Consider the following 288,358-nt stretch of genomic DNA (forward strand, 5'->3'; position numbering starts at 1 on the left):
AATGCATGACGTCCTGTTTTTCTGTTAATTTTATTTCTCTCCCTGAGGAGATGAACACTCTACCTGAGTTTATTCAGGACTTCGCTGATGTATTTTCTAAAAAGGCCTCCGAAGTGTTACCTCCTCATAGAGAATACGATTGCGCAATCGATTTGGTACCAGGAGTTAAGCTCCCTAAGGGTAGGATTTTTAATCTCTCTTGTCCCGAACGTGAGGCCATGAGAGAATATATCCAGGAAAGCCTGGCCAATGGTTACATTCGCCCCTCTACTTCTCCGGTAGGTGTTGGCTTCTTCTTCGTAGGGAAGAAGGATGGTGGTCTTAGGCCGTGCATCGATTACCGAAACTTGAATAAGGTCACTGTAAGGAACCAGTATCCCCTTCCTTTGATTCCTGATCTCTTCAATCAGGTTCAGGGGGCCCAATGGTTCTCTAAGTTTGATCTTCGGGGGGCTTATAACCTTATCCGAATCAGAGAAGGGGATGAGTGGAAGACTGCGTTTAACACACTCAAAGGTCATTTCGAATACCTCGTCATGCCCTTTGGGTTGTGTAACGCGGTCTTCCAGAATTTCATAAATGAGATTATAACAGACTACCTGGGGGTATTTCTTGTAGTGTACCTTGATGACATACTTGTGTTTTCCAAGGACTGGTCCTCCCACATTGAGCATGTCAGGAAGGTGCTCTAGGCCCTTCGGGAAACAAACTCTTTGCTAAATCCGAAAAATGTGTGTTTGGGGTGCAGGAGATACCATTTTTGGGTCAAATCCTCACTCCTAATGAATTCCGCATGGACCCTGCCAAGTTTCAGGCTGTGGCTGAATGGGTACAACCTGCCTCCCTGAAGGCGTTACAGTGCTTCCTGGGGTTTGCTAATTATTACAGGAGATTTATTCCTAACTTCTCGGTCATCGCTAAGCCTCTTACGGATCTTACTCGCAAAGGTGCTGATCTCCTCCACTGGCCTCCGGAGACGGTCCAGGCTTTTGAGATCCTTAAGAAGTGCTTTATCTCTGCCCCAGTGCTGATTCAGCCTAACCAAATGGAGCCATTCATCATGGAGGTTGACGCCTCCGAGGTGGGAGTGGGTGCTGTATTGTCCCAGGGTACCAGGTCCCTCACTCATCTCTGTCCCTGTGCCTACTTCTCCAGGAAGTTCTCGCCCACTGAGAGTAACTATGACGTGGGCAACCGCGAACTCTTAGCCATTAAATGGGCATTTGAAGAGTGGCGCCACTTCTTGGAGGGGGCTAGGCACCAGGTAACGGTCCTTACCGACCACAAGAATCTGGTTTTCCTAGAATCTGCCCGGAGGCTAAACCTGAGTCAAGCTCGATGGGCGTAGTTTTTTACTAGATTCAACTTTGTGGTCACCTATAGGGCTGGGTCTAAAAATATTAAAGCTGATGCACTGTCGCGTAGCTTCATGGCCAGCCCTCCTTCAGAGGAAGATCCTGCTTGTGTTTTGCCCCCAGGTAAACAAGCTGTTTGTTCCCCTGCAATTCCGGCTAAGGATACTCAGGAAAAATCAGGACTCTGCACTATCTGGCCACCCAGGCATCCAGGGTACCAAGCACCTCATTGCTAGAAACTATTGGTGGCCTGGGTTGCCTAAAGACGTTAAGGCCTACGTCACCGCTTGTGAAATTTGTTTTAGGTCCAAGACTCCCAGGTCCCGACCAGCAGGCTTACTATGTTCTTTGCCCATTCCCCAGAGACCTTGGACCCATATCTCCATGGATTTTATCACCGATCTGCCTCCATCTCAAGGCAAGTTGGTGGTTTGGGTTGTAGTAGACCGCTTCAGTAAGATGTGCCACTTTGTGCCCATCAAGAAACTACCCAATGCCAAGACGTTAGCTACCTTGTTTGTCAAACACATCCTGCGTCTCCATGGGGTTCCTGTCAATATGGTTTCTGACAGAGGGGTACAATTTGTTTCATTGTTTTGGAGAGCTTTCTGTAAAAAGTTGGAGATTGATCTGTCCTTCTCCTCGGCCTAACATCCTGAAACTAATGGCCAAACTGAGAGGACTAATCAGTCTCTAGAACAATATTTAAGGTGTTTTATCTCCGACTGTCAATATGATTGGGTCTCCTTCATTCCCCTCGCCGAATTTTCCCATAATAACCGGGTCAGTAACTCGTCAGGGCTCTCCCCCTTTTTCTGTAATTTTGGGTTTAATCCACGGTTCTCCTCCGTTTCACCTGGTGGTTCCAACAATCCCGAGGTAGATGTAGTTAATCGGGAACTTTGCACAGTCTGGGCCCAGGTTCAGAAGAACCTAAAGGTGTCCCAGAGCATACAAAATACTCAGGCAGATAGAAGACGTTCTGCTAACCCCTTGTTTGTGGTTGGGGATCTGGTGTGGCTGTCTTCCAAAAATTTGCGTGTTAAAGTTGCGTCCAAAAAATTTGCTCCCCGGTATATAGGGCCGTACAAGGTCATTGAGGTCCTTAACACTGTCTCCTTCCGGCTGGAGTTACCCCCTTCTTTTCAAATACACGACGTGTTTCATGCCTCCCTCCTGAAACGCTGCTCCCCGTCCTTGGCTATCTCGAGGAAACCTCCGGTCCCTGTTCCCACCTCTGAAGGGGTAGAATTCGAGGTGGCCAAGATTGTGGACAGCAGGATGGTCCAAGGCTCCCTCCAGTACCTGCTCCATTGGAGAGGATACAGGCCTGAGGAGAGGACTTGGGTACCCGCCCGGGATGTTCACACTGGGGTATTGCTCAGGATGTTCCATCTTCGGTTCCCCAATAAGCCAGGTCCACCTAGGAAGGGTCCAGTGGCCCCTCATAAAAGGGGGGGTACTGTAAAGGATCTGCCAGACACAGCTTCTGTGTCGACGCCCGTGGTTAATCAGTCTGCATCTGCTCCTAGGTCTGATAGAGTGACTCGATCTGCTACCATTCAGGCTGGTAGGCTGAGGAGTGGAAGAACCTATTACAGCCTGGCCAGACAGAGATAGCTCCCGCCCTCGGTCTATTTATACCTTAATTTCCTGTTCTTCCTTTGCCTGTGATTCTGTCTGGTTTCCTGGCTCTGCTGTTCCTGCTAGTACTATTGACCTCTGCTTCAAATTGACCCTGGCTTTACTGACTACGCTCCTTCTCTGCGTTTGGTACCTCATACACTCCTGGTTTGGACTCGTCTTGTTCACTACTCTTGTTGCTCACGGTGTTGCCGTGGGCAACTGCCCCATTTCCCTTAGCTTCTGTGTACCCTTGTCTGTTTGTCTGTCGTGCACTTATTGAGCGTAGGGACTGTCGCCCAGTTGTACGCCGTCGCCTAGGACGGGCCATGCAAGTAGGCAGGGACTGAGTGGCGGGTAGATTAGGGCTTACCTGTCTGTCTACCTACCCCGACATTACACTATTACCCCATACGGGTTATTGCCGTAATCGGGAGAAATTGCTTTACAAATATTAGAGTTCTTTTTGTCTTTTATTCCTTGCAAAAATGTTACATTTCTATGGTTTTTTTAGGAAAAAAATGTAGATTTTCATTTTCACAGACTAATTGAAATTAATTTAGCAAAAATAACTGTGAGGTTAAAATGCTTACTATACTCCTAGAAACATTCCTTGAGGGTTGTAGTTTCCAAAAAGGCGTCACTTTTGGCCACATCTGGGATATTTCTAAAAACTGCAGAATCTGGGCAATAAATATTGAGTTTCATTTCTCTGATAAAACCCTCTGTGTTACAGAAAAAAATGTATTACAAATGAATTTTGGCAAAAAAAAATGAAATTTGTACATTTCACCTACACTTTGCTTTAATTCCTGGGAAACGCCTTAAGGATTTCTGAATGCTGTTTTGAATACTTTGAGGGGTTCAATTTGTATAATGGGGTGATTTATGGGGACTTTCCAATATATAAGGCCACTCAAAGCCACTTCAGATCTGAACTGGTACCTAAAAAAATAGCCTTTTGACATTTTCTTGAAAATGTGAGAAATTGCCGCTAAAGTTCTAAGTAATGTTTCTAGAAAAATAAAAGGACGTTCAAAAAATGTTCTAAAAATTTTGGTGTTTTTTACAAATAAATATTGACTTTATCGTCCAAATTTTTCCATTCACATAAAGTACAATAGGTCATGAGAAAACAGTCTCAGACTCGCTTGGATGGGTAAAAGAGTTCCAAAGTTATTACCACATAAAGTGACACGTCAGATTTGAAAAAAATCGGCTGTGTCCTCAAAGCCAAAACAGGCGGTGTCCTAAAGGTGTTAATATACACGATGCATAAATACAATATTACTTAGGCCTAATTCAGACGAGCGTGTCCATTTTTTGGCCGCAAAAACCAGACCATATTTAATGCATTTCAGTTCCGTGTGCCATCAATGTTTTTTCCGTGTGGCATCAGTTTTCAATGTCAGTTTTGGTGAACTTTTTTTATTTATTTATTTATTTCTCAGCATTACTTTAGCAACTGGTGCGTGAAACATGGACAGCACACTGATGACGTCAATAGGTGATGTGGTCCGCAAAACGGGCAAGAATAGAACATGCAGTGAGTTTCACACAAACACGCTGCGTGAAACATCATGGACGTGTGAATAGCGTGCTGTCCGTATCATTAACAGATTGGCCCCCCCAACTTATTTCCCGACATCTCCTTCCCCCTCGCCATGTTTGCTTTATCTACCAATCAATGAGGGGTAATTTTTTTTTCACAATTTTTTTAATGTAACTCGAGTATAAAAGCATTTCTACATTTTACAAGCGATATAGTTCTATAATGTAATTAACATAAAAATAAATTAAAAGAAAATAAATGAAAGAGGCCACACACAGCCCCCTGTAGATAGTGCCACACACAGCCCCTCTCTTGTAGATAGCGCACACACAGCCCCCCTTATAAATAGCGCCACACCGCCCCCCTTGTAGATAGTGCCACACACAGCCCGCTTCCCCCCTAGTAGATAGCGGCACCCCCCCCCCTTTGTAGATAGTGCCACACACAGCCCGCTGCCCCTTTGTAAATAGCGCCACACTCCCCCCCTTGTAAATAGTGTCATATTCCCCCCTTTTAAATAGCGCCACTCTGCCCCCCCCTTGTAAATAGCGGCACACTCCCCCCCCTTGTACTTAGCGCCACACTGTGAACAGACCGGTGAGCGGTAGCCTACCGCTACCACTCTCCGCTCTGCCTGGTGTGACTTACCAGAGGAGCCGAGGAGGTCATGCGGCGCAGGCAGCGGCGGAGTTCCTTCTGACTAGGGTTGGTGACATCCAGGGCCGGCCTTAGCTTGGATGGCGCCCTGTGCGGGACTCTCTATTGCTGTCCCCTACACAAACCAAAAATTAACCACATATATGGACATTCTGGAACATATATACTGTACATACATAAAGACAGATATTTAGACATACAGGCAAATATACCTACATACATCTGGAATATATACATACAGGTAAATATATAGACGTACAGACACATATACGCACACACACCGGCAGATAAATACACAGACAGGAACATATACAAATACATAAAAGGAACATATATACAAGTACAAAGACACATTCACAAACAGACCCATATATACGCACACAGGCACATATGTACATGTACACAGCACAGATAATGTAGTAGATGTTTTTTTTTTTTTTTTTAGTAAAAAAAACAAATAGAAAAAATAATGAAAATAAATAAAATAAAGGGGAATTAAATAAAATAGGGGGGGGGGGAGGGGAACAAAAAAATAACAGTCATAACCGTTACTATTAGGCTCATTATATCCATAGATCCAATAAGTCAGGTGGGGGGATCTACATATTAGACAAGTGCAGGCTCTCCCCTCCTCGTCGGGCTTTCAACCCCAGTGTGACGATAGCATGGGCATGGAACCAGCCAAATACCCTGTGCCAGTCCCACCGATATGTTATCCAGAATTTTGTCTCAGAGAAAGGAGATCGCCTTTAAGCAGATCAGAGGCGTGACCCCCGCAGGCATCATAAGAATCCGAATCCCAGACAACTCATCATCTCGCAGTGAACACACGTTACATTATAGGTGCGTCCCCCATGAGTACCTGTTCGATAAACCATATAGTGGAGTCAAAGCAGTGTTTTATTTTCATTTGCACATTCCGCGGGAGGAGTGAGATAAAGGATTCCCAAGTATCGAAAAATTGCTTGACCTTTTGCTCTTTATGAAGAGATGCCCCCATCCAATCCATCTTCATCAGATAGGAGAGTTTGTCAAGAAACATTTTGAAAGGTGGGGCCTGATCATGAAGCCAGGTTTGTAGGATAGCCTTTACCCCCGCTGCCGCCACGTAGTGCAATAGTCTGTGCGCCCCGGGGGAACAGTGGTGTGTGTCAGGGTCCAGGTACCCAAAGATTGCCCATAACGCTGTGTTAGGAACAAAGTTTGTGAGGTGTTCAGAGGTGAATGATTGTATTCTGGACCAGAAAGTTTGGATATTTGGGCAGGACCATAGGCAGTGATAGAGGTTAGCTTCCGGTGTGTGGCATTTGAAGCACTGCGAGGTGTGATAGACGCCTATTTTGTGCCCTATATGCGGTGTTAGGTATGACGTATGGGAGACTTTCAATCTCATCTCCAGGAAACGAGCCGAAGGGAGAAACCTATGTGCCTGCGTCAGGGCCGCTAAAATGGTTGTGTAGGTGAGCGTGTGGTCATCTGTTTGCCATTTCGTTAGGGGGGTTTGGGTTTGAGAATAATCTAAGGGAACGTGGATAAATTGGTAATTACGAGTGATTTGACCACTAAGATAATTTTGTTTTGAAAAGTTATGTCGCAAGTATGGGTTCCATTCTTGGTCAGGCAGCTGTGGTAGTATCTTTGTTAAGTAGCTTTTAACTTGCAGATAGCTAAAGAGATAAATCTGGTGATCCGGAAATTTAGAACATAACTCCGTAAAGGAGAACATCCTACGCTCTTCTATGTTCACAAATTGCCCCACAGAAGTGAGCCCCAGCCTGTACCATCTGTGGAAGACGGCAGCAGGGTTACCACTCTGAAAGTCAGGGTTACATACCAATGGCATATGAAGAGATAGCAGAGGAGAAAGATGAAAGAGAGATCTTATCTTCTGCCATGCCTTCCATGTAGTAAATAGTAAGGGGTTGGCCCTCGTTTCCCTCGTCAAGCTCCCATAAGGAAGATGCAAGAGTCCTGATAAAGCGTTCCCCATGAACAATGCCGAGTCTAGAGGTGAGGAGGTGTATACGGAGGTGTTGTGGATCCAGTCAGAGATATACCGATACAGAGCTGCCAAATTGTAGTGTTTAATATTGGGAAAGTTAATACCCCCATTACCCCTGGGCTGCTGCAGGATGATATAAGCTATTCTGGATCTTTTCCCGCCCCAGATAAAGGTTCTATAGAGATAGTTGATTCTGCGCTCGTCTTTGGGTGTGAGGTAAATTGGGAGAGTGTGGAAGAGGTACAGAAGGCGTGGGAATTCTGTCATTTTGAGTAGATTAGCCCTGCCCAGATAAGAGAGTATAAAGTGTTTCCAGGAGAGGAGCGTCTTCTCCAGTTCCGTTATATAGTGCGATATGTTGGTGCTATAAAGTGCGGACGGGCGTTTCGTGATTCGGACTCCTAGATATGTGAGGGCCTGAGAGTTCCATTTAAATGGGAATTTGCGTGACCACAGGGGTGTGGAAGGGCCTTTCAGCAACATCGCTTCTGTCTTATCTAGGTTCAGGGTGTAACCGGACAGTCGCCCCACCCCCTCCAATTCACTCAAAAGAGGGTCTAGAACCTGTTTGGGGTTAGATACTGCTAACAAAATATCGTCAGCAAAAGCGGCCACTTTTAATTCTATATTACGTAATTTAATGCCCTGAAAAGTAGATGTCTGGGAAAGATGACGCAAGAGGGGGTCTAAGGCGAGATTAAAAAGGAGGGGGGATAGGGGACAACCCTGCTTGGTGCCTCTGCAAATATCTATCGGAGCCGTGTTATGCCCATTGACCGTCACACTAGTTGCACACCCAACACGAAGGGACTGCAGGAACTGAGTGACAGTCGATCCAAGGTTCGTTCGCTCCATTACCTCATCGAGAAAAGGCCAAGCGACAGTGTCGAAGGCCTTCTCAGCGTCAAGGCTCATCAGCATGTTAACTGGTTGATCCTGCTCCTGCGCCATGACTGTGGCAGCAACAGCTGATCTTATAATCTTGATACTAGTCCTACCTTGTGTGAAACCCATTTGAGCTTCGCATAAAAGGTCGGGAAGAACAACCTGGAGTCTGTCAGCCATTATCCTTGCCAATAATTTGTAGTCTTGATTGAGTAGTGAAATTGGCCGATAGGATTGGGCCAGAGACGGGTCTTTATTTGGCTTTAGTAAGAGAACTGTGCGAGACTCTGTGAATCGGTCAATGGGCATTTGGCGTATAAAGGCGTCAGTAAATAAATTAGTGAGAGTGAGGATTATTTGGGGAGCCAGTATTTTATAATATTCCGCCGGGAATCCGTCCGGACCCGGTGTTTTGCTGTTGGAGGTCAGAGAGATAGCTCGTCTCACTTCCTCCTCCTGTATGTCCGAATTCAGCAAAGATTGCTGATCTTCAGATATGGAGGGCAAATTTATGGTGTCCAGAAAAATATTGATATCTGGGAGGGATGCTGGGGCCGCTCTATAAAGGTCTTCATAATAGTCAGAGAAAATCTGCGCTATATCAGAAGCGTCGGTGACAAGGGAGCCGGTGGTAGGGTGCCGCAGGGACAAAATGGGTTTGAATGGACGTTTTTGCTTAGTTAGGGTGGCGAGTAATTTTCCAGTTCTATTCCCCCATCTATAAAATTTATTGTCTGTGTTTTTTACCTGCCAATGGGATTCATCATGGACAAATGTATCTAGTAGATGCCTAGCCGTCTGATAAACAGTTTGGTTATACGCAGAAGAATCTGCTGCATATGTTCGCTGAGCGGTCAGTAAAGCCTTGTGTAAGGCGTCAAAGCGTTCCCTTCTCGTTGAACGCCTACGGGACAGATAGCTGATGACATGACCTCTCATTACAGCCTTAGAAGTCGCCCACAACAAGGGGGAGTCATCCGTATGAGAGATGTTGTCATCCAAGAATTGACTCCAATATGTTTGGAGATACTGTTTAAAGTCATCAGAATCTGCCATGTACGCAGGAAATCTCCATATTCTAGTTCTCACATTGGATGGGGATAAGGAAATTGACATTGTAATTGGAGCATGGTCTGATATGGTGATTGGATGTATACGTGATGAATAATGCGCCTCAAACAGGGGGGAGGATATCAGAAAGTAGTCAATACGGGAGAATGTTTTATGGGTCTAAGCTGCAGAGGATTAGCGGTGACAACGCAGGATGGGTCTATGTGTAAAGGATCTGCCAGGCACAGCGGGGTTAACTCCCAGAACTAATCAGTCAGCACCTGAGAATACATCCCTGAGACTGACTCCTGCTTCCACCATTCAGGCTGGCAGGCTTAGGAGTGGGAGAGCCTATCGTAACCTGGCCAGACTCAGCTAGCTCCCGCCCTCGGTCTATTTAAGCCTGCACTTCCTGTCCCTCGGTGCTTGTTATTGCTTGTGTTTCCCTCCTTGTGGTTTCCTGGCCCAGCTACAGCTCCTGCTATTTTTGATCCTGCTCCATACAGACCCTGGCTTACCGACTACTCTTCTCTTCTGCTTTTCGTTTTGTACCTCGCACACTCCTGGCTTGACTCGGCTCGTTCACCACTCTGGTTGCTCACGGTGTTGCCGTGGGCAACGGCCCCTTTTCCTTGCTTGTGTTCCTTGTATGTTTGTCGTGTTTGTCATGCACTTACTGAGCGCAGGGACCGCCGCCCAGTTGTACCCCGTCGCCTAGGGCGGGTCGTTGCAAGTAGGCAGGGACAGAGTGGCGGGTAGATTAGGGCTCACTTGTCTGTCTCCCTACCCCCTGCCATTACATAATAACAAGCCCATACCTAGTCTACCCCTGGTCCCTGACACCACTATGGATCCCCGTGAGACCCTGGCTCAGCAAATGCAGGGTCTCTCCCTACAGGTCCAGGCCCTGGCTCAGAGGGTCAACCAGCCTGATGCTACCCTGGTAGTTCCCCTCACCGCACCTCTTGAACCCCACCTCAAGTTGCCCGACCGGTTCTCAGGGGACCGGAGGGCTTTTCTCTCCTTTCGGGAGAGTTGTAGGCTTTACTTTCGTTTAAAGCCTCATTCCTCAGGTTCTGAGAGCCAGCGGGTGGGTATAATTATGTCCCGGCTCCAGGAAGGGCCCCAAGAGTGGGCCTTCTCCTTGGCTCCTGACGCCCATGAACTTTCCTCCGTTGATTGTTTCTTTTCTGCTCTCGGACTTATTTATGACGAGACTGACAGGACTGCCTTTGCCGAGAGTCAGCTGGTGACCTTAAGTCAGGGTAAGAGACCTGTTGAGGAGTATTGCTCTGACTTTCGGAAGTGGTGCGTAGCTTCTCGGTGGAATGACCCTGCCTTAAGGTGCCAGTTTAGGTTGGGTCTGTCGAATGCCCTGAAAGACCTGCTAGTTAGCTATCCCTCTTCTGACTCCCTAGACCAGGTTATGGCTTTAGCGATACGACTTGACCGACGTCTCAGGGAACGACAACGTGAACGTTTATGTGTTTTCTCCTCCGACTCCCCCATGATGCCTCCCGAAGCTCCGTTGCTTCGTTCCTCCCCGAAAGATTCAGAGATACCTATGCAACTCGGGGCCTCCGTGTCCCCCCAACAACGTAGAGAATTCCGCAGGAAGAATGGTCTCTGCTTCTACTGTGGGGACGACAAGCATCAAGTGAACAACTGTCCTAAGCGTAAGGTTGCAGCCAGAGAACTTCCGCGTCTAAGTGATCATCGGGGAGGTCACTTGGGCGCACAGGTATTTCCAGTAAATATGAAACGTACTAAGATCTTGCTTCCCTTTCAGGTCTCTTTTGGTGGTAGGTCTGCTACCGGCAGTGCCTTCGTGGATTCAGGGTCCTCTACTAATATCATGTCTGTGGAATTTGCTATGTCCCTTGCTATGCCTCTTATTGATTTGCCTAAACCTGTCCCGGTAGTGGGTATCGACGCCACTCCTCTTGCTAATGGTTATTTTACACAGCATACCCCTGTTTTTGAACTCCTTGTTGGCTCCATGCATTTGGAGCAATGCTCTGTACCGTTGATGCAGGGATTATCGTACGATTTGGTTCTAGGTCTTCCCTGGTTGCAGTTGCATAATCCTACGTTTGACTGGAATACTGGGGAGCTAACCAAATGGGGTAATGAATGTTGTACGTCATGTTTTTCTGTTAATTCTATTTCTCCCCCTAAGGAGGCGAATACGCTACCCGAGTTTGTTCAGGACTTCGCTGATGTTTTCTCTAGGGAGGCCTCCGAAGTGTTACCTCCTCATAGAGAATACGATTGCGCTATCGAATTGGTACCAGGAGCTAAGCTTCCTAAGGGTAGGATATTTAATCTTTCTTGTCCCGAACGTGAAGCTATGAGAGTGTATATCCAGGAATCCCTGGCCAAGGGTTACATTCGTCCCTCTTCTTCTCCGGTAGGTGCTGGCTTCTTCTTCGTGGGGAAGAAGGATGGTGGTCTTAGGCCATGCATTGACTACCGTGGCCTGAATAAGGTCACGGTAAGGAACCAGTATCCCCTTCCTTTGATTCCTGATCTCTTTAATCAGGTTCAGGGGGCCCAATGGTTTTCTAAATTGGATCTACGGGGGGCGTATAACCTTATTCGCATCAAAGAGGGGGATGAGTGGAAGACTGCGTTTAACACGCCCGAAGGCCATTTCGAATACCTCGTCATGCCCTTTGGGTTGTGTAATGCCCCTGCGGTCTTCCAGAATTTCATAAATGAGATTTTGAGAAATTACCTGGGGATTTTTCTGGTAGTGTACCTTGATGACATACTGGTGTTTTCCAAGGACTGGTCCTCCCACGTGGAGCATGTCAGGAAGGTGCTCCAGGTCCTTCGGGAAAATAAACTGTTTGCCAAAACCGAAAAATGTGTGTTTGGGGTACAGGAGATTCCATTTTTGGGTCAAATCCTCACTCCTCATGAATTCCGCATGGACCCCGCCAAGGTTCAGGCTGTGGTGGAATGGGTCCAACCTGCCTCCCTGAAGGCGTTACAGTGTTTTTTGGGGTTCGCTAATTATTACAGGAGATTTATTGCTAACTTCTCGGTCATCGCTAAGCCCCTTACGGACCTCACTCGCAAAGGTGCTGATCTCCTCCACTGGCCTCCTGAGGCTGTCCAGGCTTTTGAGGTCCTTAAGAAGTGCTTTGTCTCGGCCCCGGTGCTGGTTCAGCCCAACCAAATGGAGCCATTTATCGTGGAAGTTGACGCATCTGAGGTGGGAGTGGGGGCTGTCTTGTCCCAGGGTACCAGCTCCCTCACCCATCTCCGCCCCTGTGCCTACTTCTCCAGGAAGTTTTCGCCAACTGAAAGTAACTATGATATTGGCAACCACGAACTCTTAGCCATTAAATGGGCATTTGAAGAGTGGCGCCACTTCCTGGAGGGGGCTAGGCACCAGGTAACGGTCCTTACCGACCACAAGAATCTGGTTTTCCTAGAATCTGCCCGGAGGCTAAACCCGAGACAAGCTCGATGGGCGTTATTTTTTACCAGATTCAATTTTTTGGTTACCTATAGGGCTGGGTCTAAAAATATTAAGGCTGATGCACTGTCGCGTAGCTTCATGGCCAGCCCTCCTTCGGAGGAAGATCCTGCTTGTATTTTGCCTCCAGGTATAATCATTTCCTCGATCGATTCTGATTTAGTCTCTGAAATTGCTGCTGATCAAGGTGCAGCTCCCGGGAACCTTCCTGAGAACAAGCTGTTTGTTCCCCTGCAATTCCGGCTAAGGGTACTTAGGGAAAATCATGACTCCGCACTATCTGGCCATCCAGGCATCCTGGGTACCAAACACCTCATTACCAGAAATTATTGGTGGCCTGGGTTGCCTAAAGACGTTAAGGCCTACGTCGCCGCTTGTGAGGTTTGTGCTAGGTCCAAGACTCCCAGGTCCCGACCAGCGGGCTTACTGCGTTCGTTGCCCATTCCCCAGAGACCTTGGACACATATCTCCATGGATTTTATCACCGATTTGCCTCCATCCCAAGGCAAGTCGGTGGTGTGGGTGGTGGTGGACCGCTTCAGTAAGATGTGCCACTTTGTGCCCCTCAAGAAACTACCCAACGCCAAAACGTTGGCTACCTTGTTTGTCAAACACATCCTGCGTCTCCATGGGGTCCCTGTCAATATTGTTTCGGACAGAGGGGTACAATTTGTTTCATTGTTTTGGAGAGCCTTCTGTATGAAGTTGGGGATTGATCTGTCCTTCTCCTCTGCCTTCCATCCTGAAACCAATGGCCAAACGGAGAGGACTAATCAATCTCTAGAACAATACTTAAGGTGTTTTGTCTCTGACTGTCAATTTGATTGGGTCTCTTTCATTCCCCTTGCCGAATTTTCCCTTAATAACCGGGTCAGTAACTCGTCAGGGGTCTCTCCTTTTTTTTGTAATTTTGGGTTTAATCCACGGTTCTCCTCCGTTTCACCTGGTAGTTCCAACAATCCTGAGGTAGAGGTCGTTCATCGGGAACTGTGCACAGTCTGGGCCCAGGTTCAGAAAAACCTAGAGGTGTCCCAGAGCGTACAAAAAACTCAGGCTGATAAAAAACGTTCTGCTAACCCCCTGTTTATGGTCGGGGATCTGGTGTGGTTGTCGTCTAGGAACTTGCGTCTCAAGGTTCCGTCCAAGAAGTTTGCTCCCCGGTTTATTGGGCCGTATAAGGTCATTGAGGTCCTCAATCCTGTCTCCTTCCGGCTGGAGTTACCCCCGTCTTTTCGGATACACGACGTGTTTCATGCCTCCCTCCTCAAACGCTGCTCCCCGTCCTTGGCTCCCTCGAGGAGACCTCCTGTTCCCATCCTCACCCCGGAGGGGGTGGAATTCGAGGTGGCCAGGATTGTGGACAGCAAGATGGTCCAAGGCTCCCTCCAGTACCTGGTCCATTGGAGAGGATACGGGCCCGAGGAGAGGACTTGGGTACCCGCCCGGGATGTTCACGCTGGGGTATTGGTCAGGAGGTTCCACCTGTGTTTCCCCAGTAAGCCAGGTCCACTTAGAAAGGGTCCGGTGGCCCCTCATAAAAGGGGGGGTACTGTAAAGGATCTGCCAGGCACAGCGGGGTTAACTCCCAGAACTAATCAGTCAGCACCTGAGAATACATCCCTGAGACTGACTCCTGCTTCCACCATTCAGGCTGGCAGGCTTAGGAGTGGGAGAGCCTATCGTAACCTGGCCAGACTCAGCTAGCTCCCGCCCTCGGTCTATTTAAGCCTGCACTTCCTGTCCCTCGGTGCTTGTTATTGCTTGTGTTTCCCTCCTTGTGGTTTCCTGGCCCAGCTACAGCTCCTGCTATTTTTGATCCTGCTCCATACAGACCCTGGCTTACCGACTACTCTTCTGCTTTTCGTTTTGTACCTCGCACACTCCTGGCTTGACTCGGCTCGTTCACCACTCTGGTTGCTCACGGTGTTGCCGTGGGCAACGGCCCCTTTTCCTTGCTTGTGTTCCTTGTATGTTTGTCGTGTTTGTCATGCACTTACTGAGCGCAGGGACCGCCGCCCAGTTGTACCCCGTCGCCTAGGGCGGGTCGTTGCAAGTAGGCAGGGACAGAGTGGCGGGTAGATTAGGGCTCACTTGTCCGTCTCCCTACCCCCTGCCATTACACTATGATAGTCTGAAGGGACTCCACCGTGTCTTCCATCTCAAATGATCTGGACAGGGCATCGGCCCTCACATTCTTGTCAGCGGGACGGTAGTGGAGCAGAAATTGGAAACGGGTGAAGAACAGCGCCCACCTGGCTTGACGGGGATTTAGTCTTTGAGCGGACTGAAGGTAGGTGCGGTTCTTGTGGTCGGTGAAGATCAGGATGGGGTGAGCTGTGCCTTCTAGAAGATGTCTCCACTCCTCCAGGGCCAATTTGATAGCCAGTAGCTCCCGATCTCCAATGGAGTAATTGCGCTCAGCAGAAGAAAACAATCTTGAGTAGTAGCCACATACCACTGCCTTTCCTTTGGAGCTCCTCTGGAACAGAAGTGTACCTGCACCAACAGAGGAGGCGTCCACTTCTAGTGAGAACTGCTGAGACACATCAGGGTGATGGAGGATTGAAGCTGAAGTGAAGGCTTTCTTGAGGCTAATGAATGCGGACTCTGCCTCTGGAGTCCACACCTTGGCGTTCACACCCTTCTTGGTAAGGGTAGAGATGGGAGCCATCAGAGAAGAAAAGTTCGGAATAAACTGCCGGTAGAAATTGGTGAATCCCAGGAACCGTTGTATGGCCCTTAGGCCTTGAGGACGTGGCCATTCCAGGACAGACTTTAGTTTCTCAGGGTCCATCTTAAGGCCTTGATCCGAGATGACGTAGCCCAGGAAGGGCAAAGACCTCTTTTCAAAGGTGCACTTTTCCAACTTGGCATACAAGCGATTCTCTCTTAGTCGCAGAAGAACTTGACGAACATGCCTCCGATGGGTCATCAGATCTGGGGAGAAAATTAAAATATCATCAAGATAAACTACAACACACATATAGAGGAGATCTCGGAAGATATCATTAACGAACTCCTGAAATACTGCGGGAGCGTTACACAGTCCGAAGGGCATCACTAGGTATTCGTAGTGCCCATTGCGGGTGTTAAATGCCGTCTTCCATTCGTCACCCCGGCGAATCCGGATTAGATTACAAGCCCCCCGCAGATCTAGCTTAGAAAAAAATTTGGCTCCTCATATGTGATCGAAGAGCTCGGAAATAAGTGGCAACGGGTACTTGTTCTTGACCGTGATCTGGTTGAGACCACAGTAGTCAATGCAGGGTCGAAAAGATCCATCTCTCTTTTTAATGAAGAAGAAGCCTGCCCCGGCCGGGGAGGAAGATTTTCGAATAAAACCCCTCTCCAAGTTCTCCTTGATATAGGCTGACATCGATAAAGTCTCTGGCAAGGAGAGAGGATATACTCGTCCACGGGGAAGAGAAGCATTGGGAACCAATTCAATAGGACAGTCATAATTCCGATGTGGAGGCAACGTCTCAGCCTCTCGTTTGCAAAAGACATCTGCAAAACTGGCATACTAAGATGGTAGACCGGAAAGTGACTGAGGCAGAGGGGGCACAACAGGACAGACTTGTGACAGGCATTGGCTATGGCATCTGGAACCCCATTGAAGAACCTCTCCAGAATTCCAGTCAAGTGTTGGGGCGTGTAGACGGAGCCATGGCAGACCCAGCAGGATAGGATTGATAGCCTTGGGTAGTACCAGGAAGGTGATTTGTTCTGAGTGAAGAGCTCCGAACCATAGTGTCAACGGCTCTGTGATGAGCATGATCGGATCAGGCAATGGTAGACCATTCATGGAGGCAACAGCCAGCGGTCTCTTCAGACGGACTGTGGGTAGACGAAAACGATCCGCTAGATCCTGCTGGATGAAATTAGCAGCCGCTCCGGAGTCAAGATAGGCGAGGAAGGATGTGATGTCTCTCCGGTGATGATGGCCACAGGAATCGATAATCTGGAAGAGGTTTTAACGTTTGGAGACGTTCCACCTAGAGTTGCCTCTCCAATCAACCCTAGGTACTGGAGTTTCCCGGTTTCTGTGGGCATTGGCACACAAAATGACCCTTAAGGCCACAATACATACATAGTCCAGAGGAGCGTCTGCGCTGCTTCTCCTTTTCAGATAACCGGACTATGTCTACCTGCATGGGTTCTTCAGGTAGAGCACTAGGAGTGGACAATAGTGGTCTCTGGACTGATGGTGCTGGTCTGTGGACCCGGCTCTCCTGTCGAACCTCTTGAGAGCACTCCCGGATACTCATATCAACCCGGGTGGCTAACAGGATGAGGGCATCCAAGGTAGAAGGAAGGTTGCGGGCTGCCAGTTCGTCCTTGATGTGAGAGGACAGTCCCTGCCAGAAGGTCGCCACCAGTGACTCATTGTTCCATGCCAGCTCGGCTGCTAGGGTACGGAAGGAGATAGCATACTCCCCTACTGTGGAGCCTTCTTGTTTGATAGTCAACAGAGTGGCTGCGGTGGAGGATGTTCAACCCGGCTCCTCGAACACGGCACGAAAGGACTGCAGGAACAAGGCTGGGTCCGAGGATACAGGTCCTTGTTGCTCCAAGATTGGGTTCGCCCATGCCAGGGCCTTGCCAGTGAGGAGGGAGATAATAAATGCCACTTTAGCCTCCTCGGAGGGGAAGAGATGAGGCCGTAGCCTAAAATGCACCGTGCATTGATTGAGAAATCCTCTACATGCTCTGGGGTCGCCGTCGTAGAGAGGAGGAAGAGGCAGAGGAACTGTGGATCCGGAACAAACAGGAGGAGCAACGGGCAGTGGCACAGCAACCGCCTCAGGAGGAAGAACCGGAGGTGGAATAGCGAGTCGATCCAGGCGGACCATGATAGAATTCACCGTCTCAAGGAGTTGATCCTGACGTAGGTCATGCATCTCTGTCTGAATCTTCTGGACTGCGGTCTTGGGCTGGCCAGCGGGTTCCATGGCCTGAGCGTACTGTCACGGGCACAGGGTATGTTGACCCACTAGGCTGCTCCGTCGTAGCAGGAAGGCAGCTGACCAAGTGCGAAAGTCAATGGCAGACAGTAATGCTTGGGTACCTGAAATAGTCCGGACGGTGGCTGTGGCTACAGCACGGATGGAGGATGGTGTGGCAGGTGGCGCCAGACGTGGCGGGCAGTATGCGATGAAGCAGAAGACACTGGACGTGGCAGACGACACTGGACGTGGCAGACGACACTGGACGTTGCAGAAGACAGTGGACGTCGCAGAAGACACTGGACGTGGCAGAAGACACTGGACGTGGCAGGAGACACTGGACGTGGCAGGAGACTCTGGACGTGGCAGGAGACACTGGACGTGGCAGGAGACACTGGACGTGGCAGAAGACACTGGACGTGGCAGAAGACACTGGACGTGGCAAACGACACTGGACGTGGCAGAAGACACTGGACGTGGCAGAAGACACGACTCCAATGCTGGTAGGCACAGGAACTGGAACAATACGGAATACGGGAACGGGTAACAGCGCACTGGTAACAGCTGGAACGGGGAAACAATATGGGACCATTTGCGAGACAGACTGGGATAGACTAACAACGCTCAGGCAAGGATTAGAAGGCCTGGGGCCTTCTTATAGACCAGGAAATCGTGGCAGTTGATGATGATGACGACTTCCTATTTGCGCGCGCTGGCCCTTTAAGGCCGGGCACGAGCGTGCGCGCGCACCCTACGGGACACAGCCGAACGGAGCGGAAGTGAGCGCTGGCGTCTCCTAGGAGGGACACGGGGACCAGCGCTCACGGATCCATGGCTGCGGGCGTCGGGAGGTGAGTAAACCTGACGGCCTGCGGCCATGGACGCTACAATAACAACACAGATAACACAGTGATAACTCTCTGAGTACAGATAATGTAGCAGATGTTACCTGCAGTCCTATGTAACACCACAGATAACACAGTGATAACTCTCTGAGTACAGATAATGTAGAAAAAACATAGGAAAACGGGGGAAGGAGGGATCCTCCAGCTCACCAACTCAGCGCTCTGTCCTCAGAACTCGCCCGGATCTCCGCGACGGCACACGGAAAACAACATGGAGAAGATAGAAGGAAAGTCCAGCGACGTACGGTGAGTAAAAGGAAATCCTGGTTTCCACTTAATTTGAACAGTCAATGACATGTAACTCACGGGAGGAAGAACGCAATATTGGTGGTCATTCAAGGCAGATAATAGAAGCTTACGCGTTTCGAATACACACAGTATTCTTAGTCATGGCTGATATCAGTCCGATATCAGCCATGACTAAGAATACTGTGTGTATTCGAAACACGTAGGCTTCTATTATCTGCCTTGAATGACCACCAATATTTCCTTCTATCTTCTACAGATAATGTAGTAGATGTAAGAGACAAACACATGCAGAGACACAGACAGACAGACAGACAGACACACACACACACACACACACACACACACACACACACACACACACACATACACACATACAAACACAGAGTCACACACTGTATACACACTACACACACATACACACACAGACACTCACCATGTCTCCTTGCTGACAGCATCACAGCTCAGGACGGGCTGTGGGCAGAGCTTCCTCTCTGCTTCTCGGCGTGTGTAACAGCAGAGCACAGAGTAGAGGCAGAGCTGGAAGGGTGCAGCACTGGAGTGGACCTGTCCCCTGACCTGAGTCATCTGACCTCATGTCACTGACGTGAGGTCAGGTGACTGGACTGGTCCACTCCCTGGCCGTCACAGACCCTAGTCAGAACGCCGTAATTTCCTGGCTCTTCCTAAAGCTGCTGCAGGTGTCCGACATACGGGGCGCCTATCAGCAGCGATCAGCTGCTCTTCGGCGCCCCCCTTCCCTACCACCTAGTTGCGCCCGGGGCACATGCCCCGCCTGCCCCCCTAGCTACGCCCCTCCGTATGAGGGCTTGATTTTGCGGGACAAGTTGTAGATTTTCACAGCACCATTTTTTGTACCATATACAAAAAACAGCGGTTCCTCAACATTTTGGGTGGTTTTGTTTTTACGGCGTTCACCGTACGGTAAAAACGTCATGTTAACATTATTCTGCGGGTCAATACGATTACAGCGATACCGAATTCAAATAGTTTTTTTATGTTTTACTACTTTTACAAGGACAAAACTGATTGTTAAAAATAAAATTTGAGTTTTGTCGCCACATTCTGAGAGCCATAATGTTTTCATTTTTCTGTCGATTTAGCCGTGTGAGGGCTTATTTTTTGCGGGGCGAGCTGCAGTTTATATTAGTACCATTTTGGGGTACGTGAGACTTTATAATCTTTTTATTTCATTTTTTGTGGGAGAAGAAGGGTCCAAAAAAACAGCAATTTTTATGTTTTCCATTTTTCATTTTTTACGGCGTTCACCGTGCAGACTAAATAATGATATATTGTAATAGTTCAGACTTTTGCGGACGCGTCGATGCCAGTTATGTTAGCTTTTTAATTTTTTTACATTGTGCTTATGGGAAAAGGTTTTTTTTTTTAGCTTTTAATTTTTTTTTTTTTTTTATTTGTTAATAAAACTTTATTTTACTGCTTTTTACTTTTTTTACTTGTCCCCCTAGGGGACTTTAACCAGCTTTAACATACTAATGTATTGCAGTATATCGCGTTTCTGACAGTCTCCTATGAAGCCCTGCCGGAGCCAGAGCTTCATAGGAGTACAAAGATGGCGGACCTGGGGGACTTCGTCAGGCCCCCAGGCAGCCGTGCCAACCAACGGCTCCCCCCGATCTCGCAGCGGGGGGGGGGCATTGGGACGTTACAGGTGGTCGTCCCCCTATTTTTAGTAATTTAAATGACGCGATCGCTATTGAAAGCAGCATTTAACGGGTTAAACAAGCGGAATCACGCTCGAACGGGATCCCGCTCGTTACCCGGAAGTGTCGGCTGTAACACACAGATGACACACTCGCTCTATGGAGTGGTCTCAGCCCGTGAGCCCGCTCCATATTCCCCCACCTGGCGTGCGCCGTATGTATACGGCGGATGTCGGGAAGGGGTTAATAGGTTCCGTCGGCTTTCCGTCAGGGTGTCCGTGATTTTACTGGACACAATTTTGCAGCATGCTAAAGCAGCCTCCGATGCAGATGTGAACATAGTTTAACATGTTTCATGCTAAAAATCTCCTATCCATAGCACTGAAAAGATAACTATATTATCTACACATAAATGTGCATTGATGTACAAGAGTGCCACACACCCACCTAATAAGAAATACCTTAAAAGACCTTATAAGCCATACAGAAACAAGCTTGAAGGTGGAAATGTAGACTAAATTCATGCCATGTGTATGGAGGAGTTGGGAGGAAAAACAGTTGGATGAACAAGCGTTTAGTCGACAGATATTCAACTTAAAAGGGTTGCTCAGGATTAGAAAAAACATGGCTGTTTGTGGTATTGCTGCAAATCCCTATTCACTTCAATGAAGCTGAGCTGCAATACCAGACACAACCCATGGACAGGTGTGGCGCTGTTTCTGGAAGAATGCAGCCATGCGTTTCTAATCCTGGACAATCCCTTTAAGCCTATTGGGTGAGCTGTACACATTTCACTCATGTCAATACCTATTCCAGGAGCAGATCACTATCTAATTTCCATTTCCTGGGAGATATAGGAGGGGCCCCTTACCATTATACTATATGTGGCCCCTGCCTAATGAAGAAGCTGATATGATTCAGTTATCCTCTAACAATTTTGTGTATTTTTTTTATATTCTCTTGTCAGCAATCTGGAGATGTCGCCTGATGTCTACTTTATTCATAATGTCCATATGCATGTACCAGGATGCAAACTGAAAAAAGTGAAGATCATTACCATCTGTGTGTAATATCATGCGGGAGGCTATCACTCACAATTTCTGTTTTTTCACCTTATATTTGACATATGCAATGACCAATCATGACCACTAGATGTCACAATCCTTCTACTCGCCTTGCACTTACTAATTACCTGAAAGCTGTGATAACACCCCACAAAGGCAGAATCTGTAACACTTTAGACTGGAATAGGCTGTGATACCCAATGTTAACAATATTAATGTCATACAGAAACTGTGTAGTGTTTACCTAAAACAAGCGTAATTGTGGTGGAATGACTAAAAACTGAAGAAAAAATATCTAATTAAGTAATGGTCAAAAGTAATACAATTTAAGGATAGTGGTACGTATACAAAGACAAACAGACACACAAACACATAAACAAGCAGATAGATAATCAATGGAAAAGAGAATTTGATAAAAGAGAAAGAGAGAATTGGAGAGTAAGGGAGGAGGTGTGCTAAAGAGAAGGAGGTAGAGAATGAACTTGAGAGGGAGGGAGAAACAAAGAAGGGAAGACGGGGAGTCCAAGGTATTGGAAAGAATTAGCAGCAAGGAAGAGTGCTGACCAAGGATCAGAGTGCTCAAGATGTGCTGCTGTGAGCTGAGATTTTAGGTGGCGTACCCGCTCTACTCATCAGCACAGAAAAGGGTACAGACAAAGACGGAACATACAGAAGGCAGAAAGAGGGGAACACAACAAAGAGGAGAGAGACTTTGTAACAGCCACGACGGGTGCAAAAAAGACAAAGAAGAGGAAGGACACAGAAAAGAAATCTATATTATATCCACACATGAAGATGCATTGATGTTTACCGCCAAGTCAAGTGCTACACACCCACACAATGAGAATGCATGGAGGAGATGAGGAGCTATTTCTCACAACATCGACATCTCGCTTTATAATCAGCGTCTCCGTGTAATAGGCCAAACGCATCATTTTATTGTCTCTCGGTCTCCCTCCATCTCTATTTTGCAACTGGAACTTTCTAACCTGCAGTCACCTTGGCTGTCTCTATTTTTTGTTGCCACATTAAAAATATTTTTGAGACTATCTGAAAGCGGGTCCATAGCAGTCTCTAAGTGCTCAACTATCCTCTGTGAACCAGGACACTCTTGAAGCCCACACACCCAGAGGTTATCCTGTCACCACTTGCTGATCAGATGTACTTGTATCTACAATATTTGGACTATTTCAAGGAATTCTCTTGAAGTACTCTTGGCTGACATATTGGTGAAGTGGTCTCTGTTGGTAGTCTTATCCAGCCTGCTTGAAGAGTAATCCCTCAGAACGGTCTTGTTTTCAGCAATCTCTCCAGCAGCGATGGCGTTTACCTTTGCTGCGTTCTGTTACATGCTGACACTTGTCCTCTGTGCTTCTCTCATCTTTTTCATCATCTGGCACGTGAGTTTCCCAACAGCGAGGGTGTCGGAGGGTATGTTATCTAAGGGGCATTAGTTCAGAATCAGCAATGAGCAATAAATCTCACCTGCACAATAAAGCTGGAGGGATTATCAATGATCATAGCCAAAATCAAAAAATAAAGGAAGCAAATAGTGGTAAAAAGGCAATGGTATGGAATGAAGAGGATTAGTCCAGTGACCGTCGGCAATGTAGAAAGAGCAAAGGTGGCCTATGGCAAAGGGAAATATAGGCACCTTTAGTATGGGAATCTAGGGTGGGAACAATACACTGGGGACAGTTGAGAAGTCAATCCGTTAGCCATCAGTAAAGCTTGTCATTTCTTCTGTATGGACCTAGTTCTTTTTATTTGCAGATATGTATGTGATGTGTGCGGGTCTCAGGTGTAAATCTGTACAGTTCACTGACCAAGTCGCAGCTGTTCTTGAGCTCCATCAAGTCATTTACATTGTGTCACTTCTTTTCAATGCTTCCCATCTAGTAACATCGTGTGAGCGATTTTGCTGTCGAACGATATGTAACTATTACAGATGTAGAATCGATTTCCCAGGTTCCAGATCAGAGTAATTCACATTTTGAAGCATCAATTGGCTCATCTCTATTATCTATGTTAAAATCATATGCAGCCAAGCTTATTGACATCTAGCCAACTTTGTTCTGAGTGCAGATGTTAATAACCTATTACTGTAGACACATGGACTTGTACAGTAAAGCGCACAATATCTTATAATATTACATTAAGAAAGTTATAACGTTGTAAATTGCGTATATAACCGCAGCAATGTGCATGGATTTCATCTTGTTAGCTCGTATAGGACTCGGCTGAACAGTAAAAAGAGTGAATCCATTTCGAGAAATACAATTTGAATGCAATAACAATCTATGTGTCTGAGCTTCGGTATTATAGCATTTTCCATTACCGGGATGACAAACTGTCCAGTCTACAATTGAATATTAGGATATTATTTACATATATTGTTGCCTTGGCTTCTGTGTATTCTGTGGTTTCAATGCTTACAATTTTCTGTAAATATATTCCATTTACTATTGGCCTGAGTCTGTATATGGTGCAATAATAAGGATATTACAAGGTTTCTTTTTTTTTTTTATAGCCAATCCCATTATTATACAGATTTTTCTGCTATCAATGCTTGGATTGTGTTAAACGTGTTCTATTCTACACATCCGACTCCGCATATTTGTGGCAGCAGTGTGAGGAGCATTGTGTGTGTTGATCTATAGATGAATACAAGTCTGTGTCTCTATTAATATACATATAGATATTGTGTCACAATGTGTGTATAATTGCCTGTGCCACATTTTCTAAGCCCCCACCCTCCCCCATGTGTTCATCCTTTATGTTCCTGCTTCTCTCTGTTGCTGTGGAGACTGATCTGGTATCCATGGAAACTGCATATGTTTATAAAGTGGTACCCAGAGTAAGAAGCATGCCTTATGTACAGTACCAATCCTGTGCATCGCCTCCTTCCATTGTCTCTTATGTATCTGCCTTCACGCTCATTGTCTTCTGTCACTTGTCATTCTACCTATTGTCTCTGACTTACTTTTGGTTCCCTTGTCTCCCTCCATACTTTTCCCTTTTTACCAACCTTCCTGACTAAATTGCTCATTTCCAGTGTTGTTTTTGTACATTTGCGCAAACGGAGGGTATTGATACATTGTCTTAGTATCAACATTATTATGTAAAGAAATCGTTAACAACCATAAGAGCCAGCAAATGAGGGTTATAATTAGGATATGTCTTCTTTTTAGAATATTATGCAATATTATTCCCAATTTCAAAAAACTTTACAAAAAATAGAAATTTTCCATTTTGGATTAGTAAGGGTGATTCATTCCTTCATGGGGACATTAATAAAACTATAACGTCTAGAAGCGTATATTTTACAAAATGATTGTATAATTAGGATATTGAGATTCATAAAGGCAACAGATCGAGTTTCAACCTTAAGTAATGTAGGCATGGGATAAAATATATTTACCTATGTTTGGCAAAGAGTAGTAAAATAAGTACACACTGAACCAACGTTGCCTATACCAATGGATATATATATATATATATATACATTTCTTATTAGAGGCATTTTGAGCCAGGACCTGTTAGTTTGCAGCCTTATATGTGTCTTTGTATCTGCATGGATTTAATAAACCGAATTGATATATCAGATGCGTGGATTTACACAACTAGTGTTTGGTGCAGTTTTCTTTAGCCAAAACCAAGAGTGGATCAGAAAGGAAAGCAAAGTATTAGGTGAAGAATGAAACTTTCTGTCTCGCATCCACTGCAGCGCCACCACAGGAGAAGTGAAGCACCACCGGTCAGGCTGATTAATGGAGGGTCTGCAAAAGGGACTCCCATCTATTAATTAAAATTCCCTAATATGGCATTTAAAATTGGGTTTTCTAAACCAGCGATCCTTTTAAGTATATTTTGCTGAGACGAGGGGTAGGAGAAATAGGCGTTTATTTTCAACTTAGAGTGCTGCTGTCTTTCCATGTTTTGCACATTGCAAGACGTTTGTTGGACCCAAAGTTATGACTACGTTTGTACCATCCACTTATTTAAAGACATATATTTGGTTGTAATATATTTTCTTCAGACCGGACGATGACTGATGTAAACTGATGCACTTTGGCATTAGTTTGAGTCTCATAGAGTTGAATAGGATCTATTGATAAATCCATTATCATTTGTAATTTATACAACAAATACTGCAAGAAAAAAAACATAGACTAAAACTGTGACTAATATATTCACGTAAAGGTCCTTCCATCCAATATTTCCATTCACTTCTGCTATAATTAATGCACAGTTTATAGCTTTCCTTCAGAAGTTCAAAGAATAGCTTAGCTTGCATGTCAATAAAAGGATACTGAACCAATTTCCTATTCAAATGTCTTAAATTTCACAAATGACGTATAAAGGATCTGCCAGGCACAACTTCTGTGTATACGCCCATAGGTAATCAGTCTGCACCTGAGTCTATGTCTCTGAGACTGACTCCAGCTTCCACCACTCAGAATGGCAGGCTTAGGAGCGGGAGAGCCTATCGCAGCCTGGCCAGACGGAGCTAGCTCCCGCCCTCTGTCTATTTATACCTGCCTTTCCTGTTCCTCCTTTGCTTGTGATTCTTCTCGTGTGGTTTCCTGGCCCAGCTACAGCTTCTGACTATTTGATCCTGCTCCATACTGACCCTGGCTTTCTGACTACTCTCCTGCTCTGCGTTTGGTACCTCGTGCACTCCTGGTTTGACTCGGCTCGTTTACCACTCTTGTTGCTCACGGTGTTGCCGTGGGCAACTGCCCCATTTCCCTTTGCTTTGTGTTCCCTTGTCTGTTTGTCTCTTGCACTTAGTGAGCGTAGGGACCGCCGCCCAGTTGTACTCCGTCGCCTAGGGCGGGTCGTTGCAAGTAGGCAGGGACAGAGTGGCGGGTAGATTAGGGCTCACTTGTCCGTTTCCCTACCCCCGTCATTACATGACGGTTGAAACTGCTGTTACCCACTAAGCACTAAGTCAGTGCCGATATTTTATGTACAAAACAGCAATCTTTTCATGCAGCTCAAATAATGAACTATCCTTGTTATATCTTACATGCAAAACACTTACGTGGCTTTCATGTTAGACTTTGTCGTAGCTTTGATTCTAAATGAGCGATGGCAGCTCTGATGGATTCCAAAGAATCTTGATGAAAGCCGTAGATTTATAATGGGATCAGTCAGGTTTCTGTCAGTTTCATAGACCAGTCTTAATATGAAACACGCTGCAGTAAGATGCACCTGATTTATTAAGAGGCGCACGCGTCTTAATAAATCAGGTGCATCCCTGGCTGTCCGTGCACCAAAAAGTAAAATCTACAGTGGCTATGAGTTGGTTTAGATTTGCGCTATGAATTATAGTAAATTTGTAAGCCCCAGACACTTTTAAAAGGAAAAAGTCGCAAAGTAGTTACGCAAAAAATGTTGTGTTTTTTTTGGGAGATTGAGACTTTTTTTTTTTACGCCAGAAAAGTGGCGTAAACTGTTTCATGCATTTCCCATACTATGTAAAACCTCTAGTTCTATATGAGATCCAAATTTTACAATAAACATATAAATATAGCTCTAGTTCTATATGAGATCTAAATGTCCTCATATACCTATAAGCAGAGCTATCTTGTACTATGTAAAATATACATGTTATCATATACATATAACCACAGCTATAGTTCTATATGAGATATAAATGTCCTCATATACCTATAACCAGAGCTATCTTGTACTATGTAAAATATAAATGTTATCATATACATATAAACAGAGCTCTCTAGTTCTGTATGATATATAAATGTTACAATATACACAGTGGCGGATTAAGTGTGGGCTGCTGGCACAACATGGGCCCCCTCCTTCTCCCTTATACACAATGCAACTCCCCTAACCCTCTTTTCCCTTGCGAGATGCCTAAACAATGATTTTCTACTATGACCTTTTATTAAAACAAGCAATCCTATTAATATTTTTCAAATGTAAATCCGTAGTATATGAACTTAGATGTGATCAATACGACACGCAGGACCCGCTGTCACTAAACCCCATCAGTCCCTTGGACCTGACAGATACAGGTTTTAGTGCTAGATACAGCTGCTCTGTATACAGGATGCAAAGTGGCTGTACCTCAAAAAGTAGTTTTTACAAGGTGTACATAGCCTTTAACACCATTTGCAACAGAAACATTACCATTGAAATCAATGATAATGCAAACGGTAGCTATGGTTTCCGTTTGCCTTTCCGTTGATGGGTTCCTCCGGCGGAAAGGTCTGATGGGAGCCATCAACGGAACCTCGACGAAGATGTGAACACACCCTTACTGTATCAATAATGCAGTCAATTGATAAGGTGGTGTGCAGAGAACTGCATTACTGATTTCTAGCGCATCCAGTGGTGTTACAAGCCCCAAAGCATATGTCCCCCCCCTCTCACACAAAAACATTATCTATATACATATATAGTTATTAAATCATACCACTATACCAGATTAAATATTACCTGCATACTCTTACTGAACACAACTCACTATTATAAGACCAATATTACCAATAGGAACACAATATGAGGTCCAAATAATATCGTCACATCATAACCACATAGACTGAATAATACCCCCTTACTGATACTGAATATTACCTTCACACCATGACCACATAGTGACTGAATAATACCCCCATACTGTTACTGAATAATACCGCCACACTATAACCAGTGACCGAATAATACCCCCATACTGTTACTGAATAATACCACCACACCATTACTACATAGTGACTGAATAATACTCCCATACTGTTACTGAATAATATCTCCACACCATAACCACATAGTGACTGATTAATACCACCATACTGTTACTGAATAAAAACCACTATACAAAGATCAATATTACCACCATGTAGTGACCATATAGTGGTAGATGCCAATTATACACAGGAGCTCTGCAGACGATATAAGGGATTGCAGCACCTTTATATCTAGTGACTCACAGGTGATGTCTTCTCTCATTAGAATGTGGCGACTTATTCCAGCCATGACTCATCTCTGCAGAATTTGACACACAGACATGTTGGTTTCTCGCTTTTCCAGCACACTCTACACCTATACACCATTCTCTAAGCAAACTCGTAATCGACAGTGCCCCAGATGGTTATAATAATCCCTTAGTGCTCGACACAATAAAAGTGCCCCATCAGTAACCATGCCCCCTTTGTGCCCCCACAATAATGATGCTCCCTTTGTGGCTCCTGTAGATAGCGCTACACACAGCCCCCTGTAGATACCGCCACACACAGCCCCCTGCAGATAGTGCCACAAAGCCCCTCTCCAGATAGTGCCACAGTCCTCCCCCCTTGTATGTAGTGCCACACAGCCCCCCTAGGATAGTGCCACACAGTCCACCTTATTAGATAGTGCCACACAGCCCCCTTTGTAGATAGTGCCACACAGCCCCCTTAGTAGATACTGCCACACAGCCTCCCTTGTATATAGTGCCACACAGCCCCTCTTGAATATAGTAGCACACACAGACCCCCTTAGTAGATAGTGCCACACACAGACCCCTGTAGATAGCATCACACACAGACCCCTCTAGATAGTGCCACACAGCCCTCCCCCTTGTAAATAATGCCACACAGCCCCCACTTAGTAGAGTGCCACACAGCCCCCTTGTCTATAGTGCCACACAGCTCCCCCTTGTGTATAGTGACACACAGCCCCACTTAGTAGATAGCGCCACACACAGACCTCTGTAGATAGTGTCACACAGCCCTCCCCCCTTAGTGGAGTGTCATACAGCCCCCCTTGTATATAGTGCCACCAGGCTCCCCCCTTGTGCATAGTGCCACACTGCTCCCTTAGTAGATAGTTCCACACACAAACCCCTGTAGATAGTGTCACACAGCCCTCCCCATAGTCTCACTATTCTTATAGTAAAGAATCCGCTTCTGTGATGGTGGTGAATTCTTTTTTCCTCTAGACGTAGAGGATGTCCCCTTTTTCTTTGTTACAGATCTAGATGTAAAAAGATCATTAGAAAGATCTCTGTACTGCCCAATTATATATTTGTACATTGTAATTAGATCGCCCCTAAGCTATCTTTTTTCTAAACTGAATAGCCCCAGGTTTGATAACCTTTCTTGGTACTGCAATCTGCCCATTCCCTTAATTACGTTGGTCGCCCTTCTTTGCAACCGTTCTAGTTCAGCCATATCCTTCTTATACACAGGTGCCCAAAATTGTACACAATATTCTATATGTGGTCTGACTAGTGATTTGTATAGAGGCAAAACTTTGTTCTTCTCATGAGCATCTATGCCTCTTTTGATGCATCCCATGATTTTATTTGCCTTGGCAGCAGCTGCCTGGAACTGGTTGTTAAAGGTAAATATACTGTCCACCAATATCCCCAAATTTTTTTCAGTAGTAGTTTTACCCAGTTTTTTACCATTTAATGCATAATTGTAAAATGTGTTTGCTCGGCCCAAGTGCATAACCTTACATTAATCCACATTAAACTTAATTTGCCATCTCTCTGCCCAAGCCTATAGCTTTCCCAAATCCCTCTGTAGTATTGCATTATCCTCCTCTGTGTTGATTACTTTGCTTAGTATCATCTGCAAAATATGGAAATTATATACCTCTACAAGGTCATTAATAAACATATTAAAAAGAAGGGGCCCAATACTGACCCCTGTAGAACCCCACTGTGACCCACTCTGAGGATTTACCATTAGTAACCACCCTCTATTTTCTATCACTGAGCCAGTTGTTAACCCGATTGCACATATTTTCCCACAGTCCCAGCATTTTCATTTTATGTACTAACCTTTTATGCCGGCACAGTATCAAACGCCTTTGAAAAGTCTAGATACAGCACATCCACAGCCTTACCTTCAGTTGCATAGCTATAGGAGTCGCAGCAGTCGCAGTTGTGACCGGGCCCCACAGGCCTCCCTTACCACACTGTGCACTGCAGCCAGGGACATGGGCAGCAGGCTTCACTCTCAGAAAGTGCAGAGAGGGGGGCATAGTGAATGATGCTCACTCAGGTCATGGCCAGGCGAACATCTGTGACTCCGCCCCGTCGCAAACTCTGCCCCCCTCAGAAGCTCCGTTCTTCGCGGGAACGGGGCAAGTTGAGTATACGTTTTTTTTATTTGTTTGGGGGCACCCAGGCACTATCTACAGTCGGAGTGTGACACTATCTATAAAAGGGGGCTTTGTGGCACTATCTATAAAAGAGGGCTGTGTCGCAATATCTACAGGGGGGACTTTTTTGCAGGGGGGCTGTGTGGCACTATCTACAAAGGGAGGAGTGTGGCACTGACTATAAAGGGGGGAGATTGTGGCACTATCTACAGGGCGTTGTGTGTGGCATTGTCTACAGAGGGTACTGTGGCACTATCTACATAAGCAACTGTGGCATTATCTACAGGGGATGTGTGTGGCACTATCTACAGGGGGCTGTGTAGCACTATCTACAGGGGTGTGTGGCACTATCTACAGGGGAGCTGTGTGGCACTATCTACTGGTGGACTGTGTGGCATTATCTATAAAGGGGGCTGTGTGGCATTAACTACAGGTGAGCTGTGGCACTATCTAAAATGGGGGCGTGCCACTGTGGCACTATCTTCAGAAAGCAGTGTGTGGCAAAATCTACAGAGGGGCCATGTGGCATTATCTATAGAGGGTACTATGGCATTATCTACAGGGGGCTGTGTGTGGCACTTTCTACAGAGGGCACTCTGACATTATCTACAGAAAGCAGTGTGTGGCAATCTTTACAGGGAGCAGTGTGTATCAATATCTACTGGGGGCAGTGTGGGGCACGATCTACAAGGGGCACTTAGTGTTGCACTATCTATGCTGGTTTTTACGCTACCAGTAGTGGTCAGCACATATCGCCTAGCCCTAGTGATAAAGTGAGACATCACATGCCTGTATATAACGAGATAACCAGGGAGAGATACTAGCCACCATAGTAGTTGTCAGCCAAACTCGTGCAGAAATATTTGTTTGTTTACTTGTATACAGAAACTCTGGGAAGAAAGACATGCCCCATTAGCCAAACCCACCAGATAAACCACGCCCACATAAGACACACCCACCAGATAAGCTACACCCTAAGTGTCCCTGGAACAAAAATCTAATGTTGGCAACTATGCGCTGGTAAGGACGCCTTTCAGTGTCATGATGTCACAACACTATGTGCACTGTGCACAACGTTGTGACGCTGAAAGGCTTCAGGACCTGCGCTGCGCCTGGAGCCGAAGAGGATCCTGCTCAGGAGTGTTGAGGGTAGGTATAAGATTACTGTCTGCTGGGTTCCTGTATCTAAGCCTACCATGTGGTAGGCCTAGATGCAGGGCCCAGCAGACAGTATCACACATAGACCCTGTATTTAATCCTAACATGAGTAATACAGTCTCCTGAGATGCCGTATCTAATACTATCCATAGCTATAGGGGTCGTAGTCCATTAGACATGCTGTCTTCAATATATATATATATACACACACACACACACACACACACACACACACACACACACACACATACATACATTTTGGGGAGGTGCAAAACATATGTATTGGGGCTATTACCCCTGACGTTTTAAGTTCTTAGCAATGTCCCTGACTGCTAGTGCTGCATTGATGAGTCTCTTGGGAGACCCAGTAATGCAGCTGAAAGCTGCGGGCCGTCGGCCAAGAAGAGAAGTTGGGGGGGCCCAAGAAGAACTTTTGCACTGGGGCCCATGAGCCTTTAGCTACACAGGTCCAGTCTAGAACTTACCTCTATATAGAAGCTGATCAGATTGATTTGACAGGACTGATCTCTCATAAACCCATGCTGATGCTGCGTTAATAGTTTATTTACATTGAAATACTCGAGAATAGCATCTCTTAGAAAACACATAAATATTTTTACCCACAATGGAGGTTAAACTTACAGGTCTATAGTTTCCGGGCTCACTTTTTGACCCCTTTTCGAATATTGACACTGCATTTGCTATGCGCCAGTCCTGTGGAACAGACCCAGTCATGATAGAATCCTTAAACATCAGAAATAAGGGTCTGTCTGTCACAGTACTTAATTCCTGCAGAACGCAGGGGTGTATACCATCCGGATCCGGTGATTTGTCTATTTTAGTGTTTTTAAGGCGGCGCTGCACTTTTTGCTGGGTTAAGCAGGTGACATTTAATGGAGAATTTACTGTAGTTCTAATCACGTTGTCTGACATTGGATGTTCATGTGTAAATACTGTAGAGAAAAAGGCGTTTAATAGATTGGACTTTTCCTCATGCTCCTACACATTATACCCCGATTATATTTTAGAGGGAGAACACTTTCAGTTTCTTATTATTTATGTATTTGAAAAATATTTTAGGGTTATTCCTACTTTCTTTGGCAACGAGTCCATATGTTTCAATCTTTGCTGCCTTTATTTGTCTTTTACACAACTTATTTTTTTCTTTATAATTATTTAATGCCTCGTCACTACCGTCTTGCTTTAGTAGTTTGATCGCTTTCTTTTTATCATTTATTGCCCCCCTCACCGTTTTCTTTTACCACATCAGTTTCATCCTGTTTCTAGCTTGTTTATTCCCATAAGGTATATATTTTTCACAGGACCTATTTAAGAGGATTTAAAAAAAAGTTCCATTTAGTTTGAGTATTTTTATTTTTGAAGACATTGTCTCAGTTTATGCCCTTAACCTCTTCACGCACTGCGCCGCAACTGTAAGTCCTGCAGAGGGCTTGCTTCCCTCCTCAGGACGTACAGTTGCGGAGTAGTTCCCGACGCACACTGTCTTAACGGACAGTGTCCGGGAACCGGGAGGTCAGCTGTCCCCGACAGCTGACACTCCAGTCTTGCCAGTCAGCGGACCATCGCCCCTGATTTCGGCAATTAACTCCATAAATGCGGCGACTGTTTGCGTTCGCCGCATTTAAGGGGTTTGAAGCACAACGGCAGCCCCCACAAAGTGATTGTGGGGGCTGCCGATGCTTGTCGTGGCAATCGGAGGCCAGACAATGACCTCCGGGTTGCCATGTACGGAAGCCTCGGAGGAGCAGCCTCCGGCCGGACCCCCGAGGCTTCCTGTCAGTGTGACTGTTACGTGACAATGAAAGTTAGAATACATTACACTAAGTAGGTAGTGTAATGTACTCTAGCAACGATCAAAGCTACAAGTCTAAATGTCCCCTAGTGGGACAAGTAAAAAAAGTAAAAAAAAGTTATAAAAATGTTTTAAAAAAGTGTAAAAATAAAAATGCCTTTTTTCCTATAATAAGACTTTCATTATAGGAAAAAAATGAACACATTAAAAAAAAAGTACACATATTTGGTATCGCCGTGTTCGTAATGACCCAAACTATAATGTTATTTTTCCTGCATGATGAACACCCCAAAAAAAATCAATAAAAAACAACACCAGAATCGCTATTTTTTGGTCAACACCCTTACCAAAATAGAGAATAAAATGTGATCAAAAAGTCGCATGTACCCGAAAATAGTACCGATAAAAACTACAACCCGTCCCGCAAAAAACAAGCCCTTACACAGCTTTGTTTTACTAAAAAAGTTACGGCTCTCAGAATATAGTGACACAGAAAATAAATTATTTTATAAAAAAGTGATTTTATTGCGCAAACGCTGCAAAACATAAAGAAACATATGGTATTGGCGTAAGCGTACCGACCCGCAAAATAAAGTAAAACTGTCATTTATAGCACACGGTGAACGCTGCGAAAAATAAACTAAAAAACATTGTCAGAATTGCTTGTTTTTGGACACCCGACTTGCAAAGAAATGTATTACAAAGTGATAAAAAAAATCGCATGTACCCCAAAATGGTACCAACTACAGATTGTCCCACAACAAATAAGCCCTCACGCAGCTCCAGTTGTGAAAAAATAAAAAGTTCCAGCTTTCAGAATATGGCGATGCAAAATGTGGAGAGTGTTCCAAAATCGGATAAGATCAGGCGCCATTTATCAGAGCGACACCGGCCACATATCTATGAATTATTATTTATTTACCGCATTATTATACCCTCTTATTATGCCCTAATGTACCCCACACATCTTACATATGCCCCCACATTATAAACTGAAATACCAGTAAAACCCCAAACAGAACTATTACCAAGCAAAATCTGCGCTATAAAAGCAAAATGGCGCTCCCTCCCTTCTGAGCCCTGCAGCGTGCCCAAACAGCAGTTTGCGCCCACATATATGGCATCGCCATACCCGAGAGAACCCGCTTAACATTTTATGAGGTATTTGTCTTCAGTGGCACAAACTGGGCACGACATATTATGCACTAAAATGGCATACCAGTGGAAAATTGCAATATTCACACCATCCGCTGTGCATTAACCCCTTTCCGCACTATGACTTAATAGATCGTCATGGTGCTGGGGTTGATGTATGGAGCGGGCTCACGTGCTGAGACCGCTCCATACGCTGCGGATGTCAGCTGTGTATTACAGCTGACACCCAGGACTAAAGGACAGGAACAGCGATCGTGTTGTTACAGAAGCCTGTAAAAATAACAATATACTGCAATACATTAGTATTGCAGTATATTGTACCAGCGATCCAATGATCGCTGGTTCAAGTCCCCTAAGGGGACTAATAAAATGAGTAGAAGAATTAACTGCTTCCCGACCGCCCACAGTAAATTCACGTCGGCATTTGCTGGGCTCTGTGTCACGGTTGGTGTTAAAAGCACGATCCGGGTGTCTCAGAGTAGCGCTGACACCCGGATCGCGCTGTTAACCCCTGCCTCTGGTCCCGGAGACATGACCGGGACCTAATTGGTTCAGGTCCCGGTCATGTGTTCGCAGGGAAAGTTTGTTGTAGCAACGAACTGGAAAGTTTGTTACCACAACAAACTGGAAAGTTTGTTGCTACAACAAACTTTCCCGGGGACCGATTGCGCGTGCTGCAGTCGGTTATAAGGCAGAACCGGAGGCCATATAACAGCCCCCGGGTCTGCCATGCACGGCAGCCTATGAGAACCAGCCGGAGGCCGGCCCTCATAAGCTTCCTGTCAGTGTGACTCTCAGCATCACACTGACAGTTTATAATACGTTACACTACCTAGGTAGTGTAATGTATTATAGCAGCGATCAGAGCTGCCAGTCTTCAAGTAAAAAGTAAAAAATAAAGTAATAAAAATATTTTATAAAAGTGTAAAAACAAGTTATAAAAGTTACAAAAACAAAAAATGTTAAAAAAAAAGTACACATATTTGGTATCACCGCGTTCGTAACGACCCAAACTATAATATTATTTTTCCCGCAAGGTGAACAGCGCAAAAAAAATAATTAAAAAACAATGTCAGAATCACTATTTTTTGGTCATCAACCATCCAAAAATATACAATAAAAAGTGATCAAAAAGTCGCATGTACCCTAAAATAGTACCAATAAAAACGACAACCCGTCCCGCAAAAAACAAGCCCTTAAACAGCTTTTTTGACTGAAAAATAAAAAACTTATGGCTCTCAGAATATGGTGACACAAAAAATAAATAATTTTATCGAAAAGTGATTTTATTGCGCAATTGCCACAAAACATAAAAAAACATATACATCTGGTATCGCCATAATCGTATCGACCCGCAGAATAAAGCAAATATGTCATTTATAGCGCACGGTGAAAAGTGTAAAAAAGTAAGACAAAACACATTGTCAGAATTTGTTTTTTTGGCACTTTGCTTGCCAAAAAAATCTAATAAAAAGTGATAAAAAAATCACATGTACCCTAAAATGGTACCAATGAAAACTACAAATTGCCCCGCAACAAATAAGTCCTCGCACGGCTCCGGTGAAGAAAAAATAAAAAAAGTTCTGGCTCTCAGAATATAGCGACAGAAATTGTGCAGTGTCCAAAAGCTGATCAGATCGGGCGCCATTTATCAGTGCGACATTGGCCACATATCTGCGGATTATTATTTATTTACCGAATTATTATACCCTCTTATTATGTCCTGATGTACTCTGCCCAATTTACACATACCCCCACATCACAAACTGAAATACCAGCAAAACCCCAAACAGAACAGTTACCAAGCAAACTCTGCGCTCCAAAAGCCAAATGGCGCTCTCTCCCTTCTGAGCCCCGCAGCGTGCCCAAACACCAGCTTACGTCCACATATATGATATTTTATGTCCGGGAGAACTCGCTCAACATTGTATGAGGTATTTGTCTTCAGTGGCACAAACTGGGCACAACATATTGTGCGTTAAAATGGCATATCAGTGGAAAATTTTTATTTTCACTTTGCACCACGACTTAATAGCATGTCGTGGTGAGAGGGGTTATATATGGAGCGGGCTCATGCGCTGCGCCCGCGCCATATTCTGCAGGTGTCCGCTGTGTATTACAGTTGACACCCGGGACTAATGGACAGGAACAGCGATCGCGCTGTTACAGGAGCCTGTAAAAATGATATTATACTGCAATACATTAGTACTGCAGTGTATTGTACCAGCGACCTAATGATCGCTCGTTCCAGTCCTCTAAAGGGACTTTTGGGGGGTTTCCACTGTTTTGGTACCTCAGGGGCTTTGCAAATGCGACATGACACCCGAAAACCATTCCAGCTAAATTTGAGCTCCAAAAGCCAAATATTGTTCCTTCCCTTCTGAGTCTTGCCGTGAGTCCAAACAGCAGTTTATTACCACATATGGCGTATTGCTGTAATCAGGACAAATTGCTTTACAAATTTTGGGGTGATTTTTCTCCTTTATTCATTGTAAAAATGATTTTCATTTTACAGAAAAGATTCAGAAGTGTCAGGATTCTGAATACACATGACGTCCTGGCTGGAGGTCATGTGTATTCATTATCAGGACACTCGATTAACGTTAATCTCTGTGTATGCGGCTGCACATCGCTACTGTGTAAATCAATGGAGATGAGTGTATGACGCTGACTGGTCATTGATTGGTCAGCGTCATACACGTAAACACGCCCAGTTAAAAACACAATACACGCCCAGTTGGACATAACGAAAAAAAAACTTCCAATTGTCCATTTCAAAGCTCATTTGCATATATATAAAATAGCTCATAACTTGGCCAAAAATGAACGTTTTTTTTAAAAAAAAAACACGTTACTGTTATCTACATTGCAGCGCCGATCACATGCAATAGGAGATCGGGAATTGAGAATCTGGTGACAGAGCCTCATTAAGTCACACTTAAGACTGCACATTTGAAATCAATGCACATTCCCACGCTTGCACATTTTCTCAACTGCCCTAAGGGAAACATTGAAACATCAACAAACATTGCTTGATGCAATTTGATCACATCCCAGACATACCATTGAGGTTGTACCGACAGGACAATTTTTGCATGTCAAGAAAAACGGGCATATATTCATCGTAACATTAATAAAGCCCTTCGGTGAACGCAACAGGCAACTCGGGAACAACTATTACATTTTGCAACTAAAAACAAGATAAATCTAAGGTAAGATTTATGACAATATACAATTCACGTTGGTCAGAAATGAAAAGTACTCACTTACTGACCCAACATTACAGAAAATAATGGCAAATTATCCAGCTATGGTGCAAGCGGAGCCCAAATTTATGTGACACTATTTAACGCCAGAAAAACCTGGAAAATAGCTGCAAATCCAAAATGGGGCTGCAAACCCCCAAAAAACACCAAAAACAATAGAGAATGTAGAACAGTTGAAAACAATTCCCAAACATTTTCATTTATATCATTCATGCAATTTAACCCCTTAATGACCAGGCTATTTTTTACGTTTTTCCATCGTCGCATTCCAAGAGCTATAACTTTTTTATTTTTGCGTCGACATAGCTGTATAAGGTCTTGTTTTTTGCGGGACAAGTTGTATTTTTTAATAGCACCATTTTTAGGTACATATTATTTATTGATTAACTTTTATTAACTTTTTTTGGGGGGGGGGGGGGGATAGAAAAAAACCTGCAATTTCGCCACTCTTTTTTGCGTCCTAAATCTACGCCGTTTACCGTGTGGTATAAAGAACACAATAACTTTATTCAGCGGGTTGTTACGATTGCAATGATACCAAATTCGTATAGTTTTTGTATGTTTTACGGCTTTTACACAGTAAAAACACTTTTTTTTCAAAATTATTTGTTTTTGTGTCTCCATATTTGAAGAGCCGTAACGTTTTTATTTTTTCGCCGATGCAGTTGTATGAAGGCTTTTTTTTTTGCGGGAAGACTTGTAGTTTTTATTGGTACCATTTTGGAGTAGATGCGACTTTTTGATCACTTTTTAATCACATTTTTTTAAAGTGAGGACTCAGAAAAAAGCAATTTTTCCGTCGTTTTTTATTTCATTTTTTACGCCGTTCACCGTGCGGGTTAAGTAATTTCATAGCTTTATAGTCGGGGTTGTTACGGACGCGGCGATACCATATATGTGTAACTTTTTAACTTTATTTTGTTTTTTTAATACTAAAGCAGTTTGTAAGGGGAAAAAGTGTGTTTTTCATTTTTTTTTCACATTTTTTTTAATTAACTTTATTAAACTTTTTTTTTTACTAGTCCCACTAGGGGACTTCACTATGTGATCCTCCGATCGCTATTATAATACACTGCAATACTTTTGTATTGCAGTGTATTATGCCTGTCCGTTTAAAACGGACAGGCATCTGCTAGGTCATGCCTCCGGCATGATCTAGCAGGCATTCGCTCCAGGCAGACCTGGGGGCCTTTATTAGGCCCCCGGCCGCCATTAGAGGGCACAGACACTCGGCGATCTTATCACCGGGTGTCAGTGGGATGAGAGGGAGCTCCCGCCCTCTCTCCAAAACCACTCAGATGCGGTGCTCGCTATTGAGCACCGCATCTGAGGGGATAAACGGGTGAGATCGATACTAATATCGATCTCACCCAGCAGAGCAGGGATGCCCCCAGCTCTCAGCTGCCTCTGGCAGCTGAGAGCAGGGAGATTTGACAGCTCCCTGCTCTATTTACTTATTCCGATGCCGCGACGTAAAAAGTCTATGGCATCGGAATAAGGCCCGTTAGTGACCGACATAAAAAGACTATGGGCCAGTCACTAACGGGTTAAAACATCTGAAAGTTAAAGGCATAGATCACAGTAATACAAATATGCTTGGAGGTGACTTAAAAAAGAGGCTTCTACAATTACAATGTAAGTGGATCTGGAGGCTTAAAACTATAAAACCAAAGGGTCTAAATGAGACCATTGGTTTTGCCGCATTTCTCTGACCGCCAACAAGTACATAGAGGTGTAGTGCTTTTATTTGTATGTTTTTTGAATTTTGATTTTAACTATATTTTTTCTGTTTATGCATCGAGATTAGATTTATATTCTACGCTGCAAATAACTGTCTCATGGCTTCTGTATCTGATAATCATAATATGAAGAAGAAAATAAAAACCCACACGCTTTATTTTCATTTTGCTTTATATATTTTTATTTTTTATTTTCATGTTTTCATCACATTTTTGAACTAAGGTATTTTTATCATTTAATATCTATTTTATCCTGGTGATGCATTATGTACAATTACCATCTTCTCTCACATTGGTGATTTACAGTCATATACACAAAGTATTTATGCACTTCACATTCATTCACACTCACTCATTCATTTAATTTCACTCATTCATTTATACTTCAGGTTCCTTTGCAGTCGTACATCGCATTTCAACATCTATACACATCCATTAAACATATTCTTCTCACTTCACATTTATTACTTGTTTGCAGGGCCGATTTTAGCTTTTCTGCTGCCTGAGACGAAAATTTAAATGGTGCCCCACTGGTCTTGATTGAGATCTACAGCCTCCTCCAACTCTTGCGAATGCGCCATTGCCTTGTACTCCTCTGGCACGCACGGTGCAACGATGAAGCCGGGCAAGTACACCGCGCTGCAAATGTGTGCCCATGCAAAGTTGGAGGACACTGGTAGTGATGTATAACAGCCAGGGTGATGTCAATCAAGCATGAAAAGGTGGGTTTCGATGCAGGACCATGTGACTCCTCAGGATAGAGCCACCGCCCCATGATCCTTTAATGAGTAATTAGCATATAGTTTATATATTATATTATTAATATATCCTATATAATTACAGCTTCAGAACCAAGCTCATACATATATATATAGTACCACAACAAAGCTCAGTACATAAATACAGCACTAGAACCAAGCTCTGACATAGATACAGTACCACAACCAAGCTCAGTACATAAATACAGCACTAAAACCAAGCTCATACATATATACAGCACCGGAACCAAGCTCAATACATATATACAGCACTAGTACGAGGCTCAGTATATATGTACAACACCAGAACCAAGCTCAGTACATAAATACACCAGAACCAAGCTCAGTACATAACTACAACACCAGAACAAAGCTCAGTACACAAATACTATAGACACAAAGAATATATAATGAAGCGTACACATTTATTAACAAAAAATACTCCACAAACACAATAAAAACATTTAAAAAAGCAGATGGCTGCTATAACTGGTTCAACTGGGAGATACTGCCCTGATAAGCAGCCCAATACTATCTCCCCCAGAAAAGAACCTACCTCAAATAACCCTCACGTAATGATGACAAAGATATGGACACAGATAAAAAGAATATTGCATCAGACCATGTGAATAAATGAGTCCTGAAGGCGTAGTGAAGTGTCCAAACAGAGGGGTTATGGAGGTATGGTGCTTTATTAGCCTATAGTGTGCGGCGTTTTAAAAGTCGATTTTAAAGATTTTGCTGCATCTGAAAAAGCATACAAGGGAATGTTTGGAAATATTGTCAGGTCCTGTATTACCGCATCATAGTTGTTCAAGGGGTTAAAGCTACCTGACAGTTTCCCATTAGATATACAATGAATTGCAACAGTTCCATCTGCCCTGCAATTTTGTTATTATTATTATATCCTATATAATTACAGCTTCAGAACCGTGTTTGTGGAGTATTTTTTGTTAATAAATTTATACGCTTCATTATATATTCTTTGTGTCTATAGACTTTTTCCCATATACGTACCCGTGCGTGTTCCTTGTCTTTATCCATTGTAGTTTTTAAGGGTATGTGGCAACATTTATGCGGTGCCCGCTGGTGCATTTTTGTTAGTATACAAATACAGCACCAGAACAAAGATCAGTGCATAAATACTGCACCAGAACAATGCTCAGTACATATATACAACACCAGAACAAAGCTCAGTACATAAATACAGCACCAGAACCAAGATCAGAAGCTAAATACAGCACCAGCACAAATACAGCTCAATTTAGTGCAACCCCTGCCGTATAGGTTTGTACAGCGTAAAACTACTGTTCCCAGTATGGTCCGAACAATGGTAAGGATATGCTGGGAGTTGCTGTTTCACCCAAAAAAAAATATAACCATACCACCCATCATCTCGCTGCAGATCATACAGTGACTACAGTACTGATTAGACGCAGAATAAACATTAACATTAAGCGACTCACAGGTGATGTCTTCTCAGATTCTAGTTGTTATTTTTCTCTTTTCTTTTCCATCCGGTCCAAACCTCTATAATGACTTCTCCCGGCCACGGCCCATTTCTACAGTTTGCCGCTCAGATGTCTTCAGCTTGTCACTTTTCAATAATGTCTGCACCTATAAACAAAGATAAAATTCTCATGGTCCCACACACGATGCCCCTAAATATAATAGCACCATACACTGTGTCCCTGACTATAATAGCACCATACACTGTGTCCCAGATTATAATAGCACCATACACTGTGTCCTTGATTATAATAGCACCATACTGTCCCACCACACACAGTGTCCCCTGTAGATAGTGCCCCCATAGAACCCCTGTAGATAGTGCCACCCCATAGGGCCCCCTGTGGATAGTGCCCCCATACAGCCCCCTGTAGGCAGTGCCCCACATAGAGCCCCTGTAGATTGTGCCCCACATACATAGTGCCACCTATAGAGCCTCCTGTCGATACTGCCCCCATAGAGCCCCCTGTGGATAGTGCCCCCTGTATATAGTACCCTATATAGATCCCCTATAGATAGTAGCCCCTGTAGATAGTGCCCCACATACAGCCCCCTGTAGATAGTGCCCCACATTTCTGGGGTGTCCTGATGTTTGGCCAGCTGCCTCCCCGCTGCGGCGGTACGGCCTAGTGGGTCCACTAACCCGCTCCGTGACAGTACGCTCAGGCAATGGACCCCGCTGGTCAACCTGAGACATTGACTACACAAGCCATGCTGGCTGAGATGGAGGATCTCCAGTCACGACAAGACCAGCTCCTCCTGTCGGTGAACGCCATAGCCCATCGGCTGCTTGCTCCGTCCACAGTCATTACCGCACCCGTTCCTGCGGTTCCGCCTGCTACACCTCCTGTCTGTACCGGTACCAACCCCCTGTGTTTCTTGCCGCTACCTCCACGCTATGACGGAGATCCGAGGTCCTGCAGGGGATTTTTGAATCAGTGCCTGATCCATTTCAGACTACATGCCAGGTCCTTCTGCTCGGATGATGTCCGGATCGCCTTTATCATCTCTCTCCTTACCGGCAAAGCTCTGGCATGGGCCAATCCTCTGTGGGAACATCAGGGACCTGAGACCCGGGACTTGCAGTGCTTCTTACGGACCTTCCGCTCGATCTTTGAGGAACCTGGGAGAGTTTCTTCGGCTGCTGCATCCTTGCTGACCCTACACCAGGGAGACCTCTCCGTGGGCGAGTATGCCATTCAGTTCCGTATCCTGGCTGCTGAATTGACCTGGAACAACGAGGCTTTGGTGGCTACATTCTGGCAGGGACTGTCTTCAGGTATCAAGGACGAGCTGGCTGCTCGCGATCTGCCATCTACCCTGGACGATCTTATCCTACTCGCCTCCCGCGTCAACATGAGAACGTTCCCAAGAGGTTCTCCGGGAGAGAGAACTTCCTAGGCTGGATTCTGCTGTCCCGCAATCCTCCTCAGTCGTCCCACCAGAGTACCCGATGCAGAGTAATTATGTTAAATTGTCTACCCAGGAGAAACAACACAGACGCACTTCTGGACTTTGTTTGTATTGCGGCCATGGAGGCCATATTGTGCGTCTGTGCCCCCAGAGGCCGGAGAGACCCCATTGCCTAGCATTGGTTGGAGAGACAACACTAGGTGGAACAGAATCTAACAGAGGATTCGCTTACAAACTGACTATTCCTGTGACCCTGGTATCCGGCGACAGGTCGCATCAAGTCTCTGCCTATCTTGACTCTGGCTCTGCTGCAAACTTCATCCAGAAAGAGCTTGTGGATCATCTTCAGCTGCCCACAGTTCCTCTGGAGACATCTTTGGCTGTGGCCTCAGTTAATGGACTGCCTCTGCCTGATCCCATTATCTCTAAAACCAAGCCGGTGAAGCTCCAGGTTGGAGTACTTCACTCTGAATTTATTTCAATCCTGTTCTGCTGGGCCTGCCTTGGGTTCGACTTCATGCCCCAGTCCTGGACTGGAATTCTGGAGAGGTTCTCCAATGGGGCTCCAAGTGCCATGGTCGTTGTCTGTTGCAGATCCATCCTGTCAAGCCTTCTCTGCCTCAGTCGCTGTCGGGACTGCCTCCCCATTTTGCTCAGTATGCAGATGTTTTCAGCAAAAAGGAGGCTGAGACGCTGCCTCCACATCGCACCTATGACTGCCCCATTGAACTGGTTCCTAATGCCTCTCTTCCCCGTGGACGGGTATATCCTCTCTCCTTGCCTGAGTCTCTATCCATGTCGGCCTATATAAAGAAGAATCTTGAGAGGGTTTTTATACGAAAATCTTCCTCCCCGGCCGGGGCTGGATTCTTCTTCGTTAAAAAGAAGGATGGATCCCTTCGTCCCTGCATTGACTACAGGGGCCTCAACCTGATCACAGTCAAGAACAAATACCCGTTGCCACTCATCTCTGAGCTATTTGATCGCATACGAGGGGCCAAAATTTTTTCTAAGCTAGACCTGCGTGGGGCTTACAATCTAGTCCAGATTCGCCGGGGTGATGAATGGAAGACGGCATTTAACACCCGGGACGGGCACTACGAATACCTGGTGATGCCCTTCGGACTGTGTAACGCTCCAGCAGTGTTTCAGGAGTTCGTTAACGATATCTTCCGAGATCTACTCTATGTCTGCGTTGTTGTTTATCTCGATGATATTTTGATTTTCTCCCCAGATCAGACGACTCATCGGAGGCATGTTCGTCAGGTTCTACTACGATTGAGGGAGAATCATTTATACGCCAAGCTGGAGAAGTGCGTCTTTGAGAAGAGTTCTCTGCCCTTCCTGGGCTACATCATCTCGGATCAAGGCCTCAAGATGGATCCTGAGAAAGTGAAGGCTGTCCTGGAGTGGCCACGTCCCCAAGGCTTAAGGGCCATACAGCGGTTCCTGGGATTCGCCAATTTATACCGGCAGTTTATTCCTAACTTCTCTTCTCTGACGTCTCCCATCTCGAACCTTACCAAGAAGGGTGTGAACGCCAAAGTGTGGACTCCAGAGGCAGAGTCTGCATTTAATAGCCTGAAGAGTGCCTTCACTTCAGCCTCGATCCTCCATCATCCTGACGTATCTCGGCAGTTCTCACTGGAAGTGGACACTTCCTCTGTCGGTGCAGGTGCACTTCTGTTCCAGAGGAGCTCCAAAGGAAAGGCAGTAGTATGTGGCTACTACTCTAGACTGTTTTCTTCTGCTGAGCGCAATTATTCCATTGGAGAAATAGACCCGTCCTGCATCGTCACTGCTAATCCTCTGCAGGTTAGAGACATCCCTCCTGGGAGGACTTTTGTTCGGTTGGCGGACAGGAGAAGAATTCTCCGCTGGGGACATAGTTCTAAACTTGCTGGGCACGCCGGTGTCCGTAAAACCCGAGACCTGATCGCTCGTCACTTTTGGTGGTCCACGCTACATAAGGATGTTCTGGACTTTGTCTCTTCTTGCATGGTGTGTGCCTCTAACAAAGTGACTCACAGCAAGCCTGCCGGCCTGCTTCAACCTCTGCCTGTACCCAATGCCCCCTGGCAGCACATTGCGATGGACTTCGTCACAGACCTTCCCCCCTCAGCAGGATGTAACACTGTCTGGGTGGTGGTGGACCGGTTCTCTAAGATGGCTCATTTTATCCCGCTGACCGGCCTACCTTCTGCTCCTCATCTGGCAAGTCTCTTCATCCAGCACATCTTCCGCTTGCATGGCTTGCCTCTTCACATTGTGTCCGACCGGGGGGTTCAGTTTACCTCCAAGTTCTGGAGAGCCCTCTGTAAACTCCTGGATGGGAGATTGGACTTTTCCTCTGCCTATCACCCCCAGCCAATGGGCAAGTTGAGAGGATCAACCAGATCATGGAAAATTATCTCCGCCATTTCATCTCTTCACAGCACGATAACTGGGTACAGCTTCTACCATGGGCCGAATTTTCTTACAACAACCACACAAGTGAGTCCACCACTTCCTCTCCGTTACACATCGTCTACAGTCAACATCCCAGAGTCCCTCTTCCTGTGTCGACTTCATCCCAGGTTCCCGCTGCTGACTCTGCATATGGGGACTTCCTGCAAATCTGGCAACAGACCTGGTCCTCTATTTTGCTGGCAGTAGATCGAATGAAGCGAAAGGCAGATACTAAGAGAAGAGAGCCACCTCAGTATCTTCCGGGGACTAAAGTCTGGCTGTCCTCTCGGAACATTCGCTTGAAGATGCCCTCATACAAGTTCGCTCCCAGGTTCCTTGGACCTTTCGAGGTCCTGCAGCAGATCAACCCTGTCGCCTACAAGCTTCGGCTGCCTCCTACCCTCAGGATTTCCCAACTCCTTCCACGTCTCCCTCCTGAAGCCTGTGATCCTAAACCGCTATTCCAAGACTCCCTGCCCTGCGGTTGCTCCCAGCGGCTCCTCGGACATCTTTGAGGTAAAGGAGATCTTGGACAACAAGAGAGTGAAAGGAAAGACCTTGTATTTGGTGGATTGGAGGGGGTTTGGTCCCGAAGAGAGGTCCTGGGAGCCAGAGGAGAACCTCAATGCCCCTACTCTTCTAAAGAAGTTTCTCTCTCGTTCCGGTCCCAAGAAGAGGGGGCATAAGAGGGGGGATACTGTAATGTCCGTGGCTGCGGGCTGTCAGCTCCAGCCTCCCGCTGACAGCCGCAGCCACGAGTCGGCAAGCGCTGGCCCCAGCCTCCTCCTTAGGAGACGCCAGCGCTTGCATCCACTCACCTCCGCCGGAGCCCGCAGGGTGCGCGCGCACGCTCGTCCCCGCTCTTAAAGGGGCAGCGCGCGCACCGGACATCGTGAACGACCTTTGACCCGTGAGTACCCTGGGCTATAAGAGGGGTCCAGCCCCCTAGTTCGATGCCTGAGCGTTGTTAGTTTTCCCAGTCTGTCTTGCAAATGGTCCCTTAGTGTTTCCTGTTCCTGTTTCCCGTGCTTTGCCCTAGTATCTAGTCATGCCACGTCCTGTGTCATCTGCCACGTCCAGAGGATTCTGCCACGTGCTGTGTCATCTGCCACGTCCGGAGGAATCCGCCACGTCCGGAGGAATCCACCACGTCCTGTGTTATCTGCCACATCCGGAGGAATCCGCCACGTCTGGCGCAACTTGCGGCTCCTGTGTCATCCGCCATGTTTGGCGCCATCTGCTGCACCCATCTCATCTGTGCCGGAGCTGCGGCCACCATCTGGACTATTCAGGTACCCTTGTGCGGGACATTGTATTTCTGGGGTGTCCTGTTGTTTGGCCAGCTGCCTCCCCGCTGCGGCGGTACGGCCTAGTCGGTCCACTAACCCGCTCCGTGACAATAACCATTAGCAAGAGGAGTGGAGTCGATACCCACTACAGGGACAGGTTTAGGCAAATCAATCAAAGGCATAGCTAGAGACATAGCAAATTCCACAGACATGATATTAGCAGAAGACCCTGAATCCACGAAGGCACTGCCGGTAGCAGACCTACCACCAAAAGAGACCTGAAAGGGAAGCAAGATTTTATTACGTTTCATATTTATGGGAAATACCTATGCGCCCAAGTGACCTCCCCGATGATCACTTAGGCGCGGAAGTTTTCCGGCTGCTTATTCTTGCGCCTAGGACAGGTGTTCACTTGATGCTTGTCATCCCCACAATAGAAGCAGAGACCATTCTTCCTGCGGAACTCTCTACGTTGTCGGGGGGACACGGATGCCCCGAGTTGCATAGGAACCTCCGAGTCTTCCGTGGAAGAGCGAAGCAACGGGACCTCGGGAGGCATCATGGGGGAGTCAGAGGGGAAAACAAAAAAACGTTCAAGTTGTCGTTCCCTGAGACGTCGGTCAAGTCGTACCGCTAAAGCCATAACCTGGTCAAGGGAGTCAGAAGAGGGATAGCTAACTAGCATGTCTTTCAGGGCGTTCGACAGACCCAACCTAAACTGGCACCTTAAGGCAGGGTCTCGGCAAAGGCAGTCCTGTCAGTCTCGTCATAAATGAGTCCGAGAGCAGAAAAGAAACGATCAACGGAGGAAAGTTCAGGGGCGTCAGGAGCCAAGGAGAAGGCCCACTCTTGGGGCCCTTCCTGGAGCTGGGACATAATTATACCCACCCGCTGGCTCTCAGAACCTGAGGAGTGAGGCTTTAAGCGAAAGTAGAGCCTACAACTCTCCCAAAAGGAGAGAAAAGTCCTCCGGTCCCCTGAGAACCGGTCAGGCAACTTGAGGTGGGGTTCAAGAGGTGAGGTGAGGGGCACTACCATGGTAGCGTCAGGCTGGTTGACCCTCTGAGCCAGGGCCTGGACCTGTAGGGAGAGACCCTGCATTTGCTGGGCCAGGGTCTCAAGGGGGTCCATAGTAGTATCAGGGAACAGGGTAGACTAGGTATTTGGGCTTGTGATTATGTAATGAAGGGGGTAGGGAAACGGACAAGTGAGCCCTAATCTACCCGCCACTCTGTTCCTGCCTACTTGCAACGACCCGCCCTAGGTGACGGGGTACAACTGGGCGGAGGTCCCTACGCTCAGTAAGTGCACGAGACAAACAGACAAGGGTACACAAAGCTAAGGGAAATGGGGCAGTTGCCCACGGCAACACCGTGAGCAACAAAAGTGGTGAACGAGCCGAGTCAAACTAGGAGAGAACGAGGTACCAAACGCAGAGCAGGAGAGTAGTCAGTAAGCCAGGGTCAGTATGGAGCAGGATCAAATAGTCAGAAGCTGTAGCTGGGCCAGGAAACCACACGAGAAGAATCACAAGCAAAGGATGAACAGGAAAGGCAGGTATAAATAGACAGAGGGCGGGAGCTAGCTCCGTCTGGCCAGGCTGCTATAGGCTCTCCCGCTCCTAAGCCTGCCATCCTGAGTGGTGGAAGATGGAGTCAGTCTCAGAGACATAGACTCAGGTGCAGACTGATTACCTATGGGCGTATACACAGAAGTTGTGCCTGGCAAATCCTTTACAGGTAGTGTATATATATACAGGGTGGGCCATTTATATGGATACACCTAAATAAAATGGGAATGGTTGGTGATATTAACTTCCTGTTTGTGGCACATTAGTATATGGGAGGGGGGAAACTTTTCAAGCTAGGTGTTGACCATGGCGGCCATTTTGAAGTCGGCCATTATGTATCCAACTTTCGTTTTTTCAATGGGAAGAGGGTCATGTGACACATCAAACTTATCGAGAATTTCACAAGAAAAACAATGGTGTGCATGGTTTTAACGTTACTTTATTCTTTCATGGTTCCCTTGGTTGAACTTGATGGACATGTGTCTTTTTTCAGCCGTACTAACTATCTAACTATGTAACTATGTAACTATGTATATGATAACATGTATATCTCATATAGAGCTAGAGAGCTCTGGTTCTATGTATGCAATATAGTTTGTATCTCATATAGCACTAGAGAGCTCTGTTTATATCAAACCTACAGAAAAAGATTGATGCTTTGACAAACTAATATAGAGAAACTGAAAAATCTTTATTAAAGTATCTGATTAAAAACAGAATTACAATACGAATTAAAAGGAATCTACAAGCCTACAGGTAGAATAGGACAACTCGTACTGAAATGGTATCAATAATGCTAAACCCCAAAAATGCCCAGATCTGTACATAATTGGTACTGTATAAGTGCTGAAAGGTATACATAAAAAAATATACACTACTAGGATATACAGTGCATAGATAAATGTAGCAGAAAATCAAGTATTATACCTCATCATGAATAAACAAGCAATAACACAGGGAGCGTCCACTCTAGATTCGGCGATAACTACCTTCATCTGGGGGTGGCGCTGTATGCATACTTTCAGTATTTCAATACACTCTGACCAATGTTCTGATAGATGTCCATGATAATGATGCCCACTAAATGAGATAATCTACTCACTGTTTATTTGTCGGTTGCAATATGTGGTTGCAAATCTGACTGGCTTCTGGAAGCGGCGGCCATGAGGCATTGGGGGGGGGGGGTCGGAGACATGACAGCGTATCATGAGACGTGGTCACATGTGTCAGCAACCTGGCACATCATGGGAGACGAGCCGGCAAACAGTCAGTTACAGCCAATCAACATGCGACACCGAGGTAAAGGGAGTAAAATACAAATGGAGGACATTAACCCTATGTGAAGTGAGAAGAAGATGATCGTACATTTGTATGAGAAAGGGAAAACAGATTAACAATAGAAATCTACACTTCCCTTATTGTACATCCTATCAGCAGCACAATAATGGGGATTTAGCAAGAGGTAATCCCCATAGGGAGGGCACTCTTCTCTGGTGGAAGTAAAAATTAAACGCTCAAGAGCTGTCTCCTCGTAGAACCAAAAATTCAGCCCATAATGGTTGATAAATATTAAGTGCGAGCTCCAAGCTGCACAGCAAATTTGATCCAGCTGGATCAGACTTTATGCGGCCCAAGAGGTGGACACTGCTCTACTATAGTGGGCTCTAGAAATATGAGGTGGATTACAGTTCTAACAATGTAAGCCAGTCTATTGGCTACTACACTCCATCTACCAGGGTAGGTTTGATGGATTTTAAGCATTTGTTTCTTTTAGGAAAGAAACATTCTCAACCTTCCTGATCACTTACTCCAAGCCAAAAAGATCTCAAGACAACAGCACTGATCTAGGCATGGGGATTATATTCCTCATGGGATGTAGACTCGTGCCAGTAAACTGGAATGGAGCTGACCTGATTACAGGTTACAGGTGAAGGAACTTTGGGAGTGAAGTTTGGTAGTAGCCTTAGCAAAACCATGTCATGGAGGAATCTGAAGTACAGATCCACTGAGGATAAGGGTTGATGCTCCACTATTGTCATGACAGATGTTATGGCCACATGCCACATGTGCAAACCGTGCAGCCGCACAGGAGCCCAGTACATTGCATGTAAGGGACTAAGCCAGTGGCTCATAGTTACTGGTGTAATGTTGGAGAGACACAGCGTGGTGTGCCATGATAAACTATTGGAGAGCATGGGGGCCCATATACCCCTTGTGCACAGGGGCTCTCCACTGCCTGCGTCCGCCCCTGATTATAACCAGGATAGGTAATAAGGTGGGACCTTTTCAAAAGTTTCAGAGGTAGATGACCATAAAACTCTTAAGACTAAAGCAAAGTACCATTTTGCCACAGGTCTGAGGATGGTAGGTCTCATTCTAGCAGACCGTTTCAGGAACTTTTCACCAAGGGCTTTTGTGACAAGGATCTAACCCAAAAAGGCAGACCTCGACTAAATTTGTACCATTTGGGTCGATAAACTCAGTCCTTTTCTAAATCCTTCCAGCAAGCAGTTTAGGATGTTGTTAATCTGCGGGTTGAAACTATACACTCCTTGAGTGGAATACCAAGCTGAAAATATCTATTCGACCCTTGTGTAAGGCTTCTTGGTAGATTCAGACCTGGACTGTGAACAGGTCTTCATAAATTCAATGAATTTAGATAATAAAAGGGACTGGTCAACCTCCAGGCTGTCAGGTTGAAACTCTTCAGGTCCTGGCAGAGTTGAGTGCTCTGAGACACCAAGTTCTGCACTGGGGAAGTATCCAGTAACACCCTCGACTCATCTGATGTGTTAGAAATACCATCTGTGGCCAGAATGGTATGATGGCTTTTACCGTGGACTGGTCCTGGCTGATTTTCATCAATACCCTAGGTATTAACCCTTCCTGAATCTTGATGTAACTGCATGTCCTGGTGAGGTGTTACGTCCCACATAAGGATGTACAGTTGCTGCACGGTTCCCGGCGCACACTGTCCTAACGGACAGTGTCCGGGAATCGGAAGGTCAGCTGTCCCCAACAACTGACACTCCACTGTTGCCAGCCAGCGGTCCATCACCGCTGATTTCGGCAATTAACCCCTTAATTGCGGCAAACGATTACGATCGTCGCATTTAAGGTGTTTGCAGCAGATCGGCACCCCCAAGATGCAATCGCGGGGTGCGCCTGTGCCGATGGTTGGCATGGCAATTGGAGGCCAGACATTGGCCTCCGGGTCTGCCATGTACGGAAGCCTATGAGGACCAGTCTGGCTGCTCCTCATAGGCTTCCTGTCACGTCACTGTCAGCGTCACACTGATAGTTACAATACATTACACTACGTTATTTTATTGTGCAAATGTTGCAAAACATAAAAAACGACATTCATATGATATCACCGTAATCGCATTGACCCGCAGAATAAAATAAAAATGTAATTTATAGCACACGGTAAACACTAAAAAACAAGAATAAAAAACAATGCCAGAATCGCTATTTTTTGGTCACCACCTGTCCCAAAATCTAGAATAGAAAGTGATCAAAAAGTCGCCTTTACTCCAAAATAGTACCAATAAAAACTACAATCCGTCCCGCAAAAAACGAGCCCTTACACAGCTTTTTTGACTGAAAAATAAAAAAGATATGGCTCTCAGAATATGTTGACACAAAAAATACAATTTTTATTTTTTTTTAAAAAGTGATTTTATTGTGCAAACGCTGCAAAACATAATAAAACTATATTCATATGGTATCACCATATTCGTATTGACCAGCAGAATAAAGTCAAATGTCATTTACAGCCCACGTTTTACACTCTAAAAAAACAAAAAAAGATTAAAAAACATTGTCAGAATTGATGGTTTTTGATCACCTTATGTGCCAAAAAATTGAATAAGAGTGATCAAAAAATCACATGTACCCCAAAATGGTACCAATGAAAACTACAGATTGTCCTGCAACAATTAAGCCCTAACACTGCTCCGGTGAAGAAAAAATAAAAAAAGTTCTGGCTCTCAGAATATAGCAAAGCAAAATGTGCAGATTGTACCTACAGCAAATAAGATTGGGCACCATTTATCATTGCGACACTGGCCACACATCTGAAGATTATTATTTATTTACCTCATTATTTTACGTACTTATTATGCCCTGATGTACTCCTCACAGTTTACATATGCCTCCACATTATAAACTGAAATACCAGTAAAACCCCAAACAGAACTACTACCAAGCAAAATCTGCGCTCCAACAGCCAAATGGCGCTCCCTCCATTCTGAGCCTACAGCGTGCCCAAACAGCAGTTTATGTCCACATATATGGCATTGCCATACCCGGGAGAACCCGATTAACATTTAATGAGGTATTTGTCATATCAGTGGAAAATTGCAATTTTTACTTTGCACCATCCGCTGTGCATTAACCTCTTCTCGCACCATGACGTAATAGTACGTTGTGGTGCGGGGGGTGATATATGGAGCGGACTCACGTGCTGTGCACGCTTCATATGCTGTGGTTGACAGCTGTGTATTACAACTAACACCCAGGACTAACGGGCAGGAACAGCGATCACACTGTTACAGAAGCCTGTAAAAATGGCAATATACTGCAATACATCAGTATTGCAGTGTATTGCAACAGCAATCTGTCGATCGCTGGTTCAAGTCCCCAAAGGGGACTAATAAAGTGTGTCAAAAAAAACCTCAAGTTATTAGTAGTAAAAAATATATATATATTAAAAGTTACAAAAAAAACCCTTTTCCAATTTTTCCTCTAAAGTAATGTAAAAGATAAAAAATAAACAAAATTGGAATCGCTGCGTCCGTAAAAGTCAGAACTATTACAATATACAATTATTTAACTCGCACGATGAACGCTGTAAAAAAGAAAGATCTTAAAACGCCAAAATCGCTGTTTTTTGATCCCATTAGCGCTCAAAAAAATGTCATAAAAAGTGATCAAAAAGTTGTATGTACCAAAAAATTGTACTAATAAAACCTAAAGCTCATCCCACGAAAAATAAACCCTCACAGCGCTCAATCGACCACAAAATAAAAAAGTTATGGCTCTCAGAATGTGGTGAAACGAAACAATTTTTTTTAACAGATAGGTTATTCTTTGTAAAAGTAGTAAAATATAAAAAAAATATATATGTAAATTTGGTATCACCATAATCGTATTGAACCTCAGAATAAAGTTAAGTTGTCATTTCTACTGCACAGTGGAAGCTGTAAAAGCGAAACCCAAAAAACAATGGAGGAATTATTTTTTGCCAATTTCAGCCTGCAAATAATTTTTTTCTTCAGTTTACCAGTACATTATATGGTACTTTAAATAGTGTCAATATAAACTACAACTCCTCCTGCAAGAAATAAGCACTCACACCGCACTATTGATGGAAAAAGAAAAAAGTTATGGCTCTTGGAAAGCTGGAAGTGAAAACCAAAATTGAAAAAGCCAAAAACGGATCAGTCCTTAAATGGTTAATTAATTTCTAATGAAAAACTATTTATGACCACATGTGGGGTGTAGCCGTGCTCAGGAGAAATTGCTTTACAAATGTTGTCAAAATGACAAAATTCGACGTTAATGGAAAAAATGTTGATATTCATTTTCACGGCCTAATTATAATTAATTCTGCAAAAGACCTGTTAGGTCTAAATGCTCACTGTACCAATAGATAGAGTCCTTAAGGGGTGTAGTTTCACAAATGGGGTAACTTTTGGAGTGTTTCCACTGTTTTGGTCCCTCAGGGGCTTTGCAAATGCGACACGGCACCGAAAACCATACCAGAAAAATCTGCGCTCCAAAATACAAATGGCGTTCCCCTCCATTCTGGACCCTGCCGTGGGTCTAAACAGCAGTTTATTACCACATATGGCCTAGACTGCATGATCTTCAACCACGTGAAACGTTATACTTTGCCAGCTTCAGAAGACAGTTGGAGGCGCCCCCTACAGGAAGGGATCTGGCGTCAGAGTTTGGGCATTCTGGTGTCAGAAATGGAATCTGAATCACCGCCACCAGGGTGGACTGCGATTTTAACGCAAAGCCCTAGACTGCTCGACCATCCTGATTGACTTGGTTGAGGGCCATGGAGCCTCTTAATTCCAATCTGTTGAACACTGGTCTGCCTCGGTATTGAGTACTGTGGCATCAAGGGAAGTTTTTCCATGTTTGAAGGGTCAATCTTTACCTCAAATGACTGCGGTAATGATTACCGTTCTTGTCAGAGAAGCTCTCTATGATTTTAATCAGCTTGGAGCCAAAAGTCTACTTGACTCATACTCTAACTTACAGATGTTGTACTTGGAAGCATTAAAGAGGACCTGTCACTAGGTCCTACAGAGTGAGTTAGTATTTTGACCTAATAGTGGTCCAACATTGTTTGTCCTGTACTTGTGTGTCCCCCCGTTGCTGAGCTATGGACCCCTCTTTATTTAGCAACCAATATGGAAATGACCTGCTGGCTAGTCAAGTGGGTTTGGATGCCAGCATTTCTTAATGGGCGGAGCTACCACTGAGCCTCTGACGCTGACCTATCAGTATGCGCTGTTTCCTAAAAGACAGTCTTCAACCAGCGTCATCGCATGAGACCATGCTGGCTGAAGACTGACTGATGATATCATCATGTGTAACTCCGGGATCTGCAGTGCTGAGCAAAAGTTTTAGGCAGTTGTTGACAAATGATGCAAAGTAAGAACGCTTTTAAAAATAGAAGTATAAATAGTTTTTTTTTTTTTTATCAATTAACAAAATGCAAAGTGAATGAACAGAAAAAAAATCTAAATTAAATCAATATTTGGTGTGACAACCCTATGCCTTCAAAACAGCATGAATTCTTCTAGGTACACTTGTACATAGTTTTTAAAGAAACTCGGCAGGGAGGTTGTTCCAAACATCTTGGAGAACTAACCACAGATCTTCTGTGGATGTAGGCTTCCTCCAATCCTTCTGTCTCTTCATGTAATCCCAGACAGACTCGATGATGTTGAGATCAGGGCTCTGTGGGGGTCATATCATCATATTTCTAGGGTTCCTTGTTCTTCTTTATGCTGAAGATAGTTCTTAATGACATTAACTTTACGTTTGGGATCGTTGTACTGCTACAGAATAAATTTTGAGCCAATCAGTCGCCTCCCTGATAGTATTGCGTGATGGATAAATATCTGCGTGTATATCTCAGCATGAGGACACCATTAATCCTGACCAAATCCCTAACTTAATTTGTTGAAATGCAGCCCCAAACTTGCAAGGAACCTCTACCATGCTTCACTGCTGCCTGCAGACACTCGTTATTGTATCACTTTTGTGGGTGTAGTCAAAGACCACTTTTAGTTGAGTTGCTTCCTCAATAACAGAATTTGTCGTTGGATCACAGATATCACTGGTCGGGAGACACTTCATACAGTGATGTACAAAGAGTCTGTGTAAAAGCAGGCTCAAACTTTATTTATACATTCTATTAAACACATCAACCAATCAGATGATGCCCAGTATAGAAATACCTACATCTAAAATGATCTCTATACATGTTAATGCCTTTCTTCCTGGCTTAATCCTTTCAAACACATCTGGCATTCATTATTTTGGAATGCCTGATGACGTCATCTTCATCCTGTCTGTTTCAAATTATGGGGAATGTCTTATTTTATGAGAATCTTAAAACATATAACGATTATGCAATTTATACAAATTACTCTAACAGTTCCCCTCTTTTTGACAAAATACTGCATCCAACTATTTTATCTCTATGCTACCCAATACCCCCTGAAGATGAAAACTCTGATCCTCCTATCCCTTCCTGAACTAGTATAGTGGCTATTAGATTGGGGAATCTACCTATCATGAGATACTGCTGAAACTGTGGTATATCACGGAATACATGGGTAGCTGTATAAACAGTTGGATCATCAAACTTGCCTTGAGATCTTCTCCCACAGATCAACTATAAATAATTTTCCTAAGAAGAGTGGGGTGTTCTTGGCCATACACAAATCTATCCTAAATTATCTGATTCTTTCCTAAAAACACCACAATGAACATATAGGTCGACTTGAGAGGGGTTTCATCCATCACAGCAGGCGCATATCCATCCATCATCCCCGATAAATTGAGGCATGGTAACTGTTACTGGGAGCAAGGCTGTAGAGGTTATTTCAAGTTCCAATGTTTCTCCTTTTTCTACACATACAACTTTAAACTGCATTTGTTATTTATCACCATTACAACACTTCGCCATCAGCAAAAAAATTGTTTGACAATCAGATTAATCAGCATTCCTATAATAAACACCTGCAAAGCTACATGTAATATTCCGGAAAACCAACCACCTATTCCCTTAAACCAGTTAGCTGGATTTAGCTAACTAAGGCTTCTTTCACAACTGCGTCAGGGCTCTGTTGAGATGTAGCTTTCCGTCAGAATGGAGCCCTGACTGACACAAACAGAAACCATAGGTTTCAGTGTCCATCACCCTTAATTCCAATGGTGATGATTCCAATGGTGATGCATCTTGTGCCAATGGTTTCTGTTTGTCTCCGTTGTGCAAGGGTTCAGTCGTTTTGACGGAATCAATAGCGTAGTCGCCTAAGCCAATCTGGCCAATTGAAATTCCAGTCATCCTGAGAGTTAACTTTCCTGATCACTTCCTTGACCTTCTTAGCCTGCTCGATATCATACCTGACTTGCAACAGGCAAGAGGGTTCTATATAATGGCAGCACCTACTATCTGACACATACGACCTTGGGATGCTGTGAGATAGTCCATGACTATGGCATGCTGATTAGTTACTAAGATATGCTGACTGGTAAGTGTGCTAGTTATATTTAAAGCATCAAAAACATATACTGTAATATTGTCAAATAAGTCAGCAAGTGTTTCAATATTATTTGCATTTTGTACAGAAATCCCTACTAGTGTGAGTGCTAGACCAAACTTTTCTTGCCAGGGAACATGTAATAGGGATTTAGCTTTACTCAGGTTGGATTCCCTCTTAAACAACATATGATTTGGTATGTAGGGAAAATCATTATTTTCCAATACCCATGTGGCTAGCTGGAGTCTAGCTAATGTACAGGTTTCTACTGCTCCCATAGGTATCCATTTATATGCATTATGACCTTCTTGCAGTGACTGGCAAGTATCCAGGAAGCTTTCCGTTAAAGATTTAACAAAGTGGGAGTGATAAACTGGACTTGATATGGTCCGTCAAATCTGGGTTTAAGAGCTCACTGGACGTATTTCTTTACCATTACCCAGTCTCCAGATTTAACACAATGAGACCCTGCAATGGAGTATGGATCTGCAAGGGAACTATAGACACGATGATGCAAAGAAATTCGATTTTGATTAAATTCTCCCACATATGCAGTAAGATCTGAGTGCAAATGTTGGAGCTGTTGAGGAAAATATAGTCTTGTTTTGGGTGGACTCTGACTGAGTGTAATGCTATAGAAATGCATTCTGTCCATGGTTTTCCAGACTCAGCCATTGCCATTTAAATTTTTAACTTCAGTGTACCATTCATTCTTTCTACCTTCCCAATCCTCTGGGGGTGATAGGGTGTATGGAACGCCTGTTCAATGTTTAATGCTGACATTACTTCTCTTGACATTACTTCTTCCAAGTATTTCTCTAGTGAAATGTGTACCTCGACCATTTTCTATGGTTTCTGGAACACCATACCTACATACCACTTCATTAAGCAGCTTCTTTGCCGTGGATTTTGTATTGGCCGTTGCCACAGGGCATGCTTCAGGCCATCCTGAAAAGATATCAACACAGAAAAGGACATATTCATACCGACAAACCTTGGGTAACTGTATGTAATCAATCGTCAGTCACTGGAACGGGTACAGTGGCCTTGGGATATGCTTCTCTGGACTTTTACTATCCTCCCGGTGTTATGGCTGGCACAGAGAAGACATGTCTGCACATATCGGGTAGCAGCGTTGTTGTACCCTGGGGCAATCCAGAAACCTGGAAACTAAACTTACCATTGCTTCCCTGGCCGCAGGTGTTGGTCCATGGGTCATTATAGGGCATAGAATCCGGGGTAGGCACAGCTTACCTTCTGTCTGCCATATCCTGTCTTGGTCCTCTTTTGCCCCTTTTTCCTTCCATTTTTATTTTTCTTCCATTGTAGACTGCTTTGGGAGTAATCTGAGCATTGCCATGTCAACCACCCCTATTTGGCCTGGTTTAGCAGGTTCACATAGCATTAATCTAGGGAGGGGCATCAGTGCGGCTGCCTTGGCCCCATCTACCCTTCTGTTACCTACAAACTCAGGTGACTGTTCCTTTGTATGTGCTTGGACTTTTATAATGACTACCTTCTTAGGTAGCTGTAAAGCTCTGAATAGGGCTGTTATAGCTTCACTGTTCTTCACAGGTTTACCTGATGAGGCAGCAAACTCTCCTCCAAATTGGGCCATAATCATGTGCAACACCAAAAGTATACCTTTAGTCAGTATAAATGTTTGCAGTTTGACCCGCGGCCTGTGTACATGCTGCAGTGAGTGCCTTCAGCTGGGTAATGTCGCTGGGTTCAGAACTGTGCATCTTGTGATGGTGAGGTTGGGGGGAAGGGTGGTGTAAGTAGGGCTACCTCGTATTTTGTAAGTCTTGCAGCTGATAGATGTTTTGTCCTGGCCTGTAACAAAATTTCTTGCACTAAATGTGGTACCTGAATGGTGAGTGGGCTCTCAAGTACAATATCTGCTACTTTAGCTTTTAAAAGTGCTGCTACTGCTCTGATGCATGACGGTGCCCCCCTGATCACAGGGTCTAGATGTACAGAGTAGTACCCCAATGATCTTTGTCTTGACCCATGTAGTTGTGTAAGAACAGCTTGTGCATGTCCTTTTGCCTTATGACAAAAGACATTAAAGGGCTTAGTTTGGTATGCCTAAGGCTGGTGCAGCTAAAATTGCCTCCTTTTATCAATTCCTCAACTGTCAAGTGAAATTTTTCTCCTTTGTGTGTCCTAGCTATTGCATCACACAATGGCTGTAGTAATGAAGAGGCCGCCGGTATTCATTCTCTGCTGTACCCCAATAGTCCTAGAAATGCTCTCAATTCTCTTATTGACGTGGGTGTGGCCACGTTTTCAATAGTTTTACGCTTTGCTGTGGTCAAATGTTTGGTGTTTCTCGATATACAATGGCCTAAAAAGGTAACATGTTTTGGCCAACTGTAATTTGTCTTTGGATGCCTTGCTTTCTACCTGTGCCAGATAAGTTAGTAGACTTATCAGATCTTTTATTCATTCTACCCTGTCTCTGGCACACAAAAGTAGATCATCCACATGCTGGATAAGTTGGGTATATTCATGTAGTGGTCGCCATCTGGCTATAACCTATACCATTGCCTCACTAAATGCTGATGGCGATGTAGCCCCCACCTCTTGTCATAGTCTTGTACATGTATATTGCTGGTCCATCTGAGTAAAAGCCAAGTACTGTTGGTTTGTGTACTCAACTGGGAGTGAAAAGAATGCATTTGCAATGTCAATCACAGGAAAATACTCACTGTTCCGTGGGTTCTGGTTGAGTAAGGTGGGTGGGTTGGGTACAATAGGTGTAGTGATCATGATGTGTTTGTTTATATCTCTGAAGTCATGAACCATTCTATACACAGGTGATTTCCCGGGGGCTACCTTTTTCTTCACAGGGTACAAGGGAGTGTTGTGTGCGGACCTAGATTTTCTTATTAACCCAACCTTTAGATGCTAATCAATATGTAGATCTATTGCTGCAGGTTGCTCTTTACTGAGGGGATAGTGTCTAATTTTTACAATTGGAGCCCCTGGTTTCATTTTGATAGTCACTGGAGTAACTTCCATGTGTTTTATATCTGTTTTCCCTTTTGCCCATAGGGTCTCCGTGCCATACAAAGATTTCCAAGCTTCGCAAAGTTCATTTGCCAGTTCATCCCAAACTTCCCTTCGGTTACCACCCCTATGCTCTCACCAAGAAGGGCATGAATGCTAAAGACCCCTAAAACAGAGTTGGCATTTGCTAATCTCAAGAGGTCATTCCCTTCTGCCTCCATTCATCAGAATTCTGTAGTTTCTCTGCAGTTCTCATTGGAGGTCGACACCTCTTCCATTGGTGCTGGACCCCTTCTCTTTCCCAGAAACTCCAAGGGTAAGACGGTCTCCTGTGGCTTCATCTCTAAAATCTTCTCTACAGCTGATAGAAACTAATCCATTGGGGAACGTGAGCTATTTGCCATCAAGTTAGCCCTAGAATAGTGGAGACATTTGCTACAGGGGTCTTCTCATCCAATTATTATCTACACGATCACAAGAATCTCACTTACTCGCACAACGCCTGAACCCTTGTCATGCCAGATGGTCACTTTTCTCTGCCAGATTAAAATTCCTACTCCATTTCCATCCTGCTGATAAAAATGTCAAGGATGATGCACTGTTTCGTTAGTTTAAGACAGATGATGCTAAAGAGGATCCTCAGCATATTATTGACACTTCCAGTATTATTCCTGTTAATCGTCTGCTGAATTTTTGTTCATCCTATTGATAGGAAGAAAATTCTCATCTGGGGTTATAATTCCAAGCTGGCAGGTCATTCAGGTATTAGTAAGACTCGGCACTTTATCTCTCGCCACTACTAGTGAGCCACGTTGCCCAAAGATGTTGTAGACCAGGGGTCTCAAGCACGCAGCCCATACAGGCTCTGCTCCGGGACTCTGTGGAATTCCCTGACATCGCTGCCCATATATGGACAGTGTGTCAGGGTCTTCCCCAGAGCGGAGTCCAGGGCAGAGTGCTAGTACAGGCTCTGCTCCAGGACTCTGTGGAATTCCCTGACATCGCTGCCCATATATGGACAGTGTGTCAGGGTCTTCCCCAGAGCGGAGTCCAGGGCAGAGCGCTAGTACAGGCTCTGCTCCGGGACTCTGTGGAATTCCCTGACATCGCTGTCAACATATGGACAGTGTGTCAGGGTCTTCCTCAGAGCAGAGTCCCGGGCAGAGCGCTAGTATCGGCTCTGCTCCAGGATGCTGCGAAATTCCCTGACATCGCTGCCCATATATGGACAGTGTGTCAGGGTCTTCCCCAGAGCAGAGTCCCGGGCAGAGCGCTAGTACCGGCTCTGCTTCGGGACTCTGTGGAATTCCCTGACATCGCTGCCCATATATGGACAGTGTGTCAGGGTCTTCCGCAGAGCGGAGTCCCGGGCAGAGCGCTAGTACAGGCTCTGATCCGGGACTCTGTGGAATTCCCTGACATCGCTGCCCATATATGGACAGTGTGTCAGGGTCTTCCCCAGAGCGGAGTCCCGGGCAGAGCGCTAGTATCGGCTCTGCTCCGGGATGCTGTGGAATTCCCTGACATCGCTGCCCATATATGGACAGTGTGTCAGGGTCTTCCCCAGAGCAGAGAGCTACTGTCGGCTCTGCTCTGGGACGCTGTGGAATTCCCTGACATCGCTGCCCATATATGGACAGTGTGTCAGGGTCTTCCCCAGAGCGGAGTCCCGGGCAGAGCACTATTATCGGCTCTTCTCCGGGACTCTGGGGAAGCCTCTGACATCGCTGTCCATACATCGACAATGATGTCAGGAGCTTCCCCAGAGCAGGAGTCCCAGTGATGTCAGGAGCACAGCTGGAGTCCCAGTCTACAGGGGGCACTGCTGTGGCGGCATCTACAGGGGGCACTGCTGTGGCGGCATCTACAGGGGGCACTGCTGTGGCAGCATCTACAGGGGGCACTGCGGTGGCGGCATCTACAGGGGGCACTGCTGTGGCGGCATCCAAAGGGGGCACTGCTGTGGTGGCATCCACAGAGGGCACTGCTGTGGCGGCATCCACAGAGGGCACTGCTGTGGCAGCATCTACAGAGGGCACTGCTGTGGCAGCATCTACAGAGGGCATTGCTGTGGCAGCATCTACAGAGGGCACTGCTGTGGCAGCATCTACACAGGGCACTGCTGTGGCAGCATCTACACAGGGCACTGCTGTGGCAGTATCTTCACAGGGCTGTGTGGCAGCATCCACCGAGGGCACTGTGGCACTATCTAAAAAGGGGCTGGCCAATCTTGACATGTGTGCTAACTGAGCCGCCGTATCTGCATTTAGTGACACTTAAACTGGAAAGCTGGATTGTTGAAATAAGCACGTGGAGAAATCTCTCAAATTTTAAACCTAGCGGCATTATTATAGTAATATAGTGTTATAGTAGTTCAAATAACTAATTGATTAACAATAATTTTGTATTGTATCAAATTTGAAATTCATGCAGCCCGACCACTTCACATTTTTTCTATATGCGGCCCACTTACCCGGCCGAGTTTGAGACCCCTGTTGTAGACTATGTCTCCTCGTGTACCAACTGTGCCAAAAACAAAGTTACTCGTTCAATGCCTGTGGGTCTACTCCAACCACTGCCTGTTCCTGATAGTCCCTGGCAACATATTGCCATAGATTGTATTATAGATCTTCCTCCTTTTGCTGGATGTACCACTGTCTGGGTAGTGGTGGATCGTTTCTCCAAGATGGCACATTTCGTTCCTCTGTCTGGCCTTCCCACAGCTCCCCGCCTGGCAAATCCATTTGTTCAGCAAATTTTTAGTCTACACGGATTGCCCCTCCATATCGTGTCTTATTGGGGCGTGCAATTCACCTCTAAGTTCTGGAGATCCCTGTGTAAGCTTCTGGATGAGAAATTGGACTTTTGATCTGCATATCACCCGCAATCCAATGGCCAAGTTGAATAATAATAATATAATAATAATTTTTATTTATATAGCGCCAACATATTCTGCATCACTTTATAATTCAGTGGGTACTTTGTACAGACAATATCAGACATTACATATTAACAAAACTAATTTACAATTCAAACAAGAGGACCCTGCTCGCAAGAGCTTACAATCTTTGAGGAAAAAAGGGAGACACAAAATGTAAAAAATGCTTGTTAACAATGGTCCAGCCATCTTTTATACATATGGGGTAGTACACATAAAGCTGCATGAGCCGGTCCCCAGCCAGTGTTGTATGACATACATGAAGTGTATTATGGTTGGAAGGAGTGTGGGAGATGCTGTTGAATGAAGGGGCCAAGTTCTCATTCTCATGACTAATGTAAAAATGGGGGCCAGGGAAAGTAGTCAGATTAGGGAATGTTATAGGCCTGTCTAAAAAGATGTATTTTCAGGGCACGTTTAAAACTGTGGATGTTGGGAATTGATCTGATTATCTGGGGTAGCACATTCCAGAGGACTGGTGCAGCATGAGAAAAATCTTGGAGACGGGAGTGGGAGGATCAGATTATGGTGGATGTTAATCTAAGGTCGTTGGTAGAGCGCAAAGCGCGAGAAGAGTGGTAGACAGAGATTAGGGAGGAGATGTAAGGAGGTTCAGCACTGTGGAGAGCTTTGTGGGTGAGAGTAATAAGTTTGAATTTGATTCTGAAGGGTATGGGCAACCAGTGCAGTGACTGGCACAGGGTAGAGACGTTGGTGTAGCGGTTGGTCAGAAAGATGAGCCTAGCTGCTGAATTAAGGATAGATTGGAGAGGGTAGAGTTTACACTATCACAGTGTCCAGTGCCTGTGCCTCCTCCGGTGTCAACTGTCATTGACTTTGCTTTCCCCAGAGAATATCAGACTTTGTTGGATCTGCTGCTTCTCCGGTACGACGGAGCTGCCCAGTGGGTCCACATACCCCACAATCCCCCCATATACAATAACATAGGTGAGGTTTTTTCTTACACATCTGTCTTATGGTATAAAATGCCCATTTTACCTCACACAAGATTATATGCACAAAAGCTATATACATCTGATAGATCCATTCATATATCACACAGCACAATATTATTTTTTACGAAACAGCCGTATGAAGCTATTATGTCTTATTAAGGTCACCACCACTTGGAATTAGGACACAAGAGCAATTAAGTCAGCTGATCTGAGTATAACACTTGTGCATCCCTGTAGTATTCATGTTTTGACCCAGCTTGCATAAAATAAAGCTTTGCAGTATATGCATCATTAACGCAATTACTTCTACAAAAAAGTACCTATAGAATCATTTTAATTATATGCATAGTAATTATTCACTACATCCCATCTTAAAATGCTTAGAGGATTTTCACTCAAAACGTTGCATCGTCCATATATTAGTAAATCAGTTTGGGGCAGGGGCCAAACTTACTTATGTAATTATGTTTTATTTCCTTAGAGATATTGGCATTTCTGTATTCAGTTGCGTTGTCTATATTTGCAGAAGTGGCAACAAGAAATGCAGCCATATTGAATTTTAATTTTGAATAAACTTCTTGGCAACTGAGGGTAAATCTGTCATTTTACCACCAAGTTTAAGCAATAAGAAAGATACAGTTTTACTATTAGTTGCTGAGAAGCTTATTCAAAATTAACAACCAATATGGCTGCACATCCCGTTTCATATATGACTGCTGCAACAATCTGCTGTTTTACCAGTACAATTTTTACTTTTTGGTTGGAAATCTTTTCTTTACCAAGGTGTCAAATAAACAAATATGATAAACGCACATATTTTTCTCTTTTACTTTAGAAATTAATATTTTATGCAAGTTGTTATTTCTCTCTACAGACGTCTGTATATTCATAAGAAAATACAATCTATCTACAAGCTATTTAAAGGTGACTACGCACATAGGAAAGTTGTAGGACAATAGCTAAGCTATTACCCCAAACTCCTCCATTGCTAACATTTTTTACATAGTTACATAGGTTGAAAAAAGTCACGGATCCATCAAGTTCAACCTTTCTCAATTACACGTCATGCTAAAATAATTATAACCCTCAATGCCATTTGTCAGTAAATAATCATCTAGCCCTTTTTTAAATGCTGACATAGTATCTGCCATTACTACCTCTTTGGGTAGGGCATTCCACAGTTTGACTACTCTAACTGTAAAGAACCCTTTCCTATAATGATGTCTAAAACGTCTTTCTTCCACATGCAATGAATGTCCCCTGGTCCTTTGTAGAGTCCTTGGAAAGAACAGATTATGTGATAGTTTTTGTATTGATCACATTTATACATGTTAATAAAATCACCTCTAAGGCGTCTTTTTTCCAAGCTGAACAAGACAATTCCTCTAGACTTTCATCGTAAGGGACACCTCCCATTCCATGTAATATTCTAGTCATCCGATTTCGAACATTCTCCAACTCTCCTATATCCTTTTTAACATTTGGAGTCCAGAACTGAATTCCACATTGTAAAGACCAGCAGGTTTGTGGAACCACTGGGCTACTCCACTGGTTTGGCTTAGGGCCCCCCTATGTGCGCTGTCTAAGCAGCCTTCCTGGTCTTCACTCTTTAACCCCTATGCAGGGATCTAGTCTATGCTGCGGGGAGCCTGCGAGGTTGCTACCTCTTGAGGTGTCCCAGCGGAGTAGCTGTTGGCTAGACAGATGCAAGACAGGTAGATGGTGCCTTGATGAATGGAGGCTTTACTGCGGATTAGAGACGACAGGTGGATAGCAGACAGCGGAACACAAGCAGGTAGCTGGCAACTGGACACAGACAGGTAGCGGATTACTAGACGCAGGCTGGTAGCAGATTACTGGATGCAGGCTGGTAGCGGATTACTGGACGCAGGCTGGTAGCGGATTACTGGACACAGGCTGGTAACGGATTACTGGGCACATGCTGTTAGCGGATTATAGGATACAGGGTGATAATGGATTACAGAATACAGACTGGTAGCAGATAGCAATAGCTGACAGGATACAGGCTGGTAAAGGAAAACTGGTAGGATCAGGTGCATACACGGACCTTTGCAAGATAACTCTAGGTTGTTACAAAATTGTAGTCACCTGGGAGATGGGAAAGGTGCCTTAAATAGTCCTGCAGAGCAGCAGGGATAATTGGATCCATTTTGAATTTCGTGCGTGCTGGCCCTTTAAGAGATGGCACGCGCGAGCACTCGGGACACAGCAGCAGAGGATGTCGGCAGCCTCATGGAAGGGCAGGCCACTGGGGAAGTTACAAGACTCGGAGGCGGAGACCGCTGGCAGGAGCGGGACCCGTCGCCGGCATTACACATATTTAAGATGTAGCCTTACAAGGGATTTGTAGAGGGGTAATATTACTCGTATTTTATTGAGGTTCTCTAGGCTAGTGTCACCCACTATTACTACCTCCTTTATATTAGGGTCACTAGGGTTATGTTCTGCTCCCCTACCTTTTCATTGTATAACGCTTATCTAATAGTTTTGCCACTAAGTGTGTGTGTGTGTGTGTGTGCGTGGTGATGCACGACACAATTGTATAGTAAAGATAGGTTTTAAAATACAAAATACACAAGTCAATATATTCACGGTATAGTATCAGTATACGTCAATACACATAATGACTTAATATGTATTAAATATCCTGACACTACACTTGGCACAGTACCAGTGCAATATTTTACAATACTATACTAATACCCACCCACGTACCTAAACATACATATAAGTTAGGGCATGTGCACACACAAAATAAAAAACGTCTCAAAATACGGAGCTGTTTTCAAGGGAAAACAGCTCCTGATTTTCAGAAGTTTTTTTTAATCAAAGTGGCTTTTTTCGCAGCGTTTATAACGACCGTTTTTGGAGCTGTTTTTCAATAGGGTCTATGAAAAACGGCTCCAAAAACGGCATATTATGTAGGAGATAGGCCACTTATAATGTGGTGACAGAGCCTCTTTAAGTGCTACTGCACTTGGGGAGCGGAAGGATACTTAGTGGTGATCCGGTGGGGGCAGTCCTTTGTGAGATCCTCCTTTGGTGAGAGAAGAGAAGCAAGAGAGCGAACAGGGGACGTCCGTATTATTTAAACCCTCCCGTGCACTTCTGTATGACATCACATACTCATGCACGTGCAAGGGGGGGGGCAGGCCTTGGGAACCTCCTGTGTTGTGGGATACAGGATGTGTCTAAAGTTTATAGCTACCCCCACCCCCCAGAGTGTAGGAGGCAAGAGAAACAAAGGAAATATTGTAAACAAGACAATGAAAGTTAATGTGTTAACTTTATTGTTCGAGTCGTTACGATTGCGGATATACCATATATTTGTATGTGTTATTTTTTTGATGATTTTACTAAATAAAAAGTGGTTTTATTTTATTTTTACTGTGATCCTTTTTTTTTTTCCATAAACTTTAACTGTTTTACTTTTTTTATTGGCCCACTAGGGGACTTCACTTTGCTATCTTCTGAACCCAGATATAATGTTTTGGTATACTTATTATACCAAAGCATTATTGCCTGTCAGTGTAAGACAGCGAAGCTCCTGCCGCTGATCTTGTGGGTACAATGGCAGTACCCACGAGATCAGATTTACAGATATATTCGTCTCTATGCAGGAACAAGCTCCTGCTTGGGATGGATATATCCGTCCTTCATCGTAAGAGGTTAATACTAGTATTGCGTCCTAGGTGCATTACTTTACATTTATCAACATTAAATTTCATCCGCCATATTTTTGCCCATGCTGCCAGCTTATCTAGGTCTTTCTGTAATATTTTATACATTGTTAATGTTATTTTAATAGGGAGGAGAGAAAAGCATCTGTGAGTCACAACTAGCGACACATCTCCTGGGAAAACAAAGGATTAGACTCCTTGAAATCTAAATGACAGGCTGTTAATCACAATAAAGAGGATTGACACTCAGAATGTAAATTTGGCCATATAGTAGATTAGTAAATGGGAAGGTAAAGCAGCAGCCAAAGTCTGGTGATTATGTTTCTTTTAGATGTAGAGATTAATATTTTTCTATTCAGTTGCAGAAAACTTTTTGAAAATGTGACAACATGAAAAGAAGCCATATTAGTTGTCAATTTTTAATTAGCGTATCAGCAGTTTATTGCAAATTGTCACTTTGTTATTGGTTGAAAATTCTGGCAAAATGACAGTTTGACCATCAGTTTCTGACAAACTTTATTGTATCTGATACGACTGCACAAAAATTGCCACCGCAACAAAACATTTTATTATTGCTGCATGTAAATTATACATAAATACCAGATTTTGGTTACTGCTTGGTAAGACCCATTGGGCTACACCAGTTTGGCTTAAAGCCATCTCTAAGGTCATACGGGAAACTGGACTTCGCTGTGGGGAGACTACCAGGTTGGTACATACATCTTTAGGTGGTCCCGGTGTGAGTAGCGACGAGGCTCAGCGGACCAGGATACAACGGTGTAGCACACTAGGGAACAGGCATCTTATTCTCAAACAGTTTTTATTATTGAAAAGCATAAGACAAATACAGAATAACATTTCTGGCTACACAGGTGGGTTTAGGTGGGTATAGGATGGGGGGGGGGGGTTGTTTGGTTACAGCTTTAGTATTTGTGTATATCTCGTCTTAGCAATTTTGCACTATGTACTAGTAAATATCAGATCATAATGTACAACAATAACAGTATTGTCATTATTATTCTTATTGTCCTATTAGTATTTTGGGAATTGGTCATTGTTTGATGGAATTTATATATTCAATTCAAGGTGCCTAAATATTTCTTCCTTGTCATAGATTCCCAGTGAGCCATTTCTTCATGTCTTTGAATTTCAGATACCTTGTCTAGCCATTGAGTAGTAGAGGGTGGTGAAGGCTTCTCTCCATAGGGTAGGTATAAGCAGTTTTGCTGCAGTGATTAGGAGAGTTGGGAGATTATTTTTCTTGGGCGTTAAACCAGTTCCGGGTTTCCATAACTAGACTAGTGCCGGGTCCAATGCGATATTAGTGGAACATATATTATTTATACTATTTTTAATATGTTGCCAAAACGGTTGGATGGTGCTACAATGCCACCATATATGTGACAATGAGCCCAGAGCACTGTCACATCTCTAGTACTTATTCGAAATAGCGTTATTCATTGCGTGTGATACAGTGGGTGTTTTGTACCATCTTGTGAGCAGTTTTCTTGTATTCTCGTACAGTGGGAGAATCCATGTACGTTTGCTAGAATAAAGCAAATTTCAGGTTCTGTGAGGGTTAAGTCTAAGGCTGGGTTCACACGACCTATTTTCAGACGTAAACGAGGCGTATTATGCCTCGTTTTACGTCTGAAAATAAGGCTACAATACGTCGGCAAACATCTGCCCATTCATTTGAATGGGTTTGCCGACGTACTGTGCAGACGACCTGTAATTTACGCGTCGTCGTTTGACAGCTGTCAAACGACGACGCGTAAAAATACAGCCTTGGCAAAAGAAGTGCAGGGCACTTCTTTGGACGTTTTTGGAGCCGTTTTCTCATAGACTCCAATGAAAACAGCGCCAAAAACGGACGTAAAAAACACAGCGAAAACGGCGCGAAAAAAGCGACGAAAAACGTGAGTTGCTCAAAAAACGTCTGAAAATCAGGGGCTGTTTTCCCTTGAAAACAGCTCCGTATTTTCAGACGTTTTTGGTCACTACGTGTGCACATACCCTTATTCTTCCTCCCATTTTTTTTATGTAGGATGGTTTCAACTCAGTTTGTAACATTGTGATGTGAGTATACATCTGGTAGGGTTTAGGGATGATTTTTGGTGTCGCAGTGAACAGACTCTCCAGCCAGGTGTTTGGTAAAAGTTTAGTTAGTGTCATTCTTAGTTTTTGACATGCAGTTTGCAATTGGCGTTTAAGTAGAAAATTATCGGCCATGTCTAGTAATGTTATACTATCAGTTTCTCTTGAGAACATTTGCATATCCGCTATAGTCAAGCCAGCTGTAATGTCCCATGGATCAGGTGGTTTCTTTCCATAGCCATGTCGATAACATGGTAGCAAACACAATGGCATCAATGGGGAAAGGGTGGACAGTAATTTGGACAGTCTATTCACCTCCTGCCACACTGAAATAGTTCCTCTGATAAGTTAATTTGAGTAAGGTTTGAGAGGGGTATGGGGTCGTAATCCACAAAATGCCTGTTTTTCTTCTATAGACATGAGGGCGTTTTCCATATTTGCATCTACGTATATGATTGGCTCTATAATAAGAGTAAAGGTTGGAGAAGCCAAATCCTCCGAATCTAGAGTTTGTGGTCAGATATTTATATGACAGCCTAGGTCTTTTACTATTCCTTCTTTACTTCTCACGGAAGTAAAGAAGCATTTGGGGAGCCATATTGGTACTGTTTGTAACACATACAATAATTTTGGCATAATAAAGGTTTTAAGCAGGTTTCTCTTACCCATCCACGAAACAAACGGTATGTTTAAGGATTGTAGGTGCGATTTTATTTTTACTAGGAGGTTTGCATAATTTAATTTATATAAAAGAGAGGGATCTTTGAGTATTTGAATTCCCAGATATTTTAATTATATGTCTGGCCATACGTAGTGGGAATCAAGTTTTAATTGGTAGATTATCGGTAAGGGGGACAAAATATTAAGTGCTTCTGATTTACCAAAATTTACTTTAAAGTTGGAAATCACTCCAAATTCGGAGAAAAGGTTGGTGAGATGAGGAAGTGAACGATCAGGGTTGGTGGTGGTGATCAAAAGATCATCTGTGAAGGCAGCGGTTATGTGTGTATAGGAGCCTATCGTAAGACCTTTTACAATGCGGTCATGTCAGATCTTTTTAATAAGTGTTTCCATCACCATCACAAGCAACGTGGGCGACTAGGGACAACCCTGTCGTGTTCCATTTGTTATGTTAAACGAATCCGACAGAATCCCATTTACTTTTACTCTACCGCTGACTATATAGGGATAGAATTGCTGTAACGAAGAGGGGGGGGGGGGGTAAACCGAACTTGTCAAGGGAAGCAACCATGTAGGGCCAGCTCCCCCTATCGAAGGCCTTCTCGGCATCAGTGCTGAGAAGGACTAGGGTTATATGGGTTTTGAAGGCATATTTGGCAAGCCTAAGTATTCTGGACGTATTGTCTGAACCTTTTTGTTTGGCATATTTGGCAAGCCTAAGTATTCTGGACGTATTGTCTGAACCTTATTGTTTGTACCTTGACAAAATCAGTCTGTTCAGGGCTCATGATGTTGGCTAATAAGGGGTGTGGAAGTAGGCAAATCCCACTTCTGTTGAGTTGCTTCCTCTTAACAGAATTTGTCTTTAAGGACCACAGAAATCACCGGCCGGGAGACACCTCATACAGTGATGTACAGAGAGTCTGCGTGGAGGCAGGCTCAATCTTTATTTATACATTCCGTTACACATATTAACCAATCAGATGTAAGTCAAGTACATATAGGCATACATCCAAAATACTTCCATATAAGGTAATGACTTTCTTAGTATGAATCCCGTTACTTATCAGTTTGGAATGCCAGATGATGTCATCTTTACCCCATCTTAGGAGATAGGGTATACATTCATTTAGGAGAAGATTATAAACATATCTAATACATAGCTCGAACAATATAATCCAGTCATTTTGATAATATTTATATGAATTACAAGAACAGTTATTTTATGTATACGAATTACTCTGACAGGGGCTAAAACGAGATACTAAGGCTTTAACCCACCACTTGATATCTGTATTCAAAAGCGATACAGTCCTATAGCAGCTACATAGTGAGCAGTCTTTGCTGTCCTTCGGGATGAGTGTAATATGTGCTTCCAATGCTTGGTGTGGTAGTTGTGTGCCTGTTAACAAGTTACATAAGGATGTAAATGGGGAAATGAATGCATAATTAAAGGAAAGGTGTCATGAATTATTTTTTTAAATTAATTTAAGTGTTTTTATTTAATAAAATATTATATTTACTTTATTTTTTCACACATAATGTTTTTTTTATTATCACTTACTTACTTTACTCGGGGCTGCCATGTTTTCTTTTATCTGTGTATGTGTCAATTCACGACACATACACAGATGGAATATGGCAGCTACAGAGCATAGGACATACGAACGGAACCCGTTCCTTATATCCTGTGCTTCTGCCGTCTTGCTCTGTACTGCGCATGCGTAGTTCAGAGCGACCCAGTATAGAAGCTGGTTGTAGGGGGAAAGCCAGCGCCATTTTGAAGACCGGCCGCACTGCAGGTAAGGAATGTGTGTGTGTGAAAATGCAGTGGACCCCATGTAGTATTTAAAAAATAAAAAAAATGTATTCAAAAATTACGTGGGGTCCCCCCCATTTTTTATAACCAGCCAGATACAAGACAGCAACAGCAGCCTAGCAATACAAGAGTGGAAAGGGCCACTGTTTTTGGCCCCTCCCAGCCTAATGATACCAGCCTTCGGCCGCCCCAGTGCTCGTCCATCACAACAGTTGGTCGGGTACTGGATCGTACCCGGCTCTTCCCGATACCCCTGGTGTCGGTGGGTACCTGGATAATAATGGGAGTTAGTGCGAGCCTTTTTACTGTCTCACACTTAGCTCCGCCTTAGTAATGGATGTCGTCATACAGATAACTGCCATTACTAAGGCGCTACTAAAGTATTAAAAAATCACAGAGACATAAGAAAATATTTTTATTGAAATAAACCCCCCCCCCCACACAAAACCCTCGTTAACCATTTTATTAAAAAATGTAAAAACGTAGATCATCGCAGTAGTCCACCGAATCTACGATGTAGTTCAATAGGTCCCGCGGAACCTGCAAAACAAACAAAAAAAAGTGGTGCTCGCCGCTGATTCTTCATAACAGCCAAATGAATCATACTAGTAGTTCTATTATCTGAAGTTATAATACAAACATGCTGTGGATATACTTCTAGGAAAAACATAAAATCCATGGATAATATAGTCCATTCAGACTTGCTATAAGCATGTTGCAATAAACATGGCTCGTACACTGCAGCCTGTTGATGGCAGATCAACCCATCTGATGTTTTTTGAACATAAGGAAAGATCATAGGTCTTGTGGTTTGTACCTACGTGGGGCACCTATGTGGGTGCCGTGAAACTTAGGCAACCAATAAGGAACAAATATTTTTCCCCATACCTGCTCATTGTCAATCATGAGACTAACTTGTGCATTATTCTTCTGCATCATCTCATATATTGCTTTTACACTACAGGTAGTCCAATGTATGAATTTTGTGACATTTGTAGAAACCTTTAATGCTGTCAATTGTAAATCATTGAAAAAATGTAAAAATTAATTATCCTAATTTAACCCCTTCCCGCCGCAGCTCTTTTTCAGATTTTAATTTTCGTTTTTTCCTCCCCACCTTCCAAAAGCCATAACGTCTTTATTTTTCCATCGATATAGTACTATGAGGGCTTGATTTTTGTGGGACGAGTTGTAGTTTTTCGTAGCACCATTTATTTTGCCTATATAATGTACTAGGAAACGGGAAAAAAAATATTTGTGGGGTAGAAAATGAAAAAAAACATCGATTCCTCCATGGTTTCTTGCGCGCTGTTTTTTACGGAATTCACTGTGCAATTAAAACAACATGTTAATTTTAAGTGTAAAAAAAATAATTTATTTTGTGTCACCAAATTCCCAGAGCCAAATTTTTCCGTCGATTAAGTGGTACTAGGGCTTATTTTTTGCGGGATACGTTTGTAATAATACCATTTTGGTGTACATGCGATGATTTGATCACCTTTTCTTTCATTATTTGGTGGGAGATTAGGTGATCAACAAATAGAGATTCTGGCGTTTACAATTTTTTTTTACGCCGTTCACCGTGCGGGTTAAATAATGATATATTGTAATAGTTCAGACTTTTATGGACGCGGCGATACCAATTATGTTTATTTATTTATTTTTTTACTATGCTCTAGGGCGAAAATGGTAAAAGGTTTTTTTTTTTAACTTTTAAACTTTATTTACACGAAAAAAAAACTTTATTTAACTAATTTTTACTTTTTTTATTAGTCCCCCTAGGTGACTTCAACCAGCGATCGTTAGATCGCTTGCACGATATACTGCAATACTAATGTATTGCAGTATATCGTGATTCTGACAGGCAACTATTAAGCCCTGCCGGCGGCAGGGCTTAATAAGTGCACAAAGATGGCGGACCTGGAGGCCTTCATTAGGCCCCCAGGCAGCCATAGCAACCATCGCCCCCCGCAATGAGCTGTTAGAGGGGGTCGCTCCCCTCTTTCTAACGATTTAAATGCTGTGGTCTTTATTGACCGCAGCATTTAACGAGTTAAACCAGCGGGATCACGCTCGAGCGTGATGCCGCTCGTTACTATGAAGTGTCTGCTGTAACTACGTGAGCCTGCTCCATACTTCCCCTACCCGACATTGGCGTATGGATACGTCAAATGTCGGGAAGGGGTTAATGACTGTCTCTGGGGGATAAATGTGGTAGGTAATCAACCTGCCTGTATATGCATAGCTGTGGATACATCTTGGCCAAACCAGCCAATTTTCCATTTAATCACCCTATATCTATACCATTCAAAAGGCCCAGTCCTGTTCCTGCTCCTCCTAACAAAGTGTCATACCAGGCTCTTTTAATTCTACATTTTCTAGTTTCAGGCAATGTAATTATAACGCTGGCGGCGGACCCTGCATCTGCCAGCAGTCCCCGCCACTGTGTCTTGCACCTTCCACGGCGCTCTCTGACTTCTGTGGCTCACGGCTGCCGTTTCCCTAGTGTGCGCGCGCTCTGGCCGCCTCCTAAAGGGCCAGTCGCGCAAAATTCAAAAGTTAACCAACCAACCCTGCTGCATCCCAAGACTACATGAGGCACCTTTACCATCTCCCATGTGCCTCAGCAATGTTGTTACAAAACCGGTGTTAGTCTGCAAAGGTTCCGTATCCTGTGTCTATGACTAGTTCTATATCCTGAATCCTGTATCCATGACCAGTCCTGCATCCTGAGTCCAGTGTCCGTGACCAGTTCTGCATCCTGAGTCCAGTGTCCATGACCAGTTCTACATCCTGAGTCCAGTGTCCGTCACCAGTCCTGCATCCTGAGTCCAGTGTCCATAACCAATCCTAAATCCTGAGTCTAGTGTCCGTGACCAGTCCTACATCCTGAGTCCAGTGTCCGTGACCAGTCCTGAGCCCAGTGTCCATGACCAGTCCTGCATCCTGAGTCTAGTGTCCGTGACCAGTCCTGCATCCTGAGTCCAGTGTCCGTGACCAGTTCTGCATCCTGAGCCCAGTGTCCGTGACCAGTCCTACATCCTGAGTCCAGTGTCCGTCACCAGTCCTGCATCCTGAGTCCAGTGTTCATAACCAATCCTAAATCCTGAGTCTAGTGTCCGTGACCAGCCCTACATCCTGAGTCCAGTGTCCGTGACCAGTCCTGAGTCCAGTGTCTGTGACCAGTCCTGCATCCTGAGTCTAGTGTCCATGACCAGTCCTGCATCCTGAGTCTAGTGTCCGTGACCAGTCCTGCATCCTGAGTCCAGTGTCCGTGACCAGTCCTGCATCCTATGTCCAGTGTCCGTGACCAGTCCTACATCCTGAGTCCAGTGTCCGTCACCAGTCCTGCATCCTGAGTCCAGTGTTCATAACCAATCCTAAATCCTGAGTCTAGTGTCCGTGACCAGCCCTACATCCTGAGTCCAGTGTCTGTGACCAGTCCTGAGCCCAGTGTCCATCCAGTCCTGCATCCTGAGTCTAGTGTCCGTGACCAGTCCTGCATCCTGAGTCCAGTGTCCGTGACCAGTTCTGCATCCTGAGCCCAGTGTCCGTGACCAGTCCTACATCCTGAGTCCAGTGTCCGTCACCAGTCCTGCATCCTGAGTCCAGTGTTCATAACCAATCCTAAATCCTGAGTCTAGTGTCCGTGACCAGCCCTACATCCTGAGTCCAGTGTCCGTGACCAGTCCTGAGTCCAGTGTCTGTGACCAGTCCTGCATCCTGAGTCTAGTGTCCATGACCAGTCCTGCATCCTGAGTCTAGTGTCCGTGACCAGTCCTGCATCCTGAGTCCAGTGTCCGTGACCAGTCCTGCATCCTATGTCCAGTGTCCGTGACCAGTCCTACATCCTGAGTCCAGTGTCCGTCACCAGTCCTGCATCCTGAGTCCAGTGTTCATAACCAATCCTAAATCCTGAGTCTAGTGTCCGTGACCAGCCCTACATCCTGAGTCCAGTGTCTGTGACCAGTCCTGAGTCCAGTGTCTGTGACCAGTCCTGCATCCTGAGTCTAGTGTCCATGACCTGTCCTGCATCCTGAGTCTAGTGTCCGTGACCAGTCCTGCATCCTGAGTTCAGTGTCCGTGACCAGTCCTGCATCCTATGTCCAGTGTCTGTGACCAGTCCTGCATCCTGAGTCTAGTGTCTGTGACCAGTCCTGTATCCCGAGTCCAGTGTCGGTGACCAGTCCTGCATTCTGAGTCCAGTGATAAACTGGTCTTGGTAAGGACCGTGAAATCTGGGTTCTAGTGCTTTCCTGATGTACCTCTTAATCGTCACCCAATCTCCAGGCTCGAGAAATGGGTACCTGTCATGCCCTCCCAATCTGGAATAGAACTGAAAAAACTGTGATGCACCTGTTGTAAATTCTTTTGTAATGCACCCACATATGTAGTCAAATCTGAATGTAAATTCTGCAACTGGTGTGGAAAGTATAATCCTGTCTTTGGTGGTCCACCAAACAACACTTCATAAGGACTAAGTGTAGACTTTCTGTTGGGTGCAGTTCTAACGGAGTAAAGTGTAAGTGGGAGACTCTGTCCATGGTTTTCCTGTCTGTCATTGCTTTCAGAATTTTCAGCTTTAATGTTCCATTTAATCTCTCAACGTTGCCACTGCCTTGTGGGTGGTATGTTGTATGGACTGCTTGTGTGATCCCTAAGGCTGTCATTATTTCTTAAAGTACTTTTCCAGTGAAGTGTGTACCTCTGTCACTTTCTATAACCTTAGGTACACCATATCGGCACACCACTTCTGAAATTTTTTTTTCCTACAGTTTTTGCTTGTTTGGTATTAGACCATGCCTCAGACCATCCAGAGAAAAAAAAATCAGTGCATACCAACACATACTCATAGGTACCCACCTTTGGCAATTGTATAAAATCAATCTCCTGTCTCTGGAACGGGTTTATTGGCCTGGAGTGCATCTTTATAGCACCTTCACAGTTATCCTTGCATTATGGCAAGCACAGACAACACACCCCTGGACCCAGTGCTTACTTACCATTGCTTCCTTTGACAAGGTACACATCATAGGGTATAATACCGCACCCTTAGTTGTCCATTCTTCTTTCCCCTTGTTGGAGACTTGGTTCTGAAACTTACCTAGTTGATCCAAATCCACCTCACCTGCCTTTGGCAAGGCCTCCACAACATACATTATCACAAAGAGGGGGAGCAACGCGGCTGTCTTAGCAGCGGTGTTCTCTCTTTGATTTCCTTCTGCTTCACGTGTCTGCTCCTTGGTATGTGCTTGCACCTAAACTATTGCCACCTGGACTGGGCTGCCATATTCGCATTCTTAATGTGTTACTCTGGGTACGGAACAAAGTCGCTGCTGCACCAAATGGGACCATAGTCATGTGCAGTGCCAAATGCATACCCGGAATCAGTGAAAATGTTCGCTGCCTGATCCTCGGCCCTTATACAAGCCTCGGTGAATGTGTTCAGCTCCGCCTCTTGAGCTGACATATTAGAAGAAAGTGCCTCCTGCTTAATTATCTCATGGAGGGTAACTATGGAATACCCGGTGTAAGGTTTCCCGTTTTCCATGATCTCTATTTTGATCAATTCATAGCAATCGTGTTCAAGGATATATTTTTGATTTCCTTGCTCTAGTGTCATTGGGAGCAAAGTAGCTGGATTCAAAGTGAAACCTCTTTTGATGGTTACATTCGGTGGCGTGAGTACGGCCACCTCACACTTAGTCTGGCCATTGGCAGATGTTTAGTCTTCGCTTGTGACAACAATTCCTGTACTGAGTGAGGTACTTGTATCACCATTGAATGTTCTAGTTCAGGCCCCATGCACACGACCGTAAAAAAGCTCAGTTTTTGCGGACCGCAATTGCGGTCCGCAAAAACGGAGCCATTCACTTTCATTGAACACTGACACCTTTCCATAGCAAGGGTGTCCGTGCCGTGGAAATGTTCCGGGAATTATGGAACATGTCTGTTCTTTCGCATTTTGCGGGCCGTGCTCCCATACTTTGTATGGGAGCACGGCCCGAAAATGCGGCTGTCAGTCAGCGGCCGGCCGTGCCCGCAATCGCGGGCCGTGATTGCGGGCACGGTCGTGTGCATGGGGCCTCAATGTGACTTTGTATTTGAGCACTGCACAGCCTTCTACTGGTCTTATACAAGAAGCTGCTCTTCTAATAACGGAGTCCAGTTGTGTTGAGTAGTAGCCCAAGTGTCTCTGTTTCCCCCCATGGTGCTGGGTCAACACCCCTTGTGCGTGTCCCTAGTGTTCATGACAGAAAAGTGGGAAGAGAAGTTGTAATTGGGAATTCCTAGCACTGGTGCTGCCAGCACAGATTTCTTTAGCTGTTTGAAATCGCTTTCAGTTTCATCAGTCCTTTTTGAAAAGTCCTCCCTTGTTACAGGTTGCTATTAGGTCATAAATAGGCTGCATCAGTGACAAAGCTGAAGGAATCCACTCGTGGCAATATCCCACCAAACCTAGGAAGGTGCGCAATCCCCACACCGTAGTCGGTGGGTTTACCTTGGCAAGAGCCTCCTTCCTCTCAGGTGTTATATGCTTCATCTGGGAAGAGATGCAGTGACCTAGAAAGGTGACTTTTGGTTGTGAAACCTGCAACTTGTCTCTGAATACTTTGCATCCCTCTTGGTGTAGAAAGAGGAGTAGTGATCGTGTGTTCTTTGGACATGTTTGTATCTGAAATAAATCAAATAAAGAAGCGCCTCATGGTGCCGAATCCCAAAACAATTGGTGAATGGGTGTACAGGTGTAAGAATTATCCTCACCTGGGAAAGTTGTGCAGTATCCAGGCACAACGCTGTTTAAAGGCACTCAATAGCTAAAGTTGCTGCTGCTTACTAGCCAATAGGACCACAAGGCTCCACCACGTAGTAATGTATCGGTGTGAGAAAATTTTTATATATATATATATATATATATAAAATATATACATTAAGGAAGTCAAAAAAGTGCTACTTCATCCTGAGGGTGGAAAAGAAGAGTAGTTAGATAATAATAAGGTGTTTATTGAGGTAACGCGTTTCAATGCCGGACTGGCGCCTTCATCAGACCTAATACATGAAAAGCCACAGACAGTGTGGTTTATTAACATAAAAAAACACCAGAATGCCCCCTGAGTGACCGTTACAACGGCCAATCAGAGGTGAAACCAAGAATCCCAACAAGTAAAAAAAACAATCACAAAACTTTAAAATAAATAAAAATATGGCCTATTTATATGTTTAGTATTGAATGACTTTATTTATTTAAAAAACGAATAAAGGATGTATGTATATCCAGTGAAGAACTGAGACACGAAAGAGCCGACGAATCAAAGCCAGAAAGTTGTAGGTCATTACTCACCAACATTGTATCCCTCTATACCTTCACTCAGTTATACATAATTCTAGATCATATATCTATCGATTGAGACACTCTCTGATAATATATTTATCTAATAATGCTTCTTTTATTAACCCCTTCCCGACATTTGCCGTACATGTACGTCATGGAAAGTACTGACTTCCCGCATCTTGCCGTACATGTACGCCAAATGTTTGGGACCGGCTCAGAAGCTGAGCCGGTGCCATCATCACCGGATCTCAGCTGTATCTTACAGCTGACATCCGGCTGTAACGGCGGGGACCGAAATTAGCTTCGATCCCCGCCATTAACCCCTTAAGTGCAGCGCTCAAACGTGATCGCTGCACTTAAGGTGTTTGCAGCTCATCGGAACCCCAGTAATGAAATTGCCGGGGTTCCGGTGGCTGCAATGGCAACCGGAGGCCTAATACTGGCCTCCCGGTCTGCCTAGCACCGAAGCCGGTCAAGATCCGCCCGGCGGCGGAGCCTGATCGGCTTCCGTAGCTGCCGGCAAGATGGCGCCGGGTCAGGAGCTGATCCGGCGTTATCAGCGGTGGAAGTCAGCTGTACTGTACAGCTGACATCCACCTGTAACGGCAGGAACCGGAGCTAGCTCCGATCCCTGCCATTAACCCCTTCGATGCAGCAATCGAAAGCGATTGCTGCATCGTAGCGGTTACTAGCAGATCGCCAGCCCTGACAGGCAATCGGGACTGGCGACTGCTGTTATGGCAACAGGAGACACAATGGTCTCCTGCTTTGCCATTACGGAAGCCGATTTAGGCCCCGCCGGGAGGCGAAGCCTAATCGGCTTGCTGTCAGTGAATGACTGACAGATCTAATACATTGCACTACATAGGTAGTGCAATGTATTAGAAAAAAAAAAATCTGACCGTTGGAACTTCAAGTCCCCTAGTGGGACTTGAGAAAAAGTGTAAAAAAAGTATAAAAAAGTGTAAAAAAAAGTGCACAAAATAAAAGTTTGAAAACAGTAAAAGTTTCAAGTAATCAAATAAAACACAATCCCCCTTTTACTCTTATCAAGTCCTTTATTATTGGAAAATAATAATAAACCATATGTATTTGGTATCGCCACGACCGTAACGACCGGAGGTATCAAAATATTATATTATTTATTGCACGCGGTGAACAGCGTAAAAAAAAACGTAAAAAACGTTACCAGAGTTTCTGTTTTTTGGTCACTTTGCCCTACAAATATTAGAATAAAAAGTGATCAAAAAGTCGCACGTATCCAAAAATGGTACCTATAAAAACTATAGCTCGTCCCGTAAAAAACAAGCCCTCATACACCTCCGTCGACAAAAAAATTAAAAAGTTATGGTTCTCACAACTTGGCGACAGAAAAAATACATTCTTTTTACAAAAGTAATTTTATTGTGCAAAAAGTTGTAAAACATGAAAAAGTTCTATAAATTAGGTATCGCCGGAATCGTACTGACCCGCAGAATAAAGTTAACATGTCATTTATAACGCATGGTGAACGCTGTATAAAAAAAAAAACGAAAAAAGCTGTGCCAGAATTGCGTTTTTTTGTTTACCTGGCATCCCAAAAAATAGGATAAAAGGTGATCAAAAAGTCGCATGTACCCCAAAATGGTACCAATAACTACAGCTCGTCCCGCAACAAACCAGCCCTCATACCGCTACGTCTATGAAAAATAAAATTAGTTATGGCTCCAATAAGTCAGGAAATAAAAAAATATGCAGTTGTGCCCGAGGGGAACATTTCTTCTGTTTGAAGAGGCGATTTTTCAAGGACCTAAAATTAGGGAACCAGGAAAGGGAGGGCCCAAACATATCCGCTGGAAGCGACGGTGCCCGTATTATACCAGGACAACACTTTCCCAGCAAAATTCCCCAAACTACAAAGGCGCGGAGTGTGGACCAAAAGGGGGATAAGAAATGACACCATTTATCAGTGCGACACCGGCCTGTGCGGAAAGGATTGTGTCACAGCGTAACACACATCTATAGATTATTTTATTGTTTTTTTTTACCCCGTTATTATACCACCTGACTATGCCCCTTATATACTCCGCCCGGCTTACATATGCCCTACATTATAAACGGAAACACCAGTAAGACTCCAAACAAAACTACTACCAAGCAAAATCCACGCTCCAAAAGCCAAATGGCATTTCCTCCCATCTGAACCCTACAGCGTGCCCAAACAGCAGTTTCCTTCCACATATATGGCATCGTCATACCCGGGAGAACCCTTTTAGCAATTTTTGGGGTGTGTGTCTCCAGTGGCATAAGCTGGGCACGACATATTTGCCACTGAATGGCATGTCTAGGGAAAAATATAAATTTTTAATTTGCACCATCCACAGCGCATTCATTTATGGAAAAGACCTGTGGGGTGAAAATGCTCGCTACACCCCTTAATAAATGCCTTGAGGGGTGCAGTTTCCATAGTGGGGTCACTTCCCAGGGGTTTATTTTTATTATTTCACATCTGAGCCTCTGCAGTTGTGAACCAATACTTTGTAAATCGCCAAATTAGGCCTCAATTTTACATGGTACGCTTTCACTCCTGAGCCTGGTCGACTGTCCAGGCAAGAGATTAGGGCCACATGTAGGGTGTTTCTAAAACCAGGAAACCCAGCATAATAATTAGAGAGCTGTCTCGTTATGGTGGCACAAGCTGGGCACCACATATTGTCCACATATCTGTGGAAAAAATCCCATTTTCACTCTGCAACATCGAGTTCACACTAATTTCTACAAAACACCTGCAGGGTTAACATGCTCACTACACCCGTAGGTAAATGCATTGAGGGGTGTAGTTTCCAAAATGGGGTCACTTCTGGGGGGTTTCCACTGTTTTGGGCCCACAGGCGCCCAGAAACCAATCCAGAAACATCTGCACTCCAAATGGCGGTCCTTCCCTTCTGAGCCCTGCCGTGTGCCCAAACAGCAGTTTATGACCACATATGGGGTATTGCCGTACTCGGTAGAAATTGCTTTACAAATGTTGGGTTCTTTTTTTCCTTTATTTGTTGCGAAAATGAAAAAATTTGCGCTAAAGCTACGTCTTATTGAAGAAAAAGGATTGTTTTTATTTTCACTGCCCAATTCTAATAAATTCTATGAAACATCTGTGGGGTCAAAATGCTCACTACGCCCCTAGATGAATTCCTCAAGAGGTGTAGTTTCCTAAATGGTGTCACTTTTTGGGCGTTTTCATTGTTTTTTCCCCTCAGGGGCTTTGCAAATGTGACATGGCTGCCGCAAACCATTCCTGCTCAATGTGATCTCCAAAAGCCAAATAGCGCTCTTTCCCTTCTAAGCCAAGCCGTGTCTCCAAACAGCCGTTTATTACCACATGTGGGGCATTGTTTTACTCGGGAGAAATTGCTTTACAAATTTTGTGGTGCTTTTTCTCCTTCAGTCCTTGTGGAAATGAGAAAAAATTTGCTAAACCTACATTTTCTTTGAAAAAATTTAGATTGTCATTTTCAGGGCCTATTTCCAATAATTTATGCAAAAAACCTGTTGGGTCAAAACGCTCACTATACCCCTAGATAATTTCCTCAATGGGCGTAGTTTCCAAAATGGGGTCACCTCTGGGGGGTTTCCACTGTTTTGTCCCCTCAGGGGCTTTGTAAATGTGACATGGCCTCCACAAACCATTCCTGCTAAACTTGAGCTCCAAAAGCCAAATAGCGCTCTTTCCCTTCTCAGCCTCGCCGTGTCTCCAAACAACCGGTTATTACCACATGTGGGGTATTGTTTTACTCGGGAGAAATTGCTTTACAAATTTCACGGTGCTTTTTCTCCTTTAGTCTTTGTGAAAATGAGAAAAAAAATCGCTAAACCTACATTTTCTTTGAAGAAATTTTGATTTTAATTTTCACGGCCTACTTCTAATAATTTCTGTAAAAAAGCTGTGCGGTCAAAATGCTCACTGTACCCCTAGATAATTTCCTTGAGGTGTGTAGTTTCCCAGATGGGGTCACTTTTGGGGGATTTTGACTGTTTTGGCACCGCAAGAGCCCTTCAAACCTGACATGGTGCCTAAAATTTATTCTAACAAAAATAAGGCCCCAAAATCCACCAGGTGCTCCTTTGCTTCTGAGGCCGATGCTTCAGTCCAGTAGCACGCTACGGCCACATGTGGGATATTTCCAAAAACTGTAGAACCTGGGCAATAAATATTGAGTTGCATTTCTCTGGTAAAACCTTCTGTGTTATAAAAAAAATTGTACAAAAAATTTATTTCTGCAAAAAAATATGAAATTTGTAAAATTCACCTCTACATTGTGACATGTGTAAAGGGTTAAGACATTTTCTAAATGCTGTTTTGAATACTTTGAGGGGTGAAGTTTTTAAAATGGGGTGACTTTTTGGGGGTTTCTAATATATAAGGCCCTCAAAGCCACTTCACAACTGAACTGGCCCCTGTAAAAATGGCCTTTTGAAATTTTCTTGAAAATGTGAGAAATTGCTGCTAAAGTTCTAAGCCTTGTGAGGTCATAGAAAAATAAAAGGATGTTCAAAAAACGATGCCAATCTAAAGTAGACATATGGGTGATGTTAATTAGCAAAAATTTTGGGTGGTATAACTGCCTGTCTTACAAGCAGATACATTTAAATTGAGAAAAATGCTAATTTTTGCAATTTTTCGCTAAATTTTGGTGTTTTTCACAATTAAATACTGAACATATCGAGCAAATTTTGCCAGTAACATAAAGTCCAATGTGTCACGAGAAAACAATCTCAGAATCGCTTGGATAGGTGAAAGCATTCCGGAGTTATTACCACATAAAGTGACACATGTCAGATTTGAAAAATGAGGCTCGGTCAGGAAGGTCAAAAGTGGCTAAAGAGGGAAGGGGTTAAGGATATACGTTCCCATTGACAATTCATACTGTTCAATCCCTTTACTGACAATACATTCATTTAATGGTATATCTATATCTAATTTATTAACAAATTGCTTCATCCTACCAGATCTCTAAATTTTGGTGATCTCTTTGTATTAATTATGTACCTATATCCCTTCACTTAATGATTCTATTTATTTTTTATTTAATGTATTGCTCCATTACACCTAGCTTTTCAAATTTCTTAGCAATGTTCTTGTACTAATTGCATATATACATAACTGTAGCTCCTCAATCTACAGAATTTTTTATTTTTATTTCTTCTTACATATTTCCCCCTTCTATTCCCCCTTCTTTACCTTGTTTTCTGCTTTCCTTTCCTCTAGCCGGCGTCTCTCACTGGTGGTTTCGTTCCACTGGGGGCTCATCCGCTCTTCTCCCCTCTGGTGGCTGCTGCCCCAGCCTACCAGGGGAGCGTCCGGTCTCCATGGTAACTGGAGGCTGGTCGAATGCTGTATACTAATTGGCCATCTCCCGTCACACTGCCACTTGTCATGCCCATGGACGTGGGCCGTCAGGCTCACTCACCTCCGGACGGCTGCAGCCATGGATCTGCGAGCGCTGGCCCCAGTCTCCTCCTCAGGAGATACCAGCGCTCACTTCTGCGCACATCGGCTGGGTCCCGTAGGGTTTTATGTTTAATTAGCCCATGAGCACGCTGGACTATAAGAAAGGCTCAGCCCCTTCCTGCCATGCCTGAGTGTTGTTGTTGTTGTACCCTAAGTTTGTCATTGCAAATGGTCTCCTAGTGTTTTCCAGTTCCCAGTGTTTCCAGTACCTGTATCCTGTATCCCGTGCTATCCTGGTCAAGTTCTGTGCTGAGCTGAAGTCGTGCTGTGCTGTATACCACGCCTGTCCTGCTACACCACGCCTGACGTCTGCCTGCTGCCTAGTCCCAGCCAAGCCTGTCATTGCTACTGTCTGAGCTGCACACGTACCCTATACGAACTATAGACTGTTACCTGTGCCCTGTTGGCCAGCTGCCATACCGCCAAGGCGGTATGGACCGGGGGTCCACGAACCCAACGTGACACCGCTAATGATTATAATCTGCTCGTCCTTGCGATCACGATTCACTCTTACTGAGTGATATATTTTAGGGATATAGTTGCATTGGGTATGTATTGTATTTCTACTCCCCCCATTCCTCTGCCTGGACTTCCCTTCTATTATGCCCTGACCTACCACTTTTTGGCTTTGATCCGTCGGCTCTTTCGTCTCTCAGTTCTTTACTGGATATACATACATCCTTTATTAGTTTTTTAAATAAATAAAGTAATTCAATACTAAACATATAAATAAGCCATTCTATTGTACTCTATATTGTTTATTTCTTGGTTTCACCTCTTATTGGCAGTTGTAACTTTCACTCAGGGGGCATTCTGGCGCTGTTTTATGTTTATAAACCACACTGTCTGTGGCTTTTCATGTATTAGGTCTGATGAAGGCGCCAGTCCGGTGTTGAAACGCGTTACCTCAATAAACATGGATGAAGTAGCGCTTTTTTTTACTTCCTAAGGCCCCATGCACACGAACGTAAAAACGCCCGTAATTACGGGCCGTAATTATGACACGTTTTTACGGGCCCGTGGACTTCTATTGGCCACGGGTACCTCCCCGTATGCTTACGGGAAGGTGCCCTTGCCGTTGAAAAATATAGAACTTGTCCTATTTCAGGCCGTAATTACGGCACGGGCAGGCCCATAGAAGTCTATGGGGCTCCCGTAATTACGGGTGACTACGTGTGTGCACCCGTAATTACGGGAGGGTTGCTAGGCGACATCAGTAAATAGTCACTGTCCAGGGTGCTGAAAGAATTAAACGATCGGCAGTAACTCTTTCAGCACCCTGGACAGAAACTACCGATCACAATATAGATCAACGTGTTTAAAAAAAGACGTTCATACTTACCCAGAACTCCCTGCTTCTTCCTCCAGTCCGGCCTCGCAGAATGACGTTTCAGCCCATGTGACCACTGCAGCCAATCACAGGCTGCAGCGGTCACATGGACTGCGCGTCATCCAGGGAGGTCGGGCTGGATGCCAAGAGAAGGACGCGTTACCAAGGCAACGGCCGGGTAAGTATGAATTTCTTTTACTTTTACCTCGGAAAGGGCTGCCCCTTCTCTCTATCCTGCACTGATAGAGAGAATGGGCTGCCGATTAGTGCAGTGCAATTTTTCAGCAAAAACGTGCCCGTAAATACTGGTGGAATACTGTGACACCGGACCCGTATTTACGGGCACGGGTCCATAAATACTGGTGCAATACGGGTTGAATACGTGCGACCAAGGACCCGTATTTACGCCAGAATTTACAGGAGGGAAAAAATACTTTCATGTGCATGAGGCCTTAATGTGTATATATATATATATATATATATATATATATATATATATATATACAATATTTCTCACACCGATACGATCCTTTAGACATGTGTCCCTGTCCTTTACACATAGTAACAAATCATCCACACTGAGTGTTAAAGTCCTCGGGGTGCCAGGACAGTAGAGCTTAAGCCATATCTTCAGAAAAAGCGGAGGGCGATGTACCTCCCCATTGGAGCAACTTAGTACTCAAAACTGCTTGCCCTCATGAGTGAATGCAGACAACATTTGACTGTCCTCATGTATTGGCACCGAAAATAATGTATTAGCCAAGTCAATCACTGTAAAACATTTGGCATTCTGAGGTATTTGGTTAAGTAGTGTTTCTGGATTTTGAACTATTGGAGTGTCGATCACTTTCTGTTTGTTGACTCCTTGGAGATCATGCACCATTCGGTAAGCAGATGGAGCCCCGTGTAGGATCATTTTCTTCCCCGGGAACAGGGGTGTATTGTAAGGTGATCTGCATTCCCTAATTACCCCTGCAAGTATATACTCCCATAACTGGGCTGTAACCGCTGCACCTTGCTTCTTACGTAAAGGATATTGTCTGTTTTTACTGGAACAACTCCTGATTTTAAGGTCACTTTTACTGGGATGACATTTAAGTTCTCCACATCAGTTTTGCTTGTCACCCATAGAGAAGATGGTATTTGAGCCAATAACTTCTCTATTTTAAGTTCATTCTGGTCATATGAATGGTCTTCTACTGCTATATGTCAGATTACAGCAGTCAGAATGTTTTCTGGAAGGGGACCTGTAACCGTCATCCCCTTGGGTCCAAAGGGGATGACCGCTTGGACTGCTGACAATATGTTTGATCACATTAGTGTAGTGGCCATCACCGCACCGCTCTCTCCTCCACTCATACTCACCTCTTTACGGTATCGCTCCATTCAGTCCAGGCTGCAGTCTGGCCTCTGTCCACTTAGTGCCAGCTCTGCTCTACATCTACTATTCCTGGTACTACTGAGGACAGCTCACACTACTAGTTACTCAACTCTCTGCACTTTCAGTCTTTGACTCTGGAGTAGCAGCATGCACTAATTGGTCATCTTCAGCACCTGTTGCTTTCCTATATAAAGCTTTAACTCTCAGTTTGATTTTCCCAGAGCAATAAGGTTGCTCCAACTTAAAGCCTGGTTTTGTGTTTGCTGTTATTGATCTATTGGACTATGTCATCGATTATTCTTGGCTGCCTCCTACCGACCCTGGAATGCGACCCCTACTATTCCTCAGTAACATTCCCTACAACTACCGCTACGGATCTGCACTCAAGACTGTACACCTAAATAGTAAGTGTGCCATTTGTAACTTCTATTCCGTTGGTTATTTATCTTCTGTTGTATCGGGAGACTATTTTGGGGGTTCAGCGATCATGACCAAGACCATGACCCAAGACCATGATCATTTGCTGGGGAGAGACATGTCACTTGAAGTGCCTTTCTAGCGTCCATCCTCTTAAAATTTAGTCTAAGGAGGGGTTGTTCTCTGGAGGGGTTGCCGTCAGACTACTCCAGCTACTCTGATGTCTTCAGCAGCAAAGCCGCAGACAGATTACCACCCCATCGCCCCTATGATTGTGCCATCAATCTGGTGGCCAATGCCACTCTAACTCCGGACATGGTGTATCCTCTCTCTCTCTCTACCTGAGACCATTGAAATGTCTCAATACATTCAAGAGAATATGGAGAAAGGATTTATACCTAAGTCCTACTCTCCTGCCGGCACTGGTTTTTTATTTGTTCAGAAAAAGGATGGGTTCCTACGACCTTGTATAGACTATAGGGGGCTCAATGACATAACAGTAAAAAAAAGCTGAGAATTCCACCTGAAAAACACGTAATTTCCGCTGTGGAAGACAGTGGTTGAAAAACAAAAACTTTATACTTACCTCATTCTCCGTTGGCATGGTGACATTTCCCTCTGTTGTCCATGCAGTCTGGCCCACTGGGATGACACTGCAGCCTGTGATTGGCTGCAGCAGCCACATGGGATGAAACGTCATCCTAGGCAGGCCTGGACGGTTAGTTAATGATGGACGTTCATTTTTTTTTTTACTGAAGTTTGTTCACTAAATTTTACATAGTGTAGCTTTATAGTTTTAGTCTAAATTTACTGTAGTATAATTTTTATACTACAATTTTTTAATCACTAATATAAAGAGTTACGGATTCAGTGTCAGTTTGTTCGCAAAATTTTAGTTAGTGTCAGGTAGTCAGGAAATTCTTTACAGGTTTATGTTGCTGTCTTTTTTTTTTTACTCAAGTTTGTTGAGTAAATTTTTTCATACTAAATTATTTTTCTAAACTTTTATTTTCCTTTTTTCTTCCATTGTTTTTTTAAATATTTTAGCAATTTTGATATACTCGTGTAAAAGCACAACACACAAAATCCCCTGTGTAAAAATTTATTTTGTATTACACGTGTTCAAGCACTACACACCCCCTAATAAAAATGTCCCAATCATCCCAAAGGGTCTATTCAGCAGAGGAGGCATACGCCCTCCTGTCCTCTGACACTGATTCGGCCTGCGAGGGAGAAGAGAGATTTGCCCCATAAATCTTGTCCTCCTCCTCATCCCCATGATGAGGAACCCCCACAAATGTGACTCAGAACATCAGCTGAGGCAACCCATCCGATGTATTATCCCATGTGGAACCCACCCCCGAGAATTATGAGCTCCAGAGCCCTGATTTCATGGGCAGTTTAGGAATTTATTTTGGGATTGAAGGTCTCACAGAAATATAATTTGTTAAGGTTTTTTCAGTGAGGATTTTGTGAATTTAATGATAGCCCAGGCCAATTTATACGGTCAGCAAATTTTTGCCCAGAACCCCACATCACCAAACTCTAGACCCTTCAAGTGGACCCGTGTAGATGCAGTGGATATGCTAACATTTTGGGGCATTGTGTTGCATATGGGGCTAGTGAAGAAGCCACAGATCAGGCAATACAGGAGTACAGATCTTTGTACAACACCCTAATTTACTGCCATGACTAGGACACGCTTTGAAGCAATTCTTACATTTTTGCATTATAATCATAATGCACAGTGCCGTCCCGTGATGACCCCACATATGACTGCCTATTCAAAATCAGGCAAGTCATTAATCATTCCTGCACCAAATTTCAATAAGCTTACACCCCCAAAAAGAACTTTGCAATAGACTAGTCCCCTGTACATTTTTAAGGGAGATTTCAATTCTGCCAATACCTTCCCAGAGGGCAAGGTATGGTATTAAAATGTACAAGCTGTGCGACAGTAGCTCAGGGTACACCTACAGGTTTCGAGTTTATGAAGGGAATTACTTCAGAATTGAACCCCCGGAATCCCCCCACGTCCTGGGAGTTAGTGGGAAAATAGTCTGGGATTTAATGCACCCACTGCTGGACCAGAGTTACCACCTTTACGTGGATAACTTCTATACCAGCATCCCACTATTTAAGTTTCTCTCCACCAAAAATACTAAAGCAAAAACCAGGGAGGCTTCCCTAAAACACAGCTTGGCCAGCGTGTCAGAAGAGGTGAGAGCAGGGCAGTATGCAGTGAGAACATGTTGTTCGCCACGTATAAGGACAAGAGGGAAGTCCTTCTCTTGACCACGATGCACGGTAACGGCAGCACCCCTGTCCCTATAAGAGATACCACTACAGCGAACCGCGAAGCCAGATTGAATCATGGGCTATATTAAGTACATGGGAGGAGTTGATCTCTCTGGTCAAGTGCTGAAGCCGTATAGTGCCATGTGAAAAACAAGGGTGTGGTACAAAAAGGTGGCCATGCAAATGGTACAAAAGGCATTGGATAACGCTTATGTGCTATTCCATTGTGTAGGCTGGACAGGGCACACCTATTGTAACATAACAATACTTTCCCAGCACCGTTCCCCAAACTGCAAAAAAGGTGCAGTGTGTTCCAAAAGGGGGATAAGAAAGGATGCCACTTATCAGTGTGATGCCTGCCGTGAAAAAACGGGCCTGTGCATAAAGGATTGCTTCTAGTCGTACCACACATCAATGGATTATTAATTGTATTATTTATATACCCTTTTACATACTGATTTGCTTTGCACAGTTTACATATGCCCCCACATTATAAATTTAAATACCAGTAAATACGGCTTAATTAAAATAAATTCACCAAAAGTGGCTTTGCAAATGCAACATGGCACCCGAAAACCATTCCAGCAAAACTTGGACTCCAAAAGAAAAATGGTGCTCCTTCCCTTCTGAGCCCTGCCGTCTGTTCAGACAGCATTTTATAACCACATATGAGGTATTGCCATAATTGCTTTTCAAATGTTATGGTACTTTTTCTCCTTTATTACTAATGAAAATTTCTACGTTTTATCGAGAAAAAAAAATGTTGATTTTCAATTTCATGTCCTGATTCCACTAAATTCAGCAAAAAAACCTGTGGGGTCAAAATGCTCACTATAACCCTAGATAAATTCCTTAATGTGTGTAGTTTCCCAAAAGGGGTTACTTATGTTTTGTTTTTTTTTTACTGTTTTTTGTCCTTCAGGGCAAACGGCACCCAAAAACCATTCCAGCAAAACTTGAGCTCCAAAAGCCAAATGATGCTCCTTCACTTTAGAGCCCTGCTGCTTGTTCAAACAGCAGTTTTTAACCACATATGGGGCATTGCCGTAATCAGGAGAAATTGATTTTCAAATGTTGGGGTGCTTTTTCTCCTTTATTGCTTGTAAAAATGTAAAGTTTTATTGGAAAACTTAGATTTTCACAACCTAATTCCACTCAATTCAGCAGAAAACCTGTGGGGTCAAAATGCTCACTATACCCCTTGATAAATTCCTTGAGTGGTGTAGTTTTCCAAATGTTGTCTTTTTGGGGGTGTTTCCACTGTTTTTGGGACCACAAGTCCTCTTCAAACCTGACATGGTGCCCAAAATGTATTCTAATAAAAAGGAGGCCCCAAAATCCTCTAGGTGCTCCTTAATTTCTGAGGCCTGAGTTTGAGTGGAGTAGCACACTAGGGCCACATGTGGGATATTTCTAAAAACTGCAGAATTTGGGCAATAAATATTAAGTCGTGTTTCTCTTAAAACCTTGTGTGTAACAGAAAAAAAATGGATTAAAATGGATTTTCTGCATAAAAAAATTAATATGTAAATTTCACCTCCATTTCTAATTTCTTTGAAACGCCTAAAAGGTTAAGAATCTTTCAAAATGCTGTTTTGGTTACTTTGAGGGTTGCAATTTTTTAAATGGGGTGATTTATGAGGGGGGAGGGTCTAATATATAGGGCCTTCAAAGCCACTTCATAACTGAACTGGTCCCTCCAAAAAATAGGTTTTTGACATTTTCTAGAAAATTTGAGAAATTGCTGCTACAGTTCTAAGTCTTGTGACGTTCTAGAAAAATAAAAGGACATTCAGAAAACGCTGCCAACATAAAGTAGACGTATGGGAAATGTTAACTAGTAACTATCATGTGTGGTATCACTATCTGTCTTACAAGCAGATACATTTAAATTTAGAAAAATTATATTTTTTGCAAATGTTCTCAAAATTCTAACACTAACATAAAAAACAGCGCAAAACAGGCTGTACTCTATGATGCTGTCTGTCTTGTCCTCCCTAGGAAGCCCTTTTTAAACCTTTTGTATGCCGAAATAAAAAGTTTCTTTCTACTGGCTGTTTCATCCCTCTCATTACAACATAAAGCACAATGTGTCAGAAACGCTCAAAAAATAAAAGCATTCCAAAGTTTTTACCACCTAAAGTGACATGTCAGATTTGAAATAGTTGGCCTGAACCATAAGGCCAAAACAGGCTGTGTCCTTAAGGGTATGTGCACACGGTAGCAGGCTTTTACGTCTGAAAAGACAGACTGTTTTCAGGAGAAAACAGCTGCCTCGTTTCAGACGTAAATGCTCCTCCTCGCATTTTGCGAGGCTTCTCTGACAGCCGTAAATTTTGAGCTGTGCTTCATTGAGTTCAATGAAGAACGGCTCAAATTACGTCTGAAAGAAGTGTCCTGCACTTTTTTTGACGAGGCTGTATTTTTACACGTCGTCGTTTGACAGCTGTCAAACGACGACGCGTAAATGACAGGTTGTCTGCATAGTACGTCGGCAAACCCATTCAAATGAATGGGCAGATGTTTGCCGACGTATTGTAGCCCTATTTTCAGACGTAAAATGAGGCATAATACGCCTCGTTTACGTCTGAAAATAGGTCGTGTGAACCCAGCCTAAGGGGTTAGTGATCAGTTGATCATTATGACTCAGTTTTTTTAAATTCCTGGTAACCAGCTGGAATAACCCAACCACCTATGCAGGTGCAATGTAGTATTACAAAGCAATCAATAAAATGAATGGGCAACTATGCAATACATAACTTGGCCAAGTACGCCACAACGGGAGACACTCCTAATTAGCTAATAGAGGGGGTTCGCGAGCAGGGGACACCCTATATTGCATCCATATGCAATAATAGGGCATATGGACAGGCAATGTCTTCCTAAGACAGCCCCTATAAAGAAGTCCATCTGACCATTATTCAAAGTAGGAGCTTAGTAACATACACAAAAAATTTTTTTTATTTTTTGTCTTTTATTTGTTAAGATATTGTTTGCATTTGAGAAAATAAGCAATGCTGCAGGCTCTCACAAATGACCTTTCACATGACATTTTTAATATTTACAGTCCAAGGTCTGCCTCTTTCATTGAACGTTTCTCAGTTGCCTTTTGCACTCAGCTATGATGACATTCCTGTTATCATCTGCGTTTACTCCATAGCTGGTTCCACTTGTTCCCCTTGTACACATGAATGTTACCATTTGCTACCTTTGCTATTTCATATGAGCAATCTCTGGAGGAAAATAGTATAATAGACATGGATCGGACATTCAAATGATATCTGTAACGATATTATAGTGTCCCCTTTTTTGTACATACATTTATATACTAGGAATCTACATATACAGCAATTTCCTAACATTTATTATTGATTTTACTCACTTTATGAGCATTTTTTGGGCAAGACAGGCCTCCCTTACAGTGGACGTAGGCTGTGGGATTTGAATGATATTCTGCTTATAGACTCTGCTGAGAAACTGGGTGAATTAGGACTTTTTTGTCACTGCCCTTCTATTTTATTGCAAACAATTTTTTCAAATAAGTATATATTATGTAAATGTTGTCTATACAGTTCCCTTGTAAATTCAGTTTCACAAAAGGTCTATAAGAACAAATCTGTTAACAGAAATAGAAAGAAAGATGAAATTCCAAGCTCAATATACACAGTCTGTGCTGAGTAACCCAAATGCGTAAGGGTATGTTCACACGCTGGACTAAAAACATCTGAAAATGCGGAGCTGTTTTCAAGGGAAAACAGCTTCTGATTTTCAGACGTTTATTAAGCCACTCGTGATTTTCGCTGCGTTTTTCGTGGTGCTTTTTACGGCCGTTTTTGGAGCTGTTTTCAATAGAGTCTATGAAAAACGTGTCCAAAAACGTCCCAAGAAGTGACCTGCACTTCTTTTTCGCAGCCGTTTTTTTTAAAAACGTCTACCTGAGACTTCTGTAAAAATTACCTATACTGATCAGGCTTTCTTATTTCTATTCCTCCCACGTTGGTTGCGGTAGAATCTTCTCCTTTGCTACTTTCTTCCTGCACTTGCTGTGCTCTGTTTGCTAATATGCCTCTCTCTCTCTCTCTCTCTCTCTCTCTCTCTTTCCATAGATTATAGCCTTTGATGAACTTCGAACAGATTTTAAGAATCCTATAGAACAAGGGAATCCATCCCGAGCAGTAAGTCATTCTGATGTTCTGGGAGATCTCATTTTTCTGCTTTTAAATCACAGGGAATCTCATGAACAGCTTGGGGCAGTGCAGGGGGCCGATGTAAAGTGTCTCACAATGTCACTAACCTCTTTGTGTCATTCTGCATGTCATAATTCTCTCTACCTCTCATGTTCCCCCTTTTTTCTGGTCATCTTTGCCTTTACTTGCCCTTTTCTTTTGCTCCCTCTGTGTCATAACTCGTCTTTACTCTTAAACCTGTCCTCTCTTTTTCCATTCTCTCTTTCTACCTCTCTTAACTTTTCTGCAGAGAGAAAGGGTTAAGAACGTGGAACGGATATGCTGCTTGCTCAGAAAGGTCAGAAATGTGTGTTATTGTACTTTCAGTGTGTTGTCTGATATTATCAGATGTATGTTGTGCTGTATGTGCAGGTGGCATTGCCTCATTCTTCCAGTCACCTTCAATGTTACATTTATTTTATTGTTTATATTTATTATATTGTTTAATAAACATTCATTTCAATTAGGAACCAATTATATAAATGTTATTTACATATATTTGAACACAGCGGGGTATCAATACGTTAAAAGGTAAAAAGGGTCTTGAGAGCTGCTTAGATTGTTATCAGATCCTGTTGAATATAATTAAGTGTGATATGACTTGGGAGGGGACCCACACTAACGTTTTTGCTCAGAGCCCCAACTAACCTTGATCCAGCCCAGTAAGGGCTTATGGAGCACATGTACATCAAGTTATAGCTGGAGCAGATCTTCTGCCTGTTATATAACGTAGTATAACACCTTAAAAATGTAAGGCTCTGTTCACATCTGCGTTACTATTTCCGTTTTCATGTTCCATTTTTTTGTTCCGTCACAGGAACAGAAAAATTAAAATAACGGCGGTGCTCAATCCGTGATAAGACAGACACCAAATGCACTCAACGGATCCCATTGACTTTAATGGTTTCTGTCAGGTTTCCTTCATGGTGGCCATACTTTTAAAGAAAATATTCTTTTCTGGTATTTTATTACAGAATCTGCAACGGAGGTTCCTAAACATTTAAAAAGAAAAAACAATGAAAAAAATATTTCATCAATATATTGAGTGTTTATCAGAATCTTTTATAACACTGCTAAACTCTTCTCCAGTATAGATAAATGTGCCCCACTTTGTGTATTTTCTGATTTTTGATTTTTGTGTGTTTGCCCTGTACAATATTTTTTGTCTGCATGTCAGTAAATGTATTGATATCAGATTTCTAGGTAACTATGCTTAAAGAATATACACCACATATTGTTATAAGGTCCAACATTGTGTTAATTAATTTCTTTATAGTGTGCAGGTTTTTTTTTTCTGATACAAGGCTTCATATCCCCTGTATAGCCAACACTTAAATGTTCAAATTCTGGCTCCTGCAGCCGTCACTAGAAGGAACTTTGGAGCTTACTGTATGCCATTTTATTATTAACCCCCACATGTCACATAACTATGAGGGCTTAATAGGAGACGTTCAAAATTGCTATATACGGCAATACATTACTATTGCAGTATATGGTGCAAGCGATTCAACCATCGCTGGTTCAAGTCCCCTAGGGGACTTCTAAAGGAAATAAAAAACAGTTAAATCAATACATTTAATGGTACCAAAAAAAAAATAAATTAAAATATAAAAGAAAAACTTTTTCCCATTTTTCCCTAAAGTTATGTTAAAAAAAGTAGAAGTTAACATAACTGGTACCGCCGCGTCTGTAACAGTCCAATCTATTACAATATAATGTTATTTAACCCGCTCTGTGAACGTTGTTAAAAAAAAAAAGAATTAAAAACGCCTAAATTGTTGTTTTTTTGCTCACCTTAGCTCCCCAAATAAATGGAATAAAAAGTGATCAAAAAGTCGCATGTACCCCAAAATAGTACCAATAAAAACTACAGCTCGCCCCGCAATAAAAAAGCCCTTACACCGCTAAATTGACAGTAAAATATAAAAAAGAAAAAATAACAATTTAAAGTTTTTTTATTATAAAAGTGGTAAAACAGAAAAAAACCATATAAATTTGGTATCGCCATAATCTTATCAACCCGTAGAATAAAGTCTAGATGTAGTTTTTACCGCACGATGAATGTCGTAAAAACAAAACCCCCAAAAAATGGCAAATTGCTTTTTTTTGCCCATTTCAGCCCACAAATAATTTTTTTCACTTTCACAGTATATTATATGGTACATAAAAGGTGTTGTCTGGGAACGGGAAGTTTTTTTTATACTGATGACCTATCTACAGGATAGTAATAGACTTGAGGACAGCATCCAGTTTGACAGAAAAATATAGTGTTTATTAACACATCCCAATACAAAAAGCTACAATTCAACCCCACTGGAGTCTTTTTAAAGCATGTGGTAAAGTGAACAACACAGGTATAAATACACATATTACTTTGTATATAGCCAATCAGTGATGGCTTCTAAAAAACACTCCTTCTAAACTCATGTGTACATAATAGAGTTAAATCAATGACAATATAACCCTGGTGAAACATAGTGTACTACTTACTCAGGTGCAGATTTACGAGATGTCATGGCAGCGTTCCAAACAACCCATCGTTGTTGGCGTTCAGTATTAGCAAATGCGCGCCAACACAAAACAGAATCCTTAAACCCTGATTGCGCTTGTGTAACAGCCATCTTTCTTCCTGTCTAAAACGCCCTTACTTAGTGTCCGCACATGTGCACATACGAGCGCTACCTCTGTTTATATGCTGATATTTAGTACGTCACCCCACCAGTGTAATTGTGGCATGTTATCTTGGCTCAACCCTCGTGCGCCAATCGAAAGGCAATGTGAGAAATGTCATTAAGCTACGACAGAATCTAATATCAATTTTGCTTATGGAAGCCATACTATGTTAGGGCATAGAGTCTCCATAAGGTGCCCATTTCTACCGTCAACAGCCTAAAAAGGCAATCCACTCCAACCAATAAATATATATATAACTGAAGATTCTCTGTTTATACACCCATTAGGTTTGGCCGGGCCCCTCACATCAGTACCCCTAATACCCCCCTGATGGCAGCCATGGGTAGCATGATATAGTGCTGGACGGAGTACCGTTAACAGGCGGTGCCACGGTAGGGGGGCACAGAAAATTTAGCTGTATGGGGCCCTGAAATTCCTGATGGCGGCCCTGTACCTGGACAGTGTTACTTGAATGCCAGGGGGTCACATGATGTGGATCACATGAAGTGGGTCACTTGAGTGAAACCAAATTTAGTCCATTCAGTTATCCTATGGATGCATTACTATGGACTAATCTGTGGGCTATACCATTTTTTTTTTTTTTTAGGCAGAGGTGACAACACTGATATAAGAAATGTATGTCAGCAAAATTTTAAATACAAGTATATTAGAAATCTGTATGATTTACGATTTTATAAATACATGAATAGAAAAAATAAAAAGTGGACAATCCCTTTAGGCCCTGTTCACACATTTTTTTGGCCGCGGTTTTTGATGCGGAAACCGTGGCAAAAAATGTCCGAAAACGCCTCCCATTGATTTCAATGCAGGCAGAAGCGTTTTTTCACGCGAGAGGAAAAAAACGCATGCGGGAAAAAGAAGTGACATACCCTTCTTCGGGCGTTTCCATCTCTGACCTCCCATTGACATCAATGGGAGGCAGAGAAAGCGTATTTCGCTGCGTTTTTTTTGCTCACGGCGGTCAACGGCTGCAGCAGAAAAACGCTGCAAAAAACGCCGCAAAAAACATGGCAAACAGAGTGCAGGCAGGTCATAATCAAAATTCCAGACGGAATTTTAGCAGCGCTCTGGCCAGGGATTCCGCTCCTAGAGAGAGCCCTCATGTCACTGTCCCTATATGGACGGTGATGTCAGGGGATTCTCCCGTTGCGGAATCGTGGGCCAGAGCATTGTCGATGCTCTGTCCGGAGATTCTGCTCTTGGAGGAACCCCTGGCTTCACTATCCATATTTGGACAGTGACGTCAGGGGATCCTCCTAGAGTGGCGAACGCTCTGGCTGAGGATTCCACTCCTAGAGGGATCCCCGATGGAGGGGGGATGTGTGTCTGGCGATACAGGGGTGATGTCTGGCGCGATCCATATATGGAAAGTGACGTCACGGGATCCTCCTGAAGTGGAATGCCCAGCCAGAGATTTGCCGATGCTCTGGCCAGGGGTTATGCTCCTGGAGAAGCCCCAGGTGTCACTATTTATACATGGACAGTGACGTCAGGGGATCCTCCTGGAGCAGAATCCCCGACCAGTGCGTTTCCAACGCTATGGCCAGTAATTCCGCTCCTGGAGGAGCCCCTGGTGTCACTATCCATATTTGGACAGTGACGTGAGGGGATCCTCCTAGAGTGGCGAACGCTCTGGCTGAGGATTCCACTCCTAGAGGGATCCCCGATGGAGGGGGGATGTGTGTCTGGCGATACAGGGGTGATGTCTGGTGCGATCTACAGCGGGGATGTCTGCCACTATCTACAGGGAGTGTTGTGTGGCGCTATGAACAGGGGAGTGTTGTGTGGTGCTATCTACAGGGGGTGTTGTATGGCGTTATCTACAGGGGGGTGTCGTGTGGCATTATCTACAGGGGGTGTCGTGTGGCACTGTCTACGGGGGGATATATGGACAGTGAAGTCAGGGCTTTCAACTATGAAGTCCCCGGCCAGAGCATTGCAAGATCTCTGGCCGGGGACTTCTGTCTTGGAAGCCCCTGTTGTTACTATCCATATATGGACAGTGACGTCAAGGGCTTCCACTGACCCCCCCATGTAGATAGCACCCCCCATGTAGATAGCACCCCCACATGTAGATAGCATCCCCCTGTAGATAGCGGCACCCCACACGAATGGCATTCCCCACACCCCCGTAGATGGCACACACACCCGTAAATGGCTGCCGACACTCTGGCAGGGGATTCCGCTTTTAGAGGAAGCCCCTGACGTCATTGTCCATATATGGATGATGATGCCAGAGGCTTTTCCAGTAGCAGAATCCCCTGGCCAGATCGTTGGAATTGCTCTGGCAGGGGATTCCGCTCTTGGAGCCCCTGATGTCACTGTCCATATATTGACAGAGACTTCAGGGGCTCCCTCTAGGAGTGGAATTCCTGGCCAGAGGGATTCCACTCTTACAGGGAACTACATTGGATTGGCTCCATCTACAGGGGGAGGGGGGGGGGTTGGTGCTGTCTACAGGGGGAGTTGGTGCTATTTAGAGGGGGGGTGCTATCTACAGGGGGTGCTATCTACTGGGGGTTTGGTGCTATCTACAGGGGGTGGTTGGTGCTGTCTTCAGGGAGGTGCTTTCTACAGGTGGGTGCTATATACAGGGGCTGTGGCACTATCTACATGGGCACTGTGGAACTATATGGGGGTGTGGCACTACTACAGGGGACACTGTGGTGCCATCTACATGGGCACCTTGGCACTTTGTAAGAGGGCACTGGCACTATGTCACTTTATATGTGGGCACTGTGGTACTATCTACAGTGGGCACTGTGGCGATATGATGCACTGGCACTTTATATGTGGGCACTATGTCACTATAGGTGGGCACTGTGGTACTAGGTGGGCACAGTGGCAGTATCTACAGTGGACACTGGCACTATGTGGGCACTATGTCACTTTAGATGTGGGCACTGTAGCACTATCTACAGGCACATTGCGGCACTATCTACATGGGCACTGTGGAGTTTTCAGGGGGTTGGGACAAAAAAAACTCTGACAAATTAAATCCACACTTTTTTTTAACGGCCATGAAAAACGGATGACAAATGGTTAATTAAAAATGGACAGACAGACTGGAAATGGATGAAAATTTGGAGACCCTCTGATGCAAAGTGGCCATGAAAAACTGACAGTTGATCAGTTTTTAATGGCCATTTTTTTCACCGACGTCTGAATGTAGCCTTGGCAACATTCACACGTTAGTGAAAAACATCCGTCACATGGCTATTTTCAGAACAACAAAGTTCTATGGGTGTATTCACACGGCCATTTTTTTTTTAAGGGCCCGTGAATACCAGCCGTCAAAAAATAGGACCTTTTTTTAGCCGTTTTCACGGCCAGGCGGCTCCCATAGAAGGCAACTATGGATCCCTCTGCCAGAGAAACGCAAGATCTGTGGCCGGGGACACCTGTCTTGGGAAAGCTCTTGACATCACTGTCCATATATGACTACCCTTTAACCCTCTTTGAACTTCTTGAAATTGGCGCCCAGTGAATTGGAGTGCACTTTGCAGACCAATGCAAATCCTGCTGTTGTATCAGAAGGGAAGAGGTGAGGTGCAGGTCATGAGGGGTAATATGGATGGGATCCATTCTGTAATTGAAGAGGTTTTTTGTTGTTTTTTTTTTTTAAATCTTGTATTAGCAGAAAATTAAAATATCAGAAACGTTCTCATCCACTAACGTTACTGATTCTTGGCTGTTCCACCACAAAGCGTTTCCTGGGTCCCTAATGCTTCTTTTTTATAACTTGGTGTTTGTGGATTTTTTTGGGCCTTTTTGTGGTCAGTGGAGTTTTTTCCCGGGTGTGGCATTTTTTTCCATAGTCTCCTCTATAGGCCTTAAAAAAAGCCAGAAAAAAAAGCATGTAGAAAATAACACTAAATAAAAAATTCCACCAAAAATGCCACTCTAAGGCTAGAGTCACATGCAGTTTTAATTGCAGTTTGTTAATGTCGTTTTTTGTGCCAAACCCAGGAAGGGTTCCTATAAGAAGGAAAAGTATAAAGAAAAGATTGGTTTGTCTCATCCTCATTCCTGTGTTTGGCTAAAAAAAACTGCATGTGTGATACCAGCCGAAATGCCATAAAAAAATAATGTAATATTTTAACAATCAGGCATTTTAACATGCAGTTTAAAATGCCAGGTAAAAATCTATGTGAAGGAGGCCTAATGGCCCTTTTACATCGGCCTATGGCCGGGCAAATGAGTATTCATATGAATATGGCAACGATCAGTAGATGTACGAACAAACGCTTGTTCATCGGCTGATCTGCTCATTTATGCAGAGATAAACATTATTGTTGTCGGAAGCACATCTCCTTGTGTAATCAGGAAGCTGTGCTGCCGACATGATGGAAATGAATGCAGATTAGCGATCATAGTACTGATCACTTGTCCTCATACATAACCAAACATTGCTCCTTGTGAAAGGAGCAAACAAGCGCCGATGAACGAGCAGCCTCGTTGATCAGTGCTTGTTTTCACGGCCCATATTGGACCATGTAATGGGACCTTAAAGGATATGTAAACCTTTGAAAACTTTTTTTTAATAATACAATGTATCATAGTATTTTAAGCAACTTTTTAATTGGTTTTTATTTAAAACATTTTTTTACTTTCTGAGATACATCTTCTATATATCCTGGAAACCTAGAAGCTGTATCTTGCGCTCAAACCTGAATCTGTCAGGACAGTGGGACTGACCGCTTCGGTGACAGTGGGTCCTGTGTGTCCCCGGAGTTTATGACCTTAGATGTGATCGATAACATGGAGTTCCTGCATGTCAGACACGCAGAACCCGCTGTCACCGAAGCCATCAGTCCCGCTGACAGATTCTGGTTTGATACAAAGAAACTGTATCTCAAATTTTTAAAAAAAATAAAAATATAAAAAAACAATCACAAAGTTGTATAGACACTTCAGTAGGCTGTAAATGTGCCCTCAAACATCTGCAAGATGTCCTAATGTCCGATTGACAAGACCCTTATAAGGCTTTTACTATAGAACTGGTGTAATTTACTAAAGACCATTTTTCACTTTCAAAGACATGAATTTATGGGTCATAGATGAACTTCTAACACAAACATGTATCTATTATTGTCACGGGGCCCGTGGATAGTGAGACTGTCAGAGGGCCTACAGAGGATCATGTGGACCCACTGTGTCACCAAGGGATTTGACATAGGTCTAATTTGGGGAGCGGAGTCTAAGGGATAACTAAGTCTTCATCCTTAAACCTCTGTACGGATACGTGGCCATGGCCGCAAATGTGCCCGGGTTGCTACCCCCAGAGAAGTCTCCTAGGGCAACGGCCGACGTGGACAGACAAGGTGCAGAAACAGCAGAGAGTATCCAGGGTCAGGTAAAAAGTAGGTCAGGGCAGGTGGGAGATTATCACTCGCAGTTAGTGGAGCCAAAGGTCAGGGCAGGTGGAAGATTGTTGTCACGGGTAAGAGGTCAGGGCAGGTGGCAAACAGGATTGGTCAAAGTACGGGATGGGTTTAATCACAAGTAATCCAAACAATGACAATGCAGGGTTTAACTAGCAAGCTATGAGGAACCTAATTGCTCAGGTAAAGGAGTGATGTGGATGGAACCCTTTTTTATCCTGGGAAAGCTGGGTAGTAATTTGTCACCCGCTGACCCTTTAAAAGAGGAAGGCTCATCGCCCACGCGCACTAAATAGAGGCTGATGTGCAGGAGGAGAGCAGCGTCGATAGAGAATGGAGAGAGAGGGGGATGCCTGACCGGCCAAGAACCATAGGACGCTGTGGGGATGTAAGTATACAGTGGGGAGCCATTTTTCTCAACTCTCCTAATGTACTCAATCCATTTGGGATATGATTATTATAAATGTTAACTTTTTTGATACCTGTATGGTCAGGTTCACATAGTTCATGTATGTTTTTTTTTAGCTATAACAAGAAGTGGATAAAAAAAAATAAAAGAGGAGATGAGTATTATTTTTTTCTTTATACTTTTCCTCCCTTCAGGATCCACTCCTGGTTTTGTTTGAATTTTTTTTTTAAATGTTTTATTAGGGATATGTGCACATGGAATCCCTACGAGTCCTACAGGTCTGTGAGGTGCCTTATAATCTCCTAGAGTTAGTAGTTATGGATGAGAATACCTCCATAATACGGCATACAATGGCACATGCCAAGATTCGTGAGAAAAAAACCTTTTTATGCCTATGTGTGAAATTGAAGATATAGTATGCAGATGTGTACAGGTGCGATCTTATGGATTCATAGAACAGAGATCTATAATATGGCCAAGTGCATAAGGAATTTTCACATAAAATCTCCTCCTTGATTCAGCACCATGCTCGAAACAACAGCTCTCAAGATAATATTACAGAAGCCAATTAACCAAAAAATAGCAAGGTGCAGCACTCTCCATAACAATAGGGGTATGTTACCACTGGGATGTATCCCTCCACTGTACACAGTCCAAAAAGAGCCAGTAGGCAACAGCATACAGACCTCACTTTCAAAAAGAAACCTGCTGGTTTATTTCATCGCATGTGAACACGCAATGTTTCGGCACATAGACTTTAGAGGTCCTCAGCAGAAAGATATCAATCTAAGATTTATGAACGTATTTAGGATTAAACCTAATACAATAATATCAACTGCCACCCATTTTAATACGACAGTTAACCATTTTGCAGGAATAAGCAATTGCTTTGTTCTCCTAGCCTTTTTAAAATTGCGGTCTTTGGGTGAAAAATGCCTTAGAAAATGCTCCACCATGCTGTATTTTGGAAAAAAACACCGCCAGTACCAAAATTCCAAAATAAATGCCCCAAAAAACGCATATTTTCCTATTCTCACACACCTTCTGCTGCGCACGTAGAAACCAGAAAACAGAAAAAAGAAAGCTACGAAAAATGCCAAGGAAACATTATGTTTGAATCCAGGTATATCCACACATCACGGTCATATTGTGTTTATTTGCGTTTTGACCTGATTTAACAAAGATCGTGGCGAAAAAACACGATATGACCCCCAACATCTAAATCCACAGGAAGAGTTCTCTTTCTGTAGCACTTCACAAACATATATGTTCAACAGAACTATGAATGCCATTCTGAGAGATATATGTCAAGCACCCTTAGCGTATGTTCACACGTGGCTGATATGCTACGGCTTTTCCATCCGGATTTGCAGGCAGAAAGTTTTAAGGAATCTTATCCACACACTGCAGAAAAATATCTGCACGGAAATTGACAGGAGGTGCGGATTTGTATTCCTCAGCATGTCAACTGTTACTTCAAAGCGGATTTCAATTCTTTCAATGAGAGAGCTGAAATCCGTGATTAAATCTGCAACAAATTCTGCAGCAAAATCTGCATGTAAAACATGCAGATTTTGCCATGGAATCGCTGCAAAATTTGCCTGCGAAATATACAACAGAGTTTTTACCCCGTGTTGATGTATCCCTACTGCTCGCTAGTTTAACACTTTAAGAACATCATGTGCAATCTCATGACAGCTGAACTTGTATAAATGCACTTGTTCAGTTTTGATAGGACAATTGAAAGATGTCCTAATCCTGGAAGAGAAGGTTAATATATGCAGTAGCAAGGGTAAAAACACTATGTCATCCTCTATTTTGTCCTTGTGAGTCTTTATGTGTTTCACTGATCATTACGTCATATTTCTCATACTGCTTTTATCTCTCTACCAGCTCGTTGTACCAGAATATTGCATACATGGCCTCTTCTGTCTCATGTTTATGTGTGCTGCTGAATGGGTTACTCTGGGTCTTAACATACCTCTGCTATTTTACCACCTCTGGAGGTAAGTAGTTATTATGTTTATATATTGATATTACATAAGAACTGACAAAAATGTGTAAAGAGTGAGACAGCAACATACTTGATTTAGGCTACATACACACGACAGGGAAAAATGGCCATGTGACAGCTGGTTTACCATAGGCCGTCATACAGCCTTTTTCAGAACAATGTAGTTTTATGGCTGTATTCAAACAGCTGTTTTTTTTAACATCCTGTGAATAGTGGCCATCAAAAAATAGGACATATCAGGAATCAATCCTTGTGACGACCGTTAAAAACTCATCCTGGCCCTCACAAGAGGACTCCTCGGGCACAGCGCTGCTTTAAGCGCTCAGCCTGGGTAAGCCCTTGACGTCACTGTCCATATATTGACAGTGACGTCAGGGCATTCAACTATGGAGTCCCCGGCCAGGGCATCGCAAGCTCTCTGGCCGGGGAACCCCTGTCTTGGTAAAGCCCCTGGTATCACTATTCATATATGGAGAGTGACGACAGGGGCTTCTCCTGGAGTGGAATACATGGCCAGAGCGTTGCCGATGCTCTGGCCGGGGATTTCACTCCTGAGGAAGCCCCTGGCGTCACTGTCCATATATGGACATTGATGTCAAGGGCTCCTCCTGGAGCAGAATTCCCGGCCAGAGCATTGCAGACGCTCTGGCCGGGGATTCCGCTCCTGGGGAAATGCCTGGCGTCACTATTCATATATGGATAGTGACGCCATGGGCTCCTTCTGGAGCGGAATCCCTGGCCAGAGTGTTGCCGACGCTCTGGCCGAGGATTCCACTCCTGGAGGAGCCCCTGGCGCCGCTATCCATATATGGACAGTGACGTCAGGGGCTACTCCAGGACCAAAATCACCGGCAAGAGAGCGCTGCCGACGCTCTGGCCTGGGTTTATGTTCCTTGTGGCAGCTCCTGATGTCACTGTCCATATATTTCGGGGGTTGGGACAAAAAAACCCTGACAAATAAAATCCATCCGTTTTTTTAACGGCCTTGAAAAACGGATGCCAAACGGACGACAAACGGTAATTAAAAACGGACAGACTGACTGGAAATGGATGAAAATTTGGAGACACACTGATGCAAAATGGCCATGAAAAACTGACAGTTGATCAGTTTTTAATGGCCATTTTTTTTTCACTATCGTGTGAATATAGCCTTAGGTTCTATTCACACGACAGGGTCCGATAAAAGAGTGCTCATAAAAACGTCTGTTTTAGTCCTTTTCTCTCAGCCATTTTGCATCCGTTTCCGTTCCGGGCCGTGTTTCCATTTTTAACGGCCGATTTTGACCCGTTTTGCATTCGTTTTTTCCCCTGTCCGTTTTAAAAATGGATGAATTTCATTTGTCCATTTTTTTTGCCACACACTTCCCTCTGTAGATAATGTCACACAGCCCCTGTAGATAATGCCAGACACTGCCCTCTGTAGATAATGCCAAACAGCCCCATGTAGATATTGCCACAGCCCCATGTAGATAATGCCACACACTGCCCACTGCAGATAATGCCACACAGCCCCCTATAGATACTGCCACAGCCCCCCTGTAGGTAAAGCCACAAAGCACCCCTCTAGGTAGTGCCACACACCCTCCCCGTAGGTGCCACACAGCCCCCTTGTAGATGCCCGCCCCCGTAGAAGGCACCCCTCTTCCTGTAGATAGCGCCACTGTAGGGGACCGCTCCAGAAGAAGTCCCTGACTTCACTGTCCATATATGGACAGTGACTCTCCTGGAGCGGAATCACCGGCCACAGCTGTATCAGGGATGGCTGTGACCGGGTATTCCGCTTCAGGAGAAGTCTCTGACGTCACTGTCCATATATGGACAGTGACGTCAGGAACTTCTCCTGGAGCGGAATCACCGGCCGTTGTGGCTGGGGATTCCGCTTCAGGATTAGGGGACCGCTCCAGGAGAACTCCCTGACGTCACTGTCCATATATGTGGTGTCAAAAAATCGGTCATGGGAATAGCCCCATTTGGGGACTATTGTTCCTACTGCGTCTGCGTTACGGACGTTTTTTGAACGGCCGTCACACGGCCGGGAATCCCTGTCTTGTAAATAGAGCCTTAATAGAAGGATATAGGTAAGCGAATAAGGTATGGCCTTTACTCCCAAACAGAAATTCAAAAAAGGCAGTAGAATCGACAGCATCCTGTTTAATGATCTATATTTATTGTGCCCAAAACTGCTTACAGGGAACAAATAGGGAGATGGCCAGGATGACATAAAGAGCCTTTTTTCTTTTTTGTATTACAGAAAGAGCCAGGCTCGCTGTGCTACTCTGTTTTCATAACTCTCATAGAAGTGAATGGGAGTTATGAAAACAGCTGAGCAAATCGAGTTTGGCTGTTTCCGTAATCACGGTCTTCTTTCATTCCTCGTCTGTAGTTATGTCTAAGATGGGAATACCCCTTTAAACTCTCTAAGAATACATAATTTCACAGCTCTTTGGCATAGTTGCCAACATTTGAAAATGTTTTCCAGGGACACTTAGGGTGTGGCTTATCTGGTGGGTGTGGCTAATTGTGTGTGGCTTTCTTCCCAGAATTTCTGCATACCAATAAACGAACAAAAATGTCTGCACTAGTTTGGCTGACAACTACGATGGTTTTGGCTGACAACTACTATGGTGGCCAGTATATGTCTCTGGTTATCTGGTTGTATACAGGCAGGTGATGTCTCACTTTATCACTAGTGCTAGGCGATATGTGCTGACCACTACTGGTAGCGTAAAAACCAGGGTAGATAGTACCACACTCAGCGTCTCTTATAGATAGTGCTTCATACAGCCCCTAGTAGATAGTGCCATACACTGCTTCCTGTAGATAATGCCACAGTGCCCCCTGTAGATAGTGCCGCTCCCCTTTATAAATACTGCTACACTCCTCCCTTTGTAGACAATGCCACACAGCCCCCCTGTAGATAATGTACGGGTGTGCCCCAAACAAATAGAAAACCTTATACTCACCTAGTCCTGTTTCCACGAAGATCGGAGCTCCACAGTCTCCTCAGTCCTGCAGCTTATGAGGCACTGAGACTGGATCCTTGTGTTAGGCTGGCGCGATCCAGTGACATCATCACGCCGCATGCACGCGCTCCCTTTTCTGCTATAGTTTTCAATTGTATCTGCGTCCTGAGGACGCAGATACAGTTGAATACGGCAGTCTCCAGTACAAGTTGCCGGGACATGGTCCAGGCCAGTAATTTGCCGGGATTGTCTTTGGAAATTTGGGACGGTTCCGGCAAATTCAGGACTGTTTGTGACTATGCTTTGGTCTGTCCATCGTATGACCTCAAATTTAATGCCTGAACTTAACAAGCCAAATAATTCCAGCCTATACTCATTCAGAAGCCGGCCACCCTGTCCGACTCATTCACACCTACTTTAAATTTCTAGGAAAACATTACAAGACACAGAAAAGTGAGACATTCCTTAAAGAAGCACTACAGCAATTTTTGTTTTGTTTTTTCCTATATAGTGCAGCATAGGCTATTAATATAGGATAATGTAGAGGCTCTTGTGTATATCTGTTCTAGTTGATGTGCCATTTATGGGTTGTCTGCCATATTGGTTCCTTCTTCCCCTTTGCAGAGGGGCAGGGTCTAAACACACTGCATTTGCTCTGCTAGTGCAGCAAGTGATAGATCTTTTGTTCTCACACTGCTTCGTCTCGGTGCATCCAATGCAGCTAAGCCTGTCTCTTCTGCCTCTTGCTTGTGATAAATCTCTACTTATCAGCCCTTACAAGCAGGAGACAGTGAGCAGCATCTTATAGAAATTCACTGGACTCTCTGCACACAGCACTCACAGATAGTATAGACAGTAAGGCCCCATGCACACGAACGTAAAAACGCCCGTAATCACGGGCCGTAATTACGGCCCGTAATTACGGGCCAATAGACTTCTATTGGCCACGGGTACCTCCCCGTATGCTTACGGGAAGGTTCCCGGGCTGTTGAAAAATATAGAACATGTCCTATTTTAGGCCGTAATTACGGCACGGGCAGGCCCATAGAAGTCTATGGGGCTCCCGTAATTACGGGTGACTACGTGTGTGCACCCGTAATTACGGGAGCGTTGCTAGGCGACGTCAGTGGATAGTCACTGTGCAGGGTGCTGAAAGAGTTAAACGATCGGCAGTAACTCTTTCAGCACCCTGGACAGTGGCTACCAATCACAATATAGATCAACCTGTAAAAAAAAACGTACCCAGAACTCCCTGCTTCTTCTTCCAGTCCGGCCTCCTGGGATGACGTTACAGCCCATGTGACCGCTGAAGCCAATCACAGGCTGCAGCGGCCACATGGACTGCAGCGTCATCCAGGGAGGTCGGGCTGGATGTTGAAAGAGGGACGCGTCACCAAGACAACGGCCGTGTAAGTATGAATTTTTTACTTTTACTACGGAAAGCGCTGTCCCTTCTCGCTATCCTGCACTGATAGAGAGAAGGGCTGCCGATTAGTGCAGTGCAATTTTGCATCGAAAATGTGCCCGTAAATACGGGTGGAATACTGGTGACACCGGACCCGTATTTACAGTCACGGGTCAGTAAATGCTGGTGCAATACGGGTCGAATACGTGTGACCAAGGACCCGTATTTACGCCAGTTTTTACGGAAGGAAAAAAATAAGTTCGTGTGCAGGCCTTAGTGTGAGTCAGAGGAGATTTATAACTGCAGCTAATCATTATATGGACTCACCTATGCACTTACTGCACTCCTGCTCCCTTAAGGTCCTCTACATGGCCCGAAAACTAGGGCTTGTTGATAGGCGCTTGTCTGCACCTGTCACCAGGAGCTATGATCAGTAATGTATGGGGACCAGCAAACTTTACTACGATCACTCGTCCACATACATTTCTATCACGGCGGCAGCACATCTCTCTGTTTACACAGACAACAATAATATTTCATGTTGCATGACAGTACAAGGGCTACAAGGGGCCACACAAACACCCTCCTATCTAATAAATATACCACGACACAATTAAAATTGGAAGGTGCTTGTCACTTCTTTATTAGATGTTTTCTTTTACAGAACCTGAGAATATATAAAAACAAGTATAAACATATTCTAAACATAATTAACATATTAACATTATGTGGCTAAGTCCTTGACAACCTCCAAAACATAAATAAAGCAATACCCTTAAACCACTAGCCGTGACTATATAAGCTACAGTGGTGTCAACACGGGTATGCTAAAGCACCACGCTTCCCAGTGTCCGCCCCTTTAGAGAAGCCCAAATCCATCGCTTTAAAATAAAACCAATATATTGTGTCAAAGACAGCAATATATAAAAACATATATACCGTTGCCAAGGACCCGCCTACACCAAGAACCAAAGTAAGACCCAATAGTCCAGAATCTGCAAAACAAATGCATATACAGATGAAATAAACGTAATTCTATCCCTCCTCCACATAAACCCGCACTTGTGGACCCTAATACAAAAGAAAAACTAACGGGAGGGCAGACGGGACAACATTTTTCAAGCCATAAAATGGCTTCCTTGCTTATCCCCCTATATATACATCCCCTAACACCACACCCAAATCTCCCAACCCCCTAGCAACAATTCCTAACTCAAACCCACCCACCAACCTATAATCAAAATACCCCTCTAGGTGACCACTTGCAGGCCCAGACCCGTCATGACCGTCCTCTGCCCAGCTCTGCTTAGCTCTGGGCTCACATAAACGATGCAATAAGCCGATGAACAAGCATTTGCCCGTTCATCGGCTGATCGTTGCCCTGTTTACACACGGAAACGGGCGTTCATATGAATGCTTGTTTGCCCAATTATTGGCCCGTGATTGTTGGCCTGTGATTATTGGTACTATATGCATATAGAGCAACAAATTGGGTGGATCTGAGTGGTGAGGGGAGGACTGTCAGAGCTGCCAGGGGGGATTTGATCGGTGATGATGATCTCCTTTAGATCACAGGAAGTCAGCTACACAGGAGAAATGACCTCCTGTCTACACATGAGACATGGTCTATTCTGGTGGTTAGACTGAGATCAGATGACACCGCTGCCCATAATGCAAAGGGTTCAAAATGTATAGATCCAGCTGAGCTGGGAAGCAACAAATGACACTGTTAGAATATTGCTGGTGAATTCGCATTATATGTGTAAAAAATGTCTTTGCCGGAGTGCTTCTTTAACATAAAGGGGTTTTCCAGCCAGTAAAAATTGATGGACTATGCTCAGGACCCCCACCGATCAGCTGTTTTGAAGGGGGTGCAGCGCTCGTATGAGTGCTGTTTCCCCTTCATTTCTACTTGCTCACTGTGAATCACAGGTCTTGTAGCCTTTTCTCCAATTCACTTCTATGAGAGAAGAAGGCTGCAATAACTGTTAATCGCTGCTAAATGCGTGTCAGCAAGTAGAAATAATGGGGAAGCAGCGCTCGTACGAGTGCTGAAGGTCCTTCAAAACAGCTGATTGGCTGGAGTCCCGGGAGTCGGACCCTGACCCATCAGCTATTGATGGTCTATCCTGAGGATAGGCCATCCATTTTTACTGGCTGGAAAACCCCAAAATACTTTTAAGAATATATTATACGACACATTGGCTCTAATGATAAAAAAAAATGCTGTGTAAATACAGACATGCATAGTTATCCATAAAAACGGAACATTATGTGTCGTTTTATACCTAGTTTCTGTTCTTGATCTATATACTATATTACTGTCTAGAGGGGTATATCTGCTGCTCTCTTTATCTGTGGAAGTCAAGCAGAGACAATTCATTTTTTACCAGCTTTGCAATAAAACAAATCCTCTCATACTGTAGAGTATATTATAGTTATCACTCTCACCTAACAGCTGACACCAAGGTCTTCTCCCATAATGACTCCACACTATGTTCACGCTTTTGATTTTTTCACATTATTAAGGCAGTACAGATGTAGCCATCTTTATCTTGACTATTAACGCATTATATACACAATGTCAGGAAACGTTAACTTGCCTTTTTTTTAATGGCTTTTCAATGGTTTTTGTTGTGTGATATCACGCTGCAGCAAGTTACCAGAGTCAAGATAAACTTGGCTACATCTGCATGTCTTCTTTACAAACGGAAAAATATGCAGACGTCCAATTATTTACACACATTCACCTACCTATCTAGTTGTAATTTTGGAACAACCCCTGTGAAGTCAGTATAAACTCAACATTGAGTTGATTTTTAAAAAGTCTGAAAATGCTCATATTAATGCAATATCAAATCAATGTCCATATACTTTTACATTTTATGCTTAGTGTTTCCTAAATGACATCACAATTTTTGCAGCCTTTTTTTTTTTTTTGCTCTGCAACTAATCTAACTTGGATCAGTTTTTTATTTATCTGTCACCCATTGATCTTGATTAAAAAAAATTACCATAATGGATTCTGTAAAATAATTATCATGAACTGATGAAAGTTCAATAAAAATGTAAGTGTAGATCCACTTACCATGAACCCTGGATCTCCCGCCTGCCAGACGCTATAGAAGAAGTCAGCACAGGCATTCGTCAGATACCGAAGCCTCACCTGTGCAGAAGTTTTGCAGATGTTTTAGCATCCAATGCTTGAATTAGCAACTGGACCAACCTTCCTCCCCCGCAACACCTCCCAAGGGCAGTACTGCACTCAAAGTTGCCAACATTTGAAAATGTTAACCAGGGACAATTTGATGATCCAGACAAATTATGTCTGGCCCTACTGAGGGGACGTGCCCTATCAAGGGATGTGTTGTTACCAAGGGACGTGGCTTTCTCCGCTGAATTGTGTTGGAAAAATCTCAGTCACTATTTAGATTATGCTGATTAGTTCGATTCATATAAAATAATCTGAGACTGAAGAGGCCACAGCACTGTATACCGTACCATACCTGTTACCATACCTCCCAAGTTTCAAGTATTGAAAAGAGGGACAACTCAGGCAGCGTGTGAAGTGCAGTTCTAAAACTTTTTTTAACATTAAACCTCTAACCTCATCCAATCCATGTCCATACAAACACAGTTCCCTTTGTGCCCTCATGCAATATCATTCCCTATACAGTATCCTGTCTTTATAGTGCCCCACACAATATCATGCCCCCATATAGTATCATGCTCCCATACTGCCCTCACACAGTATCATGTCTCCAGTGCCTCCCACAGTTTAATGCCCCCAAATTGCCCCCACATAGCATAATGCCCTTATAGTGCCCCCTACACACAGTATAATGCCCCATAGTGCCTCCCTACGGAGTATAATGATCTCATAGTGCCATCCCACACAATATAATGCCCTCATACTGCCTCCCACACAGTATCATGTCCCATAGTGCCTCACCACACAGTATATTGGCTCATAGGGCCCCACACACAGTATAATGCCCCCATAGTGCCCCCACACACAGTATGATTCCTATACCCAGTCATGCCTCTTCACAGTAAAATGCACCATAGTACCCACACAGTATAGTGCTCCCTTAGTGCCCCCCACACAGTATAATACCCTTTATGGTGCCTCCACACATTATAATGCCCTATAGTGCCTCCACACAGTATAATGCCTCCATAGTGCCTCCTCACACACAATAGAATGCCCCTCATAGTGCCTCCTAAAAGAATAAAACAAATAGTTACCAACCCTGTTCCCACGACGAATGGAGGAGATCCCTCTGCAGGTCTCCTCCAGTCTGTGCTGTGTGTGACTTGGTGGAGACAGGCACGATTACATCACTGCATCGCGCCTGTCTGCACAAAGATCCTTAAAGCAGGCGTCTCATATGGCGGGGTAGAGAGCTGACAGCTTCCTTAGCCACCATTGCATTTAACTATATCTGCTGGATACGGGATGGTTAGAAGGCATGTAAGCACTTCGGTCTCTTAATTTTTTTTTACATGCACTGTGGTACTCCCAGCTACCTGCAGCACAGCCCTATTCATTCGCCAGGACACCCACCAAGGAGAAATTAATAAAAACTGTTCTGTATGAAGTTTTTCAATTTCTATAACACATAGGGTAGGTGAATAAGGAAAACATTCCTAAATGGGTGAGATAAGAAAAAACATGACTGCTTTCTTCTAAAAACATCACCACACCTGTCAACAGGTGAAGAGAACTGAGCTACAATACCACAACCTGTGAACAGATTTGATGGTATTTATGGAAGAAAGCAGCCAATAACGGTTTAGGTTATAAAATGGAACGATGTTTCAACAAAACTTTGATGCAAAAAAAATCCTACCTGGTAAATGACACATTACAATGTGCACATAGGACGGGACTTGTACTTACCCCACTGGTGGTGGTGGGTTGCTCATGTTCAGGCCTGGTCAGAATTAGAGGAAGGTGCTGATGTTACAATCCAAGAGGAAAGACACAAGCAACGTTCAGTGTACAAGGCATCACAGGTAACCCTTCTCCAGCCAGACCTGTCCCCATCACTGTAAACCCCATTCCTTATGCCATTCCTACCAACATTAAAGTATCACAAAGAGGGCGATTTTTTCTCTTTTAAGCCACGCCTCTAATGCCACCCAATCCCTGTCCATACACACTATGGGAGCCCACACAGTATCATGCTCCCATAGCGCCTCCCACACAGTATAATGCCCAATAACTGCCCCCAAACAGTATAATGCCCTCTATCTGCCACCATACAGTATAATGCTCTCATAGATGCACCCATACAGTATAAGGCCCACACAGATTCTCCCATGCAGTATAATGCCCACACAGAAACCCCCATACCGTATAATCCCACACAGATGCCCCCATGCAGTATAATGCCCAAACAAATTCCCCCATACAGCATAATGCCCCCATAGCTGCCCCATACAGTATAATGCCCCCATACAGTATAAAGCCCACACAGATGACCCCATACAGTATAATGCCCACATAGCTGCCCCATACAGTATAATGCCCCCATAGCTGCCAACATACAGTATATGGTCCCCTAGCTACCCTTATACAATATAATGTCCCCAAAGCTGCCCCTAGTGCCAGTGCCCACAAATAAAGTGCCAATGTAGATAGTGCCCCTATATAGTGCCACAGTGTCCATGTTGATAGAGCCACACCCCCTTAAAATAGCACCACCCCCTGTAGATAGCGCCATTGGGACTTCCTCTAGGAGCAGAATCCCCAGCCAGAGATTAGACCGGGGATTCCGCTCCTTGAGGGAAGCCCTGATGTTACTGTCCATACATGGTCAGTGACCTCAGGGGTTTCCTCTAGGAGCGGAATCCCCGGCCAGATCATCGGCAACGGGGATTCCGCTCAATCAGTAGCCACTGACGTCACTGTCTATATATGGACAGTGACGTCAAGGGCTTCCCCGAGCACAGGGCTTAAACTAGCACTGTACCCGGAGAGTCTTCGGCGAGCGGAGGAGCTCCTTCTGTTCCTCTGCCCTGAATTCATTCGGAATCCGGGACTGTCCCACTGATTCCGGGATGGTTGGGAGGTATGCTGTCGCCATCGCAGTTAACCCCTCTGCCACCGGGTTGCTTGACAAGGCACTAGTAGAGGATTTGTGGGGTGACTCTAGGCTTATTTACATGGCCCCAGCAGACAGTATCATACATGATAGGATTAGATACAGAGCCCAAGTAGACAGTATTAGACATGATAACTTTATATACAGTGGCCCAGCAGACCGTATCACACATGATAAGCTTAGATACAGCAGTTCAGCAGACAGTATCACACATGATAGACAGATACAGAGCCAAGCAGACAATATCACACATGATAGGATTAGATACAGGGCCCAAGTAGACAGTATTACACATGATAAATTTAGATACAGGGTCCCAGCAGACAATATCACGCATTGTAAAAGGAAGTGTCCCTTTTAGTCTATCTATCTATCTATCTATCTATCTATCTATCTATCTATCTATCTATCTATCTATCTATCTATCTATCTATCTATCTATCTATCTATCTATTATTCAAGATCCAAGGTTTTTCTCACAGAAACGGTCTCTTCAAGCTCAATCACTAATTTTTAACCCATTATTACATGCATATTATTTGCTTTTTGACATGTATATAAAAATATTTTTTAGCCATCTCTCCCCCCTTTTTCGTCCGCACTCTTTACTTTTACCAGACCTCGACCCCAAATGCACTACTGACAGCCCAAAATATCGTAACATCAAATGTAACTTGATACAGGCGGGCACACCTGCTGCAGTTGTAAATTGGTCCATCGAAAATAGTCATAATGTTTCTTTCACATACAATAAGAATACGACTTTGTCATTTACTAACCATTTGACAATGGATGCCAATTAAGAATATACAACTTTTCACTCACCAACCAGAGTAGGACGCATCACATTCTCACAGCAGAGTATAGCCCATGCCGTTTTTCACTTCCTGTTTGCGTTCCAAAGGCTCCACGTGACCTGGAACGCAATCAAAACCCACATGTTACACCGGATATATAATTCAGCGAGGCATCTCAGTCAAACAACATTAGCCATGACTAAGGACGCAGGAGGCGTCTGAAACGCGTAGGCTCCCCATCGGGTTGTTATCCCTCCTTGCACGCTAGGATATCAGTCTATTGATCCTTTTTAACAAATTACTCATTAAAACTTGGAAATAGTTTCTATTTTATCCACTCCAGCGCTGGACCCAACTTTTTTCCCATCTATCTATCTATCTATCTATCTATCTATCTATCTATCTATCTATCTATCTATCTATCTATCTATCTATCTATCTATCTATCTATCTATCTATCTATCTATCTATCTATCTATCTATCTATCTATATGTCTATCAATGTAGAAACACAGCCCTGGCCATGGGAAATTGCCCCAGGCAAAACAAGACAAAACAATTAGACATTGTCTTGCCTTGTTTACCAAAGGGATGTAATTGGGGACACACAATGTGATGCATTCCTGCATCACAGGATCACCACACTGACTGCCCTCCCCGGCATGCTTATTAGTCGGCTGGTGACGTCATATCACTGCGCCGATCCATGTGAGCCGGGTGCAAGCGGCACTATTGGAGTGAGAGCACCAACTGGGCTTAAATAGCCCAGCGCCTGTGCGCTAGCTCTCTTGGCCTGCTCCCACCACCAACAGAGGACCTCTCTCTCCTCCTCCATCCACCAACGAGAATTACCGCTCCACCAACGAATAAATATCCTCTTCTCCACGTGCAGCAGCAGCTGCACTTAAAGAGGTTCTGTCACCACATTATAATTTAATGTAGGTAACAGCAGTGGTTTTTATTTAGAAAAACTATCTATTTTCACCAAGTTATGAGCAATTTTAGCTTGCTAATTACTTTCTTAAAGCCCAACTGGGCGTGTTTTTACTTTTGACCAAGTGGGCATTGTAAAAAGGAGTATTTAAATCACCGGCGGGCACCGCATAAATAGTGCCACATACTCTGAAAAACACAATCTGAACACAAAACACAAATGGGAATGTATATATGGCAAGAAAAAATACCATAAAATAACTGTGTATATTATGAATATACGTTTTTATTAGAAGTAATTACACCACAAATAAGAATTAAAAGCATTTAAAAAGCATAACCATGCTACAAAAAAAAATTCTCGGGGGGGGGGGGGGGGGTTTGGGGGTGGCTGGGTCGGTAGCCACTCTGATAAGTAGCAAAAGAAATTAAGGCCCCCACAATACTTCTTAATCCCCTAAATATGCAATCCTAATGTAAGCACATGCAAATGTTGCATCAAACCGACATGTTAAGGTGATATATAAAGAGGGGATAAGGGGACTGACTGCCCCACGCGTGTCGCCACAAATGTGGCTGCCTCAGGGAAGGAATGTCTATTCACTGTCAAGACACTTCAGTAACGTTAATGTGTGAGTATGTGACAGCACATAATGAACAACGCAGGGTCACTATGCGCTGATTAAATGAATGGAGAGAAGTGTATGACGCTGATTGGTCAGCGTCATACACTCCTCTGTACAACGCCCACTTGGTCAAAAGTAAAAACACGCCCAGTTGAGCATTAAGAAAGTAATTAGCATAAAGCTAAAATAGGTAATAACTTGGTGAAAATTGATCGTTTTTCGAAATAAAAACCACTATTGTTATCTACATTACAGCGCCGATCACATTATGTAGGAGATAGTGCACTTATAATCTGGTGACAGAGCCTCTTTAACTCCTATGTCTCCTTCCCCTGTACAACAAGCATTATCTCCCTACATCTCCCCTATACAATGAGCTGGTTAACCATTTACAGTGAAGGAAATAAGTATTTGATCCCTTGCTGATTTTGTAAGTTTGCCCACTGTCAAAGTCATGAACAGTCTAGAATTTTTAGGCTAGGTTAATTTTACCAGTGAGAGATAGATTATATAAAAAAAAAAAAAGAAAATCACATAATCAAAATTATATATATTTATTTGCATTGTGCACAGAGAAATAAGTATTTGATCCCCTACCAACCATTAAGAGTTCAGCCTCCTCCAGACCAGTTACACGCTCCAAATCAACTTGGTGCCTGCATTAAAGACAGCTGTCTTAAATGGTCACCTGTATAAAAGACTCCTGTCCACAGACTCAATTAATCAGTCTGACTCTAACCTCTACAACATGGGCAAGACCAAAGAGCTTTCTAAGGATGTCAGGGACAAGATCATAGACCTGCACTAGGCTGGAATGGGCTACAAAACCATAAGTAAGACGCTGGGTGAGAAGGAGACAACTGTTGGTGCAATAGTAAGAAAATGGAAGACATACAAAATGACTGTCAATCGACATCGATCTGGGGCTCCATGCAAAATCTCACCTCGTGGGGTATTCATGATCCTGAGGAAGGTGAGAGCTCAGCCGAAAACTACACGCGGGGAACTTGTTAATGATCTCAAGGCAGCTAGGACCACAGTCACCCAGAAAACCATTGGTAACACATTACGCCGTAATGGATTAAAATCCTGCAGTGCCCGCAAGGTCCCCCTGCTCAAGAAGGCACATGTACAGGCCCGTCTGAAGTTTGCAAATGAACATCTGGATGATTCTGAGAGTGATTGGGAGAAGGTGCTGTGGTCAGATGAGACTAAAATTGAGCTCTTTGGCATTAACTCAACAAGCAGTGTTTTGAGGAAGAGAAATGCTGCCTATGACCCAAAGAACACCATCCCCACTGTCAAGCATGGAGGTGGAAACATTATGTTTTGGGGGTGTTTCTCTGCTAAGGGCACAGGACTACTTCACCGCATCAATGGGAGAATGGATGGAGCCATGTACCGTGAAATCCTGAGTGACAACCTCCTTCCCTTCACCAGGACCTTAAAAATGGCTCGTGGCTGGGTCTTCCAGCACGACAATGACCCGAAACATACAGCCAAGGCAACAAAGGAGTGGCTCAAAAAGAAGCACATTAAGGTCATGGAGTGGCCTAGCCAGTCTCCAGACCTTAATCCCATCGAAAACTTATGGAGGGAGCTGAAGATCCGAGTTGCCAAGCGACAGCCTCGAAATCTTAATGATTTACAGATGATCTGCAAAGAGGAGTGGGCCAAAATTCCATCTAACATGTGTGCAAACCTCATCATTAACTATAAAAAACGTCTGACTGCTGTGCTTGCCAACAAGGGTTTTGCCAACAAGTATTAAGTCTTGTTTGCCAAAGGGATCAAATACTTATTTCTCTGTGCACAATGCTAATAAATATATATAATTTTGACAATGTGATTTTCTGTTTTTTTTTTTTAATATAATCTATCTCTCACTGGTAAAATTAACCTAGCCTAAAAATTCTAGACTGTTCATGTCTTTGACAGTGGGCAAACTTACAAAATCAGCAAGGGATCAAATACTTATTTCCTTCACTGTACCTCTCCTATACAACAAGCGGCTTATTCATTTCCCTCATACCTGCACATTAACCCTTTCCTTCACTACCTGCACATCCCCTGGTAACCCTTTACCTCCCATAGCCTTCACATTGGTTAACCCTTTCCTGCACTAACTGCACATCCCCTGGTAACCCTTTACCTCCCCTAGCCTGCACATTGGTTAACCCTTTACCTACCTGCACACTGTCCTGGTACTTAACCCTTTACCTTCACTAGCCTACACTTTTCCCCTGGTATTTAACCCTTCACTTCCCCTGGACAAACCTCTCTATTAACCCCAATCGTACAAAAGTTTACCCATTAGTAACAGGGACAGTTAGTCAGGTGGGTGTGGGTCATAGAAGCAAGCATGAGTGTACTGTATTTTATACTTGTATGTAGGTAAGTGGGTGGGTACTAGTGTAGGATTGTACAGGTACTGTTAATGTGCAGTTGATATAGTGTAGTATACACATTGTAGTGTTAGTATACTCATTACATATTAATAGTTATTATGTATATTGAGATATACTGATACTATACTGTGATTATATGTATTTTCTGTACAGCATCAACCATGATAGACTTAGATACAGGGCCCCAGCAGACAGTATCACACATGATAGACTTAGATATAGCAGTTTATCAGACTGTATCACACATGATAGGCTTAGTTACAGTGCACACGATAGCTGCCTTTTACGTCTGAAATTACAGACTGTTTTCAGGAGAAAACAGCTCCGTCGTTTCACACGTAATTGCTCCTCCTCGCATTATGCGAGGCGTCTTTGACGGCCGTATATTTGAGCTGTTCTTCATTGAATTCAATGAAAAACGGCTCAAATTACGTCCAAAGAAGTGTCCTGCACTTCTTTGACGAGGCAGTCATTTTACGCGTCATGGTTTGACAGCTGTCAAACGACGACGCGTAAATTACAGGTCGTCGGCACAGTACGTCGGCAAACCCATTCAAATGAATTGGCAGATGTTTGCCGACGTATTGTAGCCGTATTTTCAGCCGTAAATCGAGGCATAATACGTCTAGTTTACGCCTGAAAATAGGTCGTGTGAACCCAGCCTTAGATACAGTGCCCCAGCGGACAGTATCACACATGATAGACTTAGATAGAGGGCCCCAGCAGACAGTATCACACATGATAGACTTAGATACAGGGCCCCAACAGACAGTATCACACATGACAGACTTAGATATAACAGTTTATCAGACAGTATCACACATGATAGGCTTAGTTACAGGACCCAGCAGACAGTATCAAACAGGATAGACTTAGATACAGTGCCCCAGCAGACAGTATCACATATGATAGACTTAGATAGAGGGCCCCAGCAGACAGTATCACACATGATAGACTTAGATAGAGGGCCCCAGCAGACAGTATCATGATAGATTTAGATATAGCAGTTCAGCAGACAGTATCACACATGATAGGCTTAGATACAGGACCCAAGAAGACAGTATCACACATAAAAGGCGTAGATACAGGGCCCAAACAGACCTTGTTACACATGATAGTCTTAGATACATGGCTCCACTAGACAGTATCACACAAGATAGGCTTAGATACAGCAACTCAGCAGAAAGTATCCCAGATGATAGGCTTAGATACAGGGCCCCAGGACAGAGTATCAAACATGATACGCTTAGCTACAGGGCCCCAGGAGACAGTATCACACATGATAGACTTAAGGCCCTTTTACACCAATCGATAATCTGCTGGTGCAGCGATCAATCAATGAGAAATTGATGGCGATGGGGATGAGTGGTCGTTATTCCGATCGCTCGTCCCCATACATTATTATCATGTCGGCAGCGCGTCTCCCGACATGCTGCCGACAACGATAATATTTTACTTTTTTAAAACTATACGACCAGCAGATGGTCGAGATTTCTGCTCGTTCATCTGCTGATCGTTCCCCTGTTTACACATGGCAATTATCGGCAAAGAGCGTTCTATGAAGGCTTGCCTGCCCAATAATCAACCAGTGTAAAATCCCCTTACGATACAGGGCCCCAGAAGACATATGCTTACCCTTCCTGCTCCGTGTCGGGCCCTCCACTTCAAGGCGCAGCACTGTGTCCTGACGTTATTCAGCGTCAAGACATAATCTGCACTGCGCGTACGTCCTGATGCTGAACAACATCAGGACCCAGCGCTGTACAGGAAGATGAAGAGGACTAGACTCAGGAGTGGGAAGGATAAGAATATGGAGATGTTACTCCGGTTGGCGGTCAGGTGGCAGAGTTTGATATCACAGGAGTTACCGGAACATGCCTAGGACAAAACTTTGCTGGATGTATTGTCTGTCATTATTTGGAACAGTCCTGGCAAATTTAGCACAGATGGCAAGTATGCTGCACTTGGAGCTGGAGAGTCGGGGTTCTTCAGAAGTGGAGCTACGCTTTAATAGCATCTGTTGATCCATTTTCCTTATTTTTAAATATACTGCAGAAAAAAACGTAGGATTATAACTATCCTGAGAGATACAACAATGTTAGGACTGTCTTTAAAGCAGAGCTGGGAAAGCTATTTTCTGCCAAGGGCCATTTGGATATTTATAACATCATTCGCAGGCCATACAAAATTACCAACTTAAAAATGAGCCTGCTATATTGGGTCAAACATTGAATTAACCCACCCCTAATGTGATGACTGTAACTGCTTCTCTTTGGTGAGGCGTGTGATGTTAGCTCGGTCAGTGTGGAGCGCAGTCGACTCTTTACAATGGTAATCTTTTCAAAGGAACTGCTCGCATCTCATAACTTTTTCATTTTTTGTCCAACTTAGCTGTATGAGACTTTGTTGTACTTTATGTAGGTACCACTTTTTGGTACATATACATTATCGTTTCATTTCTATAAATTTTTATTTTGGCAAAAACTTAGAAAAAAAGGCAGTTCCGCGGCAGTTTTCTTTATTTTTGACACCATACACCGATCATCATAAATAACGTTATATATTTATTGTACAGGTTGTTACGGACGTGGGGATACAAAATATGTGTATATTATTTCATGTTTTGGAACTTATATTTATAAAAGTTTATTTATTGTAAAAAATGTGTATTTCTGTGTATTTTTTTTGTACCTTTTTTTTTTTTTTACAAAACTTTTTTTTTAAAATTAATTTAACGTTTTTGTTTTAATCCCATAGAGGGATTTTTCATTTTGATTTTGATTTTTGAACTTTAATGTACTGGCATATATCTATATGCCAGTACATTAGCCTGTGTACTGATTGTACACAGGCAGTTGTTAGGGCATAAGTATGCCCTAACAACAGGAAATATGGTTAGACAGCCCTGTGGTCCTTCAATGGACCCTGGACTATCTGCCCATACCAGGTATAGCCATTGATCGCATCACAGGGATTTCCTGTGACGTGATCAAAGGGGAGACCGCCCTTCTTACTTTAGCTTTGAATGCCGCGATCAGCTTTGATTAAAGGCATTCAAGGGGTTAACGGCGGAGAGAAGAGGTTTCTCTTCTCTCCGATGTTAGAACGGGGATGCGGCTGTGTATTAAAGCCGTTACAGCCGCTGCCCCGTTCATTGTGGCAAGGGGACACTGCCTGTCACACAGGATGAGAATACTCGTCCTAATGCGCCAAGTATCCGCCGCTCAGGACGAGTATTCTCGTCCTGTGTTGGCAACCAGTTAAAGGGGTTTTTCAGGGACAGTTATGACATACGGATGTAGCCATTATTATCTTGACTCTGATAATTTGCTGCAGCGTGATATCACACAACAAAAGCCATTGAAAAGCCATTAAGAAAGTCAAGTTAGGCTGGATTCACACGAGCATATTACTTCCGTAATGGACGGAACGTTTTTCGGCCGCAAGTCCCGGACCGAACACACTGCAGGGAGCCAGGCTCCTAGCATCATAGTTATGTACGATGCTAGGAGTCCCTGCCTCTCCGTGGAACTACTGTCCCGTACTGAAAACATGATTACAGTATGGGACAATTGTCCTGCAGCGAGGCAGGGACTCCTAGCATCATACATAACTATGATGCTAGGAGCCCGGCTCCCTGCAGTGTGTTCGGTCCGGGACTTGCGGCCAAAATACTATATGCGAGTGAGTAGGGTGGGCGGAGCCAAGTAGCGAATGATGTGGTGGCGGTCTGAGTGAGGTTGGGCCGGACCAAATTATCTCGCGGGGCTGGGCGTTCCCCACCCCTGCTTTAACCCCTTAATAACCACTGATATGCCTTTTCACGGCGGTCATTAATGAGCTTTATTCTAGTACCGCCAACTTTTTGGGATCCTGCAGCAAACTTTATCCCTCAGGTGCCCCAATTTATGGCAACTGCGGGCATAAACATTGATACCACAAATTTTTCCCCACGCAATTTTTGTTCATATTTTTTTTAGGGATGAGCTTTTGCAATTAATTGTGGGCCAGACGAACCTCAATGCGAGGCAGTTTTTCACGGAAAAGCCTGTATGTGGTTATGCAAGGGTCTTGGTTCCTACAAATGTCCGTTAAATTAAAAAAAATTAAGGCTCAGTCTGAATATGGGCATTGTAAATAAAATGTCCACCTCTTCTTACTGGGGTTCAAGTCCTATTCATGTAACCCCAGTTTTTTTTTCCAATAATATCTCAGAGCAGGTACGAGGCATTAATCAGTTTCCTGCATTTTAACAACAATTAAGGCCTGCCAAGAAGTGATCCTGGGCACGATCGCCTTCACAAGCTGAGGCCCTTTATTACTGCGCTTAAAGACTTATTTCTAAAACCCTACACTCCTGACATGAACTTAAAGAAGCACTCCACTTTTTTTTTTATTGAAACCTCCATTTGTACATTGGTGTTTCAGTGGGGTGCTGTGTGCAGAAATACTTACTGATCACCGCATCTTCTCGTTTTTCGGGTCCAGTGCCACTCACGTGATATTCATTCTGACCTGGTCTCGTTCTCTGTGAGTTACAGCATAGCAGGCATTGTCTCGCGAGATTACACTGTAAACTGTCATTTACAGCGAGATCTCGCTGTGCTGTGCTGTAGTCTCACAGAGACGCTACAGAAGTGGTCAGGATTCTGAATACACATCCCGTCCTGGCTGGAGGTAATGTGTATTCATTATCAGGACACTGCAGTAATGTTATAGTGTGTTTATGTGGCAGCACATAGCGACATAGCTATATCGCTAGTGCTGTGTAAATGAATGGAGAGAAGTGTATGACGCTGATTGGTCACTGATCAGTCAGCGTCATCCACTCCTCTGTACAATGCCCACTTGGTCAAAAAGTAAAAGGCCCAGTTGTCCATTGAGAAACTCATTAGCATAAAGCTAATATAGGTCATAACTCAAGAAGAGGCCGTACTGCAGACAAAAAATAAAAATAAGGGGAGGCCTCCATGACTTAAAATAGATGGGAGGGACATGGAGTGGGTTGGCCTATGGGAATTTAAGGATAGGGATGGTAGGAGGGTTATTGGGATTGGGGGCAGAGATTTAGGGGGATGTACCTGCTGTCTTGTGGTCTTCTTCCCTCTCTTCGCCAGGACACAGAAGCAAGAACATGTCTTGCATTCCCACAGCGTCTTACGAGGAGGTGCTGGAGCAGCTGCGGATCGCGGCAGCTTCACAAGGTCCTGGATGGCTGGGCGCACGTGTGGCAGCACTGCTGCATGGCCACGCGGGTGCTCCTGATCAGGAGTTGGCGGAGGCATTGGGAGCGGGCCCGGAGCGCTCCATCACACCGCCGGTCTCGTCACTGCTGGAGCAGTCGGAGGTACGAGACCGGCGTTCCAGGGGGGTGGGTAGGAGGCAAGGAAAGCGCTCGCGCCCGCCTGAGTCTGGAAGTCATTCCGCGGGCGCGGCGGCGCAAGAGGAGCCCCTCGGTGGACCCTTCAGGCCAGACTCCAGGGCGGCCTGCTGCTGCTCTCCCACCTGGTCCTGGGAGGAATCCCAGAATGCGGCAGCGCCCAGCGGCAGCGACAAGGAGGATGCGGCCTTCACTTCCGGCCACACCCCCTCCCTCTTCTGTGCGTGGCGGAGGGGCAGCGGCGACCCTGCATGGCGATGAGCCAGCCAGAGGGTCGCCTTATCGTGACAGCGAGGTGGCGGTGGAGGATGATTGGAGCGGAGGGCGCAGGATGCGGTTGGTGGTTGGAGTGCCAGGTGCTGAACAGCGTGGGGCTGATTCAACAAGCCAGAGGATGCAGGATTTGGAGCGAGGCCAACAGGATGATGCGATGTCAGCTTCCTGTTTCCTGGTCGGAAGTTGGAATTCCCCCGTGCACGCACTGCCAATGCGAACAGCGCCAAAGGGGGACCAGAGCATTGGAGGACGGTGAGCTGCGGGCCTCTTCACGTGGTCATGGGGGTCCGCCTGATGGGTTCACAGCCCCTGGGCAGCCTGGTGAGTTGACGCCTACGTTACCTTTCCAGCTTTATTGGTGTCGGTGCGGATTATGTTGCGTCGGGTAGCGTTGCGGTGGAGTCAGGGGTCCCAGGGTTACCGGCGAGCGTGGGGGGGGATAGCCTGGCGGAGTTAGTGGGTTGTATAAAGGCGTTGGTGGGCGGCCAGGTGGCACTCCTTCACAAGAACAGGCGATGGCGGCACCGGCCGCGGTTTGGGGGGGGGGCTCTGCTATTAACGCTCCGGTTCTTCCAACCGGGACGGCGGTAACCGTGGGGGCGGCGGATGCAGTGGCGGTGTCGGTGCAAACGGAGTCGCCGAAGGAGGTGGATAGGGTGCGTTTGGATGATCGCGCGCGCGGGGAGGTGTATGTATGTTATGAGGGCCCGTTAGGGGCACATTTGAAGCAGGAGGTTAAAGAGCGTATTTGGAAGGACAAGTACGTGGAAATCTTTTCCCATCTTCCGCTGGAGAAGTTTAATCTAGATAAGGTTAAGCGGGATGAAACGAAGAAAGACGAGGAGGAAAAAAGGCGGTATAGGTTGATTCCAAAAACATTCGTCAATTGGATCCAGGCTTTTGCTATTTTGGCGACTGTTATTGGGGAAAAGGCGCCGGACAATTGTTCGGCGTTATTTTGTTATTTGGACGCGGTGGGGGAGGCACATCGGGTTTATGGGGGCTGTGGTATGACGAACAATTTCGGCAGCGGAAATCGGTGCGGCCAAATATACGGTGGGCTCACAAGGACATAGCCTTGTGGTTGAAGGTTACGGCACTTTTTAAGCAGGGGCAGTCCTTTCCTGGGTGCGGGAATACCGCAGGATCTTCCAGCGGGACTAGCCAGGCCTCGAGTTCCAAACTTGGAACGTGTTGGCAGTTCAACGAGGGGCAGTGTAAATTTGGAGCAATGTGTAAATTCAAACATGTTTGTTCACACTGCAGCAGGCAGTCGCATGGAGCGTCAAAATGTTTTAAAAATGGTAGACGACAAGGGGAAGCCAGCGGTGCGTCTGGTCAAGGGGGAGACTTCGGTGAGGCTCATAAGGATGGCCCCCTTTCTAAGTAGATACCCCGACAAGGAGGGGGCGCAGTTGATTAGTTCGGGTTTTGGTTCTGGTTTTGTTATTCCGCCTCCTTCTCATGAGGTCCCTTTCACGCAGCGCAACCTTAAGTTGGCATATCAGCATGCTGGGGTAGTTTCGGAGAAACTTAGGAAGGAGGTTGATCTGGGTAGAATGGCGGGTCCATTCAGTGCGGTCCCAGTTCCGGGTTTGGTGGTGTCTCCTTTAGGGGTGGTCCCAAAACGGGAATGTAACAAGTTCCGGCTTATTCAGCATTTGTCGTTCCCAAAAGGGGCGTCGGTTAATGATGGCATTGACCCGGACCTGTGTTCTGTGGTATATACGTCGTTTGATGCCGCGGTGGCATTGGTGCGAGGTTATGGAAGAGGAGCATTGATGGCCAAGAAGGATATTCAATCGGCATTTCGCTTATTGCCGGTCCATCCGGACAGCCAGCGGTTGTTGGGCTGTTATTGGGAAGGGGGTTATTTCATTGATCGTTGCCTCTCTATGGGTTGTTCGCTGTCCTGTGCGTATTTTGAGGTTTTTAGTTCTTTCTTGGAATGGGTGGTTAGGGACGTCGCCGGGGTGGAGTCTGTTATTCACTATCTCGACGATTTCTTGTGTGTTGTTCCGGCGAGTTCGGGGGTTTGCGCGAATTTGCTGGAGACAGTTAACTGGGTGTCGCGGGAGTTTGGGGTCCCCTTGGCTGCGGAAAAAATGGAGGGTCCGGTGACGACCATTTGTTTTTTGAGGATTACAATTGATTCGGTGGCTATGCAGTGTCGATTGCCGGAGGATAAGCTGAGAGATTTGCGGTTGGAAGTGGATAGAGCGTGTCGGTTGAAGAAGATTACACTACGTGAATTGCAGTCTTTGTTAGGGAAATTAAATTTTGCTTGCCGCATCATGCCGATGGGCAGGGTGTTTTGTCGTCGGTTGGCAGCGGCGATGGCTGGGGTCAAGGAGCCTCATCATTTCATTCGCTTGATGGCGGATCACAGGGACGATTTGCAGGTTTGGCTCCATTTCTTGGCAAAGTATAATGGTCGCTCTCTTTGGATGTCGCGGGCGCTAGACAGTTTCGATTTGGAGTTGTTTACTGATGCGTCCGCTGCAGTGGGGTTCGGGGCGTTCTTCAAAGGGCAATGGTGCGCGGGGCAATGGCCGGTTTCGTGGGTGGAGGCGGGCTTGACGCGCAACTTGGCCCTGCTCAAACTGTTTCCCATCGTGGTGGCAGTCACCATTTGGGGAAACAGGTTCCGGGATAAGAAAGTGCGCTTCCATTGCGATAATCTGGGTGTGGTGATGGCTATAAATAACACTTCGGCGTCGTCCCCTCCAGTGGTTCGCTTATTGCGTCAGTTGGTGCTTGCCTGTTTGGAGTTGAATGTGTGGGTGGTGGCGGTGCATGTTCCTGGGGTGGAGAATTGTATTGCTGATGTGCTTTCTCGCTCACAGTGGGATCGTTTTCATCATGTGGTTCCGGACGCGGAGTTAACTGGGGTGGAATGTCCCAGTCATCTGTGGGAGCTGGTATCCGGGCGGCAGGTGCCTTGATTGAACGTTCACTAGCCAGTTCCACGTGGTCGGCTTATGCTGCTGGATGAAGGCAATGGGAAGAGTGGGTGAGATCTTTGGGTGATGTGTGTTCTGATGATGATAGGATGGTGGCCCTGTTGTTTTGGTTGGGGAAGCGTTTGCTAAGGGCTGCACGGTCGCCAAGGTTAATCGCTTCGTGGCGGCCATTGCTTTTGGTTTTAAATTACGGGGGTTAGTGGACATCACGAAGCGTTTCTTGGTGGGCCAGGCATTGAGCGGTTTGAGACGGGGTGTAGTGGTGAGAGATCGGAGGCGGCCTAGTGTCTTTTCAATTGTTATGTTCGCTGGAGGTGGTGGTGTGGCAGGTGTGTTGTTCAGTGTATGAGAGCAAGCTGTTTCGGTTGGCTTTCACGTTAGCCTTTTTTGGAGCGTTTCGGGTGGGGGAATTGGTTTCGCCTAGTTCGGTTAGATCGGGGGGCTTGCTGCAGGACAATGTGGATTTATATGAGGACAGGGTGGACATAGTGTTGAGACGGTCAAAAACCGATCAGACAGGTGTGGGACGAAGGGTGGTGTTGTTTGCGGTCCCAGGAAATCCGGTTTGTCCGGTTTTGTGCCTCAGGGAGTACTTAGAGGGATTAGGCCTTTCGGATGCTCTGTTGCTATGACATGCTGACGGCAAGTTTTTGTCGCGTTTCTAGTTCGTCACGGTATTCAGAAAATGCTTGGTGGCCTGTCAGGTGGAGGCGGACCAATACTCGTCTCATTCATTTCGTATTGGGGCGGCAACGGAGGCGGTGAGATGGGGTTTGGATGATACTGGTGTGCGGCGGATAGGGCGTTGGGAGTCGGCGCGTTTCCGGTCTTATGTTCGTCTGCACATGTTGTGAAATGGTAATGTGTAACATGTTCCGGGTGTGTACGTTCCGCCTGTGTAATACTTGTGTGAGGCAGTGAGTGGTGGTGCGTGTATGTTTTCTCTTTGTTTTGCAGGCCGAGGCTCATGTATGGTGTGGATTATGGGGCACTCCTTTGTGTACTGGGGTGCCCTTCGCGCGGATGTACGGCCGGACGGTCGACAGTTCAGGATCCCTCGGGACGTGGCGGTCCTGCGGTGGATGGGTATCCGAGGAATGACATGGAACAGGGTGTTGCCTGAGTTTCATAATTTTGTTACGTTGGACAGGGCATCGGAAGTGCTGTTGTTGCATGTGGGGGGCAACGATTTGGGCCTACGCCCTTTTCGGGAGTTGGTGCGGGACGTTAAGCATGATTTGCTTTGCTTATGGGCGACATATCCTAATCTGGTGACTGTGTGGTCGGAGATGGTCCCGAGGAAGACTTGGTGCATGGCTCGCTCGGTAGCGAGAGTTAACAAGGCCCGCATTAAGGCCAACAGGGCTATATCGGGCTTCGTGGCACGTAATGGCGGGATTGCGGTGCGCCACTGGGATTTGGAGTCTGGGACAGGAAAGTATTGGAGGGAGGATGGAGTGCACCTCAATGATGTAGGCATGGATATATGGAGTCTGGCTTTGACTGATGGAATTGAACGGGCGGTGGGTGTGTGGAGGAGCTCGCAGGCTTGAGGTGGTCAAGGCCTATTTCGCTTTGGCGGGGAGAGTCCTTGAAAAGGTCGTAAAAAGTGGTGGGGGGGAATGCATCACAGGATGCACCCCCAATTAGTCGGCTTCTTAGGGTGTTACCCCTTTTGAAAGCTGTCTTATATATGGTGGTCATCTGCAAAAAGTAATTGGTGCCCCCGGGCCGGGTTACAGCTGGGGGTAAGGTATTGGTGGGCAGATGACCAAAATGTAAATATCGGTGGCTTCAAGGATATGCCCCTGTCATTCTGGTGGTTAAATAATGTTATGACCCTGATAGGGTCGCAGTTGGTTATTTAATGTTATGAAGAATTCCTTTCTGGGGATTCAAAAAGTTATGGTATTTAAAATTCCTTGTTATTTAAATAATAAACGGCTGCTGTGGCCATTAAAATCCAACTCTGTTTCAGTGTCTTCTTTGAGTAATGGGTTAGTTTAGTAAGGGGAGAAGCGACTCGACTTATTTGAGTCATGTACAAAATAGGGAATTTATAATCTGGTGACAGAGCCTCTTTAATACACCCGGTCCTCAACAACTCCTTTAAGATTTTGTAAACAGTTGTATTCAGTTAAATGCAGTCATTTTTTAAGTACCGTACAAGCAGAATTCAAACATCACATTACATTCATACTTCTGCTTATGCGTCAAAGGAGATTACAAGAAGATTGTAACACATACTGATACAACAGAAATTATTCCTATAACTAGAGTATTTCACTAATAAATAAATTTGGTTGCTTGTCATAGGTATTTCCACCGACCTGCTGATGGTTCAGAAGTTATGTTTGACCCAGTGTCCATAATGAATGTGGACATTCTAAATTACTGCCAGAAGGAGGCTTGGTGTAAACTGGCATTCTATTTGCTGTCCTTCTTCTACTACCTGTACAGGTAAGTTATTGGCTATCTCTTGGACATTTCAAACAATATCTTATGATGGGGGCACACCAGTAGACTAAGGGTATGTTCACACGCTTAACAAAAAACGTCTCAAAATATGGAGCTGTTTTCAAGAGAAAACAGCTCCTGATTTTCAGACATTTTTTTTGAGCAACTCGTGTTTTTCACAGCGTTTTTGCTGCGTTTTTTACGGCCGTTTTTGGAGCTGTTTTCAATAGAGTCTATGAGAAAACGGCTCCAAAAACGTCCCAAGAAGTGTTCTGCACTTCTTTTGATGAGCCGTCATTTTACGTGCCGTCTTTTGACAGCGATGCGTAAAATGACAGCTCGTCTGCACAGAACATCGTAAGACCCATTGCAAGCAATGGGCAGATGTTTGCCGACGTATTGGAGCCGTCTTTTCAGGTGTAATTCGAGGCGTAAAACGCCTGAATTACGTCTGAAAATAGGTCGTTTGAACATGCCCTAAGGGTCAGTTCACACAGAGTTTCTTGGTGCTGATTTTGACACGGAAACCGTGCCGGAGTCAGCGCCAAAAAACTTCTGAAATTTCCCCCCATTCATTTCAATGGGAGGCAAATACCTTTTTTTTCCTGAGTGGCTTTTGGCCAATGGCAGGAAAAAAAAAGCGGCATGTTTTTTCCTACTACAGTATCCGTCTCTGACCTCCCAGGCAGAAAAAAACCACGGCGCTCATTTTTGAGCGTTTTTAGCAGCGTTTTTTGCCTTAAAGAGGCTCTGTCACCAGATTTTGCAACCCCTATCTCCTATTGCAGCAGATCGGCGCTGCAATGTAGATACGAGTAATGTTTTGTTTTTTTAAAAACGAGCATTCTTGGCCAAGTTATGACCATTTTTATATTTATGCAAATGAGGCTTTCTAAAGTACAACTGGGCGTGTTTAACGTTAAAGTACAACTGGGCGTGTATTGTGTGTGTACATCTGGGCGTTTTTAACTCTTTTATTAGCTGGGCGTTGTGAATAGAAGTGTATGATGCTGACGAATCGGCATCATCCACTTCTCTTCACAACGCCCAGCTTCTGGCAGTGCACAGACACACAGCGTGTTCTCGAGAGATCACGCCGTGAGGTCACTCACTTCCTGCCCCAGGTCCTGCATCGTGTCGGACGAGCGAGGACACATCGGCACCAGAGGCTACATTTGATTCTGCAGCAGCATCGGCGTTTGCAGGTAAGTCGATATAGCTACTTACCTGCAAACGCTGATGCTGCTGCAGAATCAACTGTAGCCTCTGGTGCCGATGTGTCCTCGCTCGTCCGACACGATGCAGGACCTGGGGCAGGAAGTGAGTGACGTCACAGCGTGATCTCTCGAGAACACGCTGTGTGTCTGTGCACTGCCAGAAGCTGGGTGGTAACGAAGAGAAGTGGATGATGCTGATTCGTCAGCATCATACACTTCTATTCACAACGCCCAGCTAGTAAAAGAAGTAAAAACGCCCAGATGTACTTTAACGTTAAACACGCCCAGTTGTACTTTAGAAAGCCTCATTTGCATAAATATAAAAATGGTCATAACTTGGCCAAAATGCTCGTTTTTAAAAAAACAAAATGTTACTCTTATATACATTGCAGCGCCGATCTGCTGCAATAGGAGATAGGGGTTGCAAAATCTGGTGACAGAGCCTCTTTAAGGAATTCTGAAGCAGATTGTTTCTGCCTGCAAAAAACTCTGTAAACAGGGCCTAATATGACACAAAACTGTGTCTAGAAGGGAGAAGATTATCACAAAGGTGCTTGGAGTGAGTGCACATGTTATTAATGTTAAGTTACACTTCATAATCAAGCTTAATTATCTCTTACTTCTGCTGCCACCATAAAGTTAAATCGTTAAATATGTATAATTATCACCATGTCATTCTTATCAACACAATCACTTAAATTAATCTCTTTCCTTACTGCAGACATAAGGGAAGCTAGAATTTTAGGTGCAGAGTGGGAAGAAAAAGATTGCAAAGATTATTAGTTTAAGGCCACGTTCACCAGGCACAGATTTACCATTTAAAAAAGTCTGAGTCAGAAATTCACAGCTGAAACTCAGATTTCTGCTTCTGATTGGCCACCAGATCCGCTCGCAGATTAGCCCCAATGTAATGCAATCGGGCAAATTGAAATCTTTTCAGTGCAGAATACGTGGCTATGATGAACATGCTGTCGATTTTAATCCGCAGCGCGTTTATTATACCACGCGTATATTTTTGGGCATGTGAAGACGGTATTAAATACCTTATTTACATGCATTGCCAGCAGAATGTTAGCGGTTTCTGTCAGAATTAAGGCAGGGAATCCTGAACTAAATCCTGACTGAATCCTCACAGTGTGAACCTAGCCTAATCTTACAATAGTGTATAGCACACATAGGAAACGTCAGACTATAGCGTGTATGAAATCTTAATGAATATGAAATTTAGGAATGCTGCTGTCTGAAGAGACATTGGGGGAAAGTTACTAATCTAAATTAGCCATAATTATAACTCTATTTGCGACAAAAAAAAAAGTATATATATCGTGCCAGATTTAGGCTGGGTTCACACGAGCACATTAACGTCCGTAATGGACGGACGTATTTCGGCCGGAAGTCCCGGACCGTACTCATTGCAGGGAGCCGGGCTCCTAGCATCATAGTTATGTACGATGCTAGGAGTCCCTGCCTCTCCGTGGAACTCCGTGAAAACATGATTACAGTACGGGACAGTTGTCCTGCAGAGAGGCAGGGACTCCTAGCATCGTACATAACTATGATGCTAGGAGCCCGGCTCCCTGCAATGAGTTCGGTCCGGGACTTCCGCCCGAAATACGTCCGTCCATTACGGACGTTAATGTGCTCGTGTGAACCCAGCCTTATTGTGTGTTTTAGACAGACACTTATTGTGCAGCAGGGGTCGGCAAACTTAGAGAGGTGGAGATCTATTGTTAAAACTTGGGAAGTTGGGAGCATCTTAAATTCTATTCCGTACCAAGATATGACAGGACCACAGGTGGAATGGTGTGTAAGTTATCACCGGCATTGCTAGGGTCTTTAAAGACATAGTCCCTGGATGGAAAATGCTTTTTAAATTAAATTTAGCACTACAGAACAAATAGGGGAATTCAGTACTGATCAGACACAGTCAATTACTACCAGACGGGTGACGTCTTCTTTAATTGGAGATGTTCTCATCTTCTCCATTTGGGGCATACTGCCATGAACGCTTCTTCCAGCCATGACTCCTCTCTGCAGAGTTTGCTGTCCAGCACCCCAAATTGCTGTATTGCAAAGATAATAATGGCATAACAATGGTCACCCTAAAATTAAAATGGCCATACAGCACAGCAAATCACGCCCTGCCTCCACCAGCAGGTAAGCATCAAAACAACTTTAGAGAGCACCACCCTCATTCAATGTGGATGGACCCAATCATTATCACTGAATCACCAATAATGCACCTGACTCCTTTATCATCTCCCCAGAACCCTGACATCAGACCCCAAAATCAATTCAGAACCCAAAATTAATACATATCTTAAACTTCAGACCACAAAAGGGAATATGCCATAAATGTCGGAAAGGAGTGGGTCCCAGAGGTGACACCCACATCTATCTCTAGAATGGGGATTCTTCAATCCCGTCCTGCCAGCTTAGGCAACCGCTGGCCGCCGCATCAAGTTGGAGAATGAATGGAGAGCTTACCGGGAATTATGTAAAAAACTGAGCTCGCTGCGCTACGCTGTTTCTGTAACCTATATAAGTGAAATACGAGTTACGGAAACAGTGTAGCACAGCGTGCTGCGCTGTTTTTCCGTAATTTCCGATCACTGCTATACTGCTTCTTCTCATGGCCGACTCACTGGGTGGGATGGCATCGGGTGACTCCAGTCCATAAGATAAATGCAGGCTCCAGAGCCAAGACCAGGATTTATTAGACATTTATGACATGCCAAAATGATCAAGATTGGAATAACCCTTTAAAATGAATTCAGACCCCAGACTTTAAAATTAATTTGGACCCTAAACTTCAACCCAGTGCTCCTCAACTAATTAGTACCTCAGAGTATTCAGTAATTAAATCACAATTTGTAAATTATTTTAATTCCTGGTGGTCCTGTGCACCTTTATATCTGTCCCAGCCTTGCTGCACAGCTTGTAGGTTGTCTCTATTCTGGCAGCTGTATATCGGTGCAGAGAGTGGGAGGCAGACTCCAAGGATGAGATGACTCTTCCTTGCAGATGCTGATCGGTGGAGCATCATTTAGAGTGGCTAATGCCATAAGCTCTATCGGGAGCAGGCGGCCAGGAATACAGCACGTGCGCAGTTCAGTGCGAGAGAGGGCATGGTGACGCAAATTTTAAACTCCGCTGCAGTTTTTCCTATATGCTTCAGCTAGAAGAGAGTCCAGCTCTCAAATATTCAGGGGAAAAAACTGTTATTGGCGATTCGTACCACGCACCACAGATTTTCATGAATTTCTTGGGACAGCATCTGTTTTAATACACCACCTTCTCAAATGGGATTGCAGTGTTGACTAGTTTTTTCCACTGATGGGCAGAAGGAGCGTGGAATCCAATCAATCTAACTGCTATTGTTTTCCCAGCAAAAAACAGTGTTTCTCGTAGGAAAATTAGTATATTATGTGGCCATGATGATTCATCCAGGATAGCCAATAGGCATACCTGAGGAGTATGTGGTACTGGAATCATAATGAAGCTGGACAATAAAGAGATTACATCAAACCAAAAAGAACGAATGTTGGAGTATTCCCACTCCATGTGCCAGAAGTCAGCATGAAGTCTGCTACATCGGTGACACCTATCATGTGGAAGTCGTCCCATTTTGTGAATGGGGATAAATAGCATTGATGGGCAAAGTATAATTTCGTCCTACGGTTTTTTACTACCGGAGAGACATTTATCAGGGCTTCTAAGGCTTCTTTCAAGTCTTCCGTAGATAGACCAGGAATTTGTGATTTCCATTTGTCTTCTACTGCTAGTTGCATGGATTCCAGTTTGGTTCCTAGGAGGTGGGTATTTAAGGCTGAAATAAGGCCACATGGGACCTTGAGAAGTAAAAATGCCAATCAAAGGGTATTCTGAAATAGGACATGCATTACTTGTAAATTAACTCTGGAGTATGTGGCGCAATTGCAGGTATCTATAAAACGATATGCAAGGAAAGTTAAAGGCTTCTTGCAACTGTGTAAAAGATCTAAGAGTGTCATTCACATATACATCTCACAACACCTTAACACTATATGATATCCATAAAGTAATATCCTCCAATTCTAGGAGATGTGGAAACAATGGGTTATGCCACAATGGTACCATGGAGGGTAGTGCAGTACATTGAGTTACAGCTTTCGCGGCGCGCCACACCTGAGTCGCCAACTTATGTAGAGGGAGCATGCGATGTGGTAAGAGGGTTGACTTCTCTAATACCGGCCATAACGTAGTGGTGTCTAGTTGGAAGGCCAGGTAGTATTCCACGGTTGACGTTATAAGGGTTGGTGTCCAGGTACGTAAATAATGAAATTGCCCTGCCAAAAAAATATAAGTTCAAGTCTGGAAGGGCCATTCCCCCCTGAAGTTTAGGCCTTTGAAAAGTGGCTATGCTTAATTTTTGTCTAAAATTTCCCCATATGAAAGAAGTAAGACCGGATTGTAGTTTGGTGAAGAAAGATTTAGGGATAGGAACAGCGGCATGTTCCAATAGGTATAAACCCTTAGGGAGCAAAATCATTCTGACTAGGTTTATGCGACCCGGTTTGGACAAAGGGAGTGTTCCCCACAACTTGAATTTAGAGTCGACATATTTAAGAAAGGGATAGATAATTTTCTCATGAGAGTGAGTAGCTATTTTAGTAATGGAATTCAAATATCTAGGTATTTTCATTACTACTGACAAGTTATGGTATATATCTGGCCACCCGGCATCCCATAATGGCATGAGAGCTGATTTGCTCCAATTAATTTGAGTTCTGTCTGATACAAAGGGCCAAGGGTCCAATTGCTATAGCAAATGAAAGGGGTGATAATGGAAACCCCTGATGGGTGCCCCTGCCCAAATCAAAGAAGCTCGAGCATTGACCATTCAATAGAATATTAGCCCCAGGCTTCTTATATAATATAGACACCCATTGGATAAACAGGGGGACTAGGTCAAAGCGATTCAGTATCCTCCAACAGGTATTGCCATTCCACCGAGTCAAAGGCTTTGGCAGCGTCGAGCAAAGATAGTTCCCACCTCTTCCCCTGGCCACACCCGCTTGGGAAACCACTTGGACTCTCAGTATGTTGTCCGTGATGCTCTTGCCCGGCATAAATCCAGATTAATCTGGATTGATTATATTAAAAATAACCGAGTTTAGATGATTAGTTAGGTTTTTTTGCCAGAATCTTATAGTAGACATTTAGTAGTGATATGGGTCGGTAAGACCCACATTCCATGGGATCCTCATCTGGTTTCAAGGGTACTACAACAGTAGCATCATTTAGGGAATCTGGGAGTGTATTAGTGTCCAGGGCATGCTGAAACATCTGAAGAAGGGGTGGGCCTAAGTGTTCACAGTATCTGGAGTATACCTCTACAAGGATGCAATCAGGGCCTGCTGACTTCCCCTTGGCCATATCAGATATCGCCCTCTCTACCTATACCAAAGTAAGGTCCACTTCCAGTAGTTGTCGGTCCTCCATTGTTAAATGGGGGAAATTAATAGTGTCTAGATATGTCGTCATATCGGCTTGACTACTAGCAAATTGAGTCGAATATAGATGTTAGTAGAATTCTTTGAATCTGTTTAAGATTTGAGCATTTTCGACAAGGATTTCCCCATGGTCAGAAGCTATCTTATGAATAGCAGGTGAGGAGGCATTTGGGTGGACAATGTGGGCCAAGAGCTTACTCGATTGGTTACCTAATTCAAAATTAGTTAGCATAGTAAAAAACAATTTCCTCTGGGCCTTTTCATGTAAATGCGTTAGATACTGACGCCCTGCCTGCAGCCATGCCTGTTTGTTGGTCAATGTGGGACGTGCAATGAATTCCCTTTCATTATCTATACAATACCTGGCCAAATTTTCCTCATGCCTAGCAGATTCCCTCTTAATAAGGATATTGTGGACCTAAGGCATCTTCGCAGGTATGCTTTCAATGTTTCCCAAAGCAAGGCAGGACTAGTGTTGTCCAAATGAAGGTCAAGGAAAGTATTAAGTTGGTCAGCTATCCTGTTTTGCTCCCCAATACGCTTGAGCAAAAAGGGATGGACTCTCCAGCTGGACACAGATACATTGCTAGATAATTTTAGTTCTATACACAACGGTAAGTGGTCGGATAACCCTCTCACATCATAATAAACATCTATGACTGCTGTGGAAACTGAAGCCATACCAAAAGCATAATCTATGCAGGAGAGGGAATCTCTACCAGCCGAATTACAGGAATCTACTCTATAATTAATGTGTCTGTGCCTCCAAAGGTCCATCCATTCCACCTCATTAAGGAATTTCTGAAAAATCGTTAGGTCTGAGGGGATATCCCTGGGGACAGAGTTAACTTGCAATCTATAAAACATTGGGTTCAAAATCATATTACAGTCTCCTATACAAATAACCCTCGCCTCAGGATGTTGAATCGCAAAGAGGGCAGCCTGGTGTAGAAGGGACATGCTGGAAGTCGGGGTGTATATAACCATAATTACATATGGGACACAGTTGATGTAATACATATCTGTTCTAGTGAGCTTGTAAAACAAGTGGTTTGTATATCAAGTGGAGTTTGTTTTTTTGTAACTGGGATAATGGACAGCAAGATTGGAGGTTTTCTTCACTGCACAGTTTGCCATATGTATGCACGACTGGAGCAGGAGTTCCAGGGTGAATACCTCTGTGGCAGATGTGAGCATGTTGGTCACCTGGATGCTCGCATTAGAGATCTGGTGTAGCAAAATGCAACACTGAGGAAGATAGACAATCTTGAGCGGAGCATGCTGCTCACAGAGCATGCAGTTAGTGGGTTAGAACTGGAGGGTGAAGACATGGGTGAGCAGGATCAGGCAAGTAGCTGGGTTAATGTAGTTAGGGGCAGTAGAAAGGGGTCCAAGAAAATGAAGGCCAATCCTGTTTCTGACATTGCAAGCAAAATTGCCAAGTTGGGTGATGATGCGAGGGTGTCAGTCTCAGAAATGGCAGCCCTAGTGGATACTGATCTCCCTAACAGCCGGGAGAACATTCCAGCTAGTAGTCGGCGGGATGGTAATGCAGGTAAGCCAAGACAATTGATGGTCATAGGGGATTCTATAATCAGGAAGACGGATAGAATAATTTGTCACCAAGACCTCCTCAACCGAATGTTTTGCTGTCTCCCTGGTGCCAGGGTTCGGCATGTTGTGGAACGGGTGGACAAATTGCTGGGAGGGGCTGGTGATGATCCAGCTGTTGTGGTCCATGTCGGTACCAACGACAGAATAAATGGTAGGTGGAGGAGCCTTAAGAATAATTTGAAAGAACTAGGCTACAAGCTGAAGGGAAGGACCTCCAAGGTTGTATTCTCTGCCTGTGCCATGCGCATCACAGGAAAGACAGCGGGAACTCAGGGAGTTAAATGCATGGCTTAATTTTTGGTGTAGAGGAGAAGGCTTTGGGTTCCTAGAGCACTGGGCTGACTTTTCATTGGGGTACAAACTGTATTCTGCAGATGATTTGCACCTAAATGGAAGGGGGTCCGCTGTGCTGGGGGAGAGAATTCTAGCTGGAGTGGCGGAATGTTTAAACTAGGGCTGAGAAGGGAGGTCAATGTAGAAAAAAAAGGGGTAGTCAGGTTAGAGAGGAGTCAGACTATATTGGTGGGGGGAGAAACAGACTGTGGGGAGAGGACTAGACAACAGGATAAGGAGATCCTTTTGTTACAAAACAGCAGTGTAAATAAAAATGCCCAAATAACGTCAAATCACATTTCTGATAATAAAAGTGAAAAACTGAAAGGCAAGTTAAAGTGTATGTTCACAAATGCCAGAAGTCTAGCAAGCAAAATGGGGGAGTGGAGGCCTTGGTACTGGAAGAAAATATAGATATAGTTGGTGTTGCTGAAACATGGCTGGACCCTTCACATGACTGGGCTGTAAAGCTACAGGGTTTTACACTGTTTCGGAAAGACAGGACAAATAGGAAACGTGGTGGTGTATGTCTGTATGTGAGAAGTGATATGAAGGCGAGTGTGAAAGAGACAATAGTGGGTGAATACTGTGAGGAGGTTGAAACCTTGTGGGTGGAACTAGAATGGGAGGTAAACGCTGAAAAAAATACTTTTAGTGTAATCTATAGACCCCCCAATATAACTGAGGAGATGGAAGGTCAGTTATATAAACAGATGGAGCGGGCTGCACAGGCGGGTACTGTAGTAATAATGGGAGATTTTAATTTCTGGGATATTAATTGGTGTCATAGTTCGGCTTCAACTGCAAAAGGGAGACATTTCCTCAACCTGTTGCAGGAAAATTTTATGGGCCAGTTTGTGGAAGACCCGACTAGAGGTGAAGCTCGGTTGGAACTGGTCATTTCTAATAATGCAGATCTTGTTGGGAATGTCAATGTTCGTGAAAACCTTGGTAACAGTGATCACAATATAGTTACATTTTACCTATACTGTAAAAAACAAACACAGGCTGGGAGGGCAAAAACATTTAATTTTAAGAAAGCCAATTTCCCCAGGATGAGCGCTGCAATTCAGGATATAGACTGGGAAGAACTAATGTTAAATAATGGTACAAATGATAAATGGGAGATTTTCAAATCTACTTTGGGTAATTATAGTGCAAAATTTATTCCTATAGGTAACAAGTATAAACGACTAAAATTAAATCCCACATGGCTTACACCTTCTATGAAAGGGGCAATACATGACTTAAAAGTGCATTTAAAAAATACAAATCTGAGGGTACAGCTGTAGCCTTTGTAAAATATAAAGAGCTTAATAAAATCTGTAAAAATGTAATAAAATTAGCAAAAATACAAAATGAAAGGCAGGTGGCCAAGGATAGTAAAACAAATCCCCAAAAATTCTTCAAGCATATAAATGCAAAAAAACCAAGGTCTGAACATGTAGGACCCCATGATAGTGGTAATGGGGAGTTGGTCACAGGGGATCAAGAGAAGGCAGAGTTACTAAATGGGTTCTTTAGCTCTGTATATACAACAGAAGAAAGAGCAGCTGATGTAGCCGGTGCCAGTGCTGTTAATATATCAGTTGATATACTGAATTGGATGAAAAGGGCTCTAGGTCTTCCCCGGGTAATTATAGACCAGTAAGCTTAACATCCATCGTGGGGAAAATGTTTGAGGGGCTATTGAGGGACTATATACAGGATTATGTGACAAAAAATAGTATTATAAGTGACAGCCAGCACGGTTTTACTAAGGACAGAAGTTGTCAAACTAACCTGATCTGTTTTTATGAAGCGGTGAGCAGAAGCCTAGACAGAGGGGCCGCTGTAGATATAGTGTTTTTGGACTTTGCAAAGGCATTTCACACTGTCCCTCATAGACGTCTAATGGGTAAATTAAGGACTATAGGTTTAGAAAATATAGTTTGTAATTGGATTGAGAATTGGCTGAAGGACCGTATCCAGAGAGTTGTGGTAAATGATTCCTACTCTGAATGGTCCCCGGTAATAAGTGGTGTACCCCAGGGTTCAGTGCTGGGACCACTATTATTCAACTTATTTATTAATGATATAGAGGATGGAATTAATAGCACTATTTCTATTTTTGCAGATGACACCAAGCTATGTAATATAGTTCAGTCTATGGAAGATGTTCGTGAATTGCAAGCGGATTTAAACAAACTAAGTGTTTGGGCATCCAGTTGGCAAATTAAGTTTAATGTAGATAAATGTAAAGTTATGCATCTGGGTACCAACAACCTGCATGCATCATATGTCCTAGGGGGAGCTACACTGGGGGATTCACTTGTTGAGAAGGATCTGGGTGTACTTGTGAATCATAAACTAAATAACAGCATGCAGTGTCAATCAGCTGCTTCAAAGGCCAGCAGGATATTGTAGTGTATTAAAAGAGGTCAGGGACAGGGATGTAATATTGCCACATTACAAAGCATTAGTGAGGCCTCATCTAGAATATGCAGTTGAGTTCTGGGCTCCAGTTCATAGAAAGGATGCCCTGGAGTTGGAAAAAATACAAAGAAGAGCAACGAAGCTAATAAGGGGCATGGAGAATCTAAGTTATGAGGAAAGATTAAAAGAATTAAACCTATTTAGCCTTCAAAAAAGACGACTAAGGGGGGACATGATTCATTGATATAAATATATTAATGGCACATACAAAAAATATGGTGAAATCCTGTTCCATGTAAAACCCCCTCAAAAAACAAGGGGGCACTCTCTCCGTCTGGAGAAAAAAAGGTTCAACCTGCAGAGGCGACAAGCCTTTTTTACAGTGAGAACTGGGATTCTTTGGAATAGCCTACCGCAGGAGCTGGTCACAGCAGGGACAGTAGATGGCTTTAAAAAAGGGTTAGATAATTTCCTAGAACAAAAAAGTATTAGCTCCTATGTGTAGAAATTTTTTCCTTCCCTTTTCCCGTCCCTTGGTTGAACTTGATGGACATGTGTCTTTTTTCAGCCGTACTAACTGTAACTATGTAATATCTACCATCAGAATCTATTTCAACTTGGTTTCCCATCTCAAATTTCTATAAAACAAGTAGTGACACACCTCTAGAGTAAGAAGTATGAGTGGAATGATCAGACCACTGCACCCACGGCTTAGACATATACTTAGTAGTATCGGAAGTCAAATGAGTCTCTTGAAGACACAGTATCTGTTGTGCAACTCTTCTCACATAGGAGAAGAGTGTGATCCTTTTTTTGGGCTACCCATACCTCTAACATTCCAGCTCAGTAGTTTTAAATTAGCCATGAAGATAGAAATTGATATAAGTAATAGGACAAAACAACGGGTATATCATCCTCACCAGGCCACCTCTTCATCCCTGTAGAATAATGCATCGGCTTGTGACCATTCTCAAAAGTAGTGACACTAAACATAAAAAAAAAAAAAAGGAAAAGCAGATCGTACACATGTGCATTAACAACAAAAAAAAACAAAAAACTTTAGAACATAAAACAATCATAGGATTGTTAGAACAAGTCGTGGTTAGGTATAGGGTTGCTTGTGTTGCAAAAGGAAGAGGAAGGAAGTGCAACAGCTTTCTCGTGACTAAATGCTAATAAGTATGACATTGCAGTATAATGCCTTGCTGGTGCTGATGTGATATTGATATCCTAACACATAAAAGCGTTGGTATGTGAGGGAAATACAGGCAAACAATACAAGCCAGGGGCATACTTACTATGCCCTAGCACATCAGAATAAAAGTTCCATATCCATCAGTGATCGGAGAGAGGCCTATATTGGTACCAGCTTGATCTGCAAATTGGAAGTGTAGGGGATAGAAACGACAAAAGACTTGTAAAGGATCTGCCAGACACAGTTTCTGTGTCTACGCCCGTGGTTAATCAGTCTGCATCTGCTCCTAGGTCTGATAGAGTGACTCGATCTGCTACCACTCAGGCTGGTAAGCTGAGGAGTGGGAGAACCTATCACAGCCTGGCCAGACGGTTCTAGCTCCCGCCCTCGGTCTATTTATACCTTCATTTCCTGCTGTCCTTTGCTTGTGATTCTTTCCTGTTTCCTGGCTCTGCTATTCCTGCTATTACTACTGACCTTGCTTAATTTTGACCCTGGCTTTACTGACTACGCTCCTGCTCTGCGTTTGGTACCTCGTACACTCCTGGTTTGACTCCGCTCGTTCACTACTCCTGTTGATCACGGAATTGCCGTGGGCAACTGCCCCATTTCCCTTAGCTTCTATGTACCCTTGTCTGTTTGTCTTTCGTGCACATATTGAGCGTAGGGACCGTCGCCCAGTTGTACATCGTCGCCTAGGACGGGCCGTGCAAGTAGGCAGGGACTGAGTGGCGGGTAGATTAGGGCTCACCTGTCTGTCTCCCTACCCTGACATTACATAATCACAAGCCCATATACCTTTTCTACCCTGGTCCCTGACACACTATGGACCTCCTTGAGACCCTGGATCAGCAAATGCAGGGTCTCTCCCTACGGGTCCAAGCCCTGGCTCAGAGGTGCAACCAGCGTGATGCCACCCTGGTAGTGCCCCCCACCTCACCTCTTGAACCCCACCTCAAGTTGCCTGACCGGTTCTCAGGGGACCGGAAGACTTTTTTCTCCTTTCGGGAGAGTTGTAGGTTCTATTTCTGTCTAAGGCCCCACTCCTCAGGTTCTGAGAGCCAGCGAGTGGGTATAATTATGTTCCGGCTCCAGGACGGGCCCCAAGAATGGGCCTTCTCCTTGGCTCCTGACGCCCCTGAACTTTCCTCTGTTGATTTTTTTTTCTGCTCTCGGGCTCATATATGACGAGACTGACCAGACTGCCTTTGCAAAGAGTCAGCTGGTTGCAGATGCATAATCCCACGTTTAACTGGAATACTGGGGATCTTACCAAATGGGGTAATGAATGCATGACGTCCTGTTTTTCTGTTAATTTTATTTCTCTCCCTGAGGAGGTGAACACGCTAACTGAGTTTATTCAGGACTTCGCTGATGTTTTTTCTAAAAAGACCTCTGAAGTGTTACCTCCTCATAGAGAATATGATTGCGCTATCGATTTGGTACCAGGAGCTGAGCTCCCTAAGGGTAGGATATTTAATCTCTGTTGTCCCGAACGTGAAGCCATGAGAGAGTATATCCAGGAATGCCTGGCCAAGGGTTACATTCGCCCCTCTACTTCTCCGGTAGGTGCTGGCTTCTTCTTCGTAGGGAAGAAGGATGGTGGTCTTAGGCCGTGCATCGATTACTGAAACTTGTATAAGGACACTGTAAGGAACCAGTATCCCCTTCCTTTGATTCCTGATCTCTTCAATTAGGTTCAGGGGGCCCAATTGTTCTCTAAGTTTGATCTGCGGGGGGCTTATAACCTTATCCGCATCAGAGAGGGGGATGAGTGGAAGACTGCGTTTAACACGCCCGAAGGTCATTTCGAATACCTCGTCATGCCCGTAATGCTCCCGCGGTCTTCCAGAATTTCATAAATGAGATTTTAAGAGACTACCTGGGGGTATTTCTCGTAGTGTACCTTGATGACATACTTGTGTTTTCCAAGGACTGGTCCTCCCACATTGAGCATGTCAGGAAGGTGCTCCAGGCCCTTCGGGAAAACAAATTCTTTGCTAAAACCGAAAAATGTGTGTTTGGGGTGCAGGAGATACCATTTTTGGGTCAAAGCTTCACTCCTAATGAATTCTGCATGGACCCTGCCAAGGTTCAGGCTGTGGCTGAATGGGTCCAACCTGCCTCCCTGAAAGCGTTACAGTGCTTCCTGGGGTTTGGGATTTTATCATCGATCTGCCTCCATGTCAAGGCAAGTCGGTGGTGTGGGTTGTAGTAGACCACTTCAGTAAGATGTGCCGCTTTGTGCCCCTCAAGAAACTACCCAATGCCAAGACGTTAGCTACCTTGTTTGTCAAACACATCCTGCGTCTCCATGGGGTTCCTGTCAATATTGTTTCTGACAGAGGGGTACAATTTGTTTCATTGTTTTGGAGAGCTTTCTGTAAAAAGTTGGAGATTAATCTGTCCTTCTCCTCGGCCTTCCATCCTGAAACTAATGGCCAAACTGAGAGGACTAATCAGTCTCTAGAACAATATTTAAGGTGTTTTATCTCTGACTGTCAATATGATTGGGTCTCCTTCATTTCCCTTAATAACCGGGTCAGTAACTCGTCAGGGGTCTCCCCCTTTTTCTGTAATTTTGGGTTTAATCCACGGTTCTCCTCCGTTTCACCTGGTGGTTCCAACAATCCTGAGGTAGATGTCATTCATCGGGAACTGTGCACAGTCTGGGCCCAGGTTCAGAAGAACCTAGAGGCGTCCCAGAGCATACAAAAGACTCAGGCAGATAGAAGACGTTCTGCTAACCCCTTGTTTGTGGTCGGGGATCTGGTGTGGCTGTCTTCAAAAAATTTGCCCCTTAAAGTCCCGTCAAAAAAATGTGCTCCCCGGTATATAGGGCCGTACAAGGTCATTGAGGTCGTTAACCCTGTGTCCTTCCGACTGGAGTTACCCCCATCTTTTCAAATACACGACGGTTTTCATGCCTCTCTCTTGAAACGCTGCTCCCCGTTCTTGGTTACCTTGAGGAAACCTCTGGTCTCTGTTCTCACCCCTGAAGGGGTAGAATTCGAGGTGGCCAAGATTGTGGACAGCAGGATGGTCCAAGGCTCCCTCCAGTACCTGGTCCATTGGAGAGGATACGGGCCTGAGGAGAGGACTTGGGTAGCCGCCCAGGATGTTCAGACTGGGGTATTGCTCAGGAGGTTCCATCTTCGGTTCCCCAATAAGCCAGGTCCACCTAGAAAGGGTCCAGTGGCCCCTCATAAAAGGGGGGGGGGTACTGTAAAGGATCTGCCAGACACAGCTTCTGTGTCGACGCCCGTGGTTAATCAGTCTGCATCTGCTCCTAGGTCTGATAGAGTGACTCGATCTGCTACCACTCAGGCTGGTAAGCTGAGGAGTGGGAGAACCTATCACAACCTGGCCAGACGGTTCTAGCTCCCGCCCTCGGTCTATTTATACCTTCATTTCCTGCTGTCCTTTGTTTGTGATTCTTTCCTGTTTCCTGGCTCTGCTGCTCCTGCTATTACTACTGACCTTGCTTCATTTTGACCCTGGCTTTACTGACTACGCTCCTGCTCTGCGTTTGGTACCTCGTACACTCCTGGTTTGACTCGGCTCGTTCACTACTTCTGTTGCTCATGGTGTTGCCGTGGGCAACTGCCCCATTTCCCTTAGCTTCTATGTACCCTTGTCTGTTTGTCTGTCATGCACATATTGAGCATAGGGACTGTCGTCCAGTTGTACGCCGTCGCCTAGGACGGGCCATGTAAGTAGGCAGGGACTGAGTGGCTGGTAGATTAGGGCTCACCTGTCTGTCTCCCTACCCCGACATTACAAGACTACTCTGAATGCAAGTAGTTAAAAAAATGCAGTGTGGAATGTAAATTTGTTTGCAGATATGTCTTTGTGGAAGGTAGGATGAAAACAAAGTCATGGATTAAGTCATACAGAAGGTAGTATCGGCCCACTTGTATATAGAGCCACACAGCCCCTCTCCCTTGTATATAGTGCCCCACAGCGCTCCCCTTGTGTATAGTGCTACACAGCGCCCCCTTACATATAGTGCTACACAGCACCCCCCTCATTGTATATAGTGCTACACAGCACCCCCCTTGTATATAGTGCTACACAGTGCCCCCTCTTGTATATAGTGCTACACAGTGCTCCCTCCTTGTATATAGTGCTACTCAGCCCCCCTTGTATATAGTGCTACACAACGCTTCCCCCTTGTATATAGTTCTACACAGCGCTCCCCCTGTTGTATATAGTGCTACACAGATTCCCCCTTGTATATAGTGCTACACAGTGCCCCCCTTGTATATAGTGCTACACAGCCCCCCTTGTATATAGTGCTATAGGAATGAATGGGGCCGCAATTCTCCCGTGGATTTTCGGGGGAATTGCGGCCGCAAAAGCACGTTCGCATGGGGCCTAAGGGTGTGTTCACAGCGGTGTTTGGGTTCCGTCAGGGGAACCCATGAACGCAATCCAAACGGAAACCATAGCTTCCGTTTGCATTACCATTTATTTCAGTGGTAATGCTTCTTTTGCAAATTGTTTCGGTTTGTCTTCGTTCTGGAACGGACACAAACGGAAACCATTTGCAACGGAAATGTTACCATTGAAATCAATGGTAATGCAAACGGAAGCTATGGTTTCCGTTTGGTTTGGGTTCATGGCTCCCCCTGACGGAAAGGTCTGTCGGAAGCCATCAATGGAAGCCCGATGCAGATATGAACAGGCCCTAATTCAGCATTTGGCGGCCCCACTTTTAACCTTGCCCGCCCTGGGCAAGCTCAATTCAAATTTAACCTCATCGATTTTCCCCATGAGGATATTGTTACTGGACGTGATGACACTCAACAGTTGCTCAGACACCTGTCGAAGAGTGGGTTTGGATTCTGCAGTGGAACTCATGGGTGGATGTCCCGGAGGTTGTGGTGAGGAAAAAGAGCTGGCCCCTTAATCGGTAGAGTCTCTAGCGAAGCCTTTAAGCTTGGCAGCAGCATTTGCCGATGGTGGTTTAAGCATGTTTTTTTCGGATCTTTGCCTTACGTCGTCTGAACTGGTACGTAGAAATTTTGGCGGCTGTGAAATTTCAAGAATTTTGAAGTCACGAGTGCTGCTTGATTAATTTCAGCAGATCTAACGCATCATAATGGTATGGTGTAGATGGTAGCACCCTTTGTCCGCCAGTGAGGAATCGTTATAGCGCGCCATGAGGTATGAAGATAGCTTTTCAGTGAGGGTAAAGTGAAGCAAGTCCAGTATCTGTTAACTGTACCGCTTGAGCTGTGTAGAACCACCAATGCACAATCCTGAGCAGAAGTTTTCATAAATGATATATACGGTCCAAAGCACAGTCCAATAGGATCAATTACAGGTGGAGTGTTTCTGGACCCTTCAGCAGGAGTATACTAGAGTAGTTCCAAGGAGGCCGCCATTAATTTTGGCCGCGGCTTCAGGGTACAGACTAGGCCTCAATTTAAAAAAAATAGTAATAATCGCTGCAGCAGCTGCTAGCAGATGTAGGTTCACCCAGAGATGTCCCTGGATCTTCGTCGCTAGTTGTATGTGGCCTAATTAGCGATAAGGCAGTAGCAGGAGGCTCCTGTTCCAGAAGCCGCCTTCAATTTAGGCTGCGGCTTCTGGGCGCAGACTAGGCTGCAATTTCAAGATTTCTGCAGCGACGGCTAGTAGGTGCAGGTGCAGTCAAGGACGTCCCTGGGCCTCCATTGCTAGGTACCAGTGTCCCAATTATCAGTAGGACAATGTCGGGAGGCTCCAGTTCCGGCACCTGATTGAAATTTAGGCCGCGGCTTCAAGGCGCGCAGTAGGCAAGCTCACCTCCGGTCAATATTAGTGTCCCCCCGGTTCCCAACGGTTTACTGATGTTCCCTGTATACATTTGGATGGGTTTCGGAGGGTGCAATTGGATTCCCCAGGCACAGCGGAGCTCCACAGAAATGCGGCCGGTAAGGTTGATGCGTAGGCCGCGCCCTCTCTGCTGCAGTTTTTAACTTCATCAATGTTGAGAGGACGCAGAGAAAGTTGAAAGTGGCACCTGAACCCCCCATCTACTCAGGATCCGCGGGTGATCGATTTGTCGATCACGATCAACGGGTTGCAGACCCCTGGTCTAAAGTGAGCTAACCAAGAGGTAGCGTAAGGAAAGAAAAGTGTCTAACTTGTCTAGCAAGATGTACCTAATTTAACATACAGTTTAACATACATCACTGTAATAAATTTTGGAGCATTTTCTGTCTGCCTGGTCTAGTTTTAAGCTGTCAAGTTTAATATCGTAATAATAAATCTCCACATTATCATGATATATTCGTCTGCACATGATAGGTAATTATTGACACATACACAAATATTCTACTTTCTTTTTTGTTTGCTAATGCACTAGAGTGGATTTGGATAGTGGATGATTTTTGGGGGGTTTTCATCACTGTTTGGGAACCCCTATTTGACTAACCTCAGCAGGGTACCCTATTTTTCACAGGTGCCATAGCAGCTACATGGGATGCCTATATGACATGTGTGCATGCTTCCTAGTTGGTTTTACTTATTGGTCATTGTATACTGAACTGCAACAGCCAGATGGTATTCAAGAAGAATACAAATGGCTATAGGTAGATAAAACTATGAAGAAAGGGAGAGAACCTCCAGCTCACCAGTGTGCGTCTCCAGACAGCGTCAGTCGGATCCCCGCGACGGCCCGCGGTGTAAGGCAATGAATGTAGAGAAGAATTGACTAAGATCGCAGACTGCGATCGAAACGCGTAGGCTCAGGTTCAAGCCCTGACTTCTTACACCTTGGGACTGCGTCTCCCTTCTGTTTTATGCTTTTTTCTCCAATAAACATGGGACTCCGTTTTCCCTTTTAACTTATCATCAGCGCTGGATCAATTCTTCTCTACATTCATAGATAAAACTATAGTAGCTGCGACCAGGGCTGTATTTACCACTTGTATGTACCTTGTGGGAGCAGCGCCAAATAAGAGTAATAATGTTTTCATAGAAAAAAAATTTTTTTACAACCCGTTCCCTTGCTCCACTTTGGACTGACAAGTAAAAAAGTGGGGTGGGGGTTTCACGTACAGACCGCACAACAGAGAGGAGAAATGTACCATTCTCCTTGCAGTGTGAATGGAGTTCTGATTGGTGGAGCAGCAGTCAAAAGGGGCTTCTGTCTGCTCCACCAATCAGCACAGTCCAACCGGCACACAGACATAGCGCCTGCTGAGCGTCCCGCAGCTCTCCTCCCTCCTCTGCTGCTGCAACAATGAAGACTCCTCCACGGACCTCAGGAGTCTGGTAAGAGCAGCAGCTTTAGTTTAATCTATGTTAATTTATTTAGTCTGTGAGGGAGAAGGAAGAAGGAACTATAAATGATATCTATAGAGGATGAGGGCTTCTGTATAGATCGATTTTGTGGGGAAGGGGCGACTTGGTTGTAAGTACTTTATTTGTGGTGATTCTTTATAAATCGATTTTGTGGGGATGGCGACATTGCTAAAAAATGCTATAGGAGTGTGGGGGGATTCTTTATAAATCTTTTTTGTGGGGGATGGTAACTTCTTTATGGTTTATTTTGTAGTGTAAGAGCTTCATTATAAATCATATGTGGGGGAGGAGGACTTGACTGTAAATGTTATGTATGGGGGAGAAAGGATTCTTTAGGGCCTTTTCATATAAGCATTGCCCTTCCGTTGAGGGGTTCTTTCTGAGGTTTCTGTCGGGTTAAGCCCTCAACGGAAAGGCAAATGGAAACCTTAGCTTCCGTTTGCATCACCATTGATCTCAATGATGATGGAAACGTTGCTGAAGGTTTCCGTTTGTTACCATTGTGACAGGGTTCTGTTGTTTTGATGGAATCATTAGCGCAGTCGACCGCACAAAAAATTTAAACCTGTATGTGTTGCAGATTTTGTTTTCACACGTAGAAATACATATGTCACACTTCTTACATATAACTTATAATCAGCATTCATATATACTTCATATTAGGCCAATAGCATGAATAGCCAAGTTAAACAGTTTAGTCCAAAATTGTAAAATGAAATAAATGTTATAATATACCATAATTTTGTAATTTCAAATGTTAGAATTGTAATTGTTTGTTTATTCAAAGGATAATTCAATGGTTTATTAGTGCATGCAGTACATTGTGTTACATGAAATATCAAATGCATTCATATTTAAATACACAGCAAACTATTCAATCCCTGCTGCATACATACAGCATCCTGTATTAATCCCACTTCTTCCTCGCACGCAGGGTGGGGGCCACTGTACGTTATGTCAGCGCGTAGGATGCTGTGCTTCTTCTGGTGAGTGAAAAGCCCCTAGCCCCTCTAAATGCCCCCACTCCTAGACTCCCTCCTTTGCACTTCTGCTTTCTGCATGTTTTTTTATTAATATTCCCTCCTATATATTGTCCTGGAGAAACACAGCCCCAATAATGCCCCACATTTCTATTGTGAGCGTATCTTATAATATGCACTCCCATCATCAAATGTAAATCAATTCCTGAATTCTGACACATTATTGCTCTATTTTTCTCACTACACCCTCCTTTACTTTTCCACTGTCTATTACCACCGCTAACTGCTTTTTTTTCTTCTTTTTGCCCCCCATTTCGCTCACTTTTTCATTGCTCCACCCTGTCTCTATTACTTTCCTAACGTGCTTCCTTATTATATTATCTCCTATCATGTCTATCCCTTTGTCTTGTCACTGTATGTGCCCTTTCTTTTGCCCTATCTTGCATGGTGTTCCCTTCTGGCTCTTCTGTATATACGTTTTTCACTTTTCAGTATGATATACACACTCGTCACTTTTTGAATCTTGCCAGTCCGGATATATGAATTCAGGAGACAGAGGATTGAAAAGTGAGAGAGGGATTGGAGATCCTTGCTGATGAAAAAGACCTAAGTGGCATCATTCTCTCCAGTTTGCCTAATAGTAGATTATTTTCTCTTTCCCCGGTCATCTCTCTCTTTCTTGCCTTCCCTTTACCATTCTTTTTTTTCCCCAATCAGTTCTGTCATTCCCTATTATTAACTGCTGCTGGCTTACAGCTCTTATATGTCTGTTTGAAGTCTGTGACTTTATTTCTCTAGAAACTGTGTGATGTTTACTGTCAATAAAGGATATATCTATATATGAGTTCAACAGTTGTTATTTTTTATATTTACATTTGGCTAAGAACACCGCCGCTTATACCTTATGCAATCAAAGACATCTTATATTTTAGGAACAGATACACCTTCCCTAGTGTAAAATAAAGGGCACATACACTTCACTATATATCTATGGATATGTAAAGTATTTTTAATTAACGGGTTCATTTTCTTTCATATGACAAAACAACAGTATTTTTAGATGTACTGACCTTTCTAAACCCACTAAAATGTCATAAAAGTTCATAAAACACCCAAATTACAATCATCAAGTTGACAGTAGGCTCAAGCTTTAGTCATAACTGTTTCTGGAAGTAAAATATAAAATAATAAGCAGCAAATGACCTGACAGGCTCAGTGATTGATTGATTGATTGATTGATTGATTGATTGATTGATTGATTGATTGATTGATTGATTGTTTGATTGATTGATTGAAAAGCCCAAATGGAAATTTATGAAAGACAAAATACAAAGTAAATAACCAGGAGGAGAAGAATAATCTAAGACAGGCGATAATCCCACTGCTCTGCTATTCTTTATGGAAGACATTACAGAAGTATTCAAACCATTAACATTTATCACATATCCATGTTTCCGTACCTCCTATAGCGTTGTATGGAGTCTTCTAGGATACTGCTCCATACAACTCATACCCACAGCGGGTGAGCTGGATGCAAGGTATGGGAGACCATTCTAGTGATTGATAGGGTTCTCAGCATTTATAACCTATCCAGCGGATAAATGAATGCGAATGTAAATTATGACTTATATTATGTTGCAGTGCCTGCCTGAGAGTCCTCACCGATATAACATTCTGTTCTTTTCTCCCACATTACAGTCCTTGGCTATTTGCATCTCTCTTAAAATGTAATATTCCCGTTTCCTGCTCCCACACTGCTGTGTCTGGCTGAGTGAAGCTTTTATGGGTAACATTAGCAGTACTATTCTCCCACACACTGCTGTGTCTAGTTGTATAGTCAATCTTCTAATGTAAAATATTCGTTTTCCTATTCCCATGCACAGTGTGGTCGTGAATAATATCAAGCTTTTGCCTTGCCCCTTTTTTTAGTTTTAATTGTGTGTATTATTGGTAGAGTACGTGTATTAGTATTTTTTTTTGTTTTAGTGGATCTTCTACAGATATAGGTATTTTTTAAATTGCTAAGTCTTCCTTGGACCACAAAACTCTTTTTCTTTGACCTAGCCTCGTATTCCTCAACAAAGAAATAACATAAAGGTTTTCAAATTTGCAAGAGAACTAAGATATGCGGCAGACCTGATGGTACAATATAACTTCCATCATACATGTCCTCATTCTTGTGTAAACAATAAATAGACTAAACATACTCTGACATGATAAGAATTTGTAATAAAGCAAACTTTCAAAAATGATGTATTGTTCATGATAGGTCTGCAGATGTATTTGGACCCATCGGGCAGAAAGTTGCAAGGAGTGGTATCAAATTAATATAGGATTGATGCATACAACACTTTCTTAATAGCTTAGCTGGAAAACATAATGAACTGGATTCTGGGTCGTTTGTCTTTCCACACCAGTGCCTGATGTATAGGGTACAATTCCCAAAATGCAAATTAGAAGCTCTGTAATGAGTCAGGATAGGTCATCAGTATATGATTGTTGGGGTCCGACACTCAAACCCCACACCGATCAGCTGCCTCTGGGCACCGGATGTCCATGCCAGAAGCAGATGGCTCCGATCTCAGTAAAGCCGTCTGCATTCCGGCACTAAGCACTGCATAACATCCAGTGTCCGAGGGCAGCCAGAACAGCTGATAGGCTCAGGGTCTGGGTTTCAGACTCCCAACGATCATATATTGATGACCTATCCTGTGCACCCCTTTAACATTTCTCATGGGAGCTCACAATTTCCTGGTATATCTTTGTCTTCTGTACTGTTGTTCTCAAATATCCATATTGTTATACATCATTTTAAATCTGTCGACTTATTCTTATGGAGGTTTTCCAGGTTTATGAAAATAAAACTTTCAGGGGTTTTTCGACAAATTATTTTTATGGTAAATCCACTGGGAACATATTGTGCATGTGCAGCTACTTCTTTGCTGGGAACAAGGACCAGGCACCCCTGGCGTAGGGATCCATGGTGTGTCTAACCAGGGGCGTAGCTAGGGGGGGCAAGCGGGGCATGTGCCCCGGGCGCAGTTCAGAGGGGGGCGCCAGCGCCCCCTCCTCCTGCACTATAATTGTACCTGTGTCGCAAGGACACAGGTACAATTAGAAGCAATGAATGACCGGCACGTTCCGTGCCCGGCCATTCAGCGCCTCTCCACGAATGAAGCGACTGGTACCTTTTGTACCAGTGAAGCTTCCGTCGATGAAAGGCGCTGACTGACTGACAGGGAAAGTCATCCTGCCCAGCCAATCAGCGCCTTGTTCAACCCCCTGGAGACCTGCGCAGAAGAGAGCAGGTCTCCATGGCAGCCGGACGGCGTGGGAGCGGGAATAAGGTGAGTTTGAAATATTTTTTTTTTAATTGTAATAGAAGTGTGGCTGTATCTGCGGGGGGACTTTGTCTACACGGGGGACTTTATCTACGGGGGGACTATATCTACAGGGCTGGGCTATATACAGGGGGACTATATCTGCTTGGCTATATACAGGGGGGACTATATCTACAGGGGGGCTATATACAGGGGGACTATATCTACAGGGGGGGCTATATACAGGGGGACTATATCTACAGGGCTGGGCTATATACAGGGGGACTATATCTACAGGGGGGCTATATACAGGGGACTATATCTACAGGGGGGCTATATACAGGGGGACTATATCTACAGGGGGGCTATATACAGGGGGACTATATCTACAGGGGGGCTATATACTGGAGTGGGCTGTCTATAGAGCACCATATACAGGGGTGGGCTATATAGTATATAGCCCCCTGTAGATATAGCCCACCCCTGTATATGGTGCTCCATAGATAGCCCACCCCAGTATATAGCCCACCCCTGTATATGGTGCTCCATAGATAGCCCACCCCAGTATATAGCCCCCCCTGTAGATATAGCCCAGCCCTGTAGATATAGCCCAGTCCTGTAGATATAGCCCAGCCCTGTAGATATATTCCCCCTGTATATAGCCTACCCCTGTATATAGCCCCCCTCTGTAGATATAGCCCCCTGTGTATAGCCCACCCCTGTAGATATAGCCCCCCTGTGTATATCCCAGCCCTGTGTATATCCCAGCCCTGTGTATATCCCAGCCCTGTGTATAGCCCAGCCCTGTAGATATGGTCCCCCTGTAGATATGGTCCCCCTGTAGATATGGTCCCCCTGTAGATAGCCCACCCCTGTATATAGTCCCCCTGTAGAAATAGTCCCCCTGTAGATATAGCCCACCCCTGTATATAGTCCCCCTGTAGATATAGCCCACCCCTGTATATAGTATCCCACAAATAGCTCCCCCTATAGTGCTCCACAGAAAGCCCACCCCTGTATATAGCCCCCTTGTACATATAGTCCACCCCTGTATATAGTGCTCCACAGATAGCCCACCCTTGTATATAGTATATACAGGGGTGGGCTATCTGTGGAGCACTATATACAGGGGTGGACTATCTAGTGGAGCACTATATACAGGGGTGGACTATATGTACAAGGGGGGGCTATATACAGGGGTGGGCTATCTGTGAAACACTATATACAGGGGTGGGCTATCTGTGAAACACTATATACAGGGGTGGACTATATGTGGAGCACTATATACAGGGGTGGGCTATATCTACAGGGGGGCTGTGTGTGTGTGTGTGTGTGTGTGTGTGCGTGTGTGTGTGTGACACGGTGTATGGTGCTATTATAATTAGAGGTGCAGTGTTTGGCGCTATTATATTTAGGGGCGTAGTGTGTGGTATAATGATAACTTTATATTTATTTATAGGTGCAGAAATGTAGGAAAAGTGAGAAGCTGAAGACATCTGAGCGGCAAACTGCAGGAATGGACCAGGAGAAGTCATCATAGAGGTCTGGACCAAATGGAGAAAAAGAACTAGAATCTGAGACGTCACCGGTGAGTCACTTAATGTAAATGTTCATTCTGCCTCTAATCAGTAATACAGTCACTGTATGATCTGCAGCGAGATGATGGGTGGTATGATTATGATAGGATTTATTTTTGTGAAACGGCATCTCCCAGCATATCCTTATCATTGTTTGGGCCATGCTGGGAGCTGTAGTTTTACGCCGTACAAACCTATACGGCAGGGGTTGCACTAAATTGAGCTGTATTTGTTCTGGGGCTGTATTTATGTACCGAGCTTGGTTCTGGTGTTGTGTATAGAACCATATTGCTTGTGAAATGTACAAATAATTTTATGCTCGCGTTACATAAAAAGAAATGACACGTCGATTGGTAGAGAAAACAAACACGGCGAGGGGGAAGGAGATGTCGGGAAAGAGGTTGGGGGGGGCGCCAAACTGAATCTTTGCCCCGGGTGCTGGAGAACCTAGCTACGCCTCTGGTCTAACAGTCAGATCCTCACCAACCCGACTTCTATCGCACATACAGCAGATATGCCATAAGAGTTAGCATAGAGGCAGCACTTATTTAGCAGACGTGCAGCATGATAGGTGCATGTCTGCTAGAACACTCCTCCTATCTGACGCATCACGTAGCACGCACTGCCAGAGAGGAGTAGGTCAGCAGGAGGAGCAGAGCGGCCTGTGATTTAAAAGGTTGAGGTAGAGAGAGTGCCCTTTACTTTACTCAGCCTCCTGACCTCACGAATTTAAAAGTGATCAGCCAACGGTAGGGGGGTATTTTTATACTGCAAGGGGGATCTAAGCATCTTGCTGATCGCAGAGGGCTCTGTGGGGGAGAATAATCTCCCTATAGAGCCCTCTGTAGTTACTATACTCAAAAGTGCTCGGGTGAGCGCTGTGCTGCTTCCTTTCTGATTGGCTTTTCTCAGACAGTCAACCAGTTGGTGTACAGACTCATAGACTTTCTTTTGAGCCCATACACCGCTCTGAGAAAAGCCGATCAGAAAGTATGCCATGGATCAGTGGGCGCTGGTCCCCATCTCCTTCCTAGGAGATGCCAGCGCTCACTTCCGCTGCAGTCCGCTGTGTCCGTAGGGTGCGTGCGCACGCTCGTGCCTGGTCTTAAAGGGCCAGCACGCGCACATGAAGACAATCATCATCATGAAATCACATGATTTCCTGGACTATAAGAGGGCCCCTGCCCTTCTGATCCTTGCCTGAGCATTGTTAGTGTATCCCAAATCTGTCTTGCAAATGGTCCCTTAGTGTTTCCCGTTCCAGTTGTTACCTGTTACCTGTTCCTGTATCCCGTGCTATGTTCTTGTTCCTGTGTCTACTAGTGTTGGAGTCATGTCTACTGCACCTGCTGTCGTTTGCCAAGTCCTGTGTCATCCGCCACGTCCTGTGTCATCCGCCACGATCTGTGTCATCTTCCACGTCCAGTGTGATTCACTGCGCCTGGCGCAACCTGCGGCACCTGCTGTCATCCGCCACATCTGGCGTTTCCTGCTGCACCCACCTCCGTCTGTGCCAGAGCTGCGGCCATTGTCTGGACTATCCAGGTACCCTTATGCGGGACTTTGTATTACTGGGGTGCTCTGTTGTTTGGCCAACTGTCTCCCCGCCATGGCGGTGTGGCCTAAAAGGTCCACAAACTGTGACACCCCCACATTATTACCCTGGTACCCACCACCAACAGGGGTAATGGGAACAGCCATGTGCGATCCAGTACCCGACCATCTGCAGTGATGGCTGCTTTATAATAGTTGGCTGGTTATGAAAAATGGTCCCCCCATTTTTCATAACCAGACAGATACTGATTGCTGCCCACCACAAACCAAAAATTAACCACATATATAGACACGCACATACTGGAACATATATACAGCGCATAGATATTTAGACAAACAGGCAAATATATATATATATATATATATATATATATATATATACACATACAAGAGAAATGCAAAATTTGGAGCACTACTGTAGCGGATGATGTGCAACATGTAGAGAAAGAGAATGGTTGGCACTACCTTTAGGTTGCGGCGTCACAGGTTCATATGCTTGCTGGGACTTGTGGTTTGATAGCCTTTATATAGCGGTGCTCAGTGCGTATGAAAGAAAGGTATTGGCAAATGTTCAACATATAGAAGAATAGACTGCACGACACTTACCACTTGCAAAAAAATTTTCTTTTATTCTATGCAGAGGCATGCCTGCCTCTGCATAGAATAAAAGAAGCTTTTTTGCAAGTGGTGAGTGCTGTGCAGTCTATTCTTCTATATGTTGAACTGTAGCGGATGAGCCTCACGGCTGGTGCAAAACTTCAGAGGAGCGACCCCTCCTCACAGTAGTATAAGAAATGGCGAGACTCAAGAAAAACTGGACATTTATTCACCAGATCTCAATCACCACAACATTTCACTCCCTTTATGAGAGCATTTTCAAGCGGTACCGCCATCACCCCTAATGGCCGGAACCTAATTAGGGGTGATGGCCGGAACTGCTTCTCTTAGGTGAGGCGTGTGAAGTTAGCCGGTATTGAAGATGTTGCTACTGCGTCGTTCAGTCTGGACCTCAGTCAACACTGGCAATGATAGGTTTTGCAATGGTAGGCAGTGGTAGGTTTTGAAAAGAACGCGCAGCAGTAAGTTGTTCCGACTTACTTAAAGGGGTTTTCCCATCAGGGATATTTATGACTTATCCACAGGATATGTCATAAATGTCATATAGATGCGGGTCCCGCACCTATCTCTAGAAGGGGGCCCCCTGAACCCAGTTCTACCTGTGTTCCTGCTGATTTCCGACCGTGAAGAAGAAAACAGCTACGCAGTTCCCGTAACTCCCATAGTAGTGAATGCAGTTAAGGAAGCAGCGTAGAAATTTGCAGGAAAAAAACGCACCCTGAGGTGCGTTTTATGATGCGTTTTTCGGTGCGTTTTTTAAAGTTTGCTGCATAAATCGCTGTGTTCATGCTCTGGGTTTTGCTGCGTATTTCTGTAGAACCGCAGGGATAGAATTCGCAAGCGTCATCGCGGGATAAATTGACTTGCTGCGGTTTCCGAAAATACGCACCGCGGGTCAATTTAAGTCCCGAAAAATACCGCAGTTGACATGAGATTACCTGGAATCTCATTGACTTTGCTGGTACTGTATTACGCTGCGGTTTTGGTACAAGACCGCACGTAATACACATCGTGTACATTGACCCTACAGCCGGATTCCCACGCAGCATAAACACTGCAGAATTTCCACAACCTATTTCCGCTGCGTTATCGCTTTAAAAACCGCAACAACATAAATCTGTTGTAAAATCTATGCTCCCCATTGAAGACTATGGGCAAAACACGCAGCATCTCCGCACAAAACACATAAATTGACATGCTGCGGACTTGAAAAACGCACCGCAGAACACTTTCCGCACGACTTTTGTGCGCTTTTTTCCGCAGCGTGGGCATGAGAGTTTCTAAATCTCCTTCACTTTGCCTCTACTGTAAATGCTGCTGAACTTCTGCACGGAATTCCGTTGCAGAAATTCCGCAGCTTTTATGCTACGTGGGAACCCAGCCTAACTGTAAAGAACCCCTTTCCTATATTGATGTCTGAAACGCCGTTCTTCCCCACGTAATGAATGTCCCCTGGTCCTCTGTAATGTCCTTGGAATGAATAAAATTGATACCTGTTAATAACATCACCTCAGGCATCTTTTTCCAAGATGAACAAGACCATTTTTAGTAGCCTAACATTGTAAGGGCTTGTCCACACGTAACCACGTAACGGAATTGCTGCAGAAAATTTCTGCAGCAATTCCACAGAAACTAGCAGACATTGCTGTGTTTTTCTCAATGCTGGAAGATGGTGACATCTGCTCTGAAAAAACGCGACAATTCAGTCCACTTTCCGCAGCAGGAATTTACATGCTGCGGTACGAAAAATAAGCACTGCAGGTGATTTTCTGCTCGGAAATTTTACGCAGCGTGTGGATGAGATTTGTTAAGTCTCACCACTTTGCTGCTACTGTATTCTGCTGTGTATTTTCCGTCTGCAATTCCGGATGGAAAATATGCAGCAATTCCGCTACGTGTGGACAAGCCCTTTGAAAAACCTCCCATCCCATTTAATAAACTAGTTGCCCGCCTTTGAACCTTTTCCAGCTCTCTTATATCCTTTTTTACTAAACTGAATCCCATATTCAAGATGTTGTCTTACAAGGGATTTATAGAGAGGTAATATAAATGTTTTAAATGCTTTTTGTTTTTGTCTTATTATATTCAGTACTTCTCTATATAGCCATTTTGCCCCCTTTTATTCGTAGACATTTTGTTACCAGAGGGTATAAACTTACTACACAATTCATGTAATATACACAATATGGACAAAAGTAGAGGGACACCTCTAAATCATTGAATTCAGGTGTTTCATTCAGTCCCATCGCCAAAGGTGTATAAAATCAAGCACCTACCCATGCAGTTTGCCTTTACATTTGTGAAAGAATGGGTAAAACTAAAGAGCTCACTCTATTAGAGCATGGTACTGTAAAAGGATGGCACCGTTGTAACAAGTCAGTTTGTGACATTTCTACTAGATACTCCGTGACAAACTGTGAGTGGTAGTATTGCAAAATGGAAGCATTTAGGAACCAAAGCAACTCAGCCACGAAGTGGCAAAAAACGTAAAGTTACAGAGCGAGGTTGCCGAGTGCTAGGGCGCATAGTGCATAAAAGTTGCCAACGCTCTGCTGAGTCAATAACTGCAGAGTTCGAAACCTCCTCTGGCATTAACATCGGCACAAAAACTGTGCACTGGGAGCTTCATGGCATGGGTTTCTATGGCTGAGCAGCTGCATGTAAGTCTTCTATCACCAAGCACAATGCCAAGTGTCGGATGGAGTGGTATGAAGTAGGTCGGCACTGGACTCTGGAGGAGTGGAAATGTGTTCTGTGTAGTGATTAATCACGCTTCTCTATCTGGCAGTATGATAGACGAGTCTGGGTTTGGCGAATGCCAGGAGAACGTTACCTGCCTGACTGCACTGTGCCAACTGTAAAGTTTAGTGGAGGAGGGATAATGCTGTAGGATTTTTAATTTATTTTTTACGTAAAAATTTTTATTGGAAAATGCACAAGCAATTACAATAAATCAAAACGTAAATGAGCAACTTTTCCACTTGTGAGAGCGTCCAACAAAGATAAATGGGCTCTATAGCGTTACAATAACAAGTTAGGAGACATGTTCATAAACGACAGAGAAAAGGAGCTATACGATATGAGGCATTTTCAGTATAACATGTGTTAGAACAAAACAATCTAAAAGGAGTAACATTTTTAAGGGGGTAAAAGAGAGGAGAGGTACACCAGGTATGCAACATACTCCATACATAGAATACAAATCAAGGTGGAACCGATGATTGTGAACAGTATTAGGATTTACCTTTCCAACTATGTAGGCCCAGGAGGGTCTTGAGGTGGCGGTTGGGGCCATCCCCAGGGGGGGGGGGGAAATTTAGCCAATCTTTCCAAATCCTTAGAAACTTAGCCAATGTGCCAGATTGGATAGCAAGCATTTTCTCGTATCCACAATGTGTAGAAACAGTAGATTTTAATTAGATCATGGATGGAATTAATGTGGACTTCCAATTTCTAGCTATGAGCAGTCTTGCTGCATGTAAAATATGAGAAACAACTGTTCTACAGCTGTGGGGTATAGAATCAATCTCTAATAGAAGTAATGCCAGGGCAGGTTGGAGGGAGTCAAATTGAGGAATAACTTTCTTAATTATGGAGGATACACATATCCAGTATTGAAAGATATGTGGGCAGTTCCAGAAAATGTGGAATATGGACCCCACACCACCACATCCCCTCCAGCACTCCGGCTGAGAGCTGGGATATATTTGGTATAATCTCAAAGGGGTGTAATACCATTTTAACAATAGTTTATGATATTGTTCCCAATGGGAAGCAAATTAAGACGATTTGGGGGCCCAAGATAGGGCAGTTTCCCAAGTTTTGGAACTAAAGATTTCCCATATTAGAAAATGAGACAATTTCTGAAAAACACATATTCCCAGATATTAAATTGTAAAATTGTTTGATACCCTTAGCAGGTAGGGTAACGGGCCGAATTAGAGTATCTAGAAGACAGGGAATGAAAACCTGAATTTGAGTTTAAAAAGTTATAAGTATAAGTATCTATTTACATTTAAGCTAAATTTACCTTGTAGTAGAGGGAAGGGTAGGACAGAGGATCCATCAAATAAATCTGATATGTTATGAATACCTCTGTTAACCCATGAGCTAGCGGAGATATTAGGAATGTGAAAAGTAAGAGCTGACAGGCGAATGTTTGAATTAGTTTTTGTGATAGAGGGGTTATTAATTTGACAGTACTTAATCCAGGTATTTAAAGATATTTTTGCTGCAGGGGGGTCGAACTAGGGAGAGATTGAGGGGCTGGAGGGTAAAGAAGGAGATGGCTCCATTCTTTTATATGTGACATTTCAACAGACAGACATATTTTGTCTGAAGCAGATGAACACCAATGTTTGATTTGTTCCAAAGTGAAAGCCAAGTGATAGTGGTGAAGATTGGGTATGCCCGTGCCACCATACTTCATTTGTTTAGTCATTATAGAGAAGGAAATTCTTGGTCTAGCTTTCTGCCAAATAAAGGAGTTCATCTGTTTGTGAACTTAACCCCTTAATGACCGGGCCATTTTGCACGTTAATGACCAAGGATTATTTCTTGTTTTTTCACGGTCGCATTCCAAGAGTCGTAACTTTTTTTTTATTCCGTCGACATAGCCGTATAAGGGCTTGTTTTTTGCGGGACGAGTTGTATTTTGTAATTGTACCATTTTTAGATGCTTATAATGTATTGATTAACTTTTATTAACTTTATTTTAGGAGAGAATTGAAAATAAGCAGCTATTCCAGCATTAATTTTCACGTTATAAATTTACGCCGTTTACTATGCAGCGTAAATAACATGTTAACTTTATTCTATGGGTCGGCACGATTATGGGGATACCAAATATGTAAAGGTTTTATATGTTTTTTCTACGTTTGCACAATAAAAACCCTTTTAGAAAAAAATTACTTGTTTTTGCATCGCCGCATTCCAAGAGCCGTAACGTTTTTATTTTTCCGTCAATGTGGCCGTATGTGGGCTTGATTTTTGCGGGACAATGTGTAGTTTTCATTAGTACTATTTTGGGGTACATAGAACTTATAGATTAACTTTTATTTTATTTTTTTGGGGGGGAATGGGAGAAAAGAGAGAATTTTGCCGTTGTTTTTTGCGTTTTCTTTGGACGCCGTTCATCCGGCGGTTTAATTAATGTGTTCATTTTATTGGTCAAGTTGTTACGATCGCGGGGATACCATATATGTGTATGTGTGATTTGTTTTGACAGTTTTACTAAATAAAACCACTTTTTGGGCCAAAAAAGTAGTTTTATTTGACTTTGACTGTAATTTTTTTTTTTTTTTTTTTCACAAACTTTATTTAACTGATTGTCATTTTTTTTTTAAGTCCCATCAGGGGACTTCACTATGCGATCTGTTGATCGCATATATAATGCTTTGGTATACTTAGTATACCGAAGCATTATTGCCTGTCAGTGTAAAACTGACAGGCAACCTATTAGGTCATGCCTCTGGCATCGCCTAACAGGCAGATGCTGAAGACAGACCTGGGGGTCTTTGTTAGACCCCCGGCTGTCATGGAAACCCGACGGCGACCCCCGATTTGTTTGCGGGGGCGCCGATCGGGTGACAGAGGGAGCTCCCTCCCTCTGTCAAACACATTAGATGCCGCTGTCACTATTGACAGCGGCATTTAATGGGTTAAACTGCCGGAATCGGAGCGTGCTTCGATTCCGGCAGTTGCAGCAGGAGCCAGGCTGAGTATAACAGCCGTGCTCCTGCCGCTGATCGCATGGGTACGCTGTCAGTACCCGCGCGATCACAGGACGGATATATCCGTCCTCCTGCGCGAACTAGCAGCTGCTGAGGACGGATATATCCGTCCTTCGGCGTTAAGGAGTTAAGCAAATGTGGAAAGGGGTATAGGGATAATCAGAGTTTTTAAGTAATATAGAATATGGGGGAGAATAAGCATTTTATATAGTACTATTCTGTCCATGCAACTTTCTTCAAAAGTAAATAATCTGTCTAGTTCTTTTTGAAGGGTAGCTAATAAACGAGGAAAATTAATCTCAACTAATTTGGAAGTATTGTTAGTTGGAGAAATTCCCAAATAGGGAATAGACCTGGATTTTTACTGGAAAGGAAAGTCGTTTTTAAAAGATCTTTCAAGATGAGCAGGCACATTAATACCCAATATCTGGGACTTAGGTGCATTAACCTTGTAATATGAAATTTTACTGAAACACTCCAATATATTCATGACTACAGGCAGGGATTTTTGGCAGTCAGTAAGGGATAGGATAACATCATCTGCGAAAAGATTTATTTTATGAGAGGAGGAACCAGCTGACACACCCAAAACATTAGGGTTCGACCTGATATGTTCTGCTAGAGGCTCCATTATAATGGAAAAAATGAGAGGGGATAATAGACAGCCCTGGCGAGTTCCAATAGAAATTAAAAATGGTTTGGACAGAATTCCGTTGACCAGCACATTTGCTGAGGGTTGGGTGTAGAATGCCATAATGGCCAATAAAACGATTCCCGAAAAATCAAATCTCTGTAAGGTCTCCTCTATATATTTCCAGTGTACTGTAATCGAATGCCTACTCCGCATCCAAGGAGAAGAGCAGAGAAGGCATTCGACCAGAGCCAACCCCAGCTATAAGGCTAATCAATTGTCCCATCTGGCATTTGTCTACCCTTTGTAAAACCTACCTGGTTGGGACGGATGAGAGAAGGTAGGATAGGTAAAAATCTTGTTGTTAACATTTTTGCATATAGCTTAACGTCTGAGTTTAATAGAGATATTGGACGAAAGTTAGCTGGTGTTGTTGGGTCCTTACGAGGTGTAGCGCCCACAGCCCGCAGCCCGCAGCCATGGATCTGTGAGCGTTGGCCTCCGTCTCCCTCCTAGGAGATGCCAGCGCTCACTTCTGCTCCGTCCGGCTGGGTCCCGTAGGGTGCGCGCGCACGCTCGCGCCCGGCCTTAAAGGGCCAGCGCGCGCAATTAGGAAATCATCATCATCAACTGCCACGATTTCCTGGTCTATAAGAAGGCCCCTGGCCTTCTAATCCTTGCCTGAGCGTTGTTAGTCTTTCCCAGTCTGTCTCGCAAATGGTCCCTTAGTGTCTCCCGTTCCATCTGTTACCCGTGCCCTGTTACCGTTCCTGTATTCCGTATTGTTCCTGTGCCTACCCGCGTTCAAGTGTCTTCTGCCACGTTAAGTGCCATCCCCCACGTCAAGTGCCATCCGCCATGTCAAGGGCCATCCGCCACGTCAAGTGCCATCTGCCACGTCAAGTGTCTACCGCTCATCGGATACTGCCCGCCACGTCTGGCGCCACTTGCCGCACCTGCCTCCACCCGTGCTGAAGCCACAGCCACCGCCCGGACTAATTCAGGTACCCAAGCATTACTGTCTGCCATTTTACGTTCGCATAGACTGTGACCTGGTCAGCTGCCTCCCCGCTACGGCGGAACGGCCTAGTGGGTCCACAAACCCAGTGTCCGTGACAGTACGCTCAGGCCATGGAACCCGCTGGCCAGCCCAAGACCCCAGTACAGAAGATTCAGACAGAGATGCAGGACCTACGCACACGTCATGATCAACTCCTTGAGGCGGTGAATTCTATTCTGGTCCGCCTGGATCTACTCGCGGTTCCACCCCCAGTTCTTCCTCCTGAAGTTGTTGCCGTGCCACTGCCTGTTGCTCCCCCTGTTTGTTCCGGATCCTCAGTTCCTCTGCCTCTTCCTCCTCGCTACGACGGTGACCCCAGAGCATGCAGAGGATTTCTCAATCAATGCACGGTGCATTTTAGGCTACGGCCTCATCTCTTCCCCTCCGAGGAGGCCAAAGTAGCGTTCATTATCTCCCTCCTCGCTGGCAAGGCCCTTGCATGGGCGAACCCAATCTTGGAGCAACAAGGACCTGTATCCTCAGACCTAGCCTTATTCCTGCAGTCCTTTCGTGCCGTGTTCGAGGAGCCAGGTCGAACATCCTCTGCCGAAGCCACTCTGCTGACCCTCAAGCAAGAAGGCTCCACAGTAGGGGAGTATGCCATCTCCTTCCGTACCCTAGCAGCCGAGCTGGCATGGAACAATGAGGCACTGGTGGCGACCTTCCGGCAGGGACTGTCCTTTCACATCAAGGACGAACTGGCAGCCCGCGACCTTCCTTCTACCTTGGATGCCCTCATCCTGTTAGCCACCCGGGTTGATACGAGAATCCGGGAGCGCTCTCAAGAGGTTCGTCAGGAGAGCCGGGCCCACAGACCAGCACCCTCTGCCCAGAGACCACTATTGCCCACTCCTAGTGCGCTACCTGAGGAATCCATGCAGGTAGACAGAGTCCGGTTATCTGAACAGGAGAAACAGCGCAGACACTCCTCTGGACTTTGTATGTATTGCGGCCTCAAGGGTCATTTTGTGCGCCAATGCCCACAGAAACCGGGAAACTCCAGTACCTAGGGTTGGTTGGAGAGGCAACTCTAGGTGGAACGTTAAAACCTCTTCCAAATTATCGATACCTGTGGCCATCGTCACCGGACAGGCATAACATCCTTCCTCCGCCTATATTGACTCTGGAGCGGCTGCTAATTTTATCCACCAAGATCTAGTGGATCGGTTTCAACTACCCACAGTCCGTCTGGAGAGACCCCTGGTAGTTGCCTCTATGAATGGTCTACCGTTGCCTGATCCAATCATGCTCATCACTGAGCCGTTGACATTACGGGTCGGAGCTCTTCACTCAGAACAGATCTCCTTCCTGGTACTACCCAAGGCTATCAATCCTATCCTGCCGAGTCTGCCATGGCTCCGTCTACACGCCCCGACACTCGACTGGAGTTCTGGCGAAGTGCTTCAATGGGGTTCCAGATGCCATAGCCATTGCCTGTCACAAGTCCGTCCTGTTGTGCCCCCTCTGCCTCAGTCACTCTCCGATCTACCTTCTCAGTATGCCAGTTTTGCGGATGTCTTCTGCAAACGAGAGGCTGAGACGTTGCCTCCACATCGGAATTATGACTGTCCCATTGAACTGGTTCCCAATGCTTCTCTTCCCTGTGGACGAGTATATCCTCTCTCCTTGCCAGAGACTTTATCGATGTCAGCCTATATCAAGGAGAACTTGGAGAGGGGTTTTATTCGAAAATCTTCCTCCCCGGCCGGGGCAGGATTCTTCTTCGTTAAAAAGAGAGATGGATCTCTCCGACCCTGCATTGACTACCGTGGTCTCAATCAGATCACGGTCAAGAACAAATACCCGTTGCCACTCATTTCCGAGCTGTTTGATCGCATACGAGGAGCCAAAAATGTTTCCAAGCTAGATCTGCGGGGGGCCTATAATCTAATCCGGATTCGCCGGGGTGACGAATGGAAGACGGCATTTAACACCCGCGATGGGCACTACGAATACCTAGTGATGCCCTTCGGACTGTGTAACGCTCCCGCAGTATTTCAGGAGTTCGTCAATGATATCTTCCGAGATCTATTCTATACGTGTGTTGTAGTTTATTTCGATGATATTCTAATTTTCTCCCCAGATCTGATGACCCATCGGAGGCATGTTCGTCAAGTTCTTCTGCGACTAAGAGAGAATCGCTTGTATGTCAAGTTAGAGAAATGCACCTTTGAAAAGAGGTCTTTGCCCTTCCTGGGCTATGTCATCTCGGATCAAGGCCTTAAGATGGACCCTGAGAAGTTAAAGTCTGTACTGGAATGTCCACGTCCTCAAGGCCTAAGGGCCATACAGCGGTTCCTGGGTTTCGCCAATTTCTACCGCCAGTTTATACCGCCAGTTTATTCCGAACTTTTCTTCTCTGACGGCCCCCATCTCTACCTTTACCAAGAAGGGTGTGAACGCCAAGGTATGGACTCCAGAGGCAGAGTCCGCATTCATTAGCCTCAAGAAAGCCTTCACTTCAGCTTTGATCCTCCATCACCCTGACGTATCTCAGCAGTTCTCATTGGAAGTGGACGCTTCCTCTGTTGGTGCAGGCGCACTTCTGTTCCAGAGGAGCTCCAAAGGAAAGGCAGTAGTATGTGGCTACTACTCAAGACTGTTTTCCTCTGCTGAGCGCAATTATTCCATTGGAGGTCGGGAGCTACTGGCTATCAAATTGGCTCTGGAGGAGTGGAGACATCTTCTGGAGGGCGCTGCTCACCCCATCCTGATCTTCACCGACCACAAGAATCTCACTTACCTTCAATCCGCTCAAAGACTGAATCCTCGTCAAGCCAGGTAGTCACTGTTCTTCACCTGTTTCCAATTTCTGCTCCACTACCGTCCCGCTGACAAGAACGTGAGGGCCGATGGGCAAGTTGAGAGGATCAACCAGATCATGGAAAATTACCTCCGCCACTTCATCTCTTCACAGCACGATAACTGGGTACAGCTTCTTCCATGGGCGGAGTTTTCATATAATAACCACACAAGTGAGTCCACCACCTCCACTCCGTTTCACATCGTGTACAGTCAACATCCCAGAGTTCCTCTTCCAGTGTCGACTTCATCTCAGGTACCCGCTGCTGACTCTGCATATGGGGACTTCCTGCAAATGTGGCAACAGACCCGGTCCTCTATTTTGCTGGCGGTAGATCGCATGAAGCGTAAGGCAGATACCAAGAGAAGAGAGCCGCCTCAGTATCTTCCTGGGACTAAAGTCTGGCTGTCCTCTCGGAACATTCGCTTGAGGGTGACTTACAGTCCCCCTCTGTAGATAACGCCATACAGTCCCCCTTGTAGATAACGTCATACAGTCTACAGGGGGGACTGTGTGGCGTTATCTACAGGGGGGACTGTGTGGCGTTATCTACAGGGGGACTGTGTGGCATTATCTACAGGGGGGACTGTATGGAGTTATCTACAGGGGGACTGTATGGCGTTATCTACAGGGGGGACTGTGTGGCGTTATCTACAGGGGGGACTGTATGGCGTTATCTACAGGGGGACTGTATGGCGTTATCTACAGGGGGGACTGTGTGGCGTTATCTACAGGGGGGGCTGTATGGCGTTCCCTACAGGGGGGACTGTATGGCGTTATCTACAGGGGGGGCTGTATAGAACGCCATACAGCCCCCCTGTAGAGAATGCCATACAGCCCCCCCTGTAGGGAACGCCATACAGCCCCCCCCTGTAGGGAACGCCATACAGCCCCCCCTGTAGGGAACGCCATACAGCCCCCCCTGTAGGGAACACCATACAGCCCCCCCTGTAGGGAACGCCATACAGCCCCCCTCTGTAGATAACGCCATACAGTCCCCCCTGCTGGGAATGCCATACAGCGCCCCCGCTGCAGGGAACGCCATACAGCCCCCCCCTGTAGGGAACGCCATACAGCCCCCCCTGTAGGGAACGCCATACAGCCCCCCCAGTAGGGAACGCCATACAGCCCCCCCTGTAGGGAACACCATACAGCCCCCCCTGTAGGGAACGCCATACAGCCCCCCTCTGTAGATAACGCCATACAGTCCCCCCTGCTGGGAATGCCATACAGCGCCCCCCCTGCAGGGAACGCCATACAGCGCCCCCCCTGCAGGGAACGCCATACGTCGCCCCCCCCTGCAGGGAACACCATACAGCACCCCCCCCTGCAGGGAACGCCATACAGCGCCCCCCCTCACAGGGAATGCCATACAGCCCCCCCCTGCAGGGAACTCCATACAGCCCCCCCTGCAGGGAACGCCATACACCGCCCCCCCTGTAGGGAACACCATACAGCCCCCCCCCCCCAAAAAAATGCGACCTATAGTGTGTCCTACAAATAACATGCATCCCCTATCCACAGGATAGGGGATACATGTGTGATCGCTGGCATTGATAGGGAGAACGGGGGACTGAAAGTCCCCTGAAGTTCTCCATGACTAACCTCTGACTTTCGGCATCTGTGTCGGCAGCTCAATAAAAATGAAAGGAGCGCCGGTCACGCATGCGCACAAGCGCGACCGGCGCTCCATTCATTCCTACGGAGCTGCCGACACAGACCCCGGAAGTCCGAGGTTTGTGATGGAGAACTTCAGGGGACTTTCAGTCCCCCGTTCTCCCTATTGCTGCCAGCGATCACACATGTATCCCTTATCCTGTGGATAGGGGATACATGTCTTTTGTTTAATGGCAGAGCGGGAAGATACCTCCCTGCTCTGCCGTAGTGTTCAGTGGCGTCCCGCTGCAGCAGCCATAGCGGCTGCTAGCGGAGCCTGCGGCCATGGTGGGGGCCCGTGCCGGCGGGCGACACGGGCCCCCTCATGCCGCGGGCCCCGTAGCAGTCGCTACGGCTGCTACGGCGGTAGTTACGCCACTGGTAATAGGACATTTTGAGTTTCCTTGCATGTTTTTCAAATTCCATGGAGAGAAGGCTCTTTACTGCAAGACAAACTTTCAGCAGCGAGGACAACACAGCCGAAGAAGGATCAACCTGATGCGGAGATTCCAAGGTAACTATTCTATCCAACGCCTCTGTTTATTTTATCTAGCTGTTTGTTGAATTAAAAGACCTTGTATATACGCCTTATGACAGTTCCACATGGAGAAAGCATCAGCAGCTGAAGGTTGATTTATCTAAAAGAATTCCTTGAGGCTAGACGCAAGATGTTGCTCAGAAGAAGGAAGGGACATTACAAATGTATTAGTGCGCCACATGTAGGTGTTAGTTGGACGGGGATTTTAAAGTTAAAGTTATTGGGGCCACATAATGTGACCTATTCACCTATTCCACAATCTATAAACCTCTGGCAGCAACCACTTTGTAGAGAGAAACATATCTATATGAGTATATGTGTTGTGACAGTTGGAATAAAAATTGAAGTAAAGTTCAAATGCATGCAAACATCGGCACAAATCATGTAGGTCTTCCTGGAATAACCAAGAAGCTAACTGGGGAGGAGATCTGTTGCCCGTGAAAGTAGAATCCACTGATACATCATGGATGATGTTAAAATCTCCGCAGATGATAAGTCTACCATTTAAATGTTAACTACAGTGTATTCTATATTGTTTATACTGCAAAGTAGGGCAACAAATCTCCCCTGTTGTCAGAGAGTACATCCACCAATTGAAAGGAAACTGAATCTTTACCAGCTATAAATACACCAGCTTTCTTTTTATCAGCATTAGAAAAAAATATATGAGGGAAGGCTTTGTTGAAGAGCCTACTGCTTCTGAAAATAGGACTCCTGGATACAAATAATATCCGCTTTGGATTGTTTAGCCTCTTTCCAAAGGAGAGATTGTTTAAAAGGGCTATTCAACCCTTTTACGTTCATCGTAACCTTAAAGAGGCTCTGTCACCACATTATAAGTGGCCTATATTGTACATGATGTGATCGGCGCTGTAATGTAGATTACAGCAGTGTATTTTATTTAGAAAAACTATTATTTTTGACGGAGTTATGACCTATATTAGCTTTATGCTAATGAGTTTCTCAGTAGACAACTGGGCGTGTTTTACTATATGACCAAGTGGGCGTTGTACAGAGGAGTGTATGCCGCTGACCAATCAGCATCATACACTTCTCTCCATTCATTTACACTGCAGATAGCAATATAGCTATATCGCTATCTGCAGCCTCATACACACACACTAACATTACTGCAGTGTCCTGATAATGAATACACATTACCTCCAGCTAGGACGTGATGTGTATTCAGAATCCTGACCACTTCTGTAGCGTCTCTGTGATTTACAGCACAGCGAGAACTCGCTGTGAATAACAGTTTACAGCGTAATCTCGCGAGACTACACCTGCTATGCTGTAACTCACAGAGACGCTACAGAAGTGGTCAGGAGAATGAACACACATCACTTCCTGGCTGGAGGTAATGTATATTCATTGTCATGGCACATGAGTAGTGTTATAGTGCATTTATGTGGCTGCAGATAGCGATATAGCTATATCGCTATCTGCAGTGTAAATGAATGGAGAGGAGTGTATGACGCTGATTGGTCAACGCGCACTTGGTCATATAGTAAATCACGCCCAGTTGTCCATTGAGAAACTCATTAGCATAAAGCTAATATAGGTCATAACTCCATCAAAAATGATCGTTTTTCGAAATAAAAAACACTGTTGTAATCTACATTACAGCGCGATCACATCATGTACAATATAGGCCACTTATAATGTGGTGACAGAGCCTCTTTAAGTGCCATCATAAAATACAATAATAATGCATTAAAGAGAAGACTTTTGAAAAATCTACATCTTGGAGAGAATTATACTCATAGTTCAAAGTTACATGTGTCCAGTGTACCAAGGAAGTGAGTTGGGAAATGTAAACCTCACAACAGGCAATTAAGGATGAAAAACATAGGTAACAAAGACATCGTAGACTGTGCAGTGGGTTAGACTGCGCAAACTGGGGGGACAGTTTGCAAGGAAAAAGTGAACAGGTATGGTGACCTGCCCAAAAAAATAAAATAGAATATTATGACATGTACCTCAAGACCATTTCGAAGAAGAGATCCAATCCAGTGAAACTTTAGACGCAGCTGCCCTGCTATGAGCTGAAGGTGACAGTGCTGGTGTAGATTTAGATATTCCCCATAGATGCAAAAGAGATATACCCTTTTCCAGGGAGTTGAAAATATGAGTAGAACCATTTTTTGAGACTATAACTTTCGTCGGAAAGCCCCATTTATAGGGAATCCCATGTTGCCTGAGAAGCTGAGTTGCGGGAGCCAATTTTTTCTGCCAGATATAGTTGCTTGAGATAAATTAATGAACGATAATACATTTTGATATGGTTCTGCCAATTTGGAGACCTTGCTAGAAGCAAACATCACTTGTTCTTTGACGTGAAATAAGTGAATTCTTGCAATTGTACCTGGCGGGATCGCATCAGGTAGGGTCTTAGGTTTTGGTAGCCTGTGAGCACGGTCAATAATCAGTTCTTCAGCAGAACAATGTGGGAGCAAAGTTTTTATCAATTGTTGGATGTAAGGGGCTAAGTCAGCCGCTGTCGATATCTTTTTGTATGGATCTGCGTAACGCTGGCATGGCGTCTTTCAGAAAAATTTCTGAGGCTGCTTAGTTCCTTGTAGGTATAGCAATGAGTGAATCTTCATGGCATTCAGTTAAATTAGGCGCTACTGTTTGAAAGTCTAATGATGTATCCCACTTTAAGCGATGTTTTGCAGGGCTACGGGAAGGAGATTGTGTTTGTGTCGTGTCAGATGAAGAATGTGCAGCTCCACTAACATGTCGGCAAGATGGCCGCTGGCCATCCATGTGCGTCTTAGACCGTTTGGTGGAAGTTGCTACTGAGGACGGAGAGAGAGTGCCTTCTCTCATGCTTGTCCTGACGGCTGGAGGGTCAGACGAACCCAGAGAAGCAGGGTCAGCGAGGTGAGGTTGCCCTGAGCGTGGTACATAGTCTCTGAGGTCTAGAGACAGTGGAGGAGGAGAGGAGGACTCCGAGTCGGCGCCATTGCTCTGCTGCGAGTGTGCCGGAAATAAATCAATTAGCCACTTTGTCGTATATTTCTTAGCCCTGCGAGTCATTGTAGGGGTAGTCAGAGAGACTCACCCTGGTTTTGATAAGAAATAGTCTGGAGGTACTGCTATGAAAGTCGCTATGGCAGAGGAATTGAGGAGAGCGACGTTAAGATGCTGCCATTCCGCTCGGGTTCCAGGCCACGCACCTCTGTAGGATTTTTTTTCAAGGGTTCATCTAGGCCCCTTAGTTCCAGTGAAGGAAAATCTTAATGCTTCAGAATATCCAGACATTTTGGATAATTGTATTCTTCCAACTATTTGGGAACAGCTTGGGGAAGCCCCTTTTCTGTTCCAACATGACTGTTCCCCAGTGCACAAAGCAAGGTCCATAAAGGAATGGTTGGGTGAGTTTGGTGTGGAAGAACCTGACTGGATTGCACAGAGCCTTAACCTCAACCCCATCAAACATCATTATTATGAACTAGAACGGAGATTGCGAGCCAGGCCCTCTCATTCAACATTAGTGTTCTCACAAATGTTCTTCTCGATGAATGGAAAAAATATCCCGCAGACACGCTCCAAAATCTTGTAGAAAGCCTTCCCAGAAGAGTGAACGCTGTTTCAGCTGCAAAGGGGGGGGACGACGACGACCAACTTCATATTAATACCAATGGATTTTGAATTGGTTGAATAAAACTCCTGCATGTATAATGTGTAGGTGTCCCAATACTTCTGTCCATATAGTGTATCTTTAAAAACTCCCCATTTGGTTTCAGTATCCCTATTTACCATTACATGATCCCAATCTACAAGACTGAGTGCTTCCCTCAGTTGATTGAATTTTGCTTTCCTAAGATTCCTGTTTTTTGTAGCTCCCCTTCGTATTGTTTTATTGAATATTATATTAAAACTTACCATATTGTGGTCACTATTGCATAAAGACTTTTTGTGAAATACAAGCTTTTCCTATAATAAACATGCCAGGAGAGGTGACATATTCTCTATAAATCTAGTGACTCACAGGTGACAACTTCTCAGATTCTTGTAGTTTTTCCCCCTCTTTTCTCCATCAGGTCCAGATATCATGACGACTTCTCCCGTCCATGACCCATTTCTGCAGAATTTGCCACTCACATGTATTCTGCTCTTCATGTTTCCAACATTTCCACACCTAAAAACGAAGATAAAATGATCTTGGTGCCACACACTATGCCCCTAAATATAATAGCACCATGTACTGCGCCCCTGAATGAAATAGTAACAAACACTGTGCACCTGAATATAATTGTGTCATACACTGTAAAGTAAAGTACCACATACACACACCACCCATGTAGATAGTGCCATACTCCCCCATGTAGATAGTGCCACACACAGCCCCCCGTATAAAGCGCCGCACACATCCCCTGTAGATAGCGCCACACACACCCGCTGTAGATAGCATCACACACAGACCCCTATAGATAGCGGCGCCACACAGACCCCAAGTAGATAGCATTACACACACCCCACTTTAGACAGCACCACACACAGCCCCCTGTGGACAGCGCCACACATAGGCCCCTGTGGACAGCATGACGCACAGTCCCCCTATTGATAGCGCCACACAGAGGCGCTCCCCCTTGTATATAGTGCCACACAGCGCTCCTCCCCCTTGTATATAGTGGCACATAGCGCTCCCCCTTGTATATAGTGCCACACAGCGCTCCTCCCCCTTGTATATAGTGGCACATAGCGCTCCCCCTTGTATATAGTGCCACACAGCGTTCCCCCCTTGTATATAGTGCAACACAGCGCTTCCCCCCCTTACATATAGCATCATACATCACTTCCACTATTGTATACAGTGCTACACAGCGCTCCCCTATTGTATATAGTGCTACACAGCGCTTTCCCACCCCTTGTATAAAGTGCTACACAGCCCCCCTCCCTTGTATATAGTGCTACACAGTGCTTTCCCCACCGCTTGTATATAGTGCTACACAGCGCTCCACCCCATTGTATATGGTGCTACACAGTGCTTTCCCATCCTTGTGTATAGTGCTACACAGCGCTCTCCCCCCCCTTGTATATAGTGTCACACAGCGCTTCCCCTTGTATATGGTGCTACACAGTCCTGAGGACGCAAATACAAGTAAATGGGGCTGTCGTTAGCACTGGAGCCCCCTCCGGTGCTAGCGACGCCACCGGGCATGAGGGGCCTGTGCGGTCATGTGCGTTTCGAGTGGCCATGCTCGGCCTTCATGATTCCTTCTGGACTATCTACTGCAATAAAACTGTGAAGATGAAATTACTTGTGTAAAGCATTGTATGCATATCATCATGATTAGGACTTATTCAGACGACAGGGAAAGTCAGCCGTGTGACGGGTATTTTCTTTTAACGGCTGGCCCACGGCTGCATTAAATTATTGCCGGTCTATGGCGTTATTCACATGGCCATTTTTTTTAATGAACCGTATGAATGGTTCGGGAAAAAGTAGGACATATCCTATTTTTGCCTGTTTTCCCGGATCCCTCAATAGACTCAAGACTATGAGGAATCCATGAAAACGGGTCCCGCACAGGTGAAAATCGTCCATGAAAAACACCTGCCTTCGATCTGTGAAATACATTGACATGTGGAGACAAGACACAGACATGGGCCGAATTTATGGAAAAGCCTTAATGTGTTCGGCCTCTGGTAACAGGATACAGATATATAAACTAGGAAGTAATTTCTTTAACCCCTTAGTGACCAACAATACGCCTTTTCACGTTCGTCACTAAGGGGCCTTAGGCTAGGCTGACGCCTTTTTACGTGAGCCTAGTCTAAGTCCTGCACGGGTCTCCCGTGCAGGCTGGAGCCGGGGCTCTGCTGTCTGATGACAGCTGGGCTCCTGCTCCAACACCCGCGATCGAAGTTAAATGTCAATAGCGACTGCGGCATTTAACTTGTTTACAGAGGGAGTGAGCTCCCACTGTCACCCATCGGCGGCCCGCAAATGCAATCGCGGGTCTCCGATGGGTTGTCATGGCAGCCGGGGGCTTGATAAAAGCCTCTAGGTCTGCCCTGGACATATGCCTATTAGGACGCGCCGGAGGCACATCCTAATAGATTGCCTGTCAGATTTACACTGACAGGCAATAATGCTCTGGTATACGAAGTATACCAAAGCATTATAGCAGCGATCTGAAGATCGCACAGTAAAGTCCCCTAGTGGGACTAATGAAATAAATAATAAATGTGAAATAAAGATTATTAATAAAAATTACAGTAAAAAAATAAATAAAAACATTTTTTTCCCTAAGAAGTGGTTTTATTTAGTAAAAGTGTAATAAAATAAATAAAAGTACACATATATGGTATCGCCGCGACCGAAATGACTCCATTAATAAATTTAATATGTAATTTAAACCGCAAGGTGAACACCGTAAAAAAAAAAACGCAAAAAACAATGGCGAAATTGCCATTTTTTTCCATTGCCCCCCAAAAATTCATAATAAAAATGAATAAATAAGTCCCATGCACCCCAAAACAGTACCAATCAAAACTACATCTCGTCCCGCAGAAAAAAAGCCCAAAAAATCACTACATTGATGGAAAAATAAAAAAGTTACGGCTCTTGGAAAGCAACGATGCAAAAACAAATAATTTTAGTTCAAAAGTGTTTTTATTGTGCAAAAGTCGTAAAACATAAAAAACCTCTGCATATGTGGTATCGCCATAATCGTACCGACCCATAGAATAAAAGTAACATGTTATTTACGTCGCATAGTGAACGGCGTCAATTTAAAAACGCATAGAACAATGGTGGAATTTCAGGTTTTTTTTATAATCCCCCCAAAAAAAGTTAATAAAAGTTAATAAAAAAATTAATTGTACCCTAAAATGGTGCTATTAAAAAGTACAACTAATCCCGCAAAAAACAAGTGCTCATACAGCTATGTAGACAAAAAAATAAAAAAGTTATAGCTCTTTGAATGCGACTATAGAAAAACGAATAAAATAGCTTGGTCATTAGGGCCTAAAATGGGCTGGTCGCTAAGGGGTTAAAGAAAGATATACCTTTAGGCTAGGGTCACACTGCAAATTTGGTTGCGGAACACACAAGTTGCGCAACAAAAAATGTTAGCTGTCGCATGACTACTTAGGGTGTCCCAAAGATATTTTATTAAATGTGAACCTAAATTGCTGTAAAATAGCTTACAGAAGAAAATTGGTATTCTATTCTGAGACTTGACTAATGACCTTTCACCCAATGACCTTTTTATTCTGCTGTTACAAAGGCTGACATGACTAAAAACCTAATGACGTTTGTATTCCATTGGGCTAAAGATACATACTAAGACGAGCTTGTACAATTTTGTATTATACCATGTGTGGAATGTATATGTGTAAGTATGAGGGTAACGCCTACTCTAATATTGTGATAAATAAAGTAACGTCCTGCCACTCATGGCAGAGACTTATTTGAACACGGACGCTGCGTGTTGTGGAGAAACCCTACTAGATTCTGCGGAATTGTTGCAGAAATTTTCTGGAGCAATTCCTTTACGTGTGGACAAGCCCTTAGAAGTTACATAGTTACATACAGTTAGGTCCAGAATTATTTGGATAGTGACACAATCTACATGATTTGGGCTCTGTATGCCATTACATTGGATTTGATATTAAATAACTGAGATGCAATTGAAGTGTAGACTTTCAGGTTTAATTCAAGGGATTGAACAAAAATATCCTGTGAACCGTTTAGGAATTGTTCTATACAGCCTTCCCATTCCAGGGGCTCAAAAGTAATTGTACAAATTAACATTACCATAAATAAAATGTTTTATAATGCTTTGTAGAGAATCCTTTGCAGGCAATGACTGCGTGAAGTCTGGAACCCATGGACATCACCAAACGCTGGGTTTCCTCCTTTGTGATGCTTTGCCAGGCCTTTACTGCAGTTGTCTTCAGTTGTTGCTTGTTTGTGGGTCTTTCTGCCTTAAGTTTTGTCTTAAGCAAGTACAATGCGTGCTCGATCGAGGTGAGATCTGGTGATTGACTTGGCCATTGCAGAATATTCTACTTCTTTGCCTTAAAATACTCCTGGGTTGCTTTCGCAGTATGTTTTGAGTCATTGTCCATCTGTACCTTTGAAGCGACGTCCAATCAACCTTGCTGCATTTGGTTGAATCTGAGCAGAAAGTATATCCATGAACGCTTGAGAATTCATCCGGCTGCTTCTGTCTTCAGTCACATCATCAATAAACACTAGTGACCCCGTGCCTTTGGCAGCCATGCATGCCCATGCCATCACACTGCCTCCACCATGTTTTACAGAGGATGTGGTTTGCTTTGGATCATGAGCCATTCCAAGCCTTCTCCATACTTTCTTCCTCCCATCATTCTGGTACAGGTTGATCTTAGTTTCATCTGTCCAAAGAATGCTGTTCCAGAACTGGGCGGCTGCTTTACATGTTGTTTGGCAAAGTCTAATCTGGTCTTTCTATTTTTTAGGCTGATTAATGGTTTGCACCTTGTGGTGAACCCCTTGTATTTGCTCTCATGAAGTCCTCTCTTTATGGTAGACTTAGATACTGATACACCTACTTCCAGGAGAGTATTCTTCACTTGGGTAGATGTTGTGAAGAGATTTTTCTTCACCATGGGAAGGATTCTGCGATCATCAACCACTGTTGTCTTCTGTGGACGTCCATTTCTTTTGGAGTTCACGAGATCACGAGTGCACTCTTTTTCAAGAATGTACCAAACTGTTGATTTGGCCACTCCTAACATTGTGCTATCTCTCTGATGGATTTCTTCATTTTTTTCAGCCTAACGATGGTCTGTTTCACAGCAACAGCTTCCAAATGCAAATGCCCCCCGTGGAATCAACTCCAGACCTTTTACCTGCTTAATTTATGATGGATTAACAAGGGAATAGCCCATGCAGCGCATTAAATAGCTTTTGGGATAATTGTCCAATTACCTTTGGTCCCTTGAAAAAGAGGTGGCTACATATTAAAGAGCTGTAATTCCCAAACCCTTCCTCAAATTAAGATGTGAATACCCTCAATTATAGCTGAGAGTCGGCAATTTAAGCCCATATTGATTATATAACTGTATATGTTTTGGTAAACAGCTAAAATGCCAAAACTTGTGTCACTGTCCAAATAATTCTGAACCTAACTGTGGGCTGAAAAAAAACATAGGTCCATCAAGTTCAAACTTTCCCAATAAATTGCCGGTCATACATTGCTTGTTTAATTATAACCTCAATGTAATTTGTCAATACATAATCATCTTGCCTTTTTTTAAATGCTCACATAGTATCTGCCATCACTACCTTTTGGGGTAAGGCATTCCGTAGCTTTACCACTCTAACTGTAAAGAACCCTTTTCTATATTGATGTCTGAAACGTCTTTCTTCCACACGCAATGGATCTCCTCTGGTCCTTTGTAGAGTCCTTGGAAGGAACAGATCATGTGCTTGTTCTCTGTATTGACCACACATATACTTATACATGTTAATAAGATCACCTCTAAGACGTCTTTTTTGCAAGCTGAACAAGCCCTCCCATCCCATTTAATAATCTAATCACCCGCCTTTGAACACTCTCCAGTTCTCCTATGTCCTTTTTACAATGTTGAGACCAAAACTGAATTCCATATTCAAGATGTGGCCTTAGAAGGGATTTATAGAGGGGTAATATTAAATTTGAATCACAGGTTTCTATCTCTTTTTTTATACACCCTAAAATCCTATTTGCTTTTGCAGCTGCTGCCTGACATTGAGTGCTGCTGCTTAGTTTATTTGTTACCAGAATACCCAGGTCCTTCCGTTATTCCCAGTTTTATTCCATTGAATGTATATGAATTAATGCTATTATTGCGTCCTAAGTACATTACTTTACATTTATCAACATTAAATTTAATCTGCCATGTTTTTGCCCATGCCGCCAGCTTATCTAGGTCTTTCTGTAATATTTTATAGTCAAGTTGAGTTTTAAGTATCCTACAAAATTTTGTAACGTTAGCAAAAACTGACACCTTGCTATCAATCCCATCCACAAGGTCATTAATAAAGAGATTAAAAAGAATTGGGCCTAACACCGATCCTTGTGGTACCCCGCTTCTGACTCCAGCCCATTTTGAGTAAGTTCCATTTATAACGACTCTTTGTTTTCTGTCCCTTAACCAATTCCTTACCCACTTGCATACATGGTCCCCTAGTCTCTGTGTCTGTAGCTTCAGAACAAGACTGTTGTGTGGAACAGTATCAAATGCTTTTTCAAAATCCAAATAAATCACATCAGTCGCATGACCAACATCCATATTTGCACTTACCTCCTAATAGAAACCGAGCTTGTTAGTTAGGCACAACCATTTTTTATGAATCCATGCTAGTTATCAGTTATTAGACTATTCTCCGCTATATACTTTTGCAGTTCATCTCTTAGAATACCGTCAAATATTTTGTATACCACAGATGTCAATCTTAGTGGACGGAAGATGCAGAAAAAGTACTACAGGAATCCTGAAATAAAAATCTATGGCTTGTACACCGAATAAATATCTGTGAAATATTCATGTAACATCTAATTTTCTGTGCCTTAAAATTCACAAGATATAAAACTGGACTCGTGTTGGCTAATATTGTGTGTATAAACAAGATAAGGATGCTTTGCTCTCCAGCCGCCTGCATTTTACGTGAATCAAAGCAGCGTTTATGAGAGAAGGCTTCACCTTGCTGCATCAGCTGTTACAGCTATGTGTGAGCGCTGACGACTGGCACGTTCTCGGCAACTTTTGGTATAGTAATATACTGTATGTGACAGAGCAGCTGGTGTCCCTTTCTTGATGTTCTTGCTTGGGGGGAGGTGACAGATGACAGATACATAAGCTGCAACACTGATCTCTCCTAGAGGGACAATCACACATACTTTCCTCTGTCTCCTTCCATTTTGCTGACCTTCCTTTTTCACATGCTCTCCTTTTTCTCTTTTCTGTCTCCCCCTTTTTCTATCTTTCTCTCGTACACTCTCCCTCTATTATTATTCTCACTTTGCTGTGTGGGGGCGAAAATGACCTGAAATTAACATAATTACACAAGATACCCAGAGAGAGACTGAAAGAAAAAGAGTGGGTGTGAACAAGAGACTGAGGGAATATGAAAGTAGAAAAAGAGAGGCATATGGCGAAAACAAGACTGAAAGGAAGTGGCAGATATACAGAGGTGCGGTGTAGGCACATTCATATTTACTACACATTAGCCATGATTCTCTCAAGTAACACAGGTTTTATCCTAATGGATGAGTTATAAATAATGACATTCCTATAGTGAATATATTACTTTTTCTGATAGATCAATACATACATGAAATGTGCCTAAAAACGTCTACATTTATTACAGATCGGATTCATTTTCAAAATAATAATGTGGGACAACCGTAGGCTTTAATGGAAAATACATTGATCACACATATAGCAGGGTATATATGATTATTATTTTTCTTCTGCTCATGTCTTTTCTGTTCCCTACGATCACCAAAGCCATCCAAGGTTCCAAAGTGCTATATGAAATCTGGAAACAAACAAGCGGCCCTACATTGACCTGGGCCTATAGATTATAACATAGCAGCCTAATTCACCCCACAGGGTGAGACAGGGAGACAGTACTATGTGTGCCTCCATTATTTGTAGGGAGACACAGACAATCAGTAGTATCTGTGTGTACATATGTTATAGGGAGCACAAGGGAACCAGTACTATCTATGCCTACAGAGAGATTCATTTAAGCAGCACTATGAGTGCCTACATTATTTGTAGGGAGAGAACCACAATAAGTACAATCTGTGCTTACTTATTTTATAGGTGGCAAAAGGTAACAGGTACTATCTGTGCCTACAGGGAGAGTTAAATAAGCAGCACTATGTGTTTACTAGGAGGAAAGATGGAGAAGGGGGCCGGCAGTTCCATGCATTACATAATCAGCCATTGATTTGAATAGCCACCATTTAATGCTACATTTCTTCTGCAGTTGTAGGGCAAATGTATAGGCAGATGTGGCTTGATCGATGTAGGTTAGAGAAGCCGGACCCGTGGCAATCAGCTGATTGCAGCACCAGCTTCTTTTTTGTTTTTTTTTAAACTCGTTTTATTGAAAGAATTGTACAATACAAATGTCCATAGTACATAACAGAAAATAAACACATTTATGTAGTCATACAAATTTTGAACACAGATGCATAGTGGCTATGGTGGTATTTAACATGTCATGCAACATCCGTCCTCCTCAATGTTGCAGCAACTGGTCCCTCAGGTCTGTGAATCTATGCGGAGTATACAGGGTACACGATGAATAAAATTTACCAATACACCCTCTTTTCTTATATAATACTCGCTCATATGGAATAATGGAATTGATCAACGATTTCCATTTCGTCACCCTAGGAGGTCTCTGATCCATCCACCGAAGTGCGATGGTTTTCCTTGCCATGAACAATATTTCTTGCAATAAAATACGTATGTGGAATGGCCACTGATCTTCAGGCAGCACCCCAAATAGACAAATCTTGGGTGAAAAGGGGATCGGCTGCTTCCCCACTTCCTCAACCACTTTCAACACCTCCCCCCAAAAGGAGGCCACCACTGGACAATCCCAGATCATATGCCAGAAATCAGATCTGGGAAAACGGCACCTGTGGCATTCAGTGCTAGGATATCTGCCCATTCTATGCAGTCTCACCGGCGTGAGGTAACTCTGATGAACTAATTGAATCATTTTGTTATTTGCCGCCGGCGATACAGACATAGGAGATGAAAGTACATCCTCCCATTCCTCCCCTGTCAGATCTGGTATCAGGCTCTCCCATTTATCTTTTACCGGTAATTTGACATTGGCCAGTTTAGCTTGTATAAGGGCCGTGTAGACAGCCGAGATCAGCCCCCGGGGGCCCTGTGATTTAAAAACTCCAATCAAAGGGAATCGTGAGAATTCGTGGTCTGACCTAGGGTATTGACTTGCGAGAGCATGTCGCAGCTGCAGATATCTATAAAAGCTTTTCCTAGGGATTTGGAAGTCCTCTTGCATTTGCGCAAAGGATTTAATGACATTATCCGTATACACATCCCCGACTCTACGTACCTCAAAGCCATCCCAGAAAGAGGGGGCCTGCCTCTCCATTAGATGTGAAAGAAGGGGATTATCCCATAGTGGCATGTCCACCTGTATATCTGCATATGCATAAATTTGTTTGGCTGCCGTCCATGCCTGCACTGCCACCTTGTGGATTGGGAGCATTTTTTTTATAAGTTCCCGGGGAGCTTTATAGCACTGGCCAAAGGTGTGTTAGATGCAAATATGTAGCGAGGTGCTGTTCCCTCATTGGTAACGGGTCCGACCCTGTCCATAGCTGTAGATATCTCAACTGTCCAGCTAGATAGTACATAAACAAGTCCGGTAGTGCCATTCCCCCCTCCTGTTTAGGTCTCTGCAGAGTAGCCAAGCTAAGTTTGGATCTGTTGGATCCCCATATAAAAGCCGGGAATAATGCATGTAGGGATTTAAAAAAGGCCTTATATACTGGTATGGCTGCGTGCTCCAGAACATACAGACATTTTGGCAGAATAACCATTTTAATTAAATTTACGCGACCCGTCACTGCCAGTGGGAGTGCCCCCCACACCTTGAATTTTAGCTTGATATAGTCTAACAGAGGCAATATATTGGTGATTTGATCCTGCCTATGGTCTCTGTTTATGATAATACCCAGATATTTAAAGGACGACACTACCTGCAGGCCGTGCTCAGCTTCCGCCCACCCCATTTCCTTCAAAGGCATGAAAAATGATTTGTTCCAATTAACATGTAGGCCAGAAAATCTACCGAATTGGTTCAGGATTTCAATAGCTAGCCCCAAGTTGTCCTTCGGGTATGACATATACAATATCACGTCATCGGCGTACAAACTAATCCTCTCCTCTCGTCCTCCCACCACTATTCCCCTATATTCTGGGTGCTTTCTGACACGTATCGCCAAAGGTTCAATAGCTATTGCAAACAATAGCGGGGAGAGAGGGCACCCCTGCCTGGTACCTCTACGGAGTTGAAAATAAGGGGACATTATACCATTAATCAAAATTTGTGCCCTCGGATCCTTATACAGGATTTTTATCCATTTAATGAAAATCGGGCCAAAACCAAACCTCTGTAATGCTTCAAACAAATATGCCCACTCAACGGAATCGAAGGCCTTGGCCGCATCAAGAGATGCCATTGCCCAGTCCTCCTTCAGTGCCTCTCCTATTTGAGCCAAAATTTGAACCTTGCGTATATTGTCAGATGTGGACCTCCCCGGCATAAAGCCTGCCTGATCCGGGTGAATGAGTTGTAATATCACCTTATTCAGTCTATTTGCCAGTACCTTTGCAAGTATCTTGTAGTCTAGATTCAGTAATGAAATAGGACGGTAAGAACTACAGTCCCTAGGGTCTTTGTCAGGTTTTAGTAACACTACAATTGTGGCATCATAGAAACTGTCCGGGAGTTTTCCCTCCCCCCGGGCATACGAATACATAGAGCATAATGGGGGAATGAGCTGGTCTGAGTAAAAAAAAATATACCTCCAATGGTACCCCGTCTGGGCCCGATGCCTTACCCTTCGACATATCCCTCAATGCCTGTGTAACCTCGTCTTCCGTGATATCGAGTTCTAACATATCCCTGCCTGCCACATCTAACTGTGGAAATTTCAAGTCCTCCAAGTATGATACACACTCGGACCAATCATACGTAGACTGGGAGGAGTATAAGTCCCTATAGAATTGGGTGAATTGGGCCGCTATACTAGGGGTATCAGTCAACTCACGGCCCTGACTGTCCTTAATCTTTAGTATTGCTGAGCTCTGAGAGCTGTGGTGAATTAAATGAGCCAGCAATTTACTTGATTGGTTTCCCAATTCAAAATAGGTTTGCCGAGCAAAAAACAGTTTCCTATCAGCTTTTTCTTGTAGTAATAATAAGTATTTACGGCCCATCGTCAGCCATGCATGTTTATTTGCTTCAGATGGGTTTTCTATATATTCGCCCTCCAATGTTTTACATTGCTGTGCCAACTGACCCTCTTCCTTTGCCGCTTCCCTTTTTATGTAGGAGATTGTAGATCGCAAGCAGCCTCTAAGGTAGGCCTTCAGGGTATCCCATAAAATATTAAGATTATCACACGAGTTATTGGTATCTTGAAAAACCTCCAATTGATCTGGTATGCGATCTTGCGGCCCTATCAGGGTGAGCCAGAATGGATGAATTTTCCAGCTACCAATCCTCACAGGCCCTGGGTGATTGAAACGCGCTACTATCGGAGAGTGGTCTGACACTCCCCTTACTTCATAAGAAATATCCGTTACCATCGGAACCATTAGAGCGTTCCCAAAGATATAATCTATACGGGACAGGGAATTCCTACCGATAGAATGACATGAGTATACCTTTACATTCGGATGTTTGCACCTAAATATATCTATCCAACCCATTTCTTGAAATAGCAAATTCAACTCTGTTGGAGCCACCGATGCAACCCCACAATCCACTTCCCCTCTAAATCTATCACATTTGGGATCCATGACCATGTTAAGGTCCCCCATGCCCAGTACCGTAGCTTGTGGGTAAGCGGCAGCAAATGCGGCAGCCTCATGTAAAATCTGTATATTCGCCGGAGGAGGAACATATAGGCCCAGTAATACAAATGGTATAGTGTCGATGTAAGCATGTATAAACACATATCTACCTTCCTTATCCACTTTAAGTTTGACCGCTTCCCACCTCAGAGATTTGTGGATTAATACAGATACCCCCCGGGAGTAGGACGTATGAAAAGAGTGTGAAGACCATTGGATCCAAGGTCTACGCCATAATCTCGCTTTGTCTGGGATTAAATGCGTCTCTTGCAGACATATTATAGAGGGATTAAATTTACGGATACATGCAAAAATGGCTGCCCTTTTCCTCGGGGTACCCAGCCCCCGTACATTCCAAGACACGATCGGTATAGACGCCATTAGTGGGCCCGGAAACTATGTCTGCCTCGGAGGGAAGATGGCTCCCGACTCCTGCATAATATCAATATACTTTCCCTAGTGACCTTTCCCCACCTTCTTTGCACTATATGACTTTTTAGACATTTGCATTCATAAATGAGTATAATTTCGCCTAAATACGGCGTTAAAAACATAAACGACAGAACTAACATATAAACAGTAAATTGTATCGGCAATGCGAGATGACACATAGGCCATTGCCGAATCATGCCCTCCTCGTGGCACCAAAGAGTAACGGGGAAGGGCCCGTGCTATTAGGCAGTGTTAACGTATCCTTCCCTATCTACATCTTCAAACACCATATTACATCTTAAGCCATTTCCATAAATTCGTACAGGAGGACTATAAATCAATCAGCAGTGTAAACAATACATCAGTAATATTTATCCGTAATATGCTTCCTGCGCATATACCAGGATCTCTCCTGCAGTTTCTCAACTGAGACCCCTTCTTCACTTCGGCCGGATCACTCCTTCCCACTATAGGCCAAGCTCTATGAACAGAATGGTAACAGATTGATAGTCCCGACAGTCCATTCAAATGAAATGGGGAGGATAAGAATGACCCTTTTCAGGGCCTCCGGATCTATCCACCCGCCGGGTAAGACTTCAAGTTGTGTGTACCATAACATTGGAATCCCTCCTTAAACACAGGAGATCAACCAGCAAAAAGGAACCTTTTAGCCTGCATCAGGCGCATGAGAAACTCCAGCATCATCTTTAAATTCCAGCACTTTCCATCCTCACCCTCCAAAGGGATCACAGGCGGCGGGGCGATCTCCTCCCTCTCACCCAATCGTCGGCCTCCAGCGGAGAGTTAAAAAAGATAGAACGGTCGTTATCCACTACCCGCAGCCTTGCAGGATACGCCATAGAATATGGGATATTGAGATCCCTCAGCCGTCTTTTCACCGCCATAAACGTAGCTCTGCGCTTTTGTAGATCAGCCGAGAAATCCGGGAATATGGATATAGCAACGCCATTATACTTAATTCCTTGCAGTCGGCGGGCTTGACGTAGGATCATGTCCCTGTCGTTACAATTAAGCAACCGGGCCAGCATCGGCCTCGGAGGGGCCCCCGGTGGAGGTGGTCTTGCCGGCACTCTGTGCGCCCTTTCTACTGCAAAGGCCTGCGAATAAGGTGCATCTGGCAGTATCTCTTTCAACCACTTAGATATGAATTCGCCCGGATCTTGGCCCTCCGATTTCTCAGGCATTCCTATTATCCGGATATTATTCCGGCGCAGCCTATTTTCCAAATCATCATTTTTTTGTTTTAATAACTCCGTCATGGATTCCAGATCCGTAATCGCACGTGGCATGGCCGCCATCCTGTCTTCCACCCCTGACACTCTATCCTCCACATGTGTCACTCGTTCTCTCAAGGCCTGCATATCCTGCCTGATGAGGCCTATATCAATTTTCACCTCCTCCATCTTACCGGTCAGCGAGGACTTGCATGCTGATATGGCTGCCAGGAGTTTATTCATCACCTCTGTCGGGGTAGGTTCCGGCTCTGTCTCCTCCACCACCGCTGAGGAAGATGTCGTCCCGCCAGGCGTCTCACTGCCCTTTGAGCGCTGCTGCAGGGAAGCACGGCCGCCATCTTTGATATCTTCCCGGGCATAGCTCTGTAGCTTTTCCGTGGCCGTTTGACCTCTCGTGGGGCCCATAACTCCACTCTTACCACCCGACTGCTGCCTGGATCTCCGGAACGTAATGATGAAGGTAAGGAACGATCAGGATATTCACAGGATCAATATAGCACGGGACCACAGCGGAGCTCTCAAGTCATGCGACTGCTCCCGTTGCGCGCCAAGCCACGCCCCCCCACCAGCTTCGTTTTTAAAAGGGGTTGTCTTAGTGAGACTGTAACAGAACTCCCCTGACATATACAGGCAGATACACAGTGCCTTTAAAATTATATGTAAAGAAATAAATAAACCGTGGCCAGTGACGGTGAAAGCCATGCATTCATTTTACTAGGAAAAAAACGCCAACAATTTTTTATAGTTCAAGCCCTCTCATTGTTTACTCCCCGTTAATAGATATAGACCCATATATTTAAACAACCAAATACATATATTCAATTTCTTCCTGAGTCCTGACTCTCTTGAGCAATCAGACTCACAATGTACAGCATTTCATAACTAATAGATTAATGCCGGGAATGACATTAATAACACAGGATTGTACTTCCTACTAAATTTAGGGACAATATCCACTTTTTCTGGCACATCTCAAGCCTTTTTGGAATTTTTGATGGCTTACCACATTATTGCACCATTTATATGATATAATATAGTATAACACACATATTAAGGCCTCATTTACACGAGCGTAATATACGCGCGTGCGACGCGCGTGCTTTTCACGCGTGTCGTACGCACCTATATTAGTCTATGGGGCAGTGTAGACGATGCGTGAATTTTGCGCAGCGCGAGTGCGTTGCGTAAAACGACATGTTCTATAATCGTGCGTTTTTCGCGCATCACACACCCATTGAAGTCAATGGGTGCGTGAAAACCATGCATGCCGCACGGAAGCACTTCCGGGCGAACTGCGTGATTCGCGCAAGAGCTGTCAAAAGGATGAATGTAAACAGAAAAGCACCACGTGCTTTTCTGTTTACAAACATCCAAACGGAGTGTCAAATTAGAGATGAGCGCACCGAACTTCACCGGGTTCGGCCGAACTCGTTTTGACCGAACCCGGCAAAAAATGTTCGGGTACGCGACGGCAGGAGACAGTCACTGCTGAAAGAGTTAAACTGGTTCAGCACCATGGACAGTGACTTCCGATCACAATATACATGAACGTGTAAAAAAAAAAGAAGTTCTGACTTACCGAGAACTCCCGGCTTCTTCCTCCAGTCTGACCTCCCGGGATGACAATTCAGTCCAAGTGACAGCTGCAGCCAATCACAGGCCAAGCACAGCCTGCAGCCAATCACAGGCTGCAGCGGTCTCATGGACTGCCGCGTCATTCTGGGAGGTGGGGCCGGATGACAAGAGAGGGAGGCGTCACCAAGGCAACGGCCGGGAGACCGGACTGGAGGAAGCAGGAAGTTCATGGTAAGTATGAACGTCTTTTTTTGATTCACAGGTTGGTGTATATTGTGATCGGAACTCACTGTCGAGGGTACTGAAAGAGTTACTGCCGATCAGTTAGCTCTTTCAGCACCTTGGACAGTGACGGGCGTCGACTAGCCTCATCTCTATGATGGCGGCTGCGCGAAAATCACGCAGCCGCGCATCATACACAGATGATACACGGAGCTGTCAAATGCCTTTTGCGCGCGCAAAACGCAGCGTTTTTTGCGCGCTCAAAACGCACACGCTGGTGTAAATCAGGCCTAAATCATGGTGCTTTGGGGATGAGTCATTCCCAACACACTATTATGCCCATCTCTTATGTCCAATAGTCTGAATGCCTACATTGTTTAATTCTCAACTGCCCAATCGGCGGTTTGCTCATGTTTAATATCGTGTATGGGACAACACCAACTTTTTTTTCCTTCATATCGTTTATTTTCATAAGCACAACACTCTTTTCATACACTGAAGTTGTAGCCAACTCTCATAAGTTTCAATATTTCTCCTCAATGATCATATTGAACTGGATAAGTTGTTTTTATTTTCCATGTTTTATTTTGCAACATTTTAACAGTTTCATTAATGTTCTTTTTTGATACCCTATGCATTTATATCTGGTTTTGATCAAGCTTTATATAGGAATATTTTCCCAATATTTTGAACCATTTATCTCCAATACAAAGGAGAAAATGTTACTTGGGTGAGATTACATACCTTCCCATGTTGAGGTAAGATTGCCCAGGTACACACGCTGGTTCAGTTTCCAGCTTGTGTTCCCATTCATGTATCATCCCCGCACTTCGGCAATCCTTACCTCCAGATGCTGAGTGCGACTCGGGAATAGTTTTTTGGTGCACTTACCGGATACAAATGCTGGGTGCTTATTGTAATATCCATCACATGCCATGAGTAAGGACAGGAGCACTGTCCGAAATGCGTAGGCACGCAACTAGTGCACCCACCCCTTTATATATTGGATTTTTTAACAAATTTTCTCAATTAAAGTTGGAACATGGTTTCCTTTTAACAAAGTTAGCGCTGTGTCAAGTCTCTCTCTTTCCTGTGTTTTCCTCTGTGAGCCGCCATGTGGATCCAGGCGCAGTCTGGATTTAGACACAAAACTGATGAGCTGGAGGATTCCTCCACTATTTGTCTACATTCATTTTACTTCCAGATTTTCAAAAATCATACATATTTTACCTGCACAGAACTATGAAAGGTATGGTCTGCCTTACTAGTTTTCAGACACACAGAGATTACAGTATATACTGCTTACTCATTCAATCCACTGTTATAGTGTACATACATATAAAAGGAACTATTAATATTGGATTTAGCTGAAAGTCTTAGGCCACATTCACACAAACGGGTGTCAAATTGGCAGTGAAAAAGTGCAGTTTTCACAGCCGATTTGCACCCGTGCGGGACCCGTTTTAACGGGTCTCTCATAGACTTGAGTCTATTGAGGGACCCGGGAAAACAGGCAAAAATAGAACATGTCATATTTTTTCATGGGCTGTTCACATGGTCCGTTAAAATTACGCAGTGTGAATAGCCCCATAGACGTGCAATGATTTTAATGCAGTCAAGTGACAGCCGTTAAAAAAACGTCTGTTACATGGCCGATTATCCCTGTTGTGTGAATAAGCCCGATCTTCTGAGTCATGTCAAAATTCTATGTAAACATAATAAGTATCTATCTATAGAAGTATAAAATCCAAGAAAAAAGGCAGCACTCCAGAAATGTAAAAAAATATATACTTATTTAATCACCCAAGTACACGCAACGTTTCATCTTCCTATTGAAGGCATTATCAGGCTTGATAATGCCTTTAATGGCAAGGTGAAACATTGCTTGTACTTGGGTGATTAAGTATATATTTTTTTACGTTTTGGAGTGCTGCCTTTTTTCTTGGATTTTGTATTGAAGATTTTAGGTATTCGATCAAAATCCCTGAGGACAGCACCTGCCATTTATTTGGTTCTCGCTACAGTTCAGCTCCTATACATTGTTTATATCTATAGAAGTAGCTGTTTTTTATCTGTTATGTTTTAACATCCTACAATGTTGCTGCATCATGACAACGCAACGTGAATATTATGCGTCACAATATACCAGAGTTCTCAGTAAACGATAAATAGCACATTGTGACATCTTTCCTTTCTATCCAGATCATAATGCAGCAAATACACAACATACAATCTGTCAAATGTTTCTTGCCCACACAGTATCATTTTCCCATAGTGCCTCCCCACAGTATCTTGCCCCATAGAACCCCCCACACAGTTTACACTGAAGATAGTACCCATATAGTGACATAGTGCCCATGTAGATAGTGCCACACCCCCCTTGAAGATAGCGCTACCCCCTGTAGATAGCGCCAATGGTGTTCCCTCTAGGAGCGCAATCCACAGACACAGCATCAGCCACGCTATAGCTGGGGATTCCGCTCCAGGCGGAACCCCTGACATCACTGTATGGACACTATATAGACAGTAACATCAGGGGCTATTCCTGAGGCGTATTTCCCAGCCAGAACATTGCCGACGCTCTGACCAGGGATTCCGCGCTTGGTGAGGCCATATATGAACAGTGACGTCAGGGGCTCCTTCTAGGATTGGAATCCCCGGCCACAGCGTCGGCAATGCTCTGGCCGGGAATTCCACTCCAGGAGTAGCCCCAGACATCACTATCCAAATATGAACGCAGATACAGTTGAATACGGGACATACCACCGGCTGCCCGGGACAGCGGGACATCGCCCGGAATCCGGGATTGTAACGCTGAATCTAAGACCATAGGGAGCTATAGTTACAACCAGGGTTGGTTTTAGACAAAGTGTGGTGCTGGGCAAAGTTAAAAGTGGGGCGCCAAATGCCGAATTACTGTATCAATAATACAGTTAATTCAGAAGGCGAGTCTTGCAAGCCCCAAAGCATATGTCCGCGCTCTCACTAAAAAAATAAATGTAAATATATTTAAAATCATACCACTATACCAGATCAAATATTACCTGCAAACTTTTACTTTTAACGTCTATGGCCGGGGGCCGTTGTTCAGACTTACCCTCTGACGACCCCGGCCATGGACATCTGTATTCTCGGCGTCAGCTCCCTCCAGGGTGACGCCGGCACTCACTTCCTGGTCCTCGGACTGTTTCCCACAGGGCGCGCGCGCCCGCGCGTGCATGGCCTTAAAGGTCCAGTACGCGTCCAGCTGTCACCAACCAATAATTAGCCCAAATGGCTGCTGGACTATAAAAAGGGGCTCTGCCCACTTGTTCCTCGCCTGAGCATTGTTGTATACCTAAGTTTGTCTTGCAAATGGTCTCCCAGTGTTTCCTAGTTCCCAGTGTTACCCGTTCCTGCTGCCTGTACCCTGTATCCTGTGCTATCGTATCTACTGAGAAAGTCAAGTCGTGTATTCCGCTGCATCCACGGTGCCACCTGCTGTGAAAGTCAAGTCGTGTCTTCCGCTGCATCCACGGTGCCACCTGCTGTGAAAGTCAAGTCGTGCTTCCGCTACTGTCTACATTTCCTCAGGTACCCGTTCTGAACTATAGACATTGTTTTGTACCTTGTTGGCCAGCTGCTACCCCGCTATGCGGTACAGCCCAGTGGGTTCATACCCCGCGCCGTGACATTACTGAACGCAACTCACCATCATAAGACCAATATTACCAATAATAACACAATATAAGGTTCACATAATAACGCCACACCATAACCACATAGTGACTGCATATTACCCCCATACTGTTACTGAATAATGCCCCTATACTGTTACTGAATAATACCGCCACACCATAACCACATAGTGCTTGAATAATACCCCCATACTGTTAAAAACCCCTATACAAAGGCCAATATTACCACCAAATAGTGACCATATAATGGTAGATTCCAGTTATACACAGGAGCTCTGCAGACGATATAAGTGATTATAGCACATATATATCCAGTGACTCACAGGTAATGTCTTCTCTGATTAGAGTCATTTTACATCCCACTGTGATGACTTATTCCAGCCACGACTCGTCTCTGAAGAATTTAACACACAAACATGTTGATTTCTATCTTTTCCAGCATTCTCCCCACCTATACCCCATCCTCTAAACAAACTCGTAATCCACAGTGCCCCAGATGGTAATAATCATCCCTCAGTGCTCGACACAATAAAAGTGCCCCACCAGTAACCAAGCCCCCTTTGTGCCCCCACAGTAATAATGCCTCTTTTGTGCCCCCTGTATATAGCACCACAGCATACCCTGTAGATAGCCCCACACAGCCCCCCCTTGTATCTAGAGCCACACAGCCCTCCCTACCACTGTATATAGTGCCACACAGCGTTCCCCCTTGTACATAGTGCTGCACAGCGCTCCCCCTTGTATATAGTGCTACACATCCCCGCTTGTATATAGTGCCACACAGCCTCCCTTGTATATAGTGCCACACAGCCACCCTTATGTATAATGCCACAGAGCTCCCCTCCCCTCGTATGGAGTGACACACAACTCCCCCCTCCGATTGTATGTAGTGGCACACAGACCCCCCCCCTCAAAAAAAATTTACTTACCTCTCCCCATTCCTGCTTCATAGACTCCGGATGCGAGCCATGCGCAGGCCATCGTGATGCAGTGACGTCATCACGCCGGTCTGAGCAGCCTGCAGCCTATAGTATTCAATTGTATCTGCGTTCTGACGCAGATACAATTGAATGTGGCTGTTGCTAGCACCGGGGCCCCCTCTGGTGCTAGCGACGCCACCGGGCATGAGGGGGCCCATGCCGCCTGGCCCATAAATGTTATGTGCCGGGCGGCGCAGGACCCCTTATGCCACAGGCCCCGCAGCAGCTGCTATAGTGAGCTGGGGGGCCTAAGAGGATGGGGCCCTGGGCAATTGCCCAGTATGCCCCCCCTAAGGCTCGCCCTGGTTACAACCAACTGTTCAATAGGTTGCTCTGTCATCTAATTCACATGATAAAATTCTGCAGCAAAACCTGATTCCACCGCAATGTGTGAATACACCCTGAAGTCTGAGATGACGATTGTCTATTTACATGTAGTTCCACTGTAGTTGCATCTGAGCAACAAGAACCTGTGTGTAAAAGGGCATTCTGCTACCAACTAAATACAGTTCCCATATTTGAACCCCATCACCCCATCAAGTATCTCTTATATGAGTGGAGCAGCAGTGTAACATGGCTGTACCAATGTTACATTTAGCAAATGGGCAATATGATGTATCTACATGGTAACGATCAGGGCCAATTCTAGATTTTCTGCTGCCTGAGGAGAAAATTGAAATGGTGCCCCCCAGATCTTGATTGAAATCCCCCTGGCTGTTCTACATCCCTAGCAGTCTCACAAAAAAAATAATTAAAATCATACCTCCCATCATCTCGCTGCAGATCACACAGTGACTACAGTGATGATTAGAGGCAGAATAAACATTTACATTAAGTGACTCACCGGTGACGATTTCTCAGATTCTAGTTGTTCTTTTTCTCTTTTCTTCTCCATCCGGTCCAAACCTCTATAATGACTTCTCCCGAGCCACAGCCCATTTCGGCAGTTCCGCTCAGATGTCTTCAGCTTCTCACTTTTCAAACATTTCTGCACCTATAAACGAAGATAAAATTCTCATGGTGCCACACACTACGCCCCTAAAGGTAATAGTACCACTGCACTTCTAATTATAATAGAACCATACACTGTGTCCCTAGTTATAATAACGAAGCGCTTGTCACTTCATGGATGGTGTGGCCCTGGTATAGAAATCTTGTAGAATCCATACAATGAAGCATGAATACAAGGGATGGTAGGGATGAACCACAAAATACACAAGTTAATAGCAAAACCATTAAATTATTGTTATGTACATCACAGCAAATAATAATTGATGTTAGGTGTTACTTCGAACATAAAAAAAAAAAGCATCAATGCGTGTTAATAAGCAAAAGTCTCTGTTAATTTTGTTTACTCTGTCTTATTTTTCTGTGAAGATTTCTGCCATCTTGTGGTTACAGCTAGTATAGCAGTTAGATGCTACTGTTACAGATCAACATGTAAATTATATTAGAAAAAAGCAAATGATTGGAGCAGCACTGTGAACAAATGCCTGACTAGGCTGGTGCAAAGCTTCAAAAATAAAGGAGTGACCTCTCCTTGTGTCTTAGATATCCAAAAAAGAGAACTTGAAGCAGCACTCAAATAAAGTGAATTTATTCATCCAACATGGAACCACAACGTTTCACCTCCTCTATGAAGGCATTTTCAAGTCTCATAGAGGAGGTGAAACGTTATGGTTCCATGTTGGATGAATAAATTCACTTTATTTGAGTGCTGCTTCACGTTCTCTTTTTTGGATATATAAATTATATTATATGTTGGATGCAAGTGGACAGTGGCGGATTTAGTGTACCATGGGCTCTAGGCTGTTGACACAACATGGGCACTCTCCTTCTCCCTTACATGTAATGCAACCCCCCCAATCCCCTTTTCCCTTGCGAGTCACCTAAACAACACTTTTCTTCTTTGAACTTTTGTTAAAACAAACAATCCTATTAATATTTTTCAAATGTAAAACTGTAGTATATGAACTAAGATGAAATCAATAACAGCTCGATCTTGCTCAACACGCAGGACCCGCTGTCACTAAACTCGTCAGTCCCGCGGACCTGACGGATACAGGAGTTAGTGCTAGATACAGCTGCTCTGTATACAGGATACATAGCAGCTGTATCTCAAAAAGTAGTTTTTAAAAGGTGTACATAGCCTATAACACATCAAATAAAAATGTTAACACCTATCTTTAAAGTGTAGCGAAACTTTTAAAAAAACTTTTGACATGTCATAGTGAAATGTCAGAAGTTTTGATCGGCGGTGGTCCAAGCGCTGTGGCCCCCAACGATCGCTTAAAAAGTGGCAGAAGGGCTCGGGTGAGCGCTATGCTGCTTTGTTTCTGATCAGTGTATGGTCTCAATATAAAGTCTATGAGTCAACTGTGCTATTGATTCCTCCAAGAAAACAAAAACCTTACGGAACAGAGTCAAACGTAAACCATTTGCAACGGAAACAGTACCATTGAAATCAATGGTAATGCAAACAGAAGCTATGGTTTAGGTTTGCCTTTCCGTTGATGTGTTCCTCTGGAAAGGTCTGACGGAAGCTATCAAGGGAACCCTGATGCGGATGTGAACACACCCTTACTGTATGAATAATACAGTCAATTCAGAAGGCGGTGTGCAGAGAACTGCATCGCTGGTTTCTAGCGCATCCAGGAGTGTTGCAAGCCCCAAAGCATATATCCCCCCTCTCACACAAAAACATTATCTATATTCATATACAGCTATTAAATCATACCACTTTACCAGATTATAATACCTGCATACTTTTACTGAACACAACTCATAATTTTAAGACCAATATTACCAATAATGACACAATATAAGGTCCAAATAATACCGCCACACCATAACCAGATAGTGACTGAATAATACCCCAATACTGATACTGAATAATACCACCACAGCATAACCACAGTGACTGAATAATACCCCCTTACTGTTACTGAATAATACCGTCACACCATAACCACATAGTGACTGAATAATACCCCATACTGTTACTGAATAATACCACCACATCCTGACCAGATAGTGACTTAAAATACCGCCATACTGATACTGAATAATACCACCGCACCATAACCACAGTGACTGAATAATACCCCCATACTGTTACTGAATAATACCGCCACACCATAACCACATAGTGACTGAACAATAGCGCCATACTGTTACTGAAGAATACAGCCACACCCTAACCACATAGTGACTGAATAATACCCCTATTGTAATGACGGGGTAGGGAGACAGACAGGTGAGCCCTAATCTACCCGCCACTCAGTCCCTGCCTACTTGCACGGCCCATCCTAGCGGACGGCGTACAACTGGGCGACGGTTCCTACGCTCAATATGTGTACGACAGACAAACAGACAAGGGTACACAGAAGCTAAGGGAAATGGGGCAGTTGCCCACGGCAACACCGTGAGCAACAGGAGTAGTGAACGAGCCAAGTCAAACCAGGAGTGTACGAGTTACCCAACGCAGAGCAGGAGCGTAGTCAGTAAAGCCAGGGTCAAATTGTAGCAGAGGTCAATAATAATAGCAGGAGCAGCAGAGCCAGGAAACAGGAAAGAATCACATGCAAAGACAAGCAGGAAATGAGGGTATAAATAGACCGAGGGCGGGAGCTAGAACCGTCTGGCCAGGCTGTGATAGGTTCTCCCACTCCTGAGCCTACCAGCCTGAGTGGTAGCAGATCGACTCTCTATCAGACCTAGGAGCAGGTTCAGACTGATTACCCACGGGCGTCGACACAGAAGCTGTGTCTGGCAGATCCTTTACACCTATACTGTTACTAAATAATACCGCCACACCATAACCACATAGTGACTGAATAATACTCCCATACTGTTACTGAATAGTACCACCAAACCATGACCAGATAGTGACTGAATAAGGCCCCCATACTAATACTGACTAATACCACCACACCATAACCGCAGTGACTGAACAATACACCCATACTGTTACTGAATAATACCGTAACACCATAACCAAAACCACAATAGTGACTGAATAATATCCCCATACTGACACTGAATAATACCACCATAACCACAGTGACAGAATAATACCTTATACTGACATTGAATAAAAACCACTATACGAAGACCAATATTACCACCATATAGTGGTAGATGACAGTTATACACCGCGTTCCAAATTATTATGCAAATGTTATTTTTCGCTGATTTTCCTAAATAGTCGATGCAAATGACAGTCAGTATAATCTTCAAGCCATCAACCGTTGGAGTATAATGCGAATTTTATTGAACAAATCTCCTAATGATAACAGATTTTTTTTTAGAAGTAAAAAACTCAAAATGCACTGTTTCAAATTATTATGCACAACAGAGATCAAAACATTTTAAAGGTTGTAAAGAGAACTAACATGGTAATTTGTTGAATTTGCAGCATCAGGAGGTCATATTTACAGAAATCAAAAGCTCTTTCAATCCAAAAAAAACTTAACAGGCCAAGTTACATGTTAACATATGACCCCTTCTTTGATATCACCTTCACAATTCTTGCATCCATTGAATTTGTGAGTATTTGGACAGTTTCTACTTGAATATCTTTGCAGGATGTCAGAATAGCCTCCCAGAGATTCTGTTTTGATGTGAACTGCCTCCCACCCGCATAGATATTTTGCTTGAGGATGCTCTAAAGGTTCTCAATAGGGTTGAGGTCAGGGGAACATGGGGGCCACACCATGAGTTTCTCTCCTTTTATGCCCATAACAACCAATGACACAGAGGTATTCTTTGCAGCATGAGATGGTGCATTGTCATGCATGAAGATAATTTTGATACGGAAGGCACGGTTCTTCTTTTTATACCACGGAAGAAAGTGGTCAGTCATAAAATCTATGTACTTTGCAGAGGTCATTTTCACACCGTCAGGGACCCTTAAAGGGGCCTACCAGCTCTCTCCTCCATGACTCCAGCCCAAAACATGACTCCGCCACCTCCTTGCTGACGTCGCAGCCTTGTTGGGACATGGTGGCCATTCACCAACCATCCACTACTCTCCATCCATCTGGACCATCCAGGGTTGCACGGCACTCATCAGTAAACAACACGGTTTGAAAATTAGTCTTCATGTATTTCTGAGCCCACTGCAACCGTTTCTGCTTGTGAGCATTGTTTAGGGGTGGCCAAATAATAGCTTTATGCACACTTGCAAACCTCTGGAGGATCCTACACCTTGCGGTTCACGGGACTCCAGAGGCACCAGCGGCTTCAAATACCTGTTTGCTGCTTTGCAATGGGCTGCTCTCCTAATCCTATTAATTTGTCTGGCAGAAACCTTCCTCATTATGCCTTTATCTGAACGAACCCATCTGTGCTCTGAATCAGCCACAAATCTTTTCACAGTACGATGATCACGCTTACGTTTTCTTGAAATATTCAATGTTTTCATACCTTGTCCAAGGTATTGCACTATTTCATGCTTTTCGGCAGCAGAGAGATCCTTTTTCTTTCCAATATTGCTTGAAACCTGTGGTCTGCTTAATAATGTGGAACGTCCTTCTTAAGTAGTTTTCCTTTGATTGGGCACACCTGGAAAACTAATTATCACAGGTGTCTGAGATTGATTACAATGATCCAAAGAGCCCTAAGGGTATGTGCACACGCTAGCTGGCTTTTACGTCTGAAAAGACAGCCTGTTTTCAGGAGAAAACAGCTGCCTCGTTTCAGACGTAAATGCTCCTCCTCGCATTTTGCGAGGCTTCTCTGACAGCCGTAAATTTTGAGCTGTGCTTCATTGAGTTCAATGAAGAACCGCTCAAATTACGTCTGAAAGAAGTGTCCTGCACTTCTTTTGACGAGGCTGTATTTTTACGCGTCGTCGTTTGACCCTCCCTGATGATGACACGTGGCAAAGGGCAGCATCAAAAGTCGGGGAAATTGGGAGTTTTTCTTTGAGAAGGATTGGAATAAAAAGGGCATGAAATCAGTTGCATCACTCTCCTTCACAGCCGCTGAGGCAGCGCCCTCTCTCTCATCGCACTCATCGCCTCAGACGCAGCACACATTCTCTGTGACCGGCACGGACGGAGAGCTCCAGCGGACAAACTTACTTATAAGTCCCACCTAATTCCTCATGCGGCTGAACGAAAGGACCACTTGTACTCCGCTAGACAACAACGGTCATCCTCTGCATCACCTACAGAGAGAAGTCCTGTTAAACAGAGGCAGAAACTCCATGACACCCCTCAAGCATTCTCATAGGTGAGCCTTTCCCCATCGCATATCACTGCAGCCTTGACAGGTTTTCAGACCTCACATCAATCGGCTTCTGGCACATTACCGAAAGACTACTGCTACTAGCATTTAGCCAGTCCATGCATAGGGAGTTTTTGCAACTCTATCCGCTGCAGATCACGGTTACTAACCTGGACTCGAGAGTCGGACATGAAGAAAACAAGATGGGGGACTTCGCCACTTCTCACAACAACCTGGTGGATGCTCATAATGACTTAACGGAAGAACTCGAGCAGCTAAGGACTAAAATCAATGATTTAGGGGACCACTCAAGGCGGAATAAAGCTAAATTCTGGGGAATTCCGGAGGATATTGCACATCAGGACATTAAGCCATATCTACAGTCCTTCATCAAAGTCTAATACTGGCCTCCCGGCCTGCCAGCTATGCAGGGGCCTAAAAAAGCTTCCGGTACCGACGGCAAGATGGCGCCAGCTCAGCTTCCGTCTCAGAAGCTGAGCCGGCGTCATCAGCGGTGGGTAGTCCGCTGTATGTTATAGCAGACACACTCCTGTAACAGCAGGGACCGGAGATATCTCCACTCCTTGACATTAACCAATTAGATGCAGCGATTAAAAGCGATCGCTGCATCTTAGTGGTTTGTAGCAAATCGGCAGCCAGGCAGGGCTGCTGACTGCTACTATGGCAACAGGAGGCCTAACAATGGTCTCCTGGTCTGCCATTACGGAAACCGAATGGGAGCCTAATCGACTTGCTGTCAGTGAACGACTGACAGTTCTAATACATTGCACTACATAGATAGTGCAATGTATTAGAACAGCAATCAAACAGTTGGACCTTCAAGTTCCGTACTGGGATATAAAAAAAAGTGTAACAAAAAGTGTAAGAAAAAGTAAAAATAAAAGTTGTAAAAAATAAAATAACGTTTCAAAGAATAAAATAAAACACAATCGCCCTTTTTCCCTTATCAAGTCATTTATTATTGAAAAAAATAAAGCATACATATTTGGTATCGCCGCTTCCATAACAGCCTGAACTATAAAAATTGTATGTTAATTATCCCACGCAGTGAACCCCTGTAAAAAAATTAAAAAATAAAAACACTGCCAGAATTGCTGTTTTTTGGTCACTTTGCCTACCAAAAAATGAAATAAAGAGTGGTCAAAAAGTCGCATGTATCCAAAAATGGTACCTATATAAACTATAGCTCGTCTTGCAAAAAACAAGCCTTCACACAGCTCCGTCGATGAAAAAATTAAAAAGTTATGGTTCTCACAACATATCGTCAGAAAAAATACATTCTTTTTACAAAAGTAATTTTATTGTGCAAAAGTTGTAAAACATAATTTTTTTTTATAAATTTGTTATCGCCGGAATCGTACTGACCCGTAGAATAACGCTAACATGTAATTTATAACACCTGGTGAACACTATATAAAAAGAACCTAAAAAAACTATGCTAGAATTGCTGTTTTTTGCCTAAATAAAGGATAAAAAGTGATAAAAAAGTCACATGTACCCCAAAATGGTACCACTTAAACTACAGCTTGTCCCACAAAACAACAGCCCTCATACCACTACGTCTATGAAAAAATAAAATACGCTAAGGCTCCCATTCGGGAAAGAAAAATATGCGGTTGTGCACGCCCGAGGGAAATATTTCTGCTGTTTCAAGGGGCGATTTATCAAGGCCCTAAAATAAGGGAACCAGGAAGGGGAGGACTCAAACCTATCTGCTGGAAGGGAGGGGGCCCGTATTATACCAGGACAACACTTTTCCAGAAAAATTTCCCAAACTGCAAAGGTGGGGAGTGTGTAACAAAAGGGGAATAAGAAACTACACCATTTATTAGTGTGACACTGGCCTGTGCAGAAGGGATTACTTTATAACGTAACACACATCTATGGAGTATTTTGTTTTTTTTTACCCCATTATCATACCACCTGACTATGCCCCTGATGGACTCTGCACAGCTCACATATGCCTCAACATTATAAACTAAAATACCAGTAAAGCTCCGACCAAAACTACTACCCAGCATAATCCACAACCTAAAGCCAAATGGCGCTTCCTCCCTTCTGAACCTGACAGCGTGCCCAAACAGCAGTTTACTTCCACAAATATGGCATTGCCAAATCACGTAGAACCCTTTTAACAATTTTTGGGGTGTGTGTCCCCAGTGGTACAAGCTGGCCATTACATATTTGCCACTGAAATGGCATATCTAGGGAAAAATTGCACCATCCGGAGCGCAATCATTTATGGAAAAGATCTGTGGGGTGAAAACGCCCACTACACCCCTTGATAAATGCCTTGAGGTGTGTAGTTTCCAAAATAGGGTCACTTCTCAGGGGTTTCTTTTATTATTTCATATCAGAGCCTCTGCAATTGTGAACAAATACTTTGTAAGTCGCCAAATTAGGCCTCAATTTTGCATGTTACTCTTTCACTCCTGAGCCCTGTCGATCGTCCCAGCAAAAGATTAGGGCCACATGTAGGGTGTTTCTAAAGCCGGGAAATACAGCATGATAATTAGAGAGCTGTCTTTTCATTGTGGCACAAGATGGGCACCACATATTGGCATACCTATGGAAAAATTGCCATTTTCACTCTGCAACATCGAGTGCACACTCATTTCTGTATAACACATGCAGGGTTAACATTCTCACTACACCACTAGGGTGAATACTTTGAGGAGTGTAGTTTCCAAAATGGGGTCACTTCTTGGGGGTTTCCACTGTTTTGGTCCCACAGGGGCTTTGCAAATGCGACATAGCGTCCAGAAACCAATCCAGCAAAATCTGCATGCCAAAAGCCAAATGGCGCTCCTTCCCTTCTGAGCCCTACCGTGTGCCCAAACAGCAGTTTATGACCACATATGGGGTATTGCCAAACTCGGGAGCAATTGCTTTACAAATATTGGGGTGCTTTTTCTCCTTTTATTTGTTGAGAAAATGAAAAATTTTCAGCTAATTCTACATCTTATTGGAAAAAAAAAAAAATTATTTTCACTGCCCAATTCTAATTTAAATCTATGAAATACCTGTGGAGTCAAAATGCTCATTACACCCCTAGATAAATTCCTCAAGGGGTGTAGTTTCCTAAATGGAGTCACTTTTGGGGAGTTTCCACTGTACTGGTCCCTCAGGGGCTTTGCAAATGCTACATGGTGCAGAGAAACCAATCCAGCAAAATCTGTGCAACAAAAGCCAAATGTGGCGCCTTCCCTTCTAAGCCCTGCCGTGTGCCCAAACAGCAGTTTATGACCACATATGGGGTATTTACATACTCTGGAGAAGTTGCTTTATGTTGGGGGGCTTTTTCTTCTTTATTCGTTGTGGAGATTGATTTTTTTTTTAGCTAAAACGACATCTTATTGGAAAAACATTTAAAAAAATTATTTCCATGTCCAAATTCTAATAAAATCTATGAAACACCTGTGGGTCAAAATGCTTACTACACCCCTAGATGAATTCCTTGTGGGGTGTAGTTTCCAAAATAGAGTCTTTTTTGGGGGGTGTTTACACTGTTTTGGTATCACAAGACCTCTTCAAACCTGACATCGTGCCTAAAATATAATCTAATAAAAAGAAGTCCCCAAAATTCTCTAGGTGCGCCTTTGTGCTGATGCCTATGCTTCAGTCCGCTAGCACACTAGGGCAACATGTGGGATATTTCTAAAAACTGCAGAATCTGGGCAATAAATATTGAGTTAAGATTCTCTCGTAAATCCTCCTGTGTTACAGAAAAAAATGAATTCAAATAAATTTCTGCAAAAAAAAATTAAATGAGTAAATTTCACCTCTACTTTGCTTTAATTCTTGTGAAACGCTTAAAGGGCTAAGAAACTTTCTGAATGCTGTTTTGAATACTTTGAGGGGGTGCAGTTTTTAAAATTGGGTGACTTATATGGGTTTGTATTGTATAGGCCTCCCAAAGCCACTCTAGAACTGAACTGCTCCCTGAAAAAAGAGCCTTTTGTAATTTTCTTGAAAATGTGAGAATTTTCTACTAACGTTCTAAGCCTTGTAACGTCCTAGAAAAATAAAAGGACGCTCAAAAAGTTATGCCAATCTAAAGTAGACATATGTAAAATGTTAATTAGCATGTATTTTGTGTGGTATAAGTATTTTTCTTACAAGCGGATACATTTAAATTGATAAAAATGTAAATTTTTGCAATTTTTCACTAAATTTTGGTGTTTTCACAATTAAATACTGAATGTATCAACCAAATTTTACCAGTTACATAAAGTCCAATGTGTCACGAGTAAACAATTTCAGAATAGCTTGGATAGGTTAAAGAATTTCAAAGTTATTACCACATAAGTGCGATATGTCAGATTTGAAAAATAGAAATTGAAAGCTAGAAAAATTAAGACCAGAATCCCGTATCCTTACCGTCAATCTAACCGTTCAAAACTGTATGACCCCAGGGACATAGCCAAAGAATTAATGGAATATTATTCAGCTTTTTACCATTTAGACCACAAATCTTAATCATCACTAGACCCTGTGTCTTCCATTTTTCACTTTCTGGATAAATGAAATCTTCCCTCCCTTTCCCAATACCACCTAGAGGCTCTAAGTTCCCCAATAGAGAGCTCTGAAATAGAAGCTATCATCAAATCCCTCCCTTTACAGAAAGCACAAGGCCCAGATGGTCTCACAAATGCACCGTATTTTTCAGACTATAAGATGCACCTGACTATACTACGCACCCAGGTCTTAGACAACAGAAAATAGGAAAAAACTATTTCATATCTTACTACTTTTACAAAGAAAAAACTATTTGTTAAAAAAAATTTGTTCTTTTTCACCACATTCTGAGAGCCATAACTTTTATATTTTTTTCCTTGATGGAGCGGTGTGAGGGCTTATTTTTTGCAGGACGAGCTGTAGTTTTTATTGGCACATACGATTTTTTGATCACTTTTTATTTCATATTTTTTTAGTACTAAGGTGACCAAAAACAACGATTCTGGTGTTTTAATAATTTATTTATTTTTATGCTGTTTACCATGCGAGTTAAATAATGGTATGTTGTAATAGTTTGGACTTTTACGGATGCAGCGATACAAATTTTTTTCAATTATTTTTTTACATTGTGCTTGGGAAAAATGGGAAAAGGTTTTTTTTTTACTTTTAATATTTTTTTTATTTGTTTTACACTCCTGAAAATGTTTCTAACTTTTTTTTGACACATTTTATTAGTTCCCCTAGGGGACTAGATCGTTAGATCGCTGGTACAATACACTGCAATACAAATGTATTGCAGTGTATTGTCATTTTTACAGGCTCCTGCTAAGCCCTCCTGGAGATATGGCTTAGCACATGCAGACAGAAGGCAGATCTGGGGGCCTTCATTAGGCCCCCAGGCTGCCATGACAACCATCGGCGTCCCCCGATCACGTTGTGGGGGGGGCGTTGGGCTGTCGGAGGGGGCCGCCCCCCTTGGGTTTTTCCATGAAGGACATTTATGACATATCCACAGGATATGTCATAAATGTCAGATAGGTGCGGGTTCCACCTCTCGGACCCACACATTATCTCTAGAACGGGGCCCCCCAAACCCCATTCTAGCTTTTTATGCTCTCCCGGCCATTTAATGAGTACATGGTCGAGTTACGGAAACAGCGTATCTCGCTGAGCTATGCTGTTTCCATAACTGCCATAGTAGTGAATGGCATGTACAGAAGCAGCGTAGAATGCGAGCTACGCTGTTTCCGTAACTACTATTCAGTTCTATGGGAGTTACGGAAACAGCGTAGCTTTGCTGTTTCTGTAACTCAAACATGTAATCAATAAGTGGCCGGGAGAGCACAAAAAGCTAGAGCGCCCCGTTTTAGAGATAGGTACGGGTTCCAGAGGTGGGACCCGCAAATATCTGACATATATGACATATCCTGTGGATATGTCATAAATGTCCTTCATGGGAAAATCCCTATAAATGCAGCGGTCACTATTGACCTTGGCATTTAACTTGTTAAATGGCCAGGAACAGCGCGATCGCTGTTCCTGGCCATTAGAGCAACGTATCAGCTGTAAAAAAAACCCGCTCTGTGAGCCCGCTCCGAACATCACCCCCGCTACATGACGTGTCGGCATGTCATGGGCTGGTAAGGGGTTAATTAAGGAAGTGGTCAGTGGGTCTGGCGCAGCCGTGTCCCTTTACTGCCGACTATAAAATGCAGTGAGTTTTAAGCAAGATTTATTCTTGCAAAAAACTGCGTCTTATAGTCCGAAAAATACGGTATATTATAGAGCCTTTCTGGATACTTTACTCCCTTATGTACACTCTACTCTTAAACATGCCTCTAATGAGAGATACTTTCCGCGAGAAATGCTATTACCAACGATTGTCACACTCCCGAAGCCTGGGAAAACGACTGACTCTCCACAAAATTTCAGACCATTATCTCTATTAATATTTTAGCTGCTTGCCTTGCGCCACTCTTACCGCCTTGATAGGAGGAGATCCGGTGGGGTTTGTTAAAGCCTGATGAATATATGAAAATACCAGAAGGGTTCTCAATATTTTAGATTTTGTACAGAACACGGGCAGGGTCTCTGTGATGGTAACTCTTGATACAGAGAGGGCACCCGACCGGGTGCGATAGTCGTTTGCCTTCTCGGAACTAGAAAAAAATGGGGATTAGGGAGTGGATATTAAATGCAATTAAAGCACTTTACTCCCACCTTCCTGAATATAGTCTTTGCTTGAGTATTTGTTTGCTCTGCTCCTGCTGCCTTGCACTTGCTCCTGTTGGAATATTTACCTACTTGTGTACCGACCCGGCTTCTTCTGACTACCTGCTTGTGTACTGACCCGGCTTCCCCTGACTACCTGCTTGTTTACCGACCTGGATTCCTCTGACTACCTGTTTGTGTACCAACCCGGCTACATCTGACGACCTGCTATATCTGTATGCTTGCTCTTCAGCTAAAAGGACCCAGCTTAATACACCAGTATCGTGACATCGTTCCTCTGACCAGTCTTCCTTCTGATCCTCAACTGGCCAAGCTGTTCATCCAACACATCTTCAGCCTGCACGGCTTGACACAGCATATTGTGTCTGATTCAGTTCACCTCGAAGATCAGGAGAGCCCTCTGCGGACTCCTAGGTATGAAGTTGGACTTTTCCTCGGCCTATCATCCTCAGTCCAATGGTCAGGTCGAGAGGATCAATCATATCTTGGAGAACTACTTACGCCACTTCATCTCCAAGCAGCATGATGACTGGGTGCAGTTGCTCCCATGGGCTGAATTCTCTTACAATAATCACACCAGCGAGTCCACACAGAAGACACCGTTCTTTATTGTCTATGGACAACACCCCCGAATTCCTCTCCCGGTGCCTGATACGTCCGAGGTACCAGCTGCTGACACTGGTTTTAGGGACTTTCTGCAGATCTGGCATCCTGCTGGCAGTCGACCGCATGAAACGGAAGGCAGACACAAGCAGAAGAGAACCTCCTCAGTTTCTTCCTGGCACAAAGGTCTGGCTGTCCTCCAGGAATATTCGTTTGAGGGTGCCATCATACAAATTTGCTCCCAGGTTCCTTGGACCCTTCTAGATCCTGCAGCAGATCAACCCTGTCGCCTACAAGCTTCGGCTGCCTCCTACCCTCAAGATCCCCAACTCCTTCCATGTCTCTCTCCTGAAACCGGTGGTTCTGAACCGCTTTACCAAGACTCCTAGTGCTGCTGTTGCCTCCATCGGCCCTTCAGACACCTTCGAGGTTAAGGAGATCTTGGACACCAAGAAAGTGAGAGGAAAGACTTTTTATTTGGTGGATTGGAGGGGGTTTGGTCCTGAAGAGAGGTCCTGGGAGCCAGAGGAGAACCTCATTGCTCCTACCCTTCCTAAGAAATTCCTCTCTCGCTCTGGCCCCAAGAAGAGGGGGCGTAAGAGGGGGGATACTGTAGCATCCATGGCCACTGGCCGTCCGGTTTACTTACCTCCCGCAGCCATGGATCTGTGAGCGCTGGTCCCCATCTCCTTCCTAGGAGACGCCAGTACTCACTTCCGGTCCGCTGTGTCCCGTACGGTGCGCTCTAAAGGGCCAGCGCACGCACATTAAAACAATCATCATCATCAACTCACATGATTTCCTGGACTATAAGAAGGCCTCAGCCCTTCTGATCCTTGCCTGAGCTTTGTTTGTAATATTCTAGTTTGTCTAAGCAAATGGTCTACTAGTGTTTTCCAGTTCCAGTGTTCCCTGTTCCTGTATCCTGTATCCTATGCTATCCTGGTCAAGTGCCGTGCTGTACTGTAGTCGTCTGTGCTGTATCTATGCCTGTCCTGCTGCTCCACGCCTGACGTCTACCCGCTGCCTAGTCCCAGCCGAGCCTGCCTTGCTACTGTCCTATTGTACTGACCTGCGCCCTGTTGGCCAGCTGCCATACTGCCAAGGCGGTAAGGCCCAGTGGGTCCACGAACCCAACGTGACAACCTCATTGTCAGCAGTGAGTCCTGTAGTAGTGTAGGGCTAATTCTAGTATTCCCCTGTTTCTGTTTTATAGAAAAAAATTTACACCAGCATCGGGGAGTGTTCGGATATTCCTCAAGTTAATAACTCACATTTTTAATCAATCTCATCATTGGTTTATTAGCAATTGCTAAATCGATAGAGACTATCTGAAGATTTTGAATAACAGGAGAATTGGACATCTCAATCTCTAAAAATCAGTCCAGCCCACTTCATCCAAAAAACGCAATAAAAAAACAATTTTTGGAACTTATAGAAACGCCCCCCTTACGAAATCTATATTCCCATTAGGAGCGATATTACAATCTCCCATAATGAGTGGAAGGCAATCCTGCTTATTACTCAGATAGGACGAGATTGTCCTAGAAATATTTAAAGAAAAGGAGGGGGGTTATAGATTGCTACAATGACAGCCAGGATTCCCTCAACCCTTTAACATTCAGTTTTTACTGCACGGTGAACGCCGTAAAAACAATACCCCCCAAAATATTCATTCATTTATCCTGTTATTTTCCTATTCCACCCCACAGATATTTTTTTTCCAGTTTCCCACTACATTATATGGTACAATAAATGGTGCAGTGAAAATCTACAACTTGTCCCGCAAAAAACAGGCCCTCATACGGCAATATTGATTGAAAAATAAAAACGTTATGGCTTTTTTAAGATGGGGGATGAAGAAACTAATGTGAAAATCCGAAAAATGGCTGTGGCGGAAAAGGGTTAAATGACCCCATAATAACCTCCAGTTTCCTACAAACTTCAATGAACATTACCCGGCTCACCAGGGAGAATAACAGAGTAGCATCCTTTCAGGAACACTTTGAAAATGGTAGTGGCATTGTCTTGCTGCATTAGTAAGCTTTTTATATGTGCAGCCACACCTCCTACTTTGTGGGCTTGGCTCTGGTGACCTATCCCATCAAAGGGGTCAGTTTAGGGTCCTGCCCCTCTTTTAAGACGTCACGAGGAGACCTTTTTGCGCGTCTCCTCTGGCTGAATTTGCAAACACCAGAGTTTTTCTTACGTTGTAATCTGTCATTCTGAAATAATAATAGCATAGCTCCCAACCGTCCCGGATCCGGCAGGACAGTCCCGGTTTTTCACCGCTGTCCCGGCGTCCTGGGTGATCTGTAAATTGTCCCTGCGTGCCCCAACATGCCCCGGACCCTCCCTGTCACCAGACACGCCCCCCCCCCCTTGAGCTGCCTGCGCTCAGAGTAACCACGTCACTGTGACGCTCAGCGCAACCCAGCTGCAGCAGTCTGCCTGGAGCAAGGGAGCAGGGCGTAGCAGACACTCCGAAGCGGAGCACGGCAGAGAAAAAATAAATCACGGGACACTGAGTAGAGTTTAAACAATTTAGTGCCTGGGAACACTAGCGTTTCTAAAATCATAAAATAAATGAGATTATTTTATGGTTTTATAAACTCTAGTGTCTCCAGGCACATTCTTCTTAAATATAAAAGCACCCAAGTGGATGCCCCATATGGAGTTAAAGGGGTTTTCCAGTCCCTAAAAATGTATGGCCTATCTTCAGGATAGGCCATCAATAGCTGATGGGTCGGGGGCCGACTCCCGGAACCCCCGCCGATCATCTGTTTTAAAGGGGGTGCAGTGCTCGTACAAGTGCTGCGGCCCCTTCATTTCTACTTGCTCACTGTGAAGCCTCATGCACACAAACGTATTTTTTTCCTTCCGTAAATACTTGCGTAAATACGGGTTCTTGGTCACACGTATTCGCCCAGTATTGCACCAGTATTTACGGACCCGTGCCCGGAAATACGGGTCCGGTGTCACCAGTATTCCACCCGTATTTACTGGCACGTTTTCGATGCAAAATTGCACTGCACTAATCGGCAGCCCTTTTCTCTATCAGTGCAGGATAGAGAGAAGGGACAGCCCTTTCCGTAGTAAAAGTAATTCATACTTACCCGGCCGTTGTCTTGGTGACGCGTCCCTCTTTCGACATCCAGCCCGACCTCCCTGGATGACGCGGCAGTCCATGTGACCGCTGCAGCCTGTGATTAGCTGCAGCGGTCACATGGGCTGTAACGTCATCTCAGGAGGCCGGACTGGAGGAAGAAGCAGGAAGTTCTGGATAAGTATGAACGTCTTTTTTTTTTTACACGTTGATCTATATTGTGATCGGTAGCCACTGTCCACACATATTAACGTTACTCAAGTGTCCTGACAGTGAATAGACATCACTACCAGCCAGGACGTGATGTCTATTCAGAATCCTGACACTTCGGTACCGTTTGTGTGAGATTTACAGCATGGCAAGCGTAATCTCGATTTAAATGACAGTTTACAGCTTAATCTCGCGAGATTACACTTGCCTTGCTGTAAATCTCACACAAACGTTACCGAAGTATCAGGATTGTGAACAGACATCACGTCCTGGCTGGTAGTGATGTCTATTAATTCTCAGGACACTTGAGTAACGTTAATGTGTGTGTATGTGGTTGCACATTGTGATCTAGCTAGATCACTATGTGCTGTGTAAATGAATGGAGAGAAGTGTATGACGCTGATTGGTCACTGATTGGTCAGCGTCATACACTTCTCTCCACAACGCCCACTTGGTCAAAAAGTAAAACACGCCCAGTTGTCCATTAAGAAAGTAATTAGCATAAAGCTAAAATAGGTCACAAATGATCGTTTTTCTAAATAAAAAACACGGCTGTAATCTACATTACAGTGCCGATCACATTATGTACAAGATAGGGCACTTATAATGTGGTGAGAGAGCATCTTTAAGGCGAAGCAGCGCTCGTACGAAACAGCTAATCGGCGGGGGTCCCGGGAGTCGGACCCCGACCAATCAGCTTTTAGGGACTGGAAAAACCCCATTAAAGGGGGTTTCCCATAACCACATGTATCCTCTATCCATGGGATAGGGGATACATGTGTGATCTCTGGGGGTCTGACCACTGAGACCCCCAGTGTTGAGAACGGGTGACCGAAATTCCCCGAAGGGGTCAATGAGAATGAAGTGCGGACTTGCTCGACCATTCCTCCATTCATTTTTATGGAGCTGCCGAAGACAGCGGTCCCCTAAGTACCATAGAAATTAATGGAGCCCTGGCCACTTTGGGGGACTGTCGGGCCCCAGTTCTCATTGCTGGGGTTCCCAGTGGTCGGACCCCCAGCGATCACACATGTATCCCCTATCCTGGATACATGTGTTTGTGGGAAAACCCTTTAATTTGTAATATATGACGTTTCAGAAGTTCATTGATGTCTAGTTTCTATTGCGGCACATGGGAGAAGACAGAAGACTGCTAGAGGTGAGTATAAGATTTTTTTTATTTTTCATATTACTAACGTCATTTTTTTGTTTTCCTGGTTCCACTGGACCGTTTGGACTACGTAGTAGATTCGCTGGACTACTTCAATGATTTACGTTCTTGTTTTTTTTTTTTTAAATAAAATGGTCAAAGAGGGTTGTGTGGGGGAGTTTATTTCAATGAAAAAATATTTTCTTATGTCTCTATTTTTTTTTTTAATACTTTATTAGCGCCTTAGTAATGCCAGTTTTCTGATTGACAACATCTATTACTAAGGCGGGGCTTAGTGTTAGCCAGTAAAAAGGCTAACACTAACCCTCCATTATTACACACCATGGGTGTCGGGTACGATCCAGTACCCGACCCTCTGTAGCGATGGCTGGGTACTGGGGTGGCCGCAGGCTGGTATTATTAGGCTGAGAAGGGCCAAAAACAGTGACCCTTCCCACTCTGGTAATGCTAGGCTGCTGCTTCTTTATTGTATCTGGCTGGTTATAAAAATGGGGGGGGGGGGGACATGTCATTTTATATTTGAAAAAAATCAATAATTAATTGAAGAAAACTATGTGGAGCCCCCCTTTTTTTCCTAACCAGCCAGATACAATAAAGTAGCAGCAGGCTGTGATTACCAGGGTGGCAAGGGCCACAGTTGTTGGCCCTTTCCAGCCTCATAACACCAGCCTGCGGCTGCCCCAGGGACGGACCATCACTAAGGATGGTCGTGTACTGGATCGTACCCGGCTATTCCCGATACCCCTGGTGGCGGTGGGTACCGGGGTAATAATGGGGGGTTAGTGCTAGCTTTTTTACTGACTAACATTAAGCCTTGCCTTAGTATTGGACGTCGTCAAACAGACAACTGCCATTACTAAGGCGCTAATAAAGTATTTAAAAAAAACAGACCTGTAAGAAAATATTTTTTTATTGAAATAAAAATTCCCCACAAATTCCTTTGACCATTTTATTTAAAAAAAAACTTACATCATTGCAGTAGTCCATCGAATGTACGACATAGTCCAAATGGTTCAGTGGAACCTGCAAAACAAACAAAAAAAGTTTGTAGTATGAAAAATAAAAATACTTATACTCACCTACAGCATTCTTCCCTGTGTGTAACTCTGCTACCTGTCAACTGAAAAGTCATCCACCACAGGGAAAAATGTTTCCCATCATGTCTGATTCCCAGGTGTTTCTTTGTGGTACTCCGCCATGGGTAATTATTTTTCCCTCTGACGCATGATTTTTCCACTGACAGGTAGCAGAGTTACATAATGGGTAATTATTTTTCCCTCATGTCTAATTAATAGTTGACGCATTCATTGTCCTTCTCCTTGGAGAAACATTTTTCCCTCTGGCTGATGCTTTTTACATTGACATGTAGCAGAGTTAGGGTATGTGCACACACACTAATTACGTCCGTAATTGACGGACGTATTTCGGCCGCAAGTACCGGACAGAACACAGTGCAGGGAGCCGGGCTCCTAGCATCATAGTTATGTACGACGCTAGAAGTCCCTGCCTCGCTGCAGGACAACTGTCCCGTACTGTAAACATGATTATACTACGGGACAGTTGTCCTGCAGCAAGGCAGGGACTCCTAGCGTCGTACATAAGTATGATGCTAGGAGCCCGGCTCCTTGCACTGTGTTCGGTCCGGGACTTGCGGCCGAAATACGTCCGTCAATCACGGACGTAATTAGTGTGTGTGCACATACCCTTATACGACAGGAAAAAAAATCCCCATCATGTAACTCTGCTACCTGTCAACTGAAAAGTCATCCACCACAGGGTCTCCCTCTTGACTTTCATCATTCTCAACCTTTTGGTGTGACCTGTAGTTGCTGCTGCCGTCATCATGTCCTACCATTGTACAGACACTCACAAAACGGCGCTGCACTGGGCTAGACAATATGAAGACACCCCATCCTGGCTTATAGCTTGTAGAATTTTTTTTGTAAGTCTAGAGATCCGCAGTGAGAATATGCTCTTGTTATTTGAAGGAGGAGCTGGGCGTGATTTTATGTGCTTGTGCGGGATATCGGGCATGGATATGGGGCGTGGCTTACAATGTGGCGATTTGCACTTTGTGCGCCGTTAGCAGTGTCCCTCTTTTCCAGATTCAAAAGTTGGGAGGTATGTAATAGGAGAACTTAATATCTTAAGGGTCAATGCACACGATGCACATTACGTGCAGTCTTGCCGCGCGTATTTGCTTGCGCTCCAAAACCGCAGCGTAATACAGTACCAGCATAGTCAATGAGATTCCAGGAAGTCTCATGTACATGCTGCGGTATTTTTCAGCACGTAAATTGACCTGCGGTGCAGATTTTAAAATCCGCAGCATGTCAATTTATCTTGCGTTTCCGCTTGCGAGTTGTATATGCCTAGTGTTGAGGAAAATCGCACCAAAATCCGCAGCATGAAAACATGCTGAAAAACGCATCAAAATGTAAAAACCGCACCGAAAAATGCACAATTAGGTGCGGTTTTTACCTGCAAATTTCCTGCGTATTGATATGGTTTTGGTGCGTATTTTCTGCAGCAAAATACATAACGTGTGCATGTAGCCTAACACAAGTCTTTATTTGGTGCAGACAAATCAATCTCTCTGTCAGCAATCTAGTCTCTATGTCCATGTTGTTATTAACGGACATATTTCCTTGCTAATACACATGTCAGTGTGGTTTAAACCCTCCTACCCCACATGAGTACAGGTTACCACAGCTGCGGATGACAGGGAATTATTAATGTAAGGCCCCATGCACACAAACATATTTTTGTGGCCGCAATTAATTTCAATGGGCCCATGCACACGACCGTGGTTTCCATTGTCCGTGCATTGCCCAGGAGCCTGGACCGCAAAAAGAACGGACATGTCTTATTACGACCACATCTTGGGGTCCAGGCTCGTTGAAATTAATGTACACGGCAAAGGGCTTGTCCACACGTAACGGAATTGCTGCAGAAAATGGTGCTGATTTTGCTGCGTTTTCCTCAATGTTGGAAGATGGTGATATCTCCTCTGAAAAACCCAGCAATTCATTTCACTTTCCGCAGCAGGAATTGACGTGCTTCGGTCCTGAAAAATACTCCCTGCAGGCCAATTTCTGCTCTGAATTTTTTTGCAGCAGAACTTTTACCCACCTTGCTGCTACTGTATTCTGATGCGTATGTTCCGTCCGCAATTCCGGACGGAAAATACGCAGCAATTCCGCTATGTGTGGCCAAGTCCTAAGGGCTTATTCAGATGAACCGGATAAATGTCCGTGCAACGCGCGTGATTTTCACGCGCGACGCACAGACCTATATTAGTCTATGGGGCCGTGCAGACAGTTGCGTGATTTTTACGCACGACATGTCTGTTCTTTGTGCGTATTTCGCGCATCACGCACCCATTGAAGTCAATGGGTGCGTGAAAATCATGTGCACCACATGGAAGCACTTCCGTGGGACGCGCCTGATTCGTGCAACAGCTGTAAAACTATGAATGAAAACAGAAAAGCACCACGTGCTTTACAAACATCCAAACGGAGTGTTATAATGATGGCGGCTGCGTGAAAATTACGCAGCCGCGCATCATACGGGGCTGACACACGGAGCTAAGTGCCTTTTGCGCACGCAAAACGCCACGTTTTTTGCGTGCGCAAAACGCACACGCTCATGTGAATCCGGCCTGAGACTTCAGGCACTTGGATGAGGTAGATCATTAAGCTGGCATTCCAAATCCTGTATCCCCAGTTCCCTGTAGATAAGACTAAAAGATATTCTGCCCCTCAAATAGTGATATCTGCTGGAAACAAGTTATAACAAGGTGGATAGAGATAATTGATTTAGGTTTCGTTCACATCTGCGTTGGGGTCCCGCTCTGACGTTCCGTCGGAGCTTTCCATCAGAACGGGACCCTGAACAGACACAAACTGACTTTCCGTTTCCATCACCAATAATTTCAATCAATAGTTGACTACGCTATTGCTTCCGGCAAAACGACGGGTCCGGTGCACAACAAAGACAAACAGAAACCATAGGCACCGGATCTGTTACCATTGAAATCAATGGTGATGGAAACGGAAACCTCTGGTTTCCGTTTGTGTCAGTTTGTGTAGATGTGAACGAGGCCTTAGCTGGAATACCCCTTTCATGTATATTATATAAACCATAAAATTCAAGCAAAAATAATAAACAAATATGTATTCATTTACACAATGTGACATTTAAAAGGAGGCGACAATTTTATTATCAGAAATTCAGCATCTGTGTTTCTTTGGCCACTGTTTTCAGCGTTACAAACATAAGATTTATAGTAGGATTTTTCTTTATAATTTTTGTATTAGGCATTCATCAAATATATGGTTTATAGTGCATTATGATGAACATTTTGTTCCTGATGATGTCACCATTTTGTAATCGCCGTCTTTACTGGAACCTACAATAAAACACAAATGACACTTTATACTGCAATACTTAATAATAGTAGTTACTTTGCTTAGTGTCCTGTCATATACTTTCACTGCGTTTACAGCAACATTCTGACCAAGGCCAAATAATGAAAAAACAGCAGTATATTATAGTACCAGGGTGGCCACATGCATTTTGCGAGCATCTTTTATGTCGATTTTGGCTAACCAACCCCATCCCAAACAAGTGTCCAGCAGACAGTCCTAGATTCCCAGTACTGTCACAGAATGCAACACAACCTTTCTGCCTCACTTATTTTCTTCAGTCCGAGCTCTGATTGCTGTGAGTGACACTGGAAGTGACCAATTCCTTAAGGAATTTTAAGGCAGATTTTCACCTGCCTGCGCTTTTTTGCTGCGGTTGCGTTTTTCACCCGCAGCCATTGAAGCTAATGCAAGGACTGCGGGCAAAAAACTCTGTGAAAAACACTCAGAAACAAGCGCCCTAGGTTTTTTCTGCCTCCCATTGATTTCAATGTGAGGTCAGAGGTGGAACCGCAGCAAGAAAGGACATGCCACTTTCTTTTTCCGTGAAAACCTAAGAGCCATCCGGGAAAGAAACCACCTCTGCCTCCCATTGAAATCCGCAGCGTAATACAGTAGCAGCAGAGTGGACGAGACTTGGGCAAATCTCATCAACGCGTTGCGTAAAAAATCTGCCGAAAAAACATTCATAAATTGATCTGCGGTGCGGTTTTCAATACGCCGCATGTCAATTTATGCTTCGGAATCGCTTTTCTGTTTGCGGATTTTCCCCATTGAATTCAATGGGAGGTAAAACCCGCAACAATTATCAAATGTTGCGATTTTTTTGGCGGAAAAGCGCCAATCCTTCAGCAAAAATTAAAACCACAAATTTTTTTTTATACTCACCCCGTTCTTTATAATTCTCCGTCCAGGCCGGACTCCTGCGATGATGTTTCATCCCATGTGACAGCTGCACCCAAACACAGGCTACAGTGGTCACATGGGATCAAACATTCCAGGAGGGCAGGCTGCACAGACAACAGAGGGACGCCATGACTACGGAGACCCGTGTAGTTATAAGGGTTTATTTTAACCGCTGTTTTCCCCACCGGACATTCCGCCCGAAAAACTGCACCACAGTTTCCCCGTGGTTCCATGGTGGATTCACTTTGTACTTTTAAGCAGCGTATCCGCCCAGGGTGAACATGACCTTAATGAAGTTTTTATGGCAGTTTTGGGCTGAGTTTTTTTTTTAAGCCGAAGGAAAGGTATAAAGAAAAGACTTAGGCTGGGTTCACACGAGCACATTAACGTCAGTAATGGACGGACGTATTTCGGCCGGAAGTCCCGGACCGAACTCAGTGCAGGGAGCCGGGCTCCTAGCATCATAGTTATGTACGATGCTAGGAGTCCCTGCCTCTCCGTGGAACTACTGTCCCGTACTGAAAACATGATTACTGAAATACGTCCGTCCATTACGGACGTTAATGTGCTCGTGTGAACCCAGCCTTATGCATCTCCTTTATTTTGTCTCCACTTCTGTGTGGCTCAAAAAACTGAGCCAAAAACTGCACCATAACTGGCCTCAGGGTGAATATTTTTTTTATTTTATACTATGGCCAAATGTTATTTTCTTTCTTTTTTTGGGGCACAGGTGGGGCTTTAATGTGGTGATCTTTTTATTCTTTAAGTTATATGTAGAGGAAAATGGGAAAAATGCAAATTTCCTTAATTTTTTTCTTTTGTATTTTAACGTAACTAGTTTTACTAGACAAATACATACCACAAAATAATAACCACTCTCTCCCGTGTATTACAAAACCAAATACGTGTACTTTGCCCACCAACATCATTGACATAATGCCAGAGAACAAAGGTCACCATTGTTTTATACTGCACCTCTTGCCTTTAGGTGGTAAAGTACCAATATACAGAAATTTTTATTGTACACATAAGTCTGGGTTCACGTTTTGTTGCGTTTTAGCATGCATTTTCTTATTTTAGTTTATGAACTCCTATTGAGAGAAGTGGGGAAAAAAAGCAAGCAAAAACGCACCATGTGAACACAGACCTTCGAGTAGATAGGGGCAGGTCTAAGGAGACAAAAACTAGTGACAGGTAATAATTTGTGTAAATTTGATATAACATAGATTCAGTAAAAGGATGCATTATTATATGCGTCCAAACAAAATGCGTCAGTTTTACAGAAAATAGTCTCTAAAATAGTCTCTAGTGCAGGTGGCTTGGGGGAGGTTAGAATTAATAAAAATTTAAAAAAAAATGCTGGGAGGACAGAGATGAAGTCCTGCCAGCATGCTCCTCTCCCCGATCAGACAGTTGGATGCCTGTGACATCATTGAGTCATCACAAGTTTCTACGGCCCGAATGAAGGAAGGAAGCTTCCTGCATTCGAGCCCCATTGCAAAATACAGTACTCAATTTCATTGCTGTGTTTAGTGCATTTTGTGACAGGGAGCATATTTTTACAGCTCCCGGTCACTTCAGGACACAGTGTCAGCCTGATCTCATTAATGGCAGAGCACTATGCAGTGTGATCTGTCATTAAAGAGGATCACGTCTATTAACATCGCTGCAGCATAACGACGAAATAGACAGATTGGCAGAGTGAGAGGGTTAAAAGATAACATGCTGGCTGGCTGCAGACACCACTAGGTTGGGTTTAAGGTAAGAGCTCACTCAGTCCTGTTAAGGCATTGAACTCAATTATAAAACAGTATTCGGTAAGCTCCCTCTATTGCAGGCTGCATGCTGCCAAAATGTTACCATTTAGGCCTCATTTACACGAGCGTAATATACGCGCGTGCGACGCGCGTGCTTTTCACGCGTGTCGTACGCACCTATATTACTCTATGGGGCAGTTTAGACGATGCGTGAATTTTGCGCAGCGTGAGTGCGTTGCGTAAAACTCACGACATGTTCTATAATCGTGCGTTTTTCGCGCATCCACGCACCCATTGAAGTCAATGGGTGCGTGAAAACCACGCATGCCGCACGGAAGCACTTCCGTGCGAACTGCGTGATTCGCGCAAGAGCTGTCAAAAGGATGAATGTAAACAGAAAAGCACCACGTGCTTTTCTGTTTACAAACATCCAAACGGAGTGTCAAATTAGAGATGAGCGCACCGAACTTCACCGGGTTCGGCCGAACTCGTTTTGACCGAACCCGGCAAAAAATGTTCGGGTACGCGACGTCAGGAGACAGTCACTGCCCACGGTGCTGAAAGACTTAAACTGTTTCAGCACCATGGACAGTGACTTTCGATCACAATATACATATACGTGTAAAAAAAAAACAGAAGTTCGGACTTACCGATAAGTCCCGGCTCCTTCCTCCAGTCCGACCTCCCGGGATGACAGTTCAGTCCAAGTGACAGCTCCAGCCAATCACAGGCCAAGCACAGGCTGCAGCCAATCACAGGCTGCAGCGGTCTCATGGACTGCCGCGTCATCCTGGGAGGTGGGGCCGGACGACAAGAGAGGGACGCGTCACCAAGGCAACGGCCGGGAGACCGGACTGGAGGAAGCAGGCAGTTCATGGTAAGTTTGAACGTCTTTCTTTATTCACAGGTTGGTGTATATTGTGATCGGCATTCACTGTCGAGGGTGCTGAAAGAGTTACTGCCGATCAGTTAGCTCTTTCAGCACCTTGGACAGTGACGGGCGTCGACTAGCCTCATCTCTATGATGGCGGCTGCGCGAAAATCACGCAGCCGCGCATCATACACGGATGACACACGGAGCTGTCAAGTGCCTTTTGCGCACGCAAAACGCAGCGTTTTTTGCGCGCGCAAAACGCACACGCTCGTGTAAATCAGGCCTTAAACCTATGTGTTAGGCCCCCTGAACACGGCCGTGCCCGTAATCACGGTCCATGATTACTGGCACAGCCGACCGCAGACATGTCCTATCTTTTGCGGAGGTTTTCTGCATCCCGGACACCTTCCCGCAAATATACAGGAAGGTGTCCGTGGTTATTAGAAATTAATGGATCCGAAACTACGGCCCGTAATTACGGTCTGTAATTATAGACGAATTCTGCAGTCATGTGCATGGGGCCTAAGAAGGGGACTTATAGCTTTATATCAGTAAATAAAAATAATGTATATTATGAAATTAATCAGCACAGTAATTTGGACCTAAAAACAACATGCTGTTAACATGTCTAAGGGCATGACCACACGTGGCGGATTTCCTCCGCAACTGTCCGCATCAATGCCGCACAGAATCTGCGTTGCAGATTCTGCTGCGGATCTGCACAAAATGTGCAGTACATTGATGTGGACTAGCTGCTGCGGACTGCGGGAAAAGTGCTTCCCTTCTCCCTATCAGTGCAGGATAGAGAGAAGGGACAGCACTTTCCCTAGTGAAAGTAAACGATTTTCATACTTACCGGCCGTTGTCTTGGTGACGCGTCCCTCTTTCGGCATCCAGCCCGACCTCCCTGGATGACGCGCCAGTCCATGTGACCGCTGCAGCCTGTGCTTGGCCTGTGATTGGCTGCAGCCGTCACTTAGACTGAAACGTCATCCTGGGAGGCCGGACTGGAGACAGACGCAGGGAGTTCTCGGTAAGTATGAACTTATATATTTTTTTACAGATACATGTATATTGAGATCGGTAGTCACTGTCCCGGGTGCAGAAACAGTTACTGCCGATCGCTTAACTCTTTCAGCACCCTGGACAGTGACTATTTACAGACGTCTCCTAGCAACGCTCCCGTCATTACGGGAGCCCCATTGACTTCCTCAGTCTGGCTGTAGACCTAGAAATACATAGGTCCAGCCAGAATGAAGAAATGTCATGGTAGTAAAACCAATACGCTCCGCAGCACACATAAGATCTGCGGACTTCATTGCGGAATTTTGACTCTCCATTGAAGTCAATGGAGAAATTCCGCCATGAGTCCGCCACTGCTCCGCAACAGACAGAGCATGCTGCGGACACCAAATTCCGCTCCGCAGCCTATGCTCCGCAGCGGAATTTTACGCCTCGTCTAAACGAACACTGCTAAATTAAAGTGTAAGTCAATGGACAAACGGCTCCGCTGCGGATTAACGCTGCGGAGTGTCCGCAGCGGAATTTAAGTGAAATTCCGCCACGTGTGAACCCAGCCTAAATCCAAACTGCAAAAAAATGAAAAAAATAAATAAAAATCACAGCAATTCCTCCGTTAATCTCCTGCTTCCTTTGATTCTATTGAGTCATATTGAAATTAATACAAAGAAATCTAAAAATAATTCTTATATATATGTGTTCCAGAAGACCAGCCATTTTCCCCCTCCTCCTCACAATCCTGTGTCTAAGGCCCAGTTCACACCTCCAACCCTTCGTTCATATCTGTGTTGGAGGCCCTATTAGGGCTTCTCTGTAGAAAATGCTGTAGTTTTTGGAGGACAAAATAGCGCAACATGCTGCACTGTTTTGTCAGGCGAAACAATGGACAATATGACAGAAACCTGACGGATGCCATTATAGTTAATGGGTTATCATCGGGCACCGTTGGTTTCCGTCGTGCAACGTATATGGCGGCTTTGGTTTTTTCGTGGCTCTACTTCTATGACAGAGCAGAACAATAGAAAACCCAAACGCAGATGTGCACAGAGCTTATTTATTTATGTTACTTATATAGCGCCAACATATTCCGCAGCGCTGTACAGAGGTCCTCTTTTTTTACTGTCCCCATCAGGGCTCACAATCTAAATTTCCTACCAGTATGTTTTTGGGGTGTGGGAGGAAACCGGAGTACCTGGAGGAAACCCATGCAAACACAGGGAGAGCATACAAACTCCATGCAGATGTTTTCCTTGGTTGGAATTGAACCCAGGGCCCCAGATCTGCAAGGAAATAGTGCTAGCCACTGAGCTTTCGCTTTTTCTGTCAGGCTTTAGTTGCTTTTTGACAGTCAGAATATTATAGCATGCCGAATTACTGTATCCAGCAAAAAAAAAGAACTTATACCTGCTAGAAACATGACTGATTTATTATAAGTCAATGGAGAAAAAAATGTATCCGTTATAACTAATCCCGATGAATCATAACGGATCCGTCATATCCATCATGGCTCCTGTAAAAATGGAAATCATGACGTAAGTGTGAACAGAGCCTTAGGCCTCATGCACACTACCGCATTGGTTTTGCGGTCCACAAATTCACGTGTCCGTAGCGGTGCATCCATGCGGGACTGTAAAAAACCCTTGCTGTGCATCCGTGTGTCATCTGGACTTACAGATTCACAACAATGCACCAGTATTGGTGAATGCGCAATTGCAGACCGTAAAATTACTTGTCTTTGCAGTCCACAATTGCACAATTTATCCCCAAAAATGCGGCCGCAAAAATACGGTTGAGGCCTTACTGTAATTGCTTATTCACACGACCGCAGTACACGTCCGTGTGATGGCCGTTAACACAACGACCGTCACACGGACGCATGTATTTCAATGGGGCTGTCCTATTTTCATGGATGCCTCAATAGACTCAAGTCTATGAGGGATCCGTGAAAACGGGGTCAAGCACGGGTGCAACTCGGACGTGTGAATCTAGCCTGAGACAACTGCCTGCAACAGGACCCTCCCCATCTGCATTCTCCAGCCAAAAAGGGAACAGATTAGCAGGAAATTAACAACTGTGTTTTCTCCTGGATTACTGTTATAATTTATTCCTAGGTTTAGAGTTCCTTTTACTAATTAAAAACATATTTTACTTCAAGTTATAATTTACTTACTTAGTCCTTGAGCTTACTGCCCTATCCCTCTGTCTTCTGTTTTTATACCAGTTGGTAACTTGTGTAGGACGCAACCCAGTCATATAGGAAAGTTGCCTCTTTTGTGCTGGGCTGGGATAGGGATTTCGAAGATAACACTCTCTCAGCAGTTTACGGGTGTTTTCCTAGGATTAAAAGTACATAAAAATATATAGTAAACCTTGTATATATGGTTAAGATTAAAAATCTCATTGAATAATTTATCAGAACATTATGCAATTTCAAAAATTCACACTTAAAGGTGCAGATTTACTACTGTGTATGGGTCTAGAAAGTGTTGTAAATTGCACCAAATTCTGGTGCACATTGCTGCAGTTGGGCGCAATCAATGGCGGATTATAATATAGGCGTTTCGGGCGGTCGCCCTGGGCCCGAGGCTGCCAGGGGGCCCATCGGGGCCCGAGGCTGCCAGGGGGCCCATCGCGGCCCGAACCGCCCATCGCGGCCCGAACCGCGCTGCCCGCTTCCAACTGAATCTGCATCCGCAGGACGCAGATTCAGTTGGGTTGAATGCTGGAGCCTCGCTCCAGCATTCACTCTGTCGTGAGCGGCTCGGCGCAGGCAGGCGCGATGTAGTGACGTCATCGCGCCTGTCTGCACGGAGTCACTCACAGCACAGTGCAGAGGAGGAGAAGCATCGCATCCCCCACCATCGTGGGAACCGGGATAGGTAAGTAATTATGTTTTCTTTTTTATTAGGTACGCACATATGGGGCATTATACTGTGTCAGCTATGGGGCATTATACTGTGTCACCTCTATGGGGCATTATACTGTGTCAGCTATGGGGCATTATGCTGTGTCAGCTATAGGGCATTATACTGTGTCAGCTATGGGGCATTATGCTGTGTCAGCTATGGGGCATTATGCTGTGTCAGCTATGGGGCATTATACTGTGTCAGCTATGGGGCATTATACTGTGTCAGCTATGGGGCATTATACTGTGTCAGCTATGGGGCATTATGCTGTGTGAGCTATGGGGCATTATACTGTGTGAGCTATGGGGCATTATACTGTGTCGCAGCTATAGGGGCATTATACTGTGTCACAGCTATAGGGGCATTATACTGTGTCACAGCTATAGGGGCATTATACTGTGTCGCAGCTATGGGGGCATTATACTGTGTCGCAGCTATGGAGGCATTATACTGTGTCGCAGCTATGGGGCATTATGCTGTGTCGCAGCTATGGGGCATTATACTGTGTCGCAGCTATAGGGGCATTATACTGTATCAGCTATGGGGCATTATACTGTGTTGCAGCTATGGAGGCATTATACTGTGTCGCAGCTATGGGGCATTATGCTGTGTCGCAGCTATGGGGCATTATACTGTGTCGCAGCTATGGAGGCATTATACTGTGTCGCAGCTATGGGGCATTATACTGTGTCGCAGCTATGGAGGCATTATACTGTGTCGCAGCTATGGGGCATTATACTGTGTCGCAGCTATGGGGCATTATACTGTGTTGCAGCTATGGAGGCATCATACTGTCGCAGCTATGGGGCATTATGCTGTGTCGCAGCTATGGGGCATTATACTGTGTCGCAGCTATGGAGGCATTATACTGTGTCGCAGCTATGGGGCATTATACTGTGTCGCAGCTATGGAGGCATTATACTGTGTCGCAGCTATGGGGCATTATACTGTGTCGCAGCTATGGGGCATTATACTGTGTAGCAGCTATGGAGGCATTATACTGTGTTATAGCTATGGGGGCATTATACTGTGTCGCAGCTATGGGGGCATTATACTGTGTCGCAGCTATGGGGGCATTATACTGTGTCACATCTATGGGGCATTATACTGTGTAGAGGCAGCTATGAAGGGCATTATACTGTGGGGGCAGCTACGGGGGTCATTATACTGAGCAATTACAAGAGCTGCAGGTCCAAGGGGGGAGACGCTGTGTAGCACAATATACAAGGAGGGATTGTTGTATAGCACTATATAGAAGGGAGCGCTGTGTATCACTATATCTAAGGGGGATTGCTGTGTAGCACTATATACAAGAGGGGGAGGGCTATGTGACGCTATTTACAGAGGGGGAGGACTGTGTAGCGCTTTTTACAGGGGGCTGTGTGTGGTGCTATCTACAGTGTTTGACACAATTATATTCAGGGGCGCAGTCTATGGTGCTATAATATTTAGGGGCACAGTGTTTGTACTATTTTATTCAGGGGCGCAGTGTTTGGTGCTATGATAATATTATCTTTGTTTATAGGTGTGGAAATGTTGGAAAAGTGAGGAGCCAAAGACATCTGAGTGGCAAATTCTGCAGAAATGGGTCATGGCCGGGAAAAGTCGTCATGAAGTCTGGACTGGATGGAGAAGAGGAAAAAAACTACGTCGTCACCTGTGAGTCACTAGATTTATAGATAATCTGTCACCTCTCCTGACATGTTTATTATAGGAATCCTTGTATTTCACAAAAAGTCTTTCTGCAGTCCAGGACTGATAGACAATTCCCCTTGTCAGGAGGATGTGTCCCTGCACAGTGTGATACTGTCAGTATGTAGGGACACAGCCCTGTGACCAGGGGAATCGTAACACTGTTAATGCTTGCCCAAAAAAGTAGTGTTAAAAATAGTTACGGTGCGGCAGGGCGGCGGTGAGGAAGGGGGGGCCCAAGTTTGGGTAACAGCCCAGGGCCCATGGTCTACTTAATCCGCCACTGGGCGCAATTTTGATATTTGCTCCTCATTTGACACTTTTTAAAAGTGTTCTGAAAAGGGGTGTGGTATGTCAGAAAGTATTCATGTCCTAAATGCGCCAATGTGCACAAAATAACGCACAAAATTCTGCCGCAAAATAAGCCAAAACAAAAATTATATAAGAAAAAAGTGTCTAACAGGTCGAGCAAGATGCACCAAAATTGTCATGCAGCACTTACCACTGTGATAAATTTAACCCATTTTTTGTCTGCCTGGTCTAAGTTTATGCTGTTTAAATATTAGATAGCCAAAGTAAATGTTTGCCAATGACTTCCTAAAACGCAGGCAAATTAACAGCTGGAACTCCCTCCACCACTCAAGGCTCCAACAGAGAGTTGGTAGTGTATGTGTGTTGTGGTGTGTGTTGTGGTGTGTGTGTGTGTGTGTGTGTGTGTGTGTGTGTGTGTGTGTGTGTGTGTGTGTGTGTGCGTGTGTGTGTGTGTGTGTGTGTATAGTAAAGTATATATACAGAACGTACGGTATCGTTTGTAGCACAGATGACATTTTTACATTGATAAACTTACCTTCATGCAGTGTGCTGCCCTGTTTATTTCTTTGCTCTTAGTCGATTTGATTGTCGTCCTTTCGTCTATGTGGGGTACAGTAAAGCTGATTGTCTCCTTTATAGACTGTATATTTGATAAATGTGGTGGGAGAGACCATAGAAATAGGGCAAGGTGTTCCATTTCTCCAACAGCGTGCAGTGTGGAGCAGATTTGAGAAATTTGCCCAGGGGAGAAGAGAGATACAAGTGGAAAGTGCAGAGCCATACAGCAAAATGCAAGATAAATACAAGTATCAATCCAAATATGGAGAAAAGCAAAGAGAGATATAAAGACAAGAGTAGATAATAAAGTACAGGGGCATGTGAGATATCACAAAGTTAAAGATGAAAGAATAGAACCAATATCGCAGACAGTTCTCTTCCTGGTATGCAGGGCAATCTTATGAAGGTGAAAGACAACAAAGAACAAAATGTCAATTTATTGGATTAACACAAATAAGATCCAATTTAAAAATAGAAGAGGGTGGTGTAGTGTGGGGTTAGTCAAACAGATAATGTGGAGTGTGCATTTATAAGGAAATACAGACATATAAGGTATTTTGGGGTACTAATAGGGTTAAATTCTTTGCCATCAGATAATTTGCTGACAGGTGACATCTGTGTGATATATATAACGAAATATCATTCTAGAAGACTAAACTTGCTGCACATTATATATATACAATATTATACACTTGAGGAGATATGAAGAGATAAAGAATGATATAACCAAATACAATGGCCTGACGTAGAATATATATAAAATGGAGAAACATTTCTCCCCAACAGACCTCTCCGCAATAAAAAATATTACATGCAGATTTTCCCGCAGATTATGCTGTGGATTCATAGCGGATATTACCCTATAATATTAAATGTGTAAAATCCACAGTGAAAATCTGCTGCATTCCTACAACAGAATGAAAATCTAAAGCATGCTTGTTTTTCCACGCTGCCTGTTTTTCTGCTCTACATGTGAATGGGGTTTTCACAAAACCCATCCACATGCATTGTACTTTAAATTCCTGTGGATATGCAGTGCAGAATCAGCACCGCACATCTACTGCGTGTTAAATTGTCATTACATATATAGTATACAGTTTATTTTATTAATAAATACATTATAGTAACCCTCTCAGAACCAAACTGTATATAGGCATATTCTATAATGATTTTCCAAACACACAAAAATCATCCCTGATATTTTAATGTACGTCTCGATTTTTTTTACAAACAGTACAGTGCAAAAGTTTAAGGCAGATGTGGAAAAAAGCTGCAAAGTAAGGATGCTTTTAAAAATAGAAGTGTTAATAGTTGTTTTTTTTTTAATCAACTAACAGATTACAAAGTGAATGAACAGAAGAGAACTACAAATCAAATCAATATTTGGTACACTTGCACACAGTTTTTGGAGGAACTCAGCAGGGAGGTTGTTCCAAACATCTTGGCGAACTAACCACAGACCTTCTGTGGATGTAGGCTTCCACAAATCCTTCTGTCTCTTTATGTAATCCCAGATAGACTTAATGATGTAGGGACCATATCATCACTTCCAGGACTTCTTTTGCTTCTTTACGCTGAAGATAGTTCTAAAATACATTGGCTGTATGTTTGGAGTCGTTGCCCTGCTGCAGAATAAATTTGGAGCCAATCAGTACCGCTTGAGAGCTTGTCCCGCTCTCCAGCCCTTTGGCGAACAAACTGCCTTCTGTTATAGCCAAATATTTCAAATGTGCTATTGACTCATCAGTCCATAGCACCTGCTGCCATTTTTCTGCACCTCAGTTTCTATTGTTTTTGTGTATCACTTGGCCTTGTTTACACGTCGAAGGTATGACTTTTTGGCTGTAATTCTTCCATGCAGACTACTTCTGGCCAATGTTCTCTGAACAGTAGATGGATGCACCTGGGTCCCACTGGTTTCTGCAAGTTCTGAGCTGATAGCACTGCTGGACATCTTTTCAGATTTAGAAGGGAAGTAAACATGATGCATCGTTTGATCCGCTGCACTAAGTTTCCTTGGCCAACCACTGTGTTTACACTTCTCAGCGTTTCATAGTGCTTCTTCAAAAGAGCTTGGACAGCACATCTTGAAACCCCAGTCTGCTTTGAAATCTTTGCCTGGTAGAGACCATGCTGATCCAGTATAACTACCTTGTATTTTGTTGCTGTGCGCAGTCTTGCCATGGTGGACCTGGGACACGAAACTGTCTTCCACAACCTCACCTTTGTAGCACAGTTTGGCTGTTTCTCATCCAGTTTTAAGCCTCCTACACAGCCGTTTCTGTTACAGTTATTGACTGTTTCAATCTACATATGAAAATAATGATCATTATCACCTGTTTGGTATAATTGGTTGATCATGCACCTGACTATAATCCTACAAAATCCATGACTTTGTGCAAGTGTACCTAGAAGAATTGATGCTGTTTTGAAGGCAAAGGGTGGTCACACAAATATTGATTTGATTTAGATTTCTCTTCTGTTCAATCACTTTGTATTTTGTTATTTTATTTTATAGTCTCACGCACGGCCATGACCGTAATCACAGTCCGCTATTACGGACACGGCCAGACGATAGCGGCCGCGGACAGCCACCCTTGCTCCCATACAAAGTCCGTAAAAAGCAATAGATAGGACATGTCCTATCCTAAGATAGGACATGTCCTGTTAGTTCAGCAATTTTAATAATTTACGTTTATATACGTTTATGTATAAAAAATATCAACGTAATAAAATGGCCAGTCAATTTTATTCTGCAGAGGATGCTTATGCCCTTTTATGTTCTGACAGTGAAGAAAGTGTCTTGTCAGTTGGCGATGACAATTTTGAGGGTTTTGCTCTCAGCGAAAGTGACAGCTCAGAATCTAGCAGTCATTCTGGTCCATCCTCAAAAATGACAAGAGTCAGTACAGGAGAGTTAGAGAGGGCTGTTGGAGAAATATCTCCAAATCAGGGCACAATGCCCAGTACAAGCGACATGCCTAGTTTTAGTGAAGAGGCGCATGCCAACCTACAAGGGAGTTTGCCCCTAGTTCTAGCATTTACTAGATAGGAGGCTTTAAATTCTGGTACTCCATTCATCCCTGACTTTAATGCCATCCCAGGTACAAATGTAAAGGTGAAAGGTTTTGGACCAATTAATTTTTTTAAACTTATTTGTAACAAATGATTTGCTGGAACGTATTATTTTCCAAACAAACTTATATGATTTTAAATTAATCTAACAGAATCCCCTATCCTATTATGCCAGGCAAAATTTATGGAAGCCAACAGATATTCATGAAATGAGAACATTTGTAGGCCACACATTTGTCATGGGGCTTGTTAAAAAACCTGTTCTAACCACCCCTGCCTTTTCTGCAATTCCTCAAAGAAACCGTTATGAAATGGTTATGAGATTTTGGCATTTCAACGATAATAGCCAGTACCTCCATAGAAGTGCCCCAGATTGTGACCGACTCTACAAAATCAGGCCCATCAAAGCATTCTCAGACACCTTTTTAAAACTATACACCCCCACGCAAAACATTTCCATCGATGTGTCCCTTGTATAATTCAAAGGGAGACTGCCCTTCAAACTACTTATTCCATCTAAAAGATAAAGCTCTATAAAATGTCCACATCAGCTTTTCACATTTATGAGGGAAAAGAGAGCCAACTAAACCCACCAGGATGCCCTCCATATCTAGGGACAAGTGGAAAAATAGTTTAGGAGCTCATTAGCCCATTTCTAGAAAAGAGCCACAACCTGTATGTAGACAACTACTACACAAGCATACCCCTTTTTAAAAGTTTGGTCGAACATAACACAGGGGATTGTGGGTCCATTCGTAAAAAACGGCAGGGGTTTCCACAATCATTGGTCAATGAAAATTACAAAAAGGGGCAGTCAGGCGGTGTTGGAAGCTTAGAGCTGCTTGCCCTAAAATACAAAGATAAAAAGGATATTTTATCCTCAGCTCGATCCACACCGATGGATGTTGTAGAACTAGGTTCTACTACCCCAAAGCATAAGCCTGTGTCAATCATTGATTACATCAAATACATGGGGGGAGTAGACCTTGCTTACCAGGTTGTACAGCCATACCAGGTTTTAAGAAAATCATAAACCTGGTACAAAAAATTTGTCATTTACCAATTTCAGGTTGGCACATATAACTCATTTGTGTTATACAAAAAGGCATGACATTCAGAAAGTTTTTTTTGATTTCCAAGGAAAGGTAATGGAAGATCTTGTTTTTGCAAATGTTGGCCCCTCTCATCCATTAGAATCTGAATCTGTCAAAAGACTCACTGAGCGACATTTTATTGCAATAATTCCCTCAACTGAGTCAAGAAAGTACTCCCAGAGAAGATGTTGTGTATGTACCAACCATGAGGTGTGATACCCGTTATTATTGCCCAGATTGCGCATCACTACCAGCCTTGTCTCATTGACTGCTTTAAAATTTTCCACACAGAGCCACGTTTTTAAACTCTTTATTAATTTGTCCCAAAAAACATTCAAGTATATAATTTAGTTTTTAATTAGTGTGCCAAAATTTTCTTGGATATTTTTGTTCTTGCCATTCTTGTCAAAAACCCATCTCCATAAATGAACCATAGCTAAAGTATACCCAAAAATAAAAATGTACCTCAAGGGGTTGTCCGATGAAAAGAAAAAAGATTTATTATTTTGTTTTTGTGAAATAAAGAAACTTTCTGTGTCCAAACAGCAGTTTATCACCACATATGGGGTATTGTTATGCTCAGAAGAGTTTTCTTTACAAATGTTGAGGTGCTTTTTCTCCTTTATCTATTGTGAAAATTGAATAATCTGAGCTAAAACGTAATTTTAGTAGAAAAAAATTTAGATTTTAATTTTCACGGCCTAATTCTACTAAATTCAGCAAAAAACCTGCAGGGTCAAAATGCTCACTATACCCCTCAATAAATTCCTTAAGGGGTGTAGTTTCCCAAATGGGGTCAAATGACAAATGGTGCTCCTTCCCTTCTAAGCCCTGCTGTGTGTCCAAACAGCAGTTTATTACCACATGTGGGGTATTGCCGTGCTCAGAAGAATTTGCTTTACAAATGTTGGAGTGCTTTTTCTCCTTTATGCCTTGTAAAAATTTAACATTTTCATGATTTATTGTAAAAAATTTAGATTTTCTTTTTCACAGCCTAATTCCACCAAATTCAGCCAAAAAACCTGTGAGGTCAAAATGTACACTATACTCCTTGATAAATTCCTTAAGGGGTGCTGTTTGCCAAATTTTGTCTTTGGGGGGTGTTTACACTGTTTTGGTATCACAAGACCACTTCAAACCAGACATGGTGCCTAAAATATATTCTAATAAAAATCCACTAGGTGCTCTTTCGGTTCTGAGGCCTGTGCTTCAGTCCATTAACACACTAGGGCCACATGCGGGATATTTCTAAAAACTGCAGAATATGGGCAATAAATATAAAAGTTGCATTTCTCTGGTAAAACCTTCTGCTTTACAGCAAAATAGGATTAAATCCGTTTTTCTGCAAAAAAAAATGTAATTTGTAAATTTCACCTCCACTTGCTTTAATTCCTGTGAAACGCTTAAAGGGTTAAGAAACTTTCTAAATGCTGTTTTGAATACTCTGAGGGGTGCAGTATTTAAAATGGGGTTATTTATAGGGGGTTTATAATATATATAGGACCCTCAAAGCCACGTCAGTGCTGAACTGGTCTCTAAAAAAGGTCTTTTGACATTTTCTTGAAAACGTGAGAAATTGCTGCTAAAGTTCTAAGTCTTGTAACATCTTAGAAAAATAAAATTACTTTCAAAAAACGATGTCAACATAAAGTAGATATATGGGAAATGTTAACTAGTAACTATTTTTTGTGGTATTATTATCTGTCTTACAAGCACCTACATTAAAATTTAGAAAAATGCTAATTTTTTAACATTTTCGCAAAATTTTGGTGTTTTTCCCAAATAAACATTTAATGTATCGACCAAATTTTACCACTAACTTAAAGTACAATGTGTCACGATAAAACCTCTCAGAAGCGCTTGAAAAAAATAAAAGCATTCCAAAGTTATTATCACTTAAAGTAACAGATTTGAAAAAATTGGCCTGGTCCACAAAGACAAATCAGGCTGTGTCCTGAAGGGGTGAAAGAGGTTGTCCCAGAATGGACAATTATCACCTATCCACAGGATTTTCTATGTCAACATGAAATGAATATTTTAAGAAATAAAACAGTATAAGTATAGAAATAAGTACAAGAAACGGATAATCATAATTGGTAAAGAAATTCAATAGTTATGACTTGGCAATTGAAGTTGCCTTTATATAAAGAAAATATAATGAACTATAGTGTAGAAGTTCTTATTAAAGTGGAAAATAATGCAGGTCCTTTTTATCTAGTAAGCAGCTATAACATATAATTAAATGGCTGTTATAGTCACATTAACCACAATATTACAGATGATGTGTGTGTGCTGGGCATCTGTATGAGTTATAGTGTCATGCATGACAGACTGATCTAGTTACTATGGTCACAGACTATTAGTTAAAGGAGACTGGATGACTTAGTCATAAATCTATTACAGAGATCCTGTTAAGAGATAAATCTCTTACCGATGGTTAATCGGGATAAATCTTGATTTGATCAAAGGACTGGGTGGTATAATCTCTTATTCTATGTCCCTCTCCCTAAGGGGGGTTTAGGGAGAGGGACACCGACACTAAAGCTGCTCATGTAAAGCCTGGTATTATCAATCTGATGTAATATTATAATGAAATTAGAGTTTAACAACAGAGAGAAGGACATTGTGTTCCTATAGCAGCAGGACGTCACACTGGGAAAAGGAGCCGAACATTTGTACTGTTTTTCCAACCATTTTTCCTGTCTGTTTCCGGTTCCCGCCTTTGTCACATACAGATGAAGGATACAGCTATAAGACAGAAAGTCCGGTATAAGTGATGGGGTGATATAGTACACGTGCGGATTAAGGGGGTTATCTCACTAAAAGTATTACTAAACAATCAAATCCCCTTGTAAAATAAAACATTGTAAAACTAACATTCTTTTTTTTAAAAACAGAATGTGGAAAAAACAATTTATCTTGGTGTTAGTGGTAGCTCCCACTATCGTTTACTTTTTGTCTTTGTCCTAGATTCGCTAAACCACGCACTGACCCATCTGTAAGTCCCTGTTCACATAGTTTTTTGCAATGGGTTTTTGCCGCGCAAACCCCATTGAAATCAATGGGAGACGGAATTAAACGCGTTTTTTTCCAGCAAAAAAAGCCAGCGGTGTTTCCCTTTATCTGTTAAATAAATAGGCTAAGAAAACCGCCTTAAAAAACGCGTAAAAATTTGCGGCAAAATAGGTGTCAAAAAACACGTGTGGTGCAAAACGACTTAAAAAAACGGAGCAGATTTCTGTCTGCAAAATGTCTTCTTCAAAATGACAATGTCTTCTACTATTGTGCTTCTGCACTTGTCAGTGTAGGACCATGCACAGTTCAGCTCGATTCTAAAAGACTGACAAGTGCAGAAGAGCTACAAGCTCCAGGATAATCTATGTTCAGTGCGGCTTTGTGCCTCTGTCAGTGGTGGCTCTGACATTTATTAGCAGCATAAGTACAGATAATAATCTAAGGCTGTAGAAGCACTGGGACTACCTTTAAAACGGGGGAGGGGTAGAGCAACAGCAAGCAGGACACAATGCACTTCTAGGAGTTCAAGAAGGAAAGAAATCATGTGGGGTGCACTGCTGCCCACCCACGGACACTCCTCTTAACACAGAAACTGGTAAGTAAATGTGCAAAAATGGCTAAAAAAAAATATTTAGACATTGACTTTAATGGCTAAAGACTCGTTTTACATAATACTAAAGGTCTGTTAAGTTATTTATTTTTAGGGGTTTTGTAAGATAACCCATTTAAGAGCCGGGTTGCGGTTTTTTGTTCTTTTTTAAATTGCCGCATGCTCTATCCACTGCAGTAATCACAAGATTGTAAGAATTTTTTCTCCCATAGACATAGACTCAGTGCTATACCTTTCCCGGTATGTTTATAAAAACTTTGTCCATAGCAACCGTATCTTCTACCACTTTTTTTGATCTGTTCCCTAGTTATCCAAAGAACTAACACCAGACTAGTTATAGGCAACTAAGTCTTATGGTCAGTCGAGAACCTCGACCTTAACCAAAGTCATGAGAAAGAGGCGACATAGTTCCAATTCAGTTGGTTCTGTCTCTGGGTTTTGTAGGAAGCAAAGCATTACAGAATAACTGGCCACAAACATACCTCATGGTGAAAGCCCAGTCAAACAATTCCAGACTCTGAAACAGATAGTGCATAAATCTGTATGTTCGGCCTAACAGGAGGTGTCACAAGCTGCCGCTACAATGCCTGCAACTGAACCTAAGATAAACCTGTCTGGTCCTTTTTTAGGAAATTGGAAAGACTTAGTTGCATTTCATGAGAGAGACTGCTTGCATTTTTAAATTCACGTCCCTGTTCCTCTGGTACTGTGCAGCAACGAGTTGGTGTTGTGATTTCATTACTTCAGGGAGATCCATAGATGTGGGCCTTCTCGTTACTTCATGCCTCCCAAGAACTGTCCTCAGTTGATGCCTTTTTCTCCACTCTGGTCCTACTCTATGACAGAATAATACTGCACTGGGCCACAAACTCCTGGTGGAACGATCCGGCTCTAAGAAACTTGTTCTGTCTGGGTCTGTCTAATGCCATCAAGGACATGGTGGTTCATTATCCTTCTCCTACTTCATCGGAATTCACCATGTCACTCTTTACCAAGTTTGCTCGGAGACTGCAGGAGCAACGTCAAGTACGAAATCTGTCTTTTACTCCAGCTTTGCCATCCCTAGAGATGCAGGTCAGTTCCATAAGACTATCCTCTGGCGAACGTCCTTGTCATAAAGTTCAAGGTCTCTGTTAATATTGTGGTAATGTCCGTCACAAAATCAGTGCCTGCCCCAAAAATGGACTGCTAAAAAACATCAGTGCCTAGGGTGATTCCAGGGAAGATCACTTCGGCACACAGCTATTCTCTTCTGAAAATTGTCATATAACTCTGCTGTTATTGCGATTCAGGCCTTACTGGATAGTGGAGTGGCAGCAGCTTTATGACGCTAAAATGTTAAACTTAATCCAGTTAAAAAAAATTATTCGGGTAACTGCTGGTAACACATGTTAGGAAAGTTTTATTTTAAATTCATGCTTATTTGATGCAATGAAATCAAATATACACTGAGCTATGCATAACTTCTCAGGAAATGTTTTAGCTGATAAAGTGGTAAATATGTTTTGCTTACAAATTTGGGACAGTTGAAATTTCTCAATAAAGTCAGATGGAATTTAGGGAAGTTTAACTTTATCCCAGTTTCAGTTGTTAGTGTCAAATGCTATGCTATGCTATATGAAGCAAAACTGCATTAGACTAGTATTTTGTGTAAGACACTCACTGCCATGTGCAAAATATCACCTGGCTGTGGTTAAAGTCTATATAAACCAGAGTTTATGTAAAGAAGACAGACAACTGCTGATCTGCCACTTGTCTCCTGGCCGCAAGAATAAAATGAAGCTCTTATTGAGGTGGAATTATTATTGATAAGTATGGAAAATTCTTCTAACATTTTGGTTCTTCAAGCCGGAAACCAATATCTCCAGACCCTCGTTCTCTCAAAGACTGCATACCGTGCACAGGGTGAGTTATTCAATGAACTCACTAAATCTAAAGACCTCCAGCTGAATTGCTGTCAAACAGGGGCCAGTATGATGGGACGGACGGGGTGGAGTGACGGATTCTAAAAGAACATAGACTGAGAATTGAGGATTCGAGTTTTCATCTGAATAACGGTAATATAATTTTGTTTATATGTGTTTTTATTATTTTTCATATTTAGATGTTGTAAGGTTAAGTGATAAAAACTTAAGTTCGATCTTAGGTACTAAGACTGAGTTTTAGTTATATTAAGCACAGATCTTAATATAAAAACCTGCGAATAGCGGTTCTCGAGGTTAGTAGTCCATAGCCTGTGTGAGAGAGCTACAGGTAATAAATAACTCCGTGCAGCACGTAAAAGATAAAGTACTTGGAGATTTGGAGGATCTCTTATAGAGTATTAGGATTATTTGTTTTAGAGTATTAGGATTATTTGTTTTATAAAGTTTAACATTGTGACTAAAAGTATTGAATGATTGAGATAAACGAAATAAATCCAAAGTTAAAGAACAATAAAGACTTTCAAACTGTGGTGTAAAGATACATCCAGGACATCTGCTGCTGATTTCTTTGGTGAAGTTGAAAGAAATGTTTGTTATAGATTAAACATATACTCCTTGCCTGTGAAGATTGAATGTATGAGGGTTAAATAAATAAAACCCTGTGTGTATAAGGGAGTCCAATCAGGAATGGTCTTTTGTAAAATTGTTACAAGGACAAATCAGTAGGAAAAATACTGTTAAAACACCCAGGAACATTAAGTATATGACTGATCAACATTATACTTGTGAATGTTGTTGTAAGTTTTGTGTGTGTACTGTGACTTTGGTGAAAATACCTTGCGGTATTTGTTTGTTTGTTTGTTTGTTAATCGTTAATCATGTGTCTTGTCTAAATGTGGCAAAAGTGAGAGTTGAGACAGTCTTTCACTTTTCCTCGTCGTGGTCACCTTGGGTGAGCGACATTACTGTCTTGGGACTGTGTTTTGGTAAGCAGCTCTAGGCGTCTAGAGTGCAGCGAGTACTACAGTCCAGGGAGAATAATGTTTTGGTAAGCGGCCTTAATAATAATAATAATAATAATCTTTATTTATATAGCGCCAACATATTACGCAGCACTTTACAATTTAGAGGGAACATGAAACAAACAATATCAGACATTACATAGTGACAAAGTTCATTTACAATTCAAACCTGGGGAGTGAGGACCCTGCTCGCAAGAGCTTACAATCTATGAGGACATAAGGGAGACACAAAGTGTAATAGTGTTTGTTCTGTACAATGGTCCGGCCATTTTTATACACATGCGGTGGTAACATAAAGCTGCATGAGCCGGTCACCAGCCAGTATCCGTGTATGACGGACATGAAGAGAAGGAGTGTGAGGGAATCTTATTCTGATGACTAATCTAAATGGAGGGCCATGGAAAGGAGTCAGATTAGGGAATGTTATAGGCCTGTCTAAATAGATGTGTTTTCAGGGCACGTTTAAAACTGTGGATATTGGGAATTAATCTGATTGTCTGGGGTAGCATATTCCAGAGGACGGGTGCAGCACGAGAGAAATCCTGGAGACGGTAGTGGGAGGTTCGGATTATGGAGGATTTTAATCTAAGGTCGTTGGCAGAACGTAGAGCCCGAGTAGGGTGGTAGACAGAGATGAGGGAGGAGATGTAAGGAGGTGCAGCACTGTGGAGAGCTTTGTGGGTGAGAGTAATAAGTTTGAATTTTATTCGGAAGGGGATGGGCAACCAGTGCAGTGACTGGCACAGATTAGAGGCGTTGGTGTAGCGGTTGGTCATAAAGATGAGCCTGGCTGCTGCATTGAGGATAGATTGGAGAGGGGAGAGTTTAGTGAGGGGAAGACCGACTAGTAATGAGTTACAGTAGTCAAGACGAGAGTGAATCAGAGCAACAATGAGAGTTTTGGCAGTTTCCTCCGTAAGAAAAGAGCGGATTCTGGAGATGTTTTTGAGGTGAAAATGACAGGAGCATGAAAGTGATTGTATGTGAGGAGTAAAGGAAAGATCTGAGTCAAAAATAACCCCGAGACAGCGGGCGTGCTGCTTAGGAGTTATGATAGTGCCACACACAGAGATGGAGACATCAGGTTTAGGGAGGTTAGTAGATGGTGGGAACACAAGGAGCTCAGTTTTAGAAAGATTCAGTTTCAGATAGAGAGAGGACATGATGTTAGAGACAGCGGACAGACAATCACTGGTGTTCTGTATTAGAGCAGGGGTGATGTCACGGAAAGAGGTATATAATTGGGTGTCATCAGCGTAGAGATGGTACTGGAAGCCAAATCTGCTGATGGTTTGTCCAATAGGAGCTGTGTAGAGAGAAAAGAGGAGCGGACCTAGGACTGATCCCTGAGGAACCCCGATATCAAGGGGAAGAGGAGAAGAAGTGGAACCAGCAAATGACACACTGAATGAGCGGTCAGAGAGATAGGAGGAAAACCAAGAGAGAGCTGCGTCCTGGAGGCCAATAGAGTGGAGCATGTTAAGTAGGAGTTTGTGGTCTACAGTGTCAAAGGCTGCAGAGAGATCCAAAAGAATCAGGAGAGAGGATTTACCGTCCGATTTAGCCGCCAAGAGATCATTTGAGACTTTAGTAAGGGCAGTTTCTGTGGAGTGTAGAGTGCGGAAACCAGATTGTAAGGGGTCAAGAATGGAGTTAGCAGAGAGATAGCGGATAAGGCGAGAATAGACCAAGCGTTCCAGGAGTTTGGAGATGAAGGGCAGATTAGAGACTGGTCGGTAGTTGGCAGCGCTGGATGGGTCAAGTGTTGGTTTTTTTCAATAATGGGTTTATAATGGCATGTTTAAAAGCGGAGGGAAAGATACCAGAGGAAAGAGAGAGGTTAAATATTTTAGTCAGGTGACTAGTGACAGCTGGGGAGAGGGACTGGAGGAGGTGTGAGGGGACAGGATCACTAGGGCAGGTAGTAGGACGAGAAGAAGAGAGGAGCCTCGAGACTTCTTCTTCAGTTATTGGGTCAAATGCTGAGAGTGAAGAAGAGCGAGTGCGGGGGGGAAGGGGATCGATGTTACTAGGGGACTGGGAGAGAATATCATGCCGGATGTTGTCAATTTTAACATTAAAATAATTGGCCAGGTCTTCAGCACTGAGATCTGTGATTGGCGTCTGCACTTTAGGACTAAGGAGGGAGTGAAAAGTATCAAAGAGGCGTTTTGGATTATTAGATAGTGTGGAGATGAGAGAAGTGAAGTAGACTTGTTTGGCGCGGTGAAGGGCAGAGTTGTAAGTTTTGAGCATAAATTTGTAATGGAGGAAATCTGCATCCAAATGCGATTTTCTCCACAGTCGTTCGGCACATCTCAAGCACCGCTGAAGAAAGCGGGATTGAGGCGTGTGCCAGGGTTGTCGTCGTCGTCTTTGTCGGGTGGTTCGGAGTGTAGGTGGGGCTGCTTCATCCAATGCATTTTTGAGAGTGTTATTATAAAGTTTGGCAGCCAGATTGGGACAGGAGAGGGAAGAGATAGGGGACAATGAGGACTGTAGACTGTCTATGAGTTTCACAGTGTTAATGGCATGTAGATTTCTGTATGTCTGATACGTAGGGATGACCTGAGGAGGCAGAGAATATTTGATAGTAAAGGAGAGAAGATTGTGGTCAGAAAGCGGGAGAGGAGAGTTAATAAAGTCAGAAACTGAGCAGAGCCGGAAGAAGACCAGGTCAAGTGAATGCCCGTCTTCATGTGTAGGAGAGTTAGTAAGTTGTGACAGACCGAGGGACGAGGTTAAAGATAGAAACTGGGAGGCAGATGAGGAGATTGGGTTATCAATGGGGATGTTGAAGTCACCCATGATGAGAGTGGGTGTTTCAGAGGATAGAAACTGTGGAAGCCAGGCAGCAAAATGATCCAGGAATTGGCGGGGTGAGCCCGGTGGGCGGTAGACAACTGCCACTCGGAGGGGAAAAGGGTGAAAGAGTCTGAGGGTGTGGACTTCAAAAGAGGGAAATGTGAGTGAGGGGACCGGGGGAATGACCTGGAAAGTGCAGTGTGGGGAAAGAAGTATACCTACTCCTCCACCCTGCCTGTTCTCAGTTCTGGGGGCATGAGAGAACTGGAGACCACCATAAGATAGAGCAGCAGGGGAAGCAGTGTCAGACAGGTGTAGCCATGTTTCTGTAAGAGCCAGAAGGTTGAGAGAGTTAGAAAGGAATAAGTCATGAATAAAGGTGAGTTTGTTGCACACGGACCGAGAGTTCCAGAGAGCACAGTTAAAAGAGACAGGAGAAGACATACAAGGAATGGCAAGAAGATTTGCAGGGTTTCTATGTGTGGCAGGTAAGTGGTGCAGCGAACACTCTTATTTAATATTCCCAACTGACCATCAAAATTCTACAAGACTCTTTGAATGAGATCAAATTAGTCAGATCATAGAACCAAGATCAAATAATAGAATAAAGGGATAAATGAACATTAGAAAGCCAAATTGTCAGGTAGCAAAAAAGTGGATTAACGTCTATTGTACCGAAGGCTTCTCATTAAGTTTGGTTGGTCTTTTATTATTTACTATATTTGTGATGACTAAGATATTTAAAAATATTAGAAAAGGACAAAGGCCCACCAGATTGTTTTAAATGTCCTGTCCTGAGTGTCTGTTTGGATTAATGTTGGCTATTTCTACTGAAGGTTGGAGAATAGTCAAAATAATTGATAAAGAATCCGAAGTTAATCAAACAGGATTTGGTTCCTTAACAAAAAATCTTTCTACATTTAAAGTGTTTAGATTAAATATACATAAGACTCCTACTCTAGAAAAAAAACTATTGCCGCATTATTAACCACCTAGAAGGAGGCAAACTATATATCCCTAGAAGACGCCCCATTTAGGTGTCTATTAAATAGAAAGGAACCCGAGACATATACTGAAATTGCTAAATTAGACGTCTTTTCAAAAGGACACCGCTTGTAACATGAGTAATGTATCAGGAAAAGCTTCAGGATGTGGATGTTTGTGTTAAAAAGTAAATAAATATTCCTTTAGAAGGGGATGTTAAGTATATGCACAAATTAGATGTGGTGAATGTAAAATATGATAAGTGGTATAACCTATATAAATATATTTCCTACTAGTTAATTATGCTCAAGATACCACAATATTCACATATTAAACCAAAAAGGATTTCTTGAAATTATGCAATTAATTTCGGCAAAATGCAATTTTATTAAACAAATTTTACAATTTATTATACATCAGTACAAAGTACAAAAATAACCCCCCTCCCAAGTATATACTATAGACATTTAAAATATGTTAAAAGAAAGATAAGTGGTGTGGCAAATTTGGATTTAAAGGGAATGAGTGTAAATTGAATGTTATAATTTAGTGAAGGAAATTGAAAAGTGTGGTCTTGATTGTGTAAGATGACAGTTGGAAGAATCTCAGAAAAGGGAACAAGGTAGAAGGTTGACAGAAAGTTAAAATGATCAGGAATGTCAAAAGAAGGTTGTTTATATAGTTCAAGATGAAAAACTTTCATAGAACAAAATGCTGGCTGGTTGAAAGACCATAAAATGATCGGAAAAGCAGAACTATAGAAGGGTGTGCCAATATATGTTGATATGTATAGTATGTGCATAAAATAATAGCTTTCGATAAGAGTGACTGTACTAGTGATAAAGAGTAATACAGATAGGTACATTGCAATGAGTAAGGTGGATGATAACGAGAAGTATGATGTAGACAGTGTGTGTGTCCGTGTATACACGGTGTGTGTGTCCATGTATACAGCGTGTGTGTTGCAGACTAGTCTGAGGAGGAAATGTAATTGTGTACTGTTTTGATATGAGATGTTTTCCTCAATCCAGATTAAGAACTGAATTAATTGACTTTCAAATTATTGTTATTATATGTAAAATTAGTGTGTAAAAAGTCCTGGAACATTGAACTGAAGTATAAGATTGTGTAAATAGACTGACTTTTTAAGTAATTAAAGTTAGCTGTGTAAAATCAGGTTTTAGAGTTATAAATACGGCAGTTTCCTTTTAGCATTTTGGTTTGCTGAAGTTTCTATAATAAAAGGCAAGTGGTAAAAGACAAAGGGGGGGGGGGGAGTGTGTTAGAATGATAGAAGGAAGTAAATTGCTGATCTCTCCCTCAAGTTGTAATATTATAACAAGCACAGTCTATATAAAAGATAGTGCTAATTTATTAGAAAAGAAATTGATAATTATGTATTTTTCTCTATCCCACGGTCTCTAGATTGTTGTCAATATTTTGCCTTCACACATAGAGGCAAACAATATGCCTGGATGGTGCTTCCCCAGGGTGCAGCAAATTTCCCTGATATTGTCATCCGTGTAATGAAAGAACTGTTGGATAAGTGGTCCCCCAAACACTCCACAACTTGTCTATTGCAATATGTTAATATATGTGCTTAGGAAACAGTCTCATTATTATTGTAATTTTTCTATATAGGTGTACTGCTATCTAACACCACCCAGTACCACAACCATCACTATGCCTATGGTTGTAGAGAATGGGGGGGGGGGGGGATGCCAGACCCTTAATGTACGAATTTGCAAATGACAATGACTTGTTTCATATGGAACATGAGCCTGATTGTCACAGTTTAATGCAATTTGAAGCCCAAGGGTTACCAGGTGTCACTGATGTACCATTGAGTGACTATGATGTTCAGTATTTTGTAGACGGATCCAGATACTGGAATAAGCAGACAGGACATTTCACCACCGGGTATGCAGTAGTCCAGGAAGGTAAGACAGTGCTGCAAAAGTCACTGCCCTTCAGCAGCTCTGTCACAGAGGCAGAACTCATGGCACTCGCAGAAGCATTTACGTTGGGCACAGGTAAAAGGGTGAACATCTATACAGAATCAAGGTACACCTTTGAAGTCACACATGATTATGACACAATATGGCGCGCAAGGGGCTGTCTGACTTCAGCAGGCAAACCAATACAACACTGGTTTGCCCCTGGATTTCAGAACGCAGCTGCTCGACATGTATTGGGTTGCTTGACATGCATCAGACACAACCCGGTAAATTGATAAAAACACATGCAGATGCCTCGCTCTGATTACCCCTTCCAGCGACTGCAGGTGGACTACATACAGCTACCCAAGGTAGGTTATATGAATATGTCCTCGTATGTACTGACTTGTTTTCAAACTAGCCTAAGGCATGGCCAGTTACCAAAGCCACAGCTTAAAACACTGCTAAGAAAATACCTAGTGAAGTAGTATGCCAATATGGGGTCCCTGAAGTAATTGAGAGTGACAGAGGAACCCACTTCACAGGACAAGTATTAGGACATATACTTACTAGCCTCGGCATCACACAGGCATTCCATGCGCCATACTACCCAAGAAGGTAAACATCTGTATGAAGGAAGAAAGTCAGCAATACTCCAAGCACCGAAACCTCTGACAAAAAGACAAATTATGTCCTTTTTGGATATGACTAACTTCTACAGAAGTTGGATCGCCAATTAGGATGCTTTTACGGGACCATTAATGTCTTTGATTTATGAGGTGGCTTTTTTTTTCAGATAAAACAGGTTCTTGTAGAATCTTCAGTGCTTGCACTACCTGATTATTCAAAAACCCTTTATTCAAACTGTAGATTGTAAAAATGGATACATGACTTCAGTACTAACACAGGAGTATTGAAGAAAGGATAGACCTCTAGAATACTACTCATCAAAACTCGAGCCTTACCTCCCTGTGTTCAATCAGTTGTAGCTGCCGCAGAAGCTATAAGAGCTTCTGTCACATTAGTGTTATTTATGATAGAAAGATGTAGCATTTTAAATTCTATGACCTTGATCTCTACTGCGGAGGATGGTGAACCACATGATTGTCTATCCTCCATAGCAGAAAGAGTGTTACTAAGATAAGATCTTAAAGATATTCCACTACTAGATAGTGATCTCATACTGTTTGTAGATGGATCTTGTAAGAACAAATACATCCTACCCAGCAACTTATTCAGATATGCAGTCATATTGAGCCATGGGACAAGCCCAGGGGGGATGCTAGAAATCATATCTAAAGTGTTCACGGCATATGGCTTTACTAACTACTCTTAAAAAAAATATTAACTTGTTTAACATGCGCCAAACATAATCCACAGGGGAATGTAAGACCAAAGAGAGGACAGTTCCCAAGTCCACAATATCCATTCCAACACATTTGTATGGATTTCATTGAATTAAACACGTTGTTTTTAGCTTCCTAAGATATTAGGTATATGTATAAGGGTGTTCATTTGAATCTCAGAGTAGATATGAAAAAATTTGGTTTGAGACACTTGTCAGATAAATATATGATATTTGTGAATATTTTTGTGGGTAGAAGCTGTTACAGGTAATCAGCTCAGATCAAGGTACAAATCCTGCTGAAAAGGGGAACAATAAGTGTGACATAAAATGTAACCAGTAACTACAGATTTCTATGTGCCCTGTCCAGAGAGACAGAAAAGTTTTTCTTATATAAAGGTGTTTGATTGTTTGTTTGTTAGTTTGTTTGTTTGTTTGTTTGTTTGTTTGTTTGTTTGTTTGTTTGTTTGTTTGTTTGTTTGTTTGTTTGTTTGATTGATTTGATGTACAGGACTTGTCAATGAACAGATGGGACCTAAACATGAGGGGTGATAGCATGAGATTGGTGATAGTATTATTTTCTTGGTTGAGGACCCTATTGTCTGAGTTTTATCATTTTAATGTATTTAAACATGCCACGGTATTGTGAATAACAACTTTAGGTGTTTTATGTGGAGTTATGAGGTGAAGGTCACTGGTTGTTGTCACTCATAAGTAAGGAGTACATGGCAGCAATGAGAGCCCGGAGGTTATGTTAGCTGGGTGTCTTTAGGTTTGAGAAATATTCTGCCCACGACCTGTTATATCTGCAGGGGTAAAAGTCCCATTAGGACAGTAAGTGACAGTGCGACAATTATGGCCAATATGTACCATGGTAGGAGAAGTTTGGATTATTGCCAATATTAGTAGGTTTAGCAGTAAAGAATGCTCATAATATAGAGAAAGTGACCGATAAATTGGACACAGTTACAGTTTATGTGTTTGATGTTTTGAATGCTGCCCAAGGGGGCATTTGCCAAGTAGTTTGCCAAACGGTTGCAACTGTATAGACCGTTTTGGCATTATGCAGTACAAGTATGACCGTAGAGCAAACGAAGAAAATAAAGTCCGTAAGGGGGATAAGCCCTTTTTTAAAGGGAATGTGTTGCTAGCAAAACATGTATTTTTTTTTTTTTAGTTAAACAATTAGTGTGTAGGTGATTAAACATTGTTCTAATTTTTTTTATTTTTTTCACATAGTTACATAGTTACATAGTTAGTACGGCTGAAAAAAGACACATGTCCATCAAGTTCAACCAAGGGACGGGAAAAGGGAAGGAAAAATTTCTACACATAGGAGCTAATATTTTTTTGTTCTAGGAAATTATCTAACCCTTTTTTAAAGCCATCTACTGTCCCTGCTGTGAGCAGCTCCTGCGGTAGGCTATTCCATAGATTCACAGTTCTCACGGTAAAGAAGCCTTGTCGCCTCTGCAGCTTGAACCTTTTTTTCTCCAGACGAAGGGAGTGCCCCCTTGTTTTTTGAGGGGGTTTTACAAGGAACAGGATTTCACCATATTTTTTGTATGTGCCATTAATATATTTATATAAGTTAATCATGTCCCCCCTTAGTCGTCTTTTTTCAAGGCTAAATAGGTTTAATTCTTTCAATCTTTCCTCATAACTTAAATTCTCCATGCCCCTAATTAGCTTCGTTGCTCTTCTTTGTATTTTTTCCAACTCCAGGGCATCCTTTCTATGAACTGGAGCCCAGAACTGAACTGCATATTCTAGATGAGGCCTCACTAATGCTTTGTAAAGTGGCAATATTACATCCCTGTCCCGTGAGTCCATGCCTCTTTTAATACACGACAATATCCTGCTGGCCTTTGAAGCAGCTGATTGACACTGCATGCTGTTATTGAGTTTATGATTTACAAGAACACCCAGATCCTTCTCAACAAGTGAATCCGCCAGTGTAGCTCCCCCTAGGACATATGATGCATGCAGGTTGTTGGTACCCAGATGCATAACTTTACATTTATCTACATTAAACTTCATCTGCCAAGTGGACGCCCAAACACTTAGTTTGTTTAAATCTGCCTGCAATTCATGAACATCTTCCATAGACTGAACTATATTAAATAGCTTGGTGTCATCTGCAAAAATAGAAATAGTGCTATTAATCCCATCTTCTATATCATTAATAAATAAGTTGAATAATAGTGGTCCCAGCACTGAACCCTGTGGTACACCACTTATTACCGGGGACCATTCAGAGTAGGAATCATTGACCACAACTCTCTGGATACGGTCCTTGAGCCAATTCTCAATCCAATTACAAACTATATTTTCTAAACCTATAGTCCTTAATTTACCCATTAGGCATCTATGGGGGACAGTGTCAAATGCCTTTGCAAAGTCCAAAAACACTAAATCCACAGCGGCCCCTCTGTCTAGACTTCTGCTCACCTCTTCATAAAAACAGATTAGGTTAGTTTGACAACTTCTGTACTTAGTAAAACCATGCTGGCTGTCACTTATAATGCTATTTATTGTCACATAATCCTGTATATAGTCCCTCAATAGCCCCTCAAACATTTCCCCACGATGGATGTTAAGCTTACTGGTCTATAATTACCCGGGGAAGACCTAGAGCCCTTTTTGAAAATAGGCACCACATTTGCGCTGCGCCAGTCCTTGGCACTATACCAGTGACTAGAGATTCTCAGAATATTGTGAAAAGGGGGACAGAAATAACTGAACTAAGCTCTTTAAGAATTCTAGGGTGTAACCCATCTGGTCCCGGGGCCTTGTGCACATTTATTTTATTTAATTTAGCTTGGACCATATCTACATTCATCCAATTCAGTATATCAACTGATATATTAACAGCACTGGCACCGGCTACATCAGCTGCTCTTTCTTCTGTTGTATATACAGAGCTAAAGAACCCATTTAGTAACTCTGCCTTCTCTTGATCCCCTGTGATCAACTCCCCATTACCATTATCTAGGGGTCCTACATGTTCAGACCTTGGCTTTTTAGCATTTATATACTTGAAGAATTTTTTGGGATTTGTTTTACTATCCTTGGCCACCTGCCTTTCATTTTGTATTTTTGCTAATTTTATTACCTTTTTACAGATTTTATTAAGCTCTTTATATTTTACAAAGGCTACAGCTGTACCCTCAGATTTGTATTTTTTAAATGCCCTTTTTTTGTCGTGTATTGCCCCTTTCACAGAAGGTGTAAGCCATGTGGGGTTTAATTTGAGTCGTTTATACTTGTTACCTATAGGAATAAATTTTGCACTATAATAACTCAAAGTAGATTTGAAAATCTCCCATTTATCATTTGTTCCATTATTTGACATTAGTTCTTCCCAGTCCATATCCTGAATTGCAGCCCTCATCCTGGGGAAATTGGCTTTCTTACAATTAAATGTTTTTGCCCTCCCAGCCTGCGTTTGTTTTTTACAGTATAGGTAAAATGTAACTATATTATGATCACTGTTACCAAGGATTTCACGAACATTGACATTCCCAACAAGATCTGCATTATTAGAAATGACCAGATCCAACAGAGCTTCACCTCTAGTCGGGTCTTGCACAAACTGGCCCATAAAATTTTCCTGCAACAGGTTGAGGATATGTCTCCCCTTTGCAGTTGAAGCTGAACCATGACACCAATTAATATCCCGGAAATTAAAATCTCCCATTATCACTACAGTACCCGCCTGTGCAGCCCGCTCCATCTGTTTATATAGCTGACCTTCCATCTCCTAAGTTATATTGGTGGGTCTATAGATTACACCAAAAGTAATTTTTTCAGTATTTACCTCCCTTTCTAGTTCCACCCACAAGGTTTCAACAGTATTCACCCACTATTGTCTCTTTCACACTCGCCTTCATATCATTTCTCACATACAGACATACACCACCACCTTTCCTATTTGTCCTGTCTTTCCGAAAAAGTGTAAAACCCTGTAGATTTACAGCCCAGTCATGTGAAGAGTCCAGCCATGTTTCAGCAACACCAACTATATCTATATTTTCTTCTTTCACGAGTCAGGAAATATTATAAATTAGATTCTAATTTATAATATTTCCCAGTGCTGGTCACTAGATGGAGCAATTCCCAAAATTGCAGCATTGCATGTGGTAAAGCAACCACATTGCTTTATGCTGCAAAATTGGAAAAAAATCCCTCGCTCTAGTGAGCTCTCAGAATCCCCCCTCCTTTATCCTGGCTAGTGCCGGGAGAAACGAGGGGATTGAACGGTCAAACCTCCTACACTGTGTGTCGCCATTTTTTGAGCTAACACACAGTGTAGTAGGTTTACATACAGTAGTAAACACACACTGAAACACGAACATACATAGAAATAACTTACCTGCTCCTGCCGACGCCGCTCCCTCCGGTCCGTCCGCTCCGTCTGCTGCCGCTGCTCCAAGTGCACAAGTCCGGAAGCCGCGACCGGAAGTAGTAATCTTACTGTCCGGCCGCGACTTCCGGTCCACAGGAAAATGGCGCCGGACGGCGCACAGTTCAACTTGGACTGTGTGGGAGCGGCGCATGCGCCGTTCCCACACAGACGGCGTACACCATAGTGGATGGAACGGGCCCCGTTCGCATTCACTATGGGACTGTAGCTGCCGTATTCTTTTTAATACACTAATTCTTTTTAAAACACTAACATCAAACTGATATAAAAAATAATAATTTGGTGACACTGTTCCTTTAAGCACCTGGCTTGGGTACAAAATGTCCTCAAATAAACAAAAGGTGGGAAATGTGAAAGTGATTAAAATAATGTTTAAATTAATTCATTTTGTGTAGAAGCCATCTTGTCTGGAGACCCCATCTTGTTCTTGTGTGGTGAATGGGGGAGGCATTGTTCCTTTGAGACAAGTAAATTAATGCTGATTTCGTATGTTATTAAAATTAGTTGTTTTTGACCTTGGTTAGCATGCAAAACTCAAAGGGAAGAAATATTGCTTAGTGATTATTGATGTATTTACCAAATTAGTAGACCATTTGTAATACCACAGTTAAATCCATTCTATAGCCATGGATGAAGAGTCTGATTTTACACTTGCTGAATATATGGCAAAAATGCTAATCAACAGGGAAGTTTCTATCTCTAATTGTATTCACAATACCTGAACATGTGAAGACAGGAAATTGGATATTATTTTCATTGAAAAAGACCATATCAGGTTCTGCTTACCACACCTACGGCCGTAAAGATAGCCGAACATACTTCTTGGATAAACTTATCACACTGTAAGGTAGTTAGGGAATTGCCACTATCCCCCTAGGCTACAAAAGACTGATTACAAAGGGTAGTCATTTGTTAGAAGTGACTGGTCTCAAACTTCAGCGAAGAAAACATCCAGAGCCTGGGAGGAGACAGGGCAAAATGTTATTAGTTATTCTGGGTATCCTGTGGGGGTCCAAGGTGTGTCAACCTAAGGTATAGGATCCCTGGGAAGCAGAGTCGGGAGTATGATTCCTTAAAGACTTAGCTTGGAGAGTTAAATATTTTAATTTCACTGAAGGTGAGACTGCAACATATGAAATAGATTACTGTGCTGTGGTTAGAGATCAATGCAAGGACAGAAACATAGCTTATAAATTTGTATATTCAGATAATTTACTATGTAAATACCCTAATTAAAATGGTAAGGGACTATATGCTATAGGAACTGATGTTTCAGGTACTGACCCTATAGGCCATTTTTTTTATTGAAGTTAAGAAAAAGGATGCAACTGAAAGTTCTTTAGCCCCGAAGATAGACCTACCCTCTATAGTCTATCTGGCCAACTTCACTTATGAAGATAAAATGACATTAGAAACAGGTTACAGTGATAAACATGAATGGTTAGCCTGGATGAGATACGCTGCAATCCAAAATAATATAAATAACTGTATCGCTTACGCAAAAACTAGGCCACATCTGGCTACTATACCTTTCAGTCTATCAGATAAGGAGAACCCACAAGGTCTGCAATGCGTGTTATCTTTATATAATGCATCATATAATCCAGGTGATAAATTGTGTAAGAAATTCTTTTATTGTACCCACCTGTGGGGAGAGATGAAATCCCTCCCTTAGTAGTTGCTTACGCAGGCAACTACCCTCTTTCTGAGGAATGGGCAAGGTAAGAAAGTAGGCAACCTCACTGAAGAGTTTTGTGACCGATAATGATAATTACTCCTCTAATTGGTTTACCAACCAGACAAGGGCAAGGACTGATCTCTGGTGGCTATGTGGAGACAGGAAGGCCAAGTGGCAGGAAAGCTGTACTCTGGTTCAGCTTCTGATGCCATTCAGCTTGTTTTCAGCTCCTGAATTTCAGAGAATGAGAAAAAGCCCTGGAGACTATCTGAATCACTATAAGCAGTCTATCCCTGGAGGTTCCTTTTACCATAGAATATACATAGATGGAATAGGAGTACCCCGAGAGGGCCAAATGAGTTTAAGGCCCGAAATCAGATTGCATCAGGCTTCGAGTCTTTTTTTGTTGCCACATTTAAGGGGTTAATTGCCAAAATCAGTGGCGATGAGCCGCTGATCGGCAACACTGGAATGTCAGCTGTCACCGACAGTGTGCATCGGGAACGACACAGGGACTTCCTGTCACTCTGACAGGAAGCCTATCAGGAGGCTGGACCTGATAGGCTTCCGTACATGGCAGACACGGAGGCCATTGTTCTGCCTCCGGTCGACATGCTCACCATCGGCAAACCTCACATTTCATTGTGAGGTCTGTCGATGTGCTGGAAACCCCTAAAATGTGGCGATTGCAATCGATCGCCGGATTTAAGGGGTTAATTGCCAAAATCGGCGTCAATGAGCCGCTGATCGGCAACAGTGGATTGTCAGCTGTCGGGTACTGTAGCCGACAGTGTGCACGGGGAACCGCGCAGTAACTGTACGTCCTCGTGCGCTAAGATACTGGCCACTAGGACGTACAGTTGCGTCGTGGTGTGCCTAGGGTTTAAGGCATTTCTCATTTGCCTGGACTTATGACTTATGAGTTTACGAGTGAAAGAGCAATATGCGCATTTGAGGTCTAATTTAATGATTTTCGCAGCATTGGCCAACAATTGCAGGGCTATGAGATCGAATAGGAAAACAAACCCCAAATAAGTGACCCCTATTTTGGAAACTACACCTTTTAAAGCATTTTAAGTGGTGTAGTGACCATTTTAACCCCACAGGAGTTTTTTCATTAGAAATAAAGGCGCAGCGCATGGTGGACAGTGAGAATTGCAATTTTCCACTGATATGCCATTTTAGTGTGCATTATGTTGTACCCAGTTTGTGACACTGAAAACAAATACCTCATAAACTGTTAAGCAAGTTCTCCCGGGTATGGGAATGCCATATATGTGAATGTAAACTGCTGTTTGGGCATACTGAAGGGAGGTAGCGCCATTTGGATTTTGGAGTGCAGATTTTGCTTGGTAGTAGTTCTGTTTGGAGTTTTTGCTGCTATTTCAGTTTATAATGTGGGGGCATATGTAAGCTGTGCAGAGTAGATCAGGTAGTATAATAACGCAGTAAATAAATAATAATACATAGATATGTGGCCAGTGTCGCACTGACAAATAGTGCACGATATTATCCTCCTTTTGAAACACACTCTGCTGCTTTTTCTGTCGCCATATTCTGAGAGACAGAACCTTTTTTATTTTTGCCTCAACAAAGCGGTGTGAGGGCTTATTTTTTGCAGGGCAATCTGTAGTTTTTATTGGTACCATTTTGTGCTGTCATGCAACTTTTTGATCAAATTGTATTCCTTTTTTTGGCAAACAAGGTGAGTAAAAACCAGCAATCTTAAAATAGTTTTTTTTTAGTGTTCACCATGCGCTATAAATGACATATTTACTTTTTATGCAGGTTGATAATATTACGGCGATACCATATGTATATAGTTTTTTTATGTTTTACAGAATTTGCACAATAAAATCCCTTTATTTTAAATAATGTTTTTTTTATTTCACCATATTCTAAGAGCCATAACTTTTTTATTTTTCCGTTCAAAAAACTTTGTAAGTGCATGTTTTTGCAGGGCAGGTTGTATTTTCTTTAGTACATGCGACTTTTTGATCACTTTTTATTCTGTTTTGGGAGAAGCGGTGACCAAAAAACAGCAATTTTGGCATTTTTTTTTTTTAATGGTGTTAAGCATGCATGAAAAATAACATGATAGATTTATAGTGTGGGTCGTTACGAATGTGGCAATACCAAATATGTATACTTTTTTTTAATGTTTTCATTGTATTCTTATAATAAGGGTATGTTCACATGGCCTATTTTTGTTAGTTTTTCGGGCCGTAAACGCCTGAAAAACGGAAACAGAACGCCGTTTTCCCATTGAAATCAATAGGCAGATGTTTGGAGACGTTCTGCTTTTTTGGTCTTTTGAAAAACGGCCGCGTAAAAAAATGGCCGCGAAAAAGTAGTGCTGGACACGTCTTGGGACGTTTTTGGAGCTGTTTTTCATTGACTATAGAAAACAGCACCAAAAACGGCCGTGAAAAACGCAGCGAAAATCGCAAGTGGCTTAATAAACGTCTGAAAATCAGGAGCTGTTTTCCCGTAATGAACATGGGCAGACACAACAACGCTCAGGCAAGTAGGAAGAGGCCAGAGTCCTAATGCAGGGAGTGTAGGCATTGGATAGGGAGCTTTGTACAGTGGAGGACAGTGGAGCAGTGCAGGTAAGTGATGCTGGTGGTGACCGCGGCCTATACAGTACCCCTCCCTTACGCCCCCTCTTCTTAGGTCCAGAGCATGAGAGGAATCTCTTAATGAGAGCTGGAGCCTCCACATTCTCTACAGGCTCCCATGATCTCTCCTCAGGACCAAACCCTTTCCAGTCCACCAGGTAGAAGGTTCTCTCTCCTTCCCTCTTGTAATCCAGGATCTCTTTTACTTCAAAGATATCAGAAGAACCGCAGGGAGCAACTGTAGAACCAGGGGATTTGTTGAATCGGTTCAGGACCACAAGCTTTAGGAGGGACACATGGAATGAGTTGGGGATTTTCAGGGTAGGAGGTAGCCGAAGCTTATAAGATACAGGGTTTATCTGTTGCATCATTTTGAACGGACCGAGGAATCTGGAAACTAATTTGTGCGAAGGGATCTTCAGACAAATGTTTTTTTAAGACAACCAGACCTTGACTCCAGGAGAAAACTGAGGAGGAATTTTTATTTTCTTATCTGCATATCTCTTCATGCGATCAAGTGCCTGAAGGATCGCAGACTTAGTTTGCTGCCAGATGTGAAGGAAACCTCCGAAGGAAGAATTGGCTGCAGGCACTTGAGACGTAGCTGGCACAGGATGAGGAACACGTGGATTTTAACTGTACACTATGAAGAACGGAGAAGAAGCAGTAGATTCTCTAGTATGATTGTTGTAGGAGAATTCGGCCCATGGAAAAAGCTGTACCCAATTGTTTTGCTGAACTGGTACAAAATGACAAAGATAATTCTCAAGTCCCTGATTGATCCTTTCAACTTGGCCATTAGACTGCGGGTGATAAGTGGAAAAAAAGTCCAATTTGACATCTAAAGGTCTACTTAGGGCTCTCCGGATCTTAGATGTGAACTGTATATCCCGATCTGACACAATATGGAGGGGGAGACAGTGTAAATGAAAGATGTGCTGGATAAACAAACATGCCAGACGAGGAGCAGAGGGAGGACTGGTTAAAGGAAAGAAATGTGCCATCTTGGAGAAGCGGTCCACCACGACCTAGGGATCATAGTACTTTTATATGGATTATCTGTATCCCTGGTTTACCTTGTAATACATTATAGAGTCTCTCCTTTCATCTTGTACCTTTTTAAAACGTTTGTCTTATTTTATGTGATTTAATAAAATTTGTTATCTTTATAAATATGGCTCTGTACTCCGGTTTTTCTGGTCTGTTAAAAGCACCACGACCTAGAGTGTAGTACATCCAGAAGAAGGAGGGAGGTTAGTAATAAAATCCATGGCGATGTGTTGTCAGGGAGCATCAGGAACTGGCAGAGGTAAGAGCAGGCCAGCAGGTTTAGAATTATTAACCTTGTTTTGGGTACAGTTCGTACAAATAGAAAAATAGTTTCTGAAAGTTTTACGAACACCAGAGTGACCAGCCAATTTGGAATTATGTCCCCGGCGGAGATTTCTCCTGTCAGCAAGATGGACAAAAATCTTTCAAGGTGGAATCTCTTTGATTTGCAGAGGGTTAACAGCAATAATCCTAGTAGGATCAATAACATGTTGAGGACTTTCTTCAGAGTCGTTAGTCTCAAATAACCGGGACAGAACATCAACCTTAATGTTTTTGTCCGCATGGCGGAAATGAAGAAGGAATTAAAATCTGGTGAAGAACAATGACCATCTGGCTTGACGAGGGTTCAGTTGTTGTGCAGACTGTAGATATGTAAGATTTTTGTGATCTGTGGAGATGATGATGGGATGAGCAGCCCCCTCCAGCAGGTGTCTCCACTATTCTAAGGCGATCTTGACAACGAGTAATTCTCCATCCCCAATAGAACAGTTGCGCTATGCAGGAGAGAAGAGTTTGGCGAAAAATCCACATAATACTGCCTTAGGCCTCATTTAAACGAGCGTAATATACGCGCGTGCGCCGCGCGTGCTTTTCACGCGTGACGTACGCACCTATATTACTCTATGGGACAGTGCAGACAGTACGTGTTTTTTGCGCAGCGCGAGTGCGTTGCGTAAAACTCACGACATGTTCTAAAATCGTGCGTTTCTCGCGCATCACGCACCCATTGAAGTCAATGGGTGCGTGAAAACCACGCATGGCACATGGATGCTCCTGCGTTGCATGCGCGAATTTCACGCATCATTTGTTCTGTCCATGCAAAAGAGTTTATAAAGCTGGACAAAGCAAACAAAAACCAGGAAGTGCTTGCGTTTTCACTGCGAGTGGGCAAGCCTGTTGTCTGAGAAATTACACTCCACTGAGATCTGCTGCCATGCCGCGTGGGATTGACGTAGAGCGCTTCATCACCCTGGTCCAGGGCCATGGGGCTATTTGGGACACTCGCGCGGAGGCGTACCACGACCGCATGGTCTAGGAGGACGCCTGGGAGGAGGTAGCAAAGGAGCTTTTTGGAGAGGAATGGGAGAGTGGCCGAACCCGGGACCGCAGTCTGTTGGGTGAGTACCATGTTTTTTCCTGCAATGCAATGTCATCCCTATTGAAGAACTGTGGCCCTGTATGTGTCTTCCGCGCAATTGCCCAATGACCTTTTGTGGAGCAGGCGCATCACCGTGTACCATGTCATTGGCAGGTTAGGGCCCCTCATTTTAGTGAGAGGGCAGAGTTCTTATGGCGTTATATTTGTTTTTCCTCCAACAGTCCAAGATATAAAAACACGGTGGCGGAGCTGCCGTGACCAATTCAGGAGAGAAATGGGGGAAAAGAGATGCAGCGGAGATGGGGGCTCGCGTAAGCGCCCCTACATGTATACCAAACAATTGATGTTCTTGAAGGACATTATGGAGATGTGCACGTAAGAGATTGTGCTTTTGCATGTGTCTAATGTGTGTTCGCCCATGTCCTGTTTGCCATCGTGTTGTTGTGGGCATTGTTCTATATTCTGTTCTAACGCAGTTTTCCCATTATAGAACCACCGACAATTTGGAGGACACAGCTGAGGACACGGACATCGGCGAGTCTCTGTCGCAACCTCCTGCTGCCCATGTCCTGCCCCTTAGCCCGGAGTCGACACCCCTGGACCCCGCCCCTGTCCAGTCTGCACGAGCCGTCGCCTCTCCGGCTGAGGAGCGCCCCCTGCGTACCACAACTTGCCGGCGCCGTGCTCCACAGCCCTCCGCCTCGCCGGCGCCATGCTCCACAGCCCTCCGCCGGTGTCCAAGTTGATAGCCGGGTGCTGGAATTTCTGAGCCGAGCCGCGGATGAGGACGGCAACGACTTCTTTGGCCGCAGCATAGTTCCCCTACTCCGCCTGGTCCCTATGGATCGGATGGCCCGGCTACAAGCGTCGATCATAACCTTGATCGACGCCTCCACACCCCCCCACAATCCAAACCACTGCTTCACGGCCATAGAGCAGTGGCGCGGATTTGCCATGCCGGCCACCACGCCGCAATTGCCGGCAACATACCATCAAGCCACCCAGATGGAACGGCCGCACCCCTATATTGCGCCCTATGGCTCCCCACTTCCCTGCCCCAACATACCACGGACAACATCAGCGCCACTATGCTGGCGAGGAACAACCTCCGCAGCTCCAGGTCCAGCATAGTGGTGCTGAAATGCCCGAGTATTCCTCCCCGGGCCACCACTACCAACACCTGTGAGTGTGTTGGTGTCCTGATAGTTGGCGGGCCAATTTGTTTTACGGGATGGCAACTCGTCCTCTAATGTTGGTTACACCATGTTGGTGTTCTTTTTATTATACAATGTGTTTGTTTATTTTACTGTCCACACCATGTTTCTGTAGTGTGAAATATGAACACATAAAAAACATGGATGTTCATTGTTTCGATTGCGTGTTGTTTTTATTTCACACCCCTCAACACAATCTTTGCCCCTCATGTCTTTTGTCTATACTCTCACACACTTCTGGCCTTTGGCCCCAATGCATGCACACGTGTTATGAGGTTTTAGTTCATCTATCGGGGTTTGACATTGTTTGCAACAGGTGAGAATGTTTGGGTGCTGTCATGGGACCCGAAGCACACTAAGTACACTTGCAATTGGACTTGCCTAACTTTTGGCCGACCATCATTCTATCTCCAGAAAGCATGTTGCCAAATGTCAAATGTCCTGATCAAACCCCGACAGATGTAAGCTCGCAACCCGCGTCAAGGGTCCTCATGTTTTGCGAGTCCCTAACCCAACACAAACCCAAAAAACTGAACTGAAACCCTGGCCACATGTGACGTGTGTAGTGAAGCCTCCAAACAACAGACAACCCTTCAAATGTCATCACGCCCCCACGGTGCGGCTCCTGATGGGCACTCGAATTATGCCGCCAAAGTATCCCGCACTCGAAGGCCGGATGAGAGAGATCGGCCGAGAGGAATAACCGGGACAGTGTGGCTGGTGCCTGCATGTGTTACGATATATTCTGCATCAAAGGTAGCATCATTAATGCGGCAGAAGTTATGCAGAACGACACACGCTTGTATAACACGTGTCACATTCTGCATGGACAATTGCATTGTCGTCAGAAAGACACGCCACCTGTTCGACATAATGCCAAAGGCACATTCCACACATCGACGAGCTCGGCCTAGGCGGAGATTGAACATGCGCCGACGGTCATCTAAGCCCCTTCTTGCAAAAGGACGCATGACTTGCCTTGTCAGGGCAAACCCCTCATCCGCCACGATGACATACGGGATTGGGGGTCCGCTGGAGCCAGGGAGGATGGAAGGTTCCGGCACCGCCAGTCGATTATTCACGAGTCGCTTCCCCATTCTTGATGAACGGAATATGCGGGCATCTGCCGAGCTTCCATACGAGCCGATGTCAACAATAGTGAAACAATAATTAGTGTCCGCCAAGGCCAACAATACCATCGAAAAAAACTGCTTGTAGTTATAGTATTGCGAGCCACTGCGTGGGGGCTTTCTCAGACTAATGTGTTTGCCGTCTAGGGCACCAATGCAATTTGGAAATTCACTTGCTCTAAGAAATCCCTCTGAAATTCTTACCCACTGTTCTGTCGTGGGCTGAGGCATGACCGTGGTCTTTAACCTCTGCCACAACACGACACAGGTGGATGTGACAATGAACGAAATGGTGGTCACTCCCAAAAGAAATTCAAAATGTAACGAATGATAACTATTGCCTGTGGCCAGAAATGTAGAAATCAAAGAGAAAGAAAAAGAAAGCCACAACACATGTTAGGGGGGGCTGGTAAAACAGACAGCGTCATTGACTAAGTAATAGCAACTGCACACATACCTCAAGGTCACAAGCAGATGTTCCTCTGGCAAAATGCAGCGTCTCATGTTGGTATTCTTGTAGGTGATACCAGAGCGAATCTGCTCAAGCAGAAGGTCAAATGTGCCCACAGACATGCGGCAGAACGCTCTAAATTTTTCAGGATGCCGTCGTAAGTCCTCATACAGGCTATGGAAATGGCCTTTCGTCGTACGTTGGGCCACAAGTGGATGAACCCAAATGCGACATCTTCCACGCGTCTGGTGCTGCAGCATGGGTCGACGCTCCCCAAAACGACGCGAGATCATCCAGGCAAGAAGCACACGTGCCAGCGACTGAGAAGGCATAAGTGTGCCGTGCAAAGCAAATTACAACTTCAATGGAGAAACACACACTGGGGTTTCAGCAGAGGCGGAAATTAAGGTGCAAAACCGGCTTTTCCCAGCAAGCAGGGGTTGGGCCAGCTGGCCTATTTGTAGGCTGGCCTCGCATTAATCCCCTCTGCGTTTTTTACGCGCGTTGCAAACGCTGGTCGTGCGCACGTTTAAAACGCAACAACACTGCGTATACGCAGTGCAAACGCAATGCCAACGCGTGCAATACGCAGCGTTTTTTTCGTGCGCAAAGCGCACACGCTCGTGTAAATGAGGCCTTACCCTTGGAATTCTTTTGAAACAGAAGCGCTCCAGCACCAATGGAAGAGGCATCAACCTCCAATGAAAACTGTTGTCACAACAGGATGATGAAGAACGGAAGCAGAGGTGAAGGCACTCTTGAGGTTGAAGAATAATGACTCTGCCTCAAAGATTCAGACCTTAGCATTCACTCCCTTCTTGGTAAGACCTGAGATGGGAGCAGTAAGTGACGAGAAATTTCGGATGAACTGATAATAAAAATTAGCGAATCCTAGAAATCTTTGTATGGTTCGGAGACCGTGAGGATTTGGCCACTCCAAGACGGACTTCACTTTCTCCGGATCCGTTTGTAGACCATGATCAGAAATAATATAGTCCAGGAAGGGCAAAGATTTTCTTTCAAATACGCACTTCTCAAGTTTAGCGTATAAGCTGTTACCGATTAACCGCGACAGGACTTGGAGGACATGCTTCTGATGCGTCGTCAGATCAGGTGATGGGACACACGTAGATCCAGCTTCATGAAAATCTTGGCTCTACAAATCCTATCGAAGAGCTCGGAGATAAGCGGCAAGGGGTACTTTTTACCGTGATTAGGTTTAACCCACGGTAATCGATTCACAGTCGGAGTGATCCATACTTTTTCTTCGCAAAGAAGAATCCGCACCAGCTGGTGAAGAAGATTTTCTGATGAACCCCCTTTCCAGGTTCTCCTTGACATACTCCGACATGGCCTGGGTTTCAGGCAAGGAGAGAAGATAAACCCGTCCACGAGTAGGTGAAGCTTCAGGGAGCAACTCAATAGGACAGTCGTAGGGACGATGAGGAGGAAGGACCTCTAACTCCTTCTTGCTAAAGACATACAGTGAAGGAAATAAGTATTTGATCCCTTGCTGATTTTGTAAGTTTGCCCACTGTCAAAGACATGAACAGTCTAGAATTTTTAGGCTAGGTTAATTTTACCAGTGAGAGATAGATTATATATATAAAAAAAAAAAAGAAAATCACATAGTCAAAATTATATATATTTATTTGCATTGTGCACAGAGAAATAAGTATTTGATCCCCTACCAACCATTAAGAGTTCAGCCTCCTCCAGACCAGTTACACGCTCCAAATCAACTTGGTGCCTGCATTAAAGACAGCTGTCTTAAATGGTCACCCGTATAAAAGACTCCTGTCCACAGACTCAATTAATCAGTCTGACTCTAACCTCTACAACATGGGCAAGACCAAAGAGCTTTCTAAGGATGTCAGGGACAAGATTGTAGACCTGCACAAGGCTGGAATGGGCTACAAAACCATAAGTAAGACGCTGGGTGAGAAGGAGACAACTGTTGGTGCAATAGTAAGAAAATGGAAGACATACAAAATGACTGTCAATCGACATCGATCTGGGGCTCCATGCAAAATCTCACCTCGTGGGGTATCCTTGATCCTGAGGAAGGTGAGAGCTCAGCCGAAAACTACACATGGGGAACTTGTTAATGATCTCAAGGCAGCTGGGACCACAGTCACCAAGAAAACCTTTGGTAACACATTACGCCGTAATGGATTAAAATCCTGCAGTGCCCGCAAGGTCCCCCTGCTTAAGAAGGAACCTGTACAGGCACGTCTGAAGTTTGCAAATGAACATCTGGATGATTCTGAGAGTGATTGGGAGAAGGTGCTGTGGTCAGATGAGACTAAAATTGAGCTCTTTGGCATTAACTCAACTCGCCGTGTTTGGAGGAAGAGAAATGCTGCCTATGACCCAAAGAACACCGTCCCCACTGTCAAGCATAGAGGTGGAAACATTATGTTTTGGGGGTGTTTCTCTGCTAAGGGCACAGGACTACTTCACCGCATCAATGGGAGAATGGATGGAGCCATGTACCGTCAAATCCTGAGTGACAACCTCCTTCCCTCCACCAGGACATTAAAAATGGCTCGTGGCTGGGTCTTCCAGCATGACAATGACCCAAAACATACAGCCAAGGCAACAAAGGAGTGGCTCAAAAAGAAGCACATTAAGGTCAAGGAGTGGCCTAGCCAGTCTCCAGACCTTAATCCCATCGAAAACTTATGGAGGGAGCTGAAGATCTGAGTTGCCAAGCGACAGCCTCGAAATCGTAATGATTTACAGATGATCTGCAAAGAGGAGTGGGCCAAAATTCCATCTAACATGTGTGCAAACCTCATCATCAACTACAAAAAACATCTGACTGCTGTGCTTGCCAACAAGGGTTTTGCCACCAAGTATTAAGTCTTGTTTGCCAAAGGGATCAAATATTTATTTCTCTGTGCACAATGCAAATAAATATATATAATTTTGACAATGTGATTTTCTTTTTTTTTTATATATAATCTATCTCTCACTGGTAAAATTAACCTAGCCTAAAAATTCTAGACTGTTCATGTCTTTGACAGTGGGCAAACTTACAAAATCAGCAAGGGATCAAATACTTATTTCCTTCACTGTACATGTAATTAGCATATTGTGGAGGTAGTCTAGTGAGAGACAGAGGTAGTGGAGAAAAAACAGGACGAACCTGAAGCAGACAGCGGTGAAGACATCAGGGACCCCATTGGAGGACATCTCCGGAATTCCAATCAAGAACTGGAGCGTGCCAGCAAGAGAGAGTTTATTGCTTTTGATAGGACATAGAAAGTGATTAGTTCCGAGTGAAGTACTCCTATTTGTAGTCTCAGCGGTTTGGTGATAGACAGGATAGGGTCCGGCAGAGGTTGTGCATCAACAGAAGCGTCCGCCAGAGAATGTTTGACCCGGTTCCTTGAACACTGTATGGAAAGTCTCAAGAAATAGTGGCAGATCAGAGAATTCCGGGCCCTCTCATTCCAAGATGGGGTTCGCCCATGCCAGAGAGGAGAGAAATAATAAGCGACCTTGGCCTCATCTGAGGGGAAGAGAGAGGCACGTAACTTGAAGTGGATCTTCACTGGTTGAAGAAGCCTCTACAGGTCTTAGGATCCACGTCGTAGGTAGGAGGTAGAGGCAACAAAATCACAGACCCAGGACAGGCAGCAGGGATAGCAGGTGGTGGAGAAGCGGCAGCAGCCAGAGGAGGTACAGAAGGAAAATCCAAACATGTAATATTGAAATCTTGGTGAAGATGAATCGCCAGGTGTTCCAGAGCAAGAATAAACAGCGAGGGGGAACAGCCCTGGCGGGTGCCGTGGGGGGTGGGAAGAGGTCAGAGGACAATCCATTGTATCTAACAAAGGCCTTGAGAGTGCTATAGAGGATTTTAAGACAGGTGATAAAATAGGAGGGGAATCCTTCCAGCACCAATATGATGGTCCTCACGAGATGGTACCTGACTCCAGCCCATATAGTAAAGGCAGTCCTGGGGTACACTCCATGCTGTTTTAGAGGATGCCTAGAATCAGGGGATATATGGAGGCGATGCCCTAGAGTGCATAGGCTTTGGGTGCAAGCATATATATTATTTTCCCTCACTGGTCACAACTTAGTTAAAAACCCCTGGGAGGCCTTCCTTAACAAAAAATAAACGAATATAGCATTGTCACGTTTTAATCTCTTTCCTGAGTGGAGCTGTAATTTTTGCTAGTTGTCGACAAGGGCTTGGTGCTGGTAGACTCTCGTTATTCCCTTCCTCCTCTTATCCTTCTTGCCTTCCTTCTGTGTCTCTGACTGCCCTTCTCTGTGGTCCTTTACGCACTGGTCGGTGGGTGGCCACAGTTCCTATTGACTAGCTGACAATATATGCTCAGCTTCCCGATATAAAGTGCCTTGCCCCTGTGAGCTGCCTTAGGGATATCCCCCGCGATTATTTGCATATATTAAAGAGATGTCTAAGTGAGCTTCTATTGCACTATTATGTATGACCAGCCAGTATCAGTCTTTTGTTTTGACTTCTGCTCCATTACTTCGCTAAGATTACTTCTTTGTCAATGATTTACAGGCTTCTGTTTTAACCTGTATGCATTTACCAGTGTTCTGTCTGTTCTCTGATGGGATGTAGTTCTTCCCACGGTATGTACTAGTGGTTACCCAAGATTAACCCGAGATAATAATGTTGTCGCTGATGACCAGGTATGACCTCTTAGGTTAATAGGGCAATACATCCATAAATCTGTCTCCAACAGGAGAGTATTTAGCTATAGCAGAGTAACATGACCGGACGGAGAGCAGCTGTCGAGGAGTGATGATTGACAGAAGATATTGGAGATTGGAATAGCACAAAAGTATTACATAACAGAAGACAGCAAAGTTAGGCTGCAGAGGAAGAGCCACGGGACAAGAAGCCTGAAAGCCACAGCAGGGTCCAAGCCAACTAGTCTCTAACCTAACCACATTTCAGGGAGAGCCCAAGATATATTCTGAAGAAAAAGGAGAGAGAGGTGGCCTAATAATGGGAACTAAAAAAATCAAGTGGAGGAGGGAAAGAAGACGGGAACCCCCAGACAACGTAAACCTTGTGTAAAATGCATGAATAAATAATGCATGAAAATATTAGAACTGAGATGCGTATTTAGCTTAGTGAACATACCTGGGATGTACCGAATGCCAGTATTGAAATGCATATTAAATCAATAAACATGTCTGGAATGTCCTGAGTCCACCTGCGAGGAGGGTACACCCCATCCCCACTTTGAAAGAGCATGTCAAAATAAGGAGGGGGTTAGCATGGTAGCATAGGTTGCAGAAGGGCGTTCCATTATCGTATGATAAGTCACATTACCAAGCATTCTTCTACATAAATAAAAGGATCATAAAATACAGACCATAGCTCGGGGGGCCTATTAGCGAGCCATTATGCAGATTCCAATCAGTATATAAGTGGAGATGAAATGATAGTTAGTTACTTGAGCAGGGCTCAAAAAATGTGGTTCTGAGCTAGAGCTTAGGGAGGGGGGAGTACAGTTAATGATCCGTGAGAACAGAAGAAAAGGGGGTGTGGCATCTGAGGTAAGGAGGGGGACAGGGGTTGATTATTAAAGGTTGGGGTTATGGGGAAACAGAATCAAAATAACAGTAAGTCTAGGAGCATATATCCAGCACAAAATGAGGTATGCAAACGACCTACATGCTAAACATTGTCCTCAGATAATCCATACTGATCCTAAAAGAATCCCAAACTCTTATGCGTGCCTGATCCCAATTAGTGCACTGCCCGATCCTAATTAGCTCTCCTTCTGCATTCTACTTCCTTTACAGATCTTTACATTATTTGAAATATCAAATATAAGTGAAATTTGTATTTCTAAATAAATCAATATACCAAGTAAAATTAAGCCTCTATTCACACTTTGTAAACTACATTCAGCATCAGGCGTCAGGAAAGCTTCTGGAGCATATGCTGAACATATCCATATGGCCCCATTCCCCCTTTTGGCACGCCAGGCTGGTATGCTTGGACTTACCTTCTATTTCACTGTATGGAATAGCCTAACAAACAACGCTATTACTCTCAGAGGCATACAGTAACAGTATACGTGTTATTACTATGGTGTCGTATTGGCAATGTATGCCACTGTATGCCTTTACAGTGGTATGTGTTGCTGCCTTCCATTGGAGGTAAATACCAGATCCTCCCAACATCTACCTCTGACAGAAGGCTCGAACAAGGTGTGAATAGGAAATTTTATGTAACAATTAAAGCTATAACGGTTTAGCAGAAGTCATTAACATTTAACACTTAATAAGGGAAATAAAACAATGATAAAGAGATCAAAACTAAGACCAAATCCAAATTAGAAATTTTAGAAGATAAAATGAAATATCTCCCCAGAGTAAAGCAGAAAATAAACTGCTACCAACCATGTAATCTTATAATCAAACATAAGTATGATGAGCAATAAAAGATAACCCTAACAATATTACAAAATCAAATTACTTTGTAGGAAATGATTAAAGACCGGTGAAAAGCAATATCAAAAATCAAATAATATATAAGCACACAAAGCTATGCTCCACAGCAGGATAATGATCCGAGAATAAATCAGAAATGTATTTCCCCAGGGAGGATGTAATTCCTAAGAGAATATAGGAAGAGTAGACAATAAACATCTCTGGGTATACAGGTCAGTGGAGTTTATAGGTACAAGCTAGAGAAACACAGCTAATCTATAAAACAAAACACACCATAGAAGTAGTAGTATAAAACAAATAGATAATTCCAGTTAGGGCTGGGTGATTTTGCCAAAAAATAAACTCTAGATTTTTTTTCAACCCTTTGGGCGACTTTGATTTGAATCTTGATTTTCTTATTACTGTTAAATAAACTGAAAAAAAAAATACCAAGAGATAATTTAATAAATTATTTTCTTTATATAAATAACTTTTTAACATATTACTGTAATAATTCTACATAACTTCACAACTTTTAACCTCTGCAAATACTCTATCAGAAATAATATTGGAATAATGTATATGTAATTGATTATAATTTCTGTTAACCTGTTCCCTGGCAGGGAACAGGTTAACAGAATTTATAATCAATTATGCACTGCGTGCACTAACATCCTGTCACGATCTAGGGGTATGTGGACCCCGCCAGGCCGCTCGACCGTAGTGGAGAGGCAGCTGGCCAAGTCATAGTCAATGCAAAGTCTATACAAGTTCGTAGCACAAGGGTACCTAAGATAGTCCAGACGGTGGCAGGGGCTCTGGCACGGATGGGGCTAGATGTGGCAGGTTGCGCCAGACATGGTTGATGGTACCAGGAGTGGTAGATGACACCAGACGTGGTGTATACCAGCAGGTGTGGCAGGTTGCGTCAGACGTGGCGGATGATACCAGGGATGGCAGATGACACCAGACGTGGTGTTTAACCGCAGGCGGCACAACGCGACTCCAATACTAGACAGGCTCAGGAACAAAACACTGCACGGGATACAGGTAGCAGGGTACGGGAACACTGGGAGCAGGCTAGCACTAAGTGACCATTTGCAATACGAACATGGGAAAACTACAACAATGCTCGGGCAAGGAGTGAAAGGGCAGGGCCCTTTTTATAGTCCAGGGCGATCTGGGAAATAATAAATTATTTAATTACATATGCGTGTGCTGGCCCTTTAAGGGAGGTAACCAGCGCACCCCCTCCCCCACGGTCATTGCAGGACAGAGCGGCCGGATGCGCTGACGTCTCCCGGGAAGGAGACATTGGCCAGAGGAGGAAGGTCTGTGGTTGCGGCCGTCCATAGGTAAGGGGACCACGGCCATTACAGTACCCCCCCTTCTTCTTGGATCCAGAGCTGGAGAGGAATTTTTTAATGAGGGTAGGGGCATTAAGGTTCTTTTCTAGTTCCCAGGACCTCTCCTCAGGACCAAACCCTCTCCAGCCAACCAAATAGAAAGTCCTTCCACCTACCCTCTTGCAGTCCAGGATCTCCTTTACCTCAAACACATCAGATGAACCGCTCGGAGTAACTGCAGGACTAGGAGTTTTACTGTAGCAGTTCAGGACCACAGGATTCAGGAGGGACACATAAAAGGAGTTGGGAATTCTGAGGGTAGGGGGCAGCCGAAGCTTAGAGACAGGGTTTATCTGTTGTGGGATCTCAAAGGGTCTGAGGAACCTGGGAACAAATTTGTATATGGGCACCTTCAAAAAAATGTTCCTTGAGGATAGCCAGACCTTGACTCCAGGAGAGAACTAAGGAGGAACTTTTCTTCTCTTATCGGCATGCTTTTTCATGCGGTCCACTGCTTGGAGGATCGCAGACTTAGTTTGCTGCCAGATATGAATGAAAGTCCCAAATGAGAAATTTGCTGTTGGTACTTGAGTCATGGCTGGCACAGGAAGAGGGAGTCGAGGATTCTGGCTGTACACAATGTTGAAAGGGGACAAGGCAGTAGATTCCCTTGTGTGATTGTTGTACGAGAATTCCGCCCAAGGCAAAAGTTGTATCCAATTGTCATGTTGGACGGAAACAAAATTACGGAGATAATTCTCCAAAATTTGATTGGCCCTCTCCACTTGACCATTGGATTGCGGGTGATAGGTGGAAGAGAAGTCCAACTTAACATACAGCAGGTTGCACAGGGCTCTCCAGAATTTGGACGTAAATTGTACATCCCGATCCGAGACAATATGCAGAGGAAGTCCATGCAGGCGGAACATGTGTATAATGAACAGATTTGCCAGGCGAGGAGCAGACAGAAGACCAGTCAACGGAATAAAGTGTGCCATTTTAGAGAAACGATCCACTACTACCCAGACTGTAGTACATCCAGCTGAGGGGGTAAGGTCTGTAATAAAGTCCATAGCTATATGCTGCCAAGGAGCATCAGGAACAGGCAGGGGTAGGAGCAGACCAGTAGGTTTGGAGCAGGTGGACTAGTTCGAGGCACAGTCAGTACACAAAGAGACATAGTCCGCAGCCTCCTTAGGCAGCGTGGGCCACCAGTACTGACAGGCTATGAAGTCCTGAGTCTTTCGAACACCTGAGTACCCTGCCAGTTTGGAGCTGTGTCCCCAGAAGAGAATTCCCTTCCGGTCAGCAAGGCGGACAAAAGGAGGAATGTCTCTATTCTGAAACGGGTAGGGACAATAATCCTAGACGTATCTATAATATATTGAGGAATTTCCTCAGAGTCATTAGTCTCAAATGATCAAGACAGGGCGTCAGCCTTCACATTCTTATCAGCAGGACGGAAGTGGAGCAAGAATAGAAATCTAGCGAAGAACGACCACCTGGCTTGGCGAGGATTTAGTCGCTGTGCTGATTGTAAGTACGTAAGGTTCTTGTGGTCCTTATAAATGATAATAGGGTGAACCGTGCCCTGTAGCAAGTGTCTCCATTCCTTTATTGCCAACTTGACACTCAGCAACTCCCGATCCCCAATGGAATAGTTGCGTTCTGCCAGAGAGAATAATTTCGAGAAGAAGCCACAGGTCACCATCTTGCTCATAGAGTTTCTTTGACAAAGTAGTGCTCCAGCATCAACGGAAGATGCGTCAATTCACAGAAAGAACTGCCGAGAAAAATCAGGGTGATGGAGAACAGATGCTAAGGTGAAAGCGCTCTTGAGCTTAGTAAATGCTGATTCTGCCTCCAGGGGCCAAACCTTGGCGTTCACCCCCTTCTTGGTGAGGGCCGAGATTGGGGCAGTCAGAGATGAGAAGTTTGGAATAAATTGCCGATGAAAGTTTGCGAATCCCAGAAATCTTTGTATGGACCGAAGACCATGTGGACGTGCCACAGTCAGATACAATGTAGCCCAGGAAGAGCAGAGAGTCTCTCTAACACACATTTCTGAATGTTAACATGTAGGCGATTCTCCCTTAACCGCAATAGAACTTGGCGAACATGCTTCCGATGTGTCATCAAATCATGTTAGTAAATCAGAATTTCGTCCAGATATACCACCACACAGACATAGAGTAGATCCCTGAAAATGTCATTTACAAACTGCTGGAACACAGCTGGAGAATTACACAGTCCAAAGAGCATCACAAGGTATTCGTAATGGCCATCTCGGCTGTTAAATGCGGTTTTCCATTTGCCTCCTTTGCGGATACGGATCAAGTTATATGCTCCGCGTAGATCCATCTTTGTGAATACCTTGGCACCACAAATTCTATCAAAAAGTTCTGACATGAGCGGCAGAGGATACTTATTTTTTACCGCAATTTGGTTCAGACCCCGGTCGTTACAAGGACGAAGGGATCTGTCCTTCTTCACGAGGAAGAATCAGGCTCCGGCCAGGGAGGAAGATTTCCGGAGAAACCCTCTCTCAACATTCTCCTTTACGTAGGCGAACATGGCTAGGGTCTCTGGGAGGGAGAGAGGATAAATTTGCCCTCGAGGTGGTGAAGCGTCAGGTAGTAAATCAACAGGGCAGTCGTAGATGTGATGAGGAGGAAGAGTCTCTGCTTCCCTCTTACTGACGACGTCCGCAAAACTAGCATAATGAGATGGTAGATCGGAGAGTGACTGAGGCAGTGGAGGCAAGACAGGACGAACCTGTGGCAGGCAACGGCTAAAGCATCTGGGTCCCCATTGGAGGACCTCTCCAGAACTCCAGTCGAGAACCGGAGCGTGCAGACCAAGACTAGGCAGACCCAGCAGAGCAGGGTTGATTGCTTTAGGTAGAACGAGGAAGGTAATCTGTTCCGAGTGGAGAACTCCGATTTGTAGTGTCAGTGGTTTGGTGACAGCCACAATAGGATCTGGCAATGGTAGTCCATTTACAGAAGCAGCAGCGGGTCTCTCTAGAAGAACTGTGGGTAGATGTAGGCGATCCACTAAATCCTGCTGGATGAAATTTGCAGCTGCTCCGGAATCCAAATAGGCAGAGGAGGAGTGTGATGTCTTTCCAGATATGATAGTCACAGGATAATTTAGGAGAAGCTTTGACGTTTGGCGTCGTGCCACCTAGGGTTGTCTCTCCAACCAAACCTAGGTGCTGGAGTTTCCCGGCTTTTGTGGGCAATACAGACACAGACCTGACGAGCGTCTGCGCTGTTTCTCCTGCTCGGACAGTTTGATTCTGTCTACCTGCATAGGTTCTTCAGGTAGAGCAACAGGAGAAGGAAATAGTGGTCTCTGGAACGAGGGTGCCAGTCTGTGGAAACATCTCTCCGGCCGAACCTCCTGAGCACGTTCCTGGATCCTCATGTCGACCCGGGTAGCCAACAGGTTGATCCAGGGTAGAAGGAAGATCGCAGGCTGCTAACTCGTCCTTGATGTGCGATTACAGTCCCTGCCAAAATGTCGCCACCAATGCCTCATTTTTCCAAGCCAACTCTGCTGCCAGTGTACGGAAGGAGATAGCATACTCTCCTACTGTGGACTCTCCTTTCTTGAGAGTTAGCAGAGTGGCTGCTGCAGAGGTTGTTCGACCTGGCTCTTCAAACACAGTACGAAAAGTCTCTAGGAATAATGCCAGGTCAGAGAATTCAGGACCCTCTCATTCCAAGATGGGGTTAGCCCATGCCAGGGCCTTACCAGCGAGTAGGGAAATGATGAATGCTACTTTAGCCTCATCAGAGGGGAAGAGGTGTGCACGCAGTCTAAAATGGATGGTACATTGGTTGAGGGAACCTCTACAGGCTCTAGGATCTCCGTCATAGCGAGGTGGTAGAGGCAGCGAAACTGTGGATCCACAACAGGCAGGAGTAATAGGCAGAGGAGTGGCAGCAGTATCCTGAAGAGGAGCAGGGAGCTGATCCAGTCGCTCGATGCTGGAGTTTACTGCCCCGAGGAGTTGATCCTGGTGTGCACGCAGGTCACGCATATCCGATTACATTACCTGAACCGCGGTCTTAGGTTGGTCAGCGGGTTCCAAGGCCTTAGTGTACTGTCACGATCTAGGGATATGTGGACCCACTAGGCCACTCCGCAGTAGCTGGCCACGTCACAGTCAAAGCAAAATCTATACAAGTTCATACAAGGGTACTTAAGATAGTCCAGATGGTGGCAGGGGCTCTGGCATGGATGGGGCTAGATGTGGCAGGTTGGGCCAGACGTGACGGATGGTACCAGGGATGGCAGATGACACCAGACGTGGTGTATAACCGCAGGCGGCACAACATGACTCTAATACTAGACAGGCTCAGAAACAAAACACAGCACGGGATACAGGTAGCAGGCAGGGAGCAGGAACACTGGGAGCAGGATGACACTAAGGGACAATTTGCAATACGAACATGGGAAAACGAAAACAACGCTCAGGCAAGGAGTGAAAGAGCAGGGCACTTTTTATAGTCCAGGGCGTTCTGGGAAATCATTAATTAATTACATATGCGTGCGCTTGCCCTTTATGGCCGGGAACCAGCACTCGCGCGGCCATTGCAGGACAGAGCGGCCATTACACATCCTCCTCTGCCCATCACCACCTCAGCCGGTCCCCAACATTGCAGATGAGAGCAGTGTAAATTGCAGCAGGGCCAGGCAGATAGCGCCGAGTGGGAACTATGGGGCGAGATTACATTATTGTTTCTGAAGTGTAAGCAGGACTCTGTCAGTACCGGCCCCATGATTGGGTTTTAAATAAATGACATTAAGGCCGGATTCACACGACCGTGATTGGACCGTGAAAGACTGTCCTTGTTTCAGCCGGATTTCCTGGCCCAAACACGGTACATGTGAACGGGACTCCTGCCATCAGCCATTAAGGCTGCAGTCACACGACAGTGAAAAAAAATGGCCATTAAAAACAGATCAACTGTCAGGATTTTCATCTCCATTTTGCATCAGTGTCTCCAAATGGATTTCCTTTGTCAGGGTTTTTTATGTCCCAATCCCCTGAAAACACCACAGTGCCCATGTAGATAGTGCTGCAATGTACCTGTAGATAGTGCCACAGTGCCCCCATATAGTGCCACAGTGCACATATATAGTGATACATTGTCCACATATAGTGACAGTGTCCACGTATAGTGCCACAGTGCCCATGTATAGTGCCACAGTGCCCACATATAGTGCCAAGGTGCCCACATATAGTGCCACAGTGCTTACATATAGTGATACAGTGCGGACATAGTGATACAGTGCCCCCATATAGTGACAGTGCCCACATAAAGTGAGTGTCCACATAAAGTGACAATACCCCCATATAGTGCCACAGTGCCCCCATATAGTGCCACAGTGCCCCATATAGTGACACAGTGCCCCCATATAGTGATATATTGCCTCCATATAGTGCCACAGTGCCCACATATAGTAACAGTGACACAGGGCCCATATATTGTGACACAGTGCCCACATATAGTAACAGTGCCACCCCCCATATAGTGCCACACACCCTTGCAGATAGCACCCCCACCGCTTGTAGATCGCACTTCCAACCCCCCCCCCCCTTGTAGATCGCAGCACCACTTGTAGATCACACTCGCACCCCACTAGTAGAGCGCAGCACCACCCCACCCCCTCCTTGTAGATCGCACCTCACATGTAGATCGCACCCCCTCCCCTTGTAGATCACACCCGCCTCCTTTGTAGATCGCACCCCCACATGTAGATCGCACTCCCTCCCCCCTTGTAGATCGCACCCACCCCCCCCCCTTGTAGATCGCACCTCCCACCCTCCTTGTAGATCGCAGCACCCCACCCCATTCTTCCTGTAGATAGAGGCTGCTAGGGGCTGAATCCCCGGCCAGAGGTTGCCGACACTTTTACCAGGGATACAGCTCCAGTGAGAGCTACATTGGCGCTATCTACAAGAGGATGGGAGGTTTGCGATCTGCGAGGGTGGGGGTTTGCGATCTGCAAGGGAGGGTGGTTTTGCAATCTACAAGGGGGGGTGCGATCTGCAATGGGTATTGCGATCTTCAAGGGGGGGTGCTATCTACAAGGAGGGGTAGTATCTACAAAATGGTGTGGCTGTATATACTAGGAATATCTGCTTCCCCACGGAACTGCTATTCCGTACTGTATAATTTTGTTCACTACAGAACAGCTGTTCCTTGGGGAAGCAGAGACAGAACGGGGCGCAGCTTGTCAGATGGGGTAGTGACGAGGTGGCGTATCAGAGCTTCCTCCTCCTGTTAAAAAACAGAATCATCAGTCATCGTACATTGCATTAAAGGGGCTGTCCAGTCCTTAGAGATTGATGGCCTAACCTCAGGATAGGCCATCAATATCTGATCAGTTGGGGTTCGACTCCCGGTACCCCTGCTGATTAGCTGTTTTCAAGGGACAGCAGCACTGCTTCCACTTAATGTCCTTTACTGCTCGCACTGAATCACCGACACACTTTTAGCGGCGGTTCACAGTATTACAGCCTTCCCCTATTGAAGTGAAGGCTGTAATACTGTGAACCGCCGCTACAAGTGTGTCGGCGATTCATAGCTGATTGGCGGAGATGCTGGGAGTCGGACCCCAACCGATCAGATATTCAATTTCTTAGGACTGGACAACCCCTTTATGGATAGAAGTGACATGTGTGAATTTCCTTTCTCCGTTGGATGAGAATGTAAGTACATGCATAGAATATATGTAAACCAGGAATTTGAACATAACACTTACTAATAAAATTAAAGCACAATTGTAGCAGTTAACAACACAATCTGGCACACACATAGAATAAATACTGCCAAGCTTCTGTTCTTTCTCTGCTGATGGCACAGCACCAATCTAGCTTTGAGCTGGTCAGCTTGATCAGTCATGTCTATCAGCTTGGTGGCTATGAATATAATTCTTAACAGCCACAGAATTATGCTGTTATGCATTTTCTTCGTTTTTTGTTTTTTTTAGCATAGTGCTGTGTATTGTGGGAGTTCCAGTGATAATTACACAGAACTAGTCAACATTTCAGCTCATAACATGTTGAGCATTTTACGTGTGTTTATGAACCAAACGTAGCAGTGGCGTAACTAACGTGGTAGCAGCCGCAGCGGCCGCTACGGGGCCCGCGGTTTGAGGGGGCCTGTGCCGCCAGCCGACACGCCCCCCACATATGCCCGGTGGCGCCATTATGGCTGCTACAGCGGTAGCGCCGCTACTATGGGGCCCGCACTGCCGAGCCTCCAACAAGTATGGGCCAGGCGACACAGGCCCTCTCATGCCTGTAGGCATCGCTAGCACCGGAGGGGGCCCCGGTGCTAGCGACAGCCAAATACATGCATTTGCGCTGAATGGCCGGGCATGCCCGACCATCCAGCGCCTTACAATGACGCTGATTGGCTAGCAGCGCGATGACATCATCGCGCCGCTTCCATGCTTGAAAGGCGCTGATTGACAGGGCAAGTCATTCTGCCCCGCCAATCAGCATCATTGGACGCTCGTTCAGCTCCAGCAGACCTGCTCAGAAGAGAGCAGATCTGCATTGCCAGCGAACAGCATGGGAACGGGATCATGTGAGTATGTAAAGTTTTTTTTCACATAAAACTGAGAGTGGCATTATCTATAGTGTGGGCTCTATCTACAGGGGGATCATCTGTATGTGGGCCACTATATACAGGGGGTCTATATGTGGGGCACTAGCTACAGGGGTGGTCTGTATGTGGGGCACAATCTACAGGGGGGTCTATATGTGGGGATGTGGGCCACTATATACAGGGCGTCTATATGTGGGCCACTATGTACAGGGGGTCTATATGTGGGGCACTATCTACAGGGGGGTCAATATGTGGAGCACTATCTATAGGGGAAGCTATATGTAGGGCAGCACGGTGGCTCAGTGGTTAGCACTATTGCCTTGCAGCTCTGGAGTCCATATGTGGGCACTATCTACAGAGGGTTGTATGTGGGATACTATCTACAGGGGCTTCTATGTTGGTCACTATCTACAGAGGCTCTATGGGGGTCACTATCTACAGGGGGCTATGGGGGCACTATCTACAGGAGGCAAGGTGTGTGTGTGTGTGTGTGTGTGCGTGTGTGTGTGTGTGTGTGTGCGTGTGTGCGTGTGTGTGACAGTGTATGGTACTATTATAATCAGGGACACAGTGTATGGCGCTATTATAGTTAGAGGTGCAGTGTATGGTGCTTTATTATATTTAGAGATGTTGAGAATTTTAACTTTGTTTATAGGTGCAGAAATGTTTTAAAAGTGAGAAGCTGAAGACATCTGAGCGGAAAACTGCACAAATGGGTCATGGCCGGTAGAAATCCATCATAGATGTCTGGACCGGAGAAGAAAAGAACTAGAATCGGAGACGTCAGCGGTGCGTTACTTAATGTAAATGTTTATTCTGCTTCTAATCGGTATTGTAGTCACTGTGTAATCTGCAGCAAGATGATGGTGGCATGATTTTTTTTTGTGAAACAGAATCTTCCAGCATATCTTTACCATTGTTCGGGCCATGCTGGGAGCTGTAATTTTACGCCGTACAAACCTATACGGCAGGGGTTGCACTAAATTGAGCTGTATTTGTTCTGGTGTTGTATATATGTACTGAGCTTGGTTCTGATGCTGTATGTAAGTACTGAGCTTGGTTTGGGTGCTGTATTTATGTACTGAGGTTGGTTCTGGTGCTGTATACATGTATGGGCTTGGTTCTAGTGCTGTATGTATGTACTGAGCTTTGTTCTGCTGCTGTATATATGTCAGAGCTTTGTTCTAGTGATGTATTTATGTACTGAGCTTGGTTCTGGTGCTGTATATATGTACTTAGCTTAGTTCTTGCGCTGTATTTATCTACTGAGCTTGGTTGTGGTACTGTATGTATGTCAGAGCTTGGTTCTGGATCTGTAGTTATATAGGATATAGTTATAATAACAAAATTGCAGGGCAGATGGAATTGTTTTCAATTCATTCTATATTTAATGGGAATCTGTCAGGTAGTTTTAACCCCTTGAACCGCCACTATGCAGTAATACATGACCTGACAATATTTCCAAACATTCCCTTGTATTTTTTTCAGATGCAGCAAAATCCACTTTTAAAATGGTGCACACTATATGCTAATTACTCATTAGAGGGTCATGGGGCGGTGCCGCTATCCTGAAGAGTCACATAGTCCTGTTTCCAAACCCACCTTTCCATGTCTGACTGATCTCCCTGGCTGATACAAATTTCTCGGATGCGCCATTGCCTTGTGGCACTATACACAAGGGGGGGGCTGTGTGGCACTATACACAAAGGGGGGCTGTGTGGCACTATACACAAGGGGGAGCTGTGTGGCACTATACACAAGGGGGAGCTGTGTGTGTGGCACTATACACAAGGGGAAGCTGTGTGCCACTATACACATGGGGGAACTACATGGCACTACTTACAAGGGGGAGGGCTGTGGCTCTATCTACAGGGGGCTGAGTGTGGCACAATCTACAGGGGTCTGTGTGTGGCACTTTCTACTAAGGGGGGGGCTGTGCTGCACTTTCTTCTACTATTGGGGGCTGTGTGGCACTATATACAGTGGGGCCTTTATGGCGATATCTGCAGGGGGGCTGTATGGCACTATCTACAAAGGGGAGGTGGGGGCACTATCTACAAATGGGGTGTGACACTGTCTATAGGCGGGGCTATATAGCACTGTCTAGAGGGGGGCTGTATGACACATTCTATAGGGGGCACTATTTATAAGGTGGACTGCTTGTGGTACCCGGTGGGGGGGGGGGGCACCGGCCAACAGTTTGCTATGTCTGATTTCCTGGTCATGCCACTTCTCTGCGCTGCCAACGTGTGTTGGATCCGGTGAAGTGTTTCTGTCTGAGGTGCGCATCAGCTTCCCTGTGAGGCATCCTGGGTTGCTAGGAGACCCAATCTCCAGGTGGCACAGTTGGGTAGGAGGAGGCATGCACTGGTGCAAGCTCATGCTGAGCTCAACACTTGGTCAGGTGTCCTTACTTTCCTCTGGGATTGGTGGAGCATCTAGGAGGGAAGTGGTTTAGAAGGGGGAGTGTGGGAGGGAGGGGTAGAGTGTGAGCCAACGCAAAGAAGAGTTGTGAGGAACCTGTAATGCATAGACAGGTCTTCTAGGCCAATGCACATGGCTGAGCTGAAGGACTGCTGCGTTCAGCTCCCGGGCAAATTGTGCAGAGTAGGGAGTGAGTGACAGGTGTAGGTCTTGGGGACAGGTCTGAAACATTGTTGTGAATTCCTCCTCTTCCCAAGGAATATACTATGTAAACAACATCTGCACTGTTAAAGGTTAAGTGTGCCTGTTACATTTTAAACATTGGAATTTTGTGCAAGTTAACGCATTGTGTTGAGAAATACTGAAACATTCCCAAAATAGATAGTACACCATTCCTGTGCCAGAGACTGTTCAAAGACAGAGTAAAAACCGTGTAGGCAAATTGCCTGGAACATTAGTACTATCACGTGGCACTGGAATTTGGCAGGGTGTGGCCCAGCCAACCACTGCAGAGAGGGGTCCAATAGGCGTAAGGTAGTGACTAGCGATCTCGGCGACCCACGACCTGTGTCTTTTGGGGAGCAGGCTCTAGACAAGCAGTGCAATTGCAGTCCACTGCTGCAGTATTTTGTGTGGTAGAGGGTGATGCCTCCATGACTTACACATAGGAATGTGGGTTTTATAGACGCTTGTCTAGGAGCAGACACACCTGGAGAGACTCCCAATAGGATGGGGTCCAGGCCTTAAAAGGACTGCTCAGCAAATTAACACTGATTTAGTAGCAAATAAAATTGTGTTGGATGTCTGACTGTTGTCTTGATCTACTCATAAACCCTTGACCACGTTACAAGGTGATACTCCATTTTGTGGTGCTGTTTCAAATTTCTCTTAAAAATAGGGGAAAAAGGTTCCCTCCACCTGGAAAAAATAGGTTCAATTTGCAGGGGCGATAAGATTTATTTACCATAAGAACTGTGAAGCAGTGGAATAATCTACCTCAGGAGCTGTTTTTAACCAAAATAGTATCAAGATAGGCATAGATGATCTTTTGAAACAAAATAATATGTAAATATATAGAATTATTTGTTTGAATGTTCTTCCGGTCTAATCAATACTTGGTCAGGAAAGCAATTTTCCTTTTTATTTTAACCCCTTCCCGACATTTGCCGTATGGGTACGCCATGGAAAGCATTGACTTCCCACAAATTGCCGTACTCATATGCCAAATGTTTGGCACCGGCTCAGAAGCTGAGCCGGTGCCATCATCGCCGGATCTCAGCTGTATATTACAGCTGACATCCGACTGTAACGGCGGGGACCGAAATTAGCTTAGATCCCCGCCAAGAACCCCTTAAGTGCAGCGCTCAAACGCGAGTGCTGCACTTAAGGTGTTTGCAGCTCATCGGAACCCCAGCAATGAAATTGCCGGGGTTCCGGTGGCTGCAATGGCAACTGGAAGCCTAATACTGGCCTCCCGGTTTGCCTAGCACGGAAACCGGTCAAGATCCGCCCGGCGGCGGAGCCTGATCGGCTTCCGTAGCCGCCGGCAAGATGGCGCCGGCTCAGGAGCTGATCCGGCGTCATCAGCGGTGGAAGTCAGCTGTATGTTACAGCTGACATCCACCTGTAACGGCAGGAACTAGAGCTCCATATTAGCGGTTACTAGCAGGTCGCCAGCCCTGACAGGCAATCAGGACTGGCGACTGCTGCTATGGAAACAGGAGACACAATGGCCTCCTGCTCTGCCATTACGGAAGCCGATTATGCCCCGCCGGGAGGCGAAGCCTAATCGGCTTGCGGTCAGTGAATAACTGACAGATCTAATACATTGCACTACGTAGGTAGTGCAATGTGTTAGAAAAAAAACATCAGACAGTTGGACCTTCAAGTCCCCTAGTGAGACTTGAAAAAAATGTTTAAAGAAAAGAAAAAAAAAAGTGTAAAAAAAAAAGTTAAAAAAATAAAAGTTTGAAAACAATAAAATATCAATTAATAAAATAAAACACAATCCCCCTTTTACTCTTATCAAGTCCTTTATTATTGAAAAAAATAAATAAACCATACTAATTTGGTATCGCCGCGACCGTAACGACTTGAGGTATCAAAATATTATATTATTTATTGCACGCGGTCAACACCATAAAAAAAAAAGTAAAAAACTATACCAGAGTTTCTGTTTTTTGGTCACTTTGCCCTATAAATATAGTAGTAAAATGTGATCAAAAAGCTGCACGTATTCAAAAAATGGTACCTATAAAAACTATAGCTCGTCTCGCAAAAAACAAACCCTCATACAGCTGCGTCGACAAAAAAATTAAAAAGTTATGGTCCTCTACAAAAGTAGTTTTATTGTGCAAAAAGTTGTAAAACATAAAAAAGTTCTATAAAATAGTTATCGCCAGAATCGTACTGACCCGCAGAATAAAGTTAACATGTAATTTATAACGCATGGTGAACGCTGTATAAAAAAACCTAAATAAAACGATTCCAGAATTGCGGTTTTTTGTTTACCTGGTCTCCCAAAAAATAGGATAAAAGGTGATCAAAACGTCGCATATACCCCAAAATGGTACCAATAATAACTACAGCTCGTCCCGCAAACAAAAACCCTCATGCCACTACATCTATGAAAAAATAAAATTAGTCATGGCTCCAATAAGTCAGGAAATAAAAAATATGCAGTTATGCCAGAGGGGAACATTTCTTCTGTTTGAAGAGGCGATTTATCAAGGACCTAAAATTAGGGAAACAGGAAAGGGAGGGCCCAAACATATGCTGGAAGCGACGGTGCCCGGATTATACCAGGGCAACACTTTCCCAGCAAAATTCCCCAAACTGCAAAGGTGCGGAGTGTGGACCAAAAGGGGCATAAGAAAGGACGCCATATATCAGTGCGACACCGGCCTGTGCAGAAAGTATTGCTTCACAGCATAACACACATCTATGGATCATTTTATTGTTTTTTTTTACCCCATTATTATACCACCTGACTATGCCCCTGATGTACTCTGCCCAGCTTACATGTACCCCCACATTATAAACGGAAACACCAGCAATACTCAAATAAAACTACTACCAAGCAAAATCCGCTCTCCAAAAGCCAAATGGCGTTCCCTCCCATCTGAACCCTACAGCGGCCCAAACAGCAGTTTCCTTCCACATATATGGCACCACCATACCCGGGAGAACCCTTTTACCAATTTTTGGGGTGTGTGTCTCCAGCGTCATAAGCTGGGCATGACATATTTTCCACCGAAATGGCATATCTAGGGAAAAATATAAATTTTTAATTTGCACTATACGCAGTGCAATCATTTATGGAAAAGACCTGTGGGGTGAAATGCTCACTACACCCCTTAACAAATGCCTTGAGGGGTTTAGTTTCCAAATGGGGTCCCTCCTCAGGGGTTTCTTTTTATTATTTCACATCAGAGCCTCTGCAATTGTAAACCAATACTTTGTAAATCGCCAAATTAGGCCTCAATTTCGCATGGTACGCTTTCACTCCTGAGCTTGGTCGAGTGTCCAGGCAAAAGATTAGGGTCACATGTAGGGTGTTTCTAAAACCGGGAAACACCGCAAAATAATTAGAGGGCTGTCTTGTTATGGTGGCACAAGCTGGGCACCACATATTGGCATATCTATGGAAAAAATCCCATTTTCACTCTGCAACATCGAGTGCACACTAATTTCTACAAAACACCTGCAGGGTTAACATGCTCACTACACCACTAGGTAAATGCATTGAGGGGTGTAGTTTCCAAAATGGGGTTACTTCTGGGGGGTTTTCACTGTTTTGGTCCCACAGGCGCCCAGAAACCAATCAAGCAACATCTGCACTCCAAATGGTGGCCCTTCCCTTCTGAGCCCTGCCGTTTGCCCAAACAGCAGTTTATGACCACATATGGGGTATTGCCGTACTCGGGAGAAATTGCTTTACAAATGTTGGGTTCTTTTTTTTCCTTTATTTGTTGAGAAAATGAAAAATTTTGTGCTAAAGCTACGTCTTATTGAAGAAAAAGGATTGTTTTTATTTTCACTGCCCAATTCTAATAAATTCTATGAAACATCTATTGGGTCTAAATGCTTACTACACCCCTAGATGAATTCCTCAAGGGGTGTAGTTTCCTAAATGGAATCACTTTTTGGGCATTTTCATTGTTTTGTCCCCTCAGGGGCTTTGCAAATGTGACATTGCCTCCGCAAACCATTCCTGCTAAATGTGATCTCCAAAAGCCAAATAGCGCTCTTTCCCTTCTAAGCCCCGCCGTATGTTCAAACAGTCCTTTATGACCACATGTGGGGTATTGTTTTACTCAGGAGAAATTGCTTTACAAATTTTGCGGTGCTTTTTCTCCTTCAGTCCTTGTGGAAATGAGAAAAATTAGCTAAACCTACATTTTCTTTGAAAAAATGTAGATTTTTATTTTCAGGGCCTATGTAATGACAGGATAGGGAGACAGACAGGTGAGCCCTAATCTACCCGCCACTCAGTCCCTGCCTACTTGCACAGCCCGTCCTAGGCGACGGCGTACAACTGGGCGACAGTCCCTACGCTCAATAAGTGCACGACAGACAAACAAGACAAGGGAACACAAAAGCAAGGAATGTGGGGCAGTTGCCCACGGCAACACCGTGAGGCAACAGAGTAGTGGACGAGCCGAGTCAAACCAGGAGAGTACGTGGTAACAAATGCAGAGCAGGAGAATAGTCAGTCAAGCCAGGGTCAATATGAAGCAGAGGTCAATAGTAACAGCAGGAACAGCAGAGCCAGGAAACAGGAGAATCACAGGCAAAGGACAAGCAGCAAATGAAGGCATAAGTGGACCAAGGGCGAGAGCTAGAAACGTCTGGCCAGGCTGCAATAGGCTCTCCTACTCCTCAGCCTACCAGCCTGAGTCGTAGCAGCTTGAGTCACTCTAGTAGACCTAGGAACAGATGCAGGCTGATTAACCACGGGCGTCGACACAGAAGCTATGTCAGGCAAATCCTTCACAGCCTACTTCCAATAATTTCTGCAAAAACCCTGTGGGGTCAAAACGCTCACTATACCCCTAGATAATTTCCTCAATGGGTGTAAGTTTCCAAAATGGGGTCACTTGTGTGGGGTTTTCATTGTTTTGTCACCTCAGGGGCTTTGTAAATGTGACATGGCCTCCGCAAATCATTCCTGCTAAATGTGAACTCCAAAAGCCAAATGGTGCTCCATCCTTTCTAAGCCCTGCCGTATGTCGAAAAAGCCGTCTATGACCACATGTGGGATATTGTTTTACTCGGGAGAAATTGCTTTACAAATTTGGTGGTGCTTTTTCTCCTTTAGTCCTTGTGGAAATGAGAAAAAAAATGCTAAACCTACATTTTCTTTGAAAAAATGTAGATTTTAATTTTCACTGCCTACTTCCAATAATTTCTGTAAAAAACCTGTATGTTCAAAATGCTCACTACACCTCTAGATCATTTCCTTGAGGTGTGTAGTTTCCCAAATGGGGTCACTTTTGGGAGATTTCTACTGTTTTGACACCGTAAGAGCTCTTCAAACCTGACATGGTGCCTAAAATATATTGTAATAAAAATAAGGTCCCAAAATCCACTAGGTGCGCCTTTGTTCTGAGATCAGGGCTTCAGTCCAGTAGCACGCTAGGGCCACATGTGGGATATTTCCTAAAACTGCAGAACCTGGGCAATAAATATTGAGTTGCATTTCTCTGGTAAAACTTTCTGTATTATAAAGAAAATTGGATTCAAAATTAATTGCTGCAAAAAAATATGAAATTTGTCAATTTCACCTCTACTTTGCTTTAATTCCTGTGAAAAGTCTAAAGGGTTAAGAAATTTTCTAAATGCTGTTTTGAATACTTTGAGGGGTGAAGTTTTTTAAATGGGGTGACTTTTTCGGGGTTTCTAATATATAAGGCCCTCAAAGCCACTTCACAACTGAATTGACCCCTGTAAAAATAGCCTTTTGAAATTTTCTTGAAAATGTAAGAAATTGCTGCTAAAGTTCAAAGCCTTGTAACGTCCTAGAAAAATAAAAGGATGTTCAAAAAACGATGCCAATCTAATGCAGACATATGGGGGATGTTAATTAGCAACCATTTTGTGTGTTATAACTGTCTGTCTTACAAGCAGATACATTTAAGTTGAGAAAAATGCTAATTTTTGCACTTTTTCGCTAAATTTTGGTGTTTTTCACAATTAAATACTGAACATATCGAGCAAATTTTGCCAGTAACATAAAGTCCAATGTGTCACGAGAAAACAATCTCAGAATCGCTTGGATAGGTAAAAGCATTCCGACATTATTACCACATACAGTGAAGGAAATAAGTATTTGATCCCTTGCTGATTTTTTAAGTTTGCCCACTGTCAAAGACATGAACAGTCTAGAATTTTTAGGCTAGGTTAATTTTACCAGTGAGAGATAGACTATATTTTTTAAAAAACTGAAAATCACATTGTCAAAATTATATATATTTATTTGCATTTTGCACAGAGAAATAAGTATTTGATTCCTTTGGCAAACAAGACTTAATACTTGGTGGCAAAACCCTTGTTGGCAAGCACAGCAGTCAGACGTTTTTTTGTAGTTGATGATGAGGTTTGCACACATGTTAGATGGAATTTTGGCCCACTCCTCTTTGCAGATCATCTGTAAATCATTAAGATTTCGAGGCTGTCGCTTGGCAACTCGGATCTTCAGCTCCCTCCATAAGTTTTCGATGGGATTAAGGTCTGGAGACTGGCTAGGCCACTCCATGACCTTAATGTGCTTCTTTTTGAGCCACTCCTTTGTTGCCTTGGCTGTATGTTTCGAGTCATTGTCGTGCTGGAAGACGCAGCCACGAGCCATATTTAATGTCCTGGTGGAGGGAAGGAGGTTGTCACTCAGGATTTGACGGTACATAGCTCCATCCATTCTCCCATTGATGCGGTGAAGTAGTCCTGTGCCCTTAGCAGAGAAACACCCCCAAAACATAATGTTACCACCTCCATGCTTGACAGTGGGGACGGTGTTCTTTGGGTCATAGGCAGCATTTCTCTTCCTCCAAACACGGCGAGTTGAGTTAATGCCAAAGAGCTCAATTTTAGTCTCATCTGACCACAGCACCTTCTCCCAATCACTCTCAGAATCATCCAGATGTTAATTTGCAAACTTCAGACGGACCTGTACATGTGCCCTCTTGAGCAGGGGGACCTTGCGGGCACTGCAGGATTTTAATCCATTATGGCGTAATGTGTTACCAATGGTTTTCTTGGTGACTGTGGTCCCAGCTGCCTTGAGATCATTAACAAGTTCCCCCCGTGTAGTTTTCGGCTGAGCTCTCACCTTCCTCAGGATCAAGGATACCCCACGAGGTGAGATTTTGCATGGAGCCCCAGATCGATGTCGATTGACAGTCATTTTGTATGTCTTCCATTTTCTTACTATTGCACCAACAGTTGTCTCCTTCTCACACAGCGTCTTACTTATGGTTTTGTAGCCCATTCCAGCCTTGTGCAGGTCTATGATCTTGTCCCTGACATCCTTAGAAAGCTCTTTGGTCTTGCCCATGTTGTAGAGGTTAGAGTCAGACTGATTAATTGAGTCTGTGGACAGGAGTCTTTTATACAGGTGACCATTTAAGACAGCTGTCTTTAATGCAGGCACCAAGTTGATTTGGAGCGTGTAACTGGTCTGGAGGAGGCTGAACTCTTAATGGTTGGTAGGGGATCAAATACTTATTTCTCTGTGCACAATGCAAATAAATATATATAATTTTGACTATGTGATTTTCTTTTTTTTTTTTTTTATATAATCTATCTCTCACTGGTAAAATTAACCTAGCCTAAAAATTCTAGACTGTTCATGACTTTGACAGTGGTCAAACTTACAAAATCAGCAAGGGATCAAATACTTATTTCCTTCACTGTAAAGTGAAACATGTCAAATTTGAAAAATAAGGCTCTGTCAGGAAGGTCAAAAGTGGCTAAAGAGGGAAGGGGTTAAAGGCAGCTTGATTCATGTCTTATGTGTTATTTTATTTGCTTTCCTCTGGATCAATAAGCGTAGATTCACATGTGGCATATTTTTTGTAATGGAAAAATCTGCTGTGAAAATTTGCACCATGTTTTCCAATGGATGAAAAAATTCTGAAACACATACAAGGTTTAAATGTCCGTGATGTCATATTTTCTGCAGCATTTTCCATGTGTTGCGGACTTCGGAAACAGAAATTCATCACAGGCTTTATTGGTATGTGAAATTCTGCAGCGATGTCCGCAACACAAATATGTAGCAAATACGCCACAAAATTCACAACAGTAATTCCTCTGCAGAATTTTCTGCAAAATTACTGTTGCGAATATTGTAGTATATTTTTATGTCATGTGTGAATCTACCCTTAGGGGAAATAAGCTTCTAAGATTTAACCCTCCCTTTCAATCACATCCTCCCCTTTCCTCTTGTTAATCTTGATGAACATACAGTCCTGGTCAAAAGTTTTGAGACTGACACAAATTTTGGTTTTCACAAGATTTGCTGCTTCATTGTTTTTAGATATTTTAGTCAGGTGTTTCTATGGTAAAGTAAAGTACAATTATAAGCATTTCATAAATTTTTAAACTTTTATTGACAAATATATTAAGTTTATGCAAAGGCTCGATATTTACAGTATTGTCCTTTCTTTTTCTTTTTTTAAGACCTCTGCAATTCGCCTTGGCATGCTGGATATCAGCTTCTGAGCCAAATCCTGACTGATGGCAACCCATTCTTGCCTAATCAGTGATTGGAGTTTATCACAATTTCTGTGTTTTTGTTTGTCCACCCACTTTTTGAGGATTGACCACAGGTCCTCAATGAAATTGAGATCTGGGAAGTTTCTCGGCCATGGACCCAAAATGTCAATGGTTTTTTTTACCCAGCCACTGTTATCATTTTTGCATTTGTGACATGGTGCTTCATCATGCTGGAACAATAATTATTCATCACCAAATTGCTCCTAGATCATTGGGAGAAGTTGTTCTTGGAGGATGTTGAGATACCATTCTTTATTCATGGTATCTCAACAGTAATGGTATGTTTTTACGCAAAATTGTAAGTGAGCCCACTCCCTTGGATGAAAAGCATCCCCACACATGAATGGTCTCAGGCTGCTTTACTGTTGGCATGACACAGGACTCATGGTAGCACTCACCTTATTTCTCCAGACAATAATTCTTCCAGATGTCACAAACAGTCTGAAGGGGGCTTCATCAGAGAAATTAACTTTACCCCAGACCTCTGCAGTCCAATTCCTGAACTTCCTGCCGAATATCAGTCTGTTCTTGATGTTTTTCTTGGAGAGAAGTGCCCTTCTTGACACCAGACCAGCCTCCAAAAGTCTTCGCCTCACTGTGCGTGCAGATGCACTAACACCTGTCTGCTGCCATTCCTGAGCAAGCTTTGCACTGGTGTTGAATCGATCTCGTACCTGAATACTCTTTAGGAGACGGTTCTGGCACATGATGGACTTTCTTTGGCACCCTGAAGCCTTCTTCACAGCAATTGAACCCCTCTCCTTGAAGTTCTTGATGATCCAATAAATGGTTGATTTAGGGGAAATCTTACAAGCAGCAATGTTCTTGCCTGTAAAGCCCTGATAACTGTAGATGTTTTCTTGGAGGTAACCATGGTTAATAGAAGAAGACAATGATTTAAAGCACCATCCCCCTTTTAAAGCAACCAGTCTGCTCTTATAATTCCATCTCCATGACAGAGTGATATCAGCTTCCTTGTCCTCATTAACACTTTCTCCTGAGCTAAAGAGAAGATTACTGAAATTATGTCAGCAGGTCATTTTGTGGCAGGGCTGAAATGCAGTGGAAATGGGGTTTGTGTTATTAAGTTAATTTGCATGGCAAGGAATGACTTTGCAATTAATTGAAATTCATCTGATCACTCTTCACAACAATCTAGAGTAAATGCATATTGCCACTATAAAAACTGAAGCAGCAAACTTTGTGAAAACCAAGATTTGTCTCAAAACATTTGGCCAGGACTGTATGTCTTTTGTCAACCGTACTAACTATGTTGACTAGAAAACTGATTTTAATGGTTTGGTCAAGAGAAGACATTTCTTAAATCTACCCCGGAATAGTTTTCCAGATCAGATGGTAGAAAATAAAACTAGAAATTGTGCTTTGCTGGATACTGTAATGAGAATATTACTAGGCTAATTTCAAAATCCAAGAAAATTCTGCATATAGAAAATGATGAATTAAAGAAAGCAAATTTACCAGCCTAATGCCTCATACACACGGCCGTGCCCGTAATTACGGCCCGCGATTGTTCTCCTATACAATGTATGGGAGCACAGCCCGTAAAATACGAAAAGTAGGACGTGCTCCATAATTCCCTGCACAGTTCTACGTCACGGACACCTATCCGTAGCGATACGGAAAGGTGCCTGTGTCCAATGGAACTGAACGGGTCCGTAATTGTGGTTCGTATTATGGTCCAAAATTACGGATATTT

The 288,358-nt window shown here is 44.0% G+C and overlaps 1 protein-coding gene and 1 long non-coding RNA gene across 3 annotated transcripts; one reads left to right on the forward strand and one right to left on the reverse strand.

Annotated features, from left to right (window-relative positions):
• Positions 1-21,927: 21,927 nt before the first annotated feature.
• On the forward strand, positions 21,928-153,370 carry CNIH2 (cornichon family AMPA receptor auxiliary protein 2). 2 transcript variants are annotated; one of them, XM_075837403.1, is made up of 7 exons: positions 21,930-22,857; positions 95,048-95,116; positions 95,418-95,465; positions 105,548-105,660; positions 131,846-131,989; positions 152,486-152,537; positions 153,024-153,370. In XM_075837403.1, exons 1-6 carry the CDS (start codon positions 22,777-22,779, stop codon positions 152,517-152,519), a joined length of 489 nt encoding a protein of 162 aa, XP_075693518.1. In that variant the 5' UTR covers positions 21,930-22,776; the 3' UTR covers positions 152,520-152,537; positions 153,024-153,370. The 2 variants fall into 2 exon arrangements, with proteins under 2 accessions (XP_075693519.1, XP_075693518.1); XM_075837404.1 differs by lacking the exon at positions 95,418-95,465 and having other exon boundaries at positions 21,928-22,857.
• Positions 153,371-218,061: 64,691 nt separating this feature from the next.
• On the reverse strand, positions 218,062-228,639 carry LOC142660298 (uncharacterized). Its single transcript, XR_012850452.1, has 3 exons — positions 228,245-228,639; positions 224,970-225,133; positions 218,062-218,226 (listed from the first exon to the last, which is right to left on the reverse strand). It is a non-coding gene; the product is annotated as an uncharacterized LOC142660298 (long non-coding RNA).
• Positions 228,640-288,358: the final 59,719 nt, after the last annotated feature.

The sequence above is a fragment of the Rhinoderma darwinii genome, chromosome 9 (genome assembly GCF_050947455.1).
Source record: "Rhinoderma darwinii isolate aRhiDar2 chromosome 9, aRhiDar2.hap1, whole genome shotgun sequence".
Taxonomy (NCBI): domain Eukaryota; kingdom Metazoa; phylum Chordata; class Amphibia; order Anura; family Rhinodermatidae; genus Rhinoderma; species Rhinoderma darwinii.

What these genes read in the sequence shown, in the direction of transcription:
- CNIH2 (XM_075837403.1), top strand. Translation starts at nt 22,777, where the DNA reads ATGGCGTTTACCTTTGCTGCGTTCTGTTACATGCTGACACTTGTCCTC. An exon ending in TATGCTGCTTGCTCAGAAAG is followed by an intron (nt 95,466 to 105,547) that starts GTCAGAAATGTG and finishes TCTCTCTACCAG; the next exon opens with CTCGTTGTACCAGAATATTG. An exon ending in TTCTTCTACTACCTGTACAG is followed by an intron (nt 131,990 to 152,485) that starts GTAAGTTATTGG and finishes CCTCGCACGCAG; the next exon opens with GGTGGGGGCCACTGTACGTT.